At 43.2% G+C, this 239,015-nt stretch overlaps 1 protein-coding gene across 1 annotated transcript; it reads left to right on the top strand.

Moving 5' to 3' along the window:
* The first annotated feature begins 31,200 nt into the window (after positions 1-31,200).
* On the top strand, positions 31,201-184,787 carry SH3RF1 (SH3 domain containing ring finger 1). The gene is made up of 12 exons (XM_037060403.1): positions 31,201-31,399; positions 33,257-33,742; positions 128,327-128,602; positions 129,411-129,506; positions 147,505-147,807; positions 153,430-153,540; positions 160,065-160,222; positions 161,391-161,561; positions 163,987-164,249; positions 165,175-165,515; positions 174,033-174,391; positions 182,376-184,787. The coding sequence occupies exons 2-12, from the start codon at positions 33,350-33,352 to the stop codon at positions 182,542-182,544; spliced, it is 2,640 nt and encodes an 879-aa protein (XP_036916298.1). The 5' UTR covers positions 31,201-31,399; positions 33,257-33,349; the 3' UTR covers positions 182,545-184,787.
* The last annotated feature ends 54,228 nt before the right edge of the window (positions 184,788-239,015 follow it).

Below are 239,015 nucleotides of genomic sequence, written 5' to 3'. Positions count from 1 at the left end.
TGTTAAAATTAGGTTCCACCTTTTCAAACATCCGGTCTGTGAGTAGGGTCTCAGCCTTCAGAAGCTACTTCCTCCCTTCAGATAAGAAGCGTCAGCAGCCGCAGCTGTCAAGTGCTTCAGGGGGCTGAGCTGCGATAAGGCCCAGGACCTCCTGCGCTGCTCAGTCCATCAAGGGGGACCAGGAACCAAGAGGTGCCGAGTGACCCTTCCCCTTGAGCAAGGTCCAGGGCTGGACTTCTGGGGCAACACAACATTTTTTGATTGGCCTTTGGGGGTAAGAAACATTTCTTTGTCCCGTTCTAAGACCAGGGAAGCAAAATTCCACTGTCCATTGACCCTAGGATTCTGACAAGAACTGGTGTCCTGCAAGCACTTGAGCAGCCTGCCTTGTGGGAACTGTCTGCCAGGAAGCAGGTCTGTGGTGGGATGGAATTACACAGGCACTCGTGATGGGAGGAAAACCCCAGAGAACCGGTCGGCTCAGGAGTGATCGCTCCACATGAGCAGCAGAGTTCCTGGGAATCCTCTTTCTCAGAGCTGATTTGCCCATAGGGCGAAATGCATCCTTTTTCTTGGGAAAGCCCTGTGAAACTAAGTCAAATTAAACTATCGGTACAGCTGTATTAATCTTACTGTTTTTTCTAGGAGCTAGAGGATGCCTTGCCCATAATGTACGTGGGTAATTTCAATAAATTATTTCACTTTTAATTTTTCTTATTCTACTCTCTTGATGTCTTCCTTTGGCATTTAAGGAAATAACTTATTTACAAACAGGAATGGCTTTCAGATGGCTTTTTTCCCAGAAGAGACATTTCCAAAATAGGCTGTAAATTAAGATGATCAGATGTGCTGTTTGCCAGAGAGGAATCTTGGGATTTTTAATGTTTGAGGCGACTTTACACAGAGCTTTTAAGACCTTCCAAACTATGTCTTCACCTCACCTCTATATTTAGGGTTGGAAGGCTGAAGACACTTGTCTGTAAAGAATGAAACGGGATCCTTGAGAGTTAGATGTCAGCGGGTCTCAGGAGAGCACACCCTGTAGCAGGAACACGAGCACACCAGGCACAGAGTCCAAGGCTGTTCAGTTGCAACTCAAGTGAGCTCCTTGCTGGCCTGGAGCCAGGCTCGTGAGCTGCAGAAACCATTTGCACTTGGGACCGCCTGGAAAGTGCCCGCGGATGGTGAGGCAGGCACATGCAGGTGACCTCTGTGGGACTCCGATCCTTTCAACTTGAACTCCAGAACCACATGTTCTTTCTTTTTCTATTCAGTGAATTTAGGCACGCTTCCATTTCTGGGCTTCATTTTTTAACAGAAGAATTGGCACCACGCTGATATTCTTACACTTCACTGCAAGAGAAACATTTGCATGGGCTTTATTAATTTATGAGCTGAAAAATGGTACAAACTGTCTATCGTTCCTTGGGTGATGATATGTGATGTCTGAAGTGACATTTCACTTGCATCTGATGCCTGAGGAACGAGTCCTGTATTTTGATATCTCTTTGTTTTATCACCTAGTGAAGGGACAAAGGGGCAGGATGTTTAGAAAGTACTGGCTTTAGAGACAAAAGCAGCTCTACTACTGACCAGCCGTGTGATGCCTGGTAAGTAATTGCTTTGTGCTCACTTGTTTATTGGGGATAGTAACGTAGGCTTCCCCTCAGGTGGTTATGAGGGTCTCCCAGTAACAAGACTTGCTTTATGGTAGGCAGTCAGTAAATAGTAGTTTCCTTTCCTTACCCCAAATGTTGACCCGACAGCTCTGGAAAATATTAGTCCAACCTATTCGTGAAACATAAAGAAACAACCAAACTATCCTTTTGAATGCCAGAAATACACAGGACCACAGACATAATCCCATCTTGTGCTGTTAGGTACACTAAGGAATATTTAAAACCTATGAAATATGTAAGTAACAACTCAATAAGCAAAAAACAACTAATTATCCGGAATATATTCTTAAATATATATCTTACAACTGAACAACAAAAAAGATGAACAACCCAATTAAAAAATGGTCAAAAGATTTGAATAAGCCCAGCCTGCTGCCACCTCCCTTCCCTCCTCACACACCAGCAGCCATCCTGTCCCTCGGGCCACCAGGGGCTCCTCAGGTGACTCTCCCTCGTCCCACAGCTGCGAGGTGGTGGAAGGTCCCGCAGAAGCTGGCAGGCTGCTCTCGAGCTTCTCACCGTCCACCAGCTTCACTGGTCCTTTAGGAATGTTGGGCCAGGAGCAGCTGACCCCACCTGAGGACAAGAACAGGAAACCATGTGCAGATCTTGGTGGGACCATGTTTCTGCTGGTGAGAGTAACCCGTACAGGTGGTGATGATGGCTGGTCCTGCGTGTGCATGTTCAGCATTGATCTAATTGAGTAAATGGATCCAGGTTTCCCAGTGGCCCTTTGGACTCTGTAGGAAAGAGCCTTCCGGAGGCTGCCTCTGTGGATACACCCACTGCTCAGCCTTAAGCTCAGCCTCCAGATGAGGCTTCACTGAGACACGGTGCTTAACCTGAGAAACAGGTCAATAATACAATTTCCACCAGTTGCTTCCCGGCACAACCTGGAGCTTTACAGACATCATCTCCTTAGTCTTCCCAACAACCTTGAGTGGTCATTTTGTTTCACATCAAATCCTGGCTCCGGCAATTTCTAGTTTTGCAACTTTGGGCAAGTTAAGGAACTTCTCTGTGCCTCTGTGTCTTCATCTTCCTGTGAGGATGGATGTCCGTGCCACCCCCTGGTCGATGAGAGGACCGAGGACCGTGCGAGCTGAGACAGCAAAGCCCTGAGAGCAGGCCTGGCACAAAGTGAGAACTCAGGAACTATTATTACTGTGCCACACGGGTGCCTCTAGTTTTCGACTAGAGGCAAAGCTTGATAGTGGTTCACCAGAACGTACTTCCTCTTCTTCTGGGCATATAGCTCATCTTCATTTCCTACCTCTCCTGAAGTTAGGTGTGGCCACGTGACTGAGTTCTGGTCATAGGACATGAGTTGAAGTGATGCATACCCCTTCTAGGCCTGGCCCGGAAGAGCCTCCGACGTCCTCTGCCATTGTCTCTCCCATTGGGGCCAGCAGGATGGAGACTTGTTGAGGGGTGGTCCCAAAGGACTGCCTGGGGAAAGCTCGTTTTGTAGACCTCTTCACCTTTTCTAGTCAACTAAGAAACACACTTTATTGTGTTTGGACTAGTATGCCTTCAACTAGCTGACTAGCCAGTGCTTACCCATATAACTGTAAACCATGGCCCCTGCCCTACTGTCGTTCAGGGTCTAGTTAAGGAAACCAGTTTGTTCCTGTGAAACAAAAGAACAGAAGTCACTATGGAATGACATGTCGAGTTGTGCATTGCGATGACAGATACTCTCCATGCTTAGAAAAGAGGGAGATGAGGGCAACATAATCCCAGAAGCTTCACAGGTGCATTGTGATTCAAGTGGAACCTTGAAACGTGAGTAGGACTTAAAATTACTTCTCTGGGTATTTAGAATGGCCTGCCATTCCCTTACTACCCAGCACTCTCTTGTCTTCAGGTACATGTGTGCTCCCCTCTGCCCCAAACTCTCCTTCCTCCTGCCCCCTCTTACCCTCTGGCTGCTGCTCTGGGTTCCAGCTGGAAGCCAGGTCCATAGTTTCTGGTGCTTACGTGGCCACGGTGGCAGGGTGGGGTGGACTTCCCTGGGTCTCCCCTCTGTCCGCACCTCCCCAGGACAGGGTGGAGAAGGGGACTTTGCTGAAACAGAAGCTTCACCTGGACCCAGAGGGCGGTTTGCTGGTCTTTCAGACGTTCCACTGGGAAAAACACCCAGTCTCTGCAGAAGACGGGAAGGAACAGCCAGGCCTGGTCCCTTGCAAGAAGCCAGGACCCTGGGAGGATGCGTGGGAGGAAGGTGTGGTGGGGTGAGCAGAAGAGAGGAAACGGAAGCAGCCCAGAGACTCGTGTGGCTCTGGAGGGTCCTCTGGTTGCTCTGTGTGACCTGCAAGGGGCTCATTTCCGGGGAGAGCGAGGAATTGTTTTTGTGTCACTTCCTGGACTTTGTGTGGCTGAGGGCAGAAACTGAGTCGTGTTCATCATGGTGTTTCCCAGACAAAGCACACCTCCGGTAGCATAGCCCTTGATAAATACTCGATTTAATGAATATATTATTCAGTTTATTTCTGATTCTTAGTCACTGCCTTTTGTTTTACTTAATACTCCCAGTTAATATTATCTTAATAGCTGAAAAAAATGCAGTATGCTTCATTGTAGAACATCATGATCATAGATCTTGGTAGATGACTATTTTCATACATTGTACAAAGGTCAAATAAAAATGAGGGTGGTACATTAATTATTTTAAGTAATGTTGTTAGCATTACCCTTGGCTATCATCATATTATGTAGGATATTATGTTTTAAATTCCCCTTTCCCCCCAAGAATATGGGGTATTTTATAACAAGTAGCATATAAAAATGGACAAAGGATTTCTCTAGTGCTTACTTGAGCACCAGAACACCTGGGGTGCTGGGGGGTGCAAATTCCTGATGCTCATGTCTAGCGATTCTGATTCATCGGTCTGGAGAGGGGCCCAGGAGCCAGCATTTTTAATAGAAACCCTGGTGATTCTGATGCAGGAAGTTCCCAGATTATAGTTTGAGAAAATTCGCAGTAGAATCCCAGAACTGAAAGTCAGAATCAAGGAGAAGAAAGCATATAAAAATGGTTCCTGAAAGGGTCAATGCATCGTCTCTCAGACTGCTTAAATTTATGTTGAGGTTCTTGGCAACTCTTGCAAAAAAAGAGAGAGAGAGAGAGAATGGGAGAAATGGTCATTTACATAGCTTTTATTGAAAAAGTAAAAGTATACTATTCCTTAAGAGAAAAGTATTTTCCTAACACTAGACAATAAAAATTATTTTTTACAAGTGGTCTTTACAGAACAGATGCCCAGGCTTACTCTTGGGGCACTTGCAAGGCAGGGCACAGAAAGAGGTTTGCTGGGTGAGAGGTTAACAGTACTCTGTTCTCAGAAACGCAGCGGCAGGAGTGGTGAGAATACCACAGAGAGGTAAGTTCTGGGCAACAAATACTTATTCACCATTGACTATGTGCCAGGGATTCTGCTAAATGCTCGTCGGAAGAGAGAGTAACAGGGAGCCCTGCTCCTGAGAGGCTGGACACCAGGCGATGCAGGAGCGGGCAGAAGAAAGCAGAGGCTGTGAGCTGAGCAGGTGGCTCACTGGCAGGTGGACAGAGTTCAAGGTCAGGATGTAGGCTGTAGACTGCATGGCAGTGTTGTCTGACACATGAGTGGGAAATGCTGAGCCATTTGGACAGAGACAGGACAGTGGACCTTTCAGTAGGGAGAGCTTTTCAGCTCAGAGTCAGGGGGCTGGCCCGACCGGAGCCCCACTGGGTCAGAGAGGGCGCTTGAAGTGATGATGTCCAGTGTGACTGGTCTTCCACATGAGTTAGGTTCCACATTTAATCAAAATTAAGACACTTGTAAAGTGCCTTGTAGTGTCCCTAAAATATAACGTACATCTATACAACGTATGTAGAACCATGAGGTAAGTATCACTACTAAGTAGGACATATGCAAAAGGGGAGTTTTTACCTGTTTTAAGTTACATCATTTAAATAATGTCCCTCTTCTGACCTGCTTTCCAAGCATGAATGATTGCTTCATATAAGTTGAAATTGTGTATGATGAGATGGCACAGGAATGAGTCATGTCCTCAATAGGACTTTCCTTTTTTTTGCAATAAATACAAAAACCGATTTCACATGTGTGGTACTTACAGCCTTCTTCAGTAGAATCTGAATGCAAATCATTAAAGTATAACTTAGTCGAGATGATTCTTGTGCCCTGACTGGTGTTGTTCAGCGGATTGAGCACGGCCTGCAAACCTAAAGGTTGCTGGTTCCATTCCCAGTCAGGGAACATGCCTGGGTTGTGGGCCAGATCCTAGCTTGGGGGCTTGCAAGAGGCAACCAACCAATCAATGTTTCTCTCCCTTTCTCTCTCCCTCCCCCTTGCTCTAAAAATAAATAAAATCTTTTTTTAAAGATGATTCTTGCATTAAGCACTGAGTTATTCAGGTCTATAGCATAGGGTTCAGTGGGTTAACTTGCATTAAGGTAGAATTTACAGACCCTAGAAATGCTGAATTCTAAATACTTTGTCCTTATGACATTCCCCAAATACCACCCTTCTACAAGGCCCTTTGTACGAGTTCATGGCAAACAGTTTAATTATCTGCTGCCTGGCGAGGCCTGAGGTATCAGTCCCCTTTCTCTGAGATTCCAGCCAGTTCCTTTTGGAAAGCAGCGGAGGAGACTAGTGATCGTGTGCAGATACGAAAGGTGTGAAGACTAACCTGTGTGTTTGCCAGAGGAGGAGGCTGTCCCACGTTCACAAGGAGGGTGGCCACGCAAATCGGGATTTTTCCCTCAGGAACAGCGTTGGGCTCCCCTTAGATATTAAATACCGCACATGTCACCTGAGACCCCGAGTTTCATAACATAAGGCAGAAATACTTTTGGTCTGGAAAGGTTTTCAAAGCAGATGCTACTGGTTGCCCACTGTGGATGTAGAAAACCTTCGGGCGTGGATTGTCTGACAGGGATCAGCAGGGCATTGAAACACACAGCCATTTAAATAGAATGGTCTCAAGGAACGTGCATAAAGGACCCATATACAAAGCCAAAGGGGAGTAGGCTTGAGGGTGGGAGGTTGGGGGGAGGTTGGGGGGAAGGGGTGGCGGGAAAATGAAGACACTGTACATGAACAACAATAAAATAAATAAAAAATAAGTGGGACATTAGAGGTATTATGTTTCGGACCCCAGTCTATCTCCAACTTGCTCAAATTTCGTGGCTGGGTTTTGACTTTTGCTTCCACACTCTCCCTGACACCTGAACCTGGGCAGCCCCGGTGTGAGTGTGCTCCGCCTTCAGTGTTGACAGCTCTTACACACCTCACTTTACTCAGCGGAGGAGATAGGCCAGCTCCTTTACAGCCAGTCACCCATGAATGGAATTGCAAGGCAGCCTTGACCCTGAGAGCCTGAACAACAGTAGGAAGCCAGCATAGAGCAATTCTGTTATTTTCATGTGTTCTTAATACTGATTTTCCACGTGCGACATTGTCTTACTCCAACAGTAAAGACTAGATTTGATTTATATAAAAGGTTTCCTTTATTATTTACTTTGAGGAGACAATGGCCTCAGTGAGCTTTGACGTTCGCAGGTTTTTACCCAGTTTGCCATAGATACGCGGAGTGGCTGCCTGTGAAGACAGTCTGTTGGGCCCACCTAGTGGTTTGGATATCTGTCACCTGTTTAGAGATACTCCTGGGGTCTTTATTGACAAGACTTGTGGGCTGGTCTGAAAGTGGTTTTTCTTGGCGTGTAATCTAACACATGAGACCAGTGCCTCCCAACAGGGGTAGTTCTTGTCAGAGGTGATGTGGGGTAGCTCTAAAGCTGTTAGCATTTTACTAAGATGGCATCACTGTCTCAGAGATATTCAAGTAGGGCGTGCTCCAATCTTCCTACCAGATAGTGAGCCCACCACGTCCATGGGTTGATCCTGGATTATCCTGGACACACCAAAGTGAACTGGGTTCACCGCAGAGCACGCAGAGCTTCTGCAGCTGCCAGGCAGTGGCACAGAATTCTCAGACGTGGGCCTGTAGACCACCCGCACTCCCCCTGAAAGGGGAAATGTCGACATGGATTAGATGCGCAGGTGCCCTCCTTTGCCGTATTTGCCGCTAGTAGCAAATCCTTTATATAGTAGCTCATTGAACCTGATGACGTATGTGAGATTTCATACCTGTGTCAGATCAGAAAGCTGAGGTGTCAGGTGACTGGTAACTGGCCTGAGGTCATAGATCCTCTAGGCGGCAGGACAAGATTAGGATCCGGGGTTGCCTCCACGTTACAGGAGCAGCCGGTCATCCTGGGAATGCTTTGAGAAAATTTAGAATCACCTTAATAATTCCTCTATGAAACTAACAGATGAAAAACTTTGTGTTGTGTGTGTGTGTGTGGATAACTAGATGCCTAGTGCTTGCCCCACCAATGTTTTCTTTAAGGTTTTAGTCAGATGAAGTGTTTGGCGTGTGAAGCAGTTTAGGCCCCAAACTCCACTATTCGTTCCTCTTTCCCTGTAGGGCTTTCACACATACAAAGGCTAGGTGTGAGAATCACCAGTCACACGTGGATCAGAGCACAACATTTATATTAATGTTTTTTTATGAATAAATGGCTGAGCAGGGTATCCGGGAAACCAGGTTGGAGAATGAGGCTTAGAGCTGAAGTCTGGTGGGGTCCTCTGCCCCCTCCCGAGATCTAGACTCTCGTGGCCACTCTGTCTGTGTGCGGAGCAGCCGCAGAGAGCCTCAGGCTGGCCGCCTCCTCCCGATGGCCTGCAGGGAGAGGCAGGAAGGGAGGAGGAGCACTTTATACTCTGGGGACAGGAAGTGAAAGGGAGGTCGCAGGCCATCTGATGGCCTGCAGGTCCAAAAGAACCGCAAGCCACCTGTGACCTGAGACACACAATCCTATCTTCTACGGAAGCAGGGCCGAGGGAATGCCAGCCCCTCCCTCATCATGTTAGCCACCCCTCCCCCATGTGGGAAGGACAGCAGGTGTCCTCGTGCCGTGCTCCCCTCTCATGTCAGGGAACAGAAAATCCCGTCCTCTTTGGAAACATGAACAGGGATGATAAATGTTCTTGAGCATGTGAGCTATGCGGAAAGCACGAGCGAACACCAGAAATAAACAAGAGGCTTTGAGCCAAGATGAGGTCACAGTGGCAATCTTGTTATCCGAGCGAACTCTTCATGCTCAGAGGATTTCAGGGCCTTGCCAGTGCACCCAGAAGCAGGTGGCGTCATGTTCTCAGCACAAAGTTTTTCTTAGAATTTGTTTAGCTGTAATCTACATTAGTTTGCTCTTCAATTTTTTTGCAGCAAAATATAGTACTTTATTGGAAAAATATTGTCCTATTTTGTACAAAGTGATCCCAAAATATTATTTTACTGAAGTTTAACTTGCACAACCTTCAAGTGGGTGTTTCAATATACAAACACTGATGTTGCGGCTATCACCAAATTACAGCAGCTAGAGGAAGGTTTTTGCTCCTGTGTTTTATTTGTGCAATGATATAATTTTCTATAGTAATTACAAACTTGCATCCTTCCTATTACCCATTTGATGCTTGAGCTTACTTTTTCAATAGCACAGAGTGTAGCTGTCATGTACTAATTATAGCAGCCAACATTTCCCATGTGCCAGGCACGGTGCCAGGCACTGTTCTCTGTACTTAACTCATTTAATCCTCCCCACAATCCTTTAAGGTACTTGTTGAGCTTCACTCAACAGACGAGAAAATTAAGGTAAATAAAAATTTTGAGGCCCTGGCTGGTGTAGCTCAGTGGATTGAGCGCGGGTCTGCAAACCAGACGATCGCGGTTCGATTCCCAGTCAGGGCACATGCTTGGGTTGCAGGCCAGTTTCCGGCAGGAGCCAGTTCCCTGCAGGGGATGCATGAGAAGCAACCATACATTGATGTTTCTTTCCTCTCTCCTTCCCTTCCCCTCTAAAAAGATAAATAAATAAAATATTTAAAAAATACTCTTTAAAAAAAATTTTTGAAACTTACTGTGCTTTTATAAAACCTGGAGATACAGTCTGCATCATACACACATACACTCCGTGGCCAAAATCTTGTTATCCAAGTGATTATATACATAAATTCAAGTATAAATGTGATAGAATTCCCACATGCTCCCTGCCCCCCCCACATGCATAAACTCCCCCATTATTAACATTTCTCACCAGAGCACTATTACACTTGCTACAATTATGAACCTACAACTGAACACACTGTCACCCAGAGGCCAGAGTTTACATTAAGGTTCACACTTGGCAGTGTAATTTGGGGGGGTTTGGACAAATTTGTATTGAAATGAACCCACCATTACAGTGTCATGCAAAGTAGTTTCACTTCCCTAAAAGTCCTCTGTGCTCTGCCCACTCATCTCTCCTTCCCCCAATCCCTGGTAAACTGATCTTGGTACTGTCTCCATAGTTTTCCCTTTTCCAGAACGTCATAGAGTTGGAATAATGCAGTATGTATCCTCTTGAGACTGGCTTCTTTTCCATACTAATAGGCACTTGAGATTTCTCCATGTCTTCTCATGGCTTGATTGCGCACTTCTTTTTTAGCACTGAGTAAAGTTATTATCGCACACTGTCTGGATGGACCACAGTCTATCCATTCACTACTGAAGGACATTGTGATTACTTCCAACTTTGCAATTACACCTAAAGCTGCTACAAATATCCTTGTGCCGGCTTTTGTGTGGACATGATTTTCAACTCCTTTGGGTAACTACCAAGGAACATGACTGCCTGATCACGTGGTAAGGGCATGTTTAGTTTTGTAGGAAACCACCAGACTGTTCCAAAGTGGCTGCGACATTTTGTGTTCCCACCAGCAACAACTGAGAGTTCCCATCCTTCCGCATTCTTGATAGCAGTGGGTGGTTCAGTGTTCTGGTTTTTGGCCATTCTAATAGGTGTATGGAGGTAATTCTGTGTTATTTTAATTTGCATGATGTGGGGCATCTTTTCATGTGCCACCCGTTGACTGTATACTTTCTTTAATGAGGTCTGTGCTAAGGCATTTGGCCCATTTTTAAGTCAGTTTGTTTGTTATTGTTGGGTGTTAAGAGTTCCTTGTGCATTTTTCATGACAGTCCTTTATCAGATATATCTTCTGTAAATATTTTCTCCTAGTCTTTAGCTTGTCTGTCATTCTCTTGACAATGTCTGTTGCAGAATAGAAACCTTTATTTTAATGGAATCCATCTTATCACGTGCTTTTGGTGTTGTATGTAAAAAATCATCACCAAACACAAGGTCATTTGAATTTTCTCCTATGTTATCCTCTAGGATTTTTGTAGTTTTATAATTTTTTGTGATTTGTTTAGGTCTGTGGTACATTTTCAGTGAACATTTGTGAAGTGTCTATAGCCTATGTCTAGAAATTGTTTGTTTTGTTGGGTTTTTTTTTTACTGTACATTTTTTAATTCTCCCAGCACCATTTGTTGAAAAAACTACCTCTGCTCCATCACATTATCTTGCTCCATTGTCAAAGATCAGTTGCCTGTATTTATAGATTCTATTCCTGGGCTCTATTCTGTTCCATTGGCTTATAGATCTGTTCTTCCACCAATGCCTTACTATCTTATTGTAGCTTTATAGTAAGTCTTGAAATTTATAGTATCAGTCCTTCGACTTTGGTCTTTTCATTCATATTGTATTGGCTATTCTGGGTCTTTTGCCTCTCCATGTAAACTTTAAAATCGATTTTGTTTTTAAACCTACAAAACTATTTATTGAGATTTTAACTGGGAATGCTTTGAATCTCTGCATCAAGTTGGGAAAAAAACTAACATCTGGACAATATTGAGTCTGCCTGTGCGTGCCCATGGAATCTCTTTTCATTTGTTCTTTGATTTCTTTGATCAGACTCTTGTCATTTTCCTCCTGTAGACCTTGGGCCTATTTTATTAGATGTATACCTAAGTATTTCATTTGGGGGGATGCCAATATAAATAGTGTCGCGTGTTTTTAATTTCAAATCCCACTTGTTCCATGCTTGGGTACAGGCGAGCAGCTGATGTGTGCTCATGGGCCCTGTGGCCTGCAGCCTCACCACAGTCACTGATTAGCTCCAGGAGGTTTGTCAGTCCTTTCCTATTTTCTACACAGATAATCATGTCACCTGTGAACAAAGTTTTATTTCGTCCTTCTCAGCCTGCGTACCTCTTATTTCCTTCTCCTGTCTTACTGCATTTCTAAGACTCGAAATAAAATGTAGAAAAGGCTTGGTAGGAGGGGACGTGCTCGCCATGGACCTGAGCTCTGTGGTGAACCTTCGAGTTTCTCACCATTGTGTTTGTTGTACAGTTCTTATAGATGGTGTTTATCAGGACGAGGACGTTTCCTGCTATTCATAATTTTCTGAGATTTTGTATCATGAAGGGATATTGCATTTTGTAAAGTGCTTTCCATGTATCTGTTGATGTAATTATGTGATTTTTCTTTTTTAGTTTGTTGATGGGATGGATTACATTAATTGGTTTTTCCAATGTTGACCCACTCTTACAAACGAGATAAATTCCACATAGTCATGGCATATAATTTTTTTATACACTATTGGATTAAATTTGCTGAGAGGATTTTTGCATGTATATTCATCAGAGATATTGGTCTATAATTTTCTTTTAATGTGTTTGTGTAGTGAGAGTGATGTCAGCCTCATAGAATGAGTCAGAAAGCCTTTGCTCTGTTTCTATCTTAAGGAGATTGTGGAGAGATGATAAAATTCCTTCCTTTAAATGCCCGGAAGAATTTACTAGTGAACCCCACATGGCTTGATGCTTCCTGTTTTGGAAGGTCATCATTAATTCAATTCTTTAATAGATATAACCATATTCAGATTGCCCATTTGTTTACATTATTTTTGTTGATAATGGGAGTTGAGTTTTTATTTCTCTCAGAAACACCAACTTTGCAGACTTACTATCTGTGACCCTGTGGGATACTCACTTGTTTCCTAAGAGTCAATTCATGTAGTCCGTGTGGTGTGTGCTACCTCTGTGTCCACACCACTATTCCAAAGGCAGGCACACAGTAAGTAAAGAATCTTCAAAAGTACACATCTGTCAAAGGCTTAGGAAAACTGGAAATTAAAATGTTTAAAGTTTGGAGTTTTCAGCATTTGCAAAATCAGTTTGGCATGCATCTTCCGAGATTGGTTTGATTTCAACTTGACCCCAGGATGTGAATCTGAATGGGATTGACCCTGAGAGGGATTCCTGGTGTGAACAGCCTTGTGTGATCTGGTCACACCTCAGACAGAAGCTGACTGGAAGGACTTGGAAGTCTGCCTTTGGTCATGTCCTTACATTCATCCCTTATCACAAATGCAGTATTTAATGTATAAACATCTCTCTTGTGGGCCTGTCCTTCTACGGCAACTTGGCCACCTTCCTCTCCAGGCCCCCTGCATAGCTAACACTATGGAACCTCTGTCCCTGTGCCCGGTGGTTTGATCCAGTCCTTGTCTCAGATCCCACACCTTTTTCTCATTTCACTCCCTTGTTTGCTGGAGCACGTCTTCACACTGCTTCTTCAGAAAAGTACTCGAGAGGTAGGCTTTTGTCATGTGCGCAGGTCTGAAAATATATTTGCCTGTTTTTTACATAGTGGAGTGTTTGGCTGGCTCCAGAGAATAAGAATCAGTGTATTGATTCTTTTTGGATACGAATCATCTTCCTCATACATTCCACGAGAGATGCCTAACCAAGTTCCTCAGCTGTGCTCTCTCCTCTTCCAACTCTGTGTGACCGTGAACTCCTTGAGTGGAGCCCAGGAGGTAGGAAACGAGGAGAAACAGGCCCTTCTGTACTGTGGGATCCAGTGTAGAAAGAGCTTGTACTGGACATGACCTTGACATTCTTCAGGGCACAGACATGGGGCCTCAGAAAGGTGCCTGGAGGCAAGGGTCAGAGCTCCAAAGTTTTTGGACAGCTTGGGCCATGGGACCTGGTGATAAGAGGAAATACAGGGTCCAATGCAAATAATGCCTGTTTTTTTTATTACAAAATCTTTTATTACGAAATCATAAGCATGGAATTCTGTAACGTAACAATATTACACTCAAGCACACCATATGATATTTTAAGTGAAATATTCAAATTAAAACTATAAATCATTACACCGACCACACTGAAGCAGGACCCTGTGTTAGAGGGAGAACAGTGCAGCTGATTGGGGTGACCAGGTCAGCCAGGGAGAGAGAGGGGGGAGTATACAAGACACCCAGTTAAGTTTGCATTTCACATAAACAATGAATAATTTTTTAATACAAGTCTGTCCTGTGTAATATATTTTATCTGGCAACCCTATAGTTGACACAGCTGTCCCTGGAAGGACCTACTGGTCTCTGGCCCTTGAGAGTCGCTGGTGAGTTAACAGGGGAGCTGAGGCCTCTGTTTTGAGGCTGGGAAAAAACTAACCTCAGTGAGCTGAGGAAATGGGGAGCAGAGAAGCTTGGATGAGAAACTGAGCGTCTTCTGGCCGATACCTTGTCTGTCCACAGGGGTGGAAACCACGGAGCCTCCCAGACCCCCTGGGATGGATAGCTGTTGCTTAAGGCCTTTACCCAGAGTGGGTGCTGTGGCAGGTGGGCAAAGAGCAAAGCCAGAGAGGGGAGAGTGGGCAGAGCACGCTGGGTGGGCAGCTGCCGGCAAAATAGATGGACAGAGGAGTACATAGCAACTTGAACAAAAAAAGTAATTAGTGCAATCAAGAGGCACCAATTAGAGCATTAAATGGCTATCATTGGAGCACAAGGACATGAGTTCTAAGCTTAAAAACAGAGCTAATATATTGAAAAAGAACATGGCAACTGTTGAGAAGCCGAGAGAGGCCTGGAAGAACAAGTAGAAAAAAATGTCTCAAAACCCTAAAAATTTAAAGACAGAAATCACAAAAGCAAATACAAGAGAACCAGAAGATAGATCCAAGGGTTGTAGTGTAGAAATAAATAGGAATTCCAGAAGGAAGAAAAAGCAATAGAAGGAGGACAGGCAATGTTTAAACAAATGAGTGAAGAAAATATTAGAGAGCTAAAGAAACACTCGAATCTTCAAGGAGAGAGGTTCTTTGAGTTCTAAGGAAAGGGTGACAAAAAAGGTAAACACTAGACAAGTTCCAGTAAAATGTCCTAATTCCAAGGATATGACAGAGTCCTACAGTCTACCAGACGCTAGAAACAAGTTATTGAAACAGAAAAAGACTCTGACTGGCTTTAGATTTCGACCTGCAACTCTGAAATCAGGAGACAGTAGGGTAATTTCCACTTACAACTGTCAGCATGGGTTAAAAAGCAAGGTCCATCCACGTGGTACCAAAAAAACTTGCTTTAAACAAAGTGATGGATGTTGAAATTCAGAGGCTGTAGAATAAAACACCCGAGGAACTTGACCTAAAAGATGTATGGAATGGAACATCTCATAACTACATTTCTTTTGTATTTTAATGGGACATTTACAAAAGTCCATCTTATCTTTGGTCCCAAACAATATCAAGGATCTTTAAATCAACTCACAAAAGTAGAGATTTTATAGGCTATATTCCCCAACTGTCATAATTTTTAGAAAAGGTGTAAATAATAAAAAGCAGGGGCCCCCCTCCTCCCCCCACCCTGATATCTTCTCTAATGGCTTGGAAGTGAAGAAACCGCCTTCCCAATAACCCTTCATCAGAATGTGAATAAAACTGAAATTGCAAACCCCTCCAAAGCGGTGCTGCAGAAAACTTCGTACTGGACGTGCACAACTCGGCTGAAACTCTCCCTATTGGGAACTTCTAGCCTTAAGTGCTTTATTATTTTCAACGTGAGGAATGTCCAAACCTGCAAGAATTTGTATGAGTCTATTTTAGCCAAACCAACAATTGCAGGGAAGCAAAATCTCCAAGAATTGAGGAAATGCTCCAGAGAAGGGCAGTTTCGCACCTTGTTTTGTACAAGTAAAGGCGGGGGAATAAGGGGGTTACTTGACATTCATTGGTGATAGATTAGAGAGGCAGAGAAGCAAAGTACAGGGTGGGGGAATCCCTGGGACTTGATAAAAAGTAAACCGAATAGACACCCAGTGCTTTTACATTGGTGGGTACAGGGTAGTTAACAGTCAACAATCAACAGGGTAACAATGACAAATGAGGGTGTTGGAGGTCTCTGCTCTGAGAAGATGGTTGTGCCATGAGGGGTCCAAAAAATACATTTGCCCTGACATTCCAGAGGCACATTATTTTGGATGTGAAAAGACAATACTGGGTCAGTTAAGGTGAAGATTGACCTTTGTCAAGGAACATACCGTCCCAAGACATGACTACCTGCCATGACCCACTGTTAGTTAGAAAGTTTTCATCTCAGTCCATCCTGTGTGGTTACTTTTGGTTTCTGAGTGTGTAGGGCCTACCATGCAGGCCTCCTCTGAGCTTGTCCAGGTTAGTATGGGGTCCCTTTTTCGTCCACATTATTTTAAGAGAAAGAGGGAGAAAGAAATTTAGAGCTTAATGTAGGAAATTAGCACAAGAACAACAAAATGAACCAGGGAGTTAAAAGAGAGAATAAAAATAGAAGTTAATGAATAGGAAACAAATAAAGTACAAAAAGGATGAGTACATCTAAAAGCTGAAGCTTATGAAAGACTCCCCTAAGCAGAGGAAGCCCCGGGCTGATGAAGGAAGGTGCCGGGAAGCCGTGAGCACCAGGCTCACTACCGGCTCCTGCACTTGGCCAGACCGCCCTGGGTGCAGCCGGCAAACAGCTTTGTTTTCTCCCGCTGCTGCCTCACACTTGGATTTCTTCTTGGTCAGAAATGTCTCCTCGCTCTTGGTGACATTTCTGGTAGATCCCATGGCTTTTTGCCCACTTTCAATTCTAAAAACAGCCCCATTTTTAGCTACTTTGTAGTTTGATCCAATCTAAATGAAAACCTCCACCTCTCATGCAAGTGAGAGCTTTTCCTCCTTTCCCAGCTCAGGCTGCACCGGCTGCTTTCTCCACCCGAGGTGAGGACAGGGTGTGAACGCCCATTTCGCCGCCCCTCCCCCCAGGCCTCCTCCAGAGTGAGGCAGGGAGTGTGTGGAGAGGAAAAGGACTAGTTGTACCACTGTTCCATTGTACTGTGCTTTATTTTATTTTAGTAACATTGGTTAATAAAATTATATACATTTCAGGCGCACACCATTACCATTAGGTGTCTATATGTTCCATTGTGTGCTCACCACCGAAAGTCTAGTTTCCCTTGGTTACCATGAATTGTACGATTTTTTAAAGTAATCATGCACCCTCTCTGATGACACTTTTTAAAATTCTGGTTCTTTCTTGGTGTGAAGCAGTTGAGTCTTTAGAAATTTCATTTGGAAAGCTCCACGCCTGCACCGTTTTCTGGAGCAGCCTACCTCTAACCTACCCCCAGCCACCCCAGCCCCTGCCCTCTGCCTTTTGCGTGTGTGGGGGGGTGTTGGTTTTTTAAACTTGGAATTCAATTCACATTGGCCAGTAGCCCTCTTTCTAGGAATCATTTCAAGGTGACCCAAACCCTGCTACCTAACGGTACTATGAAAAAGTAAGCGTTCTTCTGCTGTGAAAATCCACCCAATCACGTTGCGACCCTCCCTCCCTGCCCTGTAGTGGAGAACACTGCAGTCCACCCACCTCCTGCTGACTCAAGGAAGGAGACCCGCTCTAGCGCTACTGAAACTGGAAAGCTGGTGTTCATGCTGCTGGTCACTACCAGATCCAATAAGCAGAGACAGGGATCGAATCTTTATGGGTGCTTTGTGCAGGGGGCCGGTGATCTGAGAAGTTGTGGAGGGTTATGTACCCTAAGAGACCGTCTTTCATTCCATTTCAAACCGGCCATTTTTATAAAGAAAAATGTAGCTGCAGGGTTTGGAATTCAGGGAGAAGGTTAATCAGATAAAACACTGCTGCATTCTTTCATCTGTTGACTGGTGCTTCTTTATCTGTGTCCTGGGACCTCTCACCTTGGAGTGCGGTGGCTCAGATACCATCTCGATTGCTTACAGTTCTCCTGGGGCACAGAGGTGGAGCGATTTGGCCTCCTGGAGTCAGGGTGGGTCATGCCTTTGATTCCTGAAACAGTAGCTTTTTACATGCATTCATTACTAAGCTTATTGACTATTACCTAAAACTAAAAATGTCCAACTCTTGAGTCTCCCCCATCATTATGAAGTGACCCTCAAGTTTCAGGAGGCGCAAGACAGCCTGTCCTAATGCAGCTTCTACTGTGCTCCTCTCTGGTCCCACAGCGCTGGGGAGGTGGGGGTGGGGAGTGCCAGCCTCCTTTGCTATCAAACGTCCATTCCTACATCACTTAGAGATCGATTGCTTCACCTGGCTTGTGGTGGGCGAGGAGGGAGAGGGAGCACTCCCTGGCAAGCCCATCGAGGCTGGCGACTTCCACCTGGCTGGTTCCCTTCCATCCCACTGTGGAAATTCCAGGTTTGTCTTTTGTCCCCCGAGCAGTGTAGAGAGGTGAGTGATGATGGAGCACTGGCTATCCACAGTGAACACAGTGGTGAATCGTGTGCCACAACAAACAAACAAACAAGAATTCCAGATGAGTAAAGATTTAAATGTAAAAAAAAAACTACTAAGGGACTGTAACTTAGGATTTTAGGGTATCTTTCAAATGGAACAGAAGACAATCTAGAAGCTATAAATTAAAAAATCATAAGGAGCTCTTTCTTTTCCCTTCTCTTTTCTCATTTCACTCTCTACTTCCTCTCTCCTCCACTCCCACCCTTTCTCCTCCCACCTTTTCCCTCCCCTCCCTGAACAATTCAGTCCTAAGACCATCACATGAAACTGAGGTAGATTTCCATGGGTCGTGTCGGAGGGGTAGGAGGCAGAGAGGAGCTGCACAGAGTGACCTGGGATGAACCAACCTCGCCTGGCATGAGGGAGGGTTACCCCAGCACAAGCTGACAGAGCCTGGACAGAAGGATAATGAAGCTGTCTCCACAGAGCATCAGACTGGAGTAGGGTGTCAGAGACCTAACTGGGGAGGGCGGGCTGCTGTGTGGGCAGGTGACCCCGGAGGAGACGTCAGAACTGAGCAGGCTAAAGAAGGTCGGAAGGCAGGAACTCCAAACTGGGGAGCTGCTTAAGTGTTCGTGGTATTCCCTGCAAAAACCTAATTTAAAAAACCCCTCCCGGCGGACTACCAGATGTGGACATGCCATTGCTAACATTACAGGAGAGCGGAGGGTCGGTGTGAGAAAGACCACACCTTCAGTGTCCACGCCTTGTTTTAAGGGATCCTAGACAAAGGAGGCCTGTGTCCTCTTCGTGACTCTAAACTACATTACCTCAGGGTAAAGGAGAGGTCAAGAAGCAGTCACAGGACAAGAAGCCACTCCCCAAAGGTGATAAAGGGGAAGTTACAATCCATTCCCAGAACAATACACATTGCATCTGGCCAGAGGCCCTCAGTCATGGGAGGGGGAAGGGCCATGTACTGGCCCCACAAAGGACCACAGGGAGGGGTGGCCAGGTGTGAACTGTCAGAGGCTGAGCAAGGTAAAGACTGTATCTGAAGAACAGGGTTCCCACTGGGAGACATCCCAGTGTGACATGTCAGGGCCCCAGCCAGGTGAGGAGGGTCGTCTGCAGGGTAGCAGAGAACATTTAGAGTGAAGAAGTTGCCCCCACAGGGGGTGGCTTGTACCGAGATGTGGAGCCTTAATGAGGTAGAGAGGATACCCTTGGGGGAGACCCTCTGTGGGGAGTAGAATGGCAGAGCACAGGTGGAGGGAGAGGGGTTTCTTCGAGAAGGAAGGGCCAGCGTAGGGTATGGGGCCTTGGTTGCAAACAGAAGGGGCGATTAAAGAAGTATGTATATTGAGGAAAGTGAGAATCAGGGGAAAGGAGTTATAAATGTGAAAAGGGAGAAAGTAGAGTGAGCTCTGTGGTATTGATTGGAGTTAGAAGTATCTTGGGGTAAAGGATGTCAGTGTATATAGATATGGAAATGGATATAGATGCCAGTGTGTGGGTATGTGTATTCCTCACCCATCCACAGTGCTGCCCTGGGCTAGCAATGCTCCAATAGCAGTGAGCACAGTAGTAATGGGATGCCGATACCTAAACACTGTACTCGATTAAAAGGAGCCAGGCCTCCTAGGAGAAGTGAGATTCCAGGGCTGAAGTAGGGTAATTACAAAAGGAACTCAGAACGTGGTAGAGTGCCAAAAAGCAAGGGGATTGCTTTGGGGCACATAGCAAGGGGATCCCCTTTGGGGGACATAACAAAAGAATACAGAAGCTAGCCTAAAGTAAGGCTTACAAATCTGGGATAAATTGAGCATCAAAATAAGTAATGATAGAAATGCGTATAACCCTTTGAATAAAATTGAAAACCATGAAAATACCAGTATGTATAAATAACATGAATAAATTGAAAGTTTGATAAAAGAATATTTAGTCTCAAACTGTATCCTAAGAAAATACTACAGAGAAAGAAACACAACTTTACATCAGAGAAGACTGGAAGACACCATCGTAGTGAAGGCATCAGACTGGGCCACACCAGCTGCAAATCATGGGCCACCTGAGCAGACACCATGTGGGGAACGCAACATCCCTTCTGTGAGATTTTTTCCAAAGGCGCATAACCTGACTCTAATAATGAAGACTATGTTCAAACCCAGTCTCTCCAAAATATCTGGCCTACAAGCTTCAAAAGAATTCAAGAATGAGATATGATTTCCAGGTTGAAGGTGATTAAAGAGGCAAGATTACAAATGCAACATGTGATTCTGAACTGAATGGGCCTTTGCTCCAAAGGCTGTGGTTGGCAGAGAGGATGATGACTGACAGAGCTGACCGGTGAGAACAGGTGGATGCCCGTGTCCCGACCTTAGGGATTGTATTGTGGTTACTTCAGAGAGTGCCTACAAGGTGATGGGGCACTGGTCTGGCCACTTGCAGATGCTCCAGGAAAATGAAAGGTCTTTATACAGCACTTGCAACTTGTCTGTGAATTTGAGATTGCCTCAACATTTTAAAAATTAAAAAGTGAATTTATATGTAAATGTGTACTTTATCTATAAATATAAAAACATAGTGAAGGAGCAAAGACTAAGTTTGGTTTGGGAAACATGTTAGTTACGCCAGTGTCAGGTGCAGCTGACATCTTTAACGTGCAGAGGGCTCTCAGGAAACTGGAAGATGGAGACTAACAAACTCAGGACAAATGGCAAGTGAACGATAAACACATAAAAAGAAGTTACCTCATTCGTTGTCAGGGACGTGCTATTTAAAATAGTACTCTGGCCCTGGCTGGCGTAGCTCAGTGGATTGAGCGCATGCCTGCGAACCAAAGCATCGCTGGTTTGATTCCCAGTCAGGGCACATGCCTGGGTTGCAGGCCATTTCCCCAGTGTAGAGTGTGCTGGAGGCAACCATGCATTGATGATGTTTCTCTCCCTCTGTTTCTCCCTCCCTTGCCCCTCTCTCTAAAATAAATTTTTAAAAAATTTAAAAAAATAAAAAATGTTACTCTGACATCATAACACACCTACCGAATGATAAAAATTAAGAAGATTGGCAGTCACCTGGCTGGTGTAGCGCAGTGGATTGAGCACGGGCCTGTGAACTAGACGATAGCGGTTTGATTCCCAGTCAGGGCACATGCCTGGGTTGCAGGCCAGTTCCCAGCAGGGGACTCATGAGAGGCAACCATACATTAATATCTCCCTCCTTCTCTCCTTCCCTTCCCCTCTAAAGATAAATAAATAAAATATTTTAAAAAAGAATAAGTCCTTTAAAAAAAGGAGAAGATTGGCAGTCAGCAAAGGTGTTCTGAGAATGTGGAATGAGTATTTTAGTGTCATGATGGTAGAAAACTAAATGGTTTCACTTTTGTGGAATTAAATTCGGTAATATCTGTTAAAAATATGCATTCCCCTCGACCTAGAGATTCCTTCCTGGGAAATCTAATCTCTACATAAGAATATAGAAACAAGAATGCTTACTGCACAGTTGTTTTTAGTAGCAAAAACCAAAATCATGAATGACTACTAATAGGAAAGTGATTGGGATACGACCATTCCGTGGAAAACTATGCAAATATCATAAAGAATAAGTTCAATGCCTGTTGACTAAAAGGGATTCCTAGAGTATATTTTTTAGAGGAAAAAAACACAAGATACCAAGACATATATAAGATATAACTGTATTTTTAAACCAAGTCAATTCCCCAATGTATGTCCACATATTTTATATATGGTCACAGGAAGGGAAAATGCAGATAAGGAGATGACAAATTCTGCTCCATTGCCCCACTTTTACTGGTTTCTGTTGCTGCACACACAGTTCTTGCAGTCGCAGTTAATTAATTACCGAGATGCCAGCAGTTTGGATAAATTAATTGAGAAAGCCCGAGCTGTGAAAGTGGCGTGAATAGTCTGTAGATGTCCAGCCAAGCCCCCACTGAGAAGGCTGGGATCTGAGAAAACCAGCACTTGGAAGTAGGACAAGTGACTAACATGCTGGGCTGGTGGGGGGGGAGGGAGGTTGATAGCGAGTTCCAAGAAAAATTTAAGAGAAAACCCACAGGTGGTGACTGTTTCCCGAAAGTGGATGAGGAGGTGGTGAGTAGGAGAGGAAGATTCCAAAGGCAAGAGTCAAACATCAGAGGATAGCTCAGGCCAAGAATGTGGAAAGTCTTAGGATCAAGCTCTTACAGTAAGAATCACGTAAGTGGAAGATGGGTCTGGAGTTCATCTCCGGGAGGTAAAAGTGTTGACACAGCACTGTGGCTGGGTCGGGCTCACATCTGCTCTTCCCTGTAAGGCAGTTTCAACCCCTCAACATCCAGAGGCTCGTGTAGCTTCTGGTGCCAATAGAGAGGGGAGAGAGACAAAAACAAAAAAAGATAAACCACACGATTAAAAACTGTAGAATGCTCATGTTATGAAGAGAATAACGCCCCTAAATTCCTTGATGTGAAATAATCACATCAAGACTAATACTAATATTAATACTAAGACTAGTTAAGCTTGACTGAGTTCTTTCAAAGTGCTGTGTAAATATACTAAGCCCTCTCTTTTAAAATGTATTATCTCTTTGAAGCTTCACAACCATCTATGAGGTAGGTACCATTATCTCTATTTTATAGATGGTGAAACTAAGTCTGATGGAGGTTGAAGAACATTCTTGAAGTCACATAAGTAAAAATTCCCAGAGCCAGGACTTAAACCTAAGGCTGTCTGACTCCACAGTCTTATCTATTCTGTTTGTACAATAATTAATATTTACAATTAGACCTGCAGTCATCTGTAAATGTTAATATTTTGTGCTTTTTATTTAGAAATCCAGGGATTTTCCCTCACTGGTGTGGCTCAGGGGGTTGGGTATCATCCTGCAAACAGAAAGGTTGCCAGTTCGATTCCTGGTCAGAGCCCATGCCTAGGTTGTAGGTTTGGTCCCCGGTGGTCCGAGTGTGTGCAAGAGGCCACCGATCAGTGTAGCTCTCTTCACATCAGTGTTTCCCTCTCTTTCTCCCTCCCTTCCCCTGTCTAAAAATAAATACATCAAATCTTTAAAAAGTAAAAAATAGGGATTTGCAAATATTTTCATCCAAATAAAAATTGATTTTCCAGAGTAATCCATGGTTCAGAGACTGAAGAGCTGAAGCTTGAACTGTACTTTGCAGCTTCTTACTAGTTTTCGGTAATTAGAACTCTACAAATTGATTGAAATTGAGTTGCAAATAAAATTTTTATGAAATACTATAAAATGTATTGCTTATAAATTCTGAGTACTACAGAAACTCTATTGCATTTCCTTGTGAACTTTTAAAAAAAGGCTTTTAAATGTCTTTGGCAGAATTTTTTAAAAATAATACTTCAATATGGACTTTTGCTTGGCAATCCATGTAATTTCCTCGAAGTTCCTACTGAGTATATCCTTACTATATAAACACAAAACTTGATTCCTGCAGTAAAAGCATCAACCACTTGCAAATGCCAACAGGCTTTATAAGCAATTTGCAGCCTGTGAGTGAGGTCACCTTCTTTTTTCCATATTTTCTCTAATGCTCATAGTATGGGCCACAGAACTCTTAGGAAGGCTATTTGCAAATTCTTCTTTGCTTTAAGACCTCCAGACCTTTTGACTAAATATTCTTTCATTTTCTCGGAGTAAAGAGTCTGATTTAAAAACTCTAGCCAGCCCACCAATCATATTTCCTCCAATATGTCAAGTTAGCCATAACTGCTTTGAACAGCTAACCTTTCCTTAATCCCCGTCACATTTCTACAACTACACATAACAATATATACAGTTCCTTTTCACTTATCAAAAGAAGGAATCCTTGGGGAATAAAGATTTGACAGCTCCTGTTATGCGATAATTGTAATACTTAAAAAAGAGAGAGAGAAAGAGATGAGACAGATGGCGTACACTGGAGACATGTGGAAGTTTGCTTGAAAAATAGCTTCAGAAATTCAATTGAGACTGAAAAGAAATTATGCAAATCATCATTTTTGCATAAAAGCATCATGAAAAACTAGGGAATTATTTTAATCTTTAGTCTTCCACAATCTTGTCAAAGAGAGAGAATGTTAACTGGACTGATGGCATCTTCGGTTCCTATTTAAAAACAAAACAAAACAAAACAAAAAACCTTTGTAGCTACTCATTTGAATTACAGAGGAAAGAGATTATTCTGAATGAGATGATTAAAACCTATCTTCTATACTGCTGTGCTTAGATCTAATTTGTTAACATCAACCATGAATACATTTTTTGATGAGTTATTCAGCATTTTTATCATATGTTATGTAATTTACATGGGGAATGCTTTATGATCAATTTATTTGGCATTCTATGCAATTAACATATAAAGCATAAAATGAAATTTTAATTTAAAATTTATGTTACGTTATTTATTATGTATGTATAAATTGTTGCAAGTACAATTGTCTCCTTTTTTCTCCCACCACTCCCCCCATGTTTATTACTTTAAAAATGACAAACTTTACATACTTGCCTGATACACACACACACACACACACACACACACACAAGCATGTCAAGAAGCTATGAGGACAGAAATTCTGTAAGAACAATGTGAAGATCAGGGTGAAAATCGGGCGGTATAGGTGGAGGTAATAAGGGGCAGAAAAATAGTGAGGAAACTGATCTCAGTGAAAGGAGGAAAGCCACTTGGAATTCAGGTAAGTTTCCAGAAAAACAAACCTGAAGTGCAGCATAAGCAGTGTCTGGTGTCATGATAATTATGTTCTTAGGAAGATGAATAAATACATATTTATTTAGGAGCAAGAAAGAGAGACGGTGAAGTGCTATGCTGCAGATAAAATAAAATGTTATGATGTGGGCATTTCTACGTACTATGAAATCACAGAAAATAGGCTTGTACCTAAGGATGGAAAAATTGAGAAAGACCCACATCTTTTGCTGACTATTACAATGAAAAAAGAAACATGGATCATATGTTATGAGTCTCCAGTGAATTATCACATTTCCTGTGTGCCTGTGCATGTGTGTGGAAGCTGGCCTATTTAAATGCATTAGGAAAGTCAACATTTATCTTTAATGTGATCAGGAAAAAAGTCTGAAAATTGATAAACAGCCTTTAATATATAAAGATGGGTCACAAAGAAAGATTATGGAATTTCATTTCCCAAAGTTGGTCAGATGAAGTAATGGATGTTTATCTACTCTCCCTCCCTAATAGTGTGGGCTAGGTAAAATTTGCTTAGAAGCGAGAAGACCACTTCAAGGTTTAAACTTTTAAAATGATAACAGAATTTGACAAGAGAAAGTATTTTTAATAGAAAGGAAGAAATCCTATTCAGTTTTCCTCAAATGGGTTAAATTTATCTTTAAACGTGGGTCAGAAATGTACTAGGGGCACCTAAGTTTTAGGCATGCTATCACTGAAATTTAAGAGTACTAAGCAAAGGACCTCCGGAGGCTAGATGTGGGTGACCTTGGTCTACTTTTAGGTAACTTGGGGGCCAGCCATGTGTATTTCTCTGGACAGACTAATGTTTTAGCTCCCTTTAAAAATGATGTAGAAAATTTGTCCGTTATTTTATTCGGAGGAGAAGCCAAGCACTGCACAGTGGAGTGGACCAGGAAGGGGGCAGACTGGAATGAATGCAGGCGGCGGCACTCAGTGGCTCTCCCGTTGTGTCCAGCTCTAAGCTCCCACAACCTTCTCAACAAAACCAAACCCCTAGAGGGCCTTATGTTGCTTCCTTGGTCAGCACCTGGGGTACACCCTCCCCCCTTTAATGGGCCTCTGGGTGATGCGAGGTTAGCATTTCTCAAATTATAGTCGAGCATCTCCTTTATTAGAACCATCTGATTCTTGAACCCACGCTAGACCTACTAAGTAAGAATCTCTAGGGAGGACGCTGGAGTGTCTGCATTTTTAAGGAGCTTTGCAGGTGATTCTGACTACACTAAACCTCCAGAACCGCTCCCTGGAGGCAGAGTTGGATTTAGTCAGTGTGGAGAACTCCAGCTCTCCCCAAGTATTCCCCTGTCAAATAGCTCCTCAAATATTCAGATTTGTTTCGAGAAGGCTGGAGGAAAATGCAGTTCAGTTACCTCCCACTCATCTCCTATCATCTATTCCAATTGAAATGAAATCCTTGGGGAGTGCCTATAAATATGCCATCTGCTCAGCTTTTTTTTTTCTCCAGACAGTGGAGTTCACACCACCTTCCCACTACTGCAGACCAAAATAGCTTCTTTGGGTCTGCCTGATGCCTACTGCTAGGAGCCCACTTGCCTGACAACTAGGGCACCTCAGGACCACTTGGCTTTTTACAAGGTGATTCCATTGCCTTTGGGTGTTTTATGCAGTTAGGATGGAGATAAACATTTAATGCTGGAAAGAACCTTAGAGATAATCCAATCCACTCTCTAACTATATGGAAACAGATGCAGATAGACACACAGGAAAGAAGGCAGGAAACACATAGTGCCAGAAAGATGCTGTGCTAGATTTTCCAATGAGTTTTGTCATTATTTTTTTTACAACAAGCTTTTAAAGTGGAGAACATTATGTCCATTTGTGTACCTAAGGATGTGGAGACTCAGAATATTAATTTGCAAAGTCGTTCAGTTAATAGGTAGTGGATCCAGGATTGTAGCTAGATTCTAATAAAAAGGGTGATATTAACTATCCTTTATTAAACACTTACCATGTGTTGGGCATGGTTCCAGACATTCTGTTTTTATTAACTTACATGAAATTGCCATGAAAACCCTGAGGTAGGTGGTAGCATTATGCCATTTTGACAGGGGAAACTAAGGTACCGAAAACGAGAAACATGCCTGAAGATCATTTAGTAAATGAGAAACCTTTGACTCCACAGATCTCTCTAGAAACAAGTACCCTAGAGAGACCAGAGGCAGGGAAAGTAGTTAGTGTCCTGGTAGGAGATAAACAGGCCTGAAATTAAGATTGAGAGGAAGGGACAGATTTAAGAAGCACGCCTGATGGTCTCTGGATCACCTGTCTGGATGGGAGGTGGGGGAGCAAGTATACAGAGAAAAAGGAATTGGAAATAATGGCCTTTGTTTGCTTGCTTGAGAAGTAAGTATATGGTGACACCATTAACAATACCTACAATGAAGACTAATTGGCATTGCCTTTATGTTCTGTGTTCCATGGATGGCATTTAGCTTTTTCCCCAGCTTAACTGTGAAACAAAAGAGGCTGGGTAGCTCAGTTGGTTAGAGCATCATCTCAATATGCCAAGGTTGTGGTTTTGATCCCTGGTCAGGGCACGTATAAGAATCAACCAATGAGTGCATAAATAGTGGGGCAACAAATCAATATTTCTTTCTCTCCCTTCCCCCTGCTCAAATCAATTTTTAAAAAGTAATAGGAAGAATCATGTTTCTTCACTTCCACATAAAAACATATTGATTGATAGATTATAAGACTTTCAACACAGTTTGGAACATTGCCTGATTTCCTGTCTAAGGACAATGAAGTACTAAGTACATGTGTAGCTTTAGAATGGAAAAAATATAATTCCATACTTGATTAATTCCTTATTTGAGAATTATTCTCTGGTGCCCATATGGATTGGCTATGAAGGACACTGTGATAAAGACAGACCTAGTCCATGCCTTCAGAGATCTTATATTCAGGTAAGGAGCACAGACAATAAGTAAAGAATCAAAAATTAGACAGTAAAAAAATTATAAAGTGCTGTGGTAGAGCATAATGGTCCAAGGCCCAGGTGATTAAGGTCTTGTAAGACATGGAAACCATTTGATTCCAAGTGTGATTGGGAAGAAATTGAGGAGCTCTGAGCAAGGGAGTAACGTGATCTGTTATGCCATTTTTGTAGCTTGCTATGAATGTCACTACATTCAGAAGATTGTTTGAAGACAGAAATGAAATCAGAAAGGCTGGTTAGGAGGGACAGAAGCAAAGGGTAATGATGGCTTAAATAAAGGTGCAGTGAAGGCAAAGGGAAGTGGGTAGAAATTGTAACATATTTGGGGGGTTAGCTGGCAGACTCGTTGATGGAGAGGGATGAGGAGGAAGAAATCGAAGATGATTCCTTGGTTTCTAGTTGAAACAGCTGGGTGACTTGTGCTGCTATTTACCATGATCATGGCAGCTGGAAGAGGAATTAGTTTTGAAGGAAAATGGTGGTCAGACACATGCATGTATGAGTATGATAGCAAAGCTTACCCAAAGAGTGCTCTAGACTGGGGATTTAAAAGACTGATTTGTGTCTTAATGTCATCAGTAAGAGCAATAACTTCTCTACACCTCATTTTTTCCCATCTGCAACATGGGGATGATTATATCTGTCTTTGCGGCTTTAGAGGGATGCTGAGAAGATAAATGAGATAACATATCTGAAAGTACTTTGAAGTCCTGGGAGGGAAAAAACTGTAAATCCAAACCATCATTATTATGTACAGGGTGTGTTTATATTTTTTTAATGTATCTAATAGAAGTCACAGGGGCCATTAGTATATCACGCTTACATTCTTTCCTTCATGTTCGGTTCTCAGAAATGGCAAGATGAACATCTCATCCCCCAAGTGTCCCTTCACCTATATTGTATTCTCTTGACAGGATTCTGCAATTAAGAGTGTTGTCTCAGATTTTTTTTTAAGACCATGGGGAAAAAAAAGGTTTCATTCAGTATAACTCAGCCTGGGTAGTTCTTGGCAGGTAATGCTAATGATGGTACATCTTCTCCAACAGAGAGGTACAGTACAGATTGCAGAGGACCAGCACATTGTCTCACTGACTTCTCCAACAGCAGTCTCGGACAGGTATTACTTTTTCACCATTTCAAAAGGGAAGATGGCTCAAGAGGTTAGAGTAGTTTGCCCAAAAACGTCATTTTACAGCTGGAGTAATTAAGGCTAATGAAAGAGTTGTGTTCTAAAAAATAGCATGAACTAGCACCAGGGATGCTCAAAGAGCTGCAGCCATGTCCCAGATAATATTCATGGATGCATCTACAAGCATCCATGAATATTTGATCCCTGTAATCTTGGGCACACCGTCCTCAGTTCTTTGATAATGGGCGCGACTACTGAGTTTCAAGCCGAGTCTCAAGAGCTGTACCATATACCACCCATGGTCTTGTGCTAATGTTCTCTCTAAATACAAACAAACAAAAAATAAAATTAAGAACAAAACAAAAACTGCCCCTTACTCTCCAGAGGAATTATGTGATTAAAAGTGTGGCTTTTCCCTTGGAAGGAGGTGCTGTGCAGAAGAGGCCTTCGGAATTGCAGAAAGAAAACTGGACTTGGAATCCAGAGGCACCAGGTTGCGTCTTGGTTCAAAATTACTTTTTGTGTGACCTGGGGATGACGTGAACATATTGGAGCTTCATTTTTAATAACTGTCAACTGTGTATAATAATATTTGTCTGTTTACTGGTTGTAAGCTTCTAGTCGGCCTTACTTTCATCTGCACAGTTCCGGAAACACTGATGTAGGGACTAAGTAGTCACTTTCAGAGTGCCTTGTTTGTAGATTATTGGACTAAAAATTCTGTTCTGTACTTCTCTTCCCTTGTCTTTCCCAGCAAAAGTGCATGTGCATTTGTTCACTTCTAGTGGAGGGGCAAGTGGGCTATTATTGCTGGTATTCATACAGTAGAACTCTGAGCATATTAATCCATTTAGGAAAAAGTTAAGGAGGAGTGACTAATACGGTTACATGAGGATTGGATTAATGCATGTAAAATATTTAGCACAGTGATTGGCATACAGTGAATGACTGATGATTATTAGCTGTTACATTTTTTTTTTACTTAGGTGATACTCATTCGTCTTGAATGGTTTAGCTGTGGCCCTGTCTGGAGAGTAGACACTAATCTGACTCCCTTGACAAATGTCAGGGTGGTTGGTAGCCAGGTAGGGCTTTCTTACATAGTATCTGGAATATTTTCCCTTATTCTTGCCTAGTTTCTACACACCTAGGAAAAGTATCTGGATAACTTTTTGTAAGTTGATGGTACATGCAAACAGAATAATGACAACGTTGAGACAAAATTTTAACTTGTTTTTCCCTCTGAATTGAGTCTGAAAAGCAACGCTAAACATGTGGACAACTTGTTTTTCAAAACTACTTTTCAGAGTTTACAGGTGTGTGCCTGGGGCAACCAAAACAAAGATCACAGGGATGGTTGTGGCTGCCTCCCAGGCTGAGATAAACAGGCGCCTCTCAATTAGCTTTGCGTGCCAACTCACCCGAGGTCAGACTTTGAATTTTCCCCACTTATGGCAGGTAGAACAGGGCCTCCCAAGGCTGGATTTTGAGCCTACACTCCTGTTTCCCCAGCTTATCTCCCTTCCCATTTTGAGTTTCTGGGTCAGCAATCCTCCCTGTTGGTCAGGTATGTGTCCCTGGGGAGGCAGCGTGGTGCCTGGATGCGGACGACGGGGGAGCAATACTGAAGGCGGTGGCCCGGGAAATCCGAAGGTGGACACCTGCCTTGGGACTGTACGCCGGACTGATCAACATGCCTTCCTCTGACCGAGGGGTCGCATGTGACTTTAACCTTACGCAGTGCCTCTCCAAGGCTGGGCGAACAGAAGCCTATCCAGGTGTTATCAGTTTCCGCCGGGGCTGCTCCCGCCCTTTCCTGGGACCCAGCCCCTCCCGCACCGCCTGCCGGCGGGGGGTGCCCACAACCGACCCCGGCCCCTCTCTCCTTTATTTACCCGCCGCTCCCCAAGGCTCTCCCCGTCTGTGGCTTCATTTTACGGCCCTGTGCCCCCAAGTCTGCCTCTTCACAGCCCCGTGAGGTCCGCGTTTCCCGGACTCTCGGCTGTCGCAGCGCCCCAGCGCCCCGCCGCCCCTGTCGCGCCCCCGGGCTCGCGGGGGCCGCGCGCAGGTACCCAGTGCCGAGAGGAGGGCGCGGCGGCCGCGGTTCCCGGAGGTGCGCCGGCCGCTCCGGGGGGAGGCGCTGTGGTGCACGGCCTCCCCTCGCGCCCCGGGCGCTGGCTGCGGCTCGGCCTCCTTCTCCCCCTCCTCCTCCGCTTCCTCCGCCCTCCTTGGCTGGGAAAGTGGGAGGAGGCGGCGGCGGCGTGTGTTTGCGCGCGTGAGGGGGGCAGCGGAGAGGAGTCTCCGGTGCTGCCGCCGCGTCAGAGACACTGCTAGCCGCGGACGCTGCGGGGCCGCATCCACATCGGCCGCAGCAACCGCTGCGGGGCCGTGAACAAAGAGAAGAATCGAGGCGCGAGGTAGGTCGCGGGGACCGGAGCGGGCAGAGCTTCCCGGCTCAGAAGGCAGTGATCGGGTGTCCCCTTCTCCTTCCCTCCGCGCTGCTTACGCTCTCCGTCTCCCACCCTCGGGTCCCCGTGGGCCGGGAGCCGGGACCTGCGGGAGCGGAGTCTGAGGCCTCGCAGCCTTCTCCCGGCAGGAAGCTGCCCGGGCTCGGTGCCGAAGTCTCCGGCGCAGCCCAGCTTCCCCCCCGCCGTTCTCTGCTGGCTGCGTGTCTCCGGGGACTCCCGCCTCCTCTCTGCAGGGTGATAGCTGTTTCTCGGTGGCACTCTGTGGAGCAGACTTTCGCAACTTAAGGGTTCGATCTATTTCTAAGTCCTTGCAAACTTCCAGCTGGGGAATTTGGTGCCCGGCCTGATTGTAAGGGAAGTGGAGATGCGGCTGTTGAATGAGATCCCCATTCGGGCACTGGCCGGGCCGTAGCCCCAGCCGCAGCCGGGCACCCTCCCCTGCCTGTGCCCCCGACACCTGGCCCCGGGTGTGTCTGCGACGCGCCGCTGCGCCTCCCTGCGGGTCTGGAGTACCTGTGCTGGGCAGCGTGGGAGACGGGCGCAGCCTGGGTTCCCCCCACCGCGACTCTGTCAAGAACAGCTGTTAGCGCTCTCAGCAAACCCTTTTCACCTACCCCCACCCCCCAGACATTCACAGTTATATTCATTTTGGTGGTGGTGGAAGAGCGGCGCAGTCGCTGGTTTAAAGGCTTTTTCTGAATGGCCCCATTTTCGTATTACGCCCAGTTTTCCGTCCAGCATTCCATTGTCAAATTCTTTTGGTGATAATTTTGCCAGATTTTCTGAATGGGATTAGGACAGGCCGTTCAGAAATCCGTTTCCGAGCGTGCTCTAAAGGGTGCTTGTATATTTCAACTGCTTTCAAGCAGGTCTTTAGTTGTGTCCTTTAGAATTGTCATAACCTTCAGCTCAAATTGGTTGGGCAACATTAAACAGTTCTATTTTTAAGGCCAGTGAAGAAACATGTGTATTTAATATTGGGATCATTTACCACAAGTGATCACATGAGGCATGGTTTTTCTTAAACACTAAAATTGGGAATTTTGTTGGATTTAAAAGTAATTTCAGGTGGAGGAAACTTTCAGTTGCTTCTGTTCAGCTTCCCATATGAGTTGAGGACTATATTAAGGCAGCTAATATCACTTTGAGAGCTGAAGAAATTATGGTCTTTATTGCATTTCATAAATCCTATTTATTGCAGGAATCCTGATGGTACTTCATAGCTGTTTCTGCACAGTAAACTCCGAAATATTGCCAGGGATTAATTTTGAATTGTTTTTAAAAGCCTATTTTGTTTTTAAGTGTTGGCTTTGGAGTTCAGGAACCACATTCCAAAGCAAAGCTACACTCTTCAGGGGGAGCACTTTTGTGTACTTTTTGATTCTTGGCTCCTCTGTGAACCTTTTCCCCAGAGAACAATACTAATTTTTTGTCCTTTTTTTTCTTCTCCCCTGTGACTCCAGAGCGAAGTCTGAAATGGANTCACTTTGAGAGCTGAAGAAATTATGGTCTTTATTGCATTTCATAAATCCTATTTATTGCAGGAATCCTGATGGTACTTCATAGCTGTTTCTGCACAGTAAACTCCAAAATATTGCCAGGGATTAATTTTGAATTGTTTTTAAAAGCCTATTTTGTTTTTAAGTGTTGGCTTTGGAGTTCAGGAGCCACATTCCAAAGCAAAGCTACACTCTTCAGGGGGAGCACTTTTGTGTACTTTTTGATTCTTGGCTCCTCTGTGAACCTTCTCCCCAGAGAACAATACTAATTTTTTGTCCTTTTTTTTCTTCTCCCCTGTGACTCCAGAGCGAAGTCTGAAATGGATGTTACATGAGTCACTTAAGGGCTGCGTACAACTATGAATGTTTCTGAAGCTTTTTCTCAGTAAACTAGATAAAGATGGATGAGTCTGCCTTGCTGGATCTTCTGGAGTGTCCTGTGTGTCTAGAGCGCCTGGATGCTTCTGCCAAGGTTTTGCCCTGCCAACACACATTCTGCAAACGGTGTTTGCTGGGGATCGTAGGCTCCCGAAATGAACTCAGATGTCCTGAGTGCAGGACCCTTGTTGGCTCGGGTGTTGAGGAGCTTCCAAGTAACATCCTGCTGGTCAGACTTCTGGATGGTATCAAGCAGAGGCCTTGGAAGCCTGGCCCTGGTGCAGGCGGTGGGACAAACTGCACAAATGCATTAAGAGCACAGAGCAGCTCTGTGGCTAACTGTAGCTCAAAAGATCTGCAGAGCTCCCAGGGTGGACAGCAGCCACGGGTGCAAGCCTGGAGCCCCCCAGTGAGGGTGAGTAGCCTGCACAGCATGTTGATAAATAACGGTGGTCATGACCATATTTTTTTCTTTATTCTCTAACTTGATGTTTTCTAAATCAGCTTATTGCTAAAGAAGCCACACTTACTATAACAGGTAGGAAGTTATGCTTTAGGATATTTTTTCCTCTTTGGGCAGGAAATTGGAGATAAGTAATACATTTTCTTGTTTTTAAATTTTCTCCAGACAGTCTCTATTATCTCTTAAAATAAATTTTGGGAAACAAGTAGCAATTCAATGAAATTTATCAGACAGCAGTTTTTTGTGCCCCCTTGGAAATGAAAATTTGCTATCGTTTTACCATTTCGATGAATTTGGGAGCGCCATAATTAGGTTGGTAGGTGTTCATTTATGTATATATGTTATAAATATGTGTGTGGCTAAATGATAAGTAGGAAGTCAAGCCTTAATTTTTATGTTGCTTAGAGCCATTCTGCTGGTTTTATGAATGCACAGCACAGAATTTACTGGTTGGAGGAATTCTTAACAAATCATGGCCACAGGTAGCAGAGTTTTGTTGCTGTAGCAACGAAATGTCATTTAGTACCATGCTAAAAAGCAAGAGAATCTGGCTTTATGTTGGATTTTACAGGGAGTGAAATGAAACATTCCATTAAAATGATTTTTCTTGGATTTTGGGTTTGGACTGAAATAATTTTAAGTGACACTAAATATTTGGACAGTTACCACAACTTAAATTTCTGGAAGGAAAGGTATTCTGAATAAATTTGAATGTAAGTGGTCGGCGACGGCACAACAGTAAGAGGAGCTTCCCTCGTCTGTGTGAAAACGGAGAGGAGTGGTGGGCATCGGGCAGTGAAAACAATTCCATTTGTGTTGGAGGAAACAATTTTGATAATTGGCCAAACTGATAAAATACATTTTTAAACCACAGCTAATCTGGATGAGAATATATATTTTTCAAGTATTTGTAGTACAGGCACACCAAACTGGCTTCTTTACTGTCGGAACAACCCACTGGGACGGTATTAGGCAGTATAAATTCACAGATGTGACGCTCAGATAGCTGTACAGACCAGCAGCCCTAGAATCGTTCCCTTCCTTCCTTCTCAGTTCATCTTTTAAAAGGATCTAAAAGTATTTACATCACTAGATTTAAAGTATGTAAAGCATTTTAATTCCTGGAAGACAGTTTCATCACTAGGCTAATCAGATTTCTTTTGTTTCATATGTAATGAACAATTTTTTTTGGAAGACAACAACAGCTTCAGCTTAGGGAGGTTTTCTTTCCATATTTGAAGCCCGCATATTGTGAAATTGATCTGCTTACAGCACTTTTCTTAGATTTCCTTTATTTTATGGTGTTTACTGGTACCTGAATTAGTGGATATGTACTCATCAATATTTTAATCACAGAATCGGTGGTGTAGTTGATCGGTTCTTAGACACCTGACTCAGGCCTGCTTAGCTTAACTAGGGAGTAGATTCTGCTTCTTTGGAGAGATTTTGTTTCCTTGTTAATTATACCAGAGAAGGCGTAGCTTCTGGCTATGAATAGAAGTATCTTAGTGGTTGACACATTGCCTTACCTGTGGTGAGAAATAAATTGAGGACTTGATTCCTGATCAAAAGGAATTTAATAAGAGGGCTCAAGCATTCAAATTAACGTTTTCTTTCTACCAAAAATTGACTACGTAACGTTGTAGTGTTCATTTATTTGAACTGCCAAGCTCCCAGAATTGTTTTACTTTTCTTAGGTAAATTTTTGTGAGCTTTTGATGATGTCAGTATTATTTTTCTGGCTTTGTGTTTTTCTTTTCTTTTCTTTTCTTTTTAAATTTTGTGTTTTTCTTTAGCATGAGAGAAACTACTCACCACGAAGGGCAACTGAACTTGAGCCTTATGACTTGGAGAGACTAGCTAGGGTCTGTGAAACAGGAGATGGTGTCTGTTACTTTGGGGTGGCACAGAGTGTGGCGAACGAAACAGCCACATTTTCCAGTCATCTGAGTTGATGCATGTGCTGCGATTCTTATAAAAAGACTAGTTTTTCTGTAGTCTAAAATAATTTCCCATTAATGATCACTCTAGGGCCTTTTATTTTCAAGTATTCAAAACATCCAGGGCTACACAAATAGTCCAGGCATCCAAAAGGTAAAGCCATCTCAGAAAATGCTCCTTTAAAAAGTCAGAAATCTGCGAGGTACAGACGTGTGGAGGCTGTAATGCCCTCCTGTGGACACTCCCCCGAGGTGACTGACCACAATAAATCCCAAACGCGCATCCTCCTCCCTTAGATGTTCCGACACGACCAGGCGGTGCCTGAGCCTGTTTCCACATGTTGCGCGAAGCTGAAAGTGATAACATGTGGAATGTTGCTTCAGTTTATTAGTTATGTTCTGTGATCCGTTAGGTTGTGACCATGTGGCTTCCTCATGTGTTCAACCGAGGTAGAGTGAGTGTTATCAGCAGATACGAACATTTCCAATGTGTGACACACATCTTGTTCCCAGAATTTTAGTGTTTCCTGTCTAATATGAAGAAGAAAATGAAAAAGCGTTGGGTTGGAGTCACCAAGGGAACCCGACAGTTCTTTACCCCAAGTGAAGAATTGCTGCTGGTTTTAAGCCAAAGTCAAGCCGTGGAATGAGCCGCAGGGAGACAGACGGTGACTGTAGATATCTGTTTAACGGACAAAAAAAAAAATACCTGCAGAGGATAGATTTCATGTATACATGCAAAACACGATATGGAAAACACATTTAAGTAATTTCTGTAGATTGTGACTTAATAGGATAGCCAGACTTTGGCTTTCTCTGTGTGGTCCCAGTATCCAGGATCTGTATGCGTGCATGTATCCATCTAAGTTATTACTTAATGATTTCACACTGCCTCCACCTCAAAGTGAGTCTATTCAGCAAAAATATATCACACAACCACTGATTTACACAGTACTTACTTTTTTTTTTTTATCTAACAAGTATTCGCTGAGCCCTTAGATGCCAGGCACTGCCCTGGGTGCTGGGTAGATAATGACGGACAAACCAGATACAGATTCTGGTTAGGAATTTATGAGTATGTGTCAATATCGTAGGAGGGACACATAGGAATGATAACAGTGCAGGTAGGTAATTAAACATGTTAAGTGTGAATGAGTGAGAGCTGGGGAGAGGATCGGAGAAGGACCTGTGTTAAGTGTGAGGGTAAATTGCACATGTGTGTCTGTGTGTGTGATCTTCAGAAGCTTCCTTGAAGAAGAGGCATTTGAACTGAGGTCTAAAGGGTGAAGTGCTATTATCAGTTGAGATGGGACCGGGCAATCGAAGGGAAGAGGGGAGGAGTATTCCTAAGGCCCTGCCCTACAGTGGGACAGGGCATGGCTCCTAGAAAGAACTAATGAAAGGGGGATGTGAACTAAGCAAGGGACTGGATAGCGACCTAAGGTGACCTCTCAAGTGCAGTAATGTGCAGGGCATCGAGAGCCACCACAAAGTGCCCTGGCTGGTGTGGCTCAGTGGGTTGGGTATTGTCTTGCTAACTGAAGGGTCACTGGTTCAATTCCCAGTCAGAGCCCATGCCTGAGTTGCTGACCAGGTCCCAGGTTGGGGGCGTGTGAGAGGCAACCAATAGATGCTTCTCTCCCTCGCTTTCTCCCTCTTCCCTGCCTCTCTAAAAATAAATAAATCTTCTTTGAAAAAAGGCCACATGGGGTTCAGGGCCAGATGAGTGGTGTGGCTGGTATGGGCTCTGCATTTGGAATGAGAAAGACAGATTGTAGGGACTGAGGTGATCAGCAAGGCTTCAGAACAGAAATGGAGCTTGGTATCAAAGCACTGGGAGACAGAGGACAGGCAGGGCATTCGGGGGATGGGGGAGCACAGGTGTAGTTTCCTTTCTTTGGCAAATGCTGTGCATGCTTCGATTTCTCCAGTTGCATGCCTCCTTTCTCTCCCTTTCCCTATTGCTGACTGTTAGGGGCTGAATCATACCCCCCTACATTCATAAGTTGAAGTCCTATTCCCCAGTACCTCAAAATTTGGCTGTGTTTGGGGATAGCACTATAAAGAGGTAGTGAAGGTAAAATGAATGTATATGACGGTGCCTCATCCACAATATGAGTGTTTTCCTTATGAGAAGAGGAGATTAAGACACCGAGACGCAGAGGGAAGACCATGGGAAGACACATGAAGAAGATGGTTATCTACAAGTGACAGAGAGAGGCCTTCAGAAGAACCCAACCCCACCAGCATGGAAGCTTAGACTTCTGGCCTCCAGAACTGAGCAAGTGTCTGTTGCTAAAGCCAGCCTACCTGGGCGATTTTGTTACAGCGGCCCCAGCAAAGTAACACGCTAACTAGGGGTGTATTCCTAAAGTTCAGCCCATCCAATGGCCTCTCCATGCCCTGCCTGTCTCTTCAGTGCTGGTTAGACTCACAGTGGCCCAGCCCAGCTGTTCTCTTTACTCCCGAGGTACAGTCACCTTGAGAAGTTTCGACACTGGTTAGCAAGTTCATAAAGGTGCACACTGTCTCCTGTGTTCCCCACCCAAGTCAAGCCTGTCCATCACCATGCACCCCCTCTATACCCGCCTCTATCTTTCCCGACCCCCATCTCCCTGGCAGTCACCACACTGTTGTTGGCATCCTGAAGTTTCCCTCTTCTGAGGACACCAGTCACCCTAAGCTAATAGGACCTCATCTCAACATGGCTACATCTGCTAGACCCTGTTTCCAAATAAGGTCACGTTCATAGATGCTGGAGGTTCAGACTTGAACTTACTTCTTTGGGGGACACCGTTCAACCCATAACAGAATGAATGGATGTGCGAATGAATGTGTGAGTGACTGAGTGACGTGAATTCTAATCACCCAATAGGGATCCTTGGCTGGACATTCTCTCAACAACTGAAATGTACTTAACCCCTTTCTTTGTGTTGTTTCCTCTCAATCTGTATCACTATCCGTAGGTTGTTTTGTGGATAAATGCAAGAATTGATGTGCAAACATTTTGAAATTTACAAAGTCAATGTAAATGGATGTATCATTCCTAGTATAATTATTATTAAAGTATCGGCCTTCCTCACAAAGGAATATATCGTTTCTATTTGGAGTGACAAGCACCGAAGTCACTGAAAAGGAATTTGAAGGGTCACACAGTGGATGTGACATTTGGATATAGAGCTGCACGGGATGGAGACCTGAGCTCAGTAATTTCGGTTCCTGACCTGTGAGAAACAGCCTGATGAATGGCCATTCTCTTTGGCTACCCCGTTTCCCTGTCTCACTTCTCTGGGTGACTGAAGGAGTGGACGGGATGGGAGAATCCTTTTATTATTGCTGGCTGGGCAGGAAAAGAGAGGAAAAGGAGAGAAAAACCTGGTTTTGCTTTAGTTGCAATCCCTGCTGTTCTGCCAGTCTGTGAGAAGCCCCGCCTCCGCCCCCTGGTTCCCTGGCTTCAGCTGCACCCCAGCTCCAGCATCAGCTGGTGTGAAACCGCTGCGCTGTGTTCACTTCCCTGCCCTCCTTCATTGCATTGCCTTGCCTTGCAAGTGTGGTCTGCGTTTTCAGAGCGGGGAGATGGGAGAAGTGGTAGAAAAGAAGGGGGAGATGGACCGTAGGGCGCAGGCTGATCCACTTTCCTTCCTTGAATTGCTTACCCAGGTGTCTTTTCCAAATTGCTCTTTTTGCCCCATAATTAGTCTCTGAGCTCATGAAGGGAAGAATAAAAACGACGACGGTAGGGTACTCTGTCAGTCCCTATCTCTGACTCCTTTCCCGTTGCCTGTGGTCTCTCCATCACGACTCCAGGAGCCCCCAGCTCCACCTCTGCCAGGAGGGACACCTGCTTTCTTCCACTGCAGCCTGGCACACACTGTTGAGTGATCCATCCCCGCTCCAGGCTGTTGCTTTAACATGGTTTAAGCAAACCTGAGACCATGCAGGACAAGCCTTTTTAATTCTAAGGTCAAAAGGCAAACGACTTTGCGGCTCACTTTGTAGCAGCAGGCGTCTTCAGGAGGAGCCGCAGCAGTGGAGTGACATCATACGTGTGGTACAGTGAGGCTTGCGTGTCGTGGAAGTGCTCCACCTGCAGCCTGCCGCGCTGGTGAGGCTCCTTCACTGTGGGACTTCGCCCTTCCCTGTCCCAGAGCTGTTGTCTCGAAGAGTCTATGGGTCTCTCTCCCCACCCCCTCCCGCTTCCTCTCCTCCTCCTTTTCTAATTCCAGAGACTCCTGAAAGTAGTAACCTTACAAAGAAGGATTATGAGCCCCCACCCCCTTTTGTGGCCCTTCAGTCCTGTGCAGTCTCTGTGCCTGCCAGTGCCTAGTCTAGAGGGTGGCAGTGGTGGCTTTGTGAATGGTGACATATGGGTAGCTGTAAACACAGCCAATTGGAAGACATGTGTGAGTGGGCTCTTTTGGGGTAGCTGAGAAGGGGATGGAGATGCCATTTCAAAGGGTTGCTGGTGGCAGTTAAGCGGTAGATTATTTGCATTGTGAAACATGGAAAAAGAGCAGTAGGCGGATGTGCAAATCCGTTTTAAGTTGCATTAACTATAGTGCAGAAAGGCAAGGACTGTCAAGTATAAACATTTTTTTATGTTAGCCTAAGGGAAATAATAAATTTCTTAAGGCATTTTTGGTAAGAAAAAAATATGCTTTTTAAACACTGCATGATCACTTTTTATAATTGAGCAATGGATGAAGAGGAGTCAGTTTTCATTATTTTAAAGTGTAGTGAGTGAACTGAAGTAACGGATCATTATGCAGAGGGGAAGTTAACGTTTACTGTATGGTGCTCCACATCCAGTTTTAATTTATGTGAGGTACCCCGTCCAATAATACAGTAGTGATAGAATAAGAACATCAGTGTGGTTGACTTGGGGTGATGAACACAAACTACAGCATAATGTGTTGTAGAATCCTGCACTTGAAACCTGTACAATTTTGTTATCCTGGGCTACCCCAATGTATTCCGCAAGAAGCAAAAAAGAAGAAATCACAGTTTAAAAGATGGTCAGCATGGGCTACTAGTAGTCCTGGCATTTGTAGAAGGCTCCTGGAAGTGTGCTTGAGGACTAATACTTCAAAGCTGAACTTCTGATTTGAAGAAGATTCAGTTCCTACAGGCCTAAAAATAGTATTATACTCCTGATTATATAACTGCTTAGTTTCTAAAGCTCTTTAAGGAACTGTAAAGTTTCTTTAACACATTAAATGCATGGATTAAATGTTAATATATGAAATAACATTAAGTTTCAACCTGAAATTTTTGTTTTGCTTGACTCATTCACAGTGGCATTGGTTAGCAAATGATTCCATTTTTTTCCTATTGTTAAGTTGACTCTTAAGCATTTCATGTGTTCCCCTGACACACACACACACACACACACACAGTAGAACACAATTGAAGAGCTTAAGACCATGAGAAAAAATATTTTTTCCATTTTTTTGGTAGGCCTAATTGTTTTCATTCAATGTTATGTGTTTCATAGTACATAATATTATGTGCTGGTGTTAGCACTTTCATTTTTCTATTTTTTACTTAATTTATGAAACAAGTCCAGAATACTAGAATGTGTTGAAAGCCTAACTTCTATCATACAAAGTGACATTGTTGAAACTGAAGTGTTGGTTGAGAGGCACCATCATGTGACAGCTTGACATGTTCACATGTTCCAGGATGGCCCGACCCTGGCCGCAGAAAAGTATTGGGTCTTCACGCACGAGTACAGAAATGTGTGCTTTGTGGACACTGAGCATCACCTGTGTAGGGACAAGAAAGACCTAGACCTGGTTTCTAGTCTGGGACTTTAAGCCGGTGATTTCTTGTCCACAGGCCATAGTTTCCTGTTCTACAAAATGAGCGCTTGTGTGATACGAGTCCCTTTGCAGCCCTGACATTTGGGAAATAATCACAGCAGCAAAGGCCAAGTTTGATAGTGAACATTCAGGACAAACTGGGATTGGCGTCTGGGCATCATCCTGGTGTTGTGAGATGAATGTGCCTCCCACAGCCGCCCACGGACAGCAGCATCTGCTTCAATGTCCCCTTGGAGGCCCACCTGGCACCTACCATGGGGAACCTCCAGATGACGTGCTGAATACTCCAGGCAGGCAGAAGGGGGCCGGGCAGAAAAGCAAGGACAGCGTGGGGAACCTGACGTAGGGTCAAGCTCCACGCAGGCCTGGTGTGCTTGATGGGGCTCCGTTAGCCAAGAATGATCTACCTCTGTTCTGCCTGAATATTACCTGCATGTAAAGTTGTTGCTGGCTGAAATTCCAGCTGTTAGAGATCGAATGCCCACATTTTTTTTAAAAAACAAACAAGCAAAATATAACCAAAGACACGGAATGCCCACATTTTTTAAATGTTCTGCTCTTTGGAAGTGTGTGGATTCATCTTGTCACGTTGCTTTTCTTGTTCTTCCTGACTTGAGGATGCCTGCTCTGATGGACAGGATGTTGTTGCTGAAAGGGAGGGATGGAAGGAACTGAGCTTCTATGGGGTCAGACAAGCCAGCCTCGGGGAAGCACAGTGAGAGGCTTCAGTGGGATAACCCTGTAATTTACCCCTACACTGGGACACTGTTGAGAGTGAAAAGGGATGCTGGTGATACTTTTGCAGAGTCAACAGAAGTTAAACTGGGACCGTCTGGGGCAAACAGGGCCGAATGGTTACCCAAGCCGAGGGCAGTGTGATTTAGCCCAGGATATAGAGGAAGGTTTCAGCAAGGATGGGGCGGATGCCAAAGAATACAGAAGCTCTTTCAAACGTTTGCAGGGGAAGTGAAGGGAATTGATTTCTTCCTCTGAATGCTCCTTTCTGTGAGCTTTGTGGTTTTGCTGGAGCGAAAACGTGATGTAGAAAATGCCGGAGATTTTAGCAAGGGGCCAACCTTCTTCTATGCCTTGTTATCTGTGTGGCTCTTGGGCATGTTATTTCCTCAGTCTAATATCTTAATTTGTTAAATGATGGCCATCTGCTTTCCGGGGTTGTGAGGATTACACGAGATAAGGGATCTTAAGTGCCCATGACCTCGTAGATGTTCAGCGAATGTTAGTACCTTCTGTTTTCTCTCTTTCCAGATGCTAGGATTTCCAGTGCCACATATCGGTTATATTGTAAAATGAAGTCTGTTGGTGTGAGGGCATGCTTGTGGATGGATGTGGTTTGGTGATTTAATTAACCGACATTTATCATGTTCATGCCACAGGACATTTGGTTCCGTTTTAAACAGCCAACTTAAACTTCAGGTACCCAAGCTGTTCATCAGTTAGTGGCTACAAATGACGCTCCTAAATATGTGGTTTTCCCGGTTCTACCGATAACTGTAGTGTGATACTGGTTCTCTGGGTCTCACTGGGAAAGGAGATGGTGAACTCCATGGTTTCTCATACTTCTTCCTGTTCCCTCTTCCTGGGGTAAGAGACCCAGCCAGTGAGACCAGGTATGTATCAGACCACCTGTGACTGTGTCTTTTCTTTTCTTCCCTTCTTTTCTCTTCTTTTGAAGGTATGGGGAATAGCTCAGATGTTTTAAAATGCATGTCTTTTGGCTTTATTCTTTGGCATAGTATTGAAAAAGAATAGATCTCTACGTGTGCTTTGCAGTGCAGTTCTAATTTTTAAAAATTAGTGTGAGGATGGATTGTTCTGCCCTCACGTGGGTCTTTTGATGCCACTGTTGGATATACAGTGTGTGTGTGTGTGTGTGTGTGTGTCTGATTCCCTTATGGCTGATTTTTCATACCCCTGTCACCCTCTTCCCGTAGCATCAAGATTATGTTCCTAAAACAGATATTACTGGTCATTTTATCCATGTTTTGATTAAAAATTTTAAAAAGATTTTATTTATTTATCTTTAGAGGGGAAGGGAAGGAGAGAGGGAGAGAAATATCAATGTATGGTTGCCTCTTGTGCATTCTCTGCCGGGAACTGGCCTGCAACCCAGGCACGTGCCCTGACTGGGAATCGAACCGCAGTTGTTTGGTTCTCAGGCCCTCGCTCAATCCACTGAGCTACACCAGCCAGGGCTGACTAATTATTTTAATATTTCCTACCTAGAACAGCTGATTGTTTTTTAATGGGGCTAGACCATCTCTGACCAAGTTCGTACATTTATGTAAATGATAACTTTGGGATGGAGTTGGGAAATGTAGCAACAGTGAAGAGCCTTACCGTGCGTTGGCTTTCAATAAGTTTGTTTTTATTTTAATGGTGCTTCTATTTATAGTTAAAATATTCACGTCCTGATTTTGTAGGGTAAGAAAGGACACTGAGTGAACATTCTCTGATAATATCTTTTAAAAAAACTCTCACGAAGAGGACATTTCAAAGCTCGTTGGTAACTTATTCCAGTGCTTTGCAATCGTCAGAGCCAGGAAGCGCGAGTGTCCTCGCCCGCTCGCTCTCTGTCCAATACAAATCCCTGCCCTTGCTGTTTAATCACATTTCCCTCGTCCCGTCCTTAGTGGAAAAGAAGTGCTCCCTGTATACTGTCCTTTGGAACCTCGCAGGCTGTTGTGCAGCCAACCTCCTCCCCTAAATAACTGTGTTTCCTTTGCATGTCCTCTTAGGACCTATTTGCTAACATTTTAATCATTTTAGTCTCTCTCCTTTGGACGCTCTCCAACTTCTGCGGGCCTTGCTGAGGTCCGGAATAGCTCTTCACCAGGTAATAAAGTTCCTGCTGTGGAAGGGCTATCCTGGGACCCTTCTGAGCAGGCTGCTTGTTTTTACCAGATCTTATGTACCTTTAAAAAAAAAACAAGCCCTTGCTAGTGTGGCTCAGTGGATTGAGTGCTAGCCTGCAAACCAAAGGGTTGCTGGTTCGATTCCCAGTCGGGGCACATGCCTGGGTTGCAGGCCAGGTCTCCAGTAGACGGCGTGTGAGAGGCAACCACACATTGATGTTTCTCTTCGTCTCTCTTTCCCTTCCCTTCTCTCTAAAAATAAATACATTTAAAAAAAAAGCTCACTGCAGTACTCATTCTCACTTTGCCTCAGCCCTCAGATTTTTCTCTTTTACTTAATCAAATTCTCCCATTTTTTATTTGAGCCACTAATTTTTACTGCCATCCTAATTAAACTGCCTCCTGTTGTTTCTGTCATCGTCCAGTAGTGTCAGCAATTTGCAACTATCAACAGGAACTGAGAGATGTCAATCCAAAATGCTGTTGCCTTAATAGATACTTGTAATTATATGAATGTTTGACTTTAGACTCATATGTAACTTGTTTATTACTTTCATTTTAAGTATTCCTCCCCCCCATTTGTATTTGATTGTTCCCAAATTAACTGTGTTTTGGTTTTGTCTCCAAGTGATAAGTAACTTGAGAGCAGGATCCTCTGTGTTTTTTAACCTCTTTTCTTGAGAAAGTAGAGGCTGTCCCACTCAGTAAACACACTTGACGGGATTGATAGATCGTTCACATTCCAGAATCCCAAGGTCCATTGGGACACATTCATGTCTTCGTAAGAGAGAGTACCTAGCCGCACATCTCTTTTTGGTGCACTTAATGATATTCATTTTCCGTTATTTAAGTCAGCAATGAAACTATTACCCAAAGGCCGGGTAAGCGCTCGTGAAACTTAGCTGTAATCGGATCCTGCGTAACATTTCTCTGGAGGGCGGCCCTCAAAACATTTGTGTTGCACCCACTACGGTGGTCTAGAAATCACGTTTTCCTAGTTAATTAGGAAGAATGTTCTGCTGAGTTTCATCAGAAGCTTTATGAAAGTTAAACTATGTGGTCCATTTTCTCCCGTTCCCCAGGCCCATCATCATTCCGACATAGAGGAAAATGGAATGGAGTTATTAGGGTGCAGGTCGATCTTCAGCAAACACCTCGTGATTTCTCTGCCAGCAAATCTCTCCTTGGGGGATGAAAATGTTGACCTGTAATGTGGCCTCTGTTTTGATGCAGATTGTCTGTGTGCTAAGTAGTCCCCACGCCAGGTAGCCCTGTGGACGGTGGGCAGCATAGCAGTGGTGTAGCAACAGCACCTTCCCATGCTAAATCCCAGGAGAGGCAACTGCACATTCACAATTAAATTAAAGTTCTTGAGGACAAAGAGGAAAAGGGGGGCAGGAAAGGGCAGTTAGAAGAATAAAGCAGCCCTAAGGGACTCTTTTCAGTTCTCAAATCATAAGCCAGCCATGCTAGCAAACCTAGGCTCTCTAGTTCAGGTACCTGCAAAGCTAGTTCTCTGAGTGTTAAACTCTAATGCATAGAAATGCCTTGAGTTGTCATTACCTCTCTCAAAGACTAAGCTGTGTGATACCCACACACAAGTCACACTAGATGTACCTAACATTTCATTATAGATGAAAGAGAATGGCGTATCTTGAGGAGCAGCGTGTTAGGAGCGCTTGGTAACTTGAGAAAAGTGTCACGCTGTGGTTTCTAGGTATGTTATGAATGAAGAAGAGCTTTGTGTGGAAGGAGTGGCAATGCTGTATGAATATTTATTATGTAAATTTGTGTGTTGCTAGGTTATTTAAGTTTCTTCTTTGTGATCCTAGCTTTCTGTACTTCCTGGACTGAGAGGTGTTTATTTTTCACATTAACCTGATGTGTAAATTTCTCAGCCCCTGCTGGTGGCTTTTTTCTCCTTCCAGTTTCATGGTATCACTTCAATACCTGGGCAGGGAGCACCCATCATTAACAACAAGCTAGTGCCTCATCTTTATTTAACTTCAGCTATGCTCTGACTTACCCATCCCTTCCATGACTGGTGGTCGCTGGCCAATGTGGGATCTATTTAATATGCCTTGTGTTCACCAACATACGTTGAAATTTAGAATGTATGAAAAGCATAACAATTGTTCAGTATATATTTCTTTTCTGTGCCTGGTCTTAAAGGTCACCATTTCTTGGCACTGTTACCAGACACACAGGCATATTAAATAAAAGAACCAATAGGTGAGTTAATGATAAATTGAGGCCAAGTTGATTTTCAGGTTGATACTTAATATCAGTTTTCCTAGTCAGTTGACTGTTACTTGACAAGTATGCAAAGTTGTTAATTATTGGCAACCACCGGTACTAGATAATACAATTTGCAAAGTTGGGAGTAATTAGATCACAACGATCTTACCAGTAGCTTCAGAATGGAAATAGTAGCAATTTTATTTTGACAAGAAAATCACTTTTAAATGGTCAGGAAATCATTTTAAGAGCTCTGCTCCTATGGAACAATGTATATCTGATTCAAGAAAGTAAATTATTGACCACCTGAACTTAGGGGAACATATGTAGCAAGATGTTTTATGCTCTTGAAAGGGCGAAGAAATATGTTAGTCACTATGTCCTGTTCATTGCATCTGGGTGAATTCATCCTGTTCTCAAAGAATTTGTTTTGCATTGACGTCACTGTTTGTAAAAGGAAGCTGTGATAAATTTCTTAAGGTGAGAAACTCAGCATACCCTCAAATGCGAAAATGCAGGGCTTCCTTTTATATTCGAGGTGCAACCTGAACTTTATGTTGCCTTTACCTTCAACATCTCATAGTTCTTCAGCCTCTGGACAGCATGCCAGGGCCCCTGCCGCTGCAGACTGTTTTTTTTTATAGCCTCCACCTGATAAATACGCTTATTCAGTACAAACAAGTATGATCAAAGGTGATCTGAACAATTGTGCATAGTTTTGATTAATGAATATGCTAGGCTTTTTGTGTAAGGTTTGAACAAAGAATGATATCACTAACCGTTTTGTTCATAAAATAAATACAGATTGAAGACTGGAACTGTTTCTGGTAAACTGTGGAGCCCTAAATCATTCAAAAGTAATGAAGGAGTTTTCTGCAACAGATTGTGTTTCCTGTATGAAGGGGCCACCTTTGTTCCGTGTCACCGATGCATTCCTTCTGGGTGAGGTCACTGCCACTGATATCTCTTTCCCTGCGGAAGAGGGAGATGTGGACCTCTCCCAGTGCATTCCATTTCTCACAGTCTGCAAAATAAGGCTTAAATGTACCTGTCGATTAAAAGCTTTGGGAGGACGAAAGCCAACCTTGGAGGCTTTGTGAACCATGAATGGACAATGAAAGACAGTATGCTTCTGTTTTTCAAATAGCCTGTTTAAGGACAAAAGAACTACTCACTCCTACAAGACTTTCATGTAGTTATAATAAAAGCAAGGAGGATGGTCATTGTTTGTGCGTGATTTTAAGGCTGCTGGACTGAGATTATTTGGAATAGGTTTTCGGTTACTCAAACTAATAAAGTCACTGAGAGGGGACCTGGGTATGGAGTGTATAAATGTCTTCATGCCTATATCTGTAGGTAGAATTACATTTAAGAAGTAGCCCCCAGCCCCCTGCAAAACCTAGAGAGTGTAAACATCTAGAGAGCGTCAGGGTAAGCTTTATTGAGGTAGTCCCCTAACTCATCTTCCTGTTCCACCCGTGTCTCCCTTGCATCTCCGTTAGTGTGACATGACCCTGTCTTGACCAGAACTCTAATGGCCCGTTACACCGAGGCACTCTACCTGGGCCGTAGCTTTTCCTTCACCTTGTGCTGTAAGCTCATTGCATATGTTGATCCAGCCATACAGGTTCTCTCGGTGTTCATCAGACCACCAAGGCCTGGGGCCTTCCTACCTGTTTGTGGCTCTGCCTGAAAGCAAGGGCTTCTTTCACCCAGATTTCAACATGGCTTGCTCATGCACTTCAGTTTGGTCTTTTCTCAAATGTCACTTCCTTAGAAGGGTCTTCTCTGACCGCCATATCCCAAAAAGCCCCTCCCTCGACTGGCGTCAGTTCTCCTGCCTTCCCCCGCTTCACCTGTCTGTGTAGCACTTATGTCCATTTGAAAATATGTATTTCTCTACTCCCTTACCCCCTCAGCTAATGGTAAGCTCAGTGAGGCCCGGGACCTTGACCAAACGCATTCCCGTCTGTATTCTCAGCAGCTAGAACACTGCCTGGCATGTAGTAGGCTCTCAGGAAGAGTTTGTGAAATTCACAAATCCATGAGTTTTACTTGATGTGTGTGGGTCTCCATTGCTCTTCATTGCTCTTCATTGCTCATGTTGAAAAAATGTGGCCAATAGAAAAATGACTGTTAATCATTCAGATGTTCAGGCTGGAACTGAGAACTTTTATAGATGAGAGAATTAAAGCGTTATCCTTTTCATTTGGTGATTCATTTTTTTATTGTTTTGTTTTATGAAGATAAATGTAGAATGATTTTAAAAATAATCTTGCTGTGAGCCTGTATTTTTTTCAACACAGGAGATGAGCAGTGTGATCTCAGACTATAGCAGTGTCTGTTTTTAGCTTTTGGAAATGAATACGGACCCTTTGTACCCGCATGGCAACGTGCATGTACTTCAGTGCTCACGCTTCTAAAGCTTCCCAGAGCGCCCGAGAATGAGAGCGTGGAAAGGAACGCTGCCCTTTGCATACATTTCTGCAAACTCCTGTGCTTCACAGAATCTTTGGGAGGGAAGGGACATTGTTTTCTGTACCTAAAACTGTTTAAGAAGTGGGCGGAAACATCTATTAATCTTGGCTGTGTCGTGACTTGAGCATATTTCCTCGTATGATGTAGTGCGGATTCAAATTAGCCTTCACATAGCCTTTCTTTTTCCGGTGCTGAACAACACTGCTGAATTGTCAGTTGACTCTGTTGAGTGTCCCAAGCCTGCTGATTAAGGTCGGAAATGAATTTCCTGTTTCTAATCTAATCCTGGCCGCACCCATGACAAAGGGAACTCACGTGTGTGCCTGTCTGTAGGTGCTCACAAACGTGACTGCAGTCCCACGTGCCCTCGCCCCGATGGCTGTATGCAAATCTGCGGGTGTTTCTCTGGCTTACTGACTCGGAGTCCCAGCTTGTTCAAAGTTCGCTTTTCCCATCATTGCCCTCTGTGTATCCAACAAGGAAATGCATCTTTGTATTTTTTTCAAGGACAGATAATTCTGTACTTTACTATGTATTGGGACTTGGTCTGCTTTCCACGGGGAATTAGAGGGTGTCTTCTCTACTGCCTAGTGGGGATCCCCAGACACTGTTTCAGGTCGTTCTGCAGGGTCAGGGTCACTGTACGTAGACAGCGCCATTCAGCCTGGAGGAACTCCTGGTGACGCCTCTGAAAAAAATCACAGTCATTCCGCTGTGCCAACCAAGCCCTGGGTTGGGAAACCACACGTTTCCTGTGTTTCCCTTTCCTACTGGTATTCCCACTGCCAGCAACAAAGTTTCCCTCGTCCCCCGGAATGTCCTGACACCCCCTCAGACTCGGACCCCAAGGTCGGAAACACCGTGTTGTCTTCAGCTAAGTCAAACTGTTCTCTGGGGCTCCAGCACGAGATTGGGGCCCCTCCCTGGCCTGTGCGTTACTATTATTTGTCAAGTGACGCCACTTTCCTCACCCTCCTGAGTCCAGCCCCCTCCATGAGCACGGGGTGACAGCTGAGGCGCAGATCGTGGTTGTCTCGGAGTGGCTGCCCCGCTTCCCCATCTCCGGGCTGTACACTGTACACATCCCCACCTGCACACTCGCCTCCCACGGCCAGGCCTGTGGGTGTGCTCTGTGACTCCCCTCACTTGTCACATGCTCATTATTGCCCTCTGGATTAGGCCCACAGCGCTAAGGTGCCGTGGACACTGTCCACCGTTCATTCACTCAGTAAATATTTATTTGGGAAAAGATCCCTGAGCTGGTTTGACTGCCTCTCCTGCTCACCCGCTGTACTCTTCTGTGGAAACCTACGAAGCTTGCTTTCTCTCCGCACAGCCTTCTCACTGTTTGTTTGCCTTTTCAGGCCCCGCCCTCCTGCATACCCCCTCCCAGCCCCATCTCTCCTTTCCTGTCTGAGCCTTTGTCTTCGGTCATCACCCTTTTCCCAATGAGCACATCAGGTCTTCACTCAGCTAAACAGTCCATAGAGCCCCCTTTTCAGTTCCCTAACTATGTTTGATTCCCGGTAGAAACACCAATAGAGAATAAAGCACATGGTAAAAGGCAGCTTTAAGCGTACATTTCTCTAATTATCCTGAAAAATGGAACTTTATCTTCTTCCACTTTCCTTTAAAAAAATATTTGTTTATTCTTAGAAAGAGGGGAAAGGAGGGAGAAAGAGATGGAGAGGAACATTGATGTGGGAGAGAGACATCCATCAGTTGCCTCTGGCATGTCCTGAACCGGGGACCTGGCCCACAACCCAGGCTCTGTGCCCTGACTGGGAATCAAACCGGCAATCTCAGTTTGCAGGCTGTCACTCAGTCCACTGAGCCACACCCGCCAGAGCCACCATCCTTTTTCAAATGAAGAGCTATGAGATTACTTACGTTTTTCTATAGTAGCCTTGCAAGACTGTCCTATTTACCAGGGATTATTTTATAGATGAAAAAATTTGAATTGGCTTTTAGTTGCAGAGTAACATAATTGCTAAATGACTTGCATTGGAGGATAGGACCCAGTTAATTGTAAATTTTTCTCTCTCTTAAAATAAAAGTTTGAAAATTAAATTTGTGCCTTGGTAATTCGATTTGTAGGAAGTGAGGAACAAAGGATTCCAAACAGGGCTTTTAAAATCAGTTCTAATTAATTGTGTGTGCAGATGCATCAGCTAAGATTGGGAGGCAATTAGTCTAATTATGTTTAAAATACAGTTGCATACTTAAATAGATAATCACACCCTCAGGCCTGCCTATCTTTCTTTACTTTCTCCTTTAGTGAATTTTTTTGGCCATTAAGCATGACCTTCCCATAAGACACTCGCAAGAGTGTCTTTGGAGCAGAACAAAGTGACAGAATGCACATGAGCTGGGCTGTACATTGTCCCAGCTCAGCCTGCTGTTTTAGAGATAATATCTACACAGCGAATGTAGATGGAAGATCTGTGTTCCCCTCCCAACTTTTAAATATTATTTTTGGAAAGCTGAGCTCTCTCTGTACAACACGTTTCTCATGCTCCAATTTGGAGTAAACTGTAGCTGAGTCCTGTCGTGACTGTTATACACGAATTTGAGTTGCAGAGTAAAGCTGAATAACACCTTGCCTAACAACATACTATTAGCATGTGAGAGTCAGTTGCAGGCCAGGTACGGGGGCCAGGTAAAAATGTCATCTGGGCTTCTGAAGTAGTTGTTTTACCCATCAGGTCTTCCTTTGGTGTACCTTACAGTAGATGTGACACCCCTGACAAAACCGTGTTTTCCTTTCCAACTTAAGCAGGTGATATTTGCACAGGTGAGTGAACAGAGATGTTTTCCCTGCCTTTCATTACAGACCAGTTTGACCATTTTTCTCTTTGGTAGATTGCTTTATGGGAAGAATCTATTGCAGGTGGTCTTGCACAAATACTCCCCTATTGCCCTTCCTTTGATTCTGGTAACACTGAAAATGATTTATAAATCACATTTTCATTTTATAGGATATCCTGCAGTTATAGGACTGTATAGTATTTATTTCCAACCTACTGCAGTGATTTTGATTTTTCTTTCCGCTGCATTTACTGTATTTCTGGTCTTTTTTGGTGGGCGGGGAGCAGAAAACTGAAGTTTACTATCATTGCTATATTTATACTGGATCATGTGGTTTCTCCATGTAGGTTTTCTCCCCTAGAGCAGGATCTTGATAGATAGCTAGTGATGTTAGGCCAGTTGGAGCTTTGTTTTCTGTACTATTTTGGTTCTCCTGGTGTAAGAACACAAGCTTACTTCATCAGCGGCTCTCAAGGTAGCGTGATCAGTAGGTAAACCTAGATGGAGATTTGAAACACAGACCCTTGAACATGTAGATTACTGGTCAATGTGGCCTGTGCCGTGACCCCAGGAAGCACAGCCACTGGGGCCTTCTGTTCCTATCACATCCATAGGCACAGGCTTACGTCTAGGTGGGGCTGTTCAGAGGTGACCAACGGAAAACGTTTCATTTGCTTTCTTCTTTGAGGTTACCCTGTTGGGTGGAGTTGGTAGAGTTAAAGTAGCATCTGAGAACTTCATTCTTCCTTTTATCTTTGAAACAAACTATTCTTATTTTGGTAAACATAAGCATTTTCCCCTCAAATCTAGACCAGTTAAGAGTTTTTCACCTTTTTCATGCAGAGCCTTTTATGCCTCTCTTTTTGTTTCTTATTAATAAAATATTAAGTAATAGAACTATTTAAAGAAATTAAAGGAACTAATATTATAACAATGGTACTGGAAAACACTGATTTAGAAAAGCTTAGCACCGTGGGATTGTCCTTGTGTCCTAGTTAAATATATGCAACTTAAAAAACATTATTCTGTTTGAGGTGTTATTTATTTTTATTTTATTTTATTTTTTATTTTTTTAATATATTTTATTGATTATACCATTACAGTTGTTCTATTCCCCCCCTTCATTCCCCTCCACCCGCACACTCCCTCCCCCGCCATTCTCCTCCCCCTTAGTTTATAACCACGTGTCTCAAGTTCTTTAGATTCTATATTCCTCCCACTATTCTCGCCCTCCCCCCTATCTATTTTCTACCTACCATCTATGCTATTTTCTGTGCTTCTCCCCCCTTCTCCTCCTCCCACCCCCCTGTTTCTAACCCTCCATGTGTTCTTCATTTCTTTGGTTCCACTCCTGATCTAGCTGTCCTCTTGGTTTGCTTTTGTTTTAGGTGTGGTTGTTAATAACTGTGTGTTTGCTGTCCTTTCACTGTTCATATTTTTCATCTTCTTTTTCTTATATAAGTCCCTTTAGCATTTCATATAATAAGGGCTTGGTGATGATGAACTCCTTGAACTTGACCTTATCTGAGAAGCACTTTATCTGTCCTTCCATTCTAAATGAAAGTTTTGCTGGATAAAGCAATCTTGGCTGTAGGTCTTTGGATTTCATGACTTGGAATACTTCTTTCCAGCCCCTTCTTGCCTGTAAGGTCTCTTTTGAGAAATCCGCTGACAGTCTGATGGGTACTCCTTTGTAGGTGACTGTCCCCTTATCCCTTGCTGCTTCTAGGATTCTCTCCTTCATTTTAGTCTTGGCTAATGTAATTATGATGTGCCTTGGTGTGTTCCTTCTTGGGTCCAACTTCTTTGGGACTCTCTGAGCTTCCTGGATTTCCTGGAAGTCTATTTCCTTTGCCAGACTGGGGAAGTTCTCCTTTATTATTTGTTCAAATAAGTTTTCCACTCGTGGCTGTTTCTTTCCCCCTTCTGGTACCCCTATAATCCGGATGTTGGAACGTTTAAAGATGTCCTGGAGGTTCCTAAGCCTCTCCTCATTTTTTTGAATTCTCATTTCTTCATTCCTTTCTGGTTGGATGTTTCGTTCTTCCTTCTGGTCCATTCCATTGATTTGAGTCCCAGTTTCCTTTCCATCGCTATTGGTTTCCTGGACATCTCCCTTCATTTCAATTAGTTTAGCCTTCATATGTTCCTCTAATTTGTGACTGTACTCTACCAATTCTGTGAGCATCCTGATAAATAGTGTCTTAAATTGGGCTTCTGAGAGGCTGGCAATCTGTTGGTCGCTTAGAGTTATTGTCTCTGGGACTTTGAGTTCCTCTTGCGCCATCTTTTGGGCTGTTCATGCCTGTTAAGTAGCAGGATCGGAGCCCTAGGTTTTCACCAGAGCAGGGCAACTCAGTTGCTGGGTTGTGTCGTTGTATGTGGGGGCAGGGTCAAAGAGGTACAATGGCTTCCCTCTGCCGCCCGCTGCTGCGACCCCCACCGGCACCGCAGCCGCCACTGTCACCAGGCCCACGCGTTTCGTTCCACTGCAGTCGAGTGTGCCACCGCTGTCAGCCCTCCACCACTGGGTTCGTCCCCTGGGGCCTGCGTGGTCTGTCTCACTGTGCGCGAATGTGCGACCGAGGTCAGTCTGCCCCACACCCCGACTGGCGTTGGGCTGCCTGAGCGCCTAGCGCCTAAGTCGGGGGATCTGTCCTGCCCGACCCAGCTCCGCTGCTGGCTCCGCCTCTCTTACCATCCCCGTTGAACGGTTCGTAGCTGTCGGAGTTCCATATAATTCCGTGTTCTGGTCTTTGGGTGTGTTCTAGTTCTCCAGAACTTTTGTTGTAGTCAAACTTGGTTGTGGGAGAAGGCACAGTGTTTCCACCTATGCCTCCATCTTGGCGGAAGTCAGGTGTTATTGTTTTAGACATTCTTCACATAGCAGTTTATCTTCAATATTTCCACATGCATTTTGCTTAGTTAGGACACTGGATTTTGGTCCATTCCCCTTCAAGTAATGCTGGTTATAGTCAGCTGAATTTAAATGATTAGTTTATGGTCTAGGAGAATTTAGATTGACTGACATACTGGCATTGGCAGTATATTGTATTTTTGAGTCCACAAAAAAGATGTATTGTAAAACTCAGAAATTGGTCGAAAGACATCTGTCTAGTGGCTTTAAAAAAAAACTGGGACGGGCTTTTACAATAGCAGCAGGAAGTATTTACTGAATCATCACTGGTCCATTGTGTGCAGGGGTTTGCAAATTTCTAATTAAGCCACCGAATACTTACGGTCCTCAGTTCACATGGAAACATTTTTAACTGGTGGTGAGTAGTGTGTAGGTTGTGCTGTGTAGCACAGTGCATGTATGACTAACAGTGAAAATTAGAAAAAAGCCTTATGTGTGGAAAAATTGAAGCAGAGTGTCTTAAAAGCATAGTAGAACAACAACCGCAAAGCCACTCCATGTAATTTTGAGATCAGACAAAAGGATGGCCAGAGCTTAATGGGAGCGTGTAGAAGCCTGTTGCTAAATCAGAAATGAACAGGAATGCAGTTCAAAACCTCATTTACTACGCTTTAGTCTGTTGTCCTAGAGACAGACTTAACATATTGATTTTGGCAACTCCAAGGTAGCTTGCCCTGTCTGCAGTTGTTAAAGTGAAAATCTGAATTTGTGATCTAAAAATAGGAGTTAACTGTAGTCAATGCAACAAATTACATTTGTGGTTGGGTGGCAATTTCCAGAAGGTTCCAGGTCATCTTTTGGAAAATAATGACATCAATGGATCAAATAAAGAAGTCCCAATTCTAAAAAATTCAAAGAGGGAAACTTGGAAAAGGAAAGCAAGACTCATTCAAAACCCATGCCAAGAGGTTGTGGAGACTGATTGAAATTTCAAGCATCATCCCACTTTGTTGTGTGATGAGGTAATTGGAGAATGTAGATAACAAAATTAATAGTCAGGGGGAGTGCTTAAAATATTGTTTAGAGATTAAAACGAGAGAATTAGCTCAGGATGATCATTATTCCCTCCAGTTTTAATTTTTAGTGATTTCTTGGAGCGAGTGAGCTTTTCAGCGAAATTTCTCCTGCTCTGTCTGCCATACCTTTTGGTGTTATTGCTATTCTGATGTTGCAGTGAAAATTACATTTCAGAGATTTCCTTGAAAACCACTCATCCAACTGGGGATAGTTTAAAAAGTGAGAAATGAAAAAAAATCATGGAGTTGGGAAAAGGGATGGAAGCCTGGACAGCAGCTGTAATGGAAAGAGTTCTCCTCCCTGCAGCTCCGTTTTTCAGGACCACCTGCAGCAGAAACACCAGGAAGCTTAATAAAAATGCAGGTTCCTAGTCTCATCCCAGACCCACTGACTTCGATTTCCTGGGGCTGGGACACAGGAATCGGTGTTTTGAGTAAATTCTCGTGCCCACTAATGTATGAGGGAAAACACTTCCAAAATTTAAGTGCAAATCTTAGCTATTAAGATATATGAATTTAATGTTTCAAATTTCTCTTTTCTTTGGGTGTCATTTTGGAAGTGGTATTTTATCCTAAAAATATTGCTTGAAAGGAAATTATTATTAGGTGCTAGAACGTGAGCCACGAGATGTCTGTGTGGGGAGAAAAGTTTTCATGAAAAGAAGTTTTATGTTTGCGATTAAATCATATGTCCGATTAAGGATTGAAATGGTTTGGGCAGAGTATTTGCCCTTTGGGGATAGTGGTAGAGAATCATTAACCACTGTCATTTTTACTCTTGTTAAAAAATGTAATTGAAATGGAATGATGTTTGATTAAGACTCAAATCTCTACTTTCCCATCAAAGGACCTATTTATATTTTTAGCACATAAGCTTTATTATTCATATATATGATCCTCAGATTTTCTTTAAAATATCAATGACCCGAAACTCAAATGAGCTGAAACTTTATCTCATATTTTTAAAAACAGTTTGACTCTATGTTTCTGCTGTTTAACTACCTGGTCAACAGACTTAGGGACCTCGGCCAGAGAAGCCCACAGCACTGACTTTGCCACGCATCACAGGGCCTCGGAGGTGGGAAGTACCTCCTGTGACCTAGAGCAGTCGGTATTTCAGGAACTACGCTACCAGGTCTGGTTGTTTGACACTCCAGTAGGATCTCAGCATGTGCTTTTGATTTTTCATTTTAGAAAGATAGCCACACTCACCTTTAGGCTTATGTGCATTTCTAGAGCAGCTGAATTTGGGCCCTATTCCAGGACGGGGCCAGGTGGACCTCAGGTGTGCTGATGTTGGCCGTGGGCCTATACCAAAAAGCACATCTGGTTGCTCAGGTGCTCACCAACCCTTCTGTTTTCCTAAGGCCTTTGCTTTAGTGGGTGATGATTTTAAATGCAAACAGAACCCTCAGAAGTCCAGACCAAAGAATTCTATACAGACTTGGGAGTGAGTTTTACTGCCTGTCTGCTGAAGGTGAATTTGTGGAAGGAAATCTATTCAGCTCCCTTCTAAATAGTATTTAGCATGTATTTATTAATCGGGGAACATTTAAACTTAGGTCCATTTTACACAGACTTAAGCAGGGGCATAGGTTTAAATTTTTAGCCCCTAGTGGATGTTTCTTAAAGAAGACTTCACCTCTTTCCGGAAGGCCTCCCTGCAGTGAGAGGAGGCTTGGATGATGTTCAGTTAGGTCTTGTACGCACATGGATCCTCACTGGGCCGTGAGGGGCTGGTGTAGCAGCGATACCAGTCAGGTACTGAATGAAGCAGGTGAGTATCCTAAGTTAATCACAATTTCTCACACCACTTCCTTAAATAATTAAGTGAAACTGCATTTATTATAAAACACACCCCCACATCAGTTCATTAAATGACTTTGAACAGGTTGATTGTATCAGTGTCCACTCTAAGAGTTTGTGCTTTGTAATTCTCACTGTAGATCTTAACTATCTCTTAAGAATACTATTTAGTTGATAGGTTTTGTGTTATAACTGGCAGTTAGTTAATAGCAATGATTTTACTTTAAAATACTGCACTCATTTCATTAATTAGAGATGTTTGATACTGAAGTAGACAGTGCTGAAGCCGGTGTGCTTAAAAATTTTAAATCTTAGGCTGTGCCTTTTGATCTCTTTGGAAAAGTCTTTGAACAGCTGTTTTAATCAAAATGTGTACAGTGTACACATTGAGTAGCAGTGCCTAGCTCCAAGGTCGATCCTTACAGATGTCTGTTTTCTGAGCAACACCGTGACTCTGAACCTACTCCATTAACCTCTCATTATCTCGTCCTATGCTTGACTTCTCGAACATCAGCTTTTTCCTGTATGTCACTTGTGCACTTGGCCTGCATTATATTCTTTATTGTTTAATAGAAATATGTGATAGCAACAAAATAATCCCTTTATACAAAGTGGATAGATTTAGAACCTTTCTCACTGGTGCAATTTTGGCCAAAACAGAGACTAACACAGGGCTGTGAAAGGCAAAAATTCTATGTTGAAGAGGCAGGTGAATATGAAAAAAAGAGTGGCCCTGGCTGGTGTAGCTCAGTGGATTGAGCGCAGGCCTGTGGATCAGAGGGTTGCAGGTTCGATTCCCAGTCAGGCCACATGCCTGGGTTGCAGGCCAGGTTCCCCGTGGGGGGCATGTGTGAGGCAACCACACATTGATGTTTCTCTTCTTCTCTTTCTCCCTTCCTTCCCCTCTGTCTAAAAATAAATAAAAAATAAAATCCTTAAAAAAAGAAAAAAAAGAATGATATAGGATCACTTAAATGAGCCCAGCGTATATTCTAATATTTAAGAATTGAGCAGGAACGGTACCAGCAATGAAACTATCATTTTGAGAACGCATGAAAGACCAATATGGTGTCTAGAAACAGGAAAAGGGCAAGGGAGGAAAAAGAGAATAAGCCTGGGAATTACTTACCTGTCCATTTTTACACCTGAAATAGACAACTGAAAAATCAAATAGGAGGAAAAAGGCTAAGGAAGTAAATGTTAAATGTTGCTTTTGAAATGATGGGAGGCGGAACCAGATGTGAGGCAGGACAGAGATGTGAGTGGTGAAAGAATTCTCTGTAGTGATACATTAGTGCAGCTAAAGTGCTTTCAAGGTGGGAGTGGATATTCCCTAAGCTAAGGAGCCCTGTAGTAAGTTTTATTTAGCAGTTACGTGACGGGAGAAGCCATCCCTGCTGCATGGTTGACCGAGTGGTTCCAGAATAATGGAGGCAATGACTTGTTCTTGTGAAAGGAGCACAGAGCTGATTCTTGACCTTTCTGCCGTCAGATCTGATCTTGAGAAAGTCATTTCACCCTGGTAGACAGTAGCCCTCACTTCTCAGCCTGCGAGTGTCTGCCGGGACGGATCTGTAAGAATGCTCTGTTCGGAACAGAGGCATCCCATTGATTGGTGGCGTTAGTAAATTGGAGAAGCAGCAGAGTATCTGTGGCAGCGTTATAGTCTGTCTTTGTCTTAGTGGTGACGATGGCTTCTGGGGCCACCCCATTTGGCTCATGGGCAGAACATCCGGCAGACTCCCTTCCCCTCTGCTGGTTTTTCTGGTGCTGGCTGGACTTGGGCTGCCGTCTCAATTCTGGAGATACTCTCAATTCTCAACTTTTTAAATTTAATTTTTAACCAAGCCATACTTTTTGTATAAAAAGATTATGGCATTTGAGCAGCATTATTGTAACAGTATCCTAGAGTGGTGACCGAGTACTTAGAGAGGTTGTATTGTCCTTCTGGCTCATCCCTTTGTTCTGATGTTTAGTCTCTTGTCAAACTGTTGATTTTAGCTTTCCATCGTCTAGCTACCAGAAGAGGAACTTTTTTATTCTATTCTCTCATTTCTGCTGCTTGTCCTTTGATGTAAGTCCAGAGTGCCCATAAACCTCTGACATTTTTTCTCTTTTCTTTCTTCTGAATTGGTGTGAAGAATTCTGTGTGTACATGAAAATGCATTTTTTTTCTCCTGAAGAGAAGAGGGTCCACACACTTCCCTCTGTCCCTCTGTCCCTCTTAGGGCTTCATGACCTGAAAATGTTAAGAACCACAGGTCTCAAATAAGCGTATTTCTTGTTTCCTGATGAAGACTGTACGGTGTTCTCACTCTGCAGTCTGGTTACTGACTCCTTTTCGGTAACATACATGTCCAGCTGACCTTCATCTTAACTGTCTTGTATGTTCTTGCTGACCCAAGACACTCTCTTTAATTTTTTCAAAACTGTATAACACGCACAACCCAACTTCCTGGATTCCATCACACTGCATGTGACTCAGCTGGGTGTGTCTTTCCCCGAGTTCGCCACCTTCAGGGCCTTATTCCAGTCTGCATTTCAAAACATGCAAAATTCTACATACCCATTTTATTATACCAGTTCTCTAAATTACTTTTTAGTAGAGCAATATTTTTTTTCAATGTGTCAGTGTGGTTTTTTTTAAGAAAGTCTTCTTCTAGGAAGGGCAATAAATTGAACCTATTTGAAAAAAATAATGAGGGAGAACTTCCCTAATCTGGCAAAGGAAATAGACTTCTGTGAAGTCCAGGAAGCTCAGAGAGTCCCAAAGAAGCACACATCATGATTACATCACCCAAGATTAAAGATAAGGAGAGAATCTTAAAAGCAGCAAGAGAAAAGGAGAGAGTTACCTATAAAGAAGTTCCCATAAGACTGATTTCTCAAAAGAAACCTTACAGGCAAGAAGGGGCTGGAAAGAAGTATTCCAAGTCATGAAAGGCAAGGACCTACATCCAAGATTGCTCTACCCAGCAAAGCTTTCATTTAGAATGGGAGGGCAGGTAAGTGCTTCCCAGATAAGGTGAAGTTAAAGGAGTTCATCATCACCAAGCCCTTATTATATGAAAAGTTAAAGGGACTTATCTAAGAAAAAGAAGATGATCAAAAACATGAATGATAAAATAACAAACTCACAACTGTCAGTAACTGAACCTAAAAAAAAAAAGCACCCAAAACAAAAGCAAGCTGAGCAAACAACTAGAACAGGAATAGAATCACAGAAATGGAGATCACATGGAGAGTTATCAGCAGGGAAGGGGATGGGAGAGAATGGGAGAAAAGGTACAGGGTATAAGAAGCATAAGTGGTCAGTACAAATTAGATGGGGAAGTTAAGAAATAGTATGGGAAATGGAGAAGCCAGAGAACTTATATGTGTGACCCATGGACATGAACTAAGGGGGGAATAGAGGGTGGAGGAGAATAAAGGGGAGGAAAAAAAGGGACAACTGTAATAGCACAATCAGTAAAAATCTTTTTAGAAAAGTCTTCTGTTTTCTTCACCCAATTCTATCTAATAAAGACTTAAGAATCTTGTATGTGAATTGTTGATATGAGCAGCCAGCTTATGGGCTTGAACAACCGTTTCTCCTTATGAAATCAGTTTTACTTCTTTCCTGAGTAAATAAAAAAGTACCTGGTGGAAACTGCCTTTGGATGATGATGCTCTTTAAAATGTTCCATGATTATCCTGGCTGGTGCTGCTCAGTGGATTGAGTGTTGGCCTGGAAACCAAAGGATCACTGGTTCAATTCCCTGTTAGGGCACATGCCTGGGTTGTGGGCCAGGTCCCTAGTAGGGGGCATGTGAGAGGCAAGCACACATGGATATTTCTCTCCCTCTCTTCCTCCCTTCCCCTCTCTCTAAAGATAAATAAATAAAATCTTTCAAAATAAACAAAGAAAATGTTCCATGATTTTATGCACGACCCTCTTTCTAATCAAATCCCTTTCACTGTGTGTCTAGTAACATCCCAGGTTGGTTCTGCACCTCACATCACTCCTTTTTTATCTGCTTTTTTCGGTTCCCAGTTACTAGATGTCAGGTGCTGGTTCATTAGTAGACACCACTGTGCCTGTCACACCGCCAGTTGGCACCACATTTTTTTGGCTCCTTCTGATGAGTCTCTTTCTAGTTCACTGGCAAGTAAATCTGTTCATTGAGAAGGGTGTGTGTGTGCATTTGTGTTTGTTTTTCTGTGTGTTACTGGCAGAGGATGAGGCAGAAGCCAAAGTTGGGCTGGTTACATGCGGTCATCTCTCCTCTATTTTCTTTCTTTTATTCTTGTTTCATTATTTTGTAGCCGAGGAGATTCTGGGTTTTGTTATTCAGTTTTCATGCCTGCCATTCAATTATTTGTTAGCTTGTGAGTCTGTATACTTAGCATTTTGTTATTAGAATGAATGATAAGACACAGCACAGAAACACCGTGTGTATTTACACACCCAATGCGCCTGTCGCAGAGCCCCTTGACCACAGGGATAACACAAGGTAGCTCGGGTGTTATCCCTGTGGTCAAGGGGATGAGGGAGTCTGCAGTAAGGGTGTCTTCGGTAAGCCGTGTGCCGGGCGACCTTCTGGGTGCTTTGTGTGCATTGACTTGTTGAATTCTCCCAGCAACATTCTGAGGTCGTTGCTATTATTATCTCCATTTTATAAATGCGGGGATAGACACAGAGAGGTAGAGAGATTAAATAAGTTGTTTAAGGTCACACAGCTAATAAGCAACTGGATAATTTAGGAGAAGTTAAGTTGTGTGGTGAAGTAACACACAACCCTTAAATTTGAGAGGCCTAACACACCAAAGACTGATTTTTTCATTCATGATACTTGTCCAGTGTGGGATTGCAGAGGCTCTACTCAGAGAATCAGCTACCTGGAGACCCGGGCCTGTGGAGGCTCCATCTCAGCACAGCCTTCTGGGGCAGGTGGGGGGAGACTGGCGAATCAGCTCTGGCTTTTAAAGCTTCCACTTGGTAGCGACACATTTCACTGCTGCTCACATTTCACTGTCCAAACAAGTCACTTGGCGATGACCCCATTGAAAGGAAGTAGGGAAGTGCAGTCCTGCCAGGTGCCCAGGGAGAGAGAAGAATCGGGACGTTTGTGACCAGTCCTGATAATTTGCATCATGTTGGAGCCAGAACTGGAGTCCAGGCCATCGGGCCACAGAGGCTGTGCTGTTAGTACAGCACAGCGACCGTAACTGTAAGGAAACACACAGCAGGTGTCCTGGGGCATGTATTGTGGGAACAGCTTTGTCACTTAGGATGGGGAAGTCATGTCATTAAAACAAATTAAGTAAAATTCTCCTCGAATATGCTCATTATGATACGATTTATAGTTATTAATATGGCATGCTATTAAGTGAAAAGCAGTGTAGCAGAGTAGGTAAGAACAGGGATTCTGAAGTTAGGCTGCTCCGATGGAAATGCCTGCTGTCCCAGATTACCTGCGTGGCCTTGGGCACATTACTTACCAGCTCTGTGCTTCAGTTGCCTCGTACTTAAATGGGAATAGTAATAGTACCTGTCATATAGACTTACCTTATCATTAAAAGAGGTTTTAAACATTTGTATATATGCATATTATTAGAAAAGTAAGTATAGAATTCATAGTAAATATGGAACACATGTCAATATTTTTTATAATAAATTTTAAGGTGATAGTACAATAAATTGCATCTCTAAAAACTATAAGCAAAAAAGTTTGATGACCAGGTCATTACTTTGTTATTATGTAAGCTAAATATTTTTCATGCTTGGATATTTTTAATGTTTATAAGCTTCCACTTGTATTCATTAAGAATTAAAGAATTATTGTACTTAATATTGTTTCCCACAGTAGGATTATAGGTAGAATCCTGTTTTAAGAATATCACATAAGCCCTGGCTAGTGTAGTTCAGTGGAATGAGTGCTGGCCTGCAAACCAAAGAGTTGCCAGTTCGATTCCCAGCCAGGGCACTTGCCTGGGTTACAGGCCAGGCCCCCAGTTTTGCAGGCAAGAAGCAACTGATCATCTCTTGCACTTGGATATTTCTCTCCCTCTCTTTCTCCCTCCCTCCTCCTCTCTCTAAAAATAAAAAGTAAAATAAAATAAAAAAGAGTATTATTACATAAAAAGAAAACAAAGAATAATAAAAAAGAATATCAATATAAAATAACTTGTTAACTTAGTTGTTAAACCTATTTGTACCCAGAAAGCCTAAGATACGAAAATGTAGATGTGGGAAATTTAAAGTAGAAGTTGTTTTTTTGTTTTGTTTTGTTTAAACTTTAGAGCGGGGGTTGTCAGTGGGGACAAGGGGTGGATTTTGCCCCCCAGGGGGACTTCAGCAATGTCTGGAGACGTGTTGTGATACTGGACAGGGGGAGGTGGTGCTACCGGCATCTACTGAGTAGGGGCCAGACGTGCTGCTCAATGCCCTGTAATTCACAGGGCAGCTACCCTCCCCAGCAAAGAATCATTAGGCCCAAATGTCAGGAGTGCCAAACTTGAGAAACCCTGACCTAGAAGTAGAAATGGATCTGCTGTGGATTACTTTAAACAGAAAGAATCCTCAGAGTGCAGGTAGATTCCTGCTGTAGTAAATGCCATTGTAGTAAATGCCATTTCAGTTGGAAATGGTAGGAGGCCACTTCCAAACACTGCCAGGCGGCTTATTCTAGCAAAGCTGTACTGTGGGGTACAGCCGTTTTTTTAAGTGTTAGAAGTGTGTTAATTAATTCTCACCCATGAAAGCAGCTATTAGGGTATCTCTCTTTAGATATAGTAGATGTTCTTCACCAAACTCGTTGTTCTTTAAGAGCTGTGGCATTATGTATGTTCGAGGAGTCCTGTGTCCATTCACTTCCTGTGAGAACCAGAAGACTGCAGTACTTGTCTGAGATCCCGTTTTGGATCAGGGCTTCTCAGCTTCACAGCATTGACCTTTTGGGCTAGATGCTTCTCTCTCTGTGGGGGTCTGTTCCATGCATTGTGGGATATTTAGTTGTGTGCCTGAAATCTACCCTGTACATGCCCGCACGCCTCCACCAGAACAATAGGGAAAATTGGCATTGCCAAGTGGTCCCCGGTGCAGGGGGGGCGGGGGGTGGGGAGAGTGCCCTCAGTGAAGTTCCAGATTAATTTTGAGGAGGACACTGCTTTCTCAGGGGTGGGGGGGTTGGGGGGCATTCAGGTGGACTGAACCGACAGGGTTATGAGAGTGAGGTAGGAACAGAAAACCATAACACCTACAAACCTGGAGCGCTTCTCAGCTTTTGGGATGAATAGAGACTCCACATGACGGTTGGCAAATGTCTCAGAGTACAGGGTGGGGCGGCAGATGGCAACTCACAGGCGCAGAAAGTGTTTTATAGCTGCTGGGGGCAGGGGCAAAAATGGAGACATCGAGGGGGAGGGAAGACCCTCAGACTTACCTGAAAGCTAGATTTTCAATTATGTCCCTTAATGAAATGTCAGCTTATAAGGGCAGAGCTGACAAGTACAGAAAGAGTAATGGTCCTGTGAAGTAATAGGGCCGAGGGAGGTGGTTTGCTGATGAAGTTGCTTGTTATCTGGAGGCTATGAAGAAAATCAGTCAGTGAGTTATTATGGTGGAATATAACCTTCGTTTTGACGAAGGCCAAACCACCCCAAAAATTAAAATAACTGGATTTGTTTTTCATGACTTATAATGACAATTCTTGTTTATCAGTGAGTTAATGAGGTAAAGTGTAACGCAATGAGTTAGTAGATGCAAAGCACCTGGAAGAGGACTGGCCCATGGTAAGCTTTGAATAATGTTAGTTATCATTCGCTGTTATAATGGAGGCCATGAATAATCATATTCAATATCATTTTAGTTTTATTTATTTTACTTATTTTTTAAAATTTACATTTTTTAAAGTTTATTTTTAATTTATTTTTAGAGGAGAAAGGGAGGCAGAAAGAGAGGAAGAGAAATTCCCATGTGTGTTTGCCTCTCAAGCAACCCCTTACTGGAGACCTGGCCCACAACCCAAGCATGTGCCCTGACTGGGAATCGAACCAGCGACTCTCTGGTTCACAGGCTGGTGCTCAGCCCACTGAGCCACACCAGCCAGGGCACAATAACATTTTAATTTTAACTGATTGTACTCTATCTTTGAAACCTGGTAATTCTGCTATGATGTATGGAATACATGTTAACTGTCAGATAACCAGAACATCCCATTTAATAATTATTTTGGGTAAACCAGAGTTTTATTATAAATCTGCTACATATTAAGACTTCATATTTACAGCCAGGCAGTTTCCACCATTGATCAGATTCATAGATTATATCATGTTCAGAATTTAGGGATTAAACTCAAGTCCTGCTTAATCATCTGATGGGCATGAACCTGGAGTTTGAGCATGTCCCTGGAGAAGGGTAAAACGTCTGGGAGCAGGCGACTTTCAGGACTGAGGCACAGTTGGTAAAAATTGACTGATGCCACTTGATTTTACGTAGCTACGATGCACGCACTGTGCTTTGTCCACTGGAAAGTATCTTATCAGGTTCGGTTCATTTGCCCCAGCTACATACACCAAGCTCATTCACTTCAAGAGGTCGAACAGGCAGGACCTGTGGGATGAGAAGACCTGGATTCCAGGGGCAACTCAGCCGTTACTTCATCATTGTTAGGTGACCTTCGGAGAGTCTGTTGATCTTGTAGAAGCTCAGTTTGACATTAAATGGAATGATAATGCCTACTCCGCATAGTTATTTTAAGAGCGAACTGATTCTGAAGACAGTTAAGAAAATCATGAAGCTCAATGATGACACGGTCTACCTGGTTTTATTTTTAGTTTCTACTTCCATTTTTATTCTCCACATTGCTACACACATGTGGATCTGAACACGAACTCTCCTGTTTAAATTTCTCCAGAGCCCTCCTTGGAATAGAGAATAAAATCCAAAAGTGTTAACACAGTCTATAAAATAGTCTGTTGGGTCTAGTATCTGCTGACTCGTGCACCTCCCAGGTCCTTCCTGGTGCCTTCACTGGCCCCCAGGATTTAGAAGATGCTATGCCAGTTCCCGCAGGGCTGCCTTTGTGTGTGCCTTCCCCTCTACCTGCGCTTCCTTCCTCTCCTTTCGTCCACCTGATCAGCACCCTGGCTTGGCGCTCTCTCTCCCCAGCAAGGTTGTCAGGCCTTGTTTTTTGCTAGTTTAATAAATTCTAGACTGGAACTATGAAAATAGATGAAAACTGCCCCCACTTTTCTTCTAGGCTACTAGGTTTTAAAAGACAGAACCCGAAACTTATATACGAGTATCTTTATATTTCTGATGTCAGACAGTGCCCAACGTATAGTAGGTATTCGACAGACACAGTTAAGCGAATCAGTGATTGAAGAGAGATGGTTCGGGCTGACGTAGAAAAAGACATCAACCATTCAGGACTGGACTGTGGAAGAGAAATGAGTAGTTGTTGGAGAGTAACTATTTTTTTCAGCTTTGGGCTAAGCCTAATTTTGGCAATTTAGAATCTGGAGTGTAGGAGAAATTTATCTTCCTTCTTAGTTATGAATAACAGATTTGGGCCAACCAACATGATCAGAGTGTGGCAAAACAACAAAAATATAATAACAGGACACATTTGTTAAATGTCTATGTGCCAGTACTATTTTAAGTCAGTTGGTTCTCAGAATAACCCCATGAGGTAGGCGTTATTATCCTCTCCCACTTATTAATGAAGGAGTGTGGGCCCTGAGACGGCCACAAGCCCAGAGCACGTAGCTGCTGTGAGGCAGAGCTGGGGTCCCAGCCCCGGCCCCGGCCCCGGCCCCGGCCCAGAGCCTGCGGGCCTCAGCTGTCCCTGGCCACCTCGCAGCAGGGAGGCGCTCATTGGCCAAAGACGTTGTCTGTTAGCCTCTTGAACCTAGTGTGTTCTTTTTACTTCATGACCATACCCTAAAGAAGTAGATCTCGTGTTTATAGAAATTTCAAAACGGGGCAGCCAGCAGTATTTGAATAGTTATTATTTGAAGCTTAAAGTGGAGATTTTAAATTGAGATTGGAACATTTCTAGAATTTTAGTGAAAACCACTTAGAAGAAATTGTCCATATTTTAAAAATCGACCTTAATTTATTTTAATTGAACCTTATTTTTTCTTAACTTGGCGGATGAAGGGAAAAGGCCTTTGCAGTTCACTTTATGAATCTGCTGTTGGTACGAGTGCACAGTGATGGAGCGTCTCTGGCCCTGTTGAGGGGCCCGTGTTCTGAGAGAGATACATTTTGACTGTTTATAAACTTGGTATGGTGTGTTTAGACTCGGATCATTTAAAGCCATATTGAGTTAAACATTATTTCTTTTAAATGACCCACCCATATAAATACAATTTGAGGCTGCAGTGTATTTTTAGATTTGTGTTGTTCCAAGTAAACCTTAGTCATAGTTGCAGTTTGGCATTCTTTCTGCATTTGACGTTTGCAAGTATATATCTCGTAAGCTCTGGAGGACTGAACTGGGGTTGGTTTTGTTCCCAGTTGTGATGAGAGTGCCCTGAACTGCTCAATAAGTAATACTTGAAGGAGATATTCTCTACATTAGTATTCTCTTCTCACTCTCCGGCCTCAGCCCCCAATCCTTAAAGGGCGAGAGGAAAACTTTCTGAAAACAGTGAAGTTGAACAACATTAGAAGTTTCAGTGCTTTGAGGCTTAAGAATTTTATACAGTTAATGTGCCTTGTGACCCTCAAAAAGGGGCATAGTATACATCCCTTCCTAAACGTATGTGACCACAAAATAGGGCTTTTTAAAGATGTTTTAAAAGGTATTTTGATTTACATTTCCAAGTGTTCCAAGGAACACAGTCCGCTTGGGGAACCGAAAAGTCATGTATTTTAGAGTAAATTATTACTGTATAAATTGCTGTTTGAAGATTCAGAAATTATTCCTTTGATCATTATTCAAAGAACAGAAGTATTAAGGTAATTAAATTGTTTGACAAAAAAAACATTCTTCATTAAGTTTAAGTATGTATTTTCAGTAATCTGTCTCTTCACTTAACAAAAAAAGTAGAGTTGTAAAGACGAGTCCATTTTCCCACAACCGAGGTTAGAATTAAAATGCCATGATTTATTTTTATTGGAAAGCAGTGACAGTTGAGACAGAGTTCAGATATCTTTGGTTAACCAGACGGAGACCTAGGAGTTTCTGGACAAGCTCAGTCTTCTGAGATAAAGTAAAATGAACTTCACAAAAGCACAGCCGCAGGTCCCCGTGCTGCTCTAACAGAATGAGTTACTACTGTAGACAGGAACGTTAGGACCTTTTCTAGAACGAGCCCTGAAATCCGGTTACTCTGGTAGATAGCAAACTATGTGTGAATCTAAAAGGACTCTGTTGTGCTTTTATTGTTATGTTTGGAAATTAAAGTAAGATGGTTTTTAAAAAATCAGTTTAACACTAAAATTATAGGAGATGTTTGTGGAGCTATTCAGCTGAATTGGTCTAGAACTCATAAATTCGAGTACAGAGATCTGAAGAACTTTGTGTGTGGATATGGGTATATGTCTATGTGTGTATAAGAAAAAAGCACAATGTTATGTCTACTAGTAAGTGATTAGAAATTGTGGGAGACAGAATAATGTCCTTTTCTTCCAAAGATGCCCATATCCCAATCCATGGAAACTGTGACTATGTTGTTACCGGGCAAACGGGAATTAAGCTTGAGATGGCATTAAGGTGGCCGATTAGCTGACCTTGAGATAGGAGATGATCCTAGCATATTCCATGGGTACAATATACTCACAAGGGCCATTAGAGGTAGAAGAGAGAAGCAGAGGCCAGTGATGCCATGTGAGGAGGACCCAGACCACTGTGCTGGCTTTGACGGTGGAGAAAGGACCCGTGAGCCTGTGAGTGCTGCTGGTAAAGGCAAGAGAAGGATTCTTCCCTTGAGCCTCCAGAAAGGAATGCAGTCCTGTTGACACCTTGAATTTATCCCTCTGGGACCCCTTTTGGGCTCCTGGCCTCCAGAATTGTAAGGTAATTTGTATTGTTTGAAGCCACAAAGTTACAGTAGTTTGTACAGCAGCCACAGGAAACTAATCCAGTACACATGCGTACTGTGAGCTGTTTAGGGGAACTACGTGCATCTGAAGCACCTGATTTTGTAGCCAGTATTTTCTACTGTGTCTTCTTAGCTCTTATAGAAGGTAGAATATGTATTCAGTGGTGATCTGCCTACTGCTCCTGGAAACAGTTTAAAAAGTTGTAACATAGTGAAACAGCTTGTTGAAGAAAGATAAGAATTGAAAATGCATTATGCTACTTTTATAGGGAATAAAATTCTTAATAAAGTTCAGATCAGGCATTTGGGATTCAGAATCACTTCATGACTCCAGGATTTGTGGAGTTCCCTTCATATACTCTTCTGGCGTTGTTTTTAAGCAGATTTTCCTTAGAAGTTTCCCAAATTAAAACATTTTGGGGTGCTGTAGATTCTGCTCGAGTTTCCAAAGATGGTTGTATTTCCGGGCAGGAAATTCCATCACAGCTCTCTTACTGCCCTTTGAGTTTCCTCTTAAGAGTGTCTGGATTTACCTTGGTGGCAAGTTTCTGCTGCCTGGGGACGCGGAGTCTCTACTCTCCAGTTGTTTCCAGTCCGCTGGTGGAGAAAGGCTCACAGGGAGTGCTCACAGATCCCTGCGGCAGTGCAGTAAAATAAACAATGCCTGGTATCTGTTTAGGGGAACTACCTGCATCTGAAGCACCTGATTTTATAGGACACCCAGGGATCTCAGCCACCCCTGTCAGATGTTGTTTCAGAATGTAAAATGCTAATTCAGATGTTAAAAGAAACATCACAAGCTGTAAAGCATAAGTTCCAACTTGACACCTGACCCCTGTTAAGAAAACCACCTATTTTTGTAGCCGCGGATGGTCTCTGTGAACCGTTTTGCTATGTGCCCATTCGGAGACAGATACAGTTTATAGAACATTTAAAAAAACATGTGAAATAGAGGATGGTTCTTTGTTTATCATTTGCCATTTTGAATCTTTTTAGTGTTTAATACGTTGAGTTTTTTTGAAAACAGTTATTGATCAATGTTATAGTCCAGTATCTTAAAATTCTTTCCTATTCTTTTTTTCTTTATTTAATTCTGTTCAAATAATTTAAAACTGTTCAAGTACAGTTTTCTGTCTTATATCCCCAGCCCTGCCCCGCCCCCAGGGCTCCCCACCTCCCTCCCATTTCCACCCCCCACCTTCGTTATTGTCCATGTGTCCTTTTCTTTCCTATTCTTGTCATTTGTACTTGGAATTAATTGACCTCTCGATGCTGGTTTGTGTGCCTTTAAAACCAGTTTGGTGTTTGCGACAGTACAACTTAGATTTAGAACCGGAGTGAGGCACTCAGTCCACCACCCAATCACAGCTGCTCTAACACTTCAGCTTCACCGAGCATTTTGGCAAACTGTATAGAATGTAGTCACAGAGACACATTTTTATTATCTATCACAGTTTCCTCTAAAGTTGCTGCTGCCTCATGGCCAATTATTTAAAGAGCTCCTGACCTACACGTTTGCTGCCGGCTGTGCTTCTTCTGTTGCTCCCTGCTTTCAGGGGAGGAGTAGTTAGCATGAGCTATGATTGATGATCTCACTAATTACTTATTCTATGTTTTCTGTTTTCTCTCCCTCCTTAAAAAAATCAGGCTACACCACATTTTTCCTTGTTAGAGCATTCTATATATATATTCTGCTTTTCACTGCGGTGGAATGGTGGTGTTATGGTAACCAGGAAAAAACTTGATATATAGGCCCGATCAGCTACAGTGAAAAGCAAAATCCGTTTGATTTATGAAGTTGAAACTGAATTGTAAATGCCAAGAGATTGCAAAAGACAAACCAAGTAGGAGTTTAAGCTATTTTCAGAAACAAACTACGTTCTCTTTATATATAGCATGGCTTGCATTGTCTGGAAGGTTCTTCTTCATTCACTTTACCCAAGGTACTTAACCACCCACCTCTTTCATTCACATTAAATGTATTAAACAAAGGAAACACTTTGTGAGTCACAGCATTTGGTTTTTCTGATGTCACGACATGAACTAGAATAATGGCATTAGTCAGAATATTGTTCCTCCTCATAGTGGTGATCAGAAGTGTGTTACTATATACAGCTTTGCTCCTTGCCTCTTTGGTCACGCCATAACTCCACGTATTGTGGTCTCCAGCCTTGCTCAGAGGGGTCCGTCAGCAGCATGCCAGTCCCAGTGGGTCACAGGCCTGATCACCTGCCCTGGCTGTCCCTTCTCTCCAAGGGTGTCCTGTCTGCCCACCTCTTCTCTTACTTTGTTCCGTAGTAGATGGTTTCATCCTGCAGTTTTAATCTTTCCTTTTGCATTCATTCTTCCTAAGTTCCTCAAATGAATCCTTACCCTTTGGAGAAACACACATACAGCCCCCTCCCCTCAAATCTGCAACCCCCCCCAAGCCTATGACTCCTTTTGTTTATTTTCTTTTATAACCAAGCCTTGCAGGTAGTATGCACTCTTCTGTTTTTCCTAGACAGACTCACTGCTTTTAACACTTGGCAGTCACCTTTCTGTCCTGATGAAACTACTCTCTGGACAGTTCCTGCCTCTTCTTAGTCCCACAGTCCATCAGCTTTCTCTCAGTCTTTATCTCCCTTTACATCTGTGCCTTTGACCTTTTTGCACACGGCTGAATCCTTGAAACGGCCTCTTTCCTTTCTCCTGTGCCCAGGATTCTATCCAAGATTTTCTCTGCCAGCCTCCTCTGTTGGTGATGCAATTTCACCCTTGTGGCTTCAGAGGTCATCACCTTAATGATGACTCCCAAACATGGAGTGGAATGAGTTTAAGAGATGAATGGAGTGAGTGAGCAGGCGTCTGACCCCTGCCTGCCTCCCTCGTGCTGTGGGGTTCCTGCCTTCCTCATCTGTTTACAGGGCACTTTCTTTGCATTTCGGATTCCTCTCCATCGTTTTCTGGCCTTCTCAGCTGACACCTCTTTCACAGTCCCTTCTCTGATCTTGCCACCTCCTCAGAACTCTCATAGAGCTTGATCTCTCTCATGCAGGGGTGGGCAAACATAGGTTTGCAGTTGGAAGGCGATACAATAACCAATACAATAACTGCACTCTAGACAATTGCTGCCTCTCCTTAGGCGTGAACTCTGGGTTTCAGCACTCACAACTGTAGGCCTACTTTTGCCCACCCCTATAGGTATGCGCTGCGTTCTGCAGAGAGGTGCGGTTACCTGTTTATGTGTCTGTCTCCCTGGCCTGTGTTCATTTCATCCTACTATCCCCATGTGCTGAGTACCGCACTTTGCACTCAGTGGGTATCCATTGCCTGCCTGTTGGATAGGTGTCCTTTTGCACCTTCCTGAGAGATAAGTCCCTCCTTGAAGTTTCATGCCTAGAAGGCCCTGGAGGAGTGCCACAAAGTAGCCGACTTGTTGGAGGATTGATGCCACCTGGGAAGGAAGTTGGAGGCAGTATGGCGTGTACCTCACCTTTGAGAAGAGCTGCAGTTGGGCCAGCCATATGGGGCACGCACTGGACCACGTAAAAATCCACGGGAGTGCAGTGTGCTCTTCACACGGGCATTTACAACTGGCCACGTCTGCTTCTTAGTCAGACAGCTCAGAACTTTTCATTTTAGACTGAATTTTCTCAGCTGAACTCATGTATGAGGGGGCGTGGTAGGGAGCCAGATGGAACCCTGGGAATAAACACGTTCCGTAGAAGTCAAAGTGTCACAAAGTCGAGAGTTGTTCGCGTTAAGTTCTTTCTCGCATTTAGTTGTAAAACGCATTTTAGCAGGTGAAAGATTAATGAGGGAAGCAGTAAACTGACTGAAATTTGTCCCTCGGATTGTGATTTCACTTTTATTGTCCAGACTTTGTTATTATTTTGTTAGGGTATTTATCCAACACTTGTTAATTTGGAGTTAACTCTATTATCCTACATCCTTGTTAGGAAGGTGTCAAAATATACAGAACAAACGATGACTAATAATTTTAAAGCTTGTAACAATCACCACATTGCTGATTTTATATTGCAGCATGCTTTGCCTTGGGAGGAAGTATAAATCAACTTAAAAAAAAAGAATATATATTATCGCATAGTAGACATTGACCCTTGTTGTTATTATAAGAAAAAACTAGTAGTAGAGAATGTTTTGGATGGGTAAGAGGAGGAAAGCTTACTTATGGAAGGATGGATTGTATAGTTTATTATTAAGCTGGTCTGTTTATCCGCTGAGCACTGTATATGCTTTGGCTTAGCACTTCACCCCGTATGCTGTATAGAGTCCTGTATATAGGGTCCCTCTGAGGAAGGCTGTTGGAATTGCAAAATGCAGATATTACGTGAGTGATGGGTTTAAAAATTCATGGCAAATTTTAGAGAGTAACAAATGAAATGTTATGTCACCTCGGATTTAACAGCTTTGTTCTTAATTTTATAAGACTAAAGCTGTTGCCTTTTGTTATAAATTATAAGGCATGTTACAAGGAGTACGGAGTTTTTATGTTACACGCTGTCAGGAACGTTTTAGCCCAATGTATGCATTTCACTGAACTTTCTTTTCCAATGTTACTGTTTTCCAAATTTTCCCAGAGCACAGCTATTAGTATAACCAATCATGGTAGATCTTAAGTCATCTGTTATTTTTCTTTGGTGGAAATTAAAACCAACAATTTGGGCAATTGAGTTTTATTTCTGTGGAAGCTCCGTCTCAAAAGGCTTCCAATTCCACGTCTGCAGGATGAGGTCTCAGCTGGTTGATTTGTCCATCACAGTTTATTGGAAAGACCTATTTCTTTTTGTATTCAGTTGCTTCTCAAAGTTCTGTTTATAAACACTGTCAAAAGCAGAGAGTGTTAGGAATCTTCCACTTGAAAGAAAAATGACAAGAAGAATAAAAGCTTTACTTGACTTGCCCGTGCCTCTGTGCTCAGCATCATCTTAACGCCATTGAGGACTTCTCTTGCTCACGTGAGAGCACCGGCTGATGTTGAGTCAGCAGCTTGAAAACAGTATAAAGTGCAGCATGTGCCTCTCATTTCTGATGACCCACTAGAGACCTTTTGGTACTGAGGTTGTGTTTAAATGATTCTGACATGTGATGTTCAGAGATCGTGTACTTTAAACTGAACCAGAATTACTCATCTGCCGAACTTCTGCCTTGAAGGCAGCCTTTACCTGTGACTGACCTTCAATATCATTAATTTTAACAATAATGAAAATGGCAATGACTTTGTTCTTGAAAATTATAGCTACCAACCTCATAAAACATATGGATTTATAGTGTCTTACTCCAGATTTTCGTGTAACTACAAGTTCTTTTGTGCATATGTGCCAATAAATGGTAGGAGGGTGTTAGTCTGTTCAGGCTTTGTGGTGCATAATCGTGAACTCTCGAGAGCTTTGTGGGCCAGTTGTTTGAGGAACCCAGTGCAGTGAAAGTTGATTCCACCGGAGCTGGGTGCTCAGGTGTCCAGACGGCTGGAAGGTGGGCAAGACCTCAGACTGCTAAAATTGCCACGGGCCAGATGATGGCTGCTTTCTTGGAACAAAGCACGGGCTCCCCACCCTTAACACCTGCCCCACTCCTCAATCCGCCCTGGTCCAACTATGTCCCTTAAAAGTACAAGCAAAAGGAAAATGTATCCTGGAGAGGAGAGGATCAAACCGAAGTGCATTGGGTTCATTCATTTTTGACTGAGGAAAGCTGGTGTAAATATTTAACCATAGAGTATGTGAAATGATATGTATTTAAAAGGAAATTTATTCTTCAAGCGAAGAGTCCGCTAGCTGTGGACACCACTTGATGTTTTTCTGCCAGTTGTAGTTACAAGAAGTTCAGAGTAAAGAAAGGAAATTATGGCAATTTAAAGGTTACTGTAAAATGGTGAGAATTAGCATGTTTTATAACACAATTCCCTGCATTAGTTACTTCTCCCTTTGTTATAGATGGGCATTGTAGTGTATGAGGCATGTCAGTGGGTGATTTACTTTGACCGATTTGAGGGAATTTTAGTATTTCATTGAAACATAAACCAGAAGTTTCTCTTTCTTCTTTCCTCCCTCTGTTTCCCCTAATTTAGATCACCACAGACTAATATGAATTGATTGCATAGATGTTGATTGTTGGTAAAAAAAAAAAAAAAAAAGAACAAAACTGTCCAAGTATCATTTTCATTAGCTGAGACTAAATAAAAATCTGGGAATTAAAAGCATGACTTTTAAGTGGATAAAATGACTTTACAGAGGGTGACAAGTAAATATTGGATTCAGAGAATTGCTTGCTTGATAAGAGAAAGTAGTACAGGGCACAGATGAAGAAGTCCTCTCATCCCCATCTATAACCCCTAGACGGCAGCAGCAAGAATGCACAGACACGGTTCTTGAGTTTGAGCTCGTGGAGGGACTGAGCAGCGGTCTGCTGGCCTTCTGCCTGCAAGTGGGCCGAAGGAACCAGAAAACAGCAGACAAAGAAGAACAAACGCAAGCTGCCCCTTAATCACACCCCTCAAATACTTGGGGCGGGGTTTCAGAGAGGAGCACGTTCGCTTCTTAGCAGACCATCTTGGATAGCATCGAAGTAGTTCCGTGCAGGAAGAAAACCTTGGAAAGAAAGCAGTGGCTCCTTTATTTGACATTGGAGAGGAAGTAAGGTGTTCTTCAATATTCATCTAACTGAATTTTATTGTGTCAAATACCAGAACTTTTTGTTGTTGTTGTTGTTGTTCTTAATTTTAATTGTCTTTCCCTAAATGCTTCAAGCACTCCTCATCGTGATTGGGTGAAGACCCCGACAGCAGGGAGGAACCCTTTCTGGAGGATTTAGGATTGCCGCACTCACATGTGCTCACTGCTGGTCCAGGCTGCCGCACGGGCCAGAGTCTGGTTCTTTTTCTCTCTCTCATCAAGGTCAGGCTGTCAGTTTTCATCTCTTCTACATTATTATGCTTGCATCTATCAGCTACTCCTTCTAGTTTTTTATGAGTTGGGAAATCAGATAACCAGACATACAGTGAATTCTCTGTTATATGAGGAAAGGTTATTAAGGAGTTTGTGTATGGAGGCTTTGCGGTAAGTTGTATTTGGGCGGAAGAATCATACTTCTGTGCTCACGGCTGCGTTTTAGAGGGTGGGTCCTTTAGGAGTCTGCCCTGAACACTGTAGATCACCGTGTTTTAAGGTTCCTTGAAAGAATGGTTAACTCCTAATGACCTGAAGCAAAATTGTACTGCTAGACTACCTTTACTTANCTGTTATATGAGGAAAGGTTATTAAGGAGTTTGTGTATGGAGGCTTTGCGGTAAGTTGTATTTGGGCGGAAGAATCATACTTCTGTGCTCACGGCTGCGTTTTAGAGGGTGGGTCCTTTAGGAGTCTGCTCTGAACACTGTAAATCACCGTGTTTTAAGGTTCCTTGAAAGAATGGTTAACTCCTAATGACCTGAAGCAAAATTGTACTGCTAGACTACCTTTACTTACCATTTTAAAATTCTGAGATGTTTCTCCCATTAATTAATTCATTCACATATTTATTTAATAGACAGTACACCTGTGTTGCATACCCTCAGATATATTTTGAATATTAGCTCCAACCAGCTAAAATCAGGCAGTTAATGCTGCTCTAAACCTTAAGCTAACAATAGATGACTTTGGCTTTGTCTGCATTCTAGGCCTTGGGTGGCAGTGTTCCCTTCTGGTCCCTGCTCTATGGTCTTCCCTCCCTGGCCTAGAGTGGCGGAGGCTCCTGGTCCCAGCTCCAGGGAATTGGGTGCAGGTAGTTTCTGTTCAGGCCAGTGATTTTTATGGAGAGAGGGGCAAATATTTAAATATTTTAAGTAATAAAACATTTGACACTCCAAATGTGCAAGTGTGTATGTATGTACAATATTTAAGTGTGTGTGCACGTATATATCTGCACACACAACATGTTTAGAATAAAGATGATCTGTCACACTTAATTCTGACATAAACCCTGGCTATTGCTTATTCCCTCCAGGGATAAAAACATTCACATTTGAATTAATTTCTTGCTGGAAATTCATTCTGTAGACTCTTCTTTGTATTATAGTGATTTGGAGGATCATAGGAAGTTTCTTAGGGAGATTGGAGAGATCCAGTATGTTTGATCCATGATGCTAGAAACAGAATTTGGGATTCAATAACCTTTCAAAACAGAAGGCACCGCATCATGATGGGTTCACAGGAGAATTCTACCAAACATTTAAGGAAGAAATTATGCTATTTTTCCACAGTCTCTTTAAGAGGATAGAAACAGAATGAATATTGTCTAACTTGTTCTATGAGGCTAGCATTATCCTAATATCAAAATTATAAAAAGGCATTGCAAGAAAAGAAAACCACAGACCAGTATCTTTTATGAACATATTACAGATGTAAAATCCTCAACAAAATATTGATAAATTGAATCCAACAATATACCAAAAAAAGTTATACACCATGGCCAAGTGGGATTTATCCTAGGTTTACAAGATTGTCTGTTTTAGCATTTCAAAATGAATTCGTATAATTCATTATATTAACAGGCTCAAAAAGGAAAAAAACCCACATGATTATTTGTATATTCAGAAAGAAACATTCGACAATCCAATACCTGTTCATGATAAAAACTCCCATTAAAGTAGGAATAGAGGGCAACCTCTTCCACTTGACAAATAACATCTATAAAAACCCTACAGCTAACATCATACTTAATGGTGAGAAGGTTGAAATTTTTCTAAAACATATGGTACAAAACAAGGGTGTCCCCTCTTACCACTCCTTTCACCATCATACTGGAAGTCTTAGCTAATGCAATAAGACAAGAAAAGGAAAGAAAACATACATAGACTGGGAAGGAAGAAATGTTCACCGATGACATGGTTGTATAGGAATTTTCAATAGACTAGAATAGAAGCTCTGAAATAGACCTACATAAATATCTTCAACTGATCTTTGACACAGAAGCAAAGAAAATACATTGGGTAAAAGGTAGTCTTTTTCACAAATGTTGCTGGAACAATTGGATATCTACATACAATAAAATGAATCTAGACATAGACCTTATAGCCTTCACAAAATTTCACTCAAAATAAATCATAGGCCTGAATGTAAAATGCCAAAGTATAAAACTCTTCGAAGATAACATCGGAGAAAATCTAGGTGAGTTTGACTATGATGATGACTTTGCAGATATAGCCCCAAAGGCACAATTAAGAAGCTGGACTCCATCAACACTAAAAATTTGCTCTTGTAAAAAACCCTGTGAGGAGAATAAGAGGACAAAAATCTACAAAAAAAATTCTTCACACTCAATAATAAGAAAGCAAACTACCCTATTAAAACTGGGCAAAAGACCTGAACAGACACCTCACCAAAGAAGATATAGAGATAGCAAATAAGCATGAGGAAAAATGCTCTATATTGTATGTCATCAGGGAAATGCAAATTAAGACGACAATGAGAAACCCACCACATTAGAATGGCTGAAATCAAGAACACTGATAACACCAAATGCTGTTGAGGTTATGGAGCAACAAAAACTCTTATTTTTTGTTGCTGGGAATGCAAAATGGTACAGCCACTTTGGAAGACAGTTTGGCAGCTGTTTGCAAAACCAAACAAACTCTTAGCTTACAATCCAGCAATTGTGCTCCTTGGTATTTACCTAAATGAGTCAAAACTTATGTTCACACAAATGTTTATAGCAGCTTTCTTCATAACTGCTGAAACTCAAAAGCAACTGAGTAGGTGAATGGGTAAATTGTGCTACATCCAGACAATGAAATATTTTCAGCACTGAAAAGAAATGAGCTATCGAGCCATGAAAAGACGTGGAGGAAACTTAAATGTGTATTACTAAGTGAAAGAAGCCAATATGAAAAAGCTACGTATTGTGTGATTCCAACTATATAACATTCTGGAAAAGGCAAAACTATGGAGACAATAAAGCAGTTAGTGGTTGCCAGGGGTAATGGTGGAAGGATGGAGGAATTTTGGAGCAGTGAAACTATATTGTGTATAATATTAAGTGATGTCATTATACATTTGTCAGAACCTATAGAATGTACAACATCCAGAGTGAATTCTAACTTGAATATTGGACTTTGGCTGATAAAGATGTGTCAGTGTGGGTACATCAATCGCAGCAAATGTCCCTCTCTGGTGGGGATGTTGTTAGTGGGGAAGCTGTGCGTGTGGGGGGTGGAGCAAAGAGTGTATGGGAAGTAAGGCTTAATTTACTTAGGTTTCACACACACACAAAAGTGACTTGGATGGTAAAGTCTGTTTACAAGGGGGAAATGCAAGGAGATTATGAAAAAATACAGATGTTTGCTTAAATATTAAAGGGAGTCTTGAGGTTTTAGTGTCATTCTGTTGCTTCAAACTAGAACTTTTTTACCTTTTTGATAATGATTAGATATTTCAGAGAATATTTTAGAAACTGGATGTCACAGATATCTGAGAAATATTTCTCTTAAACACTGTTCATGAAAGGCTGAGTAATGGCATGAAAACTGGAGAGATTAATCAGCTGCAGTTGAGAAGAGGCGTCTAAATTGGTTTCTGCAGTTTGTCTTGTAATTTTGGTATCAGGGCGTAAAATAGATACGAAGTTAGTATCACTTTGAAAAGCCTTATGGGAGTAGAGTCAGGAGTGGTGGCCATCCACACTGTGACTTTGGGTGAGGTCTGCATGATTTTGTGCCAGTTTTATTGGCTTCTGACAAGTTCTCTGACATTCACTGAAGTAAGACATGGATGCTTGCACCCACCAATCACACACATATATTTATACATTTGTTATCTCGGCTCTAATTGTTTGTGGAGCTCTCTCCCCTGTACTTATGAAAAATGCTGTAGAAGCACACAAGGCCTTCACCCAAATTGAACTAACGATCTAAGAACAGTTGGACCAGGTTCCTCTGCACAGTAGGTGAGTACTGATGTGATAGGTAACCTGCTTGTTCTGAGATCCCCAGTGAATGGCGGCAGCATGGTGATCCTGGAGTTAGTTCCTAGAGAATGGGGTGAATTACCAAAACCTGCTCCCCAGTGGACAATGGAGTGGAGACTTCTTATGGGAGTTTGGGTATTAGGATGCAACTGTTTTTACTTGTGTTTGTATTTATATTGTTCTGTGAAAATAAATAATTCTGTTTTGATAAATGTGTGTGTGTTTTTAGAAGATTTCGTTTATTTATTTTTAGAGAGAGGGGAAGGAAGGGAGAAAGAGAGAGAGAAACATCAATGTATTGATCAGGTGCTTCTTGTAAACCTCCAACTGGGGACCCAGCCTTCAACCCAGGCATGTGCCCTGACTGGGAATCGAACCGGCATCCTTTCAATTTGCAGGCCAGCACTCACACTACTGAGCCACACCAGCCAAGGCTTAAGTGTGTTTTTCTGACAGCATAACACCAAAGCTGCATCCCTAATGTAAAGCAATAATTATGCAATGTTGTACGTATTATTATGAAAAGAATTTTCTTTCACAGACTATGTAAATGGAATTCTACTTCAGTAGGTTTTTTTAAAATTGTTAAACACCCCATTAGGCTTAGATCTCTTTAGTAAACTAAAATCTGCATAATGCTTCATTATAATTTATGAAATTAGCATTTCCTTCAATTTTTGCATCCTACTATAAATAATCATAAGTTAAAACATTATCTAGAGTCTGAGTCAAGCACTTACATAAGATATTTTATCTTAGAGTTAATTCAAAGGAAAATTGTCAGTTTTCAAATGTGGTAAAAAGGTAGAAATAAACAGCAAGGTCAATCCGGAGAGAAGAGCAGGGGGAAAAGCAAGATCAGGAAGGAGGTGAGAAGGAGAAAGAGGTATTGGTGAGGGTGGGAGGCATGAAGGGACCTCCCGGAACGGAGAGGTGTCAGGACTAGTGAGAAGACGTGAAGAAAGAAAAACACTTAACACTTTCGGAGTGCCATGAATTGTGCCAGCACTTCTGGTACATTATAATATTGTGTATATTCCTTTCTCCATTTTGCAAGTAAGGAAATGAGTAATTCATGTCCCGGTGTGCGTTAATAATGGTAGAACCAGGGTTTGAATTCATATGTAATGTTTCTAGTACTATTTACTGACTGTCATCATGGGCCAAGCTTGAAATTGAGAATACTAGTTAGAATCTTGATATGGTCCCTGTCCTCTCAGAGCTTAAAGTCCAATGGGGATGGTGGACAATGAATTATACGGTTATAAGGCATGGTGGTAAATTCTCTGGGTAGGAGAATGCAGTAGGGGGTTTGGGGTGACAACACCTGAAATGTATGACATCAGGGACAGTGTCCTGGATGAAGTGGACCCTTGCCTGAGAACTAAAGGACAGGTTGACTCAGGCCCAGACCACTGTCCTGTAACAAACAGCCTCACTTTAAAATTTTGTTTGGTGTGTTTTTCTTTTTTTCCTTCCCCCTCTCGCCCTTCTATTCCTCCCTCTCTTAGCTTCCTCCATTCCTTCCTTCCTGAACCCTTGCTTATTTTGTTGGCCATAGAAAGTAGAGTCTTGAGAAAAGAATTCTTATTTTTTACTCATGCCTGGGGGTATTATGCATGGTTAGGGCTCACAGCCTATTTCTTGGCTTTGTCCCTTGAAGGTCAAAATCTAGTAGTGACTGTTGCTGGGCAGCTTCTGAGCAGCTGCAGGACCTGATTGAAGGAGACAGATAAGGCAAGGCTACGAGTTTGGTGCTTGATTCAAAACTCAGTTTCATCTCATTTGTCTTTGGGTACTCGGACAGGGTAAAGCGGGTATAATTAAAAGTGGTGAATTGTCATTGATGAGCCTTTTAGGTTATGTGTATTTATTTGATTTAATAGTTAGGAATGAAAATCATTTACCGAATCATTAGGGGAGTACCATTTGACTTGATAGCAATTATTCAAATGTTATTAAAACTAACATAAAATAGATTGTGTGCACACACATCTTTAAAAGGAATTTTGTGTCTGTCTTATTTTAAAAATGTAACTTTAGGGTTTAAATTTATTTTTCATACCCCCCCCCCCCAATACCCATTGATCCCACTGATAACTATTTCCTTTCTATCTTAAGAGTTTCTTTAGGACTGTAAGTAAAAGTGAGAGGAAACCCAGGGCACAGTGGGCTGCAGTGGGCAACAATAGGATGAATGGAATTCCTGTAGAAGACAAGTGGGTGGAAGGGCAAAGGTCATTGAAACTCTGGACAGAAACTGCTAATACGGGGAGTCAGCCCTCAGGCTTGTGGGTGAAGGAGGTTAGTGAAGGAATGTGATTTCCTTTTAGGAAAAACAAAACAAAGCTGGAGGCCTTAAATAAGCAAGTTGAAGCTGAATCTACATTTCTAAATAAAGTCCTCTTAGTTTAGTATGTTTCATTTTATCTGCTCTATGCCGCAGATGGGAAAGCTTGGCAAACCTGACTGGAGGTTCCCCCGCCCCGGCAGGCCCTGCCTCTCAGTGTGGTATGGGGGGACACCCCCACCCCCATACCACATGGTGTCGTCAGTAGCCCTGAGATCTGAGCCCAGCCCTGCTGGGAGGGTTGCTCCTTGGGAAAGTGGCACCTGTATAAACAACCACAGTCTCCTCTTGTCCTCTGTCACATCTTGGTGGCTTTTGTCCCAGTAGACAAGCAGTTAAGAAAAAGGGAGCTTTTTGAGCAGTGTCCTCCACAGAGGTAGACCGGCTGCAACTGGCCTGGCCGTCTCACATTCTGCTGCCGGGTTTATTTTCCCGTGGAGCAGCTGGAACCCGGAGGGCTGAGCTTCCAGAGCCCTGAAGACCACAGCCGAGCTGACCACAGAGAGATGGAGGAGGTCCGGCCTTTCGGTCCTTCCTGGGGTGGTGTTGACTCACAGCCAGTCTACTCCTCAAAGGCGTTCCTGTGTTGTGGTGACTCGTTTTAACATGTAGAGACACTGTTTTAGCAGATGGTGAGCCCCCTGAAGTTAGCAGACCGCATTTCTCTCGCAGGTGACTGCCCTACTCGCCTCTGCCCTCACCAGCTCCTTCATTTCCCGTTGGTAAAACGACAGCACTAAGCGGCGTGTTCTTACAGCCCGCGTGGCCGGGTGTGTTTCTACTGTGTGCCCTATCAAGGCTGGGCCTTCCAGCACCCAGGGTGTCCAAGCGCCTGGAGCAAGCGTTCTCAGTGCAACTTACCCTCCTAGCGCCTTTGTGGAGCACCCCACGCGGCAAGCGCTGACCCAAATGTTTCTTGACTTCATTTATTTAATATTATTATATTCTATGAGCAGTGTTTTTTGTTTGTGTGTTTGTTTTTTGTTTTAATTTGACATCAGACCCCAGGGCAGTGTTGAAAGATTAGCTGTATTAGCCCCCTGGGGCTGAATTGTTGCAAGGGGTCATGACTCCAACCCCTTGCAACTTCACGCATCCTGTGTAACTGGAACCGTATATGGCTCACAGAGGTGTCATTTTCAGGGGTTTGGAAGTGCTGTGTCATTTACAGCAGTCAGTATTTCACAGGTTCTGTCGTATTTTCCCAGTGTCCTCTGGAAGTGTTCTGATGCACAGGAGGGCTCTTTAGAGCCACTTCCCCCAATTCCTTGAAATGATTGATCTTGAGAACAGCTTCAGGTGCTCTGCCTCTCAGCGTGTTGTATGTGCTGCATTCCACAGTCCCCTCATTATTTATTCCAGTAAAAGCCTGAGTTAAAAAGTATATTTACTATTCTTCTGTTGGCGGTGACGGGCAGCACCAACTGTAAAAGGCCCAGAACTCTGAGCACAGCTACAATGTCAGTGTGTTCAGTGAGTGGGGATTGCTTTTTCAGAGCTCGTTTTGGTAAAGGGGATTCGAGAACTTCTTGGGATATAGTTTGCTTGTTTTCTCAAGTCAGGATTTGGGTTTTTCCTGTGTGTATGTGTTGTTAAGAAATTCTTTAAATATTCCTGGCTTTCTTTCCTTCAGTCAGAAAAATTCCACCCAGCGTCAGTGTACTATGTTGGCAAATTTCAAGAAAGGGAAAGATAAAACTTCGTTAGTCCAGTGAAGGATGTCCTTGGGCTCTTCTCGGAGTTTCTGGCTGCATTACTAGAAAACATGCTGGAAGATGTTTCTGACAGGAGAGTATTTGTCAACACTTTAATGAGATCAATGGCTTAAAAATGACCCGAGAAGGATGTGCTCAGTGCTGCACTACGCCCCTCAGTTTAGGGCCGTTTATATGACATGCCTGGAAACTGGCCTGCATTTTTAAGGTGATCTGACCTTATTTGTACAAAAGCACAGTCACTAATGTGAAAGGGAGAGCACTTGGAAGTGTTTGCCATGCTTAGTATTGCCTGATCAGTGAGATAACAGAAATATAAATTGGTTTTTATGATGGAAATCTGACAAGTCGTTTCTGTTTCTCCAAAGCCATACATGTGGTATTAATTTTGACCTCATTCATAGTTCCTCTGATACTCCAACACACAAGAAGTGTGTGTAAAATAGCCAGACTTATTGGCATTCACTTCCTTGCTGCTCTTGCCAACAAAGAAACACTATGTACTAAATTTGAATCTGGTTTCAAAACAAATGTCAAAATTTTAAGACACTGGGTTTACTGGAAATGTAAATAGCGCATTTAATGAAGTCATTTCTCTCGACTCACTGTTATTCTGTCAGCACATCAGGTAACCCCAGATTGCTGGTGAATTTCTATTTCAATATATGGTTCCCATCTCTTCTTCATTCACTAATGACTCACTGATCCAGAGAAAGGCAAATTCTGCGCTCTGGTAAAGTCTCTTCATCAACAGATCAACTTCTCAATATGATAAATTGCTTCACATTCCAGAAGCAAGATGAATGTGAGCCCAGACTCATCACAGGCTTGAAGTTGATACCTGTGGTAACAGGATTCGGTCCTTCTAGTGTAAATTAGGTATATATTCAATACCCAACTTCATACTGTAATTGTTTTTGGTGTATGTGGAAAATTAAACTTGGTTTATGTTGGAAAGTTTTTGTGTTTGAGGGCAGTTGGAGGAAAGAGGCAATATAAGGGGGGACCCCCAAAACTTGGAATTTATTTATTTTAAAAAGTATATTTATTCTTACATGTTTAAACATCAGTCACCTCCAAAGTACTCTCCATTTGATGCAATATAGTGGTTGAAATGTTTTTTTCCACTGCTGAAAATTGTTTTTGAACTCATCAGTTTTGATGCCTTTTAGTGCTTCTGCTGTTTTTTGTTTTCTCTTCCACATTGGCAAAATGTTTCCCTTTGAGGACTTTTTTCATCTGGGGAAACAAAAAAAGGAGCTGGGGGTGAGATCAGGTGAATGGGGAGGGTGGGGCAGGGGGTGTCATGCCATTTTTGGTCAAAAACTGCTGAACACTCAGTGCAGTGTAGGCGAGTGCACTGATAAATCATCCATTATGAAATGGGCAAATGAGTTGAAAGAGTCTTCAAAAAACATTCACTAAAGTCCAGTTCAGCCTCTCACAACAACGCCAGCTGGTACACTGATACAGATGGGTTCCCAGAATGCACACCTAGCTGGGGAAGCCTGTACTATAAAGGGCCCACCCTCCAGAAGGTAATTCTGGGGTTTTTTGGTTCCCTCTTGTATATTATTTTATCATAAAAATATGCTATTTTGATTTGGAAGATGATGAGCCTTTGACAGGGTCAAATTATGTGCTGGAAGTTTTGTTTAATTAGTTTGATTAAAAAAGATATATACCTCAAAGTGAGAAGAAAGTACAATACTGAAGACCTTTAAGAAATGGATGGAGAATAGTATTCCAATCTTTGTAAACAAACTAGTTCTGTATTTTATCGTATTTAATGGGGGGGGGTTGTTTTGGCTTACTTTATCTCATTTAATAGCCTACTGCAAAGTTTCACTTATCCCTGAGTTTCTTTTTCCTCAGGGCTTAAATGAGGGAAAAGTAAATTAGACTGAGAGAGAAGAGAGAGGCCATGTGATGACTCATCGTTTTTGAATCTGTGTTCTAGGGTTATGACAGGCACTTTCTTCTCTGTATTCTCTGGGGGATGAAAACGATTTTAATGACTATTTTGCAAAAAAGTAACTACTCAAGATCTCAAGATCACACAGCTAGTTAGTTCTGCAACCAGACTTTAAACTCGGTCTGTTAAGTGCCAAGTTCTATGTTCTTCTGTCCTGTGCTCCTGAATATGTGTGTTCATAGACTCATAGATTGCCGGGACGTCTTAAGGAGTCTGGAAGAGCAATTGAGAAGAATTCTCTCTTGACTAGAGTAAGGAAGAAAATGAAGATTGTTCAGTCTAGGTGTATCTTCTAACTGTCCAAACAGCTTGCACTGTTTTATATTGTTTAGCTGTGATATATACATTTATAGAGGATACTTCGTATTTCTGATAGGGATTGGTGAGCAATTAGAGACCAGTCCCAGGTTATCTTTATTTTGAGGGACAACAAACAGCAAAATGTTTTGAGTTGTGAGTTAATGCTCTGTGACACCCTTTGAGTAACTGTCAATATTTGGCGTAATTGGAAAGTACTAAATAACAGCCTACCTTTAGGTGTGTTCTGTGGGGTGTTGGTCAGCTAGTTCTTGGAAATGCTTGGTTAAGTACAAATAATCAGGTTTCTTTACTGCAAAACGTCTTAGAGCCCTAAAGATGCAATGTGCATTGTGAGTTGTGTGCTGTGTTTCCCACGCTTGTTTGGTCATGGCCTTTTTCTCTAAGAACAGCCTAACCCAAATAGTGTTCATGAGAACTGACATCACCATTACATATTTAGTACTTGTACTACTTTACCTTTTTTTTTTTTTTTTGCTTTTCTGTGTAGAAAGCCCACAGTAGTCTTTTGAAGTTCCTTTCATTGACGATCACCTCAGAATTTCTAATAGTAAATTTATTAAGTTTTACTTTAGGTGCAAAGATTAAGTACCTGATGACAGTCATGTATCTAAGGGAATCCGAAGGGTTAGGCTTTCAGTGTCGTAAACTGTGTCTCCGCTTGTCATGAAGCTGCCAGGTGAAATTATGATGCTATTTCTTTAAAAATAGACACTTATGTAGGCCTGGACTGAACCGATACTTCGGTTTCTGAAGGTAGGGATTTGCTGCCATTGTTTTTTCAGAGGATCAGAAGGTTGTCACTCTGCTTTAAACCCAAGTAATAATTATAAGCTGGCTGCAAACTGAAGACTTTACTTCACTTTAAATTACCCTTTAAACAGAAGCACGTCCCCTCCTTCAGAGGAGGTGGTAAATTGACACAGTACTGACACCCTGGACGCACACTGTCTCATCTGCACAGAGACTCACTGTTCGAGGTCATGAAATGTGTGCTCTATTTGCCTGGGTGTGTGGGCGCAGAGAAAACACGGAGGGCGGAGAACCAAGGCTGCTCTCAGCGGCCTCCTCCGGAGGGAGGTAAGCATTAAACTGAAGGAGCTGGGCAAAGAAACAGTTTTTGTTAGAGCCGCAGCACAAACGCTGTTCTTTATCTTCCCAGCACCCAGGCACCGCCTGGCACAAAGTAGGTGCTCGATAAATATTTGCTGAATGACTAAAACAATAACTTCCTCTTTAACTCCATATCCCGAGGTCACAGGTAACTGTGTAAGTTCTGGGGAACTCAAGAGAGTTTCTTTTTTAAGTCGACATTTGTCAGGTGCTGTGCTAAATGTTATGTACACATTTGTCACCTTTAATTCTCAGGACAGAATGAAGTACTTTTCCATTTTACAGATGGGGCACGTTAGATACTGTGGCCAAAGAACCATATCTCTTAACTGCTGGAGCCTGGATCCAGGTAGACTGACTCCTGGTGTTTGCAGTTTTAACCAGTGCCCTGTGCTCCCAGGTTTCTCTCTCTATGCCTCTGTAATCGTGATCGATGGCGTTTCAGCGTTAAGATCTTATACCCAGAACTTGAAATAATAAATCTTTTATTTGCATTGGATAGAGTAAAACCTAATGTATGCTTTTTGACTGGGAAATCAGAGCTGTAGGGAAGTCAGTTGTGTTTTCTCTGTGACATCACAGAAGGTAACCATGGAAGTGATTATGGTATTATGAATACAAAATTTTAACCTTGAGTGGGAAGCAAGCTGCCTAAAGAGACAAAACACTGAGCTGCAGTAAAGTTGTCTGTCATGAAAGTGTCTTTTAGATTTTAGATGAACAAACTTAGCCAAATGAGCTCCGAATGCCTAGTCTCTCTCCGTGTTCCCAAACATCAGTGTTAAGTCATTCCTTTAACTCTCGCTTGTTTTGTTACTACTTTCAGAACTTGTTGAAAGGAAAATAATTCCCATGTGTGCATATGTGTTTTTAGTTGGGCAAATATTTTTTTTCAGCACTTCCCCACCCCAGGCCCCCTCTAATCCCTCCTTCCAGATATCCCCAGTGGAGGTGAACTGTTTTGTGGTGTTTGCATCAACCAATTCCCTGCAGAGTAAGTTAGCACTGGCATTTGTTCATTGTTACGCCAATTCTGGCATTTAGATGGAGTATAGTAAGGAAGTGTGATTTTTTCCAACAGAAAGTTTAATTTCCAGTTCCACCTTTCCTATTGCTGTCCAGTGAATGCAGTGCAATCAAAAATGCTTATTTAAGAAACACTGGACATATATCTTAAACCTTGTCACAGAAAAAATATTTTTTCATCTCCTGTAATTGGCAGTGGCAACAGTACTATATTGTTGTTCACCATCTAATTTTGTGTGTTTGCATCGGGTCTGACAGGCTCCAGGCACACTGGAGACTTCTGCCACCCACGATGGTCACTGCACTGGGAAAGGGCTGACCTTCTAGTTGGGGATCTCAGAGCACTTTGGGTCCCTTAAGCTTTAGAAACTTGTCAATTTGCTCATTTCAGATAGTACCACAGATTACTCTGGGATTCAAAGTACCTTTCTCTTCGGTCTAGACTGATCTGAAGTATTTTCCTCATCTGTGCACATAAAGAGAATAGAGAATAGCAATAGAGCTTTCTATTAAATAAATGGGAGTGTTAAATGATGAAAGGAACACAGAGTTGAATTAGTCACAGATGTAGGTGCCAGGGTATGAGATGATAGCCATGTTTGATACAGATAAAATTGTGACTAGGTAAGGTGCACGTGTTATGGAACTTACCAGCTGACTGAAAAGCAGAACATTACCAGTACCAGTGAGGTTATTTGAATGTTCTTTCCTGGTTCCATTCTTCTGTCGATTTGTGTTTTAACATTCACTTGTCTTGTAAAAATAGAGTCGTGTAGTTTACTACAGAAGTACAAGTAGTTTTTAAGAAATGGTAACATAGTAGCTGGAGCAATTTGTTTTGTTTTTTTCCCTCCGGTATTGTGCTCCTTATTCATCCATGTCGTGAGCTGTGATGTATACGTTTTCTTCCCAATCTTAGCTTTGACTTATGGGTTATTTAGAAATGTTTAAAAATTTTCCCAACATAAGGGGACTTTAAATTTATCTATCTTTGTATTATTGATTTTTAACTCCCTGCTTTGTGATTAGGGGACATGATCTGTATAGTAGATCTTTGTCCATGATCTTAATGGACTTCCTATTCTTGGAAGTCCATTAAGATTTATTTTGTGGGACTTTCAAAACTTTTGTATGTCCCACAAAATAAATGTGAAAACAGTGTATACTCTTTCATTATTTGGTACACTCTGTGTTTTTACTATATCATTAAATTTACTTTATCATTTACTATATCATCAGTTTGCAATCTCCTACTAAATAATGGGTTTATTAATTCCTTCTGTGTTTTCATTAAATTTTGCTCTGTACATATTTGAGGTGATTTTAATAGATGTTTTTATACATAGAATTGTTATATTTTTCTGTTGTTAGATTTTTATCATTATATGGTATGGATGCTTTCTTCCTTTAATTTTTTTCCATGAAGTTCATAAAAGATAATATTGGCCTGACATATTTTTCCATGTTTTCAACTTTTCATGTCTTTGCTTTACATGTGTCTCTTATAAACAGCATATTGGATTTTATTGTTATTGTTTTAAAATACATTATAACAATCTCTAATGTTTAACTGACAATTATTTTATATTTATTTTATATTTGATTAATGATATGTTTGATATAGTACTGTCATTTTATCCTATACTTCCCATTTCTCTCACTTTTTAATTTTTCTCTCTTCTCCTTTATTGTCCTTTTTTAATTGGTTGAATTTTGTTTGTTTTCTTATTTCACTGCCCTGCCCCACTGGTTCGGAAGCTGTGACAGAGACTCCTAGCTGAGTCCCTAAACTTAATAGCCACTTTCTTGAGCATGCAACTAAACTACATTTTCCGTCCCCCTTTGCCTTTACACATTGCTATGCGGCTGATGTTTAGCCAACGGAGTCTGAAGAGAAGTGACATATGCTATTTTGGGACCAAGGTTTTTAAGGAGTACCCGGACCTCATGCATACACTCTTTCACCTTCTGCTTTCTGGATGCAGGAGGTAATGAGACGCTATGGAGTTGGGAGAGTCACAGATGGAAAAAAAATCTCAGTCTCTGAATCTCTGTGTGGAGGGAAACCGCTTGCCAATCAAACAGGAGACTGTTCTGAAACATACATACTGTCCTAAGCCACTGAAATCTGGGGGTTTGTTATAGCAGCTAATGTTTTCCTAAATAATGTCAAAATTTTATACTTTTTTTTTAGTGGTATCTGTGAAATTGTCCATGCATACCTAGCAGAATCTAAAGTGAAATCCAATTGGAAAGCCTTAGCAAATAGTACAAGGATCTTAGAACACAACTCCAGTTGTCTCCTATCTTACTCTTTTTTTTAAAATCCCTAGACATTATTACTGTTTTATTGATTTAGATTTAGCTCCATTTTCCCAATTCTTTTTGCTTACCTTTCTGCCTTGCAACTCAGCCTTGCTTTCTACAGTTATCTTCCTGCTTGAAGTACGTCCTTTAGAAGCTCTAGTGGGTAAAACTAGAGGGTACTCTGCTGGTGATAAATCCTCTCAGTTTTTGTGTCTGAATATGTTTTTATTTTTTATTATATTTTATTGATTATACTATTACAGTTGTCCTGATTTGTCCCCCTTGCCCCTCCTGTTCCCAGCACCCCCACTCCCTCAGGCAATCCCTTGACCATTGTTTATTTTTCAGGGTCATGCTATAGGTTCATTGGCTACTCCATTTCCTATACTGTACTTGATGTCCCTATGGCTATTGTGTAAGTACCTAATTGTGTATCTTAATCCCCTCACCTCTTCACCTATTTCCCTACACACCCTCCCATCTGGCAACCATCAAAAACACTTTCTGTATCCATGATTCTGTCTCTCTTCTTCTTGTTTGCTTAGTTTGTGTTTTAAGATTCAATTGTTGATAGATTCCTTGCTTTTCATGACTTTGAATATTTCTTGCCAATCCCTTCTAGCCCGTAAAGTTTCTTGTGAGAAATCAGCTGACAGTCTTACGGGAACTCCTCTGTAGGTGACTAACTTCTTTTGGTGCTTTTAAGATTCTCTCTTTATCTTTAACCTGTGGCATTTTAATTATAGTGGTCTTTGAGTGGGCCTCTTTGCCTCCATCTTATTTGGGACTCTCTGTGCTTCCTGGATGTGCATGTCTATTTCCTTCACCAAATTAGGGAAGTTTTCTTTCACTGTTTTTTCAAATAGATTTCCAAGTTCCTGGTCTTTTTCTTCTCCTTTTGGCACCTCTATGGTGTGAATGTTGGACCTCTTGAAGTTGGGTCAGAGGCTGCTTATACTATCCTCATTTTTTTGGATTTTTTGTTCTTGTTCTGATTGGTTGTTTTTGCTTCCTTATGTTCCAAATCATTGATTTGATTCTCGGTTTGATCCATTCTACTGTCGTTTCCCCTAAATTGTTCTTTATTTCTATTAGTGAATTCTTTGTTTCTGACTGGATCATTTTTATCCTGCTGAGGTCCTCATTTAGTTCCTTGAGCATCCTTATAACCAGTGTTTTGAACTCTGCATCTGATAGATTGTTTATCTCCATTTCATTTAGCTCTTTTTCTGGAGTTTTGATCTGTTCTTTGATTTGGGCCATGTTTCTTTGCCTCCTTGATTTGTCAGCCTCCCAGTGTTTGTTTGTATGTATTAGGTAAAGCTGCTTTTAGTCCATGTCTTGGTAGTGTGGCCTAATGTAGGAGGTGCCCTGCAGGGTCCTGTGGCACGGCCTCCCCTATCACCCAAGCTGGCTACTTGAAGTACGCCCTTTGTGTGGGCTGAGTACACCCTCCTCTTGAAGTTGAGCCTTGGTTACTGTTGGTAGATTAATGGAGGGATTTACCCAGGCCAGTCACCTACAAGGACTGGCTTTGACCACTTACCACCATCTTCTACCCTCCATGGAGGATCAGCTGTGCAGGGGCAGGGTGGTGCTGCTCTGGTGTTTTCTGTAGCTGTCCACTAGGTGCTGTGACCCTGGGGTTTCTCAGGTGGTGCAGGCCAAGGTCAGCCCCCACCTGTGTTTTGCCCAGAGCCACCCTGCCTGAGCTATAAAGCAATCGGAGATGGCTGCCACTTGGAGATTCCCAGGAGAAGCCAAGCTGTGAATTTGGGCTGGCTGCTGTGAGTGCTGGGCCTGAGACTCACTGAAGCCTGCTATTGCTTGCTTAATAAGATTTAGGAAGTTGTGAAGCGTGAGCCAGGACTAGCCATTCATATGGAAAAGCAGCTTGAGTGGGCCAGGAATTTGGGTGGGTTGGAGTCTCTGGGGATCTCTAAGGTGGGTCAAAGTGTTAGCCAGACTGATGGAGCCTCAGATGTGGTACCAGCCTGCCAGCTCTGTGGGGGGAGGGTTTAGGAAATGGACAGTGGTCTCTGCTCGCCTTGAAGCCAAACACTTCAGTTTCTCCCAGTGTGCCACAGCTGCCTTTCAAGCTGCTATCCTGGTGCTGAAGCTCAGAGGGACTGAGTCTGAGGAGGTGAGTCCCGTGTGTAGGTTCTTTAAGAGGAATTGCCTGGGGCTCCAGCAGTTTCTTTCACGGACTCAATCCCTGGTGGTTTTTGCAGCCAAAAGTTGTGGAGACTTATCTTCCTGGCACTGGAGCCCTGGGCTGGAGTGTAGGGCTGGGACTCCTTGCTCCTGAGATATCCCTCCTGAATTTTTATCCACCGCACGTGGATGTGGGACCAGTCTGTTTTGGTCTGCGCCCCTCCTACCATTCTGGATGGATGTGGTTTCTTTAATTCTGCAGTTGTCGGGCTTCCATTCAACTTGATTTCTCATGGTACTGAGTGATGGTTGTTCTATGTTTTAGTTGTAATTTTGATATGGTTGTGTGAGGAGGCAAGCCGTGTCTGCCTACACTGCTACCTTCTTGATTTTTCTAGTTCTTTTAAGCCTGGGTTTTAAATCTAGGTCGGTGTCTGTTTAAGTACTTGAGAGATATTTTTACTAAATTTTAGCCTCCATTGTTTCTGTTTTTGTTGGAATTTGTTTATCCTAATTGTCATTTCTTTGTTAGATATTACAACTTCTTTTCTCTTTTAATGTTTTTGTGTTTGATGTTCTACAATTTCATTATATGTCTAGGTGTGATTTCTTTTTATTTATCTTTCCTAGTATTCATTGCTTAATGTATTTATTTGTACATTTCTAAAGATTTATATAAATTGGATGATCTCAAAAAGATCAATCATTTGATTTATTTCCACAGAGCATGCATTTATATTAATAAAATGCATTTCCTTGTAAATAGCATAGAGGTCAGAATGCATGTGTTGGTACATTTACATTATATTGAACATGGTATAAAAAGGTAGGAGGGAAACCAAAGATATATATACTTGGACATTTACAAAGGCATATAATTTCAAATACACATTCATATTCACCAGCCCTGTGGAAAAAATTACAGCATATAAGAGTTAAAGAACCTAGTGATTTAATACTCTTTTCATATGTCGACTGTATGAAATGCAGAAGCAAAACACTAATATTAATGTAACTAGGATGTTAAGTGTATTTAGTAGCCTGTATTCTAAGAGTAAAGCCTTTCATTTGTGGTTTGAAGTGTTGAAAGCTACAGTGTCCTGAGAATCAATTTCTGGTTATAGAAAGCAACTGGAAGGTGGAATGAGGGGCCCTTGTTTTGGACCTTTTCCAGAAGGTAGTTTACCTTTTTCTCCAGCCCCAAAATATTGCCAGAAAGCGAGGAAAATATTATTAGATGGAGGAGTTTTGACCAATTAAGCCTTCTAAATAAAGCACTATTATGAAACCTTTTTCTTTTTCCCTTCAAGGAAAACATTCTGATTGTGTATGTAGCAGTCAGAGAGTGCAGGTGGAGGATGACTAGACCACGTACAGAGGATGTGTAGGACCACGAACATACTCTGCATCATACTGTAATGATGGGCACATGTCATTGTACATTTGTTGAAACCAGTCGAACAGAATGTACAACACCCAGAGTGAACCATAATATAAACTATGGACTTTGGGTGGTTGTGATATGCAAATGTGAGTGTGTCAGTTTTAACACAGTGGTATATTTAACACAAACGTACCACTCTGGTGGGGGGTGTTTATATTTAGGGTGGATGTGGGCTCTGCCTTTGTAGGGATAGGGTGTATATGGGAAACCTCTGTACCTTTCTCTCAATCTTGCTGTGAACGTAAAACTTCTCTAAAAAAATAGTCTTAAATTAAAAACAAACAAAACCACAAAAACCTGCTTGGAGGCATTGGAGCAGTTCTAAGGTAGTGAAGAGTTATGGGACCAGGATCAGGGATAATGGAGGCCCAGTGTGTAAGCCTCTCGGCTCCTGAACTTAGGTTAGGGAGGTTCCAAGTGCTGGCCCCACAGGTTGATTTTCTGCCTGGCAGAAATCAGCTTGCATCTCCTCCCAAAGAACATAATGTTACCCTAGGCCTCAGATTATTTCCGCTAACCATTTTGCAAAAAAATAAAAATGTTTAACAATCAAAAGTGCACACTTGAGGAAAAAAGGCCACATTAGCAAAACCCAGGTAAACAATAGCAGTGGAAAATGCATAGAAGCTTCATATTATTATTTTTACTATTTTAAAGAAAAGGCAAGTCAAAAGAAGTGGAAAGTATAAATAAGAACCAGATGGAAATTCTGGAACTGAAAATTATAATAACCAAAGTGAGCGAATCAGTGAATAGCTTTCACACAGAGTGGATATCACTAAAGACAGAATTAGCCACCTGAAAAATAGGGGAAAGGAAATATGCAAAATGAAACAGAGCAAAAGGATAGAAAATACCAAACAGAGGTTCAGACACATAAAGAATGTGCTGAGAGGTTTTAACATACTTGTAATTGGCATCTTTGAAGGAGATGGGCTGTGAAGTGTGGGGCACAGCAATATTTGAACAGAAAATGGCTCAGATTTTTTCTGCCTGATATATAACCTCTATCTGCAAACTCAAGTAATCCTATGAACGCCAAGGAGATAAATAAAAAGAAACTCATACCCAGATATATCATTACGAAACTGATGAAAGCAAAAACAAGGAGTTAAGAGTTAACTCCTTAAAATCAGAAAACACTCCTTAAAATCTTAAAAGCAGCCAAAGAAAAAAGACAAATTGCTTTCCAAGGAGCTACACTTACACAAGCAGCTGGTTTTCTTAGCAGAAACAGTGGAAGCCCGAAAGCAATAGCACACTATCTCAAAAGCACGGAAAGCAAAAAACTGCCAACTTAGAGTTCTCTGCCCAACAGACACATTCTTCAAGTACGAGGGTGAAATAAAGACATTTTCAGGCACACAACAGTTGACTTTGCCACCAGCAGATTTTAGCCAAAGAACATATTCAAGCATGTTATGTAGGTAAGAGAAAAATGATCCCAGATATTTAGAAATACAACTACAAATATGCTATACAGCGAACTCTATTAACTACATAAAATAGTGACAGTGTTTTGTTGGGTTTAAAATATACCAAGAGTTAAAACAGGACAAACTAGGTTTTGAAAAGGTGCTCAATGTGATTTGTTACAGGGAGATGGAGATACCGTTTCCCTGAGAATAGTGAGACACCAGCTCACTCCACCGACGGTGGCAAGGGTATGAGGCAGCTGTTGGGCAGCACGAATCGGTCCAGCCATTTTAGAAAGTCCTGTGATCTACGAACGTTTATGATATGCCTACCCTATGATTTAGCAATTTTACTTCTTAGTATATACTTAACAGAAATGCATCCAACATACACATTCAGGAACATTCATAACCTCACCATTCATAATAACTGAAGCCTGGAAAGAACTCACGTGTTCACCAAGAGTAAATAGACAAATTGGTCTATATTCATATGATGGAATACGTCAGTGAAAAGGAGTAAACTGACAACCACATGTCAGCACCCGGATAAGCTGCACAAATGTGATGTGAGACAAAGAAAGCGCGGCACAAAAGAACACAGATGACACGATTCCTTTAACATTTTAAAAAGGCGAAATGGAGCCAAATGTCTGGGTGTGTGCTTAGGTAAAAGGTTCGTGGTTGGCTTTCAGAAGAGGGAGGGGCTGCTTATAAGTGGGATTATGAGGGAGGCTTGTAGGTTCTTGCAAGTTCTGAGTGTTTCCCTTTGTGATAAATCTTTGAGCTGCACATCCTGTTCTGTGCATATTTCTGTGAGTGATATGTTTCACAATGAAAAAGGTTAAAATACATATTCATATAATTTTTGAACCATACAGACACATTTTTAGATGGAGAACGATCTTCGTAGTATCTGATTGTGTGTGTCTGTCTCTCTCTGTCTAAAAAAAAAAAAAAAAAAAAAAANTTATAAGTGGGATTATGAGGGAGGCTTGTAGGTTCTTGCAAGTTCTGAGTGTTTCCCTTTGTGATAAATCTTTGAGCTGCACATCCTGTTCTGTGCATATTTCTGTGAGTGATATGTTTCACAATGAAAAAGGTTAAAATACATATTCATATAATTTTTGAACCACACAGACACATTTTTAGATGGAGAACGATCTTCGTAGTATCTGATTGTGTGTGTCTGTCTCTCTCTGTCTAAAAAAAAAAAAAAAAAAAAAAACGTTTTGCAGGTTCTCTTGGTTCAATTTTTTAGCAGCTCTCATGCCAGCTGCCAGGAGCAGGCTATTCCTCTAGTCCCCCTTTACCACTCTGGCCAAATAAAACAAAATCCCCATCCCATAGGTTGCCTGAGCACAGCTGAAAAAAGATTTTCTCTGATATCCAGGGAGGAAAAGGCAGAAAAAAATACCAGTAACAACAAAGCAATGCAAACATGAAGAACAGTCTCTTCTGTTCAGAGTTGAGTCTCAAACAGCTAATTTATTCCCAAGGCCTGTAGACTCTGTCCTCCTCCATGACAGAGAGACTGTCTGTTCACTTCTGAGTAGAGACCTCACAGGGTTGCAGTTCCCAGGGCAAGGGACCTTTTTTTCGTGTGACTAACAGGGCTGCGTGGAGAGACCCCGCCTCCGGCTTGTATTGATGGGGTGATGTGTTCCCTGATGGGGCCTACATGGCGATAATTACTCAACCGTACGATCAGCCTAGCGTCCTTAGTAACAAAGGCTATTTATTTGTCCCAGAGGGAACAATTTCAGAATGACAGTTTTGACTTGCAGGCGTAATATCTGTATGTGCTGATGTAGAAAACAGCGGTCCTGGAATAGCTGGAGACGCTGTCTCGAGGGCGGAGTCTTTGCGCTTTATCTGTTGCAGGCTCACACAGCTGCAGCATTTCTTCTGAAACCTAACCCTAGACTTAGCTGGGGGAGGGGACCGAAGAGGGAAAGGAGCTAACGTTTGCTGAGTGTCCGAGACCTCTGTAACCCCTCTACAAGCTCACCTCACTCAAATGAGAAAGCCAAACCTCAGGGAGGCCTAGCAGTTTGCCCGAGAGCACTTGGCCAACTAAGCTTGGTGGAGCAGGGAGGTGTCAACGCGTGTTCTTTCCTTACGCACTCGACTTTCTCTTACGGTATCGGCAAATACTGATTTTATCTTCAACCCGGGGTGTTGGGTGGATGGCCTTTGAAACCAAAGTCGTCGACTGTTGTAAGATCTGCAGAGGAGCCGCTGGCAGGGGAGAGCAGTAGTGTACTTGGCTTTGCACCCAGCTCTTTCCAGCCCAAACGCTGATCTTGTTCTGGCTTTTCATGTCCAGGGCGATGGGGAAGAGTAAGAACACTCATGCGAGCTCACCGGGACGTCTTGGCCCCACTTGGCTCCACGTGGCGCCCATTGAAATAGAATACCGGCCTTTAAAGGAGAGCGATTCAATAGGACTGAAATAACAGCAGAGTATCGGCACTAGGTGCTGACAGGCTTTACTGCTTTATGACATAGTTGACTAATTTCAGAGAGTCCTTTCTAAATTGACTTAAATGGTTTAGGGAGGGTATTGAGTTCATTATTGTGATAAATGTTTGCTTTATTCTGGGGGGCACTTGACTTGCGTCACTGGATAGAATTGTGAAAACCACAGCGTGCTTCATCTTAAAACATTTGGAAAAGCTTCTACTTGAACCAGTGAGAGTCTCTTCAGAATAACGATTTCCGCCAAAGCTATCTGTACTAGAAGGAGACAGTTTAATTGTATCCCCACGAATTTTCCTGTTCACTGTATTGGTGTGTATGAATATATTTGCCTCTCAAGTATACCTAACTTGTTGAAAATGTCAAGGTGACTATATAATTCCATTGAAAAGTCAGTTACAAGTGATACAATGATGAACTATTTCCTTAGTGATGCAGCCACCAAAATATTGGAGAAGAAAAGAGCATGTGTTTAACATTCCCTGCTGAGAGCTTGAAACACACACACACACACACACACACACACACACACTCTGATACAGGGAGTATGGAAGAAATTATTTTGCCAATTTTGGCCACTTCTGCACAAAGCTTCTCATTTAGAATGTATTGAGCTGTGGCAGGCAGGTTGAAATTATTAAGTAAGCCAGAAAAGCTTTAAAGATTTTGAGTATGTCAATGTTTTTAGATGCAGGCTTTTTTTTTTTTCTGTCAGATTGTCAATGAATGATAATGATTACAACTGCATTTTCATTACTTTTTGTACTGTAAATAAGGGCAGGGTTTTCAGAACCAATTAGAGAAAAACAATGTATTGTTCCTCAGTGGTCATACCATTAAAATAACAATCTTCATACAGTACCTTTGATTTTTGTAGTTTGGTTTTGCTTTTACCTTGCAGCCTTAGGAAGGAACAAAGAGCTACTGAATGTAGGGACAGGGTGGTTTCCAATGAGAGGGATGAAGGACAGTAAGGATTGTGTTAATATGAAGTAGGGAGTTGCTCCAGTGTGAGACACCTTTGCTGCATTAGGACTTCATTTTAAAAACAAATGGGTCATGGGGAAGCTGTTTTTCTCCAGTTGTGCCTTTCAAAGTTACTATATCAGTTGACACACCTGCTGTAGCCGGTTACCACAGACTGGGTAATGTGAAACAGGAGAAATTTTTTCTTACATCTCCGCAGGTAAGAAGGCTGAAATGAGGCATTGGCAGGGCCGTGCTCCCTCAGAACCGCCTGGTCAGGACCCTCTCTTCTATCTCGTTAGCGGCTGGTGAGGGCCTGCAGTCCTTCACGTTCTTTGGCGCCCCCTTCATTGCTCTGTGTCTGCCTGCGCTGTCGTGTGGCATGGCCTTCTGCCCTCTGGAAATGTCTTTCTGTGTCTGCACATGGTCTTCTCAGGACACCCATCACTGGATTCAGAGCCCACACAACTCAGCCTGATCTCTTTGTACCAGATGACATCTGCAAAGACCCTTTTTCCAAATAAGGTCCCATTTTGAGGTTCCAGGCAGATGTGAATTTTGGACTATTTAGCCCAATACCCATACCCTCCTTTATTTGTTGCAAAGCACATTTATTCTTATTTCACTGATACCTCATTAATATCTGGTATTAACTTAATTAAACATTTTCATTTATAGGCTGCAGACACATTAGATAGTTCATTTCAGTAAGATCTCAATTACTTCTTTAAAGCTGGGCATTGCTCTTCTGAAAGTGGGAATAAACTTAAGCAAGTTGCTTATCAGCTAGAAGAGCAAGAAAGATTTGTCATAAAGAAAATAAAACTATATGATATACGCTGATTTAAAGTTTTTATCACAAACTAGAACAATACTGCTAGTATCCCTAATAGTTGAAAGAAGGAGTCCTTTTGTGCAAAGTAGCGATCTTGAGGTGTTGTAGAGAACCTTAATTTACCTGGAGTGGGAGAGGAAACGGTGCTGCAAATTTAAAGGCCAGATTCTTTAGTGATGGGATATTTTAATAGTCAAGGAAAATACTGTGAAAGTTCTGATTTTATTACGAACATTGCTATTTTGTAAAGAATACTTTGAAATGTATGGAGTGAAAGGAATGCTTTTAGAACAGCAAATGCAGTTTTCCTTATTTCTTGCACCTAAAGTAACAGGATACTGTATAGTGGGATCAGAAAAAAGAAGGATTTGAACTAAGCAGTCATTTTCTAGGCAGTCTTTGAGAAGAAATAAGTTTTCTTCTGCAGTTTTGTGGAGTGAGATACCCAAACTGCGTAACCAGGAGTGTCAAACTCATTTTCACCGGGGGCCACATCAGTTTCGCGGTTGCCTTCAGAGGGCTGAGTATAATTTTAGGACTGTATGAATGTAGCTACTCCTTAACTAGGGGCAAGGAACTTGGCCCTGCCACTGGGTTGAAATAAGGTGCTGGGCTGGGTAAAACAAGGTGGAGGGTCAGGTTCGGCCTAGGAGCCTTGTGTTTGCCACCTGTGCCCTAAACAAACTTGTAATGATGCCTTCAGGCTCTTTCCAGCTACCACTCTGAAGTTAAGTACTCAGAAGATTGGCAGTCCTTACTTATGTTGGAGGACAGATTTATTTCTTTACTTGCACTAGATTTCCATATAACCTACAGGTTCCCAAATCTCTCCACTTTGAAACATCATTCTGTCCTTAGTGGTTGAGTAAAGTGAGCCCCCATCCCATATCTTTGGGAAATCTCTCCTCCCTGGTGTTTCTGAGGATCTCGGGAAGGAGATGGGTGATTCAGGGGATGTCTGTGTGTGTGCAGGGATGCTGTGGCCTGCATTTTCCTGGCTTCTGCAACCTTGGGATCCCACCCCCCTGGGGTTCTGATTACCGTGTATACTTCTCCCCAACCGCGATTGCTGCCTTTTCTCAGGCTTTAGTGCTTCAATCCAGGGGTAAAAAAAACCCCACTCTTCTTGTTCCTGAAAGCACTATTGACCCAAAGCTGTTGTGTGTAACACACTCTACTGAAGGCTTGCAGTGGGGGTGGGGGTGTAAAGGAGACTGAATTAGGAAGTAGTTTAAAACAGACAATTTATCACCGTTAAGTTCTTGTCACCTTTGAAACCTAGCTGGGGGTTGGGGCTGTGACTGCGGTGTTGGACTCGTCCCCCCACCCTTCCAGACCCACCTTTCCACCACCTAGGCCTTCATCCTGGCCTCCCTCCCCGGAGGGAGTCCTCCTGGTGAGCAGAGACTGCGCAGTTCTCCAGCTGCTTTCACCTAGTGACACAGAAGTCAACTCTTTCTCCTGCCCACGCCAGCTTTGAGGACAGAGGATGGCAGTTGGTCATCACCTTTCAGCCTGAGACTCTGTCCTAAAAGAAAACAACAATGCCCCCTAAGCAAAATACTTCTTTTCTGTGCAACTAAAGAGAGCAGCCAAGACTGCAACTCACTTTTAAAATTTTAGAATTCTCCCTGCCCTCTTCATCTAGAACGTTTCTGCTGTTTGAGAAGTCTGGGGTTGAATTTCCTCCGGCCGCTGTTTCCGTCTCGGCAGTTGTCCCTGGATTCCGGTGTGGGCTCCTGGCTGCTGAGGCCCTGTCTCTTTCTTGTCCATCTATTTTAGCCTCCCTGTCTAGCCCGGTGCTTGGTGTGCTCCCATGCCCCACTTAGCCAGTGTCCCGAAGTAACACAGTTTTCTCAGCTCAGGTAATTGGGACGTTAGGAACCTTTTCTCCACCAGTCTTCCTCATCCAGAGATAGGCAGCTTTTTTTCAGTGGTTCATAGTTAATTAGTGGTTGCTGTGGATTGCACTTAATAATGGTCACGAGGCTCAGCTCTCTTCAGAATATTATTGCATTGTTAGATATGAATGGCTTACATATTTGCAGGAAGAATGGAAAAATAGAACAGCCTCTTTATGTATAAGGAAGGAAATCTTGAAATTTCTATTAAAGGATGGCTCTTTGAATTGAAACTTTAGGAAGCAGATAACGGGAGTAACACCCTTGGAAACGTTTGGAACAGGGGGGTCTTTATCTTAGTGGTCCTGCAACGTCGCTAGTTGAAAACTAAGGTGAGGCACAAAGAATTTGAGTCAGGAAATAAAATCTTTTATCTTGAAGGTAACCCCTTGCATGTACCATCTTGTCCATAGCTGTCCCTTTTCTTCCGTGTGGCCCAGTTTAGTTTTAGGTGGTGCTATCCAAGATGTAATTCAGATTGTACATCTAAGGCATATTCCACGCTTAGCCAGTTTGCAGAAAATAACAGAACTCTCTTACCTCAGGTAATTGGGAAGTTAGGATTTTTCTTTTCGCTACCAGCCTTTGTACCCTGAGGTAGGCGCTTCTTTTCTTGGTTCATTGTTAATTAGTGGTTGCTGTGGACTGTGTTTAAAGGTTGTGAAGCTCAGCTCTCTTCTGAACATTACTGCACTGTTAAATATGAATGGCTCTGGAGGGAAAGACTAGCCCTCCTCATGTGAGGCTCAGGAGAGTGGAATAACTTGTGGTGAAGCGAAGCAGCCTGGATTCCAGCCCGGGTCTGACCGACTTCACAGCCCATGTTGGTTACACACTCCTTCGTGGCCTCACCATCTGGTTTTCTAGAATTTCCAAGTGTGGAAGGTCAGATCTGTTTTGATATGCACACCTATGGTGTGCTCTGGAACTGCAGCTGGAGCTAGAGACGTCCGAAAGTTCAGAGTTGACTGAAGAGTATTGCTGTAAAGCATTCAGTAGATAATTTGGTCTGAAAATACAGATTTCCTGCAAGAGGCGTCCTGCTTTAAGGAGTGGGTTTTGGAGGTTCATAGTCAGCCTGCTGATGGGTACCCCGAGGTCTGGTTCCTCCTGTGAGTGAATTTCCATTAGTCACCAAGGATTGTTTGTCAGTGCTCCCCGGCCTCCTCACTACTGCATCCCAGGTGACAGATTGAAGGAAAAAGAATGACATAAGCCATTATTACTTTTAAAAACAAACAGCCTTTCCTGTTAGCCTTGCTAATGGAGACAGTCTGCTAGCTTTATCTTTGTAGTCTCATAAACTTCATGATTTTATAGAAATAATAAGCCTATTTTTCCTACATTCCTATTGTCTTAGCAAAGGCTTCCAGCAAGTAGTCATGTGCTAACTCATTTGTTTCTTGTTCACATTTTAAAAATTTAAGCAGTTATTAAATAGTCTTGAGAAACATTACTGAAAGCTATCTTCCCCCTGATTTTTTATGCTAGAAAAAAGCAATTCTTTACCTACTCATTCCATAGTGTAATCTCTGTGAGGAAATGGTGAGCATCCTACTGTCTGCACAGTGTGTTGTTACTGTTTGCACTTGACCCCTTGGCCCCCTCTGAGTCCCTTTGTGATAAAACCTGTTATGAAGACGGGCCAAAAAGGAACGATCGTTAACAGGGTACTGAAACTAAGCATTTATGTTTAGGAAAAACATTGCCCGTAAGTCTTTGTAAGTCATATTACAGCAAGATTGTATCTAAAAAAACCCCAAATTAATCTATGATAGAGACTAATAAAATGTCTCTTATTTTAAACTGTAGAGGTTAGATTTTATGTTACATCAGTTTCCATACTCTGAGTTTCCATCGTATTTTTGGGAGGTTTTGAATTCTCTAGGCAATGTTAGGACATTAAGAATCGTTTGGAAAGAGCGTATTTTGGTATTTCTTAAGTACACGTGTGTTGAAACACACGAGTCATGCTATCCTGTGGCTTCCTGTACAAGCAGCTACTCAGTAAATGGCTGCTCTTGGTCCTCTTCTGTCAGTGATTGTATTCTACACGATCTGACTGTAAAAATCAGCTGTTTCTAATAAATCAGTTGTAATAATGTATTCACTTTCCTTTCATTGACAGAATAAGATACAAATAACTTCAAAATTATTAAGTGGATTGAATGGAATCAAGGATATATGGTATAAGTATGACAATCACGTATTTGTATTTTCCAGAACAGTCTCCTTTTTAAATATTCTCTTCCACCCTTGCACATGACCCACAAAACATTTGTTTACTCAACAACTATTATTTGGGTACTTACACGATGCCAGGCACGGCTCTAGACACCAAGGCTACAGCAGTAAATAAAACAAATGTGGTCCTTTTTCTCATTTTAGTGGGAGAGACACAATATATGACAAGAAATAGGTAACTAAGAGATTATCATATATAGTACCTGTGTATAGATATCCATGAAGGGACTATAAGTGCTACAAAGAAAGACAACACCGAATACGGGGACTTAGAGGTTGGTGGGAACATAAATGTCTAACCATTTTCATCAGACTGTGCGTCTTAATATTCAGTTTGAATGGGCAATGGTGGCTCTTGCCAGTGAGGCTGGTGCAGCTCCGAAGGGAGAGGTGAACTCACTGAGACCGTTCGCAGAAATGGCCGAGCGGGTACGACCTCGGACCCCGTTTTCAGCTCTGAGAGCCAAGGCCTCCCGCCGTTCTCCGTCCCACTCTGTCTGTTCCACCATCTTAGAAGAATGAAAATACGAGGAAAATGGTAGCAGTCTCAAAAGGACAGAGTAAGCAAGATAGTGGATTTTAAGAGGTCGAAGTTTCGGTTATACAAGAAGAGTAAGTTCTAGTGATTGCTGTACAAGATTGTGCCTTGAGGTAACAACACTGTGCTGTACACGTACTAATTTGCTGATCATAGATCTCACGTTAAGTGTTCTTACCACAATGAAATAAAGCAACAGTTGAGCAGGAGGAGTTACATGTATATGAATGTAATAGATCGCCATAGGATATAAACGTAGGGGACTTTTACACACTCAGATCAGGATGCCTCAGACTTCAGCGTGACTTTTATTTGGGGGAGTACCTAAAAGATCTTACTAACCTTTAGGAGTCTTCTATTAAGAGGTTTTCCCAAGTGAGTATAGTATGTAGTGCCAACACTTCAGTGAGGTGCAGGATCAGTATTTACATAAACAATTTGGGATATGGGACATAGGTAGGAAGGGGTAAGGAGAAGATGAGGTACCATCCAAGTCGGGGAGGAAAGGAGCAGGTGAAGTTGCACAGAAAGGCCGTTGTTTCCAGTACGGCTCTCCAAGTGGAGCCTGTGACTGTCCTTCACCTAGAACAGCCGCAGGAGGGGCTAGCCCACTGTGGGGTGCTCAACACAGCACGGGTTACGCTTTAATTGTGACAGCAGAGAAGAGAGATCGTTGTTCTGTTTCTTCTGTAAAACAAGAGGAGTGGAGTAGATGATCTTTAAACTTCCTCCCAGAACTGACAGTGAATAGGGCTGCGGCCTCCAACAGTTGTAAAGAAATACCTGCCCTCCCAGTGGAAGGACTCGAGCATTTCCGTACAGGGTGTCCAGGAACATTCAGAGGACCCCGTGTGACTTTCCTGATTACCTGCTTTGGGCTGCATTTCCGATTTGACTTGCTAAGAAAAGAAGACAGCACCCTCCTTTCCACCGAGTGAGCGAGCGTGTGATGGAAGAGAAAAGGAAGGGTCACGGGCAGGTGAAACTCTCGCCCTGGCTGTGAGCGGAATGTTAATTTTTCAAGCATTTGTTTTTGTTTGTGTTTTGTTTTGCTTGGCTTAGAGTTTCAAAAGTTGAGAAATAAATGTGTCTAAAAGTGTTGGGTTTAAATTGTTTGGGGGAGTATGTTAAAGTTTATAAATGTGAAGAATTAAAGTGCCTGAGTTCATTTCGTATACACATAATCTAATGTAATTACTATATATATATGTATATATTTTTACCCGGTTACAGTGTATGTGAGCACTTTTACTGAATCCTACTTAAGTAGGAAACAGTGAAAGGCTGGAACTTAAAAAAAAACAACTTAAAAAAAACAACAACAACAAAAAACAAGTCAGGTGGGTGAGGGGGAACCTGGAAACTCAGCTCCTGGATGGAGCAGACTCCTCTCCTTGATGCTGTGTTAGTCTGCATACTAAACGTTCATTCTTTTCTGTCCCCAGTTTGGCTTTGAAGCTCAGCACAAATGTAGCTGCTGACGGGCAATTCACTAGAGTAGTTAAAATTCCTCTGGTTGTGGCAGTGTGTTCAGCTGTAGTGTTATTATTGTAACTGGCTAATTATGTAATGTCAACAGCTCAGTGAGGTGGAGGATCAGTATTTGCACAAGCGAGACTGGGAACATGAGCCTGTAGACTCTCTTGTTTGGCACGTATTTCTCATATGCAAGTTTTTGGTGTAACTTTTCCCTCCCTCATACTACTTTGTTCTTCATGGATAACCCCTTCCCAAGTTGGGACACAGGAAATTGGAACTAAGAAAGGATGGATTCAGTTAAGACTTAGGCCCCACTTTGCTGCGTTTGCTCCTTTTGCTGTTGCTGTTACACATGTGGTCTGGTTTCGGTGGTTCAGCATGAGAACCGCAAGTCTTCCTTGGATTCGGCCTGCCCCTCTGTGCAATGGGTATGACCAAGGTTTATGCAGATTTCCTTTGCATTAAACTTCAGGTCTTTGATCTATTCACACCTTCCTCTAGAAAGCTTTGTACAGAATGGAAATCGAAAGAATTTGTATTCACGCTGTAATTTACCGTGATTACTAGGGCTCCTGGTATGACTTGGTGGGTGGAACATGTCTTAGGAAAAAATACATAATTCTGACAAGATGCTTTTTGAAAAGTCCAACCAGCTGTTTCAAGTAGAACACTGTAAAATTTATTCAAAGTGAATTTTATTTCACTTGGAAGCAAATGTAGTTCAAAGAGCGAGCTAAAGTAAACAGTGAGCTTTAACTCCCAGTTTGTGCAGTGTTGTCTTCGTAAAGGGCTTTCAGCAGCTTTCTTTTCTGTTGTCAAGCTGTGCACCATTCCCCTGAAGTTATCCTTGCATAACCCGAAGACTGTGGGAAGTTCCTCAGAGAGAGATGTGATGGAAGGCTGGGTCTGTCCCGTGTGGCCTTGCACATCAGGCTGGCCAAGGGATGAGAATGTGGGATATCGCTTCACATAGTAAATTTGTTTTCTTTTGCTGCTATAACAAATTACCATAAATTTAGAGACTTAAGCAACACACATTATTCTAATTTTGTAGGCCAGACCAACAAGGAAGGGTCTCCCGGGCCTGAAATCAAGGCATAGTCGTGGCTGTGTTGCTTTCTGGGTACTCTGGGGAGGGAATCTGTTTCCTTGGCTTTTCCACTGTCTAGAGGCTGTGTCCCTTCCCTAGCTTGTGGCCTTCCGTCTTCAAAGCAGGTAATGTTGCTTCTCTCTGCATCGACGTTCATAGCCAGCAGTGTTCTCCCACAGTCATATCGGCCTCTGACTTTGAATGTGGCCTGGACGGTTTGCTGATTTTAAGGACCCTGTGACTACATTCGGCCCACCTGGATAATCCAGGATAACCTGCCCATCTCAAGGTTCTTACCTTCATCCCACTGGCAATGTTACTTTTGCCATTAAAGTAACGTCTTCTCAGGTTTTAGGGTCTTTCTTGGCTTTGCCACTCACTAGCTGTGTGACCTTGGGCACTCAGTTCACCTTCCTGTCCTGATGTGTGTGAACTGGGCTGAGAATCATGAAGGTCCCTTTCAGCCCCAAAGTCCTGTGATTATATACCTCAGAACAAGGTCAAGTTCATAGTTACTGAATTTAAAAAGAACAAAACAAAAAAATACTCTCAAGGATGTCACCTGTGAGAACGAAAGCCTTATACCTTTATCTGTCAACTTTGAGAGTAGTTGTATATGTATTCATATTATACACACACATATATAATGTTTTTCTGTTGAATGTACGAGAAACTATCTATGAAGTACATACAGAATCTTCCCTCTATTTTTTAACTCCTTAACTTCATGGAAACCTGTTTACACATATGTAAGCAATTTGAAAATATAGAGGTATTTTAAAACATTTGAATACTTATTATAGTTTACTTTAAAAATAGTAGATCACACAGTTAATGCATGGTTAAAATGTCCTTCACTGTAAAATTATTAACATGTAAAATAGCTTATATTAGACTAATCTTTTTAGTGCTATGGACATATACAATGGATTACAAATGGCCTTTTTTGTTTATTTAATGAACTTGTTGCACTTATGAATTTCTTGTGTTTTCAGTAAAATCAATGTGGGGATCTTTCAGGGCTTAACTTTATGCCCTCTCTTTATTTCTGTTCTTGCAAGTGTTGTCCTTTGTTTAGTTGGTATCTTCTTAATTAATTATAGGATGAAAAATATGTCCTTTGGTGCAAGCGTCTGTTTATAAAGTAGCGATCTCTAGGGTACAAGCTGAGGACATCTGTGGGAAACGATCTGTGTTTTATAAAAGAATTTTAAGTTGGAGGACAAAGAGATAAGCAAAACCCTAGTTACGAGTACACTTGGGACTACCAGGCAGCTGTGTGCAGGGTTGACATAGGATGGCATGGCGTCCCTTATTTGTTTTATAATGATTGAATTATATACAAGTGCTTTACTTGGAGATGTCTGATCGTCCCTTCAAAGTGACTGGCTAACACTGCTTTTGAAGAGTTGTAAAAATGACTGCTCAGTGTTCTTTGCTCTGGGTTTGAAGTGGACTTTTAGATGGAAAACATGTATTATCAGAGAATAGTGATGAGAAGAGGAAGGGACCTATGAGTCCCCACCCAAGTTGTCTGTTTTCTGGGCCCCATAATGACAGATGGTTAGCCAGCCTGCACTTGGACACTGCTGTTGACCAGGAGCTCATTGTTGGAAAATTTCTCCCTTGCATTGGAAAAGAGCTGGGCACATTATAACTTCCCTCTGCTGTTCCCTTGCCTTTTATTCAATCTGCTGTGAAAGCAGGTCTTCTGTGGTTCCCTGTACCTGTGTAAGTGGTTTTCAACAATGAGATACACAAGTTGACGTTCATCCCAGTAAGTATTTGCTTTGCTTGGTCCATATCAATTATCAGTGAGAATCTTCCAAAATCCTATTTCTGTCATCCTCTGTATTAGCTCTCTCTTCCAGGATTGTGTCACTAGCTAATTAATCATCCCATAAATTCCTTCCTTCAGATTATTAATAACAATGCCGGACATCCCAAAGGATAGATAGTTACAGAGCTTTGAAGTAACCCTACAGAGCCCTCCATCCAGGTTACTTTCTGTTGACTCATTTTTTCCAATGTGTTAGTTAGTTCAGGCCACTATAACAAAATACCAGATCGGGTGGGAAACAAGAGGTATTTATTTATTCTAATTCTGGTGGATGAGAAGTCAAAGATCAAGATTCTTGCAGACTGTGCCCTGGCTGGTATAGCTCAGTGGATTGAGCGCCGGCCTGCAAACCAAACGATTGCAGTTCGATTCGCAGTTCGATTCCCAGTCAGGGCACATGCCTGGGTTGCAGGCCAGTTCCCAGCGGGGGATGCACGAGAGGCAACCATACATTGATATTTCTCTTCCTCTCTCCTTCCCTTCCCCTCTAAAGATAAATAAAATCTTTAAAAAAAGATTCTGGCAGATTTTGTTATTGCCACAGGCCTTCTTGGCTTATAGATGGCCAGCTTCTTGCTGTGTGCTCACATGGCTTTTTTTTTTTTTGGTGTACCTTTGTGGGAAGAGAGGAGGAGGAAGCAAGCTGTCCAGTGTCTCTTCCTGTAAGGACACTAATACCAGCGTGAGAGCTCCACCCTCATGACCTCACCTAACCCTAATTACCCCCAAAGGCCCTATCTCCAAACACCGTCACATTGGAGATTAGGCTTTCAACATACAGACTGGGGAGGACACAGACATTCTGTTCATAATAACCAACGTGCAGTGCCCGCTACTTGCTAGGTACAGACATAGGCCTATGATCCTACCTTGAACAAGACAGCCCTGGCTGGCATAGCTCAGTGAATTGAGCGCAGGCCTGCGAACCACACGATCGAGGTTCGATTCCCAGTCAGGGCACATTCCTGGGTTGCAGGCCAGTTTCCGGCAGGGGCCAGTTCCCTGCAGGGGATGCACGAGAAGCAACCATACATTGATGTTTCCTTCCTCTCTCCTTCCCTTCCCCTCTAAAGATAAATAAATAAAATTAAAAAAAAAACAAGACAAACTCAACTGTCTTTTAGACCCCAAAGTCTAGTGTTTTGGGGTGAGTGGGAAGAGATAGTAGACAAGCCAACAGATGAAACACTAGTGTAAGTCCAGGTGGTGGTAAATGCCATGAAGAAAAGGAACAGGATTGAAAGTGCGGGGTGAGGAGATCAAGGTTGGGTGCTGGTTGTTTGAGGCTATTTTGGTACAGTCAGGAAAGGCTTGCCTGGGGTGACATAGGAGTAGAGACCTGGACAGTGTGCAAGAAGAAGCCTGAGAAGAATCTTGAAGGTTTAGGAATAACAAGAGAAAGATCCTGAGGCAGAGCAGAGCCCGGAGTGGACAGGAGCATCAACAAGGCCAACAGGTGTAGCCAAGCAGCAGTGGGAGGGTGAGGAGTGAAAGAAGGTAGAGCGAGGGCCAGAAATTTAAGTAGGGCCAGATTTTAGAAAGCCTTAGGGCCATGGCAAGGAGTTGGTGTCTTACTGTAAGTGGGAGGGAAAGCCATTGGGAGGTTACAGAAGACAGAGTGAACACCATGCTGGGTGTTCAAGACTAGCAATGTGGAGATGCTGTGGCCTTGGCTGAGGCTGGTAGCAGTGGGAGTCGGAAGAAGTGGACTGGTTTGGGACATGCAGGGTCTGGCAGAAGTAACAGCCGCTTGAGCGTGCTTGGTAGGGTAATAATATGGGTGTGATAGTGTATAGTTTTAATTTGAACATTTCACCTAACATGTCACATGGTGTGCTTGAGTATGATATTGTTCTGTTATAGAATTACATGCTTATGATCTTATAATAAAAGATTTTGTAATAAAAAATAGGGGTGTTATTTGTGCCACACCCTGCATTCTGAAGGTGGAGTGCCAGCAGGCTTGCCAGGTGTGGGATGTGAAAGAATAGGAACAGAAGCATCGTGGTAAAGCTCAGTCTTTGCATCCCAGCAGCTCGGTGAATAGTGGGACCTTTTACCAAAATGGGAAAAACCAGTAGAATGGGAAAAATCAGGGTTTAGGGAGGGCATGTGGAAATCAAGAGGTCTGTTTTAGACAAGTCGACATGGAAACGCCTCCTAGACATTCAAGAGGAGACGCGGAGTGGGCACTGGGAGGTCCTGGCTGAGAGCAGGTCGGGAGACATCAGTGTGCAGATCCATGGGTCTTAGCCCTTTCTGGGAGTCATTACAGAGCTTTTTGAAAGCCTGCACTTCTGACCCAACCCCAGCAATTTTTATTTAATTGGTTCGTGATAGGGCTTTTAAAGAAGAAGAAAAACTCCCTAGTTGATCCTAATATGCAGCCAGGGTTGGTAACAGCTTGTATAAATGGTTTTGAGAGAAGAGAATAGATGAGTTGACCTTGGGAGTGATTTCAGAGAGAAAAGAGGAACTGTCAGGAGATTGAGCCCTGGAGCAACGAAGGTGGGAGAACCAGAAGTTATGTGTCTGTACCTGTCTCTCTGTATATAAAATGACCCAGGGGAAATTAAAATGAAAATACAATGCTATATATCCTTAGTGTCAGGTCAATGGTGGGGGGCGGGTGCTCTTACATTTCTAAAACACATTGTGAAAAAGAGAGAAATGGCTTTATTTTAGACATTTTGAACTCTTGTCTTGATTTACTCAAGTTTTTGTGACTGTGGTTCTAAGAATTCATATACTGTCAACTTGCTATCCGCCCCTCCCCCTTAAAAAAGCAGCTTGTGAATGATTAAATAACTGGGAGTTTGGATCACACTTTGATTTCCTAAGTTTGCATAAGAAGAAGGCATTGTAGAAGGTGACATGTCAAGAGACTTCCATGTATTTCACAAGTTCAGTAAACAAACCCCTTCAGAATGGAGAGAAGGTATTTACACTTTTATTTTCTCCCACACTAACACGCCTAACTCCCTAGGTTCCATGCTCAGTGTCTCAGGATCCTCAGCTTCTAGACATGAATTCCCCAGGTGATTCATCAAGTCATAAGGTCTTGCGGAAGTGGGAGCATGATTGTAGAGACAATTTATGCCTTTCCTTTTGGGCTTACTGTATGTATTTGTTCCTTTTTTATATCCAGTGAGGAAATTAGCACAGCAAACAAAAAAGTCTGTATACATGAGGAAGATGGAGTGTGAATAATGGGAGTTTGGGGGTGGGCATAGCGGAGATCTTACTGATGTTCTGTGGATATCAAAGCGCCAGAGTCAATTAGGAGGAACAATTGGGAGTAGGAGGCGCATCATTAGGGTTTGCCTAGCTTTTCTTCTTTTCCTTTTCTCTGTATGTCTGGATTAGCTAATAAATAAGATCATCTATTAAAATTTATAGCAAGGACATTAGAATTTTACATACTGCATTCTTTTATGTGCATTTTCTTTTTTAAAGTTAGACTTGGTCACAATAAAAAATATGTAACACACAGAATATTCTAAAGTAAAAATGTCCCTCATCTCATACCCTGCCCTGTTTTCCAAAGCTAAGTGCCTACACCATTTTCTGTTCTTTAGTTCTTCTGCTGGTTACCTTTCCAACCTCAAATAATATGTCTCAAATTTTTTTTTTTTTGCTCTTTAGGCCTCAACAATATCAATTTCAGATACCAAGTGAGATGAGATCTTTCTCAGCATCCCACCTCCCCTTCTTCCCTAACCCCTGAATTTTGTTCATTACATTATTTTTTTATGTTATCAGGGTTTATAACATCCTATTGTGTAGGTGTAATTCATTCTTCTTTGTTATGTGCAGAGATTGATTCTGAAAATTGAAACCCCATGAAAACAGCATTTTCAGCACTATGATTATATAAACTGTGTTACTGCAGTGTGGTTGGCTCCGTAAAGGAGGGACTTAGCCTGTGTCACCAGGTCCTGCCTCCCTGGGACTGGATGAATCCAGCTTCTAAGTCCAGTGGGTCCTCTTTAAATTTCTTTTCCATTTTCTTAGTTGTCCTTGCTTCTTCTATCACATGTCACTTCCCTGGGAGTGTTCTGTAAATGAGAGATACCTCCTTGGATATTTTTTTCTTCATTTGAAATGCACAGGGGATAAATTCCCTGAGATGTTGTGTGTTTAAAGACATGGGGTTTTGTTGTTGTGTCCATTTATTTAACAGTTTAGCTGGCTAAGTAAATCATGTTGTCTTAGAAACTTAAAGACGTTACTTTTTTAAAAAATCTAATATTGCTATTAACAAATCAGATCCTAATTTCATTAATGGTAAACTCTTTTGCCCTACATCTCTTAGAATCTTATCTTCAGAGTTTTGAAATGTAATGAGATGTGTATGAAAATGAATCCCTTTCCTCCTTATTAATTCTGCTTGGTACTTGGTGACACTGTTTTGGCTGAGATTTTGGGTGTCTTTGGCTGAGGGCAGATTTGTTTCACTACTGTATTTCTTTCATGATTCTTACCCCTCTGATTGTTTCTATTTCTTTTTCTTCTTTTATGAAATTCGCTTTTGGTGGAATACTGGACCTTTTTAGAGCCATCTTTCGTTTCTCTTCACTTTACACATTTTTCATCTCTGGCTCTCCCCCTCTGTGTTGGGATATATATACGTCCTCAGGAAGGTCACTGCCATTTCTTCAGCCACGTTCCATGTATTTTTCAATCCAGCCTTTGAATGTTTTCTGATTCTACTTACTGTCATTTTTCTAGAAGTTCCTAAGATTTTTCTAGTATGCTAATGGATGTTTTCTCTATTTTCTAAAACTGCTATGGGTTTTACTATATTCTGTTTTGTTTAAAAAATTTATTTGTTGATTTTTAAACACTTTTAAAATTGTTATTCATGTATGGTTGTCTCCATTTCCCCCCACCACTCTCCCCGATTCCCCCTCCCCCCTCCCCCCTCAATCCACCTCCCTTGGCTTTGTCTGTGCGCCCTTTACACATGTCCCCTGAAGACTTTTCCCCTGTTATCCCTTCCCTACCTCTCCTCTGATTACTGTCAGTTGGTTCATTATTTCAATGTCTCCAATTATGTTCTGGTTGCTTGTTTGTTTAATAGTACTTTTTGTTGTTTCAATTTGACCTTAGGAGGGAGGCCACTCAGGCAATTAAATGCATATGTGTATTGATTTAAGTCGCTTCCTTTGATTTCCCTGCCTGGGTCAGGTATAATATCAAAAATACAAGCACACCCCCTGCCAGTCCTGACCTTTTGTTTTGGTGATGTGTAAAGGCAGACAGCATTTGAGCCACTCGACTGATTTCCCAAGCAGAATTTCTTGGAGTAGGACACCAGACACAGATAGACGGCCAACTTGGATGGAAGTACAAGATAGGAGTGGAGGAACTCCCTCCTCTTTTAGAGCAGTTTAGAGGGAGGGACCCATCTAATTAATTCACTTTGGTAAATATGCTTTCTCTACAGAAGGTGTAGTACTAGACTCTGCAGGTGGATTCAAGAAGACACACCAGACCGTCCCTGCCCATGAAGGGTTTCTGTCTGGGAGGGTCATTAGTTAAGTACACAGTGGTATATAATAAAAGGTACCATAAAGGCAACCGAGAGCTATAAACAGACCCTTCTAGGGTTCAAAAGAAGAATCTGCATCCGCATTAGGGAGGGCTTGGAAAATGTAGTGTTTGAATTGTCTTGAAAGGCGAATGGACTTCTGACAAGTGGATGGAGGGGCTCTATCTCAGAGAGATAATGTGGCAAATCTGGTAAATCTTTAAGATGAGGCTGGCAGATCACTGCAGGATGGCACGGAGCAAGCGGATGCAGGCAAACAGCCGTCTCATGAGTGACTCAGTGCTGTGTGTCGGGCTGTCAGGTTACACCAAAAATGGGTGAGATCATCCTCGCCCTCAAGTCGCTCACAGCCTGGTGAACATGGAAAACTAGTTGTTTTCCCCAAAACAAACATTTAGTTAAATAATTTTTAAAAACAGATGAATGTAGTATATTATACCATCTCAGATCACCAATTTTTTCGTTATCTCAAATTTACTATTATTGTGAACACAGGTAGAATGATATGCAATATGTAGTATGTGCTTGATAGAAGTAGTCTCAGGTACACATGTGGGCTCTTGCTTAACTTTATATTCTTTGCCATATATTTAATCACTGAGAAATATAAAAATAATATATCAGTTTTATATAATGGTTATGCTCATTAAAAATACTGCAATTTGTATCCTACTGCTTAATTATGTAAGAAAAAATAAAGGCTTGCATTTGGGCTTGTCAGAACTGGCTTAGTTAGTAAATCTTTTCCCCTTATGTTTCTCTTTTTTTTTATTTTGGGTGATTAGTGTACTTGAATTTGAATAGGTGAATACTTTTTCTTTTTGGAGGGGAGCTTCGATAAAACTGCTTGTTGAAATAACTATTGGTAAAATTATTTATTGTAAATGGATATTTTTTTATAGTAGCATTCCTTGTGCAGTTAATGGAGAAATTAGAAAGGAAACTAATATTTTCCAGTAACACTCATTTTACTACCACAGAATATTTGCAAGTATTTTTAAGCCTCCTTTATAGTAGACTTTTTTTTTAATATTTTTTATTTGTTTATTTATCTTTAGAGGGGAAGGAGCGAGGGAGAGAAACATCAATATATGGTTGCCTTCTGTGCATCCCCTGCTGGGAGTTGGCCTGCAAGGAACCGGCCTGCAACCCAGGCATGTGCCCGGACTTGGAATTGAACCGCGATCATCTGGTTCACAGGCCCGCGCTCACTCCACTGAGCTACACCAGCCAGGGCTTATAGTAGACTTAATCAGAGGTGAAAGCTTAGTTGAAACAACTGTAACATTGTCACTGCATTCAAGTATTAATACTTTTTAAAGCCAAAATTTCAAAACATGTGCATATTTTTAATAAAAAGATTTAATTACACTTTAAATACCTTCATTGTACCCTATGGATTTCACAGGATTGGTTTTATATCTTTGTAATAGATTTATTTCAAACTAAGAGGATGTTTTCCTGCAGTAATTATTGAATTATCACTATGTAAACTTCACATTTAATTGACTAGCAGAACACTTCTTTGAAGGGTGGTGGAGTAAAACATATTATGTATTACTTTTTTCAACATAAGCAAAAATAAAAGATAAGAGACAGCTTGGTGTGCTTGACCACATCTGAGTGTGTCTCTTTTTCCCTAACAATATTGTAATAGGCTGTGATAGACTTTGGAGGATTGAGACTGGCTTGCTTTCATTTGATTTCTGCAGGCTAATTCATATTCTCATTCCCTCCCACCCGCAAATGTCCCTTCCCGGCTCACTCCCCCACATCTCATCACTACCATTATTCTTGAGATACCGCCCCTAAAAAAGAAAGGACAAAATTATTGAGACTAAAATTGCTCTTTCAAATGATCTGATTGCCGAAGAAATCATAGTATTATTAGAGATTATAAGTTATAATTTGTGCCTTTGCTTTTGGGCAGAACCCAGCTTGTGAAGCTGTCCTATTTGAAAGTCTCCAGTGAATGATATCATAACCCATCGTAAAATTTAACAACCTTCACCATCAGGAAATGCCTTTATCCAATTTAAATAGTGCATGCATCAATTTAAGCCTGTATTTTTCTTCGGCGAATACCTTTTCATTGTACTTGAAGACTTACTTTCATACTGCCCACTAATGTATTGCAGTTTCTGCAGCTTGTCTGTCATAATATTTTCCAGACACCTTTATCGTCTCTCTCCCTCCCCACTGAATACACCGCAGTCTTCCATTCCTCTGGTTGATGGGACTCAGACTAGATATCCTGGCCATCTAGTGCGGACCGAGTTATGGGTGATAGCAGGTTATAACAGGTTATAGCAGAAACCCTACGTTGTGGATCTCCACTTCCGTACATCAGGTTTGGAAAGGAGCCATCTTTCGAGACACAGAGCTCTAGACTTCTGGACTTCAGGTTTCATGGTTTTCCAGTGTGTCATTTTCTGAAAATTGATCGCCAGTGTGGTTTGTTATCGCTCTGCAACTTTCATGTATTTTCTTCCATGTGGGTGCGTAGTCACATATCTGCTTGTATGTGGTCATTTCTGATTTTTTAAAAATGCTGCTACTGCTTTATTCTTTTTTAAAATTTTATTTATTTATCCTTAGAGGGGAAGGGAAGGAGAGAAGGAGAGAAAGATCAGTGTATGGTTGCTTCTCATGAGTCCCCTGCAGGGAACTGGCCTGCAACCCAGGCATGTGCCCTGACTGGGAATCGAACCGCAATACTCTGGTTCGCAGGCCTGCGTTCAATCCACTGAGCTACACCAGCCAGGACTACTGCTTTATTCTTAAACATTTTAATAGTGAGGTAAAATTTATATATGTGAATTGCAGTCCTTAAGGGGAGACTCTATTAAGTTTTGACACATTTACACCCGGATAAGCAACACCCCCGTCAGGGTGTGGATTCCAGTGGTCCCCCTTTATCCACAGGGATGTGGATGCCGGAAATGACAGAGAGTCCCAAACCCTAAATATACGACTTTTTTCCTCTCCATACATACCTGTGACAAACTTTAATTCCTAAATAAGTCACAGTAAGAGATTAACAATAATACCTACTAATACAATAGGTCAGTTATAACAATATCTGTAGTAAAAGTTCTGTGAATGTGGTCGTTCTCTCAACATAGTTTATTGTACTGCACTTAACCTCTCTTGTGATGACGTGAGCTGATTCGGTGCCTAAGTGATGAGCCGAGGTTTGGTGAGTGGCAGAGGCGTTGTGACTACTGTTAGGCTACTCTGAGGGTGACTTGAACACAAGGACTCACAAGCACTGTGATACCCGCAGGCAATCTGATAACTGAGACAGCTATTAAGTGATTAATGGGAGGTTGCTTATAAAGTGTGGAGACTCTGGCCAAAGGGATGAATCACATCCTGGGTGGGATGGAGCAGGATGGTACGAGGTTTCCTCAAGCTGCTCCGAATGGTGCTCAATTTAAAATGTATGAGTTGTTTATTGTTGAAATTTCTGTTTAATATTTTTGGACCACAGTTCCCCGTGGGTAATTGAAACATGGAAATCAATACCGCAGATAAGGGTGACGGGGGACTACTGTACAATAACAGACGTTCTTTGCATGTCCCCTTCCTCCTACAGACAGCTACTGTTTGGATTTATGCTACAGTAGACTGGTTTGAACTGTCCTTGAATTGGTGAAATGTCACCGTACAGTTTTTATCCTGGTGTTTTTTTCACTCACTTGTATCAGTAATTCACTTTTTTTCCTGAATAAGTATTCCAGAGTTTATCTATTCTGCTGTCCTGATGGACATTTGGGTTTTCAGTTATCGGTGTCAGGAATAGTGCTGCGGTGAGCATCTTTGTACAGTCTTCGTGTGCATATACTGTATCTTTATTTCTTGGGTGAATACGTAGGATTGGCGTTGTTGAGTCACAGGGGGAGGGTATGTGTCAACTTGATAAGAAACTGTCAAACAGTTTCCAAAGTGGTTGTAACATTTTAGACTCAGCCATTAGTATCTTTTTTTTTTTAAGATTTTATTTATTTATCTTTAGAGGGGAAGGGAAGGAGAGAGGAGGAGAAATACCAATGTATGGTTGCCTCTCTTGCGTCCCCTGCTGGGAACTGGCCTGCAACCCAGGCATGTGCCCTGACTGGGAATCGAACCGCGATCCTGTGGTTCGCAGGCCTGCACTCAATCCACTGAGCTACACCAGCCAGGGCTGCCATATATCTTTGACAACATTCTCTATTGTCATCTTTTTAAAATTTTAATTATTCCAGTAAGTGTGTTATGCTATCTCCATGTGGTTTTATTTTCCATATCCCTGATGACTGATGATATTGGGTACCTTTTCGTAACTATGTATGTATCTTTTCTTTATGAATTGTGTTCAGATGTTTTGCATGATTTTAAATTGGGTTGCTTGTTGTTGATTTGTAGTTCTTTATATTCCTGGATCCATGTCCTTTGTCAGAGACATGTATTATACATATTCTCCCTATGTGTGGCTCGAAATTTTTATATCCTAGTTGTGTGTTTCAGTGAACAGAATTTTTGATGAAGTCCAGTTTACACGTTTTTATGGTTAGTTCAGCTTCTTTTCTGGACTATTTGATCCCAGAGATGCTGTCTTACAAAACTTCCTGTTTTAGCTTTTACATATGATTCTGGGATTTATCTCAAACTAACTTTTATATATGATGTGTGAAGTGGGAGTCAATATTCATCTTCCCCTGCTGTGGGTTTCTAAGTGTTCCAGGACCAGCTGCTGGAAAGGCTTTGTTTTCCCCAGTTGAATTGCCTTAATGCTTTGATCTAACTGTCCACATAGGTGCGGGTCTGTTCTGATGTCTTAATTCTGAAATGGTGAACCATCTTTCACATTTCATGTTATGTTGGAATTACATGCGTATCCTCTCTCTAGGATATTAATGAAAGCACGGGACAAAAAAATTTAAAACAATTGAAAAGTAGGCAATTGGCATGGCTCAAGACGTCTCCTGCCCTTTTTATTTAATATTAAACCCTGTTCCCACATACCCTCCCCCTCTGTGTTTCAGGTTCTCCCTACCTTCCTGGCTTCTGCAGGGATTAGCAAGGGCCACGCAGAGTTCCTCAGCTGGTGCTTCCTCCAGGGAAGGTGGGAGGCTTAGGCAAGGGGAAGGGAAGGGCAGGTGCCTTGCCAGGAATCAAGCTGTTTTCCAAATAGATAGAAACTTGATTTTCTACCAGGAATTATCACTCATCTTGCCTTAAGTGCTGAAGATGGTAGCTCAAGTTACTACAGGAAATTTTCCCAATAAATTTTCCTGCTCTTTGAAAAGTGCTGTTGGAATTATTAAACACATGATGAAACAGAAAACTGAAATTCAGATCAATGAATGATGTGCATTTTCTGCATTTCAGTTCAATGACTGCATTCTCAATAGCTATCTTCCCTTAGAGAAATGAATAAGATTTGTTTTCTTTAATGGTTTGTCTGTCTGTTGAATACTCCCTTTTTAAGGCCATCCAAGAAAAAAGCTATATATCATTTTCATGACTATTTCCTCATAACTCCCAAATGAGTCTGTAAGGAAAATATTTGTTTGCTGTGGTTTGCTGCATAATTTGTTTCATATTTCCAAACACCAACAATTTGCTTAGTACAAAGAGCTCCACTCAACTGCCCATTTCCAGAATATATTGTGTTTCCAGAGCGTACTGAAGTGGGCACCAGTGAACAGTCCTAGCTCTCATCTCCCCAGGTTGTTCTGTCCCACCTTTGTGTACCCACGTTGCCCAGCGATCTCAGGGAGTGGGGAATGATATTCCTTCTTCAGTGCTCCTGCTCCTCTCATGTCTCAGTGTCCGAGTACTGTGTACCGTAGGAGGCACTTAGGACAGTTTCAGAAACACAGGCTCACGGCCTGCCGTTCACGAGGAGCCCCGGAGACACATATGTACGTCGGTGCATGTGTTGTGCAATATATTCAAGGCCGGTGGGCCTGACTATCCATCCCATTGTCTTTTAGGTTGCTTTTCTTTGGATATGGTAACTTTCCATTTAGGTGTTCCCATCTGAGTACTCAGCCCAATAGAGACAGCGTTTTTTATTTATTCATCCAGCAAGAATCCACTTATAGACCCGAGGCGGGTGCTTATGACGTAAAGTTGCTGCCTTGTCTTCTCTCCTTTTACTCCTAGTTTCTTTCTTTTTTTTCTCTCCCTCCAACCCTTCCTTAAACCATTCATACCACTAAACCAACAGGGCTGCAAACTATAACTGGCTGATTGCTATTTGGTCACAAGCTGGGATAGAAACCTCCGTAAGAATCAGTGGATTGGATTGGAACAGCTAAGTGTGAGGACTGGATAGAGAGTGTGAGCCGGACCTCAGTGTGCAGAGAGGCCTGGACAGTGTGTGGACTGTGATCAGGAGCGGAGTGCACCAGGGCCCAGAGCAGTGCACAGCCTGGGCCCTGGGCAAGCCCACTCCCTTGAAGCCACAGGGAGCTGGAACCAGGTCCAGGCTGGCGGGAAGGAAACTACTTAGGGAGAATTCTGAAGAAAATGAGTGTGCAAGAGGGGACCGTGGGGTAGGAGACTGAGGACAAAAAAGAATAAATGTGAATGGAGAAAATACGTTTTTCTTCATTTGTTTATTCATAACTGCTATCTTCAAAGTGCTGGTTGATATGATTCAAGTTAGTCTGATTAGAAAAATTTTTATGTGGCGAATTTGGGATGGGTGGGAGGTAGAAAGTGATTCTCCACAAGGGGGGCAGAAAAATGCCCTCCACAAATAAATATTAAAGGAAAGAACAAATAGAAAAGTGGAGGGATGATGTACCTCCACTCAGTCCCTGTATATATTGCTTTGGAAAAATAACTTCTGTTCTGGCTTGTGTGGCTCATTGAACTGAGCACCGGCCTGTGAACCAAAGAGTCTCTGGTTCGATTCCCAGTCAGGGCACATGTCTGGGTGGCAGGTACGGTCCCCTGTAGGGGGCACATGAAAGGCAACCACACATTCTCCCTCCCTTCCCCTCTGTCTAAAAATAAATCTTTTTAAAAACTTGTAATATTCTTCTTTGATGGTTGTTATATTGAAATTGAAATATTTCAAGTGATGGTTAAATAATATTTAAGTGATGATCCAGTCAAGCCTCCTTGAGATTAATACTTGAGACATTAACCATTAAAGAATCAATATTTTTATGAAATACCATTATTATTTCCTGATAGATATTTCATGTTGTAGGGGGAAGCCAACATGTATTTTGTTGTATAAAGGACATTTTAAAAACTTTTTCCTCAGCCCATTTTGCTATTTATTACTCTGTGAGCAGGACCTTCAATTACTGTGATTTCCTTGGGCCTCAGTTCTTTCTGGATAGTTTTTGAAAGTCAAGTTGGAATCAGCCAGAGTTTGTGCCAATTTAGATATAACTAAATTACTAAATTATACACATTTTATTGCTGTTCCCACAATAAGAGTATCTTCTAGATATTCCTTCAAGGGGTCATTGAATCTTTTTTCTTTATGGGGCAGTAAGAAATGCATGAAGGAATTTGAATTTCAAGAGCCTGTCTTGCATTTATATCGGAGCATTGGCATTTAGAGTCCATAAAATAAATTGGCAGTGAATGTTTTATTTACCTGTTAGAATCTCAGCTGGATCATCAAGTAGCACTTCGCCAGATATATTGGGATACACTTGACGGCACAGAAATGGAGTGTAAAGCATTTAATCAGAAATATTTGTGTGTGTAGATCTCCTGAGAATTTTAATGTCAGAAAAAATACCTGTACCTATAACACAGAGGCAAAAATTATTGGGGAAGTAAAACTGGCTCACTGCCATATGCATTCTTTATATATATATATATATATATATATATATATATATGCACAATAGTCANTTGTGTGTGTAGATCTCCTGAGAATTTTAATGTCAGAAAAAATACCTGTACCTATAACACAGAGGCAAAAATTATTGGGGAAGTAAAACTGGCTCACTGCCATATGCATTCTTTATATATATATATATATATATATATATATATATGCACAATAGTCACTATTTATTGAAATGTATTTTAGATTAAGGATTGTTACACTGCTTCCCCTGTCGCAGTTGCTGAGATTTTTGATAAAGCTGGCAGCGTGAATGACAGCTGCAAACCCAAGGTTAGACTGCAGGGTTGGTTTCTCTCTAGCTTTCCCTCCTTTTAAGCCTCCCTTTCATGTGTAGCCAAGTGAAATGTAAGCTCTGCAGATCCTCGGGGGCCTTGGCCTGATGAGAGGATACAGAAGAAAGGCATCGTCAGTTTGGAAAGCCTGCCGAAGGCACCGAGGGCAAAGGGCCCAGGTGATGACATGACTCCCAGACCTTTGTAAGGAGATGAATGAGAAGGCAGCGCCTCTCTGAGCTCTGGATGTATTTTACTCACAAGAGTAATCCTAGGCTATCAAACCAATTGTTTGGGCTTTGCCCTTCAGATGTTGCCAGAGCAAAATACATTCTTTTATTGTTCTTCCAAGTCGTTAACCGTTCCTCCTTAATCATCTGCAGCCGGTGTGGGAATAAGTCTTTTAAAGATCACTGAACTTTGCTTGATTTGAAATCAGAGTAGAATTCGTTTCATTTAATGTGGGAACCCTCCTTTTGAGAAACTTGACACAAACTGGCTTCTTCGCCTCTTAGAATTGAATTGAAAAAAGAAAAACACGGCCAGATGCACAAATGTCTGCTCATGTGTTAGACTGCCCTGAGCTTTATGATCGTTTGTCTATGCCTCTTGATCATTGAAATAACCTTAGCAGTCAAGACTTAGCAAGTCAGTGTGAATGAATGAATTTCAGGCTGCAGTTACAGGCATGGAACTACCTAGGCTATCCACCGTGTATAATGAGTGTCATTACAGGGTTTCGCCACTCGTGGCTGATTGGCAAAATTGTTCGTTGTTCATTGTTCAAATGACAATTTGTTCATTTGCGTGAGCAAAATTGTTCGTTTCTAATGATTTTAGAAACACTTAATATATTTGCTTTGGTGGAAAAGTTAATAAGTCCGTTTGGCCACTGGTGTGGAGAAGTGATGTGTGAAGAGAGAAATTCCCGCAGCTCCCACGGCAGCGTATCACAAAAGCACCGGCACACTGCGGGTTGTTCGGAATTTTACAGATCTCCTCAAGGAGCAAGTTCAGAATGGTTTCCAAGAGTGCTAAGTCAGTACCCCCGCGCATGGATTTGGCTGGCATGGATTTGGGCAGAGTGCGCCAAACAGAGCTAATTGAGGTGGAGGAAAAATGGAGAGAGAGCAGGCCATAATGGTGAATAGAGTTATTTGTCACCGAGTTTGTAATAGGATTTTCAATTAATTCATGCAGGCATCCAGTGCCTTACATTAGCCTTGTCAAGATGAACTACAGCCACATCTAAAATGCCATCCCCTATTAAACGGTGCATGTCAGTGAATTTGTAATTTCTTCTGCTCAACCAGGAGATGAATGGATTCCACTCAGAAAACAAATGTGTGCTTCAGAAGTGCGCATTTTGAAATCCTGAACACTTCCTAGGAGGAACATTCTTTGCATTGTTATACAGTGAATATGGATTAAAATGTAATTGCTATGTGAATTCGTCCAAAAACTAAAGCATCCAGCTACATTCGGGCAAATACATTGTCAGGTGCTGCAATTCACGGGTGAACAGGTTTTCATTCCAGGTGATGATGGTGATGCTGATAGTTCATGCATGGAGCACTCACTGCCTGCTGGACCATTTGTGGTGGTTTTCATACATTAATTCACTAAATCCTCTCAAGAACCCAGATGAAGAAAATGAGGCACCGAGAGGTTAACCTGTTCAAGATCACACAGCCGAGCTGGGATTCAGATTTAGGCATTCGGCTCTGGAGTCTGTGCTCCCAGCACATACCTGCTCCTGCCTGGTCCTGGTCCCGGTCCCGGTCCCGGTCCCGGTCCCATCAGCAATGTTCCAAGGGTGGTTTTACCGCCTTGTTGTCAAGTGCTTTGTCTCTGAGTGGCTCGCTTGCGCTCTCTCTCTCTCTCTCTCTCATAATAATATTTATTGCTGTGTTTATTTAGTGTTATTTCCTCAAACCTATCTTGGGAAATATTGTTAAACTGTGATAACCAGAGTTCAAGAAACACGTAATAAAGAAGAGAATGTACTGAGGCGTCACTCTGCAAGGACAGAGATTAGAATCCTCCCTCAGAGCTGGACACCGAATGGAATATGACCAAAGTTCACAGGACTGTGAAGCCCCAGAGTTTCCGAGGGGCCTTTCCCTTTGGGGGAAACCAAAGGGCACAGCAGGATTGTTGACAAGACTAAGTCAGGGATGGGTGACAGGAGTCAGGCCATTAGAGGAAGGCTCTTGAGGCAGGGTTCAAAAGTCCAGGGGCACATGCAGGTCCCAGGACTTCTGGAAGGCTCATGTCCTATCTCCCCAGGATACTGGCCTCTAGAACAGCTCTAATTAACCAAACGCAACATCACGTGGGCAAAGCCAAGACAAGAGGACTGCCAATAGCGTTTTGGGATCCAAGAATTGGCTAGTTCCCTTCAGCCAAAAAAAATTAACAACAAAAAAAAAGTTTGGCTTTTATAAGTAGGTCAGACTCTAAATCTCTGACTAGAAACCACACTGTTTTTTAAAACTATATTATGAAGGTTTGTTGCCATCAAGACTATAAAACTTTGACCTAGTTTTTTTGTGGGTGGGGGAGCACTAGGGAGAAGATAATAACATGAGTAATGCTCCCTATTGTTCTACCTCATTAGAAAGATTAAACTTAATAAAACGATTTCAACTAGTGGAGGCCTGTGCTTTTGCACATAGCTTTCCTCCTACCAGCCCACTTCCTGTCCGTTTCCCACCCACTGCCGTAACTCGTCTGCTTAGCTCCTGGTTCCAACTGGGGCTGTCTGAGCTTCCAGCCAGCGAGTGGCAGATCGCTGCCTGAAGGAAATGGCACTAGAAACTCTTTGACATGTCATTCAAGACTCTCCGTAAGCTAGCTTCTGCCCACCTCCCCTGTACCTCATATTCCATAATTCCTCTCCAGAAATACCATGTTACTTATAAAACCCCACTCCCTCTGTGCAGCACGCTCCGTGTCTTTCCTGGTGCCGTCTTCTCTGCCTGCAATGCCCTCACTTTTCTCTTTTCTTTTCTCTAAGTATATTTTATTGATTATGCTATGAACAGTTGTCCCATGCTTTTTTTCTCCCGTTTATCTCCCTCTGCCTGGTACCCACTTCCATCCAGCATTCCACCCTCCTTAGTTCGTGTCCATGGGTTGTTGTACATAACAAGTTCTTTGGCTTCACCATTTCCTGTGAAATGGGAGAAGCCAAAGAGCTGTTCTTAACCTCCCACTGTCTATTTTGCACCTACCAATTTTGCTTCTTATTCCCTGTACCTCTTGCCCCGTTCTCTCCCTCCCTCTCCCCACTGATAACCCTCCATGTGGTCTCCATTTCTGGGATTCTGTTCCTGTTGTAATTGTTTGCTTAGTTCGTTTTTTTGTTGTTGTTTTTTTAGGTTCAGTTGTTGAAAGTTGTGAGTTTGTTGCCATTTTACTACTCATAAGTGTGATCTTCTTTTTCTTAGAGAAGTCCCTCCAGCTTTTCCTGGCTAACTCCCATGTGTTCTTTAAGACTTGACTCGGGTGTCACTTCCTCCAAGAAGTGTTTCATTTTTCCACCCACCAGCGCCTACGCTTTCTGCTCCTCTCTCCTGTCTCCATCGTTGCCTTCTCTATCCTTGCATAACTCTATCATTGCATTCATTACACACTGTATCAAAATTAGTTCTAATATCGTATCCCTTCAGGATAAGAACTGAGCCCTGTTCCTCTTTAAACCCTCAGCACTAGCACATTGCCTGATAAAAAAGGAAAAAGCTCAATACGTGTTTCCTGGATGAATGAGTACGTACGTGAAAAGCAGGAGCCCAGTAATCTCATTCAGCGAATTACTATAAACGTGTTCGATTTGTCGTTCATTCTTCAAATCAATGGTAGGCAGCAGTGGCCCAGAGAGGCCAGAGAGCTTCTTAAAGTGACAACTAGTGCTCAAGAAGGGGTTTTTCCACTGCCATCGGGAAGTTCCATATTGAATCCATTTAATGATTAGGCTGCCTTGGGACACACACACGTTTTTAAGCCTACCATTTAAAATCTGAATGCAATGCCATAACATTTAAAACCTCAACTATTAGCATATCTGCCTAACAGTGCCTACAACTAGGAACGTGCAAAGTCGAATGATCTTGTACAGGCTGTGAAAGACCGTGTGCCTGTCCGATTATGGATTATAAACTCTGAGGGGGCAGCAACTGAGGCTGTGTTACTGTGGTATTCTGGACCCTGGCACATAGTAGACCCTCAATAAATACTTGAGTTTATGAGAGAATAGGACCTACTGTCCACATTAAAGGCAGCTGGGAAAGGTTTGCCCAAAGTCAAACTCTTGATTCTTAACCAAGCTTAAGAGCAGTCAGTAAATGAATAAATGGTGCTTCTGTTTAAATTTTTCTTCTCAGTACTTATCATTTATCCTGCTGAATAAAAGTGGTTACTGTCAGAGAATAAGTTTGCTTTTTATGAGTTTTTGAATCTTACACCGGACTCCTGAGCCAGACCCAGTGGTTGTATTTCCATGTATTAAATACCTCAAACCAACCCCCTAAATTAGACTTGGGGGAGAATGCTAAATCACAAAGGGTGTGTGGGTGGTCTACTGTTCTTATTTCAATGTGACATGTGTTCGTTTGCTGGCTCTTGGTAAGATATATGTATAGTTTTTTTATGCGAGATGTTCTTCCAAGGACAAAGTGTTAGTTTGACCGTGGCTTAAAAATAATGATCACAGTTAAGTTTTCAGACATTTTGGGGACTTTTTTTTTCATCAAACCTCATCTCTTTCTTTAAGGGTATACCTCAATTACCATGTGCCAAAGCATTATACAACTACGAAGGAAAAGAGCCCGGAGACCTTAAGTTCAGCAAAGGTGACATCATCATTTTGCGGCGACAGGTGGATGAAAATTGGTACCATGGAGAAGTCAACGGGATCCATGGCTTTTTCCCCACCAACTTTGTGCAGATTATCAAACCGTTACCTCAGCCCCCACCTCAGTGCAAAGCACTGTATGACTTTGAGGTGAAAGACAAGGAAGCGGACAAAGACTGCCTTCCATTTTCAAAGGTAAAGTTAGAATGCGATTGTTTTCCTCTTGTCAGCCGGATACATGGCGGCATGGCTTGCATTTCATGTTGCAAAAAAGGTACAATAGTTGTATGTGAACCATATCACTGTCAAAAATACCCAGAAGCAGACTTCTCAGAGTCACATAGGAAGGAATTTTGTGCTCAGATTGTTCTATGTGAAAGATAATTGGCTGATGCTCTATGTGGTATTATTTCATATTTAGAGCCTAAATTCAATTCTAAGCCACTTTACAGGGTAGGTATGCCATTCAGGGATTTTAATTCACTGTGAATCGTGAATAACAAAATGAAACGTCATTACTTCCTTATTTTATATGTAAATTTCTTTGCTGAAAAGCACACAGGAATATATCTACTGAATTGATAATATCTGTGAGCTTTGGAATTTTAAGTAGGTAGGATATTGTTTTTTTTGTAAAGAAAAACAGTAGGATGTGAATTTAAATGGGCATTGGTGTATTATCAGAGAGAAAGTGACAAGAGCCGGAGAATCAGTCTAAGACAGGTTCAAGAAGCTGGGTAGCACTTGAGGTTGCAATTTGCGAATCTAAACGAAACAAGCAGCCAAGCCTTGTGTGGAAGGGGTTCCTAGTTTAACAGTTTTCTGAAAGGGCACCAGGTTGACTGAAAGTTGCCATTTAGTTCATCAAAACATTGCATTCATGTGCTGAAGATATGTCACAGCGTTTTTATTCACGTACTCTTTAAATGTCAGTCTCTTTATTGAAAAGGAAAATTAAGTGACAGGGTGGGATCAGGCAGACTGATGTTCATTGTTTCTTCAGGATGATGTTCTGACTGTGATCCGCAGAGTGGATGAAAACTGGGCTGAAGGCATGCTGGCAGACAAAATAGGAATATTCCCAATTTCATACGTTGAGGTAAGTTAATGTGTAGAAACATATATCCTGTTAGTATTCAGCTTAGCAAATAAATCTTAATTCCACCATTTGAGGATTAAGTCCTAATCATCATTTTGCGATATAGACATATATTAAATCATTCGGTTGGATCCCTTAAAAAAAAAACATACTGTTTTATGTCAATAATATCTCAGCAAAACTGGAGGAAAAAACAAAGACAAAAATCTAGTCTATTTTTTTTTTAAATGTCCTCATAACACAAAGCCCTGGGATTGCCCGGTTCCCCGTCATTGGATGGATAAGGAAGAATCCCTGGTCCTGTCCTCCAGTAACTGAGGGTTCCGAGGCTCGGAAATGTTAGAAGCTCTTCACTTTGTGCCCCTGCTCAGTGTGTCCCTGTGTCTTGTGAAATGTTGCCCTGTGATTCCTGTCAGCACCTGTGCTGTTTCCAGGTGTTCTGTTCCATTTGCCAGCTTTTGGTTCACAAGGCTGATAAAGTTCTTGAGTAAGATGGAAGATGAGTGTACCTGTTTATTTGTTTACTTTTTCCGTTTGCTATCTGCCACATCAGCAGAATGAGAATAGTGATTTTTCCGAGGAGGCTTCCAGTAAACTTCAAATAAATGAATGAATCTCTATCCCATCCCAGCAGCAGCCTGTCCTGCTCCCCTTTTTTAACCAACTTATAATGAAAGGTTATGACCATCCTGATTCAGTGAAGTCTTTTTAGAGACTATGTCTAGAGTAACATGGTTGTGGTCTTTTAAAGAATAATATGAATTAGAAATGAACTAGGGAGTTGCAATTGACTGCAGGCCTTCATTATATGATACATCGTAAACTTTGCTGTCCTTTAGCAAAAGGATTTTTTGCTGAAAACACAATTGAAGGCATTTTCAAAGAATGAAACACAGCCCAACCAACCATACAAGGTTGGTTGACATCGCAGAGGCTTCTGGAAACATAAGTTCTTAGTCTCTGTGTGATGGATAAAAAGGGGTTAACCAAGAGAAGTGGAAAAGGTGAATTGTTATGGCAGGAAGAATATTTATGCAGGAAGACGGGCATGTGCAAAAACCAAAAAGTAAGAGACATCACCGATTGCTTAGGGAACTGAAAGTGACTCTGTTATTTAAGATATCAAAGCATAGGAAAAAGAAAACCACCATCACTTCTTTTCCCATCTTTTTATCTGAGGCATTTGCCTTGGCATGATTCTCAAAACTAAAATGATACTCAGCTTCTCCCACAGAGAGCGAGATTGCCAGAGCTTTCGTAAAAAATCAGTTCGACTATTGTATATCCCTGGAAAAGTAATTTAAACCATCTACGAGCCTTGAACTTTATCCATACCCTTCAGATATTCCTTTTTATTGGAATATTTTTTCCTCCTTTGAAAGTAAACATCAAAAACAATTCTTAACTCTCAGACACTCCTTCCTGTATATTATTTGTATATTAGTATAACTACGGGTCATGGAAAATGACAGCCATTTCCAAGAATGTCAATAGTTACACTGGAGAGCGTGGGTAAGCACAAGCTTAGTAATGAAAGCCTGTCTTTACTTGTTAGGTATTATCAGCATTGCATGCCAGCACTCGGTGTGTGATGCATGAGGCAGGATTGCTGTACTTTTATTCTTGGACAGGTGTAGAATTGCTCAGATAGGCATAAACATCCACCTAGGGAAAGTCCAGAATCAGTTAGAGTCCCTCAAGTCATTGGATTGTTTCCTCTGGCTTAAGTTGGAAAGATAGACTGCTGCCCGAGTGGAAAGTATTTTCTCTTCTGCCTCTTTTCTCTCAAATGCATATTTTCATCATTTGAACCAGAGTTGTGGTAGTTGAGACCAGGCAGACAAATCATCTATCTCTTGGAGACTATGACTATTTCTTTGATGTCAGGCCATCAGATTGAGGTTTCTGATGGTGAGCAAAACACCCAAGGATTAGTGACACCTGGCTTAGCCTTTAGGGTAATAAAGGGAAAGCAGGTTTTCATAACAACCCACCAAAATTCTACGATTTAAATAAAGTGTAGACTGTCTTACAGGGCAGTCTCAGATAGAGGAAAGCCAACTATAGGAGTTAAACTTGGGGCTTTTTCCTGAATATTGATTGCTCTTTCTTTAAGCTCTGTGAACTACTTTAGGGCCCAGGTCATCCTGAATGTAAAACAAGCTGTGTCACAAAAATTCACTTGTGAATGATTTTCTGATATCTTGTAAACATACATTTACATCTCCATCAGTTACCTGCTTTTGCATTTTCACAGCACTGCCCCAAACCGCCCCCCGACCCCCACCAGATGTTTTGAGAAGATCAAACGTGATAATATATCTCAGAGTGTCTGGCACTGCTGTGTCTCATGTATAGTGGTTTGGAGCTCAGAGTAGGCTGTGACTCAGCGTGTGCCAGAGTGTAGTCGTGATCAAATAAAAATCTCACCACCACATGCAATGAGGGAAATGAGTTCGGAATTGAATCCCAAGTCATCAGAGAAATGTCTCTGTTTGCCACAGGCTTGTCAGCAGAAACTATAACTCCCCTTCAACCCCTTGGTCGGCTTTGGTGGTGGAAGAGCCCAAGGAACGTACTTGCGGCAGAAACTAAACCGGGTGGTCGTCGGGGTAGGACTCCGGACTGGAGTAGATTCTTTGGGGTCAGAGGTTCGCATTAAGCGGTGGGGTGAGTTGAAAGGAGCTGAGCATTGAGGCAGGTAAAGAGAGAATCGAGGGGGAGGGCTGAGATAGTGAGAAATGCTACTGGAATGGATGGCCCTCTCTTCCGGTCTTCGGTTGTCCTTTCTCTTCTCCCTCAGCTTCCCGTAACTGTGGACTACAGCCTCTCCCTGTGTAAGCATAGGTCATCAAACGGCGGTAGTGGTGTCATGACTTGCAAACAAATGACCTCTTATAAAGTACAAAATTCGTCAAGAGAAAGTTGGTTGAGGGGAGTGAGTAGGGGCAAGAATGGCTGTATAAATGACCTTGAATTCTGTCCCTTGGAGTCTTTGTTTAAATTTTTCAGATAGCATTCTCTTACTTGGATCACGCTCACTTTTTGCTTCTGGGGATTCTCATCAGATTCTTTCCCCATCCCTAATGGCATAGAGCACAGGGGGCAAACACGAGGTCCACGGGCCGAATCCTGCCCGGCACCTTGTTTCTACCCAGCGGCAGCGCCGAGCTCTCACTTAGCTCAGAGTAAGGAGTAGTTCCATTTATACAGTCCTAAAATTACATTTGGCCCTTTGAAGGCGACTGTGAGGCTGATGTGGCCCCGGTGAAAATGAGTTTGACAACCCCTGCCATAGACATTGTGGATTCTGTTCTGTTTAGACAGGATCTTGCTAAACTTGAGCAAGTTGAAAATAATGAGGGGTAAGAGTTTCTTGGAACAACCCAGGGAATTCTTGAAGACACCATGCCAAGGGTATGTATAAATGAGTATATTTGTCAAGAACTGAATGCAGTTAAAAAAAGAAACCTTTGTTCAAAAATACCAGTCTTCCACAAAATAAAGGGGAAGATTTTAATACCCTCAGTGCTCGGAGCTGACTCACCCAAGTTCTGCAGTCATTTGGGTGAGGAGATGTGATTCTTAGCAAGCAAAAAGTTTGAAGGACAGAAGTGCGAAACGTCGGATTTTGGACATTTTTCAAACATTATCGTGTATTGTAGGCTTATGATACACTATAAATTTTCATTAAGTTTATCATTTTATTTTGATTTCTAGCCATTTGTTTAAAATACCACTTGCCCAGTTTAAACTTGCCCAGTTTTTAAAAAAATAGCCCTGGCTGGTGTAGCTCAGTGGATTGAGCGCTGGCCTGTGGACCAAACAACCATGGTTCGATTCCCAGTCAGGGCACATGCCTGGGTTGCAAGCTAGTTCCTACAAGAGGCTAGTCCCCTCTTGAGGGGACTCACAAGTGGCAACCATACATTGATATTTCTTTCCCTCTCTCCTTCCCTTCCCCTCTAAAGATAAATAAAATTATTATTTTTCAAATGTATTTAGCAGCTTGCTCCTCTGCTGTAGGTACAGTAAAAACAAGCATTCCTGACGGCATGTGCCATGAAGCAGGCCTAAGAGTCAAGTACGCTTAGTCTTTAGTACTGCCAGGAAGAAGGGCCACATGTCTCGTTCTTTAGATTTCACTGGAATGGCACTTCTAACAGACTTGCCCTCACCACCTTACCTAAAGTAATCCTTCTTCCTCTACTTTCTATACTTGACCCCTAAGGCAGTGTGGTCATGGGGAAAAAACTTGGACTCTGAACCCAAATGGCTGGGATTCAAGTCTTGGGTCTGCCACATACTGTCCCGAGTGACTTTGGTCCTTGTCTCTTTATTTGTGAAATAATAGAACCCCTTCACAGGGTAGTTAATTCCAATGATGCTTATATGCAGTGCTGGCACCTGGGAAGGGCTGTGTAAGTGATCACTGTAATTATCACTTATGTTGTTGTTATTCCTTCATTGCACTTTTTACTCTCTGTAACTATTCTATTTGTGAATGTGGTTACTGTCCCCCAGTACTCCATACCTCCATTAGGATGTGAACTCCTGAGGCCAGCATCTTGTCTTTCTGGTCTACCTTGTTCTACTGAGGTCCTTGTATGGAATCTTCCCCCTTGTAGTCTCTCAATAAATGTTGGTTGAATGAATGAATGAGCAACCTAAGAGCCTTCTGAACTTAAACCAAAAACAAATTGGTTTCTAGATGTTGCCAACTTTTACATTTTTTCAGCTGATATTCCCATCATTCACCACCTAGGCATGTATTTTATCATTCATTTATCTTCATGCCATCTCAGGAAGTTACAGTCCTCAAAGTCAGGTCTCTTGTGTGACCTTAGGGAGGTCTTTCAAAAATGAAGCTGGGCAAATGTTCAGTAATACCAAATTTAGAGTTTTTCCAGACTAGGATGCTGGTGGGTTATTTTGGACACTCTGGGGATTAGATCATGGGGCCTCTGTCTTTTATCTCTAATATAGAGAAGTCTCCCTGATACTTTCAAAGGTGCATTTTCAGCTGCTTGAGATTATTTCTTTGGTTAGGGCAGCCTTTCTGTCAGGGAGAATCATTTAAAAAAATAACTTTATTGAGATATAAATGATATGCAATAAACTGCACATATTTAAAGTGTACAGTTTGATGAGGTAATGTTTGTTGTTCTTAACTTTTAGAACCAACCCACAGACAAATCTTTCGAGACCTTCCTAGGCGTAGGGGATGGAATCGTGTTGCCAGTCTTAAGGGAAAATCACCTGTGTGAGTCTCAACCAGACTGAAGGGTGGGAGTACAATTTCCAAGTTAGGGAATTGGGCGATGTCATCTGCGTTCTAAGGAATAAGAAATGGAGGTTTAGGTATGCAGTTTGAAGTTGCTAAGGTGACTCAGAGGAGCTAAGAAGAGCAATGTTAACTTTATTTCTTAACTTGAAGCCTTTGTCTTGAAAATAATGATAGCAGAAGCCTAAATAATACTCTTATTTAATAATCAGAGTTAATTGAACTATATGAAAAGATATTCTATCATTTGTACTTTGAATGTATTCTTTTTCTTTAAAATTAAAAAGTGATATGTTCAATTGATTGAAATCGTTTTTATTAAACATTTTGGGGAAAGTTGGAAAGACAGAATTACTATATTACTTAGCATCCAAATCCCACCCCCCCTTTATTTCTGAAGTAAATTAATTTTTATAAAAGCAGTTTGGAGAAGTTGTTGAAAAGTCAGAAAGTCAGAATCACTATGTTGCTTACCACTAACTTTCTCCTTCAGTCCTGAAATAAATTAGTTTTTTATAAATGAAAGTTGGAGATATCATTAAGAAATTAGTGAGGGAGAATTATCCCATTTCTTAGCATTGTAAGCATCTTGTATTCACCTTTAATTCTGACTCACTTATACCTCCCAGCAGCATTTTTTAGCATCGTGGGCTGTGTCCCGCGGTGCAGGTTTTCATCTCTTCTCACTGTTATCAGCTTGAGGCAGGTCATTATTGCCTCTCGTCTGCCACAGTGATAGAAGGAAAAACACTCTCTGGCTTCTGAATTTCTAAGGGCAAAGGCAGGTCCCCTCTGGACTCCAAGAACCACTGCTTACCATGCATACAGCTACAGGCAGCTGGACTAGACTCAGTCTGAAAAAGGGTCCTTTAGATCAGATAAGGAATTTTATTTAGGGCAGTTTATGCTCCATCTGTTATTCAACAGCTTCTTACTAATTTAAGAGTTTCCTTTTGTTTTCCATTAGGAAAACTTCAGGGAGCTGAGAGTCTAAAGATCAGTTAATGTTTATTGAGTTCTCACTGCATGAATGGACAGTTTCCGGGGCTCTGGGTGGTTTTATAGAACATAAAAATTCAGGTCTCCTGTAGAGCCTTAATCAGAGGCCAAGGATAATGACCAAATCGTGTCTAATGCCCACAGTGACTCCCCAGGGAACCCTCAAATTCTTTAGCCTGGCCACATTCCCCTACACATACCCAGAGCCCCAGCCACGTTGCTCTGCTGATCATTCCTGGGAAATACACGCCTTGGAATTGCTGCCTTTACAGCTGACCCGGGACCGGTCTCTGTACCTGTATCTGTGGAAAACTCAACTTTTTTCTAGGTTCTGATGAGCACTCTTATTTCTCATGAAGTCTTTCTTTCCTAATTCTTTTGTGCAAAAACAAAACAGAACAGAAGACAACACAGAATAACCCTCCCCTTGCTGTAAACTTCTACAAAATGCTCAGTTTGTTACCATTCATGTACATCGACACATGCAAAGAGTATAGTTCTGTGTGCAGGTGATTTGGTGTTTTCCTGTGTTGGGAGCCAAATCTTACATAAAAGTATTTTAAATTATTCCCAGAATATAATTTCCAGAAAAGTTGGAGAGGAAGTAAATAACCCTTAGTCCCATCACATATAATTTTGTTAAATTTCCTTCCATTCTTCTTCCTTGTGCTTTAATGATATGAAATGCATGGTTTTGCCTTTCTATACATTATTATAATGCTGCTAAACAGCAGTTTCTATGACCGTGTAATAACTATGCTAGTAGCTAAACCATAATTTGGTTAATTATTTTTTCCATTGTTTAAACAAGTTAAGTGTCTCATGTGGAAATCCACGCCCAGTAATTGAGAAGTGAATCTTGGTCTCTCTCCATCACTGCCCTATGCTCCTTCACTAGCCTCAGAGCACATGCAATGCTCGTGTTTGTAATGTTGGTACAGAATCACTCTTTATGTAAAGCTTCCCTTAAGAATTGTGTAGCACATTTTGATTTTCTCATCAGGAATAATGACAAATTTTCAAGTTCTGACACTTAAAAGGTTCATTTTAGTTGGTGCCCAACCAGGGACACATACACACAAAAATTAATTTTCACAAATTATTTCATTACTCAACAGTTTCAGATATCTGAGGTGGTCTTTTTTAAGGAAGAAAATCACAAATTAATTCGAACCTTAATACTTTAAGGTCTTATAAATGTTGTTTTATTTTAAAAATGTTATATTGCTATATACATCCTCAATTTCACTAGTAACTAAAGGATTTTTTTAAAGATTTTATTTATTTACTTTGAGAGAGAAGGGAAGGGTGGGAAAAAGAGAGGGAGAGAAACAGCAATGTGCAGTATATTGACCTATTGCCTCTCATGTGCTCCTAGGCGGGCGCTCCGCCCGCAACTCAGGCATGTACCTTGACTGGGAATCAAACCAGCAACCTTTGTTTTGGTTTGCCGTCCTGTGCCCAATCCACCAAGCCACACCAGCCAGGGCTAGTAACTAAGGTTTTAAGAAACACAGGAGGTTCACTTTAATTAACCCAGTGCTAAATCATGTCTGTATCCCATGAAGGAAACTGAATCAATATTCTGTACTAGTCTACACTGTTGTGTACATATGCAGCATATAATAACATGAACAGATGAAGCATCTTAATTATTGAACCAATAGGGAACAGGTTTCTCTGATGAAAGAGAATGTGTTTCAGGAAAAATTTTCCTAAGTGTTGTAAAATGACATTGCCTTTTATAATAGAGATCAGTAGCGATGTACCTATTAGGTTTCACAAATGTATGGAACAAAATTTTGGCTATGTGCTGAGAAGAAGGAAGGTTTCGAACAGAAGTATGGTGTCATGGTCAATACTCAGCATTCTCTCTCTATGCCAGATTCCTTGGTGATCGCCCCCTTACCCATGTCCCTTATATCTGTCTGTCTCTCTCTCTCTCTCTGTCTCTCTCTCTCTCTGTCTCTCTCTCTCTCACACACACATACACACACACACACACACACACTATTTAGGTACCAGGGCAGGAGAACTATTCATTCACTGATTTATTAACCAATTACACATCACTATAGAATTTCTGTCAGTGTTTCATTTTACATTGACAAAGTTTGGCTTTGAATTTAATGACAATTCCGTATTCTTACCTCCGGAGATATATGTATATTTCTTCTATAGTTCCTACATCTGGTAATGAGGTCCTTGAAAATGAATTGTGTCCGTGGAATGTATCTTTTTGGTTTATAGACGTTTGTTTATGGTGTGCATTTGGTGAATAAATACCAAATAGAAAGAAGCATACACAAAAGCTAGTGTATTGTCAGAGCTTATAAGCATTGAATTGGACTGAGCCCAATTTTTAAATTATTCATTAGTCTGTCTCTTCAGCAACATAATTAGAATGTAGCTCTATTTGTTGCTTCAGAGGTAACAGATTACTTATATTATTGTTACTGCCTGTTTAGCCTTAACGTTCAGGGCAGAGCTTTCCTCTTTCTTAACATCTCTTCCGCAGTCACTGTTCACAGCCTCTCTCTCATCTGGGTGGATCAGGTGTCCCTCTTCCTCTGCCACCTCCTCCCTCCCAGGTCTTTCATTGCCAATGATTTGGTCACATCATATATATCTCTAAACTATGTTCTTTGGCTGCACTTCCTGCCAGTTATGGTTCTACCCCTTTCCTTCCTTTTCTTGCCAAAATCTTCACAAGAATCACACCCGCCCACACTGTCTCTGCTCTCTTTCTCCCCGCGTTTAGCCTTCAGCCCCTGCGGTCCCTGAAGTTGCTCTCCTGGCTGCCACCAACTCACAGCCTTTTCTTAGCTCTTGTTTTGTTCTTTTATCTTCAGTGGCATCTGCTTATCTATCTATCTTTCTTCCTTGCTTTCTCTCTCTCCTTCCTTTTTTCTTTTCTTTATTTTCCCCATAAAATTAAGCATGGTGACCACCATTCTTAATCTCCCTAAAACTCTGCCTTGTTCACTCCAGGGTATTGGCTGGGTGGTTGGCCTGGGAAACTTGGCAAGCTCTTTCCATAGTGTGAGAGTTCTAGTGCCTTTTGCTTTCCCTCCTGCCCCTGCTTTCTGCTCCACTTTTTCCTCCCGAAGTCAGAGAACACCAACCAGTTTGACCCCACATGACTTTTATGCATGGCTTACAGAGTGATTTTGTTTTAATTAGTTGTTAAGATGGAAAACTCGGAAGATTTTACAAAGGCCTAGATCCCTTGCTTTTCTTAACAAACAGACAAAAATCAGCAGACACTGGCAAGCAGCTGCCCTCTGAGGGAGGGCAGGCGCTCCTCAGTCCACTGCAGTGTCCTCCTCTCCCTATTAGTCTGTCTGGTCTTCTTCACTCATTGAGCTCCCCTGCTCAAGCCCTGCTGACACGTGAATTCACACCTGCTTCCCTCAATGTTAGGAATTTATAATGCTATTTCCTTTCTTCATGAGTCAGGGGGCTGTTTCTCTGTTTCCTTCCCCCTGCCCACCCATTACTGTGCCTAACTTTGACAGTCACTCAACATTTGGATGAGGGGAAGACTCCATTGGGTTTGATTCTGGACCTGAGGGCTCTATACTTGACACAGAGGTCAAGAGGTCAAGAGGTCACTTGAGCATGACCTCTGTGGGGTTCAGAAATGTGATTTATACTTTAGATAGGCATGAAACCTTACAGATCATTAAGTGTAACTTCATGTTCCATATGAGAAATAGCATACACATACAGGGTAATGTGACGTGCCCGAGGCAACAGAGCAAATGAAGGTCTGGCTAGAACCCCTCAGTGAATAGTTGAGTATAACTCACATTCACAGAGCCCTTTATCCTGTTCTCATTTCTACCTGAGGTATGCAGAATTGACATTACTGTACCCTCACCATTTCATACAGCTGCGGGAGCTGAAGCCATAGAATTTAAGCCATAGATTGCTGAACTAGTGAGGGCAGAGACCTGACTCCAATCTAGACCTTTGAAGTTCAGGGTTTTCCCCATGGTTTTCTCTGCCAGTTCTTTATTCAGCTCTTTAAGCTAAAATATGAAGGCTGTTTGTGAAGTGTATCCTCCCTTTGTCCCTTACATTTCAAAATCAGAAACAGGAACAAGAACATTCTAGTTTATTTATTTATTGTTTGACAACTGGGGCCAAAAGAAGTGGAGAGAATTAAAATAAACCGTGAGCTGAGTAACCCAGTACAGTGAGGCAGTTACTCTGCAAATCCCTTTCCCTTGGCAGGACACCCCGAGGGTTGTGTTGTGAGCCTGTGTTTCTCGCTGTCTTACTGCCAACAGGAGTGACCCCTGTTGTCATTACTAGTGAGCGGCTGCAGGGCCCAGGAGGCTGCAGAAATGTGGCCTGTGGGAGGTCAGGAGAGCAGTTTCAGTCCTCCTCTTGTTGACATAAGAAAGGTCCAAACCTGCAGAGAATTTCATGAGTTTATTTGAGCCAAGCTGACAACTGCTAGGAAGCAAATTTCAATGGATTGTGAAAATGCTCTGGAGAATGGCTTTTTTACAGCTTATTTTACACGTTAGAATCAAAGTTGGAGACGTAGGAGGGTTGCATGAAATTCATGGGTAGTATATTAACTAAGGGGGCAGGAGAGAACAAGATGGGGAAACCTCTGAGACTGGATAAAGAGTGAAACAGAGAGGCATGCTCCTCTTTTGCGTTGGGGAGTATAGGATAGTTCATCATTACCATTTGCAGCACGTGGAGATGGTATTCGGAGAGTAAGATAATAACAAGAGTTTGTGATCTCTGCTCCAGTGCGAGGCTGTAGCCTCAGGGGTCTACAAGAGGGGAGTACCCTGGCATTCCAAGGGTATGTCACCACAGGTGCAAAAAGACAGCACCCAGCCTCACTTATGGTACAGGCTGACTTTTGTCAAGGAAGCTACAGGCCTAGGGTTGACCACCTGCCACGACCCACTTATAGTTAGGACTTTTTAGGTTCAGACCATCCTGTGTAGTTACTTTCTCTCTCTGAGCAACTAGGGCCCACTATTCAGGGCTCCCGAGTTTGTCAGGTTTGGTTTGTGGCCCTGTTTTCTTCCACACTTTCTAAGTTCTGCACAGTATTGTGTTTATTGAGCTTCCAGATCTGGCCACCCTGGGTGCCTGGAGTCTCGACTGCTCCGTCCCATATGTAGGACCATTAAGCATTTGAAATGTCACTAGTCTAGATCAAGATGTGATGTAAGTGGATTGCAAAGACTCAGTGCCCCTCCCAAAGGATTATAACTATCTCAATAATGATTACATGGTATAGTGATAGTGTCTTGGATATACTGGGTTAAATAGAATATAGCATTAAAATTCATTGTAGTATTTTTATCTTTTTAAAAATATGGCTATTAGAAAACTTAAAATTACAATATGACTCATTATATTGGGTTAGCCAAAAAGTCCGTTACATTTTTTTCCTGTATGATGGCTCTAGTATCTCTTAATTGTCTTTAACTTCATTCAAAATAATTTTGTTAAGTTGTACTGTGACAGCTGTCATATCAGCATGCATTTATTTAAACATCAAAATTGGTGAATTTTTGCGCAGCCATTTTAATACTGAAGAGGGAAGAAAATAAACAACATATTTGACATATCGTGCTTTATTATTTCAAGAAAGATAAAAATGCAACTGAATTACAATAAAAGATTTGTGCAGTATATGGAGAAGTGTATGCTGTGACTAATGGAACGTGTCAGAGTGGTTTGTGAAGTTTCTTTGTCCTACAAGAAACTTGGTCCTACTCCATTCTGGCCAAGTAACTCTTTGCTGTGGGGCTGTCGTATGCCTTGGAAGATGTCTAGCAGCACCCCTGGCCTCTACCCACAAGAGGCCACTTGTGGCAGACAGCCCACCTACTCAAAATATTCAAATTAATAAAGTTATCAGTGAAAATGAAAACTGTGTCTTTTTTACAGAAAAAAAATGTACTCAGACTTTTGGCCAACCCAATACTTCAACTGGACAATGCTTGACTCAAGGCAGCCCTTTCTTCCTTCCCTTGGTAGTTTTAAGAGAACATTTTTATTCTTTTTTTTTAAAAGACTTTATTAGCTTTCATTTTATTTTTTTAAAGATTTTTTAAAATTTTATTTATTTATCTTAGAGGGGAAGGGAAGGAGAGAGAGAGAGAAATATCAATGTATGGTTGCCTCTCGTGCGTCCCCCTCCAGGAACCGGGAACTGGCCTGCAACCCAGGCATGTGCCCTGACTGGGAATCGAACCGCGACCCTGTGGTTCGCAGGCCCGCGCTCAATCCACTGAGCTACGCCAGCCAGGGCATTTTTATTCTTTCAACAAATGTTTACAGAGGCCTAAATGGAGCTGCTACCAGAGGGAGGGTTTGGGATCAATTTAAATAGACTCCCAAGTAATCCCCTTCGGTCTCTCTAATTATTCCTCTTCTGTACGGGCAGTCCTGGATTATAAATGAAGACTGAGTTTGCTTTTGTATTTAGGTCATCCCAAAACAAAAGGCTCTTTCCTAGATTGCAGGGAAGAATAGAAGAATAATGGAAATACAAATTCCTCATCACCATTATGTGGAAAACAATTTGCAAAGGATTATAATGTGAGGCGACATAGTTTCCTTCCTTGTAAGCCGAGGAGAATGGCGTGACTTCCCATCGCTTAGCATTCGTTCACTGTTTTCTGCAGTGTCGGGTTCTCTGGAGAAGGCACACTGGGCCTGGCAGTGCAGCCGAGTGTTGGAGCACTCCACGTCTTTCTTTCTTTTTTACAATTAAGTTTGGGGGGGGAGGTAATGACATTACATAGAAATCAAGCATAGGACTTTGGCGTACAGCACTTAAACATGGCTCCGTGAAGGTGGCTTTCCCAGCCCGTGAGGAAGACATGGACCGTTGGCGGAATGTGGCGGCGCCGATGGCGCAGCTGCTGAGCCCAGCTGGGGGGCAGCACAAGCCCCACCTTATTCTTCACATGAAACCAAAGGGTCCACGTGGTTCAAACACTGAGATGTAGAAAGAAAGAAAAAAGGGAAGGAAGGCAGGAACCAGAAAAAATACAAGGAAAAAAGTGATTTTCTTTTTAAAAATGATTGTGGAATAAAAATTTTAAAGCACGATGTTAAATTAAGATGCCGTAATGGAAAAAGATTGATAAGTTTGGCACATAATATAAAAATATATGTATAGCAAACACATATCAAGTTAGAAAACAAATTGAAACAATATTTTTACTTTGATGGATATATATATATGCACATACATATATACATATATGAATATAACATTAGAGAATGATTTATATAATACCTAAAGGACACATAAATCTATAAGAAAAATACCAACAACCTAACACAAATGTGGATGAAGCTTGAGAATAAGCAAATCCTAGAAAAAGAAAATAGATGCTTAATCTCATTAATAAATAAACACAAATTAAAACAGGTTTTCTTCTTTAACCTCCAACTAATAGAAGTTTTAAAATTATTGATAACACAATACTACTAACAATATAAGGAAACAGGCCATTTTACACACTATTAGAGGCGATGAAAATTGACCGTTTTGGAGTTCAGTGTAACAACATCCTTCAAAAAAATGTTCTAAGCTTGCACGTCGAGCTCACAATCTCACTTTCGGAAGTGTACCCTGCAGGCGTGCCAAGATGTATGGTGGCGTGTCCACACAGTGGGGCAGCATACTCTGAACCCGTCTATTGAAGTGAAAAGATGTTCATGAGATACTAGAGGAGAGAATAGTGTGTGCTGCTTGTGTTAAAAATAATGAAGGAGTTGCATATTTAGCAACAGCTACATGGGAAATATGTGGAAGGCTATATTACTTTTATAAGATGTATTTTAAAATATTTGCCTTCTATTGAGAAACTGTTAGGTTCAGGCACTCCAGTGGGTTATACATTCCTCTGACCCAGGGTTTGTAGTCTCTGCTACTCAAAGGCTGGTGGCTGACTCATCTCTGAAGCTTCATTTAAAACACTGAGTATTCATGCCAATTCTCATAAAATTTTTTGTTCTCTTTTATAAAGGCCAAATTCTCTTTAGCAGAGAGGATAGCCACACATTCAAAAATGTTTTGCTATTTCTAAGTTCCTTGTTGTCTGTATTATTTTGTCGGTATTTCCTTCTGTTTATACTTGTGATAAACTCAAAGACTGGTTCTTTCTCAATTTTAAGATTTGCCAAAAAGGGACATTGTAGAGTTTTAAGATCAACAAATCCCACTTGTCCGTGCTTTTAGCTCCTGTGTCCTGAATTTTTCCTTGTATCCAACCTAAATCTTATCAAATACTCCTTACTAAGTACTTGAAAGAAGGTATTTTAGGATATAAATTTATTTTGCAGGTGATGAGTGTACTCTTCAACTTGAAGGTCATGTCTAGATAAATGTCATGAACAGCCTACACTACTGAGCTCAAACATTCATAGATGAACTTTATCAAGATCCATTGGAAACTGTCAGATCTTTGCTTTCCTGTTGTTACTCCAAGTTAAATTATACTTACAACAAAAGCCTCCTGATGTTTCTGCTTAATTTACTTACTGCTTCCACCAAATAGTCCCAACTTCACTATTTTCTTTGTAACTTATAGGACAGCAAATAGTGTTCCTTAATACCAACCTCTGCTTCTTTAGAAGAACTCTAAAGTAATTTAAAAATACAACAACATTCTTCTAACAAATACTAGCATCCATGTGTAAAAATGAAGTGTAGGATAGCTATACTAGCCTATTTAGAGTAGAAATAAAAGGGATGAAATGGGAAAATGGACAATATCTGTTTAAAGTGAGATCCTCATACATCTGGGGAGCTAAAACAGACAGAAAGGTCCCTGGCTCCAACTTGCTGATGTCATAGCTGAGGAAGCTGCCATCGCGAGAGGTCTCAAAGTGAAGGCTGTGCTCTTCTGTCTCTGGTTGGCTGGTTGATCACACCACGTGTCCACCTGCGCACACATGCTTCTGCACAGAGACTGTATTTTTCTAAACATGCCAGTCCCGTGGCCCAACAGGTCCACTTCCGGACATATACCCAATATCCACCAAAGGGCATGCACATGGACATCTGTACCATTATTCATGGCAGCATTGTTATTTATAGCCAAAATCTATAGGAAGGAAGGAGAAAGGGAAAGGGAGGAGGGAAAAGAAGGCAGAAGAAGGGAAAAGAATGGAGGGGAGGGAAGGGGAACCCAAACATAAATCAACAATGGAATGGATAAATAAATCGTGGTATGTCCATGCAATGACACATTACACAGCTATTAAACAGAATGACTATTCATGGAGCAATGTGCATAAAAGCATATTGTTGAGTGAAAGAAGCCAGACATAGGAGATAATGGAGGGCATTTGTGTTATTTATTAGTGGTCCCTCAAGGTCAGGGGCCACTTCTTTGCATCTGTAGATCTCTAGCACCCAGCACGTTCTCTGGCCCATACCAGCTGCCCAGTGTATGTTTATTGTAATGGAAAGTATATGGTCTAGAAAAAGACACCAGGGAAGTATTTCTCTATTGAGAAAAACAGCAGGAAATATAGGGAATAATGATTAATTTTTCCGTTGTTTTTATGAGAGCACAGCGTATGGAAACCTGAGATATTAACTGTAACTGACACTTGGCTAGGTATGACCATCACTAGATGTTGGTAATATGTCAGAATATTTCAATACAGGTGCTGCTAATGGAGCCTGTGGTTTGACTCCAGGATTAATTCAACCATGAAAGCAAGCAGATGTCATCGTTTCCTCTGTTCATATTTTAGGAAGTCTTCTCAATTTCTTCCCCTATTTCTTCCTCTGCAATGCAGCAGAAGTGCTGCGGAGTTAATTGGTCCAATTTTAGCACACTGATTGGGTCATGCTTTTGAGGATTTGTGACTTGGGGGCTGAATGAGCTTCTGTTGGAAGCAGGCTTTCTCCTGCTCCTTGTCCTCTGGCCTTGCTGAGTGCACCAGTCCTTCATCTCATTGAGATGAGATGTCTGGGCCGAGGGGAATGGAGTCGTCTTCTGTCTGCTTTGATTTCAGACTCCTTACACCCGGCTCGTGTGGGAATGAGGGCCCTACCACCACATGGTTTGCTGAAGTTTATTAGCACTCCGCACTGAGGTTTGGGCAAGTCCCACCACCACAGAATAAAATATTACATTGATTCCTTGAGTCCTCTGATTCTCTTAGGGACCAACCAGAAGCTGGGATGGCTAGACCAAGGTGAGATTGGTAAATGCAGGATCTCCTGGTCCGATGCCATCATAATGTTACTGTAAGACCACCCTTTAATACCATCGCATTTCTTCATCCCTACACACACGCGCGCAAAGAGTCATGGTTCTTTTTTAGTGTAATTATGATATTCCTGCCTAGTATTCCAACTTCTCATGTGGAGGAAATCCTTGAAGTCTAAAGGAAAGGTGTGCTTGTGTTTGAAAAAGAAGTGCCCTACTAATTAGAGGTCAGACAGGCCAGATGAATTCGAGTCCTTGGGGGAACCTCAGGGACAAACTGTTCATCAGTTTGCAGTCGCCTCCAGAAGCGCTTGTTACTTAGCTGCCATTCCCACAGCTTCGTGAAGAGTCCCTTATGCCAAAGCAAGGTCACTGTTAAGCATTGACCGACAGGATTTTCACTTTTCTAGTAGGACATTCCCATCAACAGGATGAAAAGGCATGGATGGTCCTAACCATTTAGGTGCATGAAAAACAACATGTGATGATGATATTTTATCTAAAGGTATTTGTGAGGTGCTGAGCATTCAGCGTTGTGGAAAAAAACCTCTTATTGTTCCTGTTACCCAAAATAACCTTTAAAAAGTTTGTTTTTTTTATCTCGTGTGTTTTATGAGAGGTTGAATTGTGCTCGCTGTTCTCCAGTTTTTGTAACATCTAGGTAAGTTATAAGCAGCTTGTTTTCAGGGAAGCTATCCATAGTCTACCCCAGGGAAACAAAAACCCTGTGTTCATTCCTTTCTTGCTGGTGTTGTCAGCCCCGTGCACAGCTTTTGACCCCTTGGCCCCTATTTCGTTCACACTCAGGCAACTTTGCAAAAAGAGGAAATTAGCTTGCCAACAGGACTTGAATCTCATGTTTTACCCTATTGGGATGTAAAACTTTGGCACATATAAAAATAACTGACACAGTGACATGACAAAAACATATCGAGTTCCTACCATTCTTTTTGTGAGGCTCCCCCAAATTTATACAGAAGTATGTTAGCTAACCTCCATGATATCATTCTTCATCGTCCTCCTCATTTTTACCAAGCCCCAAAGTTGTGCCTTCAATGCCCGTTTGCACTCTGAGCAAACACCCAGCTATTGTCAGACAACAGAGTCTTCAGGCGGACGGATGCACCTTTTTTCATTGCTCTTCTCTGAGTTTCATCAGTGGACTGAGATAAATCTTTCTTTGTTTGTTAGTGGCAAATTTTAAAATTAGGTATTTTGAAGATTCTTGGAGAAAGATTTTTTTAACCTTTGTAGTCTTGCATTGGAATTGTAATAAACAATAACTGGACTTAGCATCTATCTGTGACATAGATGCTACAAGGAAATCCCAGTGTCAAGAGAAAACGTATCTCAAGTGGAAAAAAACACGCATACTTGCCTATGCAAATTTTAAGGTGGTGATGTTAAACTTTAGATAAAAGTGTGTTGAAAGTCAGTCTCAGTGAGTCCTGGAGAATCGTCTGACTTGTGTCGATTTGTTGGTCTGCAGTTTAACTCAGCTGCTAAGCAGCTGATAGAATGGGATAAGCCTCCTGTGCCGGGAGCTGACGCTGGAGAAGGTACCTCGGCAGCAGCGCAGAGCAGCGCTGCCCCAAAGCACTCTGACACCAAGAAGAACACCAAAAAGCGGCACTCCTTCACGTCCCTCACCATGGCCAGCAAGTCCTCCCAGGCGTCCCAGAACCGCCACTCCATGGAGATCAGCCCTCCGGTCCTCATCAGCTCCAGCAACCCCACCGCGGCCGCGCGGATCAGCGAGCTGTCCGGCCTGTCCTGCAGTGCCCCTTCTCAGGTGAGTCCTCGCAAGGGCGTGGGGAGAGTTGGCCAGATCTAGTCACCAACCAGATTTGTGTGTGTGTTCACCAGCTGAAGAATATCGTTCATTTTAGCCTGCAGAAGACAGCAGCTTTCCAGGGGAGCAAAGCCTTCCTCGTGTTGTGGGTGGACAAATGGAGAAATAACCTGAGTGTGTTAATCCAGAGCTATTCAGTCATTTTCAAAGGAAATTAAAAAGTGATTTATCAGTTTCACTAAGCAATCCCTCTGTTTTATAGAACACTGCTTTGGGAGACCCTGGCAACTAAAACTCTATCTCCATCCAAACTGAAGCTGCTAAAGTCAGAGCTCATAAGGGCTGCCATTGCCTACATCAGTGTAACTTAACCTTGATATTTGGGTCCCCAGTCAGAGTTATAGAAATAGGGCATAAAGAAACATTTAACTTAAGTCAGAAATCAGACTAGCATTTTAAAAGCTCATTAATTCATCGTCACTTTGGACTATCTTAAAAAAAATAGCTATGCATTTTTCATGTGTTAGTAAAAATGCTGAAGATGATCGGGAACATTGATTCATTCATTTGGCAGACATTTACTGGGTGCCTCATTATAGGTTCTCCATGGAACTATGTGCACCCAGCAAAATACTGGGGTGGCCAAAAACTTCGTTTGTTTTTTCTGTGTGATATCTCTAGAAGTACATAGTTGTCTTTAACTTCATTTCAAACAGTTTTGTTAGATTGTATTGTGACAGCTGTCATATCAGTATGCATTTAAAAAAACGTATCAAAATTGGTGAATTTTTGGGGTAGTCATTTTAATATTGAAGACGGAAGAAAATAAGTGACATGTGTGGCATATTGTGTTTTATTATTTCATTGGCATAAAACACAATTGAAATGCAAAAAATGATCCGTGCAGTGTATGGAGAAGGTGCTGTGACTGATCAAACATGGCAAAAGTGGTTTGAGGTGGGGAAAAGAGGTTTGGGAAGTTTCATGCTGGAGATTTCTCGCTAGATGATACTCCACAGTTGCATAGACCAGTTGAAGTTGATAGCGATTATATCGAGACATTGAGTACAATCAGTGTTATACCACGCAGGACATAGCTGTCACACTCAGAATATCCAAATCAATAAAGTTGTTGGTGAAAATGAAAAATGTGTCTTCTATCTTATGGAAAAAGCTAAACAGACTTTTTGGCCAACCCAGTAAGATAGAGGACTTCCCTGTTTTTTGGCCTTGACTCTGGACTGCAGCTCGAGCATGGGAGAGGCGCTTCTGTGGGCATCCGGTTAGAGGACAGCTGTGTTCCTCTCAACTCGTGGGCCAGAAAGCCTGGCTCAAAGGGGCCTGCCGCAAGTGGGAGAAGTTTCTTTGAAGTCTCATGTTCTATTTTAAAAATTCATGCAGATTTTATATTCTACTCTGTAGTATTAATAGCTGTGGTTTGTAATCCTTATTTCTTTTTAATTTATTGGTCTTAGAGAGAGAGAGAAACATTGATTTGTTGTTCCATTTATCGGCACTTACGCATCCATTGGTTGTTTCCTGTATGGGCCCCGACCAGAGATTAAACCCGCAACCTTGGCGTAGCAGGAGGACATTAACCAACTGAGCTAGCCAGCCAGGGCGATAGCTGTGGTTTTTTTTGTTGTCTTTTAAACCATACAAGTAAATTTTTTTCCCTTAAAGGAAAGAAAGAAAAAGGAAAAAAAGAAACCAACACACGCAGTCCTTATTCTCAAGGAACCCGCACAGTTTAATAATATCTGCTTCGGAGCACAGAAAAACTATTTACAACATTTTTTCATATTCCTTGCTAATATTATTGAAAATTACTATCTTCAGACTCATTTGTTTGACCCTGCTCCTTTACATTCCTGCTGTGGGTTATGAGTTAACTGCTTTCACACTCTGAAGAGAATTGCATTTTGTTGGTGTCTTTTAGGTGGTAGGGCCATGAAACCTTTGATCTTCTGAGGGATTTAGGACACACATGCACATGCACTCCCACACACACACTGCACTAGCCCATGAGGGTGACGAGGGCAGTGGTCTTCACTGTGTTCACTGGTATATCCTAAATGTCAGACAATAAGCATCATTGATAGAGCACGAAGTACCAAGTGTGGTTGCTGTGGAAAGGTTCAGAACAGGAGGTTTTTGGATCAGGTTCTGATGGAGGAGGCTAGTGAAGATAGCCATTCACAAATAGAAAATCGAATCACTTGAGTGTGTTTTTAGTGACCTGCCAACATTTTCATGGTGATTTTTTTTCTCAAAGACTTATTTATGTCTTTACAGAGAAGGGAGGGGAGGGAGAAAGAGAGGGACAGAAACATTGATATGTGAGAGAAATGTCAGTTGATTGCCTCTCACATGCCCCCAACCAGGGATCTGGCCTGCACCGTGAACAAGTGTCCTGACCAGGAATTGAATTGGTGACCTTGGGGTTTGCAGGATGAGGCCCTGCTTAGTGAGCCACACTAGTCAGGGCTACAGTGATGTTTCTTAAAATAAAAGATAAGTTTCTGCTAAGAATAATGGCAACTCACAGTGGGAAATTGCTTTAAAAGAATGGGCAGTAATCTTTTGGCAGGAGGGAAGATGAAAAGAGAGGAAGATAAACTTAGCGTTTGTATCTTCCGCAGAGGACGCGACAGCCAGGTGTGGGCATGCCTGATGCTGCTGCACCAGAGCTGGGAATGAAGACTATAAAAGTAGATCTGTTTTTGTTTGGGTTCGAGTAGCTTAGGAAACAAGGCTCTTTCTGTGTTCCATTAAAACAGTTCCCCCTTCAGCCATTCCACCCTCCTCCCGTATTCTGATTCGTTCTGTTTTCAGTGGTAACGGGTTGCCTCGGGGAGAAATTATTTCTAGATGAGGATGGGAGATGTTTGAAGTGCTGCCTGGCTTCTCCAGCCTAGGTTTACAGAAAACACTACTCATCTGGGGTACTGGGTACGTGGTGGGAACCACAGTCCACAATAAAGCAAGGAGTGTGTGTCGCATGTGTGACAGGCAATCACTCCCCTAACCATGGAGGGGATGTGGAAAGTGGCGCTTGTGAGACTGGTTTAAATAGGGCTCTCTTTTCCTTCTGCCCAGGAAAGGACTGCTCAGTAGATCTGACTGAGGCCCATGGCTGAATGTGTCTCTTGCTATTGACCTGATTTTGTCCTGCTTTACTTTAATTAGGCTTGGTTGCATTTATTTAAAAACCCAAAGTCAGGGCCCTAAAGAAGTGAGTGTTCATTTTTCTCTCACCAAAGCGAGAGCCGCATACAGGCAGTACAGTGCTGGTGTGCTGATGCCTTCCAACTCACCTTTTCAGCCCATGGCCAGGTCTTTGTCTCTGTGTTTCTGGAGGGCAGTTGGAGATCTCTCTGGACCATCCAAATTCTAGGCAACGGGATGGGGAGATGAACCAAAGAAAGGAGCAAAGGGCTTGCATGCTATTTTATTCAGTGACTATTGAGTGAAGACTGAACTTTCTAATACATAAAGTGAAAGGTTATTTTACGGGCTCTGCCGTCCAGCTGGGCCATCAGAACAGATGTGCACAGACGTCTATGATTGACACCTGTAAAAGCCCAGGATGCCAACACCTGTGATATTTTTTTTAGCCTTTGCCAGCTGGAGAACTGATTCATAATAATTGAGTTCTCGTGGCACTTTTTTTATTGCCAGTGGTTTCAGAGAAAGCAGGAAATTCACCCACTCCTTCCCATTTGCTCTCCCCACCCATTTCCCTTCTCTGCATAGTCCTTTCTGGTAGGGGGACCCACCTAACTTGCAGTTCCATGGGAAAACGATGAGCACGGCATGCAGTCAGGTTGTCCTTCCTCAGGGCATTTATTCTGGACATGCTCACCTCCCGCCACTTTTCTGCTTTTCGTCATTCTTTGCTGACTCCCCTCTCTTCCTTTAGGAGCGCCTCTGGGTTGAACTGGTGATTACAGGGTTCTCTGTGTTCGGTGCTTCACTCCTGTGCCTGTGATGGCAGAGACGCCAGGGAACCTCTGGTCCAGAGATGTGCGGGGATGTACTTATCCCAGACTGTGAGCTTATTAGCAGCTGATTTTCCTGATTCCCGGTCTGGGGCTTTTAGAGAAATGTTAGTCCACAGTAAGGTCTTTCTTAGATGTTTGTAGGGCCAGGCCCAGGGAGCTGTATTGTGGTGGGTTTTCTTCTGCCCCCAAATCTTCCCTAATAATGGTACATGCTTTGAAGCGCACTCCATTGTATCTTCTAAGGAAGATTATCTTTTATGTGGTGCCAACTGTGCAGGTGTCCGTGGAGTGTGTATATCAACATTCGTTGATTCAGTGGCCTAATGAAGGCCATTAGGTTTTATTCCAAGAGTGAAAGAACAGTTCTTCCTTATATCCAGTGTTCTTCCTCTTACGAATTGATTAGAAATAGACTTTGATTCACAGAAGAGACAGAAAATGAGGCTTGAAGAGAAACATTTGTTTGCGGCACTGCTGGAATCTGCTTAGGTTCAATCCATATATGAGCTAACAGGTACAGGTTAGCAAGTTTAAAGGGATGTGGATTCCATGTATAATAGAGATTGATTGGTGACAATTGAGTTATATTCTGTGATGCTGGATCTCCCGGCCCTGGCAGGGGCTAACCCAGTGGGAAACTGTGAAGGTTCCTTCAGGCCCTCTGGGAACCAACTACGCTCGGAGCTTCTCTTTGTCCCGATCATCTTTTTCTTAATTTGTGGGAATTGAGGAAACCATGTTTGGGATTAAGTTTTTATTACAAAGAGCCTAGCATTTTTTGATGTAGCGTTGTTTCCATGGGAAGCCAGGTACCAGCCAACCCGGTGTCTTCAGTAGTGAAGGAAAGACATCATTTGCACAGGAACCCACACCCCTAGTTCTGCAGCATCAAGCAACACCCTTGCGTTCTACAGGCGGACCTGACCCGCAACTTGGCAGAAATCGATCGAGTAACCCAACACAGGCATTGAAATGGCCTGAATAACTCAATGTCTTTCTAGTAAATTAATCTCAGGTAGTATTGAGGATAAGACACCTTTGAACACAGCTAATTTGGCTTGACATTGTTCCCTTCAAGGCTCTATAAGTAATTGCCTGCATTAGGCGTGTCTAGGCAGCTGCCTTTTAATTATGTGTCCCCACTGTAAGGTAGAAATTGTGAAAATGCTTCTGAAAATAGCAGAACAGCTGAAACATTTCACATTGATTTAACACATTTGATAGAAAGGTGAGTGTTGTGCTGCCACCCCTTTCAGCAAGATTGTCGGGGAGACTGTGGGCAGGCTGGTGGAGCACCTGAAGGACCTGACCGTCTGAGCAGCCGCCTTGGTGGTCGGCAGCATCCCGGAGAGGCAGCGGGCTGTGGTGAAAGGCAACAGCAGTTGACCTCTGTGTGTAAGACATTGTGGTGACCGGTGCTTATCACGTGACTTCCTAATGTCTTAATGCAAATTAGGTAGGCAGGAAATTTTGGTTGAATATACTGAAAGGGATTCTGCCTTCCAAAATAATAGAAACTGTGGATTTAAAAAAAAATTGTGACTTGCCTTCCCAAGGTTTAGCTGGTATAATCCGTTGTATTAAATGTAGTCTTTTTATTAACTTTTTTTCTTGGCAGGTTCATATAAGCACCACCGGGTTGATCGTGACTCCGCCCCCAAGTAGCCCCGTGACAACTGGCCCTTCGTTCACATTCCCATCAGATGTCCCCTACACAGCTGCGCTTGGAGTAAGTATAGTTTCTCCCATCTCTGTGTATCTTTTAGGTATTAGTCACGTGAACTGGCATGCTCCGCCTCCTAACACCTGCAGTTTACGTGACACTTGCTAGGTGGGGTGTATCTTTTATCTGTTATCTCTGTTAAACTTAGAAAAAAATTAGGGGGGTGGAAATGGGAGGGAGGTGGGGAGCACTGGGGCGGGGCAGGGCTGGGAATATAAGACAGAAAACTGTACTCGAACAAGAATTAAATTTAAAAAAAAAAGAAAGAAAAAAATTAGTCTCTTATCTGTGGCATGCCAAAACTTTTCACAGTGAGGGTCAGTGGCCAGAAGCTATTGGAAGAACTCTGTAAAATACTTTTAATTTTCCTTATAGTTCATCCTGATTTCCAGAAGGTTTAACCTTTATTTCTTTTGAGTTTGTTGACCTTTTTACAAAGACACGTTAATAGAAATACCGAGGAAGCTGGGATCCCTAAGGCTAAGTGGTTGTCTTTAGTCACACAGTAAGTCTGTTTCAAATCTCTACCTTTACAATTCACCTTTCTTAGTTTCTCATCTTCTGTTGGTATAACCTTGGCCATGGCTGCTCAAAGGTCCCTGCTGCCTTGGAAAGCCCCTTGGACTGTGTTGGTTTCCTTTCCGCGAACATAGCATCCTGCAGACAGAAGCTAAACACTAGCTAGCTGCTTCAAAACATCCTAACGGGGGAAATTAATAGGAAGAATGAGGGCGGCCAAGGGAGGTAGATACAAAGAAGGAACACTCTGGAGAGAAAATTAAAAGGGAAGAAGCAAGCAAAGGCAACCTCAGGTAGCAGAAACACCATAGTTTAAATCCATGTTTCCTAAAATTATAGGCAATTGAGCTGCAAGGAACTAGCAATTGTGAGACATCTCTCATCAAGGCCAGTGCCTTCCCTTATGTTTTCAGACTGTTTCAGTGCTGAGTTGATCGAGGATAGGAAGGATCATCAAATGAGATGACTCCAGTGGACCCCACCCCTATAAATTGCTTAACCGTATCTCAACTGATTGTGGTATTTGCAGAGAAATGGTGTGGCCTGGTGATGGAGGCACAGACCTGGGTTGGAAGCCTAGGTCAGCCACTTATGTTATAGGACCATGAAAAGTTACCCAGCCTCTCTCAGCCTCCATGTCCCTACATAGAAAATGAGAGTAATAACAGTGTTACTTCAGAGAGTTAGTGCCACACCTAAAACGTACAGAGAAGTGACTATTGTTGACCTCGTTATGGCCTCTACTGAGGACCATTTCAAGGTGGGCCTGTGACCTGTGCCACTGGTTTACTTTAAGGATGCCTTGGAGGACCTGGTTCACTTGGTTACGGGTTTCTCTGTCCCCTAGACCAGGAGTAGCGAGGCTTCTAAGCAGCTGGTTTGTTTTTATATTGTGGATTTTATATATGTTGTAAAGATTATAGTTCCCTCTGCTAGAGAGCTCCGAGCCAAATTGGTACCCTTCTCCAGCTGAGACCTCACAATGTTATTAGTTAAAATGTTGGCTCCACCTCATTTTATTGTCCTAATTTTATTTTTGCCTCATTTTTCCTTTTATATTTGCCTTGATACATTTTATAAATCAGTGAAAACTGACTTTGAAACAAAGTGGGATATAAATAAATGCAGTTGTAACCTAGCTGGACTTAGACTTTTGAAAACATTTTATGGAGTTAAGCATGTTCTTGTTTTTAAGTGAAAGCTAATAACGTTCTGGTTAAAGATTAAAGGTTTTTTTTTTATGTTTCCAGAACAATTCTAGCTTCCTTGATAGTATAAGAGTTTGGCGCAGGAGGATAAGTTGCATTGACACATCTGGGAGAAGATGAAATTCTGTGAACTTGCGGAAACGGGGTTCCCTGGCGTTCCGGTGGCCCCTGGGTATTCTGACTGGAGCCGAGTTCCGTAGCCACCCTGTCCCCTCTCCTCCAGAGAAGACTCTTCTTTCCTTCCCACCCTTTCACCGTCAGTTGGTGTTCTCATTTCCAGAAGACTGCTTTGCATGGAAGAGTTCTAACTTAATTTCTTAAGGGGGGGGAAACCTGACTCTCCTGATCATAGGAAAATTGATTGGTGGAAGGACATTGCACTGGCCGAGTTGCACCCACATGAGCTAAAATTTTTACAGTAATAGTAAACGGCCAGCTGCTCTTAGTTGGTGGTACTCGCTAGGGCAGATCAGCGGGGCTGTCATGGGAGAGCACGAATGTGCAGAAGGTAATTGACCTTCAACGATTTTATCTTAGAATCACAGGAGAAAGCTTGTGTGTTAAGCAAGAGGAAGGTCTATTAAATGGTATGTCTACTGTGCCAGTTTCACTTAATGAAAAACTAATTATAAACAGACATACCTGTCATCCCAGGAGATGTCTAGATCTCAAGGTCCCTGGCATGTTGGCAGAAATGTTTTGCACTTAATATGTTAGGTGTAAGAGGAAAAACATCTCACTGGCACACACCCTCTGCATCTCTGATTAATCACAGCAAGTACCCTTTTTAAAATTTGAAGTACGCCCCAGGACCCGAGCAGTATCGCAGCGATAGATAGTACGCGGCTTGGTGGGACAGAAACCATGCTCTTCATGGTGCGGGTTTATAGGTAACAAACGCCACCACTGGAGTAGAAGTTGAACATTATGTCTGATACTCTTTATGAACTGAGACTTTTTCATCTTCTATGCCAAATGAAGTTAGGAACATATTGTCTCATACATCTCACGTGGAACAGTTAAAATGTTAAATATCTAATATTAGAAACAAAACTGTTGTTATGTCTGTCGAATTCAGACATCAGTCTGTTGATAGTAGTGAGGGTTTTTTCGAACTAATTTTTTGAGGATAAGAGGGTGAAGATCTTAGTCTTGCATCTTCCTTACAGTGGTAGAAAAACTTGGTCAACAAGTGATTCATAACCCCTGATCCTCTGTGCCAGCGGAGAGGTGTTTAGCTGTGACATGTCATAGGGCACTCAGGTCAATAAAGGCCCAATATGGCCCGTAGACAACTTATACACAGATTGCATTACAAAATGTGTGACCCTAACTAAAAAAGTATTACACACACATTCTTTAAGGAAACAAGATGAAATGATGTCAGGTTCTCAGAAGAGCCAATATGTAATTAATTCATTGAAGCCCATGACAGAGGCTAAACAGAATTTACTCCTGTCAACGGGATCAGAGAAGCCTGTGGAAGTGGAAGGATGGGATTGCCAGTCCTGGCAGTTTGAGAGGAAGAAGAGCCTTTGGAATTGGCAGGAGTTCTGGAAATCAGATAAGGGGTGGGATAAGTCCAGTAGCAAATGTGTCCTGTTCATGGCCAGGCACCCTGCCCACTCTGAGAGAGGACACTTCTTCCCCGGTGCTCACTCACAGAGGTGGAGAGTTGAGGACCGTCTTCACAGGCGGAGCCAGAATTCAGATCTGTGTTTCTCCCGACCCCAAAGCCCCTGCTTCTTCTGCCAGGTAAAGCTGCTGCTGCTTTCAAGATCGGTGGGTCGTGGAAGGGAACCAAGGCATGGCAAAACACGGCCAGTTTACACGGGCAGACCACCACTAAGTCCTGCTTTGAGCCAAGTCATTAAGTCCTGCTTTGAGCCAAGTCGGAAATAGTCATTCTTGCCTCAGATCATTGCCACATACTGGTAAATAGAAGTCCTGAATCTGTGGAAGCACAAGCAGAAAGCCCATTTTTAAGGAATATCAGTATAACATCCAGTTTTCTATATCAGTATTTCTGTGTCCTAGGCCGTAGCTGTGGACAGCTTTACTGTGATGCTATATAGACTTTCTGCATTTCTGTTAGGTGACCAGTGATGGGCACTGTTTAAGCCCCTTGTAATTTAGCACGCAGTATCCAGTGAACATGGCATTTACGTATGGTACCTGACTCTGTACAATAGTAAGCTAACAAAATATGTTAGCACAGTGTTACCTCTGCTCCTAGCAGGTACCATGGATGTTTTTGTTTTTTTTCCTGCTGGTAGAGAGTGCGTGTTGGCCTCTGGAGCCTGGGCCATGAAAAGAATAGGCAGGTCTCTAGGTCAGCTCTGGGTGAATGAAAAGCTGTGGCTTGCTCTGCAGAAATTTCAGGTCTTGCAGGATAGCAGACTGCCTGGAGCACAGCACACAGTGGATTACCTTTTGAACTTCCACATCACCAGATTATTTCAGTTTAGGTTGTTTATAAAGGAACCCACAGAACTTCCTAGTCCGTCACAGCCCTGGACTCACAAGAGCCCTATCATTTTACCAACCCTGCAGGGCTGAGCAGCGTCTAGGAATCTGATTTTAATTAGACTTTCTCTCTTGGTCTTTGTCTGTGTGCTTACATACCCACAAATGCACATACACACACAAACACACTTTTCCCCAAAGATTGGTTGCCCTGTGTTAGGGGAAATCTGCCCAGTTTTATTAAGATCATCTGTTTCAACCATATAGAGAGAACTATCACTGTATTTTCTCAAGTACAACTTTTGCGAGCTTTCAGAATATTCTCCTTTATCCTTATTTCTAGTGCCCACTCTTTGTAAAAGTGATGTGCATGAAATATTTATTTACTCTATTTGTTAACTATGAGAGGTGACCTTTTTTTTTTTACATTTTGTTAAAACATGAGACACATTTTTATCAGGTCTATAGATGTCCTTGCCTTCTTCTTCAGACAGTTTAATACATCCTCTGTTTTAGTAAGTTAAAATACAACAGGTGATTCTAATTTCCTCCCCTCTTGAAAATGCCATTCTACGTAGCGTGTGAAATGGAGCCTTTTGGTTCTGTGCCTTGGGTGCGACGTTGAGTAATTTCTAGGATGGTTATGGTCGGGCTCCTGCTGAGCACGTGTGATTTGTCTTCTGCCTTTCCACAGCCACGCTGTCGTGAGGTTGGGCTGAGGGAGGTTCAAATGGAAATCAGTTAAGTAGTGATTTTGCAGTCTCTGTGTATTGTTGGCTGTACAATCTAGACCTGTTATCTCACCTGTCAAGCCGCTGGTGTGTTATTACCCATGAACCACCCAGGTCACACATTTGCTGAGTATTTTACCAAGGGTTGGTTAGCTTTACCTCTCTCCTACTTTGTCTCTGGAAGGCGGCCAAATGGAATGAATGCTCGACCTTCTCCTGGTTAAAGGGGTTCAAGGCTCATCGAAGCCCGGGTCTATGCACATTCAGCGCTGTAACAAATCTCAGCGCTGCGTGTTTTGTGTGGAGACCACGAGGAACGTTCACGAGTGCTGACCTTCTGAGCTGCCCTCCGCCTCGTCCTGGGTAGCACTCTGTAAGCAGCTCTACGCCTCATTTATTCCTGCTCTCACTTCTGCACCCGTGTCAGCTGCTGCTTGGGGAAAATGCTTCCCGAAAGTCGCTCTAGCCAGAAGATTAAATATAATGTGTGAAACAGTTGCAATATTTGTCTAGAATTTGGAATTTTTTTCTATTCAGTTTATGTTTGTGGAACTATGTACATTAATAGGCAGATGAAGTCAGTGTTGATGAGATTCAAATTTTTATTCCAAAAAATAGATATAAAATGTCTGCTATGAACTATGTTTAGAAGTCATTGGATTTTTTTTCTTACTAATATGCTGATGTATCAAAGCCATTTGTGCTTTCCTAGGCGCATTCTTTACTTTTCTCGTTTTGCCTTTGATTCAGTTTTTACTTCCAGTGGTTCAAAGATTTGGGGAGGGCGAGGTGGGGGTTCAGGCAGGTCTTTGTGTGCCCGTTTTCCCAGGAGTTTCGGCACACAGACCCTAGAGAATTATCTGGGGTTTATAGATCAGAAGGTAACAATTGTGCCATTGATTTTCAAAAGGCATGGAATCCTGTAGGCAGAACCCCATTAGTCTGTGCCCATAAAAGAACCAGCAGCTTTTCACTGGTGTACTTGTTAAAGATTACCAGCCTTGATAGTACTAAATTTCAAAAGCTGGCATAGTTAAGAAAAGAATAAGCAAAAGTAGCAACAACAGCCCAGTGATTGCGGCTTGCTATTGTCTGGGCTTTTTGGAGACCAGGCATCAAAGGACATTTTCTTCTGAAGGCATGGTTTGAGATACAGTGCAGCCCTATTGTTTTGTGTTGTGTTTGAGTTTCAGGTTCCAGAAACAATCCCAGATTAACTCCTAGCAAGCAGCAGGACGTTATAGCTGCCTCCTTGGACGGCATTTGGGTTCTTGTCCAAGTCTATACTTAAAAGTGTTATTAATCTTTAAATCGCCTGTGACTGTTTCATTTTTCTTTCCCTCCTCCCAAGTGTAATTATTTACGTGTATGCTAAAAATGGTGCTGTGGCTTTAAGATCTTATAGGAGAACAAGATGGGGGCTTTTGTTTGTTTGTTTGCTTCGAGGAGGCTTTCGTATTAGATAGCCTGCGGGTTCTGCTCTGTTTGGATTACATGAAAGTCTTTTTCCATGGATCTCTGATTCCTTTTCCTTCCCACCTTGCAGAAGACATGTAAATAAGTGTTTTGTTCCTCCCCCTCCCCCTCGGTTTCTTTCTTATACCAGACTATGAATCCTCCCCTCCCCCCACCCCCTCTTCTGGCCTCCACACCACCGGGTGCTGCTGCTGCTGCTGCTGCTGCTGCTGGAGGAATGGGACCGAGGTCCACAGCGGGACCCCCCGAACAGATTGCACATTTACGACCTCAGACTCGCCCCAGCGTGTAAGTAAGGGTGTCATTTATTACTGCTTCAACGTGCATTTCAAACTACGCCCAAACTAAGCAGAGGTAGAGAAACGTCCTTCTGATATGAGCTGGTGACAGGCTTATGGCTTACCAAAGTGGTTTGTGTTCTGCAAACTTCCACCCAGTCACGCATATAATTAGGGCACTGCTGAAACAAAATGGGCCTGATGCAGGAGCTGGCCGGGCAGCCACGCTGCTGAGGGCGGGCCGTGCGTGGTTGAGGGAAGCAGCTGTTTGCTTCTTCATGACAGTAGATGTGGATGGAGATGCCTTGTGAGCGTTTTGTCTGCATGTGTGTTCCTCACACCGAGACACTGAGGAATGGGAAGGTGCTCCACACCAATCAGACAGAGCGGTCCGTAGCATGCGTGTGAAAAGCCGTCAACCCCCAATAATAAGTGTCCAGAAAGGTCTAACTATCTCATTCAGAGTTTATCCATGGCAGAATACAGCTAGATTTTTGCGGATCTTATATTATGTGAGTTAATACGGTCCAGGGAACACTTTAGAGCGCCAGTAAAAACAATTGGTGAGCGTAGCCTGCCTGGTTTCCACATGTTGGGGGCACAGTCGCCCTGCATTACGGGCTTGTTTTGTACTCTCTGTGATCTGGACTTTTATTTCCCTTTGACTTTTTCAAACTCAGTGTTGCCCTGGCTGAGCGTGCCAGAGCGAGTGCGGCCCAAGCCTCCGGGTCCAGCTTGCGTGTGGAAGGCAGCATGTTGTGCTTCCCAGTGGGTTTTTTTTTTACCATATGTCCTCATTTGGGGCTACTTCCCTCGTCTACCAAGTACCATGTAAAGAGCTCAATTGTCCCAGTGGGCACCTGATTTCCAGCAGCAGGTTAGGCACTCTGGGAAGCTGCATTCATTCTTTCACACCCTGCAAATACCATTCGGTGGGATAGTCACCTTCACGCTGGGAGGACCCGCTTGGCCGTTCTTCATCAGGAGGGCCTCTGCCTCTTAACTGTGGCTGGGAGAACCTGTTTCAGTGAATGAGTGCCAGTACTACGGACAGGTTAAAGGGTTATACTCTCTGTTTGCTTTGTGCAAGATGTTCAAGACTACCCTGAGGACAGGTTTTGAGCATCTTGAATTTTGTCTGTTACTCATCCAGAAATCAAATATTCTTTCTATCCCAGGTATGTTGCTATCTACCCGTACACTCCCCGGAAAGAGGATGAGCTGGAGCTGAGGAAAGGAGAGATGTTTCTGGTGTTTGAACGTTGCCAGGATGGCTGGTTCAAAGGGACGTCGATGCATACCAGCAAGATAGGGGTTTTTCCTGGTAATTATGTGGCACCGGTCACAAGGTATGGTTTGGGAGAAATGGTTTCCGAAGTTCTAAACAGAGAAGCTTTGTTCTTTCCATGGCTCTCCGCCTATCCAGATTCTGCCTCACATTATAATTGCCTAATACAAGCCAACATTTAAAAAATCCGTATCTGTGTTGGCTGAAATCCCTTCCAACTCTAAAATGCTTAGCTTACTGTTCACGTGGGTAGATACGAAATTGTAGGTTTCTTTGAATAAATGTACTGGGTTTTAAGCTACTTGCTTTAAGTAATATGCAGAAGACTCAACGAGACCATTTTTAATAATTTTGTGTTTGAATGTATTTTTGTGTGTAGTATATATTGTGTATGAAAATAAAAAGCATGATGTTTAATATAAACAAAAGCTATATTATTAATACTTACGTGTTTCTATAATGCCTACTATGTGCCAGGCAGGCAGATTTCTAAATGCGTTTCACACATTAATTCTTAAGTCCTTAAATAACTCACTGTTGTAGTTTCTATTATGATCCTCACTTGATAGATGAGGGAATGGAGGTACAAAGAGATTAAATAACTTGTCGGAGATCTCACAGTGAGGGAGTATGCCAACCTAGGTGGTCTGGCTCTCTATTCCAATAGCTTGATTACCTCTGACTTTTGGCAATTACTAATAATTTCTATAATACAAACTAATAAAATTCCTTAAGCATAACATGGATCCTTTATCCTTCTTAGCTGAAGGTGATTTTACTCCCAGGGGGCATCTGGCAACATATGGACACATTTTCGATTGTCATCACTGGAGGGGAGGTGGGGAGAGACGTTGCTCTTGGCCGCTAGTGCAGAGAAGCCAAAGGTGCCGCCAAAGGTCCAACGGTGCACAGGGCAGTCCCCCACAGAAAGGAGTGATCTGGCCCAAAATGTCACTGACAAACCCTGTTTGACAAACCCATAGGGTGATGGGAAGTAAGAGCTTTTAGGTATAAAAAAGTGTTCTTTATTTTCTCTAGAGCCCACCTTCTGGTCACTGAAGAAGGTAGCCTTGGAAACTCAATGAAATGACCTATAATGGCTTCGACCTTGAGGGAGCCTCAGTTTTGGGCCACTGGGCTCAAGTAGTCCAGGGTTAACTGTGTTAAATTATTCCCTGAACCCTCTGATTTTGAATAAATGGCTTAGTGAATTGACATGTTTGTCAGATGTCGGCCTTGATTTACAGGTTGGCCAGCAGCCTAATCAAATGAAAATCAGCATTGTTGCAGATGGCGGCCGGATGCTGGCTGTAATTAGACTTGCAGATTTGGAATCAATATAAACCTCTTCTGTGTATCTTCTGTGTATCTAAAATCTGCATTCAGGATCCAGAAGATGGTAGATAGACCCTCCCTGGTGGGAATGAAAAACAGAAACAAACCACAGAAACAACTAAGGGAAGTAAAATAAACCAAACAACAACAAGATGTGAAGTTAATTTAAAAGGAGTTTTCATAAAACTCAAAAAGAAATTATTTAAGGCCTCCAGGGGGATGCTTAGAGTTAATTATTTGTTGTTCATCATGGTAAACCATAAGGACATTCCAGTTTAATGGAGTATTGTACTTAGGAGAAAGTTACTATAAAAAGAATTGTTTCAATGAATTTAGGATGTCAAAAAGTTACATTACACAAAACTGTATCAAACCTAATTTAATGACATTCAACTGGTAAGTATTTAGAGCTGGTTACACCACTATAGCTACAAACCCTGGAGGGATGGAAAAGAACCATCTCACACTGGCCCTGTCTGCAGAAAACTTTCACTGAGTCAGGAATATAAGGAATTTACTAAAAAATAATATTACATTTCACAGTCAGGGTCATAGAACAAAGAAATCCACGTGAACTAGAGTCATAAAATCTTAAGCCTGAGCCTTAGGCAAGGCTTCTTAAATTGTGGGATTCCTGCTGGATCTTGGAGCGGAAGGTAAGGTTAGGAGAAGACAGAGAGGACTGCACAGAGAGTGTGTGTGTGTGTGTAAACGCACGCACGCACACATGCATGTACACAAACACTTGGGTGATGTGGGGCTGAGGGCAGGTAGGGACAAGGTCAGAAAACATGAGCAAGGCCACAGAAGTGCGGTGATTGTAAGGTGACGAACTTGACCCCTTGGATAGATGAAGTGGGAGAATCCAGGGCCTTACATCAGGCGAGAGGTTTGGCCTTGGTGGGGAACGCTGAGCCCAGCAACTGTGTGTTCTTGAGCAGAATGTGATGAAGAGTTTTCTGTGACTCAGAATACATTTCAAGAACTTTCTCTGTCTCGGGGCCATTGTTTGTTTGAATTTGCTCTTCTTTACACTTTGTAAAAATAATTGCATTCATTTTTTGAAATGTTTTGTATTAAAGCTTCTTGCATTTAGTTGTTCTGTTTCCTGCCCAGGACTGATCAGACTGTCTGTGTTTCTGTCTCGGCAGGGCGATGACAAATGCTTCTTCCCAAGCTAAAGTCCCTATGTCTACAGCTGGTCAGACAGGTCGGGGGGTGACCATGGTCAGTCCTTCCACTGCGGCAGGGTCTTCCCAGAAGCTCCAGGGAAATGGAATGGCTGGGAGTCCAAGTCTTGTCCCCACAGCCGTGGTGTCAGCAGCTCACGTCCACACAAGTCCGCAGGCCAAAGTCTTGTTGAACATGACGGGGCAGATGACCGTCAACCAGGCCCGCAATGCCGTGAGGACAGGTACAGGGGAGCCAGACTGCACAGGGCTGGGAAAGTGGTTGCCTGCCTGATAGCAGATCTTTTATAGCAGATGTTGAGAAAGGCAGATGTGATATTAAAATAGCAAATAACAGGAAATAGAAGTAGGCACGGTGTAGCCAATGACATTTTATATCTACTTATTTTGGCTAAGCTTGCCCTGCATGTTAATTCAAGCCTGACTTACAGATTGAAAGCCTGAAAGAAATTCAGCTGCTCCTAAGAATATCAATAATATTTGGGCATATGACTTCTGTCAAGAAGATCACATTGTGTGTGATCTTCTTGGTCAAGATCACACACAATCTCAAACCTCACCACTGCCACCTGCGTGTCTACCGCACGGTAGTCTGCCAATCAGTGTGCAGATGTGTTTTTTTATGCATTTAGTCACAAGTCTATTTTAGACCTAATGAGACAGACCTTAAAGGGTCTTCTTCTTTCTATAGCATTGAAAACCTACTGAGAGTCTTGGGTAACAGTGAGAGTGACCTGTGACTTACATCTGAAAAACCAAAAGAAAAAAATGGTTAATAAGAATGGAGAGAATAATTTTTAAAAAGGGCTGGAGGCGAGTGTAGTTTGACTGTGTACACTGCCATCAAAAACCGACTCTGTGCCTCCAGCTGTGTGGAAAGGCCTTCTTTCTCTCCAACTGAAGGGCCTCAGGGTTACGGCTAAGCTTCCAGGCACTCACCAGACTCAAGGGCTATCCTGGAAGGGAAATGGCATCTAGGGACCCGGCTAAGATTAAGTGCTTTTCAACCACCACACAACCATTATTGACTGTAACAAATGCAATCGCATCCTTTCATTATGGTCTGATGCAATGAAATGACGCATGTTTTGATGAGCAGCATTTACTGGAAAGCTAAATTTTACCTTGTCCCCTCCTGTCATTGACTAGTTTTGGCACACAACCAAGAACGCCCGACAGCAGCAGTGACGCCCATCCAAGTGCAGAACGCCACAGGTGTGGGGCCGGCAGCTATGGGCCTGCCCCACCATCCCATGGCCTCCCCACAGCCTCTGCCTCCAGCGGCTGCAGTCAGTGTGGGTCGAGCCGGCGCCCCCCTAGCCTGCGCTGCAGCTGCTCCGATGGCCTCGCAGAACATCACCTCCGCCTCCCTCGAGACCGAGCCCAGTAGCCAGATAATGGCCATTCTCTCTGGAATTCCCACCTCTCCTGACAGCGCTTCATCAGCTTGTGGGAACAGTTCAGCAGCCAAACCAGACAAGGACAGTAAAGTAAGACCTACATCCTCTTTCTCGGCTCATGTTTTGTCCCATCATTTCTACTAATAGAAAGACCCATTCAACGAGCCCTTGAAAGAGGGCGAAAGAGCCCTCAAGTGGTGCTCACTGTGCAGGCACTAGATTCATGTTTCTCTGCGTCCGAATGCCCACTGGTCACCAGGCCCCGTGTTAGAGGCTGTCAGTCACTTCTCCACCTGCAGTTTACGTCTCATGGAGAAGTTTCCTTCTCCCGACTCAACCGCTCCTCATCTTGCTGTCCTTAATTCTTCCTGGCCAGCCAAGTTTGCTTTTTGTTAGAAGGTCTTCAAAGTGTGTGTGCGTGTGCGTGTGTGCTTGCGTGTCATGCAAAGGGGATGAAACTGTTCACCAGAAGTGCTTTCTGTGGATTTAGTTTTTCTACAGCGTACTTGATGATAATCAGCATGGGTAGTTTTTCTCTTTGACTTGAATTATAGGGGAAAATTATTTTGTAAATCCATTAATCTTTTTAAAATCTGTCGTTTGGGGCTGAATTTCAAAGAAAACATAAATGGAAAGTTGTGTTTGGAAGACTAATCTATGGTTGCCTTTGGAGACAGGTGGTTGGAGGCAAGGGAAATTGATGATGATTTTGGAAATTGATGAAAGAGAAGAGTGATAACAAAGTCTGGATAATTGTATTATCTTCATGACCTTTTCCTCAGTATGTCATGCACTTCTCCTTTTCTACAATAAAACCCAGTTCTAGGAAGCTCTAGGGTAATCATAAACTCTTAGCCACCTGGTTCAGCAGTAATAGCTGTCGCTCTAAAAAGTTAGGTCAGCCTGTAAATAGGGGTTTATAAGAAAATAAACTTTACAGCCTACTAAAAAGTTAATATTTAATTGTTGGGTTAACATGAGCATTTTTTAAAAAGATTGGTATCTCTTCAGTGTTTATAATTAACTACATTAAACTTGTACTCAAGCTGACAGGTTCAACTTTGTCAATATCATTAAAAGAATTATTTTAGCGTTTAGATTGTAAAGTTTTGGAACAGCATGTCTCAGGGCCCTTGTCACTGAGGAGAACAGGGACTCTTCCGCCCCTGCCCTTCCAGAAAAGAATGCTGATACCCTGAGGCTTGAGAGGGACCTGGGTTAGCCAGAGCCTGGCTCCCAAAGGGTGATGCGTCCCACCCTGGGATTTGAGAAATCGGTTTCCCTCCAGAACAGAAGGAATGTCACAGGTGTGATTCAGTGAAAGGTTTTAAAGGGATTATCCTGCATTTTCAGGGTGGGATAAATGTATGATCACAAGGATCTTCCTGAAGGGGAGACACGAGGATCAGGGCCAGAGAAGAGGTGACCTCAGAAGCAGAGATCAGAGTGATCCAAGGCAGGAGCCACAGCCCAGAAATGCAAGTAGCTTCTAGAATCTGGAAAAGGCAAGGAGGCTGATTCTTCCCTAGGGCCTCCAGAAGGAATGCAGCCCTGCTGACACCTCGATTTTAGGACCCGATTTCTAGCCAGTGTAGCAAATCAATCTGGGACCTTACTCGAGTGTGCTGGTGAGCGCCCCTCCTTGACAGACGGCCACTGGCCTCTGTTTGGGTACCATGTTGACCACCAGCACCCTAGCTCCAGAGTGGCCCCTGCCATTTTCTTCATTTTAAGATGCTTTGTGGAAAGTGTTAGCCTCTTTTCTCTAGGATGCCTTAAGGTATTTCAGGGTTATCTTCTTTTTTGTGTGTGGACACAGTCTTAGAGTTTTTTTCACCGTTCTTTGTGTCACTGGTTACAAATCTTCCCTTCTTAAATCTACTACCTCATTTAATGTTCCAGGTCCGCTAAAGAGACTTTTCCTGATTGACGTAAGTTCAGTAATTTCATGATTAACAAGATCGGAGTGTGATTTAGCCCCCATTTCTCCATCCTGTCTACAAGGATAGCATGGAAGAGCTTTCAAACCACCGCTGAGATCCAAACATCTTTTCCACTCTCCCATCCAAACAGCTCCCCAGTGGCAGCCCCATTTGGGCTGTTACTTGCTGTTAGCAAACATCTCCTGCAGGAGTCTCCTCCTAACAGTCTCATGTCCTTCCTTAAGCAAATCTTTCATAAATACACCATTCTAGAATTTTCCAGATGATCTGCCAAGTGCATTGTTGTCTCTCTCTCTCTTTTTTTTTAATTAGGACTACACACACCCTTCTTTGGCCTGTTGTGTTGACCTGATCCCAGATTCACCAGGATCTGTTGAAGATAATTGATTGCATTTTAGCTGTAAATTTTCTCTGTACTCTGGGGTAAATTCAGCCTATCAAGAGTAGCTATTTGATCTCTAAATCCCCGTCTCTTTATCGCTTTTCCTCTTATCAAGGTTTATTCTTCCTTTCCAGTCAGAAGATTACCTTTGCCTTTCTTCATACCACCTGAGAACCACCATCGTCCCAAACAGCAGGTTTCTATCCTTCTTGTTCTCCTTTCAAACACAACTTTAAAGCAATGCAGCCCCTGCCCCCATCCCTACCCCCTTTTTTTGGTCTTTAGCATTTTTTGCAACTTTAAGCTCATATGGGCCATGATTATGTTCTTTCATAGCAGCCATTCTCTTGATCTCTTTGTAAAAGTCCTTTAAAAATTTGAGCCCATTAGGCTGCTCCCTGGGGGAATCACATTAGTACCTTTAGATGCTTCTACGTTTTCATCTGTTGGGATAATTTGCAGTTGTAGGGTTAGAATTTTATCCTGGAGAGCCCTCCTCCCCCTTGAAGTATCTTTCCTTTTGAGTTTCAGGTCATGCATATATTTTCTTTGAACTTTTAAAATACGTTCTTTTTAAACTTGAGAGTTCAAATCTAACTTCTTTTTGAGCACTTACTTCTGAGTTCTCAGTATTTCCGCTTCAACGGCTGAACATCTTTGCCCCCTGCCTGGTCTCAACCTTTCCCCCAGTTGATCAGAACTAGATCCAAAGTTGCATTTGGCTGAACTTTTGGTGAAGTTAACTTTTCCAAAAGTCAAGGAAAAAGCGTATCGTAGATTCTAGTTTTAGTTGACACTTCCAGCAAAGTTAGGTGTTTGAAAACACTCTCATTATTTCTGTTTTCGTTTGTCATGTTGTGATCAGCATCACCCATTTATGTAAACTCCCCAGGCAGCATGGGGCGTGTCCCCCAAATGAGAGCTTGTCCACCGCCCTCTTCTTCTCTCGGAGCCCGCAGTCTGCCGTGGGCCGGCACTGGTGTGCCGCAGCGGCGTGTGCCTTTTGGTGTGCACACAGCTCCGCTGCAGGTCTGCACTTTGCTGGGCTCTTCCTTCGGAACGATGTTTTGTTCGGAAGTCCTGTATCACAGAGTCTCAGAAAAGGTGTTTTGGGCCCCGACTTAGAGTCTCCAGCTGATCTGGTCTGGTAACTGCATTCTGTGATTTGATGAATGGGCGTCTGAAACTCTATACTACCTTCCCAAACATTATCGCAGTTATTTTTTGGTTGAAATCCTGGGCCTTTTTGCTGTTGTTGTTCTTTCTGTAAGATTTTCGATGTCTCCTACAGTTGCTAGTTTAACAGCTTTCTCTGGACATTTTTCTAACTTCATTTTCAGTTTAAAGGCTTCATTATTTGCTTAGCTAAGCCCCAGGCAAGTATGCTTCTCAATCCTTATGAGCTACTCATGAATATGTATATATATATTGTTATTGCATTTTCTTATTATAAAAAATATATGTATTTACTTAGAAGTTAGAGGAAATCCAAGCATCCAGACAGAAAACCTAAATATGGTTTGTGCTCCAAAATTTAAAAGACAACTGTTAATATTGTGCATATATCTTTTCCCCCCAATATACCAAAATATAAAAAAAATATTATTTTGGTAGTAAGCTTTCGTCTAGAAAATCTTTTCCTTTGGCAATTATATAATTAGCTATTCTTATAATTCCTAAATTCTGTTAAAAGATAAGCTGGGGGATATTACAAATTTTAAGAGTTTATTTGAGTAAAAAGGCTGTTGAAGTTAGGCAGCGCCAAACCAGAAGCGGTCAGGAGCAGTCCGCCAGCAGGAATCAGGGGGGAGACTTTTACAGAGAAGTCAGGAGGCAGAGCAGGGGCGTTATCTGCTTGGCCGCCTTGAGCAGTTAGTTACTTTATCTGGGAAAGCCTGGGGCCTGTTCCTGACCAATTGTTGTTAGGTTTTGATTCCTTAACCGTGAGGCACTTACAGGTCCAGGCTTCGGTGTGCTGCCGTAGGCTGCCCCGGCGCTGGAACCCCCTCAGTCTGATTGCCTCTAACGAAACCTCTAGTGGTTTAATTAACTTAACAGTTCTAAACCTTGAGTCAGAAACAGAGAAGCAACCACCCCTAATGCCCCACCCCAAGTGCTTCCATTTCCTACCCTACCTTCCTAGTCTGGAGATGCCTCCTAAGTTTCCTCTGAAGTTGTTCGTTCCGCAGGGATCAGCGGGAGTGGGTGTCGGTCTTGAGCTCTCTGCCCTATCCCGGGTATGTTCCTGAAAGGTAGCATTTCTGCAGGGGTCAGCATTTAGTGCCTCAACCTCCCCACCCCCAAATTCCTAATAACTCTCTCCCCTAAGGAGTGAAACACAGGTTCTTTTTCAATCAACCCGCTAATGTTTGAAGATCCTTTGCTATTAGTTTTGGTTTTCTTAAGAAGAGGGCCCATCTAGTTTTTAAATGCCCATGTTCTTCTGAGCAGGTGCCCTGAAGTCCCTAGTGATCACTTTCTTTGTTCACACGGTCTTCCTTTTTCCCCAGTTCTCCTTTTGCTGTCAAAAACAAGGTGGTCTGTGGGCTTCGCCATTTCCTTTCCTTAAGGAGAAGCTCACCCTTCCTGGAGGCACTGTTGCAGCCCCTGCCGACAGCTGGGATCCAGACTACGTCTGGGTGGTGTGCATCCGCACCCGGCCGTCGGCTCAGGGCGACCTCCGTGGTCAGCAGCTCTTGGTCAATGCGTCTGCTCTTGCCGTGGCACAGAGTAGGGGCGCTGCTAGAGATGATGCCTGTGCTAGACCCAGAGAAGAGCAGGGGCCTGGTTCCAACGTCACCCCATACCAGCAGTGTGACTTTAGGCAAATTTGGAGAAGGTTAGGCAACGGGGATAACATCGATGCCTAGCTCATCAGGTGGATGTGCGGAATAAATGGGGAAACCCTTGTAAGTGTGCGTAATAAGACTTTTGAATCCAGTTGATGTTGAACCGTCTCTAGAATTTCATATGGCTTTTCCCTTTCTCTCTGCCCCTCTTTAAAACATGTTCTCCTGCCGCCTGCCCAGGCAGCACCCCCTGGTCGAACGCCGCCCCCTGACCCGGCTTCGTTTTCCTGCCTGTTTTACAGCCAGGCTGGGCTCTGGGCTAGGGAATGGGGGCTGCTTCTTGTTGCTCACTGTGGTGTTCCCAGAGCCTGGCACATTGTTGGTTCGTATATGACAATAAATGTTTGTTGAAACAATGAGTGGCTATGACTGGGCAATCATCTGAATTGAGGTTTTGAAATTCCTTAGCTAAGAGTAGTGACTCTGATTATTGGGAGTCTGACTGCGTAGATTTTCGATGACCAGAGGCCTGTAATACTATTAATCTTTTGCTACTTATTCTGTATATCCAAGGGCAGGAGAGGAAAAAGAGGAAGACTCGGGGGTACAGTATAGTTAATCGGGTGTTGCTCGTGTATGAAATTTATTTTTGCTTGGAAAGGAGTCTGACTTCATGTGTCCCATGCTGTGCATATGCTGAGTAATGTGACTAATAGAAAGTTGTTAAGTTGACATTCAGAAATTATTGTTGTATGTAAAAATGATTCTTTTTGGTATCTGGTGATGATTTTCTGATCTGAGTAGTTCTTTTCATTTTGGAGGGGGGGTGGTATCTGAGATGCAGTTTTAAATCATCAAATTTTCTGAAGAGAAACTCATGACTCGAAGTCATTGTTTCATCTGAGAATGATTTCTTGGGACACCCCCACGAAAAGAATCATTAAGGTTCATGTTAAAAGACATGCCCCTTGTTTTTGTGCGTGCTAACCTTCCATGCAAAAAACTGCTTTGCTGAGGTGTAGTCTTCATTCATTCATCTGTAGTCTTCACTTCTGCCATTGGGTTTTGGACAGACAAAGGTGCCCTTAGATGACAAGTATCTGATTCTGCAAAATTCCGTCTCTCGTGTGGCACATTGCTCTGTTCACGTGGAGAACATCAGAATGTGATGTTAAAAGCGCAGCTCCTTGGAATTCTGGCTGCATCTTTTCTGTGTTAGCAGCACCCCCCCTCATCCCCCACCCCTCCCCGTCCCCGTCCCCTGCACACCCTGTGACTACGACTACACCTGATCCTCTGCCTTCTGCTCCGTGGGTCGCCGCCAGAGGCTGATGATGATAGCACATCCCCTAGAAGTCATTAAAGCAATCTGTATTTAATGTGTTTAATCATTTTAGATGAACCAAGTCATCTTTCTCCTTAATCACTTTAGAGGCTGCTCCCTGAGCGCCATTCAGTTAACTGATATTTTGCTGAGTGCCCAGACTGAGCTTTTAAGAAACCTCTTTAGCTGTGGCTTGCTGAGATTGTAATTTATCAATGGCCTTGATGTTCTCAGTACATCTGTGGGGGTCCAGAGATTCGAGAGCGCTTTCTTACATCATGGCAGAAATAGCGGGACGCCGTGGCTGATGGCTGCTTTCGATGTGTTAGCCATTGGACGTTACTCTTTCCCAGCTCGTTTTCCGGCCCTCCACACCTCAGGCTCCCTTGGAGAAGTGTGGCCGCTGCATTGCCCAATGTGTAGAGGGAAGTCTTTATCACCACTGGATAATCCAGGGTATCCTCTTACTTCTTTTGCCTTGGGATGAGCTAAGTATTTTCCCCTCCCCTCACCTGCCTCATGCTCTTCCAGTCTGGGCCTCTCAATGCAGCGGGTGCCTGGCTGTGCACGAGGCACAGGATGTGAGACAGAGGTGTCTGAGGTCCAGGCACTGCACTCAGGCCGGTGGTCCAGCTCTGTATGGCTGTGTCTTGGAATACATACAAGTAACCTTTTGGAAAGTGTGAAATTAGGTAAGTGAAACAATAGCTAGTTAAGGTACATTGAGGCCAGGCCTTAAAGAAATATGCAAAAGAATATTCCTCTGGCTGGGGGGTGGGGGGAAGAGGGTCCACAATCCATTGATTGGCTCTTTTCATCTGCAGCCTGAGTTGAGCGTGTGCAGAAACGACAGAACCCCCCACCGTCGCGCCCCTGCCCCTGTTTCTAACCCGAGAGTAGCACATACTGTGCGCTGCTGCGTTAGGTAAATGGGGCGTGTGGTGCAGTCTCTCCAGATGCCTTTTTGCTGTCTGATGAATGATGACTTTTGTCTCTTCCTTTTTCCCTGCCATTCTGTGTCCAGTGAAACTGTGTGATTATGGAGTCAGACTCTTTTTCCCCAGGGGATATCCTCTGAGTATGAACTAACTCATTACCAAGAAAAATTCCTCAGTGTTATATCTCCATATAGACTCCTCATAATTCTATTTCTCTACTAGTGGGAGCTTAATGATTCTAATTTGCCTGTAGAGTTTTCTAAAGAATTGTTTCTCTGTAAAACATTTTCTTTTCAAGCCATATTTCCATTCAGAGGACTTTATGATATAGTTGACCTCTTAGTAAAACATTTTGAAATGATGCTTGTTCCCTATACTGGGTCATCAGAAAGGATATTGATGTTTAGGGCTTGAGAACGAAGGGGAGCTTGCTCTAGATCTGGCTGTCCGAGAGGACCAATGGACGGAAATGTCAAAAGCGACAGAGCTTCAAGAGCTGGCTTCTCTGGGGTGCTATTGCTGGGGGAAATCCCCATTTGCACATTTGCTTGCAAAAAGAGACAGGCAATGGTTTTGCATATACTGAAGCTTTCTTTAAATTTCTGTAGAGTGTTTTTGGCTTTCCAAACAGGGATGCACTTATACAATACAAATCGTTTGACTTCTGTTATTTTGGGCTTGTTAAATTTTATAAGGATGACATGTGAGAAGTAGTTTAGCCTTTAACTGTAATCAAAACATCACTACCTATAAATATAAGAGGTCAAGTCTATGGATAGAGAGTGAAGTGCTATTAGGTTTACGTTTAATTCAGCATACAAGGACTAGAGATGGGATAGGCAAAATTTCAGGAAATAAGTCCATAATCTGAGATTTCTGTTTGGTCCTAAAATGTCTGCTTCTGCCTTCAGCAAGCCTGAGATGTGAATTTGTGCATTTTCTGCTTTACATCTTTTTTATCTGCGTATCCCACCTCAGTAGATGGTAGTGATGAACGATGGAATGCCCCCCAAAGAAGCGAAAACACACAGGTGGAAAGGGGGAACAAAGAGAAGCACAGGGCAAGTTCATACCACACGGAACTGACAGGTGGCTAGATCATGGATAGCCAAATGCCCCCAGAAACAATTTTAAAAGATCAAACCAAAAATTGAAACTACAGTGCCCTATAGATTACAACACAACGGTTCTGTCAGTCTTCAACCGATGTACCTTTTTTTTTTTTTTCTAGAAAGAGAGAAAGGGTTTGTTGAAGTTGCTGTCCGGCGCCTCCACCAAACGGAAGCCCCGAGTATCCCCTCCAGCCTCACCCACCCTGGAAGTGGAACTGGGTGGCGGCGAGTTGCCGCTGCAGGGAGCAGTGGGTCCGGAGCTGCCGCTGGGGGGCGCTCATGGCAGGGCCGGCTCCTGCTCCGCCGATGGGGATGGCCCTGCCTCCGCAGTGGCTGCTGGAGCAGCTCTGGCCCAGGAGCCTCTTCATCGCAAGACGAGCTCCCTGGACTCTTCCGTGCCCATCGCCCCGCCTCCTCGGCAGCCTTGCTCCTCCCTGGGCGCCGTCGTGAATGAGTCTAGGCCTGTTGTTTGTGAAAGGTGAGTGCAGCATTTTTGCAGGAGAAAACTGAGAACGGTGCGGCAAGCTGTATGCCGGAATATTGATCCTGATATTTAAGATACTTTTTCATAGCCTCCTAATGTTTTTAATCTAAATATGTGATAACAACCAAGCATTGGCTTTCTTTTACCACTTGCTGTAAAGTAGTCTAGTCTGCTTTTCCCTCCTGTGTGCCTTCTTGTGTATTTTCTCCAGACTGCCGCTCCAGAATTGTATCTGGACGAAGTCAGTCAGTCACTGGAAACTTGTTCACATCTCTTCCTGCTTCTCGGCTTCTCTCTTCTACTGCCCGCGACTTGCTCCCTTGTTTCATCCGTTGCCTTCCTCACTGGTATCTGGTACTTGTCATGGTATCTGGTACTGGAGAATTCCGCCAACCCAGAGGGTTCTCTTTTTATTCTTCCTGAGCTAGAAGAATGTGGCTCCTCTTTCAGACACCCATTACCCCTCCTGGCCCAGTGACGTGGTTCGGTTTCAGCCAGACCGATAGCCTGCTTCAGCGATTCTGGCCTTGAATAACGATTGGAAAGGCGAGCAGTTGTGTTTCATGCAGTTGCTGGGGTGTAGGAGTGCCTTAGGAAGGAAGATATACTTAATAAACAAATATCTGCTAGGATTCTTGGAATTAAAAATGAAGCACCGTTTGTTTGCCAGGAAAACCTCGTGAAATACACTAAAAATAGCCGTCTACTTCCATAAACTTTATGCCCTTTGTACCTGCATCTCATAAATAAAGAAGGTGTCTCATTTGTGGAGGCGTTGCCTTTTAGGTAGTATTTCCTATTACTGATTTGAAATCTTTATATAAAGCATTATACTTTAAAATCACTTAAATTCATTTTAATTCAGCATTTCAAATGAAGATTTTTACCCACCCAAATCTGAGGCCTTCATTCGTGTATTTTTTATCCTCAAAATAAACTATAAAACAATAAACTTCAAACAACCTATGTGCATTAAGAATAAAGTACACAATTTATTGTGTATTTTTATAGTGAGGTAAGATAATTTTCTGTGGCTCTAATCCTTATAAAACCAGTTTTGACATGATATTCCACACTAAAAAGTGTTCTTTCCCCACAAATAAAATTCTGCCCATCCCCTCATCTCTTGTGCTTTGTAAAGCCTTGAAAGTTGGCCCCGGATTCACGCAGGCCTTTATTCTGAGAGTCCGCCTTTTGTCAACGCCCTGTTGCTCTGCTTTCCAGGGATGAAGCCTCTGCCCCTGGGGTTTGTCAGTGACTTGTTTACCTTCTTCCGGTGGCGAAGGCTCCTCATCTGCCCACCCCCAGGCACTGATCTGCAGTTTCCCCTTGTGCCTTGACTCGCTCTCTTCTTCCCCTGTCATTTGTGGTATTTGTGTGACTGTTCAGAGTGTGCATTTACTTTGCCCAGACTCTCCCCAGGCACCGGCCCGGGCACTGCTCTCCCGCCCCCATCCTGCTTTCCTTTTCAGTTGCCAGATGCCCTCAGTCTCTGTGGCTCTTACATTCCAGCCCCTTCCTGGAGGGGAGCTCATTTCTAACAGCAGGCTCCTGCTGTTCAGTGCGTCTGACAAAGGAGAACAGACAGGTGATAGTGGTTTGGGGAGCACAGGATGCATCCGACAGGGAACATGGAGACTTTAATGATGGGACAGGCGGGCACGGGCATTCTGGAATTCTCTGGCACATTTCGTATGGTAACCATTTCCATTTTTACAAGTGGGAAGGGAGACTTTGGAGATTTCTGCCCAAGTTTATATTTTTATAATTCACGTGTTCAATGGAATATTAAATGTAGTAGCCAGCCTGACCACCTTTTCACAGTCCCTTTGCCTTCATGCAAGTATGATGATAATATTTATTTAACTTGGAGTCTTCGGTCTGCCTGGCTATAAAAACAGTAGGAAAATGTCTGGAAACAAGTGTTAGGGGACAACATCCTATTATTCACTGGGAATGAAATGTTCTCATTGACAGAAAGCTACCAACTATATCATTTTTGATATTCCAACACTTTCAACACAATAAAAAATACTGCTACAAATGGAGGAACAATTAACTTTCACATCAGTATGATTCAGAAAGCATGGCGGGATCTTAGATTCCTTGAGTCACAATCTAAATATCCACAACTCCTGCCCTGGGAAAATGCAGAGTGCCTGGGGTTCTTTTGGTAGCATTTTGACTGGTAGAATTTCATCAGACTATGTTTCAGTACAGAGTATCAGCACAGTATGAGATAAGATTCATCTGCAGATTATAATGGAGCTAACATAAAATTTCTCCTCAAACCATGGTCCTGCCTCGTAAATCTGAAGTGAAAGAGTGTGTCGAGGGCAGCCAGCTCTGTCAGCGGAAAGAAGCCTGCTCCGGACGGAAAGACTTAAGACTGTCTCACAATAGGGAAGGATGAACCTGGCGGCATGCTGACAGGTTTTGGTGTCCGAGAGAGGATTCTCTGGGGAACAGAAGTGTTCTTCTGTCTTTGTCGGAGAGACTGAAGAAAACAAGCAAGAAATGACACTGTGCCCTAGAGGCAGCAAGTGTGTAATTGATGGCAGCAAACATAACAGAGCAGATATTTTAGGCTCTGTTTTAGAGGGACTGAGGAAAAATTATCGGGAAATTGCAAAAGAAGGTAGAAATAAAATATTTCACCTGCCTGGTGTCGCTCAGTGGATTGAGCGTGGGCCTTGAAACCACACGATCGCGGTTCGATTCCCAGTCAGGGCACATGCCTGAGTTGCAGGCCAGTTCCCAGCAGGGGACACACCAGAGGCAACCACACATTGATATTTCTCTCCCTCTCTCCTTCCCTTCCCTTCTAAAGATAGATAGATAGATAGATAGATAGATAGATAGATAGATAGATAAATAAGGATTCTGTTTAAAAAATATTTCAGAAGGGATGGCAAATAAAAGAAGGTATATAGGACAGCTTGTTTTAAGTCTTCTACTAAAAATTATACAAGTAAAGGGCTGAAGTAGATGCAGCCAGTCATCTCCATGCATATGTCAAAGTTTAGGGGTTAAACTGATCACCGTATACCTGGAAGCCCATCTCCTACCTTAGAAAAGAACCTGTGGTTTCTGATCAGGGATTAAGCTAGAACACTTGGAACCATACAAGTTGGACAGAGATTAAGAATCTCTACGCAATTTATAGAAAGGTAGTCAGCTTAACCAGCATGGGTCAGTGACAGTGAACCCACTGGGTGAAGCAGTGGAGATGATTTACTTGGACGTCCAGCAGACTACAAAGACAGCTAGTACGGTTTTGCCAGTAAAGTACTTAACTGGCTATTAGATTGTTGTAGCGACTAACAGAAAGCAGTAAATGGTTACCCGCCCAGACCAAAGTGATGGGCAGAATACCTCCCAGAGCCACCAGGGGTCCCATTTGGGCTCTACCAGGGGAGATTAGAAACAAAAAATGTACCAACTACAGAAAATGCAAGAGAGACCAGGAAAATGAAGGAAACAGAAAATGTACACTAATAAAAGATGGCAAGCGCCCGTTTAGCTGGAAGCCAGAACGTCATAGCCCAAACCAAGGAAGGCTGGCGTTGGGAAGTCCGTGGGGCTTCTTTCTGCAGCAAGCTTCCATTTCTCGAATCCCACGCTGCTGTCACCAAGCACTGCTTTAGCGCCCAACAGCCGCAGGAGGCAGAGGCCCATTGAAGGCGGAGTCTGTGAGCCCCGCTGTACACGCCGCACTTGCCTCCCAGGTGCTCTGTGTAAGGGAGCAGGAAGTTACCACTCAGTTTTGGATGTTTTTACTTTTTTTTTTCCTCTCTAGTCTTTCCATTATTTTTATTCCCTCATTCATTCCTTTATTTTTTTAAATTGTGGCAGCATACATGGAAAATGTGGCATTTTTTCAGTTTCAAATGTAGTAACCTTGTGTATATTCACACCGTTGTATAACCACCACCTCTGCCCATCTCTAGAACGTTTTCAGCATCTCAAAGTAAAACTCTGCACCCATTCGACAATAACTCCCCGCCCCTCCCCCGCCCCTCCCCCGGTGCCTGTCAAGCCCCTTTCTGCTTTCTGCCTCCATGAGCCTAACTGTTCTGGGTACACATGCAATTGTGTGATACTCTCCTTTTCTGCGTGGCTTGTTTCACTTAGCATAATGTTTCATGGTCCATCCCTGTGGTAATATTTGTCAGAATTTCATTCTTTTTTTTAAGGAACTTTGTACATTTAAAAAAATAGTTTTATTGTGAAATTGGGCCTTTTCTTTTTGTCGTTCAGCATGCGTGTTGAGAATTATCTTATGTGCTCCGCTAAAGGGTAGGAGGCATGTCAGTGAATTACCGTGATCTCACCCCTCGAGCAGCGTAGAGTCTAGTAAATGAGGCAGGGATGCAGATGGCAGTTGTACCGTGGAGACTGGGCCGGGTGCCATAAAAAATATACACGAGGCCTCTGGGGTCTGGTCAAGCATGAAATTGCTTCCAGCCGTGGAGCTAGAGAAGATTTCACGGGGAGGACTGGAGCGCGGCTTGAGCGTGGATGGGTGAGAGGCAGTCGAAGGCGGTTCCTCCTTCCTGGTGGGAGGAACTGCAAGAGCTCAGGTATGAAGTGGGGGACGTGGAGGTCATATTGGGGAGACGTGTGCAGGTTTAGAGAAGTGTTGGGTACGTTCACAGAGATAACAGTAACTATAGCTGGAAAGAGAGACTGAGGTCAGATCACGTAGGGCCTTACGTACTAGGCTGAGGATTGACCTCATTCACAGGCATTGAGTAGCTGAGCAACAGGCCGTTACAAATAGAGTCTCCAGTTAAGAAAACGGACGTGTTCAGTGTAGTATGGAATGGGGGCCGGGAAAGATCTGAGGCAAGGACAACAGGGAGGTTATTTAATTAGGCAAAAAGGTAACAAGTTTGTCCCCAGATGGTGGTGGCAATGACAATAAAGAGGAATGGGTGGAGTGCAGATTTTGAGGGAGAATCAGCAGGTCCCAGGGAGGTCATCAGAGAGCAGTTCTTTGACTCCTGAGATTCAGAACTTCCCCAAAGCACTCTTCACATCAAGACAGGCACAATCCTAGTGAGGCCGAGGGGCAGCAGCAGGCAGGAAGGGCCCGTACAGCTGGGCTTTACGTCTGTTTATTGGTCTGTAAACATTCTCCTGGGCAAACCCTTTCCATGCCTGAGATAGCTGACCAGTTGTGCCCAGAGTTTGGCTCTAAGGGTTTGTTTTGGGAATCCGTATGCAAACTACCTCACGAGGCTCCAGGCCAGAATTGGGGCTGGAAGAGTTCTCAGTAGAGTCTGTTGCTGCTGCACCTGGTAGTCTTCATACAATCAAGACTGTGTCACAGTTTCCATTATGCACATAGTTTCTCATTCCAGCCCCTAGAGGTTTACAACTTTGCAATGGAAATGGGCTCCCCCTGGGAACTTGGCAGGAAGATTACATGCATAGCCCAGCAGCATTTCTGGTTCAAAAAATTTCTGACAAAATTGGCTTAGTGCATTTCATAAAATGCAAATATTAATCTAATTCACTTCAAGTTTTTCAAGAACTGTTTTTGTTTCATTTCCCCTTGAAGGCAGCTCACAGAGACCAGCGGGAACACATTTCATCAGACATCTACTCTGAGTGATCTGAGTAACTTGTACACTTTTCCCCCCCAGAATTACAGAGCTTTGCTGAAATTTAACTTCCCCCAAATGGCAACTGTTTACATTGCTTTTTACATGGGTTTTTAGGACATTGGAACAGACCGGAGAAATCTCGTCTGGATCCCTTCCTTTAGATAAGTCCAGGATGAAATTATTTGTCTTGCTTTTACGGATGTCAGAAAAGGGATTCCAGGACCATCACTACGCCATTCCAAAGTTCGTCAGATCTCGTTACCAGGCAGTTTGCCTTTGGCTGTGTTCCGAGTCTGTTTCTGGGGCACAGGTGGCTGGCTACTGACTGGCCTGATCTTCACCCCCTTGAAGCACCAGACACCTGCCTGCTTTGGCCGCAGCCATACGATCATAATGGGGTGTGAATTGTGTGAGCATCACACTTATACTCTCACTAAGTACGTGATGATACCTGTTTAACTCACTACAATCCCATTTTACCGATGAAGAAACTGAGTCAAGAGCTGAGATAATTGGCCTAAAGTTCATCTGCTCCACGTGACCTTTAAGGCCATGTCAGAGCCCAGGCCAAGGCTCCTCCTACAATGCCAGGCCTTTGCCCTCATTCCATACTTGATTAAACCCTAAACCTTGTTGTCTATAAATATTCATGTTTGAATTAACTGAATCTTTCTTAGAAATGACAAGCCAGCCTCCTTTTTGTGCTTTTGCCTCAGATCGTAGAAGATAATTTGATCTGTGTGCTCAGACTGTCTCTGGAATTGTTTGGGCAAACACTAGACCTTTGAGAGATGTTTTTTTAATAGAGTTAATAGCCTGGGACTCTTGCTCTGGTCCTTCTTACTGAGAACGGATTCTGATTTTATGGGCTAAAGATTGGTGAAGCAAGCAGTCTTCTGCAAGGACTAGGTTCTGATGGGTTTTATGAATTTGGGGACAGTTCTATAGAATTTCATCTGACTATCGTGTTTTAAACTGTAGCATTATTTACTTACAGTCACGAGTGGATTCTGTAATCTGCTGTGTAACAAATTACCCCCCAAATTTAGTGACTTAAAACAGTAAGCATTTATTATCTCACAGCTTCTGGGGGGTGGGAAATTGGGAGCAGCTTCTCCGGGTGCTTCTGGCGTGGGATGTGCCTTGAGATTGCAGAGTACATGGCAGCCTGAGCGGCAGTCCTCTGAAGGCTTGACTGCGCCGGAGGACTCCCTTCCAAGGGGAGCTCCCTCTCAGCCCTATTGGCCCGTTAGTTGTGGTTTTCGACAGGAGACCTCAGTTACCCACCAGGGGGCTCTCTCCATAATGTGGAATTTTCTCACAGTATGGCAGCTGGTTTTCCCCCAGAGCATACATCCAAGAGAAAGTAAAATAGAAGCCACCTTCCTTCTATGACCTACCCTCAAAAATTGCACCCTGTCATTTTCACAATGTATTATTGATCACACGGTTTATTACTATACATTGTTGGAGAAGGCCACACAGGCGTGTGAATACCAGGGGCAAGGCTCATCGAGACCATCTTGGAGGTTGGGAAAAGCAAGAGAAGAGTAAAGTAGGGCTTCAGTGCTGGGAAAATAAAGAGATAAAGGGATATAGAGCAAGGAAACTAGTCACCTCCCTCAGCGTAGAGAACAGTAAACCAACAAGGCTTCTGGGGTTTCTAAGTGATAATTACACCATCACCCTCTGATGGCTGCGTTGAGAACCAACAGAGAAAGAGACAGTTGTTACACTAATGGAGGTAAGAATGTCAGCTTCCATTTGGATTGAGTTTGTGGCCACAGTCTTCCCCTCCCTGTCTAGACCTTAGGACAGCCTTTCCGGGGTGGGGGCGGGGGGATTTGAGTTTGTAAAGCAGATGGACTCCCTCAGATGTGCTGTCTCGTCTGTGTCAAGCCCCATTGTGAGGGACACAGGGAGGCCGGCTTGCAGACCCACGCGTGGGAGGCAGGGCAGCGCCCCCTGGGCCTGGGGCAGGCGCTCGGCGGGGGCAGAGCCCGCCGGCTGGGCTGCCCTGCCAATCTCCCCAGTCAGGCAAATCCACTCCTTTCTTCTCGGAGAAAGGGGACATTTCTTCCAGGGAAATGGAATAAAACTTTTCTTCGGTGTTATGAATATTTCGAAAGAGACAAGCATAGCATTCAAAAAAGCAGTCTGGGTAGTCCGTACTGGGCTATTTAAGCATATCCAAACTGCTAATACCAAGTCTCTACTTAACAGAGAATAGTTGTATTCAAGCTGTTTTAGAAACATTATAAACAAATATTAAAAACAAACTCATGGTGCTTCCTATTCTGTGTGTATCCACCATTTCTTACCACTGCTCTGAATGGCCTTAACTGAAGTATCTCTTTTTTTTTTAGGCACAGGGTGGTGGTTTCCTATCCTCCTCAGAGTGAGGCCGAACTTGAACTCAAGGAAGGAGATATTGTGTTTGTTCATAAGAAACGGGAGGATGGCTGGTTCAAAGGCACGTTACAACGAAATGGGAAAACCGGCCTTTTCCCAGGAAGCTTTGTGGAAAACATCTGAGGAGGCCAACACCGAGGAGGCCCGAAGCCCTATCACTCAACAAAAGAGCACAACGCAATGTGATGGAAAGAGCACATTCGTGGACTTCCTTCCAGAGGCTCGGCGTGCGGCCCCAGATCCCCCAGCACATTTGGAGCAGCAGGCAGCGCGAAGAAGGCCCGCGCGTGGGTCTGTCACTCTGGACTCTGATGTGTAAGGTGTGCCTTGTACTTTCTGATTTACTATACAGAGGAACCTTTTTTTTTTTTTAAAGAGATATAGCTAAAACGGACAACTGTTTACAAGGCTTAACTAATTTATTTGCTTTTTTAAACTTGAATTTTTCCTGGAATAGATAAACTCTTTGGATTATGATTTTAAGGATTTATTAATTTATGAAATGAGAGCTGAGGAGAAGCTGAATTATCTCCTGTTGAGAGTCTTTGGAGAATGAACCCCTCTTCTCCCTGCACTGGTGTTGGGTTTTTTTGTTTCGTTGGGGTTTTGTTTGTTTGTTTGTTTTTGGCTTTTTTTTTTTAAGACAGAAATGCCAGTTCTCTGATTTGGTCTTCCTCTTCAGGAAACCAAAACATGCCGCTGTATCAATATCAATAACGACCTGGGGTCTGGAGGCAGAAACTTGTGAAAAGAGAAGTTAACCGATTACCTGTCTTTCTGGTTTGGTCAGGAATCACCCCTAAGACCTCGTCCTCAATTTAATTTTGTGGGTTTTTCATTTTCCTGGAATGAAATCAGTGAAAGGAAGAGTAAAGCACAACCCTTGAAGAAAAACGTATTCAGAAATCTATTTAGTTTTATAAGAGAAGCCGCTCAATCCATTGGTTGGGAATTGGAAAATTTGAAGTACGCCGGTCTCAGAATGGCTGTGGAATGTGATTTGCCTGTTTCCCCTTAAGTGATCTGCATGCCCAGGACACAACAAAGCGTTTGTGAGATAGTGGTGGTGAGTGATGCCCTTGTGCTGAAGTCAAAGGCTGTAAGAAACACTGTGAAAAGTTTACATTCACCCATCGTGAGTCTTCCCCCGCCGTGTTGCATGTGTTCCTGGATCCCCACGGCAGTCCCGGCTGTGCATGGTCCGTGTGTTCCACTGCGACTTCCTGTCGGGGTGAGTGCGCCCTCGGAATTGACCAACGCAGGAACTGTAAAATACACAGGACTCCTTTTTCTTCCCCAAAGCCACTACTGACCAGTTGCTCTGAGTGCACTCCCTCCCTCCCTGGCTAAGGTGTCCATCAGCCGTGACACAAAGTCATTACTGAAAGAGTCCTGTATCTGCTCCCCGAGCTGACGGATGTCAAGGGTGAGCCAGGAGGCTGCTCCCATAACTGTTCCCTTGCAGCTCTGGGAGGCTTGCCGCGCGGGACAGTGCCCACACCTTACAATTGTGGCCACATCCAGCTGAGCCTGGCTTTTTATATCCGTTCTTTGATGTTGTTGGCCTCTTCCGCCCATTTTGTTCCCGTGCCACGCAGCCATGGAACTGGGGTGTCCTAAACAACAAAAGGAGGGAAGACAGTCTGGTAGTGAATGAAATAAATCATTGCCACAGTTTTCTCATGAACAAACACACATGAAAACCTTTTCATTCTTACTTTTAAGAATCATAACCAGGAAATAGAAATACAAACTGAAAAGGTTTCTTGCAATAGCAAGAGGTTTCATGGTCTTAAAAAAGATATTATGTGGTTGAAATGAAATCATTCCTAAATTAACCATTTTTTATAAGACACTGTACATTATGTTCCTGTGTGTTGAATTTTTAAAAAATACTTTACTTGGATATTCATGTAATATATAAAGGTTTGGTGAAATGAACTTTAGTTAGAAAAAAAAGCTGACATCAGCTTTCATCTGTGTAAGTTGACACCAATGTGTCATAATATTCTTTATTTTGGGAAATTAGTGTATTTTATAAAAATTTTAAAAAATAAAAAGACTACTACAGGTTAAGATAATTTTTTACCTGTCTTTTCTCCATATTTTAAGCTATGTGATTGGAGTACCTCTGTTAATAGTTTCCTGCTATGAAGTTGGTTAAAATTTCATCTGTTAATAGATCACTTAGATAATAAAATGTATGGGTTTTCTATTGTTTTTTTGGGGGGGAGACAATAGATGGAGATTTTGTAACAAGGGCTTGTTACACATTGATATGGTAATGATAAAATTGCAATTTATCATGTTAATAATTTGAAGACTGGAGAAAAGGTTCAAGATTAAAATTTGATGTTCATCCTTTATATTCTCCTTGTGTCAGTCTTTAACGATGTTTTCTTTTCTTTTTTCCTTTTTTTAACCCGGGGCACAGTTGACTTAGTATCTACTTCATACAAATTCTTTGCATGTACATCAAACAGAAAATGCCTACAATAATCATTTTGGTGGTTGTACTTCATTTTATCCCTCCAGCTAACAAATCTTATTTGGTTAGTTCCCCAAGAAGTTCAAGTCCTCTTAGAAGAGTCTGTGGAGTTTCACCAGGTGTAACCCTCCTGCTCCCCTCTCCCTCTTTACAGCAACTAAATAAAGTAGTCTGGTGATTCCTGGAAGTTTTGTCTTGGCTACGGAAGGGGTGCCAGGCAGACAAGTAGCTGTGGGGTGGCCCATGGGCCTCGGCAAGGCCTGGGGACATGATCTGTGAAGTTTGTCTTCCCTGGAATGATAGCAAGTCTCACGTTTCAAAGGGCCATGTATGTCATTTAAAAATATACATTTTCCACCCTGGCTGGTGTAGCTCAGTGGATTGAGTGCGGGCCTGTGAAGCAAAGGGTCGCTGGTTTGATTCCCAGTCAGGGCACATGCCTGGGTTGCAGGCCAGGTCCCCAGTGGGGGACACAGGAGAGGCAACCGCACATGGATGTTTCTCTCCCACTCTTTCTCCTTCTCTTCCCCTCTCTCTAAAAAAGTATATTAAAATATATGTATTTTTTTTCTGCTTTAACTTTTAGTTGCTATCAAATTGCTTATCAGAATGAAAAGGTCATGAATTCTAAATTGTATCATACCTTTGTCAAGAAACTCTGTAACCACCTGAACAAGTCCATTATCACTTACTTTCCTCTTACTGCTGCCCTGTGTGCCTCCCTGAGTGAAGATGAGGAGCAAAGGAGACAATGTCGCCATTTTTGAAAAATGCTGTTTTAATATGTGGCATTATTTTCATCTCTAGTCTCATATGTTTCATCTCACTCCCTGGGAGTACACGCATATAATGCCTTTTACTGGGTGGAATTGGATTTAGAGGGAACAAATTAAGGTTACACTTCCAAATGCCGTGCATTTAGTTTTCTATTTATAATGAAGAGACTTTTTTTCCTACCTCCGGAAATTCGGGTGAAAATTTCAATCCAGAGTTCTAATCTTTGGAGTTCCAGTTTAGGAAATGTTTTCAGTAGCCCAAGTTGTGTAGCTCATTGTGTGTATGTGAAAGTTTTAGAAGTATATTTTGAATCAATTGGTCTATGTCCTTACCAAGGTCGTATCTTATTGAAATGACTCCTTTCTCAGAAGGAGAATTTGCCAACATACCCGAGTAACTCAGAGGGTATTTACAGAAGAGTTTAGCCAACACTCAAGCTCAGCAAAGGCTTGCCCTTCACTCGCTCCTGGGAGCTCCAGGTAGGAATGGGGTGTTCTGGGAGCTTTTCTTCTTCCTGGTAGTAAATCCCAGAGACAGGGGAGAGCTCTCAGAATGGTAACTAGCCACTAGGAGCCATAGCTGTTTTAAAATACCTTCTTTGTGGCTTACAACGTTTCTTTGTGTTTTTTATTACTAACTTTTTGACTGGGCTGTTTCCATCTCTAAAACATGGCCTTGATCTTACTCAATGCAGATTCCTATTGTACTGTGGTGACCCACATCCCCAGGAACCAGGCTGAAGGGACCTGCAGTTGGCACTGCTCTTTGGGCCATCACCGGTAACGCTATCACTGGGTCCGACCCGGTTAGCCTTAATGCCTCGCCCCCTCAGTAGACCTGTTATGTGGGCAAGCGAGATGGAAATTCGGCGTCCTTGCTGGCACTATGGCCAGAGCCTTTTTCCAGCTCTCTCTGCAGACTCTCAAGCTTCCCTTTCAAGAAACTCTGTTATTTTTTTAATTCGATTATTTTTGAAAGGGGAGTCTTTGAAAGGCCCACTAGTAGCTATCAGTCAGACACAACGCAGGCGGCCGTTAAATCGCAAGACCTAATTCATTGATGGCTCACACAGGCTGATGGTTGACACAAAATTGCCTTTGGATTGTGGTTTACAAGTTTAGGCACTCTGCCTGTATGCATGTGTGAGCACAGGGAGGTAAACCCCATCAATATGTGCTCCTGGACAGTGCTGGCCCATGGAGTGTCTGCTCTGGAAAGTAACAGAAATGTTTTGTATCTGGGCTCTCCATTATGGTGGCCCCTAGCCACGCGCAGCCACTGTGACTAAGGAACAAAATCTCTAATTTGATTTAATTTTAATTAAAATGTAACTGTTGTAAAAGGGTGTAGGCTGGGAGGTCCCAGGGTCCCCCAAAAGGGGGGATTTGTAATGAAGTCCAGAACTTGGGCTACCTGGGAATATAGGATATACCCCCCCCAAGTCTGGCTGAGGGGTGGGAGATGCCAAGTGTTGAGAGTTATTTTGCATATCAACAGTAGGCTAGCTTGGGACCTGGGCATAACTTTGACCTTTGATGTGATGGAGCTGGGAGGCAGCTCCCCTTACTGCACTGGGTGAGAGCTTGCAGCTGGCTTGCTGCCCCCCATGGGGCCGCGCCTGCCAGGACTAACTATGGCAGCCGAGAAAGGCAGGAGCTGCAGGAGCGCTGGCAGGTGTAGCTGATTGTGGGAGGGGCCAGAAGTGGGGTCACAAGGAGATTCAAGGAGGTTCTGGCGCGTATTGAAACCCAGGCGCAGCGGCCACACTGGATCCTAACCGTGTGGCTTTGGGAGTGGGGAAGTGGCTCCTGTACCACTCGACTTAGGAAGCAGGAAAGCAAGATGAGCAGCGACGTGGAGCTCTCTTTCAGCGGTTTGAAAGGATGCAGGTCACCTGGCTTGCCTCGAGGATGCGGTTTGGGATTAAGAACGGGAGCCTAGCCGAGCTATGGACTTCTATTTTCTTTTCCTGAGATACGGTACCCCTGACTGGCCTAGTTTGGGAAAGGGAGACAGGACTGTGTGTGTGTCTCTGTGTGTGTGTTTTAAAGGGACGTTGGGATTTTAACGGTGACATTCTGCCATTACTCTAAACCTGTACAACTTTTGAATAAATAGTTCCTTTCCTTTTTATTTTTTTACCAAACTCTGGCATTGAGAGCCACTGTTTGTAACACCTGGCCGTGGGCAAGAAGAACCATGGTACAGAAAGACCCTGGGGGAGGGGCTCGTTCCGGCAACAGCATCTGGGCCCCTCTCCTCATGGGTTCCTCTCAGTAACACTGTAAATATCCATGTGTGTGTAAATGGCTACTGTATGGGACAGTTTAGTTTTAGAGAATTAAAAATCTATCATTAAAGGGGTATGCGAAAACATGTCAGATTGCTCTACTGTACCCAGCCTCGGCTTCTGGAGGTACCAACTTACTAACACGTTAAAAGGACAGAGAACTTGATTGTGTTAGAAGCCCTCCCAAGGCTTGTGAAAACATCTTATTTTTGAGCCGTTGAGATTATCTCTTCCAGTTTCTTCCCTTCTCTGCTCTCCAAAAAGGAAAATTGGAGGAAGCTAGAGATTAGCTTCAAGAAGAAAATCGGAGGATTCCGTGGAAGGCTTTTTGTGTGGCCGAGAGGACCAGTGCCTTCTGTGGTGCCCTCTGTGCGGGCAGAGATCCTGTAACTTGTCAGAGGTCGGGTCTTGTCTCTTCTCCCTGTGTCTTCATTTTAACATCCACCATGATCTTGAATCCACTAAGGATCACGAGCGTAAACGCGTGACTCTGGACGCTGTTGGGATGATGATCTGATGATTTAGATTGAGTTGGGGTTAAGGGGGGGGGGGGATTTTAGCCCTGTAATTAAACCTGAACTGACACCTCCTGAACAAAGGCCAAGCTTCTTGTTTCCCAGCCCCTGGAGCAAGGTCAGGTCACGTGAAGGCCAGCACCTTATCTTTCCATCACATCTGGCTCCTGTCTTTGGCCAGTGAAAACGGAACGCTTAATGGAATTACCTTTTCCTTTTTTTTAAGCACTCAAGGGTGCTACTAGAGATAAAGCAAAAAACGTCCTTTTGAGTAAAACCAATTTCCTTATAAATTCCATCACAAAAGCACGCTCAATAAACTCCCCAAAGGCAGAAACAAAGTAAAGACGGATGCCTGGCTGCCAGCTTGCTCTTTAATACAAGCTAATTCCATGATCGCCCACGGTCGCAATTTGTAACCCCCTTTCGTTTTCCTTTTTAACAAAGGTTTAGTAAGAATTCTGTTAAGAACTGATTGATTGAGAATCCTGAGCAGGGGGGCGGGTGGGGGGGTGGGGGGGTTGCTGTGGGTGAACATCTATTTTCTGTGTTAGGAGATGGTGCCCCCAATTCTTGTGGGTCTTTGCGTGAAACAGCTGGTCCTTTAAACTGCTCCTCGTCAGTGGGACCACCTTGGGGGTCCACCTTGTGGGGATCCCCCGTGCACAGTCAGATAAGATGGATAGAGGATGACTTAAGAGGCCTAGCGCTCAGAAGTGGCTCATGTATTATGTAGGCCCCACGACACTCACTCACGCAGCCGAGACCACACACACACAACAGTCACCTGCTAGGACACAGGTGGAGGTGAGGAGTGAGGACAGGTCCCTCCATTCCCTTCTAGAAAGGAAGAGCTGGGCTCCTGCAGATGTGAGGAGCTGCGGTGAGCTGTCTGATCCCTCTTTTGCCCCGGCCACCACAGTGATAGGGCAGCCTCCGTATATAGCCCACGCGGCTTGTTCTGGGGTAGCAATTGTGGGTTCCTCTGATGTGGGGACGATGGCAGAAATCAAAGCTGGGCTTGCATCTCTACCCTTTAAGCTGAAATGTGCTTTCCTGTGATTTATTTACCCACCAAGCCAGATGTGTGGGATTGGCAGATTATCAGTCAGCCCCTATAATAAAACTGGAGCGACTGAAGTCTTCACGAAGAAAGAAGAAATGGCAAAAGAAAATCCTCACCAAAGCAAAGCTGTAATCATCTCTTCCACCATCTCAGTTCACCCAGTGGCTCAAAACTTGTAAAGTCAGAACCGCAGCCTTGGGTTCTGCACTGTTCCTTGATGCTGGAGAATGCATTTTTTTCCTAAGAAAAACTACGTTTTGGATTATTATCTCCTGTTTCTCTGTTTCCTTTTCTGTCTCCTTCTCCGCCCCCCGCCCCCCTCTTCCCAGTGTGTGTGCCAGGCAGTGGAGCTTGGTGTCTGGTGGGATAGGCCGGGAACAAGTGTCCTCAGCCAGAGACACTCTGTCAACTCCTCCCCTAAGTCTGCATCTGAAGAGCCTTAGAGATTTTTTTTGTTCCCTTTCCTCTCTCTAGCTTTAGTTGTACCAAGTCAGGGTCAGAGCGCAGGGAAATAAAAAAAATGACAGCATATCTGAGTCAGAGGGGAAATGAGTTAAATGGTTCTGTCTAGATTCAGATATTTAAGGAGCTGGATTTCTCTTTAGTTGTCTGACATTAATTCACATATGCCATATCTCTTTCAAAACTACGATGTCGGCTCTTGTAAGCCACTGTGTATTTAGCTACCACAAAGGTAAGTATTATGAAAGATACAGAGGAAATGCTTTATTTTACTCCTGCCAATATTTGGAAATATGTTACAAGAACGTGCACGATAAAAATAGTAACAATAAAAATGGGAGATGTGGGATCATGGAAAACAAGTCGGCTGTGGAGAGGAGCGGAAAATGAGGGAGAAAGAAGAGACATGGTCCCTGTCCTCAAGGAGATTACAGTCTGGCTGGGGAGAAAATCCAAACCGAAAACTGAAGGAGTGGCGGTCCCCAGAGTTTTGGCACCAGGGACAGGTTCACTCGCTGGCCTGCTGCTCACCTCCTGCTGTGCGTCTTGTTCCTAACAGGCCCCAGGTGGCACTGGTCCACGGCCTGGCTTTGGAGACCCCTGGATTAGAGGACAGTGCATCATTATAACCACTTTAGATTAGAGATTACAAATACATTGTGAGTTCAGAGGAGAGGGAAAGACGGGGGTGAGTTTTAGATAAAATGGTGACAGGATCCGGGCAATGAAGAAGGGAGAGATGTTGAGTAGGTGTCAGGAAGAGAAGGACACTCCAGGGACAGGACGTCAAACACAATGGCTGTGCAGCAGTGAAGTCAGCAGGCCCATTTGTGAGGAGTTGGAAAACCCAGGACTCATCCAGAAAATGTGGGCATTTTTTGTCTCGTTTTTGGCAGTTAGTTTGGGGCCAGATATTAGCAAGTCATGAAAGCCAAGCAGAAGTATTTACCTGGTGCTGCTAGAGGTTTCCTAATACAGAAGTGTGTGGAGAAGAGGTTAGCCCAGCAATATCCTGACAGGTTGGAGTTAAAGGGACCAGGATGGGGGTGGGGAGCAGACAGGGACAGCATGAAGAAGAGATGGGCACCTGATACTATAGGGGGGGTGCAGAGGAAGTGATGAAAGTAAAGCTAGGACAGATGTTTTTTGGGGGGGAAAGTCCATAGGTGTTAACGGCTGAATAAACATAGGAAATGGAGGTGATGGGACAAAAAGAACACCTGCAATGTATATCAAGATGACTTCTCATTGGTGGAGCCTTTGAGAGGGATGCAGAAGATCATATGGGGAGAGCATATCCAGGGGATCATGATATGGTTTCTTTTGGAAATGTTGACTTCGAAGGGATGGCAGGAGTTTAAATGCCTGTAGGCAGCTGAATTTATGGAACTTAAGTTCAAGTAGGGCGACAGAAAGATCTCAATCAGGTGATCTTGAACTCCTTCAAGGAAAAGAGGGGGGTAGAGAAGGACAAGCCCAGCACCCAGGACCACTGCTGGGAAAGGACCCTGAGCAGGTGAGTGCAGGGCGGGGGGGGGGGGGGGGGGGGCTGGGGGGGCGAAGGGCACACGCAGCACTTCCTACGGATAACCAGGGTGGGGAGAGAGGGTCCGGATAAGTCACACATCCCGAAAGCCGGGGTCACTGTTCCAGACAGAGAGGTCAGTGGGGGTCTATCACAGTAGACAGAGGAACTGAGAAGGAAGTTTACATTTGCCAAGCTCTTCTCACATCGTGGACTGACTGAATCCCTGGGCGGGATGTTACACTTGACATTCTGAGAGATTCTGCTCAGAATGCTTTGGGACCAAACCAAGAAGTTCTTGGCAGCCATCCTGACCCTTTTCCCTCTGTGTGAAAAAAGATAGAAAGAAGGAAAGAAAAGAGAGAGAAAGAAAGAAAAAAGGAAGGAAAGGGAGAAAGCTATTTCTTTTCTAGAAAAGAATGTAAAGATATTGTAGACCCAATCAAAATTGAAATAAAATGTCTATGTTCTTGCTATAATGCAATCGTACAATGACATGTACATCCTGCTAGCAGATCAAATGGGGGCTGGCAAAGTGATGTCTTTTAAAACTGTATGAAAACCTCATTGAACACAGCACGGTATTTGCTATGTAAATACGACAGTGTTTCCCTTGCATTGATTTTTCTTGTGTGAAATAAGAAAACATCGTGTATGAGGACAGTCGCATATCCTCCTGGGTCGTTCATACAAACATGTTTAGGGAACTCAGGAGCAATTTCAGCAAGGGCTCGCTGCTGCGGACACTTAAACAAGCATTTCCATTTGCTGTTTGGATTCACAACTTGGCCGGTCGCTCCCTTTATGCGATTCCCCCCGCCTCCCCCCGCCTCCCATCTCTAATCATTTTCTCTGCTTCTTCTATTACATCGCACACTCTGGCGTGTGGCCACGGAGAGAGAAGAAACACGCATTGTTGATTCTGCAGTGCTCACGATGTCTTAGCTCTGCTGGTGATTTTCAAGATCAAGAACATGGGGTGACTGTAGAAAATGTTTCCTTCTTGACAGGACAAGATGAGACGTACCCAGAATTGTTTGTGTTTTTGCAGAAAGAAAACATCCTGGGAGCCGTAAAACCCTTTGCCGGGTCCTCAAAGAGCGCGCATCAAACCTTGGATTCCTGGGTCTCACGTTGCCAAGCTCGTGCCCTTTGCTAACGAGGGCTTGGCACGGGCGGGGCGCGCGGGGGGTGGGGTGTCCTCTAAAGTGACTCGAGTCTCCGCAGCGGCCTGTGTTTGTACCTACTCCCCTTGTGCCTTCTATGCCGCGTCGATAAGTATCACACACAGTGGTGAACTGGGAAGGGACGTTAGGGGTCGCGGGTTACCTGCGTACACCGCGCTAGGCGGTGCGGAGGCCTGGACTGGACAGCGCAGTCTTGCTGCAAACTGGAGCCCCCCGGGGCTTAGCCCTGCTCCCCGCCTCCGCGGGGTATCCGTGCAGCGGGCTGCCGAGGGTGGCTGCGGTATGGAGATTATAAAAAGGAAATGCAGATTTGATCTTCACCCGCCTTTCTGTCAGAGCTCCTAAAACCTTTGTCTTTCCCCGTACCTAGAGCAGCAAAGGTGCCTCTTGTTATGTTGATGAGGTGACTTGGGGAGGCGTTTAAGGATGGGGGCTGGTTGCCGGTGGAGCCAACCCGTGATCGATGATTTGGGGATTGGAACTTTTAGCCCCACCCCCTGACCTCTGGGAGGGAAGAGGGGCTGGTGGTTGACTCAGTCACCAGTGGGCAATGACTTAATCAGTCACGCCTACGTACTGAGGCCTCCACGGAAACCCAAAGGACAGGGTTCGTGGAGTTTCTGGGGTGGCGAACCGATGAAGGGTCCGGAAGGGCCGCGCACCTGGCCTTCTCCAGGGAAGCTCCACCTTTCCCGTATCTTGTTCTATGAATGTCTTCTATCCAGCTGCCCCTGACTGACAGCATTCCGTAACCAGTAATCTAGTAAGTAAAATGTTTCTCTGAGTCCTGGGAGCACTCTTGCAAATAAATCTAACCCAAGGAGGAGGTTGTTGGAACCGCCGATTAGTAGCCCATTGGTCAGCAGCACCAGTAACCACCTGGGCTTGCGCTGGAATCTGAACCAGGGAAGAGGGGTGGTGGTGTAGGACCCCCACCCCTACCTGTGGAATTGACACTCTGGGTAGACAGCGTCAGAATTAAATTGAATTTGGGGACACCTGCCAGTGTCTGAGACTTGCTTGGTGTTGTTTGGGAAGCCCTTGCCCCCCAACACCCGCTCCCAACAAACACTGGAATTGGGTCTGGTAACCTCGATTGGAGGCCCACCTGGGAACTAACTGTCTCTTGTAATGACTCAGTAAGGCTTCGAGTTAAACAGTCTGAGGGTTTCTCCTGTGTCCCTCAGTGTTCTTTGAAAGGGGCCAGTTACTGCGCTTTCTCAAGTTGGTCTCTGTACTCTTCAATCTTTTCATGTTATGGTGATTTTTGTTGTGATTTCGCTTATCCTTAAAGAGGGGAGCCTGTGTGTATCTGGCAATGTGAATTGAAATGTGTGTATGTGTGTGTGTGTGTGTTTTAAAGTGCTGTGGGAGATGGGAAGTGTTTAGGTTTATTGGGGTTTTCTATGGCATCTTACACATAAGGATGTGAGTAGATGGAGGGTTGTGGGTACCAAGGGCCATATCTCCTGGGCCTGAAGGTTTTTTTGAGGAATAACATGACCCATTCCATCCCCAGAGAGCAAAGGGTCAAGAGCCCCTCTGCTTTCCCATACTGGCAGGAAATCCAGACAGAGGTCAGTCTTTCCAAAATGCTGTGACTCCTTCATGTCTGCTCTGAGTTTCCTGGTGGCTTGGGTGTGCAGCTGAGTCCAGATGGGCTTGGTCCTGTATCAGTATGTGATTAGGGTGGAGAGGAGCTGCTGACTGAACAGGGCCTCATGTTGGCAAGTTACGACGTCCAGAGCCCAGAGCTGGACAGAGCCTTGACTTCACCTAGTGGCCGAGGGTACTCAGGAGAGTGAGTGGCAGTATCTCCTGCAGAAACTGATCTCAGAATTTACGCTCCACCTCTTCTAGTCCTACTGGCCAGGGACCTTCCGTTAAAGACGTTCCACATTGCCCTCGTCTCAGTGAAGGGGGCTCCCAGCCACACCAGCCCAGGGACTTCAGGTCAGACCCCTTCCGTTCTTTGTCAGCTCTGAATGTAGGGTGGTAGAGGCTGAAGGTGAGCATGCGCAGCTAAGGGGTTGGGAGTAGCTGGGTCTTCTCCATGGAAGGAGATGGAGTAGGGATCGAATCTGTCTCTGAGTTTTGTGTCTCGGTCCCTGCTGCTCCATCTAGGGGAGAGGAGAGCCTTTTGGAGGAGCTCTGGAAACAGCGTCTCCCTAGAGCCAGGCTTGGTGTGGGGACCTCACTCCCCACTAGGCCCACGCCCAGAGTGCCGCAGCCCCTTAGTAGCCAACTCTTTCTGTATAAGCACATTTGCCCCAGGGGCATAACCCCACCCAGGAGAGGGGCCACAGCTCTGTACAGCCACAGAGAGCACTGTCACTGTGTCTGAGTGGTGCCTGCAGCGGTGCCGCCAAGAGCCCCGGGGCGGAGTGAAGTCCAATCGCCCCTCTGTGGGCCAAGACCACCCCTCCCCTCCTGCCCTTCAGGGATCTCTTTTGGAGGGCTGGGGCAGATTTCCTTTGAAATCCTCAAAGCACAAAGCGTATGTTGAATTTCCATCCCTTTGTCTGGGTGACATGGATTTTGACCTATGCCTACTCTCCTAGTGAGGGGGTCTCTTCTTTCAATTCTCACCAACTTAGAGAAATAATCTCAATGCTTCGTTGCTGGCAGGGCACCACGTTACAAAGGCATCCCACCACACACATGTCTCGGGCATTTAAAGTTGCCCAGGGCAGTGCTACCCGCACAGCTGCCCACAGGAGAGCCAGGGTAGAGAGGGACCCAGCCTGCTCGCCACCCCATCTGTGCTAAACGTAAGCCCCAGGCACTACAGCCAGATGTCGCTGGCATGGGATCCAGCAGCTGGTAGCTTTTAGGAGGCCTCGGTGGGGCAAGGTGGCCCTGTTCCAACTGCCCAGTGGCCTCGTCTGCAGCCTTACCCTCCCCTCACCCAGACCAGAAAGGTTGGCAGGTTCCCACAGGAGCAGCTTTCCTGCTGTCAGACCTTCCCCCAGAGGCACTCAGCCAGCTAGATCCTCCTCTTCCTCTGGTCTCCACCCTGATCTGTGTTAAAGAAATTCCTCCAGCCCTGGCTGGTGTAGCTCAGTGGTTGAGCGCGGGCCTGCGAACCACACGATTGCGGTTCGATTCCCAGTCAGGGCACATGCCTGGGTTGCAGGCCAGTTCCCGGTTCCTGGCAGGGGACGCACGAGAGGCAACCATACATTGATATTTCTCTCTCTCTCTCTCTCCTTCCCTTCCCCTCTAAGATAAATAAATAAAATCTTTAAAAAAGCTTCTAAAAAAAAAGAAAGAAATTCCTCCAAGTTTGTGGCATGTGGGTAGCACTATGCCCCTTACCTACTATGACCTACTATGAGTTGGATAGATGTAGAGCCACACTGTGTTCTCAAGGTCATTTCAATGAGAATTGGGAAGAAAAGGGGCCATTCTGGACAGGAGGCATTGAGAATTCTTCTGCAGTGCATTGCGGAACCTGCTTCTGCTACAGGAGGCACGTCTCCTTTCTGTGAAGAAGCCCTAAGTCACTTCGTAGGGTCTTGTCTGGAATTCCTCACAAAAGCCTAATTCCCCACATCTCTGAGTCACCCACTCCTAGAATACTAGTCACGGTTTGATGACTTAATTCTTAGAAAGCCCTTTCTTGTAGGTTTTGCTGGGGAGGAAAGAAAAGGAAGCAGAATTAAAGAAAGCATGCCTTCCAGGAAGCAGCCATCTCAGGAAAACTGGTTTGAGTACGTAGAAACATGAAACATTTTGTTAGAGTACTCGAGTAAGAATGGACTGTGCACATGCTTTAGAGAAGAACGTCTTCTGCCTTAGGGTGATTTGGCGTGATCTCCGAGGAGTCACGAAAAATACAGGGCGCAGTGGGAGGTCAGGAGACGGCCAGCGGGTGGTGTGTGCCTGTCTCCTCTCTGCTCTCTTCCACCTTCTCTTCCTTCCTCTTGCCCCCCCCCCCCCACCGATATTCTCTCCACTCCCTTCCCTTCCCTCTTTGTTCTTCAGAAGTCTGGCAATTTTGAATTCAGATTGCTGGTTTGCAGCTTAAACACATTTTGCAGGAATGATGGAGGGTATAAAAATTCAGAGGAATATGGAGTGTTTAATCCTATTATTCTGGATATCATTGTTCTCCTTGGAAACTACCTCTCTCCTGTTTTCTCCCCTTCCTCATTCTTTGCTTCCTGTCTTAGACATTTTCCCTTTCTCACCTCCAACCCCATTTCTACTGAATATTTCATTATAACGGAGTGGTGGCTATTTGTGCACAAATTAAGTGAACTTAATGTAATAATTTTAAGATCTGTGATTTTTAAGGAACAATTTGAAATGATCTTGCAATGCTTTTGTTGGCCAAAGATAATGTAAGCTAGATTGAGTGAGATGAAAAGGTGATGTTTAATGAAGTTCAATAAGGCCCGGATGGTATAAACTACCTATTACAAGTCTTCCATGTTTTTCTGTGGTAGAATCCAAGTATACAAGGATAGCACTGAAGTTCGAATGGCCGGAAGGTATGCCTGGGGTAGGTCACAGTTGTTCATTTGTCTTCTTCCACCAACAGTTGTAAGGCACGTACTATGAAAAAGAGTGGTGTGTTTAGACTTGAGGGCACAGGGTTTTGTTCAGACATTTGACATTGCCAACAGATGGACCTTGATCTTCAGGGATGGGGACAGGTTTTGAGGACATCCTGTAATGTAAACTAACAGTGTACTTCATCTTCAAAACTAACAGAGAACATGAAATTCCTCAACTCTTGCTTAACTTCTGCCTTCTCAAAGAAGATTGTTCTTCAGACTAAAAAATTCAAATCAGACATATGAGAGGCTTGTAGGAGACTATTTTCTTAGCCAGGAAAATTGCATCCCAGGATGCTGGGAGGATTTGCAGAAGCGATTGAGAAATCTTTTGGATAATGTCCGAGGAATCATGAAAAAGAACAGAGCCATGAGAAATGGAGATATTTTCATTTTAATTTTCAAAGGACAGAAAGAAGGCAGATTCTGTAAACTATAGGTTAGTGAGCTTGGTATTGGTCCTTGCTAAGAGTCTTAAAGAAAATACTAGAAGGTGGTTTCTGAGCTCCCAGAAAGGGAAGCAGTGATTAAGAACAGCTAGCACGAGGTCATCGAAAACAAATGGCATCAGACTGTTCTCACCCCCTTTCTTGACAGGATTATTGGGCAGACAAACTTGTGGTATAATGTGTTTACATTCCAGCAAGGACTCTGACATGTTCACTCCAGTCCCGTGGGGATCAGGTACGGGAAGAAGGGTACTACTCACTGTTTTTAGGTCGCAAACAACAGAAGGTCTAGATAGTTTAAGCAAAAAGGGGGTTTTATTCAAGGTTATAGGGCCAGACAACCAGACTTGGACATAACCAGTCAGAAGCACATCCCCAAGTCACAAACTTGTCTTGTGAGGACGTGACAGGTTTTCAACACTGGCATGAACACCGCTGTTGTATTGCTGACACTGCAGATCCTGATGTCCCCAAAGGGGCGTAAAGCTGTCCCCCTCCTTTCCCAGCAGGGAATCCTTGAAGTCCCAACTTCTAGCTCCTAGGTCAGAGTCCTGCTGATGCCTCTAACTGCTGAAGCCTAGGTGACGTAGCTATACCCTAGCTGCAAAGGAAGCTGGAAAGCCAGTAGGTGACATTTGTCACCTTTCGTACTGTGAGCTGGTCTCTCCTCTCTAAAAGACTCAAAAGGTAGATAAGTGCCCCAGATAGAAAAGGAGTTCAGATGATGGCTGCCATAAAGAAGGGCTGAATCAGCAGGTTGGAGCACTGTCCCTTACACCAAAACGTTGTGGGTTTGATCCCCAGTTGGGTGAGTAGGGGAGGCAACCGATTGATGTTTCTTTCTCACATCGATGCTTCTCTTTCTGACCTTCCCTTCTTCTCTCTCTAAAATCAATTAAAAAATTGCTCAGGTGAGGATTTAAAAATAAAAGAAAGAAAAGGATAGCTAATGTTCTCACAGGGATTGAGGGAGCAGGGTAATTGAGTTTACCAGGTTTATAAGTGGTTAAAGGATCATAGTAAAGATTACTAATTAATCAAGCCTTTTTAATTAAAAAAAGGTGTTTATTGACATACCACAGGACTTCACATTTTTGTGCTACATGAGATTTTTTTAAATCAGTGGCTTGGCTAAAGACAGAAAATACGCTTATTTCATTCACAGGTGACCCAGAGCTAGATTGGAATGCTAATACATTCCAGTGCTAAATTAGAAGAACCACAAAAGAGCTCCAAAGCCTGAACCAATCAGCCCATATTCCAAAACCTGCCTATCAGTAGTAAATGGCAGGCTCTGTTTGGGGGGTTTAAAAATTCAGCTACTCCTCTATGTAGTTGCTGCTAAGAAACAGCCATAGTTGAATGTGGTTGCCAAAAAAGCTAATTAAACCCTAGGCTGTGTGAATAGACGCATAGTATTTAGCACAAAGCCTGCCTCCCTCTGCGCTAACTAGACCAGAGCAGAGCCCCGTGCCAAGCCATGAGCACCAGAGTTTACGAGGGGCCCGGCGAGTCGGAGGGTGTTCAGAGGGGAGTGCCAGGATGGTGGGCAGACTCAGACCCCTGGTGCAGGAAGCGTGGCCACAGACACGGAAAGAGGTCGGCCTGTGAAGGAAGGCCTTGAAGAGAGAGATGAGACACAGGCATACCTCATTTTATCGCACTTCACAAATGAGCTTTTTACAAATTGAAGGCAAGACCCTCCAGCAAAAAGATTACCACTTGCTTTATGAAGATTCTTGCTTTATTGTGGTGGTCTGCAACTGAACCTGCACTATCGCCAAGGTATGTCTATAGTGGTCACTGATTATGCAAAGAATTACCCATGAAAGAGGGCTCAGATTTATGCCACTGAGTGTCAAGAGGTGAACCCACGCCAATACTGCATATTACACGGAAGAGCCTATGCTGAAAGCTAGTCAGGGATCTGTCGTGAAGATAAGAGATGGGTGGCCAGCATTTGGAGGTGATGTTGAGGGGCCTGGAGCTATGATTAGATTACATGAACTTTCAACTTTTTTGTTTTAATATTTTATTAATTCAATTTTTTTTAGATTTTATTTACTTATTTTTAGAGAGAGGAAAGGAGGGAGAAAGAGAGCGAGAGAAACATCAACATGTGGTTGCATCTCTCACACCCCTTACAGGGAACTGGCCTGCAACCCAGGCATGTGCCCTAGACTGGGAATCGAACCAGCGATCCTTTGATTCTCAGGCCAGCACTCAATCCACTGAGCCACAGCAGCCAGGGCTTTATTAAAATTTTTTATTCAGATATAATTGCCATGACATTTTAGGCATATAACAAAATGATTCAGTATTCGTTTATATTTTGAAATGATTACCACAATAAGTCAACATTGGTTACCATACATAGCCACAAGATTTTTTTCTCATGAGAACTTTTAATATCTGATCCCTTATCAGCTTTTCAATGTACAATACAGTATTGCTAACTATAGTCATTATGATGTACGTTGTATCCACGTGATGTATTCATTTTATAATCAGGAGTTTGTATGTTTTGATTCCCTTCGCTCATATTGCCACGGCCTCCCTCCCCGCATGCTTGCCATGTCTGGCAACAAGCAGTCTGCTTTCTGCGTCTGCGAGCTCTGTTCTTTGTGTTGTTTTAGGTTTCACATGTAAGTGAAACCACGGACCTTTGCCTTTCTCTGCCTGGCTTATTTTGCTTAGCGTAACGCCCCGAGCATCTATCATGTGTCACAAAGGCAGGCTTTCCTTCTTCTGGTGGCTAAATTATATTCTGTCGTGTAATATGTGCGCACACACATACACGCACACACGTGCGTGCACATATATGGGCACACCGGCATGTGTGCACGCATGTGTATACACACATGTGCGTACACACACATGTGTGCACACGCCTGTATATGTGTGCATATATGCGTGCACACGTGTGTGTGTGCACATTTATGCCACGGCTTCTGTCCCATCCCTCTGTCAGTGGACACTTAGGTTGTTTCCTGCGGTGAACATGGGGATATATGTATCTTTTTGAGTTAGTGTTTTCATTTTCTCTTGATAAATAAATACCCAGAAGTGGAAATTGCTGGATCATATGGTAGTTCACTTTTAATATTTTAAGGAACCTCTGTACTGTTTTTCATAGTGGCTGTGCTGTTCATATTTCCAACAGTGCACAAGAATTCCCTTTTCTCCACATCCTTGCCAACAGTTGTTATTTTCTATCATTTTGCCAAGAACCATTGGAACAGAGAGCTCACTGTGGTTTTAATTTGCATTTCACTGATATTTAGTGATATTGAGCATCTTTTCACATACCTGTTGGCCACCTGTATATCTTCTTTTGGAAAACGTCTATTCGGAGCTGCCCATTTGTTAGTGGATTATTTGGTTTTTGCTATTGAGTTGCATGAGTTTTTATATCTTTTGAATACAACCCCTTATTAGATATATGATCTGCAAATATTTTCCCCCACTCAGTAGACAGCCTTTTCATTTTGTTGACAGTTCCCTTTGCTGTGCAGAAGCTTTTTAGGTTGATGTGGTCCAATTTGTTTATTTTTGCTGAGAACTATTAACTTTAAGATTCTGTTTTTATGAAAATACAAGGCATTACAAAGGTAAGATAACTAGCTCTAATATATGTATGAGCATTTAAAAAATATATTTAACATTTTAAAAATGCATACAGATGTTTTGGGATGACCCAAAGCTACCCAAATTGCTTATGTGCACAGGCAGCTTCAAAGGCAGAGCAGAAGTGCTGCGGGGGGGCGCTCATTGGTGACCAATGGCAAGGATCTTCCTGGGCCTGTTTGGTTTGGGCTCTGTGAGCGTGGGCCACAGTAATGGAAAGTAAACTGCCAAGAATTTCAGCTCCTCTCTGAAGTACGGACTCAGGACAGAGCTGAAGCTGCAGTCCTGGGAGCTCCGTGATTTCCGGCCACACGCAAGCCAACAAGCTGCTCCCCGAGGTCACCCAGAGCAGACAACCCACAATCTCAAATGTAGTCTCCGCTGAATACTTGGGCTACACCCAGTGTGTAATGGGACTTCCAGAATGTCTTCGTTTACCTGCATGATTCGTAATGCTTTTATCTCAGTTACTCATGAATCATTACAGTCACGTAGTTCTGGCAGCAGCAGCCTCCACGTACAGAGGGGAAGGGAAGAAATGAAATTACTCTGGAGAAAGCCCACAAGGCCGTTTGGCTCCAGGGCCCTTGGAGAGCCACAGTCAGAGCCTGCCACTCAGTCTCCCGGAGAAAAATAAGTCAGAGGCCTACTAAAGGGAAGCATACTGGTCATGCTGCACCCAGCTAGACAGGGCTGGTGCCTGTGAGGTGCCCCTAATCATTGGGGATGTCATTTAAAGAGGACAGTAGTGGCAAATGTGTGCCTTATAACTTCCTGCTCCCAAGACATCAGACTGAAGCAGGAAGAAGGAGAAAACACATTAGGTGCAGTGCTCTGCATCCCATCATCTTAGGTCCAGACAGCATGACGGGGGTGATGATGATGTGGACGGCACCGGGGTTATCGATTTTCACACCAGTGTTCGATGTTCACATCACCTGCATTAGAAACAAAACCAATCGATAGCTTCCCTCTCCTGAACACCTCCCCAGATTAGAATTCTGGAAATTCAGAGCAGTGCTTTGTTAGTAGCAGATTTCTGGAGGTGCAGAATATGCCAGTGTGTCTGGTCCAGGTCCTGCTAATTCCACCCCAGAGGTAGGCGTGTTCTCGGCATACAAGGCTGCCTTTGTGGCTCGAGCCGTTTGGGGGCACGGAGAAGGAGGGCAGGCTTTCTGATGTGCGGGGTGGATTGCAAATTTAGAGTGACATCTCAGATGTGCAAAAATGGAACTCTCTTTCTCTCTAACTGCACTCAGTGTGCTTGTGAGGTAGTGGAAAACTCAGTCTTGGCACTTTAGGATAATTGACTCCCTTCTGGCTTAAAAGCCTCTTTTGGGTAATTCCACCGTCAGTTCAGGATTTTAACTCCATCAGGGCTGTTTCCTCTCGTCTTCTGCTGGGTGAGTGCTGGGGGATTCCTGCATCTGAGTCCCATGTTTTCCATTCTCTGGCCCGAATTGGCCTCCTTGGAGATGTCTTGTCACCTTGGTCATGGGGATCGGCCTCGGTCCCTGTTGCCTTCACCGCTGACCCACCTAGTCACCTCTCAGGCAGCACGTGGGGGCCGCTGCCTGCTGAACAGGCGCCCCCCTCCACAGTGGCCAGCTGCTCTCAGCAACTCCTTGTTCTTGGCTGCTTTCCTCCCGCTCCCCAGGAGCTGTGGCTCTTTTCTTGCTTTCTTGTACAGAAGGGAAGTGGGAGAGACTCAAGGAATGAAGCCTTCTATCACTCCACCTTCCGTGCTGCTGACTTTTCTACTCGTCTTTCCTCCCCATGTTTTTGCAGGGCAGGTAGCGAGAGTTTTAGAGGGAAACTAGGCCTGCGGCGTCCCTCCTGCCCTCACTCCCTTACTTTCCACCCCCAGCCTGCAGGGTCTCAGCTCAGGTGACAGGCAGGGCACAGCCCCTTTCCCCAGTGTGCACTCCTAGGTAACCCTTCTTCTCCTCTCCTGCTCTGTCTAGGCTCCACCCCCTCCTCCAGTGTCCTGAGTCAGGAAATATTTTATTGCTTCATTTGCAATGGAGAAATGACCTTGTACCATGACCTGTATCCTTAGAGGTTAACACCTATAAATTCTATGCCCCGGTCCTCCAAGCTTTTACTGTCATCTTAAACCTAAGCCCTGTTGGGATTCAAAGTAAAACACTCACACTCCTCCTTCTCTCTCTCGCTCCCCCTCGCTCTCATGACTAGCTCTTTCAAGTCTCTTCAACTTCAGATGCTATGAATTATAAATTCATCCAGCACCTCCACGGGCAGCTTTCTTCTGGCTATTTCCACTTTCTCCTTAAGTAATGGGTGGCGTTGTGCCAAAAGGTGGAGAGCTGATAAGTTTGGGAGAAAAAAGAAACTCAATTTAAAATTTTAAAATGTTATTTTAATTTTTGATAACCCATATGCTTCCACTTTAAATAAATGAAGATCAAAATATGTGAATAAGCCCTGGCTGGTGTAGCTCAGTGGATTGAGCGTGGACTGTGAAGCAAAAGGTCGCCGGTTCAATTCCTAGTCAGGGCACATGCCTGGGTCGCAGGCCAGGTCCCCAGTCGGGGTGTTGGGGGGGGGCGGTAGGTGAGTGATGAGCAACCACACATTGATGCTTCTTTCCCTCTCTCTTTTCCTTCCCCTCTCTCTAAAAATAAATAAATAAAATCTTTTAAAGAATTTGTGAATAAAAGTCAAAATGACATCAGTCTAGTTTTTCCCAGTCCTGTAAGGAAAAGCAGGTGTCCCTAATAGTAGCTCAAAGAACTCATTAGATTTCAAATGAGCACAGTGGTCATTTTTTCCATGGCTTATTGTCATCAAGGCTTTATGGTTTAGACTCAGAGGGAAGCTAGGTTTTTGTTCCTCAGATCTGCCTTGGATAAGCCTTATGTTGTCTCTCATGTATTTTTGTAAATTTCTGTTGTGGAAATGATGGTGCAGTTCAAGGTCAACACCAGCGATTGCTGGGGTGGCTGCCATGCCCTCTCCTGCTGTCCCGGAACTGTTGCACTAGCACACGCGGCCCTGGAGGGGACCTCCTCCTCCTCCTCCCCGGGCTCCTGGATCTTGTAGCTGTGGGCAGGCGTCTCTGCAGAGCTGGTGAGCTTTTGGTGGATGAGCCTGATGGCAGGTGGAGAAAGTGGTCAGGAGGACGCAGCCCTAGGGGACCCAGAGAAATGTGTGAGTGTGATGGAGTTGAGTCTGGGCTTGGTGGTGAAATGGAGGGCAGTGGGGTGGGGCGGGGAGAGGGGGAGAAAGAACATAAAGCAGAGGAAATGACTTGTAATGGGGAATAGGGCACGGCATTTAATTCAGCCAACATTTAAAGTGTTCTGCTGCTTACATTTTCAACATTTTACTTAACACTCTTTTTTTAAAAAAACATCAATGTGTGGTTGCCTCACGTGCGCCCCCTACCGGGAGCCTGGCCTGAAAGCCAGGCAGGTGCCCTGACGGGAATCAGACCAGCAATCCCTGGATTCGCAGGCCAGCGCTCAATCCACTGAGCCACCCAGACATCGCCACCGAACACTTTTCTACATGCTGTGGGGGGTAGAGGTGGACCGTGTTTTTGTGGAGCCTGAAATTTACATGAGCTGGGGAGCCATCTTTACCAAAAAATAAATTACATTACCAAATTTATTATGATGCAATGAGTGAAGAAATCCCAACAAATTACATATTTTAAAAAGCTAACAAATGCTACAAAATGACCAAGTCTTGAAAAAGAATATAATATTTTTATGAATTAACTGTTATAATTCTTTACAATTGTTTTCTTCCTTTGGCTGTATATTGTTTAGTCACTCCCTTTTTTAAGAAGAGATTTTATTTATTTGTTTTTAGAGAGAGGGGAAGGGAAGAAGAAAGAGAGGGAGAGAAACATCAATGTGTGGTGGCCTTTCACGCGCCCCCTACTGGGGACCTGGCCCGCAACCCAGGCATGTGCCCTGCCCAGGAGTTGATCTGGTGACCCTTTGATTCGAAGGCCGGCCCTCAATTCGCTGAGTCACACCAGCTAGGACCCTTTTTAAAGAACATCATTTTATAATTTCATTTTTCTCTAGACAATAGAACCATTCAATCTTTCCTCTGGCGTGGCTGATTGAAATTTGTTTAGGGATACTTTGAAAGAATTGTTCTTGGTAACATCAGTTAAAATTCTAGGTTTATTGTTAAATTTGAGATAACTCCTGTCAGGTTCTCTTTGTATGTAGGCTATAAAATCTGGAAGAATTTTCCCCCAGACTGGCTTCTAGCCCCATGTGTTTCAAACTGTGCTCTAAGTCCCTGACCCGCACGTGTGTGGGTGCCCGAACCCACAGCCGGGTCTCCACTGTAAGACAAACCGTTTTCCTCTGCCTCTTGTCATGATTCCCGGCGAGTTGGCACAACGGGTAGTAACTTTCCTGGAAGCCATTCTGACATGAGATGACTAGCAGGAACTGTGCGCAGACATGTCTGTGAACCAGATGAGTGTATTCCACTAAGTCCAACTAAATGTGTCCTTAACTCAACTCCCCTGAGCTGGATCCCCAGAATGCTCGGACCACTTCTATGCCATCTCACACAAGGGGTGTAGAGCGGAATGTGTTTGCCCTTTTCCATTTGCAGTGAAAATGTATTATGTTTGTATATTTTATTTAAAAACGAATTAGCACATTCCTAGGGGCCATCCCAGGACACTGGAAAGAATCCGTGCACATGAAGGATTCTGCAGCTTCATTTTTATTGACTTCACCGTGTAGCCGTATCTAATGGGACGAAGGGCACAGAGCAAGGACAGAAATCAGATTTTTGCAGAGAAGACCAGCATAAAAGACAAGATGCAATGTCCAGTTCAAGTTCAGTGACTTACTGACTCCTTCATTTGAGGGGTTAAAGCATGAATGGCAACTCAGAGAGAGATGGGCCAGGTGGGTGGTGCTCTGAAGGCTCCTGAGCATCTGCCTACCCCAGTGCCCACCAGCACGGGAACAGCCTCATCATGATGAGTTTCCGGAGAGATTCAAGCAAGGCCTCTTAGCTTGTTGGAATTCAAGCGATGTGACTTTTGTTATCACTTTTTTTTAATGCTATGTTCCTGCTGCAAATGGCTGATGGAATTGGTGTTCAGTAACATGTCTGCGAGCAAGGGCGTGCTATGATACCTGGAAAATGTAGGGACTCTGCCTTCCTAGTGTGCTGGAGTTTGGTGCAGCATGTTGACTTAGAGGCCACAAAGGCAGCATTTAGCTGAGGCATTACAGTTGCTGCCCGTTGGGGCGCATTTTCCTCTGCCTGTGAAAGTTAATGTGTTTCACGGTGGCTACCAGGGAAGGGCGCCGGCCCTGGGAGATCTTGCTTCAACAATGACTGTCTTATGTAACAGTCGTTTGCTTTATGGCTACCTTAGGAACCACTGAGGAACATAATAAGAAATACACAGAACGGCTGTGGAGCTGCCCTTTCTCCTTTCAATTCAGACGGGAAAAGGTACAGCCACATGGCTCTGGGGACCTCTTGCATAAGAAACATCTTTGTGTAATCATCAAGGGAAATAATGACCAAAAAATCGTGCAGGAACAGCGAGTATGTGTGGTGATTAACCAGTGCTTCTCCTGGTACTGCCACGCCTATCTGGTGTGATCAGAACATTACCTAAACGCCCTTCCTATTCAACGCTGTGAGTGTTGAGAGCGATGCTTAAGTAATTATCTTTTCCCCTCCCCTCTCCCCAGTTTCTCTTCCCTCTGAGTCACTGCCAAAGCAACCAGAGTCTTATAATTTTTGGAGCTAAAGCTCAGGGAGAGGGGCTCGGATCCTGAAGAGCCAAGCGCGGGGGAGACTTGAAAACAACTTGAACAGCACTTAGTTGTTGATCCTACACATTTACTTAATATTAGCTGGTGTTGGCAGAGGTGTATATTGGAAAAACTGCCGTTTTCTGTGCCCCACATAAGCGAGATAAAACTCAGGGAAAGGCGTGTTGGTTTAATTTAGAAAGGCTCTGGTTTTTATTTGATGCTAAACAAATCAGGCAGTTTACAAGTCCTGCGACACTTGGAGATTTAGCCAGCGTTTTGAATATGCCACACAAGGTCTCTGGGAGACAGATGCCAAAAGATGGGGGCTCTGAAAACATGAAACGTGTAAATCATAACCCCTGGGTATTCCACCTGAGGTTGCTTCTCTTCTTTACGTCACTTTGTTCTGATATTAATGTTGACCCGGCCTCCTCTTGCTGTCCCTCAAATGCTATTTGCCAAAACCTGTATATTTGGAACAAGAGGCAAATTGGATGGTCACGCTGGGTTCTGTTATTCCCCAATCTGTCACCTTTCGCTTTTAACACTGGCATTTGTGTACGCAGATTTGAAGACCTCACCCTGTGTAAGTAATGAATGTACATGGTCATGTTAAGTATCGGTCAACCAGGCTTTCACACAAGCTTTGGCTTGACTAGTAGAACACGTGTCTCGAATGTCCTCTGTGCTCTGTGAGCTGGGTGCTGCAGGGGTTACGTTCTCTCTCCTTTTGTGGAGGAAGACTGTCTGGAGATTCTCGGACTCATTTCCTCTTCTGCTTAACAGAAATCCAGGCCTGATTTGGACTCTGTTCCTCTGCCCTGACCTCCAAAAGAAGAAACATCAGCACTGAGAAGATGACTTCTGATACCCTGACGTATACAGTAGGTGTGTAGAGTTGATTCTGTGCTTCCACAGGTTCCACTCGTAGCCATGGTGAGAGATTCCAGGCCATTTTGCCTGCTATCATAGGCACAAACTTGGCTACAGGGAAGAAGAGAAGCCACATTTTCTTATAAGCTGGAGAAAAAAACACAGGGAAGAAGTGGTATAGGAGCCACCAAAACAATGGACGTGTTGGTGACGCTCTAGCTTCCTTAATTAGAAAGAGAGCTGTGCAGCGGAGACTTTCAAAGCCTGAGCCCCGGGAAAGCATGGTGGCTGCACAGAGGCCCCAGGAAGCTCAAAGTGAGGGACACAGTCAGCATGACTTTTGAAATTTCTGATCAACTCCTCTCCCACAGTGCCATGTGGGACTCAAATGGTTGGCTGGAAAAGAGGCAGGCTTTAGGGGGTCTGGTTTGGGGGGGTGCTCCAGGAGCTGAATGTTGTATTTTATTTGTTCCAGAAAGTCCTGGCAACCTGGTACAGCAAATTTGATCAGCACCATACGCCCGGCCTGTCTCAGTGATGGTGCCGCGCGTGTGACGGGGACTGCAAAGCAGCATGTGTTAGTGGGGGGGACGACAGACACAGGAAGGAGAAGCCGGGAACACTGAAACTGTTCCTAATTGTGCGGTGAGAAAGGGAGCCTACTGCCTGGCAGCATGGTGGGTTGGCTGGAAGAGGGGAGTGATCAGCAGGGCTGGCAGGAAGAGGGTGCACTTGGGAGAGCTAACAGGAGAGGCAGCAATCTGGAGGAACCTCTCAGACCACACGGCCCAGAGGGAGAGGGATTTCACTTCTCCTTGCCCGGGGAGCTGGGTGAAAGGCTCAGAGGAGGTGTTCGTGGGAACTATGGGAAGGGCTCTGCTGTCCCAGAGGGATACACCATGAACTAGATGCTAACTGTTTTCAAAGGCTTTAAAGTCAGAGGCAGGCTTGCTTCCGTTTGTGGGAAACGGTTTGTGGGGGAGGATTCCTGCTCAGATCCTGGCTTGAAAGAAACAGTCTCCCTTTCTCCCCTGTCAAGAGTCTTTCTCCTTACAGGGGCCTAAAGCTCTCGGGTTTTCTCCAGGGACACATTTCCCTCAAGTGGGATTACCTGTGTGTGGGGCCTGCAAAGCTGATTTCCTGGAACAGGGCTGTCACCACATTGGGCCTCCCCTGTGTCCACTGTGGCTGATGTTTATCACACAGTGGTGTTTCCAACAAGGGCCTGAATGAATCAAGAAGCTGAGGTCGGAGGAGATGTTTGTCCGCTTTGAGAAATGCCAAATTTTCTGAAGCACGAGCCTTAGACAGACGGTTATAAGCCTATAGGAAGAGACTCTGACTGACCTGTCCAAAGGGAGGCCGTAGAAACAGGAAAGCTTTGGAGGACTTGGAGGAATTGCCACTGGGGGCTCTTTCCCGTCTTTCCCAGGGCACCCAGACTCACACACAGCCCCGGGAGAAGAACGATGGCCCCTAAGACTCACAGCATGCTTTTTGGTGCCTCCAACAGGCACTGTGGCATTAAGGGACATAGTGGCCCTATTCCTAGAACCAAGCCTGAGCTCAGGGACACAGTGTGGGAAGGGGGACATAAGGAAGTTCCATAAGAAAGTCACTATGCTTGGCTTACAAGTAATTGTCACCATGGGAGCAGGTTGACTTGGGTCAGTGGTGGATCCGTGACTTTCCAAGCTTGTGGCTGACCCCAAGAGGACTGTTATGAACATTGTGGGGCCATGGCCTGAGAAAAGAATTGCTCCCTCCCTCCCTATCCCATGAGCCCTGACAGCCTGGTCAACAGGGTGGCTGTTTGCTATTGGAGAGGACAGGAACTTTGGAAAGTGGGGTCATCCCTTTTCTTCTCTAGGTCATCTTCCCAGACTTGCCTAGGCCTCAGAGTCTCAGCCTTCCGCTCTGGTTTGCATATCTGATTTTTGAACCCCTTTTTGAAGTTTGTTCTTTTTTTTTTTTAGAAATTATGAATTTCTGTATTTCAAGCATAGAGAAGAGTGCAGAAAGTTATTTATTAGACATCCAAACATCTACCGTCCAGATTTAACAAATGCTAACATCTTACCCCATGTGTATTAGGTATTTTTAAAATTGCAGATAGAATTAAAACCCATGCATATCTACCTTTAGTGTATGGAAAAGTATGAGCAAGTTTAATCCCTAGTAAGTTGCTGGCTATACAGAGCAGCTTCCGTTGAGTCTTCAAATAGTAGAAACTTGGTGGATTTGTGCACAGCACTGAAGACCTGGCAATTTGCCCCAACCAAAAAAGATCGTCAATAGTGTTTGTCTCGATACTTGAACAGATTTTCTCAGGTTTACATTGTGTATCTTTCACCACCAGTTTTTCAAATGTCCACAGAGTTAATATTCATCCCAGCCAAATGCCAAGAACCCTTTGTCTTCAAAGATTATGGGCGTGAGAAAGTACAGTCTCTATACTTGGAGTCTTACCTCATTGAATAAGAAAGGATTACTAAATATTTTTGGAAAATTAACCCTTTAGATAGTGTTTCAAACTTTTCAATGTCCACATCAGCAAAACTCTCTGACAGAGGTTAGAATATCTAAGGTTTTATAGAGATATCTTTCCTGAATTCTAGTCCTAAATTTCCAATTTGATTAATTTCTACCAGAATGCCTGCAAATGGTTCAAACTTGAAATGCCAGAAGCTAACCTATTTTCTTTCCCCCTGATTATGCCCTCGTTCCAATTTCTCTATTTTTCAGTGAGGCGTTACCATACTTCTAGCCACCCTGAATCAAAGCCTCAATTCCCTTGTCTCTGTCTTCAACACCCAGTGATTCACTCAGTCCTATTGAATCTTTCAGATATTTTTCACCTTTATTCATTTGGCTTTGACAGCAGATTCTGCCTTTCCCTTTTCTCCTTTTGATCTATTATCAGTATCATATTAATCATCTAAAAGAAGCATGGTGCCATTCTGTGCAAAGTGGTCCAGTGGTTCCCATAGTTTACCAAAGGCCAGACTTTTAAAAAAAAATCCAGAACCGTCAATGTTTTTTTAATAATCATCTATCCTCATCCTTCTATATGTTTCCCACATTTTTTTACTCCTGGAGCTTCTGCTGCAGACACACACTACACAGTCCATAAAGAGTGATGTTCAACTGTTTTTTGTGCCTGAATTTTCCTTCCCCTCCATTAAATTAACCAAACTTCATGGGGCACCTAGTATGAACAAAGTCTCATGGCAGGTTCAAAGGAAACAGTGAACAAGATAAACAGAACCCCTGCCTATGCAACCTTGCAACCTAGTGGAGAAAAATAAAGGAATAAATGGGCAGCTGGCATTCCAAGCTGTGTGCAAAGCACTATGACAAAGAAAGACAAGAATGCCAGATGCAGGCATGGAGATCAGAGCCAACCTTCTAGAGGAAGGGACATCCTAAATTACGATTCTTTCTTTATGATGGTTAGCATGGTGAAGGAGAGAGACATGAAGAGGAAAAGAACTTTGCAATAGAGGGAATCCTTCTACTCAACCCCTAGCCATTTTTTAATACCCCGCTCAAATGCCTTCTTGACAGCCAAGCGTACTGTGAGAGCACAGGTTGAATGTTGTACAGACCCAAATTATACCCCTGACTCTGCTATGCACTAGTTGTATGAGGTCCGTCTGGAAAAAGTCCAGCCATTGATAATATAATGAGAGTGATTTGCACAATATCGATGTAACCTGGCAGCCAAGGAGAGTGGAATGGAATGCATATGTGTGAACAATAATGACTTCATTGTACTAGTGAGTGGAGGTGGTAAACGCTGTTGACGGAACATGTATACTGTGTGGCCATGGCATTCACAATTACTGAGTGAGTAGAGCAATGAATCTGCATCCAATTTTGAGGTAAGCTTGAAAATTCCTCTGCAGAAACGATTCAGATGACTCAGGAGACTTTCAGGGACAATGTAATAGGTGCAGCACAGATAAAAGTGTGGCACGAACGCTTCAAAGATGGTCAAGAATCTGCGGAAAGTGACCCACGTTCTGGAAGGCTTGCGATAAACACAGTACATGACAATGTTAAACAGGTATGGGCTGCAATCACCAGAGATCGGTGACTGACAATGTGAGAACTAGAAGCTGATCTGGGGATTCCAAGAACTACTGTGCCCAAGATTGTAACGCCTGATCTGGGCATGAAATGTGTCATGGCAAAATTCGTCCCATGGCTTGTGCCACCAGAGAAGTAGGAACATCACGCTGAAGGTCATAACTTTGAAGTGGGCTGAGGTGTCATTGTCCTATGTACAATGTTTCTTGTATCTTGTATCTTTTTCAGTACATGTTTCTATTTTTCATATTACCCGGCTGGATCCTTTCTGGACAGACCTCATATAAATGACCATGCTTAATTTACACAATGTTACTAAGAGTCAGTCCCTTAATTTGTAAAATATATACTCTTATATAAAGAAGTTACTCATTCAATCAAACCTGTTATGTGTAAGAGACGGGTACTGTTCTTGGTGATAAAATTGTGGTCATGATAGAAATCCTGGCTCATGTGGTACTTATATTCTGGTAGGAAAACCAGAATATATTTATTTTATTTAATAAAATAAATATGTAGATTTACATATTTATTAAATAAAATAAATATGTAAATTATGTAGTATAATAGAGGATAAGTTCTATGCAGAAAATAAACCAGAGAGAAGGAAATAGTACAGAGGGGTTGCAATTTTATTTATTCATTCACTAGTCTTTAACTCATTTATTTATTCTAAAAAATGGTATTGAACATGCCAGGCACTGTTCTAGGCCCTGGAATACAGCAGGATGCAACAGACAAAAACCCCTGCCTTTGTGGAAAATAAGAAGGGGTATGGAAATGGGAAGGATGGATGGGAAAAATGGGTAGAGGTATTCAAATATTAGACGGAGAGGCCAGCTAAGCCCACTGAGAAAGCAATATTTAATGACGGACGCAGAGATAGTGATGAGCTAAACCATGGGAACAAATGGAAGAGGAGGATTCCAAGAGCAGCAAGTAGGAAGGTACTGAAGTAGGACTGTGCTGGCGTGGGCAAGAGAGGCGAGTGAGAAGAGAGCAGAAAGAGAGGTGGATGTGTACGGGCCGGGAGGCAAGTCGGGTTCTGGGGAGGGCCCTGGCATTCATTTGGAGTGACACGGAGAGCCAGTTTGGAGCAGAGGAGCAACTTGATCAGACTTACATTTTAGCAGGACCACTCCAGCTGCTGGGTCAGCAATGGTCTGCAAGGGGTCCAGGGTAGAACCTGGGGGAGCAGCTGGGAGACTACTGCGATAATTGAGGCAAGGGGGAATGGTGACTTAGATCAGGGTGGTAGCATGGAGATGGGGAACAGTGGTAGGGTTGGGGATACATTTAAAGGCAGGGCCAACAGGACTTGTGGCGGATCAGATATGGGGTGCAGGAGAAATGATTTGTCTCTGATTTTGGCTGGAGTAAGTGAGAGAATGACATCGCTCTTGACAGAAGTGAGGTAGAGTCTGGGAAGAGCAGATTGGGAGGAGTATCAGGAGTTCAGCTTTTGACATGTTGAGTTTGATTTAGAGGGCCACTGAGGTTTCCCTAAAAAGGAGACAGACCAGGAAAGCCTTGAAGGACACGAGGAGGCAAAACTTGGGAAGACTCCGTGAGAGGCCATATGATTGAGCACCTAGCACAGTGCAGTTCCAGACAAGCTCAGGCCCAGTTATCCCCACTCCATCACCCGTAACGATTGGCTTATGCTCCAGGGGCAAGAACTGATGCTGATTCATCACAACACCCTCCCTTTAGCGGGCAGTCTCTACCTTGTCCACTGCAGTTGCTAAACAATATTTTCTGAGGGCATGAGAAAGAGGAATCAGCTATAATTAATAGAAAAGACTGTCCCAGCCATCTTCCCTTCCAAGGATGCGATTCTGGCCAAGATGCTTTGCATTTGGGGGAGAGGAACTGGGAGTCTGTATCCTCTCTCTTCTGGTTCATGCCGTATGGGGGTTCTCCAAGTGCAACACCACCTGCTGCAGAGTCGGCAGGGGCGGGGGCCAAATTCCTGGACTCTTTCCCAGACCTCAGTCTGCATTTCTGGGGGAAGAAGCTGAGATCTCTCTGTTAGAGACCCACCGAGTGATTTTTCAGAAACGAAAATTTTAGCACTACCGACACGAAAGAAGATGACCGCTCACTGACATTTTTTCCTTGGAGGCAGATCATTTCTAGCTGTGATGTGGTAAATTACAGCCACTCCGCAATTTTATGATAATGTGTGCTCATCACCTAATCAAACCGCTCCGGCTGAGTTGGAGCCTGGCTGGCTCAGATCCCCATGCGTGTTGTCAGGTGACTGGTTCAGCAAGAGAGGCTTTTTGCCAAATAGCTCTCACTTGAACTTTGCAGCTTCAGGAGAGAAGTACGAGGGAACACATAAATGCCAAATGTCTTATTATTCTAGTTTTCAAACAGTGAATATGATTCTAGCACACATTCTCAAGAACTAAGGCTGCATACTTACTTTACTCAACCATAATAAAGCAACCAACTTGGGTTCTAAACATTGTCAGTGAGTTTATCCCATGCTGACTTTTGGTTCCATATATGAAAAGGGACACATTAAAGAATGAACTGAAGATTAAACTGCTGAAGAGGCCTGAAAAAGTACTGGACAAAAGAGCTGCTCTGGCTGGTGTGGCTCAGTGGATTGAGCATTGGCCTGCAAACCAAAAAGTCACCAGTTCTATTCCCAGTCAGGGCACATGCCTGGATTTTGGGCCAGGTCCCCAGTTGGGGGCATGAGAGAGGCAACTGATTGATATGTCTCTCACACATCAGTGTTTCTCTCCCTTTCTTTCTTCCTCCCTCCCTTCCCCCTTCTCTAAAAAGAAATAAGTAAATAGATAGATACATAAATAAGTAAGTAAGTAAGTAAGTAGTTTTTTTTAAAAAAGGTAAAAAGCCAAGAAATCAGACAAAGAGAATCTGAATGGTGAAAGTGCCATAGACAAAGTCGTATGTGGCCCCAGTGCACTGATGGTGAATTTTTGTATTGATTTTTTTTAAGAGAGAGAGAAAGAGAAACATCAATTTGTTGTTCCGCCTATTCATGCATCCATTGGTTGATTCTTGTATGTGCCCCAATTGGATGGAGATGGAAACGGCAAGCTCGGTGCATCAGGAACAACACTGTAACCAACTGAGCTACCCAGTTGGGACCATGATGGCAAATTTATGAATAAAAAGCCTAATATTCTTAAAATAAGAGTGACAGGGATAACAGGGAGAGGGAAGGGGATAAGGAGGCGCTCAAGAGTGCATACTTTGGGAAAGAGAGAGAGACTGCACCCACAAGGAGAAAGCAGGTGGAGCACCATGCGACAGAGACAACTTTTCTTAAAAAGGAAGAACAGAAAAAAAGAGAAAGAAGCACTCTATGATAAAGGAAAGAAGACAAAGGACAGAGTCAGTTGGCAGCTCAGAAAATAAACAAACAAAAAACTGGAAAGATGTGGCTGAGAGATCCCATAAGAAACAGGGATCGTCAGCCATGCTGCTTTCCCAGCCAGGAGCAGGAAGACACTGTGGACTCTGTACCCCCCCACCCCCCATCACAATACCGAGTCTGGGGACTCAGCAATAAAAACCAGTAGTGCCTCTCATGATCCGAGTGCCTACCTTCGTCAGGAAGCAAACCACACTAATATTTATTCCTGTTAAATAACAACTCTTAGTCTTAGCTTCTTTTTCATTGATGTCAAAAATTTTTTTAAAGAAAAAAACAAAGACAAAACAAAAAGCCTTTTACATCAGCTCCATGAGGGCAATGTTACTGCTACTCATCGCTGTTTCTCCAGTGCCTAGAACAGTGCCTAGCCCATAGTAGTCGCTCAATAAGCATCTGTGGAAGAATGAATAAATGCCTTCTACTTCCTGAGGTGAAGAGCCAGATTTACACACATTTCCATCTGAGGAGTATCACTGTTTCCTGTAGTTTACTTCCACATAGCTCGCCCCACCAGTTAACTACCCCCTACATAAATCTCTGCAGTTTTCACTTAAGATATAACTTTCTGGTGACCCCATAAAAATTGGCAGAAATTCCCGGCAAGGACAATATTATAATTGGTCTTGGGGGGGAACCCATGGAGAGATAAATTTCACATTATTCATGTTTCCAGATGGGCTTCAGTCCCCAGGGCAGGCATTCCAGAACCTTTTCTCAGTCTTAAGTTTACTCCAAGAAATATAAATAGTGATTTAGGGCTTGATTGCTCCCACAAAAGACTCCCCTGTTTTTGTGCAGAGCGGGAAGTAGGGCTGAGGAGCAGGAGGAGGGCTGGCGCCCACCGGAAGGGTGCTGTGTGGGAATACGGTGCTGGGCTGCAGGACATCTCGGTGGGGGGGGGGGGTGAGGGTTTGGGGACAGAGGGATGGGCTCAAGATAGAATTGGCTGCATGGTCAGGCAGTTCCGGAAGCTTTGAGCAGCAATAAGCCTTTGATGTGGGTTCATCTCACCCACAAAAACAGTCTCCCCACGCCAAGGGTAGTACCCAAGGCTATTACCCAAGGCTACTCAGCTCAGCTGGTTGGGGTGCTATGCTGCTAATGTTTGCTTGTGGTATGTCCTGAGCTTTGACTCGACCAATACATTAAATCCTCCAAGAAATAGTTGTGTGTCAGCCTCTGTGATGGTTACAGGAAATACAGCCATGAATGAGGATGGGAGCAACATTTGTATCAGTGAGCTCTTGTCTGTTTCATGGCCTCAGATTCCAGCCCTAGTTAGATACTTCTCCCGGGCATTGTTGTTTTCAGAGGGTTACATGCAGTGGAGATAGATCAGAGTAAATTCTTCAGGAATTCTAAACAATAGGTCAGGGGAGCTCCATATTCTGAGGATATAATGTAATGAATTGAGAATCATCCAGTCAAATATACACTAGACACTCGATTCATGTAAGGCCCCATCAGAACTCCAGTGTGATATCTAGTCTCCCATTAGCAGAGGCATCCCAGCTTACCCGGCCCACAGCACAACCTCCTAACAGGGGGCCTTGCTTTCTATATTTCACATAATAGGCAAAGTATTTTATCACAACCTGGCTGAAAATACTCCAATGACTTCCAGTTGCAATTAGATTAAAATCCCATCTCCTTGTCAGGATCGGCACTGCTTTAGAATCTGGCTCCTGCTTATATCAGACTTCTCTAGAAGCTTGTTCTGGCCTTGGGGTTGACCTGAAAACTCTTCCCACCTTTTCTTTGCTTGCCTAGCTCTTCATTACTCAGGGCTCAGTTCAAAGATCTGTGAGAGTTCCTTCCTGACCGTCCTATCTTAAGTAGCTCCACCCCTTTTCTGCACAGTCTCTTCATCTCATTAGCATACTTCCTATTCATCACAGCTTCAGGGGGATCGCCTTATTTGTTAGATGACAGGTTATTACCCATCTCCTCCCACTGGAATGTAAGTTCCTTGGGAGCAGGACTGTAGTGAATTCAATAAATATTTGTTAAGTGAATTTTTACCTATCACATTTACCAAGGTGACTGGGAATGTCACCCAGGGGTTTTCTGGGAACGTCTGTGACTGTCACCAGATGGCCAATGGTTTGAAGGCACTTTAGAAATCACATTTAAAAGCAGGGTTCAGGACACAGAGCCCAGCTCCTGGTGGTAACCTAATGCTTAGCACTTTTTGTTAAACTGACTTGAACTAACTTAGCATCAGGCCAGTAACTGGAATCCCATTAGTTCTTTGGGGAGTCGGGCAGTGGTTCAGGAAGGTGAGTTCATAATAGCTACGTGTTAAAAGAGTTGGTGTCATCCCACGCCTCCACGGGGCTCTGGCAGAGCCCAGGGATCATGGTGCCACCCCAAAAGCAGTAATCCGTCACAGGGCTGGGGCTGGTTGGGGTGTGATAGATGGTACAGTGGTCTCATGTTTGATGCTGTGTTGAGACTAGGTGTTGGTAGGTGGTGTCCTTCTGTAATATGTGCGGTAGCTGAATTGACGGCCTCTGTTCAAAACTGACAAGGAGAAAATGAAGGTTTCCCTTGTTTTCTGTGTTGCACATGATACCCAATTGCTTGGCAGCTAGTTAAAATTCACATTTCCCTTGTCAAGTTTTTCTCAACTGTGTGTGAAGATCAGGTTAATGTGTCTCCCCTACCTTTGCCCTCTTTGGCTAACGCATTGGTTATATTTGCATCTATTTTTACATTAATCTTTTTTTTCTGTCCCTTTGACAGCATAGTACCAGAAATGGCATATTATGTTCACAGACATTCGGTGTTGGAATGTATTTGTTCTAATATAAATACAGAGACATAAAAAGACATGTTGTGTATATCTATTCAATCCTTTAAGTGACCTAAGGTCAAAGATTGTTTTTTTTTTTTCTCCGTGGAATGACCACTAACAAAAAGGATTTGTCAACTCCTAGGAACTTTAGAGATTTCTAATCTTGCTGAAACAGGAAGTTCTAGACATTTGTGAAATTGATTTTTCCACCCATATAGGTTCATGTACGGATCCTCAAACACACATTTGTGCCACTGACTCATGCAAAGGGAGACTCACATCACCTTCAGCATGTTGCTCCGTACCTGCCGCAGACCCGGCGTGGTGACCTGCTGGTGCTGTCTCGGTGCAACCGAACGATCAGATTTCAGATCTGTGGAAAACAGACGGGTTTTGCTCAAACCCTCTTTTCATGTCTCTTCGTGATCCACCACTTACGTAGAATTTGCAGCTGAGAATCACTCACTGGCAGCTGTAGTCACAGACCTCTTCACATTTCAGTGAATTAACTGAGCAGGGAATCAAGAATTGTCTTGAGGTTTCAAAAGCAATGACTCAGGACCACGGCTGGTCATCACCCTGTACAAGGGACGACAACTGGAGAGCAGGATATGAATTTTTCTCACCCCAAAGAAACCCTGGAGAGATACTCTCTTAAGGTTTATAGGAAATTTGTTTCTGACCCAAGGGTCACAGAATAGCTCACCATGAATTTTAATTGGCTGCCAAGTCACTGCTAATTCATCTCTGACTCTGGCAGAAAAAAATGTTACCAAGAGTAATTTAACAGGAACAATTTTTCTTTTTCTTTCTTTTTAAACATAAGCATAATTCTACAGCTGCTGAAAGTCTAACAGAGAGGTTGGTAAATAAACATATGGAACTAGGATGCATTCGTTTTCAGAACTTTCTGCCTGGAGAGGAGACTGGAAAACTGTAAGATTCACTTTGGATTATAAATCTTTCATTCTGACGAGGGAGTTATCCTCATGTTACTGCCAAAACCAGGCCAAACCAATTTTGCAATGCAGTGAAATGAGCTGGAGGGACAGCGCATAAGAGGACCTGTCACACTGTACACGTCAAGTGAAACTAACACCGACTCAACTTTAGTTTGAGGAACTGAGCTCCCAGGTCCCTGACCTCCCTTCCTGCCCTCGGCTTCCTAGGGTCCGTCTCGGCCCCTACCCATTCCTCTCATTTCTTTTCTCCCCATTTTTGCCCTGACTTTTCTCTCTCTTCAAACTCATTTTATTTCTTTCTCCTACTGAGTATCAATTATATATACTCATTATAATATGTTTATAGAAATTTACAGTTGAATCATCAAACATCCAAATACCTGTATTGAAAGCTGAGCATCCTTTCTGGGAATTTATGCCTCTTGAAGGGTAATGTCAGGCTGTTCACTCGTCACACATTCCCAGTCACCTGTGCCCTTGTGTCCTTTATTGTAGAAGCTAGAAGGAAAAATTCTCACTTCCTACTTTCACTCTCTCATTTTAAAGCAACTTTGAAATGTTTAGAAGTTTTTCTCCATGAATTCTTTTTAGCTTCCCAGCTTCTCTTGCAGCTAGGTGAAGCCTGAGGCACCTGATTCCTGGTTAAAAACCTCTGTTGAATTTTTCAGGCCTGACCGCGGGCAATTCCAAAGCAGACCTCCACATGGCAGACCTCCAAGGAGAAAGCTGTCTGCCGGACACCAGACCCATACACAGCCAGTGTGTAGCAGTCTCTGAGGGGCATTGCAGTGAAGGACTCAAGGACCCCTGGCCAGTCATGATCTTATATAGAGTTGCATTCCCAGCCTAGGGGCCTCCATTGGAGAGGGTCTCCTCATTAGGGAAACTTGAAGACATTTTTTTCCCCCTCTAACTCAGTACTTTTCTGCTCCTGGTCCTTCTCCTTCTACTCCGTCCTCCCCACAGGTCCACACAACTGCAGGAACCTTTTGCTCGGGGCTCCCTCAGGAGTCAGACAACCCAGCTCTGTGCTGATCCCTCCCGGTCCTCCAGTGGTGTGGGAGCACCAGTCCACGGGGAAAAGTAAAGCTGGGGGAGTGGGCGCTTTCTCGGGTTAGCCTCCTGCGCTTGTACTGTGTCACTAAGCAATTGAAGGTTTTACTGTTGCTTTCATTTCAGCTTGTTGTTGCTTTAATGGGCTGCCCCAACACTTGACAGCTCAGCTGTCTCTCCCAGCTCACCTTAGGTCCTGACAGAGCTATGTGATACAACTTTGGACAATAAATCAAAGAGGAAGTCATCGGCATGGTGTATGTGAGAGCTTTTGCTTTCTTGCTCAGGCAAGTAAGATATTGGGGATTGGTGACAAGCGGCTTTCTGCCTTCATCTGCCCAGAAACAAGTGTGACGTCTGCAGATGCAGCCGTCATTGTGTGAACCTAACACAATAAGCCAAGTCCTTAAAGACGCTCAGAGGAAAGGCCGAAAGAGCCTGGGTTTTTGGTAACACTGCTGAGGTGCTGCAATAGCCCTGGGGTATTAAGCTTTGTACTTTCTCTTGTGCAAGGAAAAGAAATTCCTTATAGTAATTTAAAAATACATTCACAAATTCTGTGACTCTCTTCCCATCAAAAGGAAAAAAGCTGATTCCCCTTTTTTTTTACTTATGGCTCAGCTTTAGCTCACTGGGGATAACAAACAGTACAGCAAACAGGATGCTGAGGCCAGATCGTAAAGGCGATACAGGTTCTCTCTCGCTCTTTGTTCTTCTCTCTCTTTCTCTTTTCCCTTTCTCTTTCTCTCTTTCTCTCTTCCTCTTTTTCCCCCCTTTTTCTCTAAACATACATCTTGGGAGCCCTTAGCTGACAGACAAGGTGTCTAGCTGTGCCGAAGGGGCTATGCTAGAGAGACCACATTTTATTTTTTTGTTATTTTCACATGAGCACGATCCCGCAGCTGTGGCAAGTCCTACAGAGGGGGTGGGAAATCAGCATGCAGGCCAGGGATGGAGAGCTGGAATGTTGAGCCCTAGGATTTGGATTACTTAGCATGAATCATTCTTGGGGGACTAAGGAGAGCATAATGAATGCTACTAATTAGCCTGCTAAGTATTCTCTGCAACTAGAGGATATTTGGTTGCAACTAGAAAGCTGAAGTAATTATCTCTTTATTATGTATGAATCTATTTCTATGATCCACATGGGCATTTATGACTGGTTAACTCAGATAAATGGATGGCCAGGCTAATGACGACATTATGGATTCATGCCCTGCAGCTTCCTTTTATTCTAGGGCTATAGGCTCCACCCTTTGTAGTACACGGTGGCCACCGAGTCTGAAAACACAAGTATTATTTTACCATGTAATATTAATAAACCATTTATTATGTATTTATCTGTGTTTCCAGAACTCGGTGGCCATCCTGGAGACACTTTTTTGGAGGTATCTTGACCAAAACTCAATATCTCAGCTCTCCACCCACCCCACCTTCTCTGAGAAATAGTCCTGACCCACATGGGCGTGTTCCTAGCCACTCTGCCTATGTTATGCGACCTTGGCAGCAGATGATTGAACAAGAGATGAACACTTGATTGAAGCAGGGCCAATCATATTCTCTCTCAGGAGTAGGAACGGAGAGCCAGCCAGCCAGTCTCTGCTAATGACTGGAACAGTCACAGATAAATTCATTAGCTGTGGTTCAGCCATGTTGGGCCTTATGGAAATGGAAGCAGGAAGCTGGACTTGATATTAGAGGCTGAGGCAGACATCCAAGAAGAAGCCAGGGCGAGATGGTCCCGGAGCGCATCTTCGGAACATGGTTGCTTTTCATTTTTTAATTCCAGCTTTCCTAAGGTCTATCTCCACTCCTTCCCTGGGATCCCTGGCATACTTCTGCATCCTTATGCCAAACTCCCCCATTTTGCTTAAGGCCAGCTCAGTTGGTTTTTGCTGCTTACCCCCCCAAAAGAGGCTACCTAATCTACCTTTAAACTCTAGGGGAGGAAAAATAATTTTCCATCTATTCTTCTGAGATCTTAGATGGGACTCTTATAATAAAAGAAAGATTAATGAGAAAAACAAACATGTTGATCAACATGTTTACTTCATGTACACGTTGGAGATGCCCAGGGAAAAATGAGTGACTCCCCAAGGTGGCTTACACTTCACAATCAAACAGCATCTTGATAATGAAAGGGGGCCAGGGTGGGGTGTAGGACCCCTAAGGGAAGAGTAAATGATTTTTAGGAAAAATGAAGGGGTCCTAAGAAGAACAGAGGGGAGGCATTTTGCAACACAGCTCATCTAGGTGTGGTGTCAACTTCTAGTCTCTTTGGCAACAATCTTCCCTGGCTGACAAAACTGGAAGAGAATTGATGACAATTGAGTTCCTTTTGGAGGATCTGTCTTTTGGCCAATAAAGGGGGTTCAGAGAAAGCCTCTCCCTGCATTTGCTGGGTTTCAAATGCCTGCAACTGAAAATAATATGTATATCAGAGCAGCATATTCTGGGGTGGCCCATTCTGCTACCCTTCAAAACCTGGTCCCCTGCCTGCCCCGGGACTGCGCAGGCCGGGAGGGCCAGGGAGGTCTGTGTGGGGAAGTGCAGGTCCGTGGTCACTGAGGTGGAAACAATTTGCAGCCTGGAGATCAGCACTGGAAGCACCTCCATGAGACACAAGGGACAGCCGTCCGGGTCTGTGGAGGTCAGACAGCTCCTCTTTCTAGTCCCAACTTCATTTTTTTTCTACTAGAAAAACGTCTCCCTGAGGTACCGATGGAAGAATCTGCTCTTTGCCAGACCATTCCAAATCCTCATGCTCCAGCAGACCTTGGCTAAAATGAAAACGTGTCCTCAGATGCCACCGTGGAATTGTCCTCATAGGCTATTTGCACTGTCCTTCACTAAGACCAGCTCCACCGCGGGTAACCCCACGAGGCTGCTCTCCAGGCTTGTTTCTCCCATAATACCCCCGAAACTGCTCTTTATCAGACACCATTTCTGGTGGTTGTAATGGGGAACAAAAAGGAGACAAAATGAGGCTTTTTATTGTCAGTCTAGTGTCCCTTTCTGTTTACAGCTGGTAACTTTGTAAGGCTGGGCAAACAGTAGGGGGAAAATGGCAAAGGACTTTAAATGTGAATGTGAAAGGCAAGAATAGAGGAAAAACAAAGACTTACAAGCCAAACAGCATCACAAGAGGCAGAGGGTGGGGAGCAGGTCAGTCGGTGAGCTTCCTAAGAAGACCACTTTGTCCCAGAGCCACGCACTTCCCCAGCAAGAGAGCAGGAGGTGCAGAAATGTTTGTCAGGTTAAGTGACTGTACAAATGATTGAAAAGCTGGATAAAATAAAGGCCAGAAAACGAGAATACCCACTGTGAATAGGACATGCATTTGTTTCTGTCAAATTTCAAGTATTAAATCTTCCTGAATCTGTCCACTCCACTTAGAATCTGATGTAGCCTCTGGATATGAAGAGTCAAATTCTACCCCTTTCCCCCCAGTTAATGATCTCATACTGTTTTGAATGCGGGTATAAGTCACACCCTTGACCTCTCCACCTCGTCTGTAGATAAGCAGCAGGGTTCGCTCTGTGCCTTCAGGTAAATCCTGCCTGCACGACCACCTCGGGATTCTAATGTCTGCTCTATTTGGGCCACCAACTCCACAAAGGACAAGATTGGGAGGAGGCGCCTCTGTCCTGGTGTCTGCAATGTGGTGCGAGCCTTGTCACGGGGAACAGGGGGACTGGTGCCATCCCTTTTAATTACGGTCTCTGGAAGAAGGGGCCGAACCCCCTCTGATTTGGAGCGAGGCTGGTGTCGTCATCTGATTAACAATAACATATCTCAGCGCTCCAGTAATTACAGACCTATTCCTGAAGCAATCAAGTTGCTTATTTGAAAGAAAGACTGTTTCATTTCCCTAATGAATATGAACAGTTCCCCAGCGCCCAAAGGTGATGTGTCTGAATGCCCCACTGCAACCATGAAAAGCGATTATAAATAAATGACACAGGCTGCTCTGTTCTTAAAAATCACCGCGTGATCAATTTGAGAGACATGCATGGAGATGAGACTCATGAGATTTTGTTGTAATTATTCTGCCCGAAGGAACAAGATACTTTGTTCTTTGCTGGCACCATTTACATCGAAGCTTAAAGAGACTTTGAAAGCTCTGCCCTTTTCACCCTTCCCAAACCACTAGCAGGTACAGTTGCCCTCCAGTTGTAGGTGGGGAAATTGAGGTCCAGATGGATGAGCCCATCTGTTTTGAGCAGGCTCTTTTTTTTTATTAAAGATTTTGTTTACTTTTAGAGATGGGGGGAAGGGAGGGAGAAACATCAGTGCATGGTTGCCTCTCAAGCGCTCCCCACTGGGGACCTGGCCCACAACCCAGGCATGTGCCCTGACTGGGAATTGAACCAGTGACCCTGTGGTTCACAGGCTGGTGCTCAGTCCACTGATCCACATCAGCCAGTGCTTGAGCAGGTTCTTTAAAGATTCATACGTCATCCTATCTAACAGATTTTTAGGTATTTCCCCTACTCAACGGCTCTGATAATTGTCTATGTGTGAAAATACACCAGAAAGGAGAGAAATTAACAGAAAGCTATGAAGAAGGTGCCACCTTCTTTAAAATAATTTAAAAAGAGGTGTCTGTGCATGTGTATATGCACATGTGAGTACATCTTGGTTTGGGAGTTAGGAAATGGTAAAGAAGGAAAGATGGGAGGAGACAGGGAATTTTATCTCAGCCATCGACACCGAATCAACTGCCCTGCCCTGAAAATGTAACATACGAGGCAGAGGGCTTGGGACAGCCAGAAATGGGAGCTGGACTGACAAGAAACCATTTAATCACAATGCTTTAGGAATAAAGAATAATGTCCTTGGAATAAAATCTTCTAGAATATAAAGAAGAAAACTTGTTACTAGTTGATACAGGACCCCCATCTGAGTCCAACTACTGCCCAGAGTGGTGGTTTGTAATTAAATTTTCATTCAAAGTTTCACATTGAAGACTTCCAAAAATGCTCTTGGAGAGAATACTGAGAAATCAATATGTTAGCCTTTGCCACTTATGAAACATAAACATTGAATTCATTCTGAGCTGGGTTGCTCAGTTGGAGTGTCATCCCCTACACCAAAAGGTTGTGGGATGGATTCATGGTTGGAGCACATACAAGAGGTAGGCAACCAATTGATGTTTCTCTCTCTCTTTCTCTCTCTCCTCCCCACTCCTCCTGTCCCTCTCCCCACCCCCTTTCTCTCTCTCTCTCTCAGAAAAAAAATTAAACCCATTTGAAATTCACAGATACGAATCTACAGAATTTTCTCAACAAGACAACTAAAAATCAGTTTCTCCAGATCCTGGGCATTTATGTTTCTGAGGAGTCTCCCCTGCAGTATGAAGTTATCGGTGCTTCTCTGATGAGTTTCTTGATTCTGGGTGGCCTGTGCCCTTCTGCATTGCAGTGTGCGCAGCTCCCCGCCACGTGACCTTCACCAGGAGTGGGCAGGATCCTCCTCCCCCAAAGCCAGAGGAGCCTTACTTCTGCTAACTTTTAAAGGACGGAGAACACAGAACGTCCTTAGAATTGTTTCTGAAGTGTGGCTATTGATATGGTTTGATAGTTTTAAAGGAATCAACTAATCACATGCACCAAATCACTAGGTAGTTCAGTAAATCAGTCCCCTTAAGGGATTGTCTGTTGTCGATCAAATCAATTAACTGCTTTTGTCTGGGTTTTTGTTTTTGTTTTTGTTTTTGTTCATTTGTTTTGTTTCCGATATAGTGTAGGCACAGCTCCAGTTAAAGCAAACCAAACTTAATGCTTTTGGAATAGAAGTGGGCAATATTTTTAATATGTGAAAGTCCACATGGAAAACAGATTCAATAAAGAATTAGTTGGAATTAAGTGGGTTAAGCTCATCAGAAAAAAAATGAAAGGAAAAGGCTATTCTTGCCAGGGAATGAAATCTCTGCAGAAACTGGTTATGCAGAGGGTCCCTCTGGGCCTTGGAACAATTAGCTCTCAGAAAATTAGAGGACAGCTTTTGTGCTTCCGGGGGTTTGGGTGTAACAGGTGTGTCCTGTCCCTTAGGAAACTCTTCACTCCTTCTAGCTTTTCAGTTTCTGGATGCTTGCCCCTGCAGGGTAAACTCAAACCTTTGAGAATTAAAGAATCAAGCCATAGGGAGTCTGAGTAATTGGATTCTTGGAAGATATTACTTTTGCAAGGTTCTACCACAGATGTACTTCCTGGGATGTTTTCTATCAAAAGAAATAGTTCTCCTCCTACTGAGATAAGGCAAGAACTAAGATGCTATACAAGATCTGTCTGGAAGAAGTCCAGTCACCATTAATGTAATGAGAATGGTTTGCACAATATCGATGTGACCTGGCAGCCAAAGAGAGGAGACTGCAATGTGCATGTGTAAACACTGACAACTTTACTGTACTAGTCTGTGGGGGTGGTAGACACTGTTGAGTGAACATGTGTACTGTGTGGCTGTTGCATTAAAAAAGACTGAGTGAGTAGAGCAACGAATCTGCATCTGATTTTGTATTTAGCTTGAGCACTCCTCCACAGAAACTATCGTGATGATCCAGAAGGCTGAAGCTGTGGGCAACTGGTGATTGGCAGCTTTGTGCATCACACAGACTGCAGAGTTATTTGGCAAAGCATCAAATCAGCCAGTTGACTCAGTCTCCCAACGGCACAGATTTGGTGCCATGAAATGTCTGGCTTTTCCCAAAACTAAAATAACCTTCCCAAAAGTAGAGGAAAGAGATTACAGACCATTGATGAGATTCAGGAAAATATGACAGGGCAGCTGAGGGTGATTGGGAGAACTATGTGAGGTCCCAAGGTGCCTACTTTGAAGAGGACTGGGATGTCATTGTGCCATGTACAATGTTTCTTGTGTCTGGTATTTTCTTCAATAAATGTCTCTACTTTTCACAGTAAATGGCTGGATACCTTCTGGACAGACCTCATATTTCCTAAAGTGTGTGATGGAGAGACTATGTTTTTTCTGTTCCTTTACTGACTTTATTCTTAGGACAAAGTAGCAGTGGAAGAAGGTGAGCAGGCCTTAATCTTCTAGATGTCCAAGAATGAAATGTGATCTTCATAGTGAGCATTGTTAGGTATTAGAGAAAACGGGAGCACAAGAGAAAGTGGAAAAGGAGAGCAATTTTCTCATTTTACCTGCTGAGAATGATTTGATGTGTTTATGCCGGGTGAGCGTTATTATCCTGATGAAGGACAATATGACACAGAGTTAATGAAGGATCTCGAGTGTAAGGAGCTGCGGAAATAGGCATCTCCTCTGCGTGTGCAGGAGGCAGGTGTGGGAACAGTGGATTAGAATAGCGGGACGAATACTTATCCAACAAGGAGGAGTCGGCACATTCTTTTTCCAGGGCAGAAGACTCAGCACATCTTGGTATGTATATTTTTAGTAGCTGATGTGAAAATTCCTCCTAGGGAGGGACCCATCTTTGGGGAAATTGCCTCTGTAAGGGGGAGCAGTGGCTCCTGGGGTTTGACTAGGTCAAGGTCCAGCTTTCAGAGGCCAGAGTCAGGCAACTTTCTCTAACAGAGGATGGGGCCTGGAGGAAGAGGAAATAGATAGATAGATAGATGAGAGATAAGTAGATAGAGAGAAGGAAAGGTCATCAGAGGGGCTTTCGGGTAGGCTAAAAGTGGCAAGATGTTTGGTATAAATGGATATATATATTAGGGTCTAGCAGAAGTAATGCCTGTTTGGGCATGGTTAGTAGGGTAGTAATATGTGTGTAATAAATTACAGTTGTAATTTGAACATTTCACCTAAAATGTCATATGGTAAGCTTGAGTGTGGTATTATGTTATAGAATTACATGCTTATGATGTTGTAATAAATGATTTTGTAATAAAAGGGGGTGTTATTTGTGCCAGACCCTGTATATTTGGAAAGCAATGAAGTTGACCCCTTGGGAGTGGAGTAGAGGTTGACTGTGTGGGTGCAGGATCTGGAAGCAGAAGGGCCTTTAAAACTGTGAGTCTGTGGTAGGGCCCGGGACCTGCAGTGGGCCCCGCCTGATGCCTTACTTACTGAGAAAAGCAGGGTCAGAATTTGAGGGGTGTGCATCATTTTGACATGTGGCTGCAGAGAGCCACATGTCGGACTTCCTCCCGAAGATGAGAGAGCTGCTTCGCAACATAGAAATCCACTTCTAGTGGTGATTCTCATGGAAGTGTGTACACCGACACACCTTTTTAGAGGGAACTTTGGCAGCATCTATCACCACTTCAAATGGGCACACCTTCCAACTCAGTAATTACACCTTAGGAATCTGCTCTATAGAAAAGCGCATGTACAAATATATAAGATCAAGGAGGTTTCACTGAAGGAGGGCCATCTGAATATGGCCCTGCGCAGTGTAACCAACTTTTCATAGCAAAAACTTGGGTAAAAAAACATGATTGTCCATAAGTAGGGTAATGGTTACACTGGTTATTATACAATTGTATGGGAAGATCTCCAGGATACTAAGAACAGATTTTTTAAATTGATATAAAACTCACATAACATAAAATTAACTCTAAAATATTTTACAGTGTGCAATTCAGTGGCATTTAGGGCCATCATGGTGTCCCGCAGCCATCACATCTGTCTAGATGTAGGACATGTTTATCCCTCCAAAAGGAAACCCCATACCCAGTAAGCACTCATTCTCCATTACCCTGAGAAATGACTTTTAAATGTCAGAATAGTGGGTACAGTGTTATCCCATTTACATTTTTAAAAACCTCCCAACTCTGTCCTGTATATCCACATATCTACAGAGGAAGTGTAGGGTTGTCACCATAGGTGGGAACTCAGGAGCCAGCCTGTGTGTGGAGTATCTTGGCTCTAAGAGAGGCCAGCTGTGCATCTCTGGGCAAATATTTAGCCTCTCTGTGCCTCCATTTCCACTGGTGTAAGTTGGGAATAATAATAGTACCTACAGAGAATTGTGCAGCATAAATCAGTGAGGACAAGCCTGACGTTGTCACTGTGTAGTCTGTCTACTTCTGTGTTGCTTGAGTTGTTTTAAGCCCGTATCATGAGCAGATAAACCTATTTTCAACTAAGGGAGCGAGTGTGCTGAGCATGCATCCCTTTCTGGACCTGGAAGAGCTGCTCCACCACAGTGATCGCCTCCTGTTTAAAGCAAAGACTTCGGAGAGATGCATGTTTTAGTGCAAGCAACAGAGTAGTCATTCCTTTCCTATCTCAACATCACAGCAGAAATGGAGGTGTTAAGTGTCAATAAAATTTTGACTAAGAAACCCATGTGAAGTCCCCCACCTTTTTTTTTTTTCTAGAGAGGAGAAAGGACAGAGAAAGAGAGGTAGAGAAACACTGATTGGTTGCTTCTTGCACATGCTCCAACAGGGGACTGAATCTGTAACCTAGGCGTGCACCCTGACCTGGAATCGGACCAGCAGCCTTTTGTTTTGCAGAGCATTGCCCAACCAGCTGAGCCACACCATTCAGGGCATGTCCCTGTTTTTGAATTACATCTAAATGAAGGACCAGCAAGCAATCCAAGGAGGAAGGGGGAAGGGTCTCTATGAAGCTGAGATACCTAAAGGGGGTAGGTAGGAAGGGATGAAGGAAAAAAGGAAGAAAGGAAGGAAGGAGAAAAGGAGGAAGGGTGGGGAGAAGAAAAAAAAAGGACCAATAACAGGTTAGAATGAAGGAAAAGAAGAGAGAATGGTGAGAGGTGCAAAGTAACAGTCTTGCCTGAGAGAGCCCTGGCTGTGCTCTGATTATAGCCTCTATTTAATGGTTCAGGCTAAAACAGAGCATGGGTAAAGCATTACACTCAAAAATTTAGAAAAAGAGAACTAAGAGAAGCAATTGTGACTTCCATTTTTAAAGAAATGTAGTGCTAATCTACATTGAGATTTAAAAAGCGCCAATACGGAACTGCCGTGGTTCCTTGTACATTACCCCGTCAGTGTGAGTGCAGCCATCTCAACCCCCAGGCGCGCCTGCGGAAACCACCACATTGACAGTCCCCTGAGAAGACTGTAAACCTGTTTCTAAATCTGAATATGGCCCTGCGCAGAATCCAGGATGCTGGGCCATCTTAGGTTTGGGAATATTTCATGAGGTTTGAAGAGAGTAAACACAAAGCTCAGGTCCAGTTAATTTCCTTAACAGAAGAATGTGGAAGCACAGGTATAGGATTGGCTAAGTCTTGCAGAATAAAAAAAGAATAAACTATTGAACCACTACTTCTCAAAAGGAATATTTTAATTCTCACATGCTACAGAACCACCACAAATGAGGAAGATAGACAGCATTTTGCAAGCATATGTTTTCAAAGATTTTTTTAAAAAATGTTTTGTGTGCATTTGTTGATTCGATGAAGTGATTCGAAGGGATAAGCAGGGCTTGGCATCTTCAAAAGGGCAACTTGGCCTCTGATAGTGTTCTGGAAAAATTAAATGTGTTGTTAAGGATAAATTACAGTTTGATTCAAGTTGTCTTGTTAAAATGTCATTCCTCTTTCCCTGCAACCTACTTCCCGTCTCATTAAGCCAGTTGACTAGATATATCTAGACAATTATGCTGGTGATTTACTACCTTACTGCTCAGTTGCTCCTGGGAGCTGAAGGGTGGGGGAAGGGAAATAACATTCCCATCTTCTATGTCTCTGTCTTCTGCGGAGGATGATCAAGTCCTCAGCTGTAGCATTAAACACAGCAATAGAAAGCAGAGGCACAGCAAGGCATTTTCACTGCTGTTATGAGCTGAGATATAAAATGAGATTTATTTGCAACAATCTGATAGAGAAAATTGAGTCCTGGGGAATGGATGTCCCAGAAAGCCTTTCAAGTCAGCCAGGAGTTACTATAGGACATGTGTCTCACAGCAAAATATGAATCAAAAAAGAAAAAAACCTGAGCTTTGACATTTTCTGTAGCCTCCATTAAAGATAAAGGAATGGACTAGTTTGTATAATATGAATGGCCACAGTTACAGTCTTCCTCTGATCCAGTCTCTCCTAACAGTTGGATACCTTGGGCCCTTAAATTGGTGCCGTAACTCAGCTTTCTGCTTTTTAAAAAAATGCTGTTCTTGCATAGATGGAATGCCAAATAAATAAAACCTACAAATGGGGCTCTCCTTTTCCCAAAAACTTTAATCCTAATATTTTCAAATAATGGTGATGGCTCTCCTAGAATTGCACATTTTATTTCTTAAATTTTCTGAAAATTACCATTGAAATTGGAATTTGATGATATAGCCATCCCCAGCTGATATTTTAAAATGAGAGCGGTAATTCAAAGTGTGTGTTAAATTTCATTTGCTCGAGTATTCGTTCGGTAGCCAATATTTGCCACAATTCTATGCCTGACATTTCTGGGCTACGTTCAACGATAAGTGAGATTTTTCAATTTGTGTAATGTGCTTCCAGAACATTTTCCAAGTCTATACACGTTTGCAAACTGTCAGGGATCACAAGTAAAACTTAAAAAAGTGAAGGTCCCTAAATATATAAGGGCTTTGCCAACATCGAAGGTAGCCCCCTTCCCTGTAAGTCCAGCTTTAGTTCTTTTCACTAAGCAAGGGGTCTGCAGCTCAGAACACCAGCAACTGAAACCAGTTCTTTTGGGTCCTCTGTGTTTTACCTAGAATAACGCTATACAGCATTCATATAGTAGCCACACCTGTTTCAGCTACTCAGGAGAGGAATTTTTTCAAAATTCCCCTTTTCACTTGATTTTGGGAATTTCCCCCCTAATCTAGAGCTATTTCTGTGAAGGACCAGGTGACCACTTTGGAAGGGAAAACTTTCTGACATCTTTATCACCCACCCTAGACAGAAATGAGGGCCTGAGAACGTTCAAGGGTAACGGGAACGTTCTGTCGTCCTAACTCACCACCTCACTAAAGGCGGGTGGGGTCAGCTGGCCACAGCTTCTCGTACCCTCCTCGGAAGAGTTTGTGTACAAATTTTACAGACATCTCTTGTGTTGCTTGTTGTGAATATGTACAATATATCTTTAGGGAAAGTACATACAGCTTTTGTGTAACTTGCTTACTAGTTACAATTTGATTATTTTTTCTTCTTTGTCTCAGAGAGGTAGGAAAAATGATTAATTGTGTGGTGGGGTAACAGGAAGTCTTTCTTTGGCCCATAAAAGGCAATTGAATCAAGAGTTTCCCAAAACAGTGTCATTGACTTGAAAAATTCACATCTGCATTGTATTTATATTTATCTTATTTTTTGGCCTTTGCTCATCTTTGAATAAGACTCTTAAGTTCTATTTTCTAACTACAAATTTGAAAATATTTTGATTGTTTTATTTATCATTTATCTCGAAGTCCAAAGGATATGTATTGTTCTTTGCTTTCTTCCTATGTTCCCCAAACCTTTGTTTTACTCTTGGCCTGAGGATATGATCTTTGATTTTAGAGAGAGAGGAGGGGGTGGTTGATGGGGGAAGAGAAAGAGAGATATCAATGTGAGAGACAAACATCAATTTCTCTCTTGCTTCCTGTCTGTGCCCTTCCCAGGGACTGAACCCTCAAGCAAAGCATGTGCCCTGACCTGGCATTGAACCTGAGCCACCCAGCCAGGGATACCCCAGACTTTTTTCTCTTCCTTCCTATAATCACCATGCTTTATCTATCAAGCTTAAAACTATATGAGAAATTTTAAAGAAAACAAAGACACTTTGAATAGTTATCTCTGCTGATTATTAAGACTTTTTAATTTTATTATTTTTTATACATTTTATTTTATTTTTTTTTATTTTAGAGAGAGGGGAAGGGCGGGGAGAAGGAGAGGGAGAGAAACATCAGTGTGAGAGAGAAACACCAATTGGTTGCCTTCCATACCTGTCTACCCCAGCCTTGGGACCAAACCTGCAACCCAGGCATTTGCTCTGACTGGGAATTGAACCAGTGAACTTTTGAGCCACACCGGCCTGGGCTGACTTATTTTTTTTTTAAGCATTTTATTTATAAGTAATTATAGACTCACTGAAAGTTGCAAGATAAATACATAGAGTTCCCTGTACTCTTCACTCAGCTTCCGCTGATGGTGGCATTTTATGGAACTCTAATACAATATCAAAACCAGTAACCGTCAACTAGACTATAGACCTTATTCAGTTTTCTGCCAATTTGTGTGTGTGTGTGTGTGTGTGTGTGTTGATAGTTCTTTGTNTTGAACCAGTGAACTTTTGAGCCACACCGGCCTGGGCTGACTTATTTTTTTTTTAAGCATTTTATTTATAAGTAATTATAGACTCACTGAAAGTTGCAAGATAAATACATAGAGTTCCCTGTACTCTTCACTCAGCTTCCGCTGATGGTGGCATTTTATGGAACTCTAGTACAATATCAAAACCAGTAACTGTCAACTAGACTATAGACCTTATTCAGTTTTCTGCCAATTTGTGTGTGTGTGTGTGTGTGTGTGTGTGTTGATAGTTCTTTGTGGTCTGACTCCACGTACAGGTCTGTAAAACCCCCACCACAATTACGATGCCAAATTGTTCCACCACCACAAAGGAACTGCTTCATTCTACTCCTTCATATTCACATCCTCCCTCCCTCTTTCCTTGTCCCAAACCCCACTAATCTATTCTCCATCTCTAGACTCTTGTTACTTACGGGATGTTATGTAATGGGAGTCACACAGCATGTCACCTTTTGAGGCTGACTTTTTCCTGCTGAGCATAATGCCCTTGAGATCCACGCAGGTGGTTGCATGTATCACCAGATAATTCTTTATGTTGCTGAGGAGAATTCTACAGTATAGGCATTCCAGGTTAAACCATTCACTCTTTGAAAGACGTTTGGGCTGTTTCCAGGGTTTTGCTCTTACAGAGACAGTCACCTCAAACATTCATGTACAAGTTTCTATACATGTGTGTGTGAATGTAAGTTTTCAGTTCTCTGGGACAAATGCTCAAGACTAGATGATCGCTGGGTTGTAAGGAAAGCGAGTGTTTAGTTTGATAAGAAACTACTAAGAATTTTTCCAGAGTGGCCGTACCGTTTTATATTTCTCTGAGCAAGTACTTTTCTGTATCCTTGCCAGCATCAAACTTTTTTAGATAGGTAAATTGAACAGCAAGACATTGTAAGAAGTCATACGAAGGCTGGATACAGACTGAATGAAGTGTGTGGAAAGAGATACTTGGCTTGTATAGGAGCCTTAGACAACTTTTTCCAGAGGGGCTGACAGCCACGCTTGTTGTAATATAAAATTCCCTGGTCCTTATCAGCCTGGAGCCACACACCAGAGAGCAATGGCTGCAAGTGAGAGAAAGCCCCGCTGCAGTCAGTTAGTCATGTGGGGCTGTTTCCTCTCCAACAAGAAGTCCAGACATCAGGGGTTGCAGAGGCTCAAAGACGATGGCAGTGGCTGCTGCTTCGGGAATCATGTCGCCCTTCCTTTGGGAAAAAGAGAGGAGGAGAAAGGGCAGCTTTTGCATCAGAAAGGAAATCACTATGGTCTCTGTTTTTGCTGCCTTGTCCCGAACACTGTCCTGAGTCCCTTGTGGTTGGAATGTTGTAGGGAGAAGGTCTTGGAATGCTGGTTGGGCCAGGCACTCAACATTGTCTGCCACAGGGGACGGTCAATATTAATGGTCAACTTTGACCTGCTTAAGGCTTCACCTTATCGATCACGCATGGCCTCACCTTCTTTCAGAATCCCCTATCCTCAAGTGTTTCTGGCTGTGACCGTGGCAATACTTCCTTTGTGCTCGTAAACCAAGTCCCATCCCCTCAGTGGCACTCGGCTCTGGCAGGTCCCTGGGAGGTGCAGTGATGTGCACAGGGCCCTGTCCTCCTCCAGGCCTCTGCCATGGTCCTCTTGCCGTCTCTGTGGAGGAACTAGCATGCTCCCACCAGCTGGGGCTGCTTTTCTTCCCATAGTGGGGAAACAACTCCTCCTCTCGGCCATGTCCACCCTTGTCCACTCTGTGTGCCCAGTGTTACCTGTCACCTTCACTCTTCACCAGTTCTGACCTTGTCCATGGGGCTGGGCAGGTGACCAGACACTGGTGATCATTTCCACAGATGCGTCTTTCTCATTCTTGAGGCTCACAAAATAAAGTACATCCTAGCATGCACTTTCAGTGGCAAAACAGCTCATGCAAACAGACAGCTATCAAGGGGACAGCCTCGCCTGTCCAGACACGAATCTTGGCTTGAGCCTGAAAGGACCGCCCTTATATACTGCCTTCCTGTTTGGCCACCAGTGCTAGCTACTGCAGCCAGCCTGACTGCCTGGATCACTAGCTCCGTCCTCCGTCACTGCTCAGTATTGGTTTCCGTGGTTACCGGTAGTGTTAGAGCCAAAAGGGGCTATTTCCAGTGAAGAATGGAGACCCAGTCAGAGCCGCCCTTAAATTTCAGTGGGGCAAAGAAAGCCCCACCTACCTTAACTGCTGCCAACTTAGTATGTGCAACAGTAGTCAGGTTCTGCACTAGTTAAGATGCAAATGCCAGTTGCTATAACAAAGACTCCACTAGAGCAGTGGTTGAAACAAGAGAGAAATTTATTTTTCTCTCTGGGCTCAGAGCTGTTATGGCACCTTGTCTATATCACACATCCAACTGCCTTGTACCTATATTGCTCTGACATCCTCAACAGGTGGTGTCGATCCCTGGGTCCTACTTATATGGCTAGGTCTCACCACCATGCTCACCTCTATCCAGTGAAAGGGAGCAAAGTGGAATGGGAGGCAACACTCCTTTTATTGTATGGGCATAACCGGGAGAGTCTCCAAATAATTTTTGCTTCAATCTTATTAGCTTATTAGCCTGTTCTATTATTGGAACAGGGTTACAGTCGTTGGAGAGCAACCGGCAGAATCAGGTATTACGCCCTCTAGATCGCAGGCCAGGGAAGAATGGTATAATTTAGGGCAGTGGCTCTCAACCAGGGGCAGTTTTGCCCCTCAGGGAATGTCATTGGTTGTCTCCCCGGGGGGGGGGGTGTGCTGCTGGCAACTGATCATTGGTTGTCTCCTGGGGTGGGGGATGGGGGCATGTGTGCTCCTGGAACCTGTGGGTAAATGCTGCTAAACCTTCTACACTGAACAGGAGAGACCCCCCACTCCCAACAACATTAACATTATTTGGCCTAAAACGTCAGCAGTGCTGAGGATGAGAACCCTGCCTTCAGGATAGATCTTTACAAAGCCTTAGCCTACCACATGTTAGTGATCCCTTTTGGCTTTCATGTCCTGTTTTCCTCAAAAAAAAAAAATTTGAAAACCACTATACCCTCAGTGAGATTTTGGTGACATCAGTATGCTTGCACTAAATTAGAATTGAGACTTGCTCTGGTCTAAATGGTTGTGTCCCCTTCCCCAGGACCCCAATTCATGTGATAAAATTCTAATGCCTGATGTGACGGTATGAGGAGTGAGGCCTTTGGGACGAACTTAGGTTGTGGGAGTGGAGCCCCTGTGAACAGGATTAATGCTGTTTTAAAAGAGACCCCACAGAGCCCCTCTGCCCCTTCCACCACATGACAACAGAGTAAAAAGTTGCTGGCTATGAACCTAGAAGAAGGCCCTCACTCAACCTTCATGATCAGATTGTTGGCATTCTTGATCTTGAACTTCCTGTCTCCAGAACTGTGAGAAATAAATTCTTTTTGTTTATGAGATACCCAGCCCTGCCCAGTGTGGCTCATTTGGTTGGATCATCCGCTAATACATCAAAACACTGGGGAATCCATTACCTGTCAAGGCACCACCTTAGGGTGCAGGTTAGATTCACCCAAGGACATGTATAGGAGGCAATTAATCGATGTTTCTCCCTCACATCAAAGTTACTCTCTCCTCTGCTCTCTTCTCCCCTCCCCTCCCTCTCTCTCTCTCTCTCTCTCTCTAATTCCCCCAACTCCCTCCCTGATTGCTCTTTTTCTATTGATTTAAAATCAATAAACATATTCGAAAAAGATACCCAGTCTGTAATATTTTGCATAGGGCAGCCCAAACAGACTGAGACAGCACTGTAAGACCGTTTGCCATAAATGTCACTTTAACAAAGGAATGAAGCTTGTCAGCCATGATGTGTATTTGCACAGTAGCCACGAAAACCCAGCTTTAGTCCTGAAGAGGAAGATTTCCTCCATTGGGTTTCCCCAAGCCATTTAATAATATATAATACACCATTAATCCAGAGGGAAGCTGGAAATGTATTCAATTAAAGCAAGTGTAATTTTGTACAATTAATCATAATCTTCTTAAGGGAAATTAAAATAATTTGTTTTTAGTAAGAAGGACCTATAATTTTCCGTGAAAAGTGGAAAACCCAAGTCATTAATACATCGTGTTTACTTTGAACGTGGTGACATGCACTGCAATTGTTGCTGTTAGTTTTCAGCGTGGAATAGTATGTGTTAGATCTTGTCATTTCTGGTTCTGATCAGCTGCTCTGATGACAGATTAAAAAGGCAGTCTGGCATTTCAGGACATAAATCTCAAATAATCAGCCTGAGAGAACAGCACCAAACCCCGCAGAGAGGTTTCCACACGAGACGAGGACACTTTGTACCAAACTGCAGGATCAGTGATGCCACTTGTCACTGGTTCAGCCTGAAGAGGCAGGAAAATGTCACGGCTGCTTCAGTGACCACCCAGGAGTCGTGTTCTCTAAACCCGGAAAATCACCTCTGGACGTTCTCCCCTGGGATGAGGATATACAGTGTGTCAGCTGAGCATCACGAAAACCTGTCCTGTTTTGAGTAATGCTCTAGGCGCCATGCGTTTTTCTTGTGCACAAAAACAGGCAGACTGTTCCTCATCTCCCACTTCCCGGGACCCGACAGACCTTCTAGGTCCTTCATAAAACTTCCTAGTCATTCTCTTAGAACAACTATTTCAAGGTGAATCATATGCTCTTGTACTTGTTCTGCTTTGTTCCCTTTCTGCCTACTTTGCTTTTCACATCTTCATTTTTGTCTTTCCTAGGAGACAGTAAATATCTTGAGAAAAAATTCACTTCTTAGGTGTTGTTTTCTTCATGACGTCTAGGGCAGTTCCTCACATATACAGCACATCTTTGTGGATTTTTCAGTGTTCACTTAGCCAAGGGCTGTGGTTATTAAGTATGTTCCCGGAGTCACAGTTACCATTATGAGACTGTATGCCACTACATTGCTCTCAGGCAGGAACACGCAAGAATCTGGAACATAGCAGAACAGAGAATAAAAGATCTGGATGTTATGTGATTATGAGACTTTTAAAAATATTTTATTTATTTATTTTTAGAGAGCAGGGAAGGGAAGGAGAAAGAGCAAGAGAGAAACATCAATGTGTGGTTGCCTCTCATGTGTCCCCTACTGAGGACCTGGCCTGCAACCCAGGCATGTGCCCTGACTTGGAATCGAACCGGCAACTGTTTGCTTCACAGGCCCGTGCTCAATCCACTGAGCTACACCAGCCAGGGCTGATTATGAGATTTTAAGTAGGGGAAATAAGTGCACATATACACATTAAAATATATACAGAATTTTACTCTGTTGGATCTACTGGTATGTAGTAAAGACCATTTAAAGCCCAACACATCTGAAATGTTAAGCTTATGTGACAGTGAAGCAAAACATTTTAATATCTCTGTTCATTTGTGAGGTGGAAGGAGCATAGCTCTAGCAACCAAGACAAGGACCTGAGTCCCTGGTCACACCTCACCACTTGTTA

Source organism: Sturnira hondurensis, unplaced genomic scaffold, assembly GCF_014824575.4.
Source record: "Sturnira hondurensis isolate 20B ecotype Veracruz unplaced genomic scaffold, ASM1482457v3 Scaffold0011875, whole genome shotgun sequence".
NCBI classification, from domain to species: domain Eukaryota; kingdom Metazoa; phylum Chordata; class Mammalia; order Chiroptera; family Phyllostomidae; genus Sturnira; species Sturnira hondurensis.
This window is presented reverse-complemented; position numbering and strand designations above follow the sequence as displayed.

Coding starts and splice junctions, on each gene's coding strand:
- SH3RF1 (XM_037060403.1), top strand. CDS start 33,350: ATGGATGAGTCTGCCTTGCTGGATCTTCTGGAGTGTCCTGTGTGTCTA. Junction 153,541..160,064: donor CCTACACAGCTGCGCTTGGA/GTAAGTATAGTT, acceptor TTCTTATACCAG/ACTATGAATCCTCCCCTCCC. Junction 161,562..163,986: donor TATGTGGCACCGGTCACAAG/GTATGGTTTGGG, acceptor CTGTCTCGGCAG/GGCGATGACAAATGCTTCTT.